The following is a 243,793-nucleotide window of genomic DNA, read 5'->3' on the forward strand; positions in this document are numbered from 1 at the left end:
TTTATTTATACCAATGGCACGCCATACAGCATACATTTCAGAATATAAATTCACAAATGTAGGAAATGTAGTGTTTTTGAACTACAGGGATGAATTTTACAGCCCCTGACTGAGCACGTTTTCAGTACCAGGGGCAAGGGTAAAATATGCCTGCTGACAGAGATTTTCATAGTTTCATAGAATTTACAGTGCAGAAGGAGGCCATTCGGCCCATCGAGTCTGCACCGGCTCTTGGAAAGAGCACCCTACCCAAGGTCAACACCTCCATCCTTTCCCTATAACCCAGTAACCCCACCTAACGCTAAGGGCAATTTTGGACACTAAGGGCAATTTATCATGGCCAATCCACCTAACCTGCACATCTTTGGATTGTGGGAGGAAACCGGAGCACCCGGAGGAAACCCACGCACACACGGGGAGGATGTGCAGACTCCGCACAGACAGTGACCCAAGCCGGAATCGAACCTGGGACCCTGGAGCTGTGAAGCAATTGTGCTATCCACAATGCTACCGTGCTGCCCATTACCCATTACATGCCCACTGCCTTCCCGCCCACCCCTGGCTCAGTCCCTGGGCGCGGCCCACTCTAAGGCTGTACAGCTTCCTTTCAGCCTCCCTGCCTGGTCTCCAAACCTCCCTCCTCCAAAGAGGATGCTCAATCGGCTGGCAGCTCTCGAGGGTGGGACTTCCTTCCACCGAGGGGGGAATTCCGACGCTCAGCTTGTTACGGCCGCCTGCAGCATATTATTGCTGTGGAGCTGCCAATTTTAGTGGAAATTGACTTTTCTTCCTGGAAGGCGAGCAGTCCGCATCCTCATAAAATTCAACGCATAACTAAATGGAAAGAAGGGTGGGATTTTGTGCCTCCCCCAGAGGCGTAATTTCCACTCTGGCCTGCAGCGGGATCTTCTGGTCCTGCCGATGTCTAAGGGTTTTGGGTGCCATGCACCCTCCACCGCTGGGAAATATGCCATGCAGGGTTGCCATTGGCGAGGCTGGAAGATCCTGCTGGCAGGAAGGGCCAGAAAACTTCAGCCAAAGACTTTACACTTATATAATGCATTTCATACCCGTTGAACACCCCAATGAAGTAGTCTCCCTCATCTCTCCTCTCCTCCTTCTTAGACAATCCCTTGGGATCAAGGGTGACTTGCTTCCATTCTGGTTCAATGGGGTCTGAGGTGGCTGATTAAGTCCAATGTGCGGCCTGCAGACTCTGTCGTGTGTGGGGCAGGTGGTGCTTTAAGAGCTGGGTAGATAGGTTATTTGGAAGTTTTTGAGTTCTCATCTATGCCTCGGTTTTCCCCCTGCACATTCCTGGAATCTCTCAAGGTGTTCAGTAACTTCCTGAAAGAGTCTTCTCCATTTTGGTTGGTCACGAGCCAGGGCCTCCCATGAATCACTCTTGTAACATAGGAAACACAGCAGCTAATTTTCACACTGGTTCCCATAAACAGCAATAAAATAAACAACAAAATGATCTGTTTTACTGAGGTTGGCTGAGAGATAAATGTTGGCCAGGACACAGGGGACTACTTCCCTTTTCTTCCACAACATAATGCCTGAGGATCTTTTATAACCATCAAAGAGGGCCAATCAAGGCTCGGTTTCACATCTCATTTGAAAACCAGCATTCCCACACAATTGATGTGCATTATATTCTCAAATTGGTTTGGAATTTGAACCCATGACCTTCTGACTCAGAGGTGAGAGTGCTACACTGAACCGCAGCTGACACTGACATGTGGCTTACCATATTGCAAAGTTGTGAATCCTTATTACATTGAGAGGATTCTTCCATTTCCAATGTTAAATAGCGGAAGCCAAATACTGTCTCAAACGGGATAAATATGTTGGGCTTTATGTAGGTTAGATTGTAGCCTTTAAAAAGCCAGTTCTAACTAAAGATTGCAGCAGCAGTCTGGGTGAGCAGCAGGGAAGTAAGAAACAGCGCTGGGCCCAGTCAGTTGATTTGTCGGTGAGCTCACTGGAAATCAATCTTTTCCTGCCACTTTTCAAGCGTGTCTACCACAGGGCAGCTCGCACACACAGCAGGCACAAAGGCACGATGCACAGACACAGAAGAAGGTTCCATAATTTCAAAAGCCTCAAAGTTACTGCTCCAAGAGGCAGAAACCAGGATGGGGGAGGGGAGGCAGCAGTTAAAATAAGATCAGTGATTTACCCCCACCCCCATGATTCTGCTGTTTTCCTGGCGGAAAACCTGCAGGGTCCTGCTTTGAATATGTAAATCTGTTCCCGAGAACGTTATCATGGTAATATGAATGCAAGTCCCTTCACATCTGTGGTGTTACCTATGTGGTCGATAACACGTGTTGCTCAATCCTTGGTTGATGGTGAGGTCCTCAGAATCTTGTTGAAGAAGACTCAAACACGTCCAGTAACAACAAAGATTTATTGAGTAACTATAACTATTAATGCATGAGCTCTTTACCTTAACATGGAAACTAGGAATTGGTTAACAAGATTTAACAATGATAACTAAACGTGACTCCACTAACTATCTATGTGATTCTGATGTTATCCTGTTCACAGCACACCCACGAGAGAGCGAGAGATCCCGTGTGGCTGCCTTTTATACCCCTGTTGGTCCAGCCCTCTAGTGATCATGTGGTGCTGCTATCTACCCATTAACCCCTTGTGTGCATGCACCTACAGAGATCACTACATCCCCCCTTTTTAATGTGTTCCAGATTTTCTGTATGGTGTAACGAAAACTGAACAAACATAATGAATTAAGTCAACTGGGAACAGATAAAACAAACAACGCTGTGTACAGAATGTGATGGTAATAATGACTGTACAAAGTCAATCAACGTTTAAAAAGTCCAATCCTAACGAAAAACTTTGTGAGTCCAGACTGTATGAGTTTGATCAGGCGGTTTGATCTCTTCGCCTGTTGTTGAGGTGGCAGTGTTGATGTCGTCATGTCGTTGTGACCACCGTCAGTGTTGATGTGTGTCCATGAGGACATCACGAGACATCGGAATGGTCGAAGTAATTTGATGTGAGTAGCGGACTTTCTTTTGTGCTTGCAGTGTTGACCCCGTATGCCATCTTTTTTGCAAGCTGGGTAGGGTGATTGCTGCGGCACAGACACAAAATCACGAGATCTGTTGTTGTTGCTGTTGTGGTTTTGTTCACTGCTTTTATCAACAGTGGGTAGACATTTAATGTCTGCTGCTGGCTGCTCATACATGGCAGATAGACCGTCATAGTCTTCCTCGTTCACGGCTGTCGCTCCGAAGTCGTTGCTTGCGACCATTCTGGAGCCTGTCAACAAGCTCGCAATGGAGGTCGGTTTCACTCCCTCAGTGGAGTCAATCTGTGCTCTCTGCGTGGCATCGCCTTCTGCTAGGATATGTGACATGTGGTTGTCATCCATTTTGTTGACGAGCTGCCACGTCATCATGGTACTGGATTCTCCCACCATGAGACTCGTATGGGATTTGGCACCCATGTTGCTGCTGCAATGACCATCAGATCCGGAGAACTGATCCATGGCTGAGTGGCATTCGTCAGCGAGCAAATCATCGCTTCTTGTCTAGGATGTGTCATGGTGCTCTATTTGTCCAATGAGGAACTCATCTCCTGAGTAATCATCGTCAATGAACAAATCTTTTGCTATGGATTTGTCATTGTGCTCTTCTCTTTGGGTGTTGCAAATGGTATGTTTCAGGGTGCTGCGGCAGTGATCTTTAACTGTAAGTGGAGGCTCGAGCTTCATTCTGTCGCTGGGGAAAATATTTTTTTGTTTTGAGACTTTAAACCCCATTTTGTTCACTCTCGGGCATTTTGGATGAGGCGTGGTGATGTAAGGTTCCTCAGTTACTGTAACCGTGTCCACACCGTAGAAGTCATCATAGGCAAGGTCATCATTTTCAGACAGGTAATCACCGAATATTGGTTGGCGGTCCATAGATGCCACGTTCCGAACGTTGCAGGGTCTTAGTTGTTGTCCCGTGGAAGTCATCTGTAGCACAGCTCGACATTTGGTGGCATAGTGGTTGTACTTTCCACACCTCAGGCACTGTTTGCTATAAGCTGGACATTGCTGTTTTAAGTGGGTGTGTCTGCAGTTATGACATGTCATGACGTCGTCCTGCCACGTTCGCGCATGCGCAACAGCGTTCTCAGCCAGTTCCAGTCTCCGTGCGAACTGCGCATGTGTGTGGGCCACTTGCAGATTCGCGTGTGCGGGATTGCCGGTGGAGGAGCGCCTTCGAGAAGCCTGGGCCACCATTTTGACAGCTCCAACCTCATGGCGGAGGCCTTGGTCCCGGTAAGTAAACTGTTGATATTGTGCTTCAGTGATTTTGTGAGCAGAACATAGTTGTGTAGCCATTTCAAGATTAATATTTTTGTGCTTAAGGAGAGATTTTCTGAGTCCCTCATCAGAGATGCCACTGACAATTTGGTCTCTGATGAGGAAGTCACGGAGGGTCTCATAATTACAGGATTGGGCCAGCAGCTTTAAGTCAGTGAGAAAGCTGCTGAACGATTCTCCTGGTTTGCAGTGGGTATCAAATTTTTTTATAATTGTGTCCCACTTATCCTTGTCCTCCCCTTCGGCGTAGGTAAATGAGTTATATATCTCCATGGCCGGTTTCCGTGCCGCAGCTAAGACGTATGCTATTTTTTTGGAATCTGGCGCAGCGGTCATGTCCTTAATTTCCAGAAATAAATTAAATTGTTGCAGGAAAATCTTCCAATTATACTGGAGATTACCAGAGGTTCTGAGGTGTTTTGGAACTAGAAGTGATTCCATCTTACCGGTTTGTGCCAGAGAGATCCGAGTGTCGCAATGCCTTCCTTGGCCGAATATCTTAACTGAGTTTCTTTCTTTTTTATTTGTCTGTCGTACTTAATCTAGCTAGTTTCTGTTTTTGTTGTTAAGGCCAACACTCCTTGGTACCATGTGGTGTTACCTGCGTGGTCGATAACACGTGTTACTCAATCCTTGGTTGATGGTGAGGTCCTCTGAATCTTGTTGAAGAAGACTGGAACTCGTCCAGTAACAACAAAGATTTATTGAGTAACTATAACTATTAATGCATGAGCTCTTTACCTTAACATGGAAACTAGGAATTGGTTAACAAGATTTAACAATTGTAACTAAACGTAACTCCACTAACTATCTATGTGATTCTGATCACAGCACACCCACGAGAGAGCGAGAGACCCATGTGGCTGCCTTTTATACCCCTGTTGGTCCAGCCCTCTAGTGATCATGTGGTGCTGCCATCTACCCATTAACCCCTAGTGTGCATGCACCTACAGATATCACTACAACATCCATTTCTGCACATTTATAAAATTTGCTTTTGTGACGAGTGTCAGCATATGTTCTACAATCAAACTTCAATCTCCCTGTTGCACACAAAAAATACTCTCCGATGGGCAGGCATCCCTATCTCTCTATATGATCCAAATTGGGACCTGTAGCACAAGTATCTGGGATAGCCTTAGGGATGCCAACTCTGCCTGGATGTAGTCCTGGAGGTTTCATCACATGACTTCCTTCCTTCACTTGCCCTGCCTCCCATGTTCTCTGTGTTGGTTGTCCAGCATCTCCATCCCATTGGAAAGTGAACAGACTTCATTACCCATATGGATGCTTCATGATGCAGTCAAACAGCTTTTTCTTGCCAATTGCAGCAGTTTTATAACTGATAGACAAAAGTATTCAATGAATTAAAAGAAGTACCCCTCTGATTGTTTGCTCCCAGTCATAGATGTTTACAACATGGAAACAGGCCCTTCGGCCCAACTTGTCCATTCTGCCCAGTTTCTATCACTAAGCTAGTCCCACTTGCCCGCATTTGGTCCATATCCCTCTATACCCACCCTGCCCATGTAACTGTCTAACTGCATTTTAAAGGACAAAATTGTACCCGCCTCTACCACTGCCTATTGGGCAGCACGGTAGCACACGTGGCTAGCACTATGGCCTCACAGCGCCAGGGTCCCAGGCCCGATTCCCTGCCGGGCCACTGTCCGGGCGGAGTCCGCACGTTCCCCCCGCATCCGTCAATTCCTGCAAACAGCAGGGCAACCCTGGAGGGTTGGCAACAATCAATATTGTCCTGTGGTCTCTGGATTTCCACTATGCAACCGTTCTACCTCTCCAGGTGTTAGAGATCAGAGACCTCTGTATTTGTCCGAATTACCGAACAGGTTTATTCGCAGATGAAGCATTTCGCAATAAAATACAGTTGATGTCAAAGTTGGTTCAATTCACCTGGTTATTTCAAATTAGACCATGGGTTAAAAGTCAAACCATTGATTGATTGGATTGATTGATTTATTGTCACATGTACCGAAGTACATCAAAAGTATTTTTCTGCGGCCAAGGAAACGGACACAGTACATACATAGTAGACAAAAAGATAACTGAGTGCCTTAGAATGGCCTCTCTTTATAGATTGTTCAATGCACATGGAAGTCTTTTGCCAGGCTTATTGCCGCAAATTATGGTCTTATTCAAAACAACAGGGGCCTTCCCACCTTCCCTCTTGTGACATGGTTCAAAGTTGTAACTAGCTGAAATGTATAACCAACATAACCAACCTGCACATTCCTTGCTCCCTTTCAAATGCAAAATTGCCTGCTGCAAATTAATCTGCGAGGAATTCAGCTGCAGGATTCTCCGTTGGCGGGATCCTCTGCTCCACTGGCAGCACACCCATGCCCGCGCATTTCCCAACGGCATGGGGTGGCCCACAATGGAAAACTCCATTGGCCGGCTGCGGGAACGGAGAATCCCACTGCTTGCAAAGACGCGCCGCGCAGGAAAAGGGGGCTGGCGGGATGTACAATCCCGCCCAGATTTCTTAACATATGGGGTGGAATTTAAAATAAACAAGTTATTCCTTGAAATAAACGGTTGCAATCTCTGGTAGAACCCTTCAATTGACCCCTCACGCTGTATTTGACCTTCTCGAGGTGCAAAAACCCCATTAAGTTACCTAGCCATGCCAAGGCACTATGTGGCATTGCCAACCTCCAACTCAACAGGACTCGCCCCAAACAACCAATGAGGTGAAGGCAAGGCCATCTGCTCTGCACCCGTCTGCAGCTTCGGCACATCCAACACACCAAATTTAGCTGCTAACTGACAGGGCTCAATATTCTGGATCGCCGACATGGTGCTAAAAAAGGAGACCCAAAAACCCACAGGCTTGGGGACAGGACCAAAACATATGTGTGTGATTAGCGGGCTCCCTCGAGCAGCGTTAGACCCTATCCTTATGAGAAATGAGCATTTTATGTTGTTTTCACATGAATAACTCTGGCTCACAAATAATAGTGCTTGATGGGAAATAGGGGGCGTCATTCTCCGACCCCCCGCCGGGTCGGAGAATGGCCGTTGGCCGCCGTGAATCCCGCCCCCGCCCCCGCCGAAGTCTCCGAAGGGAGAAAAGTCAGCGGGGCGTTAATAGCGCCGCTGCCGCGGAGAATGTCACGGGTCTGCGCAAGGCAGCCGATTTTCGGCCTGCCGATATTCTCCCTTCCGGATGGGCCGAAGTCCCGTCGACGTGATGACCGTTCACGTCGACGTCAATCAAACCTCCTTTTCATCGGCATGACCCGGTGCTCCAGGCTCACGCCGACCAGCGAGGAGGTGAGTGACGGCCTGGGGGGTTGGCTCTGGGCAGGAAATGGCGTGGCCGCAGACTGATTGCGTGAGGAGAGGTGTGTCTCGGCTTGTGTGTGTGTGTGTGCGGCGGAGGGGGGGGGGGGGTGGTTAGAGTAGGCTGGGCTCCGGGGGAGTGCCGGGAGGGGGTCCGTGCCGGGGTGGAGGTTGGGGATTGGGGTCCGTGCCGGGGTGGTTGGGGGTTGGGGGGGGGTCCGTGCCGGGGTGGAGGTTGGGGGGGGGTCCGTGCCGGGGTGGAGGTTGGGGGTTGGGGGGGGTCCGTGCCGGGGTGGAGGTTGGGGGGGGGGTCCGTGCCGGGGTGGAGGTTGGGGGTTGCGGGGGGGTCCGTGCTGGGGTGGAGGTTGGGGAGGGGGGTCCGTGCCGGGGTGGAGGTTGGGGAGGGGGTCCGTGCCGGGGTGGAGGTTGGGGAGGGGGTCCGTGCCGGGGTGGAGGTTGGGGGGGGGTCCGTGCCGGGGTGGAGGTTGTGGGGGGGGGTCCGTGCCGGGGTGGAGGTTGGGGGGGGGGGTCCGTGCCGGGGTGGAGGTTGGGGGGGGGGGTCCGTGCCGGGGTGGAGTTTGGGGGTTGGGGTCCGTGCCGGGGTGGAGGTTGGGGGGGGGGGGTCCGTGCCGGGGTGGAGGTTGGGGGTTGGGGTCCGTGCCGGGGTGGAGGTTGGGGGTTGGGGAGGGGGTCCGCGCCGGGGTGGAGGTTGGGGAGGGGGTCCGTGCCGGGGTGGAGGTTGGGGAGGGGGTCCGTGCCGGGGTGGAGGTTGGGGGGTTGGGGTCCGTGCCTGGGTGGAGGTTGGGGGGGGGGGGGTCCGTGCCGGGGTGGAGGTTGGGGGTTGGGGTCCGTGCCGGGGTGGAGGTTGGGGGTTGGGGAGGGGGTCCGTGCCGGGGTGGAGGTTGGGGAGGGGGTCCGTGCCGGGGTGGAGGTTGGGGAGGGGGTCCGTGCCGGGGTGGAGGTTGGGGGTTGGGGGGGGGTCCGTGCCGGGGTGGGTGATGGGAGGGCAAATGAGTTGGTCCACCTGGCCAGGTGCCAGCCTCCATCAGTTGGACCCATGCGGTCCATGCCACCTGGCTGGGGGGAGGAGGGGATATGGGCAATGATGACATGTCGTCGTTCCCCTCCCCCCCACCAGGCCGTCATGTTTTCAGACCATCCAGCGATGTTGGCCGCCGTGGTGGCAGCCGCTCATGTCTATGTTGCCCTGGATGAGGAGGAGGAGGAGCGTGCCAGAGAGGCGGCGCATGCTGCCGCAGAGGGGCAGGCGGCAGCCGCCCAGGCTGGAGGGACACCTGACCGACAGGACGAGGAGGGGGAGGAGGACGTCGCGGCCCCACGGCAACGGAGGCACCCGAGGGCGCCCCGTGTGTACCGGCCCCGGCAGTCATACCAGGACCTCACGGACCGGGAATGCAGGAGGAGACTCCGGATGAGCCGGGAAACCGTGGCACACATCTGCCACCTGCTGGCACACCTGTCACCGCGTGGCACTGGCGGGGGACACCCTCTCCCCGTGTCCGTCAAGGTTACGGTGGCCCTGAACTTTTATGCAACGGGGTCATTCCAGGCACCGAGTGGGGACCTGTCCGGCATATCGCAGACATCGGTGCATCGGTGCATCCGGGCAGTGACAGATGCCCTTTCTGCCATGGCGCACCGCTACATCTGCTTCCCCGTGGACCGGGCCAGCCAAGATGCCCGGGCCGTGGGTTTCTCTGCCGTTGCCGGGTTCCCCATGGTCCAGGGCGCAATCGATGGGATGCACGTCGCCGTGCGGCCACCTGCAGAGAACAGGGCCGTGTTCACTAATAGGAAGGGGACCTATTCAATGAACGTACAGGTGGTCTGCGACCACCGCATGATGATCCTGCACGTCTGCGCCCGTCACCCAGGCAGTGTACACGACTCATTCGTGTTGTCGCGGTCATCCATCCCCGGCATGTACGAGGGACGCCATCCCCGGCTGAGGGGCTGGTTGCTGGGCGACAGGGGCTACCCATTGCGATCGTGGCTGATGACGCCTATACGGAGGCCACGCAATGAGGCGGAGAACCGCTACAATGATGCCCATGTAGCGACAAGGGGAGTGATCGAGAGGTGCTTTGGCGTGCTGAAGATGCGTTTCAGGTGCCTGGACCTCTCTGGCGGCGCCCTCCAGTATCGGTCAGATAGGGTCGGCCGCATCATTGTGGTGTGCTGCGTCCTGCACAACATAGCCCAGCAGAGGGGCGATGTGCCGCAGGCAGAGGAGGGCGGAGTGGAGGAGCAGCAGGAAGAGGCCCAGTCCTCCCCAGATGAGGGGGATGGGGGCAATGGTCAGGGCAGACGGGGTAGACACAGGCGGGTGGCTGTCCACCGTTACCGGCTGGCCCAGCGGGCACGGGACAGACTGATAGACGCCCGCTTCACTGACTAGATGGGCGTGGGAATCGGGTAGTATGGCCACAGACCGCACACCATGACAACAGCCGACCACCCACACCCCCCACCCATCCACCCACCCAGCACCCTCACCCCCCTCCCCAACCCCACACATCCCACCCGCATGCACACCACCCCCCCACCCCAATTGCCGATCCACCGGCGGCACAACGGGCCGGGCTCACCCAGTTGCGGGTGGACGCGATGACAACCCGCCTCCGATGAGCTCCTGGCTCTACATCGTTGGACTATGTCTGACCCATGGCCACAGTACCACCATCCACCCGGACCATCCCTGCATGCGGCTGTGACACTGCAGTGCACGGTCCCGTCCTCTGCCCGGGGGATGTTGATGGCGGCCCAGGGGGAAGGGGGCAGACTCACCTGGGGCTGAGGTAAGACCACCCCTCACACACACACTTGCGCTCAACGTACATGACACCCCCGCACACTTTGGACAGAGCACAAAGGCAGCTTCGGTAGGTGTAACATTGACTTTAATAACCAAAGGAGTTCATGCACGTGCCCTAGCCCCTAAAACTCATCTGTGCCCTGCACCCGTGCCAACTTACTCAGTGTCTAATTGTTTGGCCTTACGGGCCCTTTGACTACGTCTACGTGGTTCCCCAGACGGTACAGCAGAACTGGAGGTGGACTCCTGTGATTCCTGCCCTCTGACACTGGATCCCTTTGGCGGCCGTTTCCTGGGGCGTCCTGGCCTAGATGGGCCAGGCTGCGGCCCGGGCGACTGGGATGGCGAGCTGCCAGCCTGTCCTGCCCGTTGCCCACCCGATGCACCTGGGACGGAAGGGGGGGAGTCCGAGGTGTCGCGGTGTACCGGGACCTCCCCTACAGAGGGAGCCGGGATGGACCACACCACCTCCTCCTCCCTCGGGGTGCCCGATGGCCCCCAGGCCTCTACATGGGTGGGGGATGCGAACGGACTGGCCATCCGACGCGCCCCCGACATCTGGCGCTGCCAGTCCTGGAGGCCCGTGCTGGTATCGACAGGGGTCTGCAGGTTTGCAGCCATGGAGCCCAGGGGGTTGTCGAACCCTGTCTGCGACAGTGCGACGCCAGCTCGCACATGGCCACTGGCGCCGATGCCCTCAGCGATGGCCTGCTGAGACTGGGCCATGGCCTGCAGAGACTGGGCCATGGCCTGCAGAGACTGGGCTATGGCCTGCTGAGACTGGGCCATGGCCTGCAGAGACTGGGCTATGGCCTGCTGAGACTGGGCCATGGCCTGCTGAGACTGGGCCATGGCCTGCTGAGACTGGGCTATGGCGTTGAGCGCCTCTGTCATCTGGCGCTGGCACTGGCTCATGGCCTCCTGTGAGAGGGCAGCCATTTCCTGGGCCACAGACGCCGCCTGCACGGAAGGCCCCAGGCCTCGCAAACCGTTCCCCATTTCTGACACCGTCACACCCATTGCCTCCACCGCGGACGCCACCCGTGCGGTGTCAGCCTGGGTGGCACGCATGACCGGGACCACTCCCAGCTCCTGGACGCGGGTGGACTCCTCCACCTGCGACCGCAGCCGCCGCAAGCCACCCGTCACCCTATTCGCTCGTCTCCGTGTCGGTGGTTGCATCGGATCTATGTGTGGGTGTCGTAACTGCAGGAACCCGGGATCCATCTGGGCGGCAGATGTTCGCTTGGCCTGGGCTGCCCTCCGACCGCCTGGTCCCTCTGCTGCTCCTACCTCCACCTGCTGTACTGGGACGGCTGTGTTGTGCGCACCAGTGAGTGTACCAGACGCCTCATCACTAAAGTGCCCAACCGTGGTGAGTGTTTCTGCGATGGTGGAGGGTGTTGGTGACAGCAGTGGCGTTGTGTCGTGCTCTTCGTCCCACTCTGAGTCCATGGCAATTTGGGGTGGGGGTTCGTCTCCACCCATCCACTCTGAGTCACTGTCCGGTATTTCGTCTTCCCGGGTAGGGGTGTCCTGGGTAGTGCTGTCCCGGGTAGTGCTGTCCCGGGTAGTGCTGTCCCGGGTAGTGGTGTCCCGGGTAGGGGTGTCCTGGGTAGTGGTGTCCCGGGTAGGGGTGTCCTGGATAGTGGTGTCCTGGGTAGTGGTGTCCTGGCTCGGATGTGACGGGGGCCTGTGGCTGCCCCCCTCATCGCTGGGTGATCGCTCTCGCACGTGACGGGGGTGTCGTCTCCCTGTTGCTCCAGGTCTCTCCGTCTCCCGTGGTGTGCGAGGGGCATCCTGCGGGCGTCGCATGCTGGAGGGTCCGGGTCTCTCCGTCTCCCATGGTCTCCGAGGGGCATCCTGCGGGCGTCGCATGCTGGAGGGTGCGGGTCTCTCCGTCTCCCGTGGTCTCCGAGGGGCATCCTGCGGGCGTCGCATGCTGGAGGGTGCGGGTCTCTCCGTCTCCCGTGGTCTCCGAGGGGCATCCTGCGGGCGTCGCATGCTGGAGGGTGCGGGTCTCTCCGTCTCCCATGGTCTCCGAGGGGCATCCTGCGGGCGTCGCATGCTGGAGGGTGCGGGTCTCTCCGTCTCCTGTGGTCTCCGAGGGGCATCCTGCGGGCGGTCTGCATCTGCGGGGATGGGTGCCTGGACGTTTGGTCCTGCGATACACAATGAAGCATGCATGGTTAGACATCAGGCAGTGATCAGGTGATACGGGGGAGGGGGATATAGGGGAGGGGGGATATGGGGACGGGCTGTTGGTGGCTCACTTGCTCGTGGGGCCCCGACCTCTGCATCAGCAACCTCCCGGTCCTCAGGTCCGCCAGCCAGTTCCAGGGCCCTTTCCTCGTGTACGGTCAGTGGCCTCTCATCAGCGGGCCCTCCTCCAGTCCTCACATGCTCCCTATTGTTGTGTGCGCGCTTCTCCTGGGGGGTGGGGGGGGGGTGGTGGCAGGGGTAAAAGGCAACAGTGTTAGGCAGGTATATGAATGCACGCCATCGGTTGCGCGTGCATTGCAGAGGTTAAGGTTAGGGCTGGATTCACTTGGGGATATGGGGGAGGGGGGGATATGGGGGATATGGGGGAGGGGGGATATGGGGGATATGGGGGAGGGGGGATATGGGGGAGGGGGGAATATGGGGGATATGGGGAGGGGGGATATGGGGGAGGGGGGAATATGGGGGATATGGGGGAGGGGGGATATGGGGGAGGGGGGATATGGGGGAGGGGGGATATGGGGGATATGGGGGAGGGGGGAATATGGGGGAGGGGGAATATGGGGGATATGGGGGAGGGGGGATATGGGGGAGGGGGGGATATGGGGTAGGGGGGATATGGGGGAGGGGGATATGGGGGAGGGGCGATATGGGGGATATGGGGGAGGGGGGAATATGGGGAGGGGGGATATGGGGGATATGGGGGAGGGGGGGATATGGGGGATATGGGGAGGGGGGATATGGGGGAGGGGGGATATGGGGGAGGGGCGATATGGGGGATATGGGGGAGGGGGGATATGTGGGAGGGGGGATATGGGGAATATGGGGGAGGGGGGATATGGGGAGGGGGATATGGGGGAGGGGGGATATGGGGGATATGGGGAGGGGGGATATGGGGGATATGGGGGAATATGGGGGATATGGGGAGGGGGGATATGTGGGAGGGGGGAATATGGGGGATATGGGGGAGGGGGGATATGGGGGATATGGGGGAGGGGGGATATGGGGGAGGGGGGTATGGGGGAGGGGGGAATATGGGGGATATGGGGGAGGGGGGATATGGGGAGGGGGGAATATGGGGGATATGGGGGAGGGGGGATATGGGGGAGGGGGGATATGGGGCATATGGGGGAGGGGGGATATGGGGGAGGGGGGATATGGGGGAGGGGGGGTTATGGGGGATATGGGGGAGGGGGGGATATGGGGGATATGGGGAGGGGGATATGGGGGATATGGGGGAGGGGGGATATGGGGGAGGGGGGATATGGGGGAGGGGGGATATGGGGGAGGGGGGATATGGGGGATATGGGGGATATGGGGGAGGGGGGGATATGGGGGAGGGGGGGATTTGGGGGAGGGGGGATATGGGGGATATGGGGGAGGCTCACCCTGCCTGCTCTGACGAGGTCGTTCACCTTCTTGTGGCACTGGGTGCCTGTCCGTGGTGTTAGGGCCACAGCGGTGACGGCCTCTGCCACCTCCCTCCACAGACGCCGGCTGTGGCGTGGGGCAACTCTGCGGCCGTGCCCGGGATACAGGGCGTCCCTCCTCTGCTCCACCGCGTCCAGGAGCGCCTCCACATCGCGTGACTCGAACCTCGGGGCTGAGCGACGGCCAGCCATCAAGTCGGGTGTTGCGGTCGGCTGTTCCGGTCGGGTGGGGGGGGAGCTGCGCGGCCTTATGAGCCGTCACGCCGTGCAGCGCGTATGACGCTGCACGGCGTGAACCACTGCGCAAGCGCGGATCCCGTTACGTCGCTGCTAGCCCATTTCGGGCCGCAGACTATCGGCCCATTTTTATGACGTGACGCAAGTGGGATTTGCGCCGTTTTTTGCGCCGATCGGCGGACTTTCCGCCGATAATGGAGAATTTCGCCCAGGATGTCAAGTGGAGTTTTGAGTAAACTGCAGTGCCAAAGTTTTGTAACTGTGTACGTGACTGACCTTCGGGATGAACAGAACTTGCAATAACAAGATGCAGGTGGGGATGGGGGCCTCATTCTAAATCATTTTAGCTGACGGTTTAAGGATGTCACAAGGAGCTCACAGGAATAACTGCTTGCTTGGGGAAGCAAGGTGGAAGCTAAAGTGAACATAACAAGTCTAAATAAGGAATAACTGCTAGGCGAGGCAGAGGGCGGGGTGTGTTTCTCAGAGATTGTATATAAGAAATAATGCTGTGCTTGCTCGGTGTGCCTGCTAATGTTGACAGGCGGCACCCGTTCTTGCAAGATCGACTGAATAAAATACTTCTTCAGAATTTGGCTAAGTGTAAATTATTATCAAGTGAGCGGTGTTTCTCACAATTGGGGACTCGACCGGGATAGTCTTCATTGATCGAGGGGGCAGCTCAAGAGGAATCGAGAAGACGCATCCCGTTATTTAAACGGTCTCGTACTTCGTCTTGAGTAGTCACCCACGGTCAACTGAACACGTTCCTGGGGTAGTCATTCTGAAGAAGTAAATAACAAAATATAGTGGCAGGCATGCCGTGAAAGTCAGGCAACTCTGCACGGAGCAAGGTAAGAAAAACGACTTTTAAGTATTACCTTGTTGACTTGAGTTCATATCTAGACATCCGTGTAAGTGTATGGGCGGATTGATGATATAAGTACTTTCAAAATTGTGATTGTTTGACGGACCAGTCATATCTAGACACTTTACTTAGAAATAAGTGAAAGTTGATTACATTACAATGGGAAGTAAAAACTCGGAACAAGGAGGCGGCCCCGATAAAAAAATCCCTAAGAATATCCCACCAGAAAGTCCATTGGGTCGGATGTTAGTTAATTGGGATTTTGAGAGTTGTACAAAAAAATAAGGACAAGAAAACAATGATAACATTTTGTTGTTTCATATGGATAAAAGAAGCAATCCGTAAACCCTCAGTCTTTTGGCCGAAGTACGGTTCAGACGAAGATTGGGTGTGCCAAATTTTGAATATATATGTCAATGATAAAAGACCCTGGGCGCGATTCTCCACACCCACGCCGGTTGGGAGAATCGCCTGGGCCGCCAAAATTTCCGGGGACGCCGGTCCAACGCCCTCCAGCGATTCTCCCAAGCGGTGGGAACGGCCCGGTCGAGTTTCACGGGCCGTAGGCCAGAGAATCGCCGGAGATACTGAAAATGGCGATTCTCCAGCACCCCCGCTATTCTGAGGCCCGGAGGATGGGCCGAGCGGCCAGGCCAAAACGGCGGGTTCCCCCCGGCGCCGTCTACACCTGGTCGCTGCAGTCGTGGGCGGTGCGTGAACGCTGGGGGGGGCGGCCTGTGGGGGGGACGAGGGGGGATCCTGCACCGGGCTTCACCTGGAATGTGGGGTGGCCCGCGATCGGTGCCCACCGATCGTCTGGCCATCCTCTCTGAAGGAGGACCTCCTTCCTTCCGCGGCCCCGCAAGATCCGTCCCCCATCTTCTTGCGGGGCTGACTTAGAGAGGACGGAAACCACGCATGCACAAGTTGCCGCCGGCCATCCCGCGCATGCGCGGATGACGTCCGTTATGCGGCGCCGGCCGCGTCATCTATGTGGCGCCGCTTTTACGCGGGCGACAAGGTCTGGCGCGTGTAGATGACGCGGCCCCGATACTGGCCCATTGTCAGGGCCTGAATCGAGCGGGACCGGGGCCGTTCCGCACCGTCGTGAACCTCGACGGTGTTCACGGCGGCGCGGCCACTTCGGCGTGGGAGTGGAGAATCCCGCCCCCTGTTCCGATAAAGAAGTAAGTTACGCGAGTTGTTGGCTTCCCAGCAGGAACGCCACCCGAATATATCCATTAATCCCACAGGGCGAAAACGTTCCAACCGCCCCTCTTAGACAATGGGACGTCCTAGATAATTTGCCACCCCCTTATAAGAAAAAGACAAACGACGATGACTCGTCAAATGACCAACAAATGAATAAAGGCAAATCAGAGAAAGTCCCTGAAAAAGAAGGAGAGAATAAAATGCAATTAAGATCCGCGAAAGGGCAGGGAGAGGAACCAGAAATAATAAAAATGATCCCCCTTCGGGAAGTCCCTATTGGAGAGGGAGAAATAGGATTTGTAAATTCTCCTTTAAATTCAGGAGAAGTCAGAGCATTCAAAAAAAAGAGATGAAGACGTTAATGGAAGACCCCTTAGGACTGGCAGAACAATTCGATCAGTTCTTAGGTCCTAGTATATACACATGGACCGAATTAATGTCCATTATGAGTATCCTATTCACGGGGGAAGAAAGGGGTATGATTAGAAGAGCAGGCATGCGACTGTGGGAGAATAAACACCCGCCGGGGGAAGCGAACCAACAGCAGAAGTACCCCAATCAGGATCCAGGCTGGGACCATCAGTCACGGGGCCATAGAGATCGAATGAGAGATCTGAGAAATATTATCGTTGATGGCATAAGGGAAGCAGTGCCCAAGGTACATAATCTAAATAAAGCCTTCGAAATTAGACAGGAAGGGACGGAAACCCCCTCCGCATTCTTAGAGCGACTTCGGGAATCAGTAAGGAAGTATTCTGGACTAGACCCTAACGACCCAGTAGGACAGGGACTACTGAAGGTCCACTTTGTGACCAAATCCTGGCCTGACATACATAAAAAGTTACAGAAAATAGAGGATTGGAATGAGAAATCTCTAGATGAATTACTAAGAGAAGCACAGAAGGTATTTGTAAGACGGGAGGATGTGAAGGAAAAACAGAAAACGAAAAGGATGGTTGCAACTGTAAATGAGGTAGTGAGCAAACAGGGGCAAGCGGGTATAGGAGAACCAAGAAGAGGGTATCAGGATGTAGGATACAGAGAGAGAGACAGAGAGAGAGAGAGATTAGAGAGGCAGAGAGAGACAGAGAGAGAGAGAGAGACAGTTTGTTACAGAGAAGGCTGCAACATGCCTGGAGTCACTACTTCAATACAGAGAGAGAGAGAGACAGAGAGAGAGAGAGAGACAGTTTGTTACAGAGAAGGCTGCAACATGCCTGGAGTCACTGTTTCAATACAGAGAGACAGAGAGAGACAGAGATGCAGAGAGAGAGAGACAGTTTGTTACAGAGAAGGCTGCAACATGCCTGGAGTCACTGTTTCAATACAGAGAGAGAGAGAGAGAGTTTGTTACAGAGAAGGCTGCAACATGCCTGGAGTCACTGTTTCAATACAGAGAGACAGAGATGCAGAGAGAGACAGAGAGAGAGAGACAGTTTGTTACAGAGAAGGCTGCAACATGCCTGGAGTCACTGTTTCAATACAGAGAGAGAGAGAGACAGTTTGTTACAGAGAAGGCTGCAACATGCCTGGAGTCACTACTTCAATACAGAGAGAGAGAGAGAGAGACAGAGAGAGAGAGAGAGAGTTTGTTACAGAGAAGGCTGCAACATGCCTGGAGTCACTGTTTCAATACAGAGAGACAGAGATGCAGAGAGAGACAGAGAGAGAGAGACAGTTTGTTACAGAGAAGGCTGCAACATGCCTGGAGTCACTGTTTCAATACAGAGAGAGAGAGAGACAGAGAGAGTTTGTTACAGAGAAGGCTGCAACATGCCTGGAGTCACTGTTTCAATACAGAGAGACAGAGATGCAGAGAGAGACAGAGAGAGAGAGAGAGTTTGTTACAGAGAAGGCTGCAACATGCCTGGAGTCACTGTTTCAATACAGAGAGAGAGAGAGAGAGACAGTTTGTTACAGAGAAGGCTGCAACATGCCTGGAGTCACTGTTTCAATACACAGAGAGAGAGAGACAGTTTGTTACAGAGAAGGCTGCAACATGCCTGGAGTCACTGTTTCAATACAGAGAGAGAGAGAGAGACAGACAGAGAGAGACAGAGAGGCAGAGAGAGACAGAGAGAGAGAGACAGTTTGTTCCAGAGAAGGCTGCAACATGCCTGGAGTCACTGTTTCAATAGAGAGAGAGAGAGAGACAGTTTGTTACAGAGAAGGCTGCAATATGCCTGGAGTCACTGTTTCAATACAGAGAGAGAGAGAGAGAGATAGACAGAGAGGCAGAGAGAGACAGAGAGAGAGAGACAGTTTGTTACAGAGAAGGCTGCAACATGCCTGGAGTCACTGTTTCAATACAGAGAGAGAGTGAGAGGCAGAGAGAGACAGAGAGAGAGAGACAGTTTGTTACATAGAAGGCTGCAACATGCCTGGAGTCACTGTTTCAATACAGAGAGACAGAGAGAGACAGAGAGAGAGAGACAGTTTGTTACAGAGAAGGCTGCAACATGCCTGGAGTCACTGTTTCAATACAGAGAGAGAGCGAGAGAGAGAGACAGTTTGTTACAGAGAAGGCTGCAACATGCCTGGAGTCACTGTTTCAATACAGAGAGACAGAGATGCAGAGAGAGACAGAGGCAGAGAGACAGAGAGAGAGACAGTTTGTTACAGAGAAGGCTGCAACATGCCTGGAGTCACTGTTTCAATACAGAGAGAGAGAGCCAGTTTGTTACAGAGAAGGCTGCAACATGCCTGGAGTCACTATTTCAATACACAGAGAGAGAGAGAGAGACAGAGAGAGGCAAAGAGACAGAGAGAGAGACAGTTTGTTACAGAGAAGGCTGCAACATGCCTGGAGTCACTGTTTCAATACAGAGAGAGAGAGAGACAGTTTGTTACAGAGAAGGCTGCACATACTGAACTACCACCCGTGGGAAGGCTGAAATACGTGTTAGTCCTGGTAGACCACCTTACGGGTTGGGTAGAAGCTTACCCTACAACCACCGCCACCGCAGGCGGAGTCTCTAAAATCATTCTGGAGCAAATAGTTCCCCGATACGGGTTGGTAGAAAATATAGACTCGGACAGGGGAAGTCTCTTTACCTCTAAGGTCTTACAAGAAACCATGAGAAGTTTGGAGATAAATTGGGACGTCCACACTCCTTGGCACCCCCCCTCATCAGGACGGGTGGAAAGGATGAATCAAACCCTTAAAAATCATTTGTCAAAAATAATACTAGAAACTAGGCTCCCCTGGACAAAATGCTTACCGATAGCCCTTCTAAGAATCCGAAGATTTGGGGTTGTCCCCATACGAAATGTTGTTCGGATTGCCATACCTTGGAACAATGGGGGAAATGCCCATTATAGAATGTAAAGATATCTATGTAAAGAAATACATACTGGCACTGTCTTCCTCATTATCATTCCTCAGGAGACAAGGACTGCTAGCGCAGACACCTCCCCTTGAATTCGCAGTCCACAAATTTAAACCAAGAGATTGGGTACTGGTGAAATCGTGGAAGGAAGCCAAGCTTCAACCCCCATGCGACGGACCGTTCCTGGTCTTGTTAACCACAGAGACTGCCATACGAACCGCGGAAAAAGGTTGGACTCATTACAGCAGAACGAAGGGACCCGTGAAATCACCACCTGAACAGGAACAATGGCATGTGGAGGCCACTGAGGAACCATTTAAGATAAGATTGAAAAGACACTGAATCCTGAACTATTCAATAATATGATGAAACTACAGCAAAAATGGACTATACAATGTATAATAATACTAATAATGTGGAAGGAAGGAAACGGTCGTCTGGTTACATTGACAATCCCAGAAAGTCGGTACCCTCAGGTAATACGGACTGATCTATGCACCCTCATAGACTGCGAGTCAGCGGGGAATGGAAAGGAATTTAGGGTGGAGTCTCTTGATTATTACCGAGGGGGGGTGATTACTGAAGGGGGGGTTGGCAGGAAAGGTTGTGCCATTCGCTCAATCGCAGAGGGGCACCACCGGTCATATCCATTCGCCAGATTAGTGGAAATTCCCCCTCAACGTGCAAGGCTGGAACTTGTAACCCTGTATACATCACCGTAAAACACACGGCCTGGACCGAGTCAGGCAATAAGCATTGTTCACTAAGAAATGAGTTATTTGGGGTAAAAATGAAAAATAGTGGAACTAAATACTGCTTCCGTATCTCAATAGACCAGTGGGCAACTCCCACTAATGGAACTAGGAACGACAAGAAGGAGGGAAGACTGAAGGGGAGGATGACCCCATAGAAAGAGAGTTTGAGAGGATATTGGACAATTTTGGGGAAGGCTAGAAGGGGCGACAGAGTGTGAAAAAGCAACAAGAGTAAAAAGAAAAAAAGGGGGAATTCTGAGAAATGAGCATTTTATGTTGTTTTCACATGAATAACTCTGGCTCACAAATAATAGTGCTTGATGGGAAATAGGATGTCAAGTGGAGTTTTGTGCAAACTGCAGTGCCAAAGTTTTGTAACTGTATACGTGACTGACCTTCGGGATGAACAGAACTTGCAATAACAAGATGCAGGTGGGGATGGGGGCCTCATTCTAAATCATTTTAGCTGACGGTTCAAGGATGTCACAAGGAGCTCACAGGAATAACTGCTTGCTAGGGGAAGCAAGGTGGAAGCTAAAGTGAACATAACAAGTCTAAATAAGGAATAACTGCTAGGCGAGGCAGAGGGCGGGGTGTGTTTCTCAGAGATTGTATATAAGAAATAATGCTGTGCTTGCTCGGTGTGCCTGCTAATGTTGACAGGCGGTACCCGTTCTTGCAAGATCGACTGAATAAAATACTTCTTCAGAATTTGGCTAAGTGTAAATTATTATCAAGTGAGCGGTGTTTCTCACATCCTCATCCCCTGCAAAGAAACAACTCATTCTGGCTTTAGTAAGGTGTGCCCTAAACACCACGTTGAGCTGGATCAGGCTCAACCTTGCACATGATGATGTGGCATTCACCCTACAAAGGGTCTCACTCCACACCTCTTCCTCCAATATAAGTCCCAGCACCTCCTCCCATTTGGCTGTCACCCCCGTCACCAAGATTGAATCCTCCCCCAAAATCTGTCCATATATGCTGGATGCACCTTCCTTCTTTACCAGATGTGGGCATTGCTGGTTAAGGCAGCATTTATTGTTTATCCCTAATTGCCCTTCAGAATTGCTGCAGTCCTTGTGATGTAGGCACATCAACAGTGCTCTGAGGGGGAGAATTTGGAAAGGAATTGCAATGTATTTAGAAGCCAGGATGGTTAGTGGCTTTAAGGGGAGCTTCCAGTGATGTTGTTCCCACATGTCTGCTGTCCTTGTCCTTCTAGATGGTACATGGGTTTGGAAAGTGCTATCTAAGGAGCCTTGGTGCGTTCTTGCAGTGCATCTTATAGATGATACATACAGCTGCTACTGTGCAAGGATAGAGGGAGTGAATGTTTTTGAATGGGGTGCCAATCAAGCAGATTGCTATGTTCTGGATGGTGTCATGTATCTTGGGTGTTCTTGGAGCGGCACTCATCCAGGCAAGTGGAATACATTCCATCACATTCCTGACTTGTGACTTGTAGATAATAGACATGCTAAGGAGCCTCAGGAGGGGAGTTACTTGCTGCAGAATTCCCGGCCTCTGACCAACTCTTGTAGCCAGAGTATTTATATGGCTAGTCCAGGTCAGTTCTGGTCAATGGTCAACATCTCCAGGATGTTGATAGTGGAGGATTCATTGACGGTAAAGCCATTGAATGTCAAGGGACAAAGGTTAGATCCTCTCTTGTTGAAGATGGTCATTGTCTGGCACTTGCGTTACGCGAATGTTACTTGCCACTTATTAACCCAAGCCTGAATGTTGTCCAGGTCTTGCTGCATATAGAAATGGACTGCTTCAGCAGCTGAGGAGTCATGAATGGTGCTGAACATTGTGCAGTCATCAGCAAACATACCCACTTCTGATCTCATGGTGGAAGGAAGGTCATTGATGAAGCAGCTGAAGATAATTGGGCTAAGGACACTACCCTGAGGAACTCCAGAGATGATGCCCTGGACCTGAGATGATTGACCTCAAACAACCACAACCTCCTTCCTTTGTGCCAGATATGACTTCAACCAGCGGAGAGTGTCCCCTTGATTCCCATTGACTCCAGTTTTGTTAGGGTTCCTTGATGCCACATCCAGTCAAATGCTGCCTTGACATCAAAGGCAGTCATTCCTGTCTCACTTCCGCTCAGTTAATACCCACTAAGGGCCTCATTCTGATGTTGCTGGTATTTACCCAGTGGTGGCTGGGAGGTTCACCCTGTGGGGAGCATGACGGAAACCCAGTGCTCGCGAGCTCTTGGGGGATTCCTCGTTCAAAGTATTCAGTGCCTGATCAAGGGATCAGGCTTCAGGAAGGTGGGTGGGGACCTACTGAGGGATAATCCTTGCTCTTGCTACTGACTCTTCTCTCCGTCATGACTTCCAACCTGTGACCCCTCCTCCCACCATCACTCACCTGGACCTGGATCCCTTAGTGATCCTCGGCTCTAGTGGGTTTAGTACCGGCAGCAGGCACTGCTTCCCTGGTAACGCTGAATAGGGCTCTGGGCTCTGATTGATCGGCAGTTCCTGGTGAGCAGGACTTCTGCCACAGGATCCTTATTCCCAGGGTATGTGAGTGGCACTTAAATCGACAGGCTTTCCAATATAGAAGCATAGGGGATCTTTTGCTGCTTTTCAGTGACCATTTGAGACCTACAAAGCCTCCTTTAAATATTGTCCATACAATCAGGTTTGGGGTTGTTTAGCACAGGGCTAAATCGCTGGCTTTGAAAACAGACCAGGCAGGCCAGCAACATGGTTCAATTCCCGTAACAGGCACTGGAATGTGGCGACTAGGGGCTTTTCACAGTAACTTCATTTGAAGCCTACTTGTGACAATAAGCGATTTTCATTTCATTTTCATCAACATGTCAAAAATCACCTTTGGTGCGTGGGTGGATAGAAAGTCAATGAAAGCTGGGGTGGATTCTCCATTCTGGAGACTAAGTGCTCCCACCTGAGTAAAATTGCTCGTGGTCTCTGCTGATACTAGGAGCCAAGTTTAACTTCCTCTTTTTCAGAGCAGAAAGCACTTTGCTGCTTTTGATGTGGTGAGAACCTGTCAATATTAACACGTGTTTATAAATATTATGGTTAGCTTCAAAGCAGGGGAATGGAGACGCATTCATGCACAAAGGGAAAGATAGGTAAACAATCCATCAAGCATCTGTCTCTGTAGTAATAAAACTGTTGATCACTGGCTAATGCAATGTATTGTGTGAAATTAAATGGAATATTTGCATTTCAATGGCTGTCAATGGTTTTAAGCCCTTTGAAGTGTACTGGGCTTTCAAGGAAGTCTCTGTAACAGCTGCTGCTTTAAACACTTTTGTCTGAGGCAGCTGATGGAAGGAAAGTAAAAATGTAATGATTTTTCACCCGACTGCCTAGACTTCTTTTCAGCTTTCAGTCAGGGGTCTCTGATGTGGAGGTTTGATGGGGCTCTAATTGGGGAGGGTTCTGATGGGGGTGCCATGACACCCTGGGATAGTGCGCAGTCAATTCTAGCCCCACTTGACTCGGAATCACAATACAACTGAATTAGCCAATCATTTTTAGAAAAATACCCTTTGGTCTTGACTGCCCAATAATTACGATTACCAGGTTTGTAAATTTTTTAAAAAAAATTTAGAGTACCCAATTAATTTTTTTCAATCACGGGGCAATTTAGCGTGGCCAATCCACCTATCCTGCACATCTTTGGGTTGTGGGGGCGAAACCCACGCAAACACGGGGAGAATGTGCAAACTCCACACAGACAGTGACCCAGAACCAGGTTTGTAAACTTAAACACAATTAAATTTTTATTTATAACAAGAACTATAATGAAATACAGTACGAAGTCTTACAACACCAGGTTAAAGTCCAACAGGTTTGTTTCGATGTCACTAGCTTTCGGAGCGCTGCTCCTTCCTCAGGTGAATCAAGCAGGAGCAGCGCTCCGAAAGCTAGTGACATCGAAACAAACCTGTTGGACTTTAACCTGGTGTTGTAAGACTTCGTACTGTGCTCACCCCAGTCCAACGCCGGCATCTCCACATTATAATGAAATATGCAGCAAATACAATTGGTTAACTATCTTTTAATTCCCAATCCCCCACTTTAACTTGCTCCTACCCTCTACTCACCCACACAAGACAGACAAACACAGAGGGAAAATAATAAGTAAAATAATAAGGGCAGCACGGTAGCACAGCGGTTAGCACAGTTGCTTCACAGCTCCAGGGTCCCAGGTTCGATTCCCGGCTTGGGTCACTGTCTGTGCGGAGTCTGAATGTTCTCCCTGTGTCTGCGTGGGTGCTCCGGTTTCCTCCCACAGTCCAAAGATGTGCAGGTTAGGTGGATGGCCATGATAAATTGCCCTTAGAGTCCAACAAGGTTAATTGGGGTTACTGGGTTAGAAGTGTGGGCTTTAATGGGGTGCCCTTTCCAAGAGCCGGTGCAGACACGGTAGGTCGAATGGCCTCCTTCTGCACTTTAAATTCTATGATTCTAAAAGGAAAAAGAGTCTTTGTTTCAGATGGTTGTCTTTAAGCAGACCTTCCTTTAATTGGATTGGATTTGTTTATTGTCACATGTACCGAGGTACAGTGCAAAGTATTTTCTGCGAGCAGCTCAAGCAGATAATTTAGTACATGAAAATAAAATAAAATACATAATAGGGCAACACAAGGTAGGCAATGTAAATACATAGACACCGGCATCAAAGTAAGCTTTCCAATTCAGGACTCTGTTTGCAGCCTGTAATGGTTTCAGTATAAATTCATCCAGGTCTCTGCAGTTTCAGAAATAAAGCAGCTCACAGCATTTCTGGAGAAAACATGAGGGAGAGAGGACAGGACCTTCCTGAATGTCCAGGATTCAAACTGAGCTCCTTGGGTCTCTTAAATTAAATGATTCCACTTGAGTCGGACCCAATCACCACCTGTTGCTGAGCAGAACATAGCCCTTTGGCCAATTTATTGGCCACGAGCCAACCAATCAAACTGTGTGCCACCCTATCTCTCGGGTGCCAAAAAGTCTGAGCTTTTCTGTCCAAAGCTAGCAGAGTGTTCTCTGTTGTAACTTTGGAATTCCTTTCTCCCCTAGCTTGACTTAAAGGTATATGTCCATTTAGCATCTATGGATCAAAATGATTACAGAAAAAATAAAGTGAAAGTATGCAAATCTTACAGGGGTGTATGTTGGGGGGGGTGTCTGATGGGGGTATTTGTCAGGCGTTCTGTTGGGGGGGGTGATGGGGGGCTTTAATGGGTGTCTGATTGGGAGGTCTGATGGGGGCTGGGGGCCTCTGATGGGGGGGTCCGATGGGGGTTTCCGTTAGTGGATCTGATGGGTGGCTGGGGGGGGGGTCTGATTGGGGGGGGGTGTTCTGATGAGGGACTGGGGCGGCCGGGCAGGGGACAAGATTTGCATTGTGTGAGGGAGGGGGCTATCCGATGGCTTCGGGTGCACCTATGTTACACACTTTCCCCCCTTGACCCACCACAGGGTCCATTACATCAGGGCCATGATTGAAAATACCTGCACCAATCGACACCCACATGAATCCAGGCTGAGAGGCCTGGTGCATCAAGGGGGCTTGGAGAATCATACTTCCACTCCGTTAATCAGATTCAAATGGGTGCAAGTGATCCATTTGTATCCTCCCGCCGGCAAAATCGGAACAGACGCCGATCCTACTTTTAGTCTGACACTTGGTTCTCCGCCGGAATGGGAACCCGGCTACCGGTGGCAGAGTATCCACCTCCTGATTTAGAACAAACTTTAACCAAAAGCAAGGTTATGGGTACCAATTGTGCCCATCTCTTTATGGGGCATGTGAAATATTCCCTGGTCCAGTCCTACTCCGATCCCACCCCACAACTCTTTTATCGGTATATGCACAACTGTTTTAGTGCCGCTTCGTGTTCCCGTCTGGACCTGGAAACATTTATGAATTTTGCTTTCAATTTTCATCCCTCTATCACCTTCACACGGTCCAGCTCCAACATTTCCTTCCCTTACTACTTGACCTCGCTATCTCCATTTCTGGGTATAGACTGTCCACTAGTATCCACAACTCCCACAGCTACCTCGACTACAGCTCTTCACACCCCACATCCTGTAAGGACTCCATCGCATGCTCCCAGTTCCTTTGCCTCCGTCGTATCTCCGGTGATGCCACTTTCCAAAATGTGCTGCTGACATATCTTCATTCTTCCTTTTCTTAAAATGAATTTAGCGGACCCAATTATATATATTTTTCCAATTAAGGGGCAATTTAGCATGGCAAATCCGCCTAGTCTGCACATCTTTGGGTTGTGGACACAGGGAGAATGTGCAAACTCCACATGGACAGTGACCTGTCTCCGGAATCGAACCTGGGACCTCGGCGCTGTGAGGCAGCAGTGCTAACCACTACGCCACCACGCTGCATGTTAGATGTTTCTAGCATTTGGATAATTGTTTCCTCTCAGATACTCTGAGGCAGCGGTGAGCAACCAGCGGCCCGGGGGCCACATCTGGGTTCTCAGTGTGACCCACGAGACATTTTGTTGGCAATTGCCCACACGCAGGGTTGCCAATTTCCACGATTTGTGTCCACACAGTTTTCTTCCTATCGATATGACTGAAGTGATACACACGTAAAGCAAGGGCAAGTTGAGTGAGGTACCTGCTCATTGCACACAACACTAACAGTGAGAGCCTTGCGCTCTCTATGTGTTTAAAGTGTAATTTGTTTTGTTTTTACAATTTGAAATTGATAGTTCTATTAATTATAAATGATTAAGCATTTTCTATAACTTGTCATGAAATATTCGGAGTGTATTAAATGTATCTTATTCATGGGGTGATGGTTAGTGAACAAACCTGATTTCAATCTTGCGGCTCACTGAGATGGAGGGTCACTCATGTGGTATACTCACTCGCCAAGGTTGCTCATCGCTGCTCTAGGGCAAATTTCACAAATATTTTCCATGCCAGAGAAGCTCACCCATTGGAACTGCACATCAGGAAATTGCATGCTCCGCCCAGGATATTCTACGGAACAACTGCTTCAGGCAAGATCAAGAGAGAGAATGCTGATATCCTTGCAAGCAGAGGCAGAGGTCAGTTTGAAGTTGAGGGTTATGTTAAGAGCCTGGCCACAAAAAAATGTTTTTTTCAGGTGCATATCAGTGCTACATGTACGCTTTTGGAACCAAAGCAGCATTTATGCTGCATCTGCACACTTCCAGCTTGGCACTGGAGGAGGATGAACTTCAGTCCTCGTCCGACGAGGAGGATGTGGAGGAGGGAGAGGATAGGAAGGGCATGGGGCTCGGGCCGGCACGGGAGGGCTAACGCGCACGGGATGCTCTAATCGCTTCCAGGCTCACCGACTGGTGGGGATTAGGTCGGGAGACTGGGGGGCGACTTACCAGGGGCATGGACATCGCATCCCACCCCCTGCCACACTCCCAGCCACTCCTCCCACGAATCCATGAACACCCTCCCTGCATCACCAACGCCGCTCCCCCTGCAACCCCCTTTGCGATTGCTACCCGTCTCACTACAGGGTAAGGACCCTGTGTTGGAAGTAACAGAGGTATGTTATTCTCTAAGTCTAAGTAATTAAAGCAATTACAGATTTCTCTAGCTTCATGCCCTCCTGTTGAGAGTAGTAGGGCTATTTTCATTGCGTCAGGGGCAGTGCTTAAATCATTAGCTGTAATAAATATTTGGAACAGCTGTTCAAACATTTTCCAGTTATAACTTAAATTACCAGCTGTTTCCAGCTGCCATGGAGTTCCAACAAGTTCCATCGAATCAGTTAGTCATCGAGGATCCATTTGCTGCAAAGTCTTCCACAGTCGAATATCCGGTTTAAGTTTTTCTTCTCTTGCTGGTGTCTAGCTAGCTTTCTGAAATCACTCCTGGTATCATATCAAATGGACTCGGTCAAGTCCAGTGTGGGAAATACTGGCGTTGTAGGTCAAATCTCTAGTAGATCCCAGCGGTTACGGCGAAAAAGTACTCCCGCAGACGATTTGACAATGTAGGACCGCGGTGCCTCCTGCCTGATCACCATGGCTGACTCAGACCATCCGCCTTCTGGGTCCCTGATTCTGATGGTGTCACCTATTGTCAGTGGCTTGAGTGGGATCGCATGCTGATCGTAGTATAGTTTTTGTTTGGAGCATAGTGCCCGCATGTCGCCGAGAACAGGTGCATTGCCAGGGTCTCGGAATTACTTTGCCGGTAGGGTTGTCCAGATGTCTCTGCCGAAGAGCATTTGCGCTGGCGACAGTCCTGAGTTCAATGGGGTTGCTCAGCACGATAACAGAGCTAGGTTGATGTCGGAACGTGACTCGGCTGCTTTGCTGATGAGTCGTTTAATGATGTGGACACCTTTATCCCCTGTTCCATTTGATTGTGGGTAGCGATTCTGTGTCGCACATTGTCTGACCTCGACTTCTTCCTGTGTTGTGGTATTGATTCTGTATGTCATCGTTCGTGAAAGCTGTTTTGCTGGTTGGTTCTGGAGCAGATGTGAATTTGTGAGATTCTTTATCATGCCATGGCATGTTTGTAGTCTTGTCATTGTTTCGCAGTGTGCTGTGGCATTGTCCTTCATGTGCAGAGTTGTACCATGTTGTACAGGTCGTTGTTTCTGTCTTTGTTGTTTTCGTTGGCGTTCTTGTTGTTGTCGTTCTTGGTGTTCTTTTTGTCGCGCTTGTTGATTCTATTTTCGTTGTTTTCGCTTTTATTCTCGTTCTTTTTCTTGTCGTGCTTGTTGTTTCTGGGATGCTTCTTGTTGCTTTTGTCTTTCTTGTTGCGCTGCATGTTGTTTTTGTTGTTGCTGTTGTTGTTCTTGTTTCTGCTGTGCTTCTTGCGGTTTTTGTTGTTCTTGTTGCGCTCAATGAGTGTGCCATGTGGATGATTTGCGTCATTGTCACAGTTATTGGTGTCCGTGCCCTTTGTGGTCTCTGCTACATTGAGCGTATCTTCTTGAGAATTGTGAGAATGATCTGATGTCGCATTGATGTTGGTGACATCAGCCATTTGTGGTGGATTCGATTCCTCTTCTTTGTTTACTTTGTACTCCTCTTCTGGAGTCATTTCTGGTTCACTTAAATCATCATTGATTTCTCAGTGCTCCTCTTTTGGAGTCATTTCAGATTCATTTGAATCATCTGTGATCTCTTTGTGCTCCTTTTCTGGAGTCAAAATCTTCAAGATTTCTATTGACATGGTCTCTCTGGACTCTTGGTGCTCCTCTTCGGGAGTCAAAATCTTCAGGATTTCTTTTGACGTGGTCTCTCTGGACTCATGGGTGGCCGTCCTCTGATTATTGAGTGCTTCTGTCCAGACGAGCTGAGATATGTCAGTCTTGCTGTGATCCTGCACATCCTGTGTGGGAATTGTGATTTCTTCGTCACTTGTCTCACATACAGTGGGCAGACATTCAGTGTCTTCTTCTGGTGGCTCAAATAAACTTGATAGATCCTCATGGTCTTGTACATGCATGGCGTTCGCTATGGGGTGTTTGCTTGCTTCCATTTTTGAGTCTGTCACCGAGCTGTCTGTGGAGGCTTGCGTCACTCTATTTGTGGAGGCCAGCGTCGCTCTCTTTGTGGAGGCCTGTGTCGCTTTCTTTGCGGAGTCCTTCATCGCTCTCTCTGTGGAGTATGTCAGGGGCTGGTTTAGCACAGGGCTAAATTGCTGGCTTTGAAAGCAGACCAAGGCAGGCCAGCAGCACGGTTCAATTCCCGTACCAGCCTCCCCGAACAGGCGCCAGAATGTGACGACTAGGGGCTTTTCACAGTAATTTCATTTGAAACCTACTTGTGACAATAAGCGATTTTCATTTCATTTTCATTTTCATTCATCGCTCTCTGTGTGGAGTCTGTCATCGCTCTCTTTGTGGAGTCGTGCAGTGTTCTCGCTGTAGAGTCGATCTGTGCTCTCTCAACTGAGTCGTTCTGTGCTCTCTGTGTGGCGTCGTCTTCGTCTTGGGTATTGCTGTCATCCAATGTATCGACGATCTGCCATGGCAACCATGGTATTGGATTCATCTACCATGAGAAGGGTCGTATTGAGATTTTCAACCGTGTTGCTGATGCTGTGATCAGGATCTCCGAATAACTCAGCCATGTCTGAGCAGTATTGTGTGTATTGTTCGATAGACAAATTATCACTTTTTGTTTCGGAGTTGTGATCGTTCTCTTCATGTTCAATGAACAAATCATCTTATGTGTGGAGGCTGGGACCCTTCGTGGTGCGTGGACCACTCTCTGTTTCTTGGCATCAGGCCGCAGCATAATCCTGCACTCATGAGTCGGGATGTCATATATGCTGGGCTGAAGGTTCCCCAATCCGAAGAACTCATCGTTGGGGTCTTCATGGTACAATACCTCTAGTTGCGGTTCGGATTTGGTACTGGGGTAGCCATCTCCCAAGATGAAATCTTCGTCTGAGTCGTAGTCTACCAGGACCATCTTCTAGGGCGGTGCTAACTGCTTGTTCCAGGGTGTTGTGAAAGTTATTTTCAACTGCTGATGTAAGTTCAGGCATTGTTCTGTCTTTTGAGGCAAGAAAATTTGGTTGTGCAGCTTTAAATTTATTTTTGTTCATTTTCGTGCATTTCCCTTTTAAGTGGGCGTGGTCCTGGTCCTCTGACATCATGACGCTTGTGACGTCATGCGTCGGGCTCGATTGCCCATGCGCACTCCGAGTTTCCTGTACTGTGCACTCTTCTCACAACTAAGAAGGCAAATGGAATTTTGTCCTTCATTGCTAGAGAGATGGAGTTTAAGACTAGGGAGGTTATGCTGCAATTGTATAAGGTGTTAGTGTGGCCACACCTGGCGTATTGTGTTCAGTTTTGGTCTCCTTACTTGAGAAAGGACGTACTGGCACTGGAGGGTGTGCAGAGGAGATTCACTAGGTTAATCCTAGAGCTGAAGGGGTTGCATTACGAGGAGAGGTTGAGTAAACTGGGACTGTACTCGTTGGAATTTAGAAGGATGAAGGGGGATCTTATAGAAACATATAAAATTATGAAGGGAATAGAATGGATAGATGCGGGCAGGTTGTTTCCACTGGCGGATGAAAGCAGAACTAGGGAGCATAGCCTCAAAATAAGGGGAAGTAGATTTAGGACTGAGTTTAGGAGGAACCTCTTCACCCAAAGGGTTGTGAATCTATGGAATTCCTTGCCCAGTGAAGCAGTAGAGGCTCCTTCATTAAATGTTTTTAAGATAAAGATAGATAGTTTTTTGAAGAATAAAGGGATTAAGGGTTATGGTGTTCGGGCCGGAAAGTGGAGCTGAGTCCACAAAAGATCAGCCATGATCTCATTGAATGGCGGAGCAGGCTCGAGGGGCCATATGGCCTACTCCTGCTTCTAGTTCTTATGTTCTTATGTAACTGCGCCTGTGTGGATCCTTTCTCAAGATGGCTGCCGCTCAGAACCACCGTCTTCCTCCGATTCAATCCTGCCGCCGCCTCGTGGTGAGTGTTCGCGCCATTTTTACCGATTTTGTTTTCTAAATGATGATTCTGTGTTGGTAGAGACTCAAAGTATTGGATTTTGTTTTTGTTCATAAGCAAGGCATTTTTGTATAGCGATTTCTAGAGTTAGATACTTATTTTGTGAAAGTTCTTCCCTCAAATTTTTATCAGATAGTCCAGAAATTAATTGATGCATTATCACAGTGTCTCTGAAATCAGCATAATCACAGCCTTGTGGAATTAGCTTGAGATTTGTAATAAAATCAGAGATGGGCCCTCCATTTCTCTGACAAGAGTTAAATCTTTCCAGCATCTCACCAGAGTGACTCTAACAGTGTTCATCAAATTTTTTGAGTATAGCTTCTAATTTGGTGTTGTCCTCACCTTCTGAGTAATTAAAGCCATTATAGATTTCTCTAGCTTCATGCCCTCCTGTTGAGAGTAGTAGGGCTATTTTTGTTGCATCAGAGGCAGTGTTTAAATCATTAGCTGTAATAAATATTTGGAACAGCTGTTCAAACATTTTCCAGTTATAACTTAAATTACCAGCTGTTTCCAGCTGCCATGGAGTTCCAACAAGTTCCATCGAATCAGTTAGTCGTCAAGGATCCATTTGCTGCGAAGTCTTCCACAGTCGAATATCCGGTTTAAGTTTTTCTTCTCTTGCTGGTGTCTAGCTAGCTTTTTGAAATCACTCCTGGTATCATATGTTATTCTCTAAGTCTGAATAAAGATTGTAGACTTCCAGTTAACACAGGTACTTTATTCAGTTGGTTCGTTCTGTTTCCAGAGCTTAACTAGATATAATACAGTCAAGAGGTATGACCAGTGAAGCTAAGGTAAGCTGCCTATGCTGAGCTGTCTCTGTCTGCTGCAGCTCACTAGCCCTGTGCTTCTGAAAGAGGAGGATCCTACTTTGGGCTGGACCCTTTATACCCGTCTCTGATGCCCTCTAGTGATGCTGTGGCTGTTACATCTGTCTGCAGTCCCTGGTGTATGTGCAGATGTATGTACAGATGTACAGATCACTACAAGAGGGTCTGGCCCATGAGGTGGAGGATGATGACAAACCACTCTGGGTTGAGCTCAGGGGCGAAATTCTCCCGAAACGGCATGATGTCCGCCGACTGGCACCCAAAACAGCGCCAATCAGATGGGCATCGCGCTGCCCGAAAGATGCGGAATGCTCCGCATCTTTGGGGGCTGAGCCCCAACATTGAGGGGCTAGGCCGACGGCAGAGGAATTTCCGCCCCGCCAGCTGGCGGAAACGGCCTTTGTTGCCCCGCCAGCTGGCACGGAAATGACATCCCCGGGCGGCACATGCGCAGGAGCGTCAGCGGCCGCTGACAGTTTCCCACGCATGCACAGTGGAGGGAGTCTCTTCCGCCTCCGCCATGGTGGAGACCGTAGCAGAGGCAGAAGGGAAAGAGTGCCCCCACAGCACAGGCCTGCCCACGGATTGGTGGGCCCCGATCGCGGGCCAGGCCACCGTGGGGGCACCCCCCGGGGCCAGATCGCCCCGCGCCCCCCCCCCCAGGACCCCGGAGCCCGCCCACGCCGCCTTGTCCCGCCGTTCAAAAGGTGGTTTCATCCACGCCGGCGGGACAGGCAATTTATCGGCGGGACTTCGGCCCATCCGGGCCGGAGAATCGAGCGGGGGGGCCCGCCAACCGGCGCGGCCCGATTCCCGCCCCCGCCGAATATCCAGTGCCGGAGACTTCGGCAACCGGCAGGGGCGGGATTCACGGCAGCCCCCGGCGATTCTCCGACCCGGCGGGGGGTCGGAGAATGACGCCCCTGGTGCTCCACATCGTTTGACAATGTCTGACTCATGCCCACAGTTTCCACTGTCCACCTGGGTGATCCCTGCATGCGAGCTAACCATTGCTTCACACAGTCCCATCGAATCCCTGGGGTGGCAGAGGTGCGAATGATGGTGGTGGGGGGGCACCCACAATGTCCGCCAATTCCCCCTACACCTATCCCCCTGCACCCCCTCTGCAGCCCAGATCAGCCCATCCCATCCCTCACACCTTCTGACAGAACATCGAGGCAGGTTGTAACATTGTGCACAGATGTTTAATGTGAACAAATACATGTGTGTCCTAACCCCTAACGTTATATTGTGCCGTGCACCCGTGCTAACTTAACTGGTATTTACCTTTCTGGCCTTACGGGCCCTAAGGCAACGCCTAGGCGAATCAGGGGTGGCAGCAGTCTGCTGCGGTTCCCGCTCTGTAACCTGGGTCAGCTTTGGCAGCCGTCTTCTGGATGAGTCCGGCTGCTGCTCTGGCAATGGCACATGACGTGGTGCTGTCCTGTTCTGCCTGCTGCCCGTATAATGCACCAGGGACAGGAAGGGGGGAGTCCGAGGTGCTGCGGTGTTCCAGCATCTCCCCTGCGGGAGTCACCGGCACGGGCCCCATCACCTCCTCCTCCCTCAGGGTGCCCGATGGCCGCCGGGCTACTCCATGGGACGGGGTGTGAGCGGAGCTATCCCCTGAGGCTTCCCCACCACCTGGCACTGCCAGTGTCTGTATGTTCGCAGACATGGAGCACTGCGGGTGGGGGGCAGTGGGGGTTGTTGTGATCAGGCGGTGGTGGGTCTGCGGGTGATGTGAGGGTGGTGGTGGAGGGGGTGACACACGTGCCATGGGGAACCGTCACTCAACGGGGTCTACTTCCTCGCCTGATGCTGACTTCCACCCTGGCGACTGCCCTTTCTTTGGGCCCTTCAACCACATCCAGGTCCCTCTGTTCAGTTGCGGTGAGGGTCTGCATATCTGGCAGCCCCCCTCCAGTTTTCTACCTCCCTCGGTGATTGTGTGCCGCCTTCTCCTGAGGTGGGGGGTCAAAAACCGTACTAGACAGTATTAGACAGTCCGCATGCAACCTAGGGGGTGGGTAGCTGGTGGCTCATTGGCCCGGGCAACCCGGCCATGGTGGCCGGTATGAGTGCCAGCATGTGGTGCAGGGTGGGTGTTCGTCCGCCCTCCGGGTGAGGGTGGGGTTACGGGTGTGTGGGATGGGGGTTGGTCCTAGGATCACAGCGTGCCTCCTCATCCTGGCCACCTTGAGGAGGCCATGCAGTTTCTTTCTGCACTGCAGGCTGGTCCTCGCAGTGTTTGCCACGGCGCTGATGACCTCTGCCACCTGCGTCCAGACCCAGTGAACAGCGGCAGGTGGAAACCTCCTTCCCACCCCGGGGTACAGGGTTGCCCGCCTCTCCTCCATGGCATCTGTAAACCTTGCTGCCACTTGCCTTGCTGCCATCATTTTGGCTGGGATGGTGTGTGTGGGGAGTGAAGTGTGTATATTCGGCTGCAGCTTGTCAGCCTCCTGATTGTCAATCCCAAACCCGGCAAATCCAACACTGTTTTTCATTGGAATCGATTGTGTTCCACTGGTGCCGGTGTTAGCCCCTTAACGGTTGGTGAATTGGTTCATGTGCGCCACCAGTTTTGCTTTCGTAGAACCCCATTAAAATTGCCCCGGTATCAACACGTAGTCTCGGGAACGGAGAATATGGCCCCTTATGTTCTGACTTTAAGGGTACTGATCAGGCCACTTGCTCCCAATCATGGGTGCTATAGTTACCAGCCCACGTTGGCAATAGTGTGAAAGGGAGATTGAGCAGAGGTAGTGCAGAAGCGGACAAACTGCTCACAGAAGGAGGAGCAGCAGGAGACCTCCCAGCTGGAGGCCTTATCCAAGCAGAGTCTTCATGGAACAGTTCTCTTATCTCAACTTAAACCAGGAACAATCTGTGTGCCGACTTTATTTTATGCAGGATTGATCAAGGAAAGCTGCTACCCCTTGCAGGCAGGTCTGCAGCCTCAAAGCAGGTTGAGGAAAGGGTTGCCAATGGCTGTGAAGGTGACATTGGCCATTAATTTCTTCAGGTTGGGATCCTTCCAGGCTGCAGCATCTCCCATTTTGCTGTACACTGCAGCATAAGGGAAGGAACTGATACTCTTGAAGCCAGGGAAGGGAATACATAATGTTCTCTTTGACCAGAGAGTAGCAGAGAACACCTGGCTGTATCAAGATAGTAGGTTTCCCCATGGTACAGAGTGTGGTGATGTGCATCACTGTAAATACATATAAGCTAGACAGACACTAGAGGGAGCACCAGAAACATCACACGCACACACTCAACCAATAGATAAGTTAGATGGGAGGCGACCAATGGACATTCACGATACACAAGGAGGTGACACGACCACAGGGGGGCATTACACAAACCCATAATTAAAGGACACCACACACATGATCAGCCCCTTTGGTCAGTGGAGACAGTCAGTGAGGAGAGGCACAGGGTTGATTCATTGTCACACCCACCACGTGGAAGACAGCAGCTGGTTAGTCAGTTTAGGTAGCTACAATAGGATTAGCAGTAGTGTCAAACTCAAGTTATAAAAGTGTACATAGTGTAAATAAATGAGTTGAAGTTATTTACACGTCTCGACCTTCCTTGACAAATGCAACACAAGAAAGCCGCTTATGTTACAAAGGAAACATAACAAAACACAGAGTGCCATCGACTGCACAGACCGGGTTTTGCAGTGATGTGCTGTAATCACAAAGGGTTTCTCTCCCTGAATATGCAGTTTGTGTGCAACCATGCTCAGCACACCATGCAGGTGAATTCCCAGTTTTCTGACTGAAGTGCTACCCCAGTGGCTGCAGCATGCTGGCTGAAAGCTGCTGACGTTCAGTGGAGGCAACTGCAGATGACCTTGCAGTAAGACCTTGAGCAATTTTAGCTCTCAAAAGTCTGGTTTTGAACTGCACCACCTTGGCATTGGAAGCAGCTGTCTGGGCTAGCTCGCTGACAAGTGCAAGGGCACTGTGACAGTGTGAGAGGAGAAATGCTATCATTTGACAGAGGACAGCAGGTTTGTGCTCTATAGATTCCTAAAGCAGCACCTTAGCAATTCTTGTAATTGGTTGAAGGACAGATTGCTGGACTGCTGTGAGACCGTTCAAGCTCCTTTGAGCACGGGTATCCACATCTGTTATGGAGATGTGTTGATGCCAAATATTCAATTTAAATTTTATCTGCTGGACTCACACACGTAATTTCTTTAAAAGGTAGTTTCAACTGTTAAAACAAAGCCACTGACTTAAGATGGCTGCCAGAGGTCACCTGACATGTCTGCAACTGGAAATTGGTCAAGCTTCTGGAAGCTTCCAACATGGATTACAGGTCACTTTAAGGATGGACTGAAACCTAAAATGGCTGCCACAATTTTCATCATGATATAGCTCCATTCCATTTCATCAGGATGGAGACAGAGAGACTACAGCAATGGTTCTGGACTGCTGTGCCGCGGCACAAGCTTGCAACTGTGCGGTGGCCTGCTGCAGTTTGTAAACAGTGCGAACCGCAGGAGCCCTGAGAAAAATGCTGAAAAAAAACGCGCCTGGGACCTGGGAATGTGGCGTTAAGGAGATCAGGGGGAGGGGGAAACGGAAGTGTGGCGTCCCAGAGTGAGAGTAGAGGGGAGTTGGACCTGGAAGTGTGGCGGACCCAGAGCGAGAATGTCACGGCCCAGAGTGAGAGCGTGACGTGCCCCGAGCAGGAGCGTGGTAGACCCAGGAGTGTGGCAGACCCAGGGAGGGGTTTTGCGGAGAGGAGAGCAGGGGGGAAAGAGGAAGTAGTGGGAATGTGGTGGACCTAGAGCAGGAGTGTCATGGTGAGGAGAGCAAGGGGTGAGCGGAGGTAACGGACTGCCACAGACCCAGAACTCTGACTGATAATGTGAGCCCAATGTAAATGCTTTTTTCAGCAATCGCTTGGTAATCACAATGGGCAGGATTTAACGACCCTGCTGCCTGATTCTCCAGCTGGCTTGTAAAGTAGACCAAGTCCAGCAGCGCGGGTTCAATTCCCGTTCCAGACTCGCACCTCAGTGTTTCGCCGCTAACAAACGGGCACGGCTTTTTAAAAATAAATTTAGAGTACCCAATTCATTTTTTCCAATTAAGGGGCAATTTAGCGTGGCCAATCCTCCTAGCCTGCACATCTTTTTGGGGGTTGTGGGGGCGAAACCCACGCAAACAAGGAGAGAATGTGCAAACTCCACACGGACAGTGACCCAGAGCCGGGATCGAACCTGGGACCTCGGCGCCGTGAGGCCGCAGTGTTAACCCACTGCGCCACCGTGCTGCTCTTCAGGGGGCACTGCTTTAAAATGCGCCCTCATCACTCACTCCAAATCAACACACAAGCATGGCAGTACGCAGACCTACTCCTCGCTTTGGTGATGCCGACCTGGCCAGGCTTCTCAAAGACATGGATGAGAGACCGGACATCCTGTTCCCCCGAGTGGGTTGAAGGGCCAGCAGCAGGGCCACCAATACCACCTGGGAGGCAGCGGCAGCAGCTGTCAGTGCGGGCAGCATGACAAGGAGGACCAACGTCCAATGTTGGAAGAAGACCAATGCCGTCCATCTCTCTTTTGGCATCAGTTCCGCCTGCCATCCCTCAAATTCCCAAACCCCGCTGACCTGGAATGCTTCAGCCCCCAACCAAGCCCGACCGCCTGAGGGGTCAGCAGCTCCAGTGCCCTTGAGCTACATGCCTGAAAACAAAGTGGCTACTCACCTCCTCAGTTCCCCTTGGCAGCCATTGCGCCAACTTCATATTTTTGAAAAGGAGTATTAAACAATTCCTGGAGGCAGTTACATTCGACTTCAACCTGTAATGATTGAAATTGGAGTTAATGATATATTCGCCATATTTGGGTGGGATGCAGAACTTGCCATCAGGAGCTAGCCGGTTAGATAGCAACCTGAATTGCGCCTGGCTTGAATCTCGATTTTGGCATTTCCCAAGGGGCCCAGATCAGTGGCAAGCACATCACGGTGGTTAAATCGCACTCAATATCTCCAAGGGGCAGGAAGACATGCTCAATGCTACTGAAGCACTCGCTTTCTAGAAATTTCTCCTTCATTTTATTGGCATAGTCCTTGGGGGCTGGCCTCGCAGGTGAGAAAGTTTGCCCTTGTTTTTCCAAAAGTGCATTCCCATTTTCCTCATCACCCGCTGTGGGAAATGTTCTTTCAAATTAGCACTCACCCATTTGCAAACATACCGCAGCTTAGTTTCAATTACATTTTTCATCTTTAAATAATGTGTCACAGGCATTGACATGTATTCTAGACAGAGTTACTAATGCGCCTGTCTGTTATGAATCTGGGATCAGCCTGTACAACCTGGGTTACTACCGGAAGACATGTCTGCACAGTAAATAACAGCAACAGGCACAGTCCCTTCAGCCCAGGCTCCTTACTTCAGCAGTAAAACACAAGGCTGACAATGTGATGGAGTAATTGCATGTTTATCCTCCGTCCCACTCCCCGCTGCAAAACACATACTAAAAAAAGCTCCATCACATCGTCCCTGTTTAATTCCTCATGACTAATGCGCAATCAATTGCACAAAGACGCAGATTGGGTACAACTGTGGCTTTATTACAGCCAGATGCGTGGCCTCCTGCTGCAGCTGGTGAAATGGCAGGGCACTGGAGGTCATGCATATTTATACAGTTCTTAGTGGGCGGAGCCAGCCGGCAGGGGCTACCGGCGAACCTGTAGTGCAGGTCCTACCTTACATCCCCTAATACAGTGGTTCACCACATTCACCCCCTGTTAAAAATGAGTCCGGCGGGGGTGATGTGAAACTATATACAAATAGTGCAATTATGTACAGTGTTAAGAAGAAAAAAAAGAAAAGTCCATGTTGACGGTCCGGAGTCCGTCAAAGATTCAGCCGATCCGGTGCTTTGGTGCTTCGTTGGGAGCGGCGTAACGGTGGTGGCGAAGTCGGTGCTGGCGGTGGTGGAGGTGGCACCGATGGCGGTGGTGGCGGTGCTGATGCTGGCCAGTTATCGGGAAACTCAGGGAGCGTGCCAAAGTCCTCTTCGTCCTCTTGTGCGGAAAGGGGGGGGTGGTCTGGTGGGGTCAGTGTTGGCGGCACGGTGGGAGGGGAGGGGTGGAACCTGACGGTGCCAGGTCCCTGAGTGAGACAGTATCTTGGCGGCCGTCGGGGAACTCAACATAGGCATATTGAGGGTTGGGCGTGGAGCAGGTGAACCCTGTCCACCAAGGAGTCCACCTTGTGGAGTCGGACGTGCCTACGGAGAAGGACCGGTCCTGGAGCTGCGAGCCAAGTCGGGAGCGACACCCCGGATGTGGACTTCCTGGGGAAGGTAAAAACACGTTCATGGGGTGTGTTATTAGTGGCGGTGCACAATAGTGACCGGATGGAATGCAGAGCGTCAGGGAGGACCTCCTGCCAGCGAGACGCTGGGAGGTTCCTGGATCGTAGGGCCAGCTGGACGGCCCTCCAAACCGTCCCATTCTACTTGGCCGTTTCCCCGGGGGTTGTAGCTGATCGTCCTGCTGGAGGCTATACCCCTGCTGAGCAGGAACGGATGCAGCTCATCGCTCATGAATGAGGATCCCCTGTCACTGTGGATGTAAGCGGGGAAACCGAACAGACGAAGGTGGTGTTGAGGGCCTTGATGACGGTGGCAGACGTCATATCGGGGCATGGGATGGCGAAGGGGAATCTGGAGTACTCACGACCACACTGAGAATGTACGTGTTATGGTCAGTGGAGGGGAGGGGCCCTTTGAAATCCACGCTGAGGCGTTCAAAGGGGCGGGAAGCCTTCACCAGGCGCGCACGGTCTGGCCGGTAGAAGTGCGGCTTGCACTCCGCACAGACCTGGCAGTCCCTGGTGACTGTCCTTACTTCCTCGACGGAGTAGGGCAGATTGCGAGCTTTGGCCAGGTGGTACAATCGAGTGACCCCTGGGCGACAAAGGCTGTCGTGTAGGGCCCGGAGTTGGTCCACTTGTGCGCTGGCACATGTACCTCGGTAGAGGGCGTCTGGGGGCTTGTTGAGTTTACCGGGGCGATACAAAATCTTGTAATTATAGATGGAGAGCTTGATTCTCCACCGCAAGATTTTATCATTTTTGATCTTGCCCCGCTGTGTGTTATTGAACATGAAGGCTACCGACCGTTGGTCAGTGAGGAGAGTGAATCTCTTACCGGCCAGGTAATGCCTTCAATGCCGCACCGCTTCAACGATAGCTTGGGCCTCCTTTTCGACGGATGAGTGTCGAATTTCAGAGGCATGAAAGGTGCGGGAAAAGAATGCCACGGGTCTGCCTGTCTGGTTTAGAGTGGTGGCAAGGGCGACATCTGAAGCGTCGCTTTCTACTTGGAAAGGCAATGACTCGTCCACTGCGCGCATCCCGGCATTGGCGATGTCTGCTCTGATGCGGGCGAAAGCGTGTTGTGCCTCGGCCGCGAGAGGGAATTGGGTGGACTGAATGAGTGGGCGGGCCTTGTCCACATAGTTTGGGACCCACTGAGCGTAGTAGGAAAAGAACCCCAGGCAGCGTTTGAGAGCCTTGGGGCAGTGGGGGAGGGGAAGCTCCATGAGGGGGCGCATGCGGTCGGGGTCAAGCCCGAGAAGTCCGTTTTGGACTATATAGCGGAGAATGGCTAACCGGGTCGTGCTGAACACACACTTCTCTTTGTTGTAGGTCAGGTTGAGAAGAGTGGCAGTGCGGAGGAATTTATCGAAGTTGGCATCGTGGTCCTGCTGGTCGTGGCCGCAGATGGTGACATTATCTAAGTACGGCAAGGTGGCCCGCAAACTGTACTGGTCGACCATTCGGTCCATCTCCCGTTGGAAGACCAAGACCCCATTTGTGACGCCGAACGGGACCCTAAGGAAGTGGTAGAGGCGACCGTCCGCCTCGAAGGCCGTGTATGGACGGTCCGACTTCCGGATGGGGAGGTGGTGGTAGGCGGATTTCGGGTCAATTGTTGAGAAGACCCGGGGCGAGATTCTCCGACCCCCCGCCGGGTCGGAGAATCGCCGGGGGCTGGCGTGAATCCCGTCCCCGCCGGTTGCCGAATTCTCCACCACCGGAGATTCGGCGGGGGCGGGAATCGCGACGCGCCGGTTGGCGGGCCCCCTCCCGCAATTCTCCGGCCCAGATGGGCCGAAGTCCTGCCGCTAAAATGCCTGTCCCGCCAGCGTAGATTAAACCACCTACCTTACCGGCGGGACAAGGCGGCGCGGGCGGGCTCCGGGGTCCTGGGGGGGGCACGGGGCAATCTGGCCCCGGGGGGTGCCCCCACGGTGGCCTAGCCCGCGATCAGGGCCCACCAATCCACGGGCGGGCCTGTGCCATGGGGGCACTCTTTCCCTTCCGCCTTGGCCACGGTCTCCACCATGGCGGAGGCGGAAGAGACTCCCTCCACTGCGCATGCGCGGGAATGCCGTCAGCGGCCGCTGATGCTCCCGCGCATGCGCCGGCCGGAGATGTCATTTCCGCGGCAGCTGCCGGGGCACCAAAGGCCTTTTCCGCCAGTTGGCAGGGTGGAAATTTGTCCGGCGCGGGCCTAGCTCCTTAAGGCTGGGGCTCGGCCCCCAAAGATGCGGAGCATTCCGCACCTTTGGGGTGGCGCGATGCCCGACAGATTTGGGCCATTTTGGGCGCCAGTCGGCGGACATCGCGCAGTTTCCGGAGAATTTCGCCCCCGGTACTGCGCAATCTGATTGACCATATCAGATATGTGTGGGAGGGGGTACGCGTCGGTCTGCGTGTACCGATTGACGGTCTGGCTGTAGTTCACGACCATCCTGTGTGTCTCCCCAGTTTTAACCACTACCACTTGTGCTCTCCAGGGGCTGTTGCTGGCCTCGGTAATACCCTCCTTAAGCAGCGCTGGACTTCGGACCTGATAAAGGTCTTGTCCTGGGTGCTGTACCGTCTGCTGCTGGTGGCAACGGGCTTGCTATCCGCAGTTAGATTGGCAAAATGGGAGGGGGGATCGACCTTGAGGGTCGCGAGGCCACAAACGGTAAGGGGGGGTAAGGGACTGCCGAATTTGAGGGTGTGGCTCTGGAGGTTGCACTGGAAGTCCAGGCCCAACAGGAGTGCGGCGCAGAGATTAGAAAGGACATAGAGGCGGAAGTTACTAAATTCTACGCCCTGGACAGTGAGGGTGACTGTACAGAAGCCTCGGATCGGGACGGAGTGGGATACGGAGGCTAGGGATATCCTTTGATTGGCAGGATGGACCGCAAGGGAGCAGCGCCTTACCGCATCTGGGTGTAACGAAGCTTTCGGTGCTCCCGGAGTCCAGCAGGCACGAGGTCGCGTGGCCATTGATTTTAACCATCGTCGACGCGGTGGCCAGGTTGTGCGGGCGAGCTTGGTCCAGCGTCATCGAACCGAGCTGCAGGTAGTCGTCGGATGCTTCGGGTGGCGAGCGTGTGCGGTTCCGATCTCGGGATGTCCGGAGACCCTGTGGGGGACAAGATGGCGGCGCCCATGGTGCGCATATTGCGGGTTCAGGACAAGATGGCGGCACCCATGGTCTGCACATTGCGGGGTCGGGACAAGTTGGCGGCGCCCATGGCCGAAGGGGGACAAGATGGCGGCGCCATTGGGGGCACATGGCCCCGGGAGGAGAAGATAGCGGCTCCCATTGTGCGTTTGGCGTGGGGGAGGGGGCGATAGCAGGCACAATCGCAGTGACTGCGCGAGCCTGGCACACAGCTGCAAAGTGGCCCTTCTTACTGCAGGATTTACAAACGGCAATGCGGGCCGGGCAGTGTTGGCGGGGGTGCTTCTGCTGACCGAAGTTGCAGCAGGGACCCCCGGGGTGCATGGATCGGCGTGCGGCGCAGGCATATTGGGAAGGCAGGGCCCCAGCTGAGGAGGTCATTGGCGGGGTCCAGGAGGGGTAGGAAGGGGTAGAATTGTACATTACGGGATGCGACCGTCATGGAGAGCGCCAAGGTTTTCGTCTCCGCCCGTTCGAGCGTGGCCCCTTACAGTAATCGTTCTCGGATGCGGTCTGACGCAATCCCCGTCACGAAAGCATCGCGCATGAGGAGGTTCGCGCGGTCAGCGGCCGTAACGGCCTGACAGTCACAGTCCCGGACGAGTGGAATTAGGGCCCGCCAGAAGTCTTTGATGAACTCACCAGGTAGTTGTGAGCGGGTGGCGAGTACATGCCTGGCGAAGAGCGTGTTTGCCTTCTGAGCATAGCGTTCTTTAAGGAGTTTCATTGCTTTTGCGTAATTCGTGGCGTCTTGGAAACGGGAACACGCTGGAGCTCAGTCTGGAGTACAGGATGTTTATCTTCTGAGCCTCTGTTGGTGCAGGGTCCGCAGCATTGATGTAGGCCTCAAAACACGCTGGCCAGTGAGTAAAGTCTTTTCTGGCGTCGGGTGAGTGCGGATCCAGCTGCAGGCGATCGGGTTTGATTCTGATATCCATTCTGTGGAAAATCTGACTGTAATAAATTGATGCGCAATCAATTGCACAAAGATGCAGATTGGGTACAACTGTGGCTTTATTACAGTCAGATGCGTGGCCTCCTGCTGCAGCTGGAGAAATGGCAGGGCACTGGAGGTCATGCATATTTATACAGTTCTCCGTGGGCGGAGCCAGCCGGCAGGAGCTACCGGCGAACCTGTAGTGCAGGTCCGACCTTACATCCCCTAATTCATTTTTTCCAATTAAGGGGCAATTTAGCGTGGTCAATTCACCTACCCTGCACATCTTTTGGATTGTGGTGGCAAAATCCACGCAATCACAGGGAGAATGTGCAAACTCCACACGGACAGTGAACCAAAGCCGGGATCGAACCAGGAACCTCAGCTAGAAGTTCATCATGACAGAGTCAATAAAACATCTGGAATTAAAAGTCTAATGAAATCATTGTCGATTGTCATAAAAACTCATCAGGCTCACTAATGTCCTTTCCTTCCTTTAGGGAAGGAGACCTGCTGTCCTTCCCTGCTCTGGGCTACACATGATTCCAGACTCAATTCCACTCAGTTGTATTCAACCGCAACCAAGAAAACAAAAATAAATGAAACCAGACGGATCACCTGGCATCGGCACTGGAAACCCAGCCCTGACGACCCGGCAAAGTCCACCATGCCAACATCTGGGGGTTGGAGAGCTGTCTCACAGACTAGTCAAGCAACATAATCATACTCACAAAGTCATACCTTTCGGACAATGTGCCAGACACCATCACCGCCATCCTTGGGTATGTCCTCTCCCACTGGCAGAGGTGACGGCACAGTGGTATACAGTCGGGAGGGAGTTGCCCGTACAGTCCTGAACATCAACTCTGGACCCCATGAAGTTTTACGGCATCAGGTCAAACATGGGCAAGGAAATCTCCTGCTGATTCCACATATCATCCCCCCCTCAGCTGATGAAGCAGTACTCCCTCATGCTGAACACCACTTGGAAGATGGCAAGAGGAACCCCCAAGGGTGGCTAGGGCGCAGTTTGTACTCTTATTAGGGGATTTCAATGTCTATCGCCAAGAGTCAGTAGTACCAGCACAAACCGAGCTGGCCAGATCTTAAAGGATAAAGGGGCAGCATAGTAGCTCGCACAGTTGCTTCACAGCTCCAGGGTCCCAGGTTCGATTCCCGACTTGGGTCACTGTCTGTGTGGAGTCTGCACGTTCTCCCCGTGGGTTTCCTCCGGGTGCTCCGGTTTCCTTCCACAATCCAAAGATGTGCAGGTTCGGTAGATTGGCCATGATAAATTGCCCTTAGTCTCCAAAAAAAAAGGATAGCTGGGGATACTGGGTTACGGGGATAGGGTGGAAGTCTGGGTTTAAGTGGGGTGCAGACTCGATGGGCCGAATGGCCTCCTTCTGTACTGTAAATTCTATAATAGCTGCTAGACTGGGACTGCAGCAGGTAGTGAGGGAACAAGCAAAAGGGAAAAACATACTTGATCTCATCGTCACCGCAGATGCATCATGACAGTATCGGTAGAAGTGATCACCACACAGTCCTTGTGAAGACAAAGTCCGTCTTCACATTGAGGATACCCTTCATCGTGTTGTGTGGCACTATCACTGTGCTAAATGGGGTAGACTTCGAACAGATCTAGCAACTCAGGCTGGGCATCCATGAGGTACCATGAGCCATTGGCAGCAGAACTGTACTCAACCACACACTGTAACCTCATGACTCAGAATATCCCCCACTCTACCATTGCTATCAAGCTGGGGGATCATCCTGGTTCATTAAAGAACGCAGGAGAGCATGCCAGGAGCAACACCAGACATATTTAAAAATGAGGGGCGGGATTCTCCCGCACTTGATGCGATGGCCCGACGCCGGCTCCAAGAGGGGCACGGACCACTCCGGCGTCGGGCCACCCGGACGTTGCAGAATCCTCTGCACGTCCGGAGGCTAGGCCGGTGGGGTTGGCACTGTGCCAACCGGCGGCAAAAGGCCGGCACGAGTTGGTTCGTGCGCAGAACTGGCGGCGTGTTCTGGCGCATGCGCAGGGGGTTTCTTCTCCGCGCCGGCCATGGCAGAGACTTACAGAGGCCGGCGCGGAGGGAAAGAGTGCCCCCACAGCACAGGCCTGCCCGCAGATCGGTGGGCCCCGATCATGGGCCAGGCCACTGTGGGTACCCCCCCGTGGCCGGATCCCCCCCGTGCCCCCCCCCCAAGGACTCCGCTAGCCGCCCTCCAAGCCAGGTCCCGCCGGACTTGACCACCATGTCTATTTCACGCCGGTGGGACTGGCCGAATACACGTGGCCGCTCAGCCCATCGGGGCCCGGAGAATTGCCGGGGGGTCTGCTCCTAACTGCCCCGACTGGTGCGGCGTGATCCCCGCCCTGCCCGAAAACCGGCGCCGGAGAATTCAGCAGCCGGCGGCGGGGCGGGATTCACGCCGCCGACCCGGCGAGGGGTCGGAGAATCCCGCCCGAGGTGTCAACCTGGTGAAGCTCTGCCTGCCATACAGCTTAAGCATCAAATAATAGACATGTCTAAGCAATTACACAACCATGTGATCAGATCTAAGCTCTGCAGTCCCGTCACATTCAGTCGTGAATGGTGGTGGGCGATTAAACAACTTTGCACTGGAGGAGGAGGCTGCATAAATAAACCCATCCTCAATTATGGAGGAGATTTGCACAACAGTGCAAATGATAAGGCTGAAGAATTCACAAAAATTTTCAGCCAGAAGTGCCAGGTGGATGTTCCATCTCATCCTCCTCCAGAGGTCCCCAGCTTCAGTCAATTCTATTCACTTCACGTGATATCAAGAATGATTGAAGGCACTGGGTACTGCAAAGGATATGGACCATGACAATATTCCGGCAATAGTACTGAAGACCTGTTCTCCAGAACTTGCCGTTCCAGTACAGCTACAACACTGACATCTACCTGGCAATGTGGAAAATTTCCCACGTATGTCCTGTACACAAGAAACTGGACAATCCAATCTGGCTAACTACCACCCCTTCAGTCTACTCTCAACCATCATTAAAGTGATGGAAGGAGTCATCAACAGCACCATCAAGCGACACTTACTCAGCAATAACCCATTCACGGATGCTCAGTTTGGTTCTGCTAGGCTCATTCAGCTCCTGACCTCATTATAGCCTTGGTTCTAAACATGGGCAAAAGAACTTAACTCCTGAGGTGAGGTGAGAGTGTCTGCCCTTGACATCACAGCAGCATTTGACTGACTATGGCATCATCTACCACCTACTACAAATCAGTCACTAATGAATTAAAACACTCTATGTGCCTCCCTCTCTGTGTGTCTCTGTGTGTCTATTTCTGTGCATGTGTATCTCTCTCTGAGCCCACCAAAGTTTAACTGTGGGTCAGGGATTAAACAGGAGTTGCACATTCTCCATTGGCTCCCAGAACAACCTGGCAAAGTGTGTGTGTGGGGTGGGGGGGTCTGTGTTGACAGTGCCCAATCAAGGTACCTGCATCAGGAAGGTGGGGAAGGGGCCTTTAAATCCATCCCCTCCCCTTGCCTCTGACCCCTCCTGCCCCACCCCACCAAAAAAAACCTCCCTGTAGCCTCCATCCACCTGTGTCCTGGGACCCAGTGTCGATCCAGGGTTAGGGCAGTTTTTTTCAAAGTTGGGGGGGGGTTTGTGACCTGTGGATGGGTTGTGGGATGTTGAAAAATGGGTCGTCATCGATGATCTCCAAATATAGCCTGACCTGTTTTTCTGTTTTCTCTCTGGGTACATTCTTTCTGCCCTAGACTGATCCTGTTAAAACAAATACACGCACATCCGTAAGGTTAAATTTAATACCTAGCCAATACACAAATGCAATGTTTCAGGATGAAATTTAAGATTTGAAATGGCTGTGGGTTACATGTGGGTCTGGTTCTTCTCTGTTTTTGCCACACATTTTGTCAAAGGCAGTATGACGAAGAGGATCTCTCAGACGATGATGCCAGCATGAGGTCTATCGATGTTGAGGAAAACCTTAACATTGCCTCATACAATTCAAATTACGTGTACTTTGTGAAAGGAATAGGTAAGAATTGGGAGAGATGTGTATTTTTAAATGTGCAGTCAATCCCATTTAGATTGCGTCTGTAGTTGCATGCCTGATCAGTGGACTCATTTTTTAAAATAAATTTAAAGTACACAATAATTTTTTTTCCAATTAAGGGACAATTTAGTGTGGCCAATCTTTGGGTTGAAGGGGTGAGACCCATGCAGACAAGGGGAGAATATGCAAACTCCACACGGACAGTGACCAGGGGGCCGGATCCAACCTGGGTCCTCGGTGCCGTGAAGCAGCAGTGCTGACCACTGCGCCACCATGCTGTCCAAGGTCAGTGGACTCTTGAATTTCCTGCCAGAAAGACTGGCCATGTCTTCAGAGTTTGATGAGTATCGTCATTATCTCATAATCCAAGTCATTATTTTCCCCCGTGTGCATTTAAATATTATGCTGTTGAATCGATTTCAAAGGAAATGCATTCTTCTGCAGCCAAGGGGACGTACACATGGATGGCCGATGCACAGTAAATTAGTATATGGTCTGATTTTGGATGTTTATTTTGGATTTATATGTTGACGAGAGGAGTTTGCAAAATACTGACACTAATATATTTTGTGTCGGAATATGGCTGGAATAAATTGGAAAATGGATCTGAAACCAGATCAGCGAATAGGTTTAGGTAGGTGGGTTGGTACACGGCTGTCAAATCTTCAGACTGATTAAGCAGCCTTTTAGTACTTTGGAGCTCAGAGTTAAATCTCGGGTTCGAGTTGGAAACATCCAAACAAACAAAACCAGCGATTTCGGTGTCGGGGGATGTAACACCGTTTGTTGGTAAGTGAAATTTGCAATATACACGGTGGAATTATTTTGTTGCCATGCAACATCTTGGTTTTGAGTATGCAGAACTGAAAGCAATTTACCGTCATAAGTGAGGAAGAGCGATTATATTAATTTTAAAAGTGAGAACTAAGCAGGCTCATCTGCCACATTAAGTAGTAAGTGAACATGGCGTAGGCCACAAGGGAAGGCCATTTGGTAAAAGTGGTGAGTGAACCTGTGGAATTCTCCACCACAGAAAACTGTGGAGGCTAAGTCACTGAATGTATTCAAGAAAGAGATAATTTTTTTTTTAGATATTAATGTCATTAGAGGTATGGGGAGAAAGTGGGAATATGGTATTGAGATAGAGGATAAGTCACGGTCATACTGAATGGTGGAGCAGGCTCGAACCAAAAAATGAATGGCTCCACCCCAGGACCCTCCATTCCCCCATTGATCCCCAGTGACTGGGCCATGCTCACCAGCGCCTCGGCAATGCCCACCTGCGACTGGGCCAAGCTCAGCAGCGCCTCAGCCATTCCCATCTGAGAGCAAGATATGCCCCGCAGAAACTCGTCAAAGTCAGCCTGGTACTGGGTGACATCCCCCAGTGAGTTGGACATTCTGCCTTGACCCTCAGCCATGGCTGTCACTGACTGTGCGGCGCCTTGGACGCTTTCACTAATGGTGCTGATGTTATGCGCCAGGCTCTCTACTATGGTCGCCACCCGAGAAGTGTTGGCCTTGGTGCCACGCAATACCGGCAAAATCTCCAGTGCCCGTAGCCTCTGGGACTCCTCCGAACAACTATGGAATCTGCTGGAGTGAGGCTGATATCTCTCTCTGAATGTCCCGGCCACTCCCTAAGGCCTCCATCAGCTCTGGGTAACTCTGTTCCACAGGCTCAGCAAAAGACTGGGACCCAGTAGGGCCCTGTGACCAGCAGTTCTCAGACTGCTGTCTCGCCTGGGGGTTCCTGACTCCACCTGATCTGTATCAGCAGCAGTGTGGTGCTCACCAGATTGTGCCCCCGAAGCCTGATGACTAACATATCCCACTGATGCATGTGTATCTGCGCTGGTGGAGCATGGGGATGACAGCTGTGCCGCGACTATAATGGTGGCATCCTCGGAGTTCTCCTCCAAGGTAGTCTCCTGGGAGGCAAAAGAGGGTGCTGCCCGGGATGGACCGGCGCGTCGGCTGGAGGACCGGCGGGGGAATGGACATGTGATCAGTGGGAGGGATGGGTCAGTCAGTAAGGCAATAACAACTCATGTTTGACAGGTCCACCGGGTGGAGCCTGGTGGTTCCTCACCTCTGTGCCATCCGCAGCCTCTGCATTGGTGACCAATTTGTCCTCAGCCACCCCAGTCACCTCCAGGGCACACTCCTCGAAAGAGGTGAGGATTCTTTATTTTAATGATTGTATTGAGTTTTTTGTGGTATATAAAGCAGGGATAAGTGGGAACAAACAGTAGGAGACAGAGGATTAAAAAAAATATTTACGCGTCGGTTGGTTTCAATTATGTACATACAGAAATCGTCGTTCTTTCTCTTGCCTTATTGACAGTGGTGGCTGCGATTTCCTGTTTTTCGTTCATCATTGGTTTTTTGGTTCTGGCTGTTTCCCCTGCACCCCCTTCTCCCCCCCCCCACACCCCATTTCCAGGTCATGGCTACCCATTCCTGTTCTTTGGCTTCTCAGCTGTTGGCTACAAACAGGTCTTGGAACAACCGAGTGAATGGCTCTCACGTTTTAAGGAAATCTTTCTCCGACCCTCGGATGGCAAATTTAAGAGAAATTCCAATATGTTGGACAACCAGTTTACTGCTTTGGTTGGTGCTGCTGACCGCCAGCCGAGCAGGATTCTCCGGCAGGTGGTTAGGGAGGCAAAGGGGTCGGCCCTCCTCCCTTGAATGGGTCTGGCAGTACTGATACCCCGAAGACTGCCACTCTTGGGCAAGGTTCCACCCTCATCCCCACCACCTTGGACATTGCCTCGAACAAGGCTGTCCAAAACCCAACAAGATTGAGCTGGGGTGGATGGATAGCATGTACAGGAGGTGGAGGGAAGTGAGGCTGGTCAAAGTGAGAGATTTCTAATTGGAGGAAGGGTTTGCCAGTCTGGAGGAGGTGAGGGAGAGGGTAGAGCCCCCGAGAGGGAGTGAGTTCAGGTACCTACAGGTAAGGGACCTTGCGCAAAAGGTTTGTAGGGGGTTCCCTAGGTTGCTTGGATACACCCTGTTGGAGCGACTGCTGCTTCCAGGTGTGGAAGGATAGGGTAGAATTGGAGATATATACAAGTGGCTGGGAGAGCAGGGAAGTGAGTGGATGGTGAAGATCAAGAAGAAATGGGAAGGGGAGTTGGGAGGGGAGATCAATTGGGGAGCATAGAGTGAGGCACTGTGTAGGGTAAATACGAGCTTAGACTCAAAAATTGTACAAACTGTAGAGTATACTGTTGGGAAGCATGTTTCCCGGAGTGTTTATGTGCTGTAACTTTTTTTGATACGTTTGTAATAAAATACATTGAAGAAAAAAGAGGAATAGCGAGAATAGACTTGCTTACAATTGATATCTGTGTTCACACCTATTTCATGGCAAAAAAGGGGCATCGACATTATTTTGTTTTTAAATGTATTTTATTACAAACATGTATCAAAACAGGTTACAGTAAATAAGCACTCCAGGAAACATACTTTCCAGCAATCAAGTATACAGTCTATAGGGCAGCACGGTGGTGCAGTGGGTAAGACGTGATGCCTCACGGCGCCGAGGTCCCAGGTTTGATCCCGGCTCTAGGTCACTGACCGTGTGGAGTTTGCACATTCTCCCTGTGTTTGTGTGGGTTTCGGCCCCACAACCAAAAATGTGCAGGGTAGGTGGATTGGCCACGCTAAATTGACCCTTAATTGGAAAAAATGAATTGGGTACTCAAATTTTAAAAAAGAACTATACAGTCTGTACAGATTTTTTCCCTTTTTCACTCTCCCCTCCACTGAGACGAACAGCTCCTCAAACACGGTCACAAACATCCCCCACCTTTTCTCAAACCCCCCTGAAGAGCCCCTTAACTCACATTTTATCTTCTCCAACCGCAGGAATTCGTACAGGTCACCCAACCAAGTCACTACCCCTGGTGGCGATGCCGTCTGCTACTCCAGCAAAATTCACCACCGTGTAATCAAAGAGGCTGTGGTGGTATGTATTAGGGGTAGTACGGTACCTGTGAAGCCGAGAGGCTATTTGGCTGACAGGTCCCGGGTCCTGGTTGGATCTGCCGCCTGCAGGCTCCACCCTGAAGGCAGAGTATAAGAGCTCGAGTTCTCCCAGCAGCCGCATTCTGTACCTGAGCTGTTGGGGAACAAGTCTTGCTTCATAAAGCCTCGATTGATTTCATCTCTTCTCGACTTGAGTGAGTAATTGTTGCGCTACAATTTATTAAGCAAGCTTAAAAGACTATGGAGCTCCGGATCGCCCCGGAGTGTCTGCGAATCAGCCCCCATGCAGCAAACTCGGCGGCCGTGTTTAAACACTGGCCAGCATGCTTCGAAGGTTACCTTCGAATGGCCCCCGGCCGGACCACGGAAGATCAGAAAATGCAGGTCCTGCATTCCAGGGTGAGCCCGGAGATCTACACGCTCATCGAAGATGCGGAGGATTTCCCGACGGCGCTCGCCATGCTGAAAGGAGTCTACATTCGGCCCATAAACCAGATCTACGCACGCCACCAACTCGCGATGAGACGGCAAATCCCCGGAGAATCGCTCGATGAGTTCTACAGCGGCTCGTGATTTTGGGGAGGAACTGCAACTGCCCGTCGGTGAGCGCAAACGAGCACACGGAGCTCCTAATCAGGGATGCTTTTGTGGCAGGTATGACTTCTTCTCAAATTCGCCAAAGACTGTTAGAGAGAGAATCATTAGGACTCACAGAGGCACGGGCCCTTGCGGCCTCCCTCGACATGGCCTCACAAAATGCCCGCGCCTACGGCCCCGACCGCGCGGCAGCCCCTTGGGCTCCGTGGACCCCCGTTGCGACTGATTCCCCGGCACCCCCCATCCCCCGCAAGCCTGCGCGGCTAGAGCACCAGACCATCCCGGTGGGACCCGCTGCTATTTTTGCGGGCAGGTGAAACACCCCCGGCAGTGCTGCCCGGCCCACTCAGCTACTTGTAAAAGCTGCGGCAAAAAGGGGCATTACGCAGCGGTGTGCCAGTCCCGGGGGGTCCACTGACCCATCTCATTCACTGTAATACTTGCGCTTTGCGCAAGTCAAGGAGACACAGACGGAGTGAGACACATCCAGAGTGGGAATTTGGAACTTGGTAATTTGGTGCAGTGAGGTAATCAGGAAAGGGCCAGAGATCGGAGAGTACTGTATTTATCTTTCACATTTATAGTAGAAATCTAGTGCTAGGGAACATGTAGTTAACAGTAACTTATTTTTTAACTTTTAAATTTAGTTTACTAATTAATTGACGCAATGTCAATTAGAGGGGCGCAGTGCTCTGACTGTGAGATGTGGCAGGTCCGGGGGGCTTCCAGCGTCCCGGATGGCTTCATCTGCAGAAGGTGCACCCAACTGGAGCTCCTCACAGACCGCATGGTTCGGTTGGAGCAGCAATTGGATGCACTTAGGAGCATGCAGGTGGCGGAAAGCGTCATAGATAGCAGTTATATAAATGTGGTCACACCCAAGGTGCAGGTAGAGAAATGGGTGACCACCAGAAAGGGCAGGCAGTCAGTGCAGGAATCCCCTGTGGTTTTCCCCCTCTCGAACAGGTATACCCCTTTGGATACTGTTGGGGGGGATAGCCTATCAGGGGAAAACAGCAGCAGCCAGAGCAGTGGCACCACGGCTGGCTCTGATGTTCAGAAGGGAGGGTCAAAGCGCAGAAGAGCAATAGTAATAGGGGACTCTATAGTCAGGGGCACAGATAGGCCCTTCTGTGGACATGAAGGAAACTCCAGGATGGTATGTTGCCACCCTGGTGCCAGGGTCCAGGTTGTTTCCGAACGGGTAGCGGGCATCCGGAAGGGGGAGGGCAAACAGGCAGAGGTCGTTGTACATATTGGTACTAACGACATAGACAGGAAGGGGCATGAGGTCCTGCAGCAGGAGTTCAGGGAGCTAGGCAGAAAGTTAAAAGACAGGACCTCTAGGGTTGTAATCTCGTGATTACTCCCTGTGCCACGTGCCAGTGAGGCTAGAAATAGGAAGATGGAGCAGCTAAACACGTGGCTAAACAGCTGGTGTAGGAGGGAGGGTTTCCATTATCTGGACCACTGGGAGCTCTTCCGGGGCAGGTGTGAACTGAATGGCTAATTAGCGCACTGGGCTAAATCGCTGGCTTTTAAAGCAGACCAAGGCAGGCCAGCAGCGCGGGTTCAATTCCTCTACCAGCCTCCCCAAACAGGCGTGGCGACTAGGGGCTTTTCACAGTAACTTCATTTGAAGCCTACTTGTGACAATAAGCGATTTTCATTTCATATAAGAAGGACGGGTTGCATCTAAACTGGAGAGGCATAAATATCCTGGTCGCGAGGTTTGCTAGTGTCACACGGGAGGGTTTAAACTAGTATGGCAGGGGGGTGGGCACTGGAGCAATAGGTCAGAAGGTGAAAGCATTGAGGGAGAACTAGGGAATAGGGCCAGTATGGTGCTGAGGCAGAGCAGACAGGGAGAAGTTGCTGAACACAGCGGGTCTCGTGGCCTGAAGTGCATATGTTTTAATGCAAGAAGTATTACAGGTAAGGCAGATGAACTTATAGTTTGGTTTAGTACTTGGAACTATGATGTTGTTGCCATTACAGAGACCTGGTTGAGGGAAGGACAGGATTGGCAGCTAAACGTTCCAGGATTTAGATGTTTCAGGCGGGATAGAGGGGGATTAAAAAGGGGTGGTGGAGTTGCGCTACTGGTTAGGGAGAATATCACAGCTGTACGATGGGAGGACACCTCAGAGGGCAGTGAGGCTATATGGGTAGAGATCAGGAATAAGAAGGGTGCAGTCACAATGTTGGGGTTAAAGTACAGGCCTCCCAACAGCCAGTGGGAGATAGAGGAGCAGATAGGTAGACAGATTTTGGAAAAGAGTAAAAACAACAGGGTTGTTATGATGGGAGACTTCAACATCCCCATTATTGACTGGGACTCACTGAGTGCCAGGGGCTTAGACGGGGCAGAGTTTGTAAGGAGCATCCAGGAGTGCTTCTTAAAACAATATGTAGACAGTCCAACGAGGGAAGGGGCTGTACTGGACCTGGTATTGGGGAATGAGCCTGGCCAGGTGGTAGAAGTTTCAGTCGGGGAGCATTTCGGGAACAGTGACCACAATTCAGTAAGTTTTAAAGTGCTGGTGGACAAGGATAAGAGTGGTCTTAGGGTGAATGTGTTAAATTGGGGGAAGGCTAATTATAGCAATATTAGGCGGGAACTGAAGAACCTAGATTGGGGGCGGATGTTTGAGGGTAAATCAACATCTGACATGTGGGAGTCCTTCAAGTGTCAGTTGAAAGGAATTCAGGACCGGCATGTTCTTGTGAGGAAGAAGGATAAATACGGCAAATTTCGTGAACCTTGGATAACGAGAGATATTGTAGGTCTCGTCAAAAAGGAAAAGGAGGCATTTGTCAGGGCTAGAAGTCTGGGAACAGATGAAGCCTGTGTGGAATATAAGGAAAGTAGGAAGGAACTTAAGCAAGGAGCCAGGAGGGCTAGAAGGTGTCACGAAAAGTCATTGGCAAATACGGTTAAGGAAAATCCCAAGGCTTTTTACACGTACATAAAAAGCAAGAGGGTAGCCAGGGAACGGGTTGGCCCACTGAAGGATAGGCAAGGGAATCTATGTGTGGAGCCAGAGGAAATGGGCGAGGTACGAAATGAATACTTTGCATCATTATTCACCATAGAGAAGGAATTGGTGGATGTTGAGTCTGGAGAAGGGTGTGACGATAGCCTGGGTCACATTGAGATCCAAAATGACGAGGTGTTGGGCGGCTGAAAAATATTAAGGTAGATAAGTCCCCAGGGCCTGATGGGATCTACCCCAGAATACTGAAGGAGGCTAGAGAGGAAATTGCTGAGGCCTTGACAGAAATCTTTGGATCCTCACTGTCTTCAGGTGATGTCCTGGAGGACTGAAGAATAGCTAATGTTGTTCCTTTGTTTAAGAAGGGTAGCAAGGATAATCCAGGGAACTACAGGCCAGTGAGCTTACATCAATGGTAGGGAAATTACTGGAGAGAATTCTTCGAGACAGAATCTACTCCCATTTGGAAGCAAATGGACGTATTAGTGAGAGGCAGCATGGTTTTGTGAACGGGAGGTCGTGTCTCACTAACTTGATAGAGTTTTTTGAAGAGGTCACATAGATGATTGATGCAGGTAGGGCAGTGGATGTTGTCTATATGGACTTCAGTAAGGCCTTTGACAAGGTCCGTCATGGTAGACTGGTACAAAAGATGAAGTCACACGGGATTAGGGGTGAGCTGGCAAGGTGGATACAGAACTAGCTAGGTCACAGAAGGCAGAGAGTAGCAATGGAAGGGTGCCTTTCTAATTGGAGGGCTGTGACTAGTGGTGTTCCGCAGGGATCAGTGCTGGGACCTTTGCTGTCCGTAGTATATATAAATGATTTGGAGGAAAATGTAATTGGTCTGATTAGTAAGTTTACAGACGACACAGAGGTTGGTGGAATTGCGTTAAGCGATGAGGACTGTCAGAGGATACAGCAGGATTTAGATCGTTTGGACACTTGGGCGGAGAGATGGCAGATGGAGTTTAATCCAGACAAATGTGAGGTAATGCATTTTGGAAGGTCTAATGCAGGTAGGGAATATACAGTGAATGATAGAACCCTCAAGATTATTGAAAGTCAGAGAGATCTAGGTATACAGGTCCAGGACACTGAAAGGGGCAACACAGGTGGAGAAGGTAGTCAAGAAGGCATACGGCATGCTTGCCTTCATTGGCCGGGGCATTGAGTATAAGAATTGGCAAGTCATGTTGCAGCTGTATAGAACCTTAGTTAGGCCACACTTGGAGTATAGTGTTCAATTCTGGTCGCCACACTACCAGAAGGATGTGGAGGCTTTAGGGAGGGTGCAGAAGAGATTTACCAGGATGTTGCCTGGTGTGGAGGGCAGTAGTTATGAGGAGCGGTTGAATAAACTCGGTTTGTTCTCGCTGGAATGACGGAGGTTGAGGGGCGACCTGATAGAGGTCTACAAAATTATGAGGGGCATAGACAGAGTGGATAGTCAGAGGCTTTTCCCCAGGGTAGCGGGGTCAATTACTCGGGGCATAGGTTTAAGGTGAGAGGGGCAAGGTTTAGAGTAGATGTACGAGGCAAGCTTTATTACACAGAGGGTAGTGGGTGCCTGGAACTCGCTACCGGAGGAGGTGGTGGAAGCAGGGACGATAGTGACATTTAAGGGGCATTTTGACAAATACATGAATAGGATGGGAATAGAGGGATACGGACCCAGGACGTGCAGAAGATTGTAGTTTAGTCGGACAGCATGGTCGGCACGGGCTTGGAGGGCCGAAGGGCCTGTTCCTGTGCTGTACTTTTCTTTGTTCTTTGTTCTTTGTTCTTTAATACCTCACTTTTCCCTACATTCGGTTTATACCCCTAGAACCCTCCAAAACTCCCCAGCAGGCCCACAATCCTTCCCACACTCTGCAGCGGATCTGAAACATACAGCAGGAGGTCATCGGCATAGAGCAACACCCGATGCTCCCTCTGTCCCCTCATAATCCCCTGCCACTCCGCCGACCCCCTGACAGCCATTGCCAACGGCTCTATGGCCAGCGCAAACAGTAACGATGACATTGGGCACCCCTGCCTCGTACCCCTGTGTAAGTCAAAGCTCCGCGTACTCATTTTATTCGTCCTCACACTCGCCTTTCGTGCCACATACAGCAACCGCATGGGCATCGACATCATGACAATAATAATTTTCGCCGCCAACGTCAACTGCAGTGTATCCCACCTCTTAAATCCTCCCTGGCTTTCTCCACCAGCTTCGCTAAGTTCCACTTATGGAGCCCCGTCCATTCCCCAATGTTCTTAGGAGGTCACTAGCGGTTCCACAGCTCAAAATGTTTGAGAAACCCTGATTAAATCTGTTCTTACTTCTGTCGGTTTATGCTTCAATATATTTCCTGCAAAGCTGTCTATCTTTTTGTCATTGACAAACTTGGTTATGCGGCTTTTTACCTCATCATCTAAGTCACTGATGGGCAACCTAGGCTGGAGAGTGGACCACATGGGTGTGGCCATGCATTGTGGGCGCGATTCTCCGACCCCCCACCGGGCCGGAGAATCGGCGGGGGGCCACGCCACACCACCCCGATGCCAGGACGCCATTCTCCCGCCCGTGAAAAAATGGGTGGGCACGCATGGCACCGGGCCGCACGGAGAATCACCGCAAACGGTCGTAGCGGCGATCCTCCAGCGGCGCTGCGATTCTCCGGATGGGCCGAGCGGCCGCCCAAAACAATCCGAGTTCCGCCAGCGCCGTTCTAACATGCTCTGGGCCGCGGGACCTCGGGGTTGAAGGGTCCGGGGGCGGCCTGTGGGGGCGGAGGGGGGGTCCAACCCTGGGGAGGACCTCCGTAGTGATCTGGCCCGCGATCGGACCCACCGATCGGTGGGCCGGCCTCTCTGGCTGCGGACCACTTTTCTTCTGCGCCGGCTCCTGGGTCCCCGCACCATTTGGCGCGGGGCAGGCGCGGGGATGACGACCCAACTGCGCAAGTGCCGGGTCGACGCTGGGACCGGCAGCTGGAGTGGCGTGGGCTGCTCCAGCGCCCTGCTGGCCCCCCCAGGACCCGGGAATCGGGTCTCGGAACCGGCGCTGGCGCCAGAGTAAAGTACTCCCGTTTTGGCACCGGCGCCGGCACTCTGGCGCCAGACCAGAGAATCGCAGCCCTCATCTCAGTGGGGGGCAAGATTGAAATCAAGCTTGTTCACTAACCATGACCCCATAAATAAAATGTAATACATTCAATGCACACCGAATATTTCACAACGAATTATAGAATCATAGAATCCCTCCAATGCAGAAGGAGGCCATTCAGCCCATCATTTCTGCAGCGACCCTCTGAAAGAGCATCAACCTAGGCCCGATTCCCCGACCTATCCCCGTAACTCCAACTAATCTATGGACACTAAGGGGCAAGTTATCATGGCCAATCCACCTAACTTGCACATCTTTGGACTGTGGGAGGAAACCGGAGCTTCCGAAGGAAACCCACGCAGACACGGGGAGAACGTGCAAACTCCACACAATCAGCCGAGGCCAGAATCGATCCTGAGTCTCTGGCGTGTGAAGTAGCAGTGCTAACCACTGCACCACTCATAGAAAATTCTTTTTTTTTTTTAAATTTAGAGTACCCAGTTATTTTTTTCCAATTAAGGGGCAATTTAGTGTGGCCACTCCACCAACCCTGCACATCTTTGAGTTGTGGGGGTGAAACCCACGCAGACACAGGGAGAATGTGCAAACTCCACACAGACAGTGACTTGGGGCTGGGATCGAACCCGGGCCCTCAGCGCCGTAGCCCATAGAAAATTCTTAATCATTTATATATTAATAGAACTATCATTAATTTAAATGGTAAAACAAAACAAATATTTACAATTTAGATACAGAGGGAGTGCACGGCTCTCACAGTCAATGTTGCGTGTAATCCCATTCACTTCACTTCACTTGCCCTTGCATTTCACGCCCTGCACTTCAGTCATACTGGTAGGGAAAAACTACGCAGATGGAAATCAGCACCCTGCACGTGGGCAATTGTCAACAAAATGTCTCACGTCTTCAAAAAATTCAATGATGTTCATTAAAAACGACCAATGTTTTACGAAAACAAAGTTTAATAAGCTTGTTTGGCTGCGTGATGTTTTTCATGACCTTCAGTTAGGCTTCAGACCAAAATCTGAGCTTTGAACAACTAAATTGGACTCTAAATTTGCTTTGTGACTCACCTACTGTTTCACAACAATAATTCTGAAAGAGAATCAACATCTCACAATGTACCCACAAAGATACCTCAGATCCCAAAAAGAAAACCAATTAAAGGAAATTATTCTGAGTGAGGTCAGCAAAACTATCTCAGAAAGCAATAGCTGGCGTTCCACATGGTAGGCTGCTTGTCTGAGTCTTGACTGGCCTGTTCCTGGCCTGGCAGTTGAGTTGTACAAAGTACAACCTTCAGTAACAATCTACCAGATTTCTTGATCTGTTTTCTAAAATATGCCCCATTTATAAACATAATGAAATATTGCCTTCAGATCCTGCCACTGAATTCCTTGCGTTTGAGGATGATCCTTGGACAGATCCCTTCCAGTAGATCTCCAGTTCATAAAATTTTAGCTAGATTGTTTTTGTACTAGGCACTTCAGAGTGTTTTTGAAGAGTTTTCTTTGTCCTCCCCTAGAATGCGACCAGGGCCTGGAGGGAGCCAATTTTCTGCCACGTAACCAGAGTGGCCACTACATTGAATTTGATTTGGCAAGTGTTTTGTCTGAATTGTCTGAACCGAGCCTCAAGGACACTAGCATTCATTTGATGGTCCTCCTATTTAAACTGGAAGATGCGATGGAGGCATTTCTGATGGAGTTTCTCTAGCGTTCATTGATACAAAGTCCAGTATGGCGACAACAACTGCTCTGTACACTATGTGAAGAGAATGATATTTTAAAATATTTTGGGAGTTTATTGTATTATTCTGTGAAATAGGCTTGTTTGTCTGTATATGTGTGTGACTAATTTAATTAAACTGGAGACAGTTGGGCTGTGTGAAAGGCAGGCACTTGAGGTTTTTTAAAATTTGTTAATGAGATGTGGGCATTGCAGGCTTTGCCAGCATTTATTGCCCATCCCTAATTGCCCTTGAAGGGCACTTAAGAGTCAATCACATTGCTGTGGATCTGGAGTCACATATAGGCCAGACCAGGTAAGGATGGCAGATTTTCTTCACTAAATGACATTAGTGAACCAGTTGGGTTTTTACGACAATTGACAATTGGTTTCATGGTCATCATTAGACTTTTCATTCCAGATTTTTATTGAATTCAAATTTCACAAGAAATTTGGCGAGATTTGAACCTGATATCCCAGCGTACTCTGGGTCTCTGGATTACTAGTCCAGTGACAATACCACTACCCCACCGCCTCCCCTAGGTAAACACGGCCAAGCTGAATTTTCTACAAGTAAATAAGCCATGGATAGCAATTTTCATTAGGCGATAAAGAAGTTTTATTGTGATCAGTTGTTAAATTTCAAACGGAAGTAAAAAGGGGTTTACAACATGGAAGAGGTCATAAATAAATAAGGCAAGGTTATTAAAATGATGTTATCTGGAAGTGGGGGCAAAGGCAGAACATAAAAGATTTTTGTTTTCTGGGAAAGGTGAGTTTCAAAGAAGGATAAGGCAATGGGATTAATATGAAAGAGAAAAATAAATACTTATGGAGAGATGTGAGATCTGTGTTTGAGGTGGCTATGTAACACTCCCTGGAATGCTGCTCCATGCTGGGAAAAGTGTTGTGAAGAGACAAAGTGAAGCAGTTCAATTAACTTAGAAAGGTGGATGATTTTTCAGAAAGCAGGGTTTTGTTTTAAAGTTACTTGAATTTCCACAGCAGAGTGAGAGTGAAAGAACAGAAACCCTGTGACATATCTTCCCTACAGCAACAGTGGATTTGCCTTGTGGTAATATTACTGGAATATTTATAGATTAAATATTGATATGGGATTGTTGCCTAAAGAGGTGTTTATTTATTTATTTTAAAAATAAATTTAGAGTGCCCAATTAACTTTTTCCAATTAAGGGGCAATTTAGCATGGCTACTTCACCTAGCCTGCTCATTTTTGGGTTGTGGGGGGCGAAACCCACGCAAACACGTGGAGAATTTGCAAACACCACACGGACAGTGACCCAGAGCTGGGATCGAACTTGGGACCTTGGCGCCGTGAGGCAGCAGCACTAGCCACTGCGTCACCGTGTTGCCCAAGAGGTGTTTATTTGTAAGTCTAACCAAATAGGAAACCTTCAGGAGAATGTTATGTAAGATTAATTTTTAAACAAATATTTTTATTCTCCTCCTTTTTCACATTTTCATCCAAATTTAAACACACCAACAAATAATCAACAATAACAAATACAATGTCAAACCCCTGGTCAACAATCCCCTCCTCCCACCAACCCCCAACATTTTAAATACAAACAAAAGGAATCAGAATCCACCATCCACCCATAGTCATCAACAACATACACTGTCCAACGCGCCCCCCCCCCCCCCCCCCCCAATGTTCGATGTTATCCAGTTCTTGAAAGTGCATAATGAAGAAAGCCCATGAATTATAGAACCCCTCCATCCTTCCCCTCAACTCAAACTTCACCTTCTCGTGTGTTACAAACTTCAACAGATCCCCCCACTATGCCAGGGCACAGGGTGGAGAGACTGACCTCCACCCCAACAGGATCCGCCTTCGGGCGATCAGCGAGGCGAAGGCTAAAACATCTGCCTCCGCATCCGCTTCCAATTCCGGCCGATCCGATACCCCAAATATGGCCTTAAGAGGAACCGGCCCAAGCCTCACATGTGCCACCTTCGAAATTACCCCGAAAACCTCCCTCCAATATCCTTCCAGCTTTGGACAGGACCAAAACATATGAACGTCGTTTGCGCACCCCCCCTCCCCTGCAACGCTCACAAACATCCTCTACCCCCTCAAAGTCGGCTCATCCTCGCCTTTGTGAAGTGCGCCCTATGCACCATTTTCGGTTGTATCAGCCCCAACCTCGCACATGAAGTTGAGGCATTCACCCTCCGGAGCACTCACACCACAACTCCTCCTCCCACTTTGTCTGAATCTCCTCCAGCGGTGCCTTCTCTTCTCCCAGAATCGCCCCGGAGATCGGCGACACCCTTCTCCATTCCCCCTGCCGTCAGCACCTCCTCCAACAGTGTGGAGGCCGGCATCACCGGAAAGCTCTGTATCTCCTTCTTGGTGAAATCTAGAACCTGCATATACCGAAACATTTCCTTCTGCCCCAATCCATATTTCGCCCCAGCTCGTTCAGTCCCGCAAACCAGCACCCCAGAAACAAATCCTTTCGTGCCCTAACTCCCTTTTCCTCCCACCTCTGGAAACTATCATCCCACTTCCCTGACTCAAATCTGTGAATCCCCCAAATCGGCATTTCCCTTGATCCTGCCCCCAGCTTAAAGTGCTGGTGCAACTGCCTGCAGATTGTCAATGTCGCTACTACTACCAGACTCCCTGAGTATCGGGAGTGGCGCTGTTGCCAACGCCCTCAGCCCCGACCACCTGCCCAGACTCTCCTCCATCCTGACCCACTGGGAGTACCCCCCTCTAACCCAGCTCCTCACCTTCTCCGATGTAAGATTAATTTTAACTGTGTAAATGTAATCGTGTGTGTTTGAGTTTTCATTGATTTTGTTAATAAATGTTTTAATTTAATATTTAAAACCCCAAAAGTGTTGTTGGAATTTGTAGCTTCTGATTTCAGTACACGTATCTTCTTGTGATCAAAATACAAAAAGAGTTGTGATAAGCTTGCCGAGTTTCACTTCGGGGTTTAGCTTGCACAGCAATTACCACCTGCGGATTATAACACTAGGACTTTTGTTGACTTACGGAGGTCTTTGTCAATGCTCTCACTAAAATTGCATCTGCCATGTTAGCATTTGAACAGTGTGCCATTTTGCAACACAAAATAGCAACAGAAGTGCTGAAAAGCTGGTCATAATGGAGATGGATTTTAAAGCCAGGGATCAAACAACTTTTGTCCATTTGTTTTAAATTCAAACGTAAAAATACTCTTTGATTTATTACACCGAGTAAATTTATTAGCATATATGTGCATTGCAGATGGAGAGCTTCTTTCACCGGCAGCTCTTTTCAGAAATTCAGGCCCCAAGGTCATTAGGATTTTCTATTCAGCTCATTTCCAGCTGTAAAATATTTACAGAAAATATTCACTAGTATGATACCAGAACTGGTTATAACTATGAGAAAAGACTGAACAGAGGACAATATGGTTGGGGTGACCTGTTAGAGATTATTAAAATTATGAAGAGGTTTGATAGAGAAGATGTTTGTGGAGGAGCACAGGCTAGAGGTCATAAATAAGGTAATCAATGATAAATCCAATTGGGAATTCAGGAGAACTTTATTCATCCAGAGAGTGTTTAGAATATGGAACTTGTTACCACAGGGAATAGTTAAGGTGAATAAGATAGATACATTTAAGGTGAAGCTAGATAAGGACAAAAGGGAGAAAAAAATAGAAAGATGTGGATAGGATGGAATAAAGTACAATTTGAAGATATTCATATGGAGCATAAACATTGGTGTAGACCTGTTGGGCAGGAAGACTGGTTTCTGTGCTGTAAATCTTATGTAATACATAAAAAAAATAATCTGGCTGAAAAAAGGGAACAAGTGTCTTCTGGTGTAAGTAGACAAACTCCATAAATGAGGAATGTTTTTGACACTCTCCCCAGGCAATGACCTCATCTTTATTACATGGAATGTAGCTCAGTGAAACAGACCGACATTCTTGCTAAACTGGAAATATTGTGGTCCGCCAGGAACTCATTTTGACAAAAAATCCCTATCCAAACCCTAACTTTTTTTTGGATGCTCACCGTCTTGCTGTACATTTCCATCAATTTTCCTTTCTAATTAAAGTTCATAATTTTCAGTTTTTTGAAGACTCTTCATATAAATGTTGTTCCTAAAATTAAACACAACTACATCAATACGTAAACCAGATTATTATGATTCATATGATAAGGTTTAAATGGTCATAATCCTCCTCATATGAAATATGGTGCTGTTAGAAAACAGAAATAGCACAATGATCTGTATTTCTCTCATTTAATCTTCATTTGTACCAGATCGTGCCAACTTAGCAGCTGGCAAATTTGGTTTTCAAAATATTACTGCTAACTCTGGGTACTTCAGCCCAGAATTGGGTGATGACTGAGAACTTCCACAGTGTGGTTCTGGCAGGGGATGGAAGTAGAGGTTTTGTGCAAAGCCAAGAATGTGAGCACCACAATTGTGGACCACAGAAGGAGAAAATGTAAACCATAGGAATTAAAAAAAAAAAATCACATATACATTCTGGAATGGTTCCAGGTTCAGTTCCCAGACTTTACTGAAATAGCTAATCATAATCGGATAACAATTTAGGGCATGATGAAAAATGTTGGGCAGTAGGGGTCGTTTATCCTTGATTAGGGAGGGAAATATTTGCCATAGGTTTTGCTTCTGGTTACCACCCAGCGAACACTAGTGAAGCTCCAAAGGATTTCAGTTGGGGAACATGATCAAGATTGGCTGTGATATCCCCTGAGACTGAATATTCAGTCTTAAGTTTCATAAATGTATAGTCACTTTGGGAAAATACTAGAAGGCACAAGGGGAAAAATACCCCAGTGAGGAGTCAACCTTTTGGTTAAGATTGGAAAGTTAGCAACAACATTTTTTTAAAAAATGCAATATTTGGGTTACACCTAAATTGCATTCCCAATAGATCTCCATCATGAACATTTACTCCTTATTTACCCATCATCATTTTGATCACATCTTTTAAATCTCCTCTTAATCTTTTCTGCTTTGAAATCTTTTGTAAGGGCCCCGAAGAATCCAGCACGAGTTTTAAGGATACAAAATAATAAAGTTTATTTACTATAACAATATATACATAGCAGTAGCAGTAACTTCCCTTGCTACCTTCTCCTTCCTCCTGGTTCCTGGACTGGCCAGCTTATTTATAGTAGGAGTTTCTCCGCCCCCCTCATTGGGGAAGTTCATACTCCCATAGGATTGTGGGATAGTCATTAGTCCCCAGCCAATCGTCAGTAGGCAGGTTATAACATCCCCCCCCCCCAAAGTCCAAGGAATCCACCGAGGCCCTGGCGAAGGAAGGCGTCGAACTCGTTTGGCCGCAGGCCGGACGCCATTTGCACGTGGCGCTGGATCAGGCGGCGTATAACGAGACGGAGACCGGCGCTTCCGCGATGAACGGCGCGGTTGTACATCCACGGCCTGTGGACCCTAGGATTCCCCCTCTGATTCATCCTGTGTCTCCATCTCGGAGTCAGAGTCTGCTGCCTCCGTCATGTCAGCGTCTCTGTCCCCATTCGGTCCCGTCATGACCTGCGCAGGCTTTGAGTGAGGCACCAGTGGAAGATTTGGAGGACTACCTTCCCTTGTTTCTGGTCTTTGCCGCTGTTGAACTGAGCTCCGGGGGCGGGGAATCTTTTGCGGGGATGATCTTCTGGACCGGACGTGGTCTACATGTTTTCGCTGGAGACGACCCTGGGCTTGCACTTGGTACGATATAGGGCCCGTTTGGCGAAAGATTACCCCAGGAACCCATTGGGCACCACCAGCAAAATTCCGCACGAATACTGGGTCACCGGGCGCAAACTGCCGAATCGGACGATGCTGAGACAATCCCGGTCCCTGCCGTTCTTGTGTGCGGCGTACTTTTGCGCCAATGTCCGGGAAGACCATACTAAGGCGGGTGCGAAGTCTCCGGCCCATTAGGAGTTCTGCGGGAGCTACCCCAGTCACTGTATGGGGTGTGGTCCTGTACGTAAACAAAAACCGAGCCAGTCTCGTGTCCATTGATCCGGAAGACTGCTTCTTTAGGCCTCTTTTGAATGTTTGCACTGCACGCTCTGCCAACCCATTTGAAGCCGGGTGGTAAGGGGCAGTGCGGATATGGCGGATGCCGTTCATCTTTGTAAACCTAGCAAACTCCTCACTCGTGAATGGAGTGCCATTATCCGTGACCAGCACCTCGGGGAGGCCATGCGTGCTAAATGATAAACGCATTTTTTCCAATTGTTGCGCAGGACGTTGTCCCCTGCATCTTATGCACCTCCAGCCATTTGGACTGGGCGTCAATTAGTAGAAGGAACATGGATCCCTGAAAAGGGCTTGCGAAATCTGCATGTAAGCGTGCCCAAGGCCGCCCTGGCCATTCCCAGTGATGTAGGGGCGCGGCCGGCGGAAGCTTCTGATGCTCCTGGCAAATGGAGCAGTTTTGGGCCACCTTCTCAATGTCGGTGTCGAGGCCTGGCCACCAGACATAACTCCGGGCCAACATTTTCATCTTGGTCACGCCCGGATGCCCATTGTGCAAGTCTGATAATATCAGCTCCTGGCCTTTTTCCGGGACAACCACACGCGTCCCCCACAAGAGGATGCCGTCTTCCACGCTGAACTCTGACAGCTTGGAGGAAAATGCCCGTAACTCGCCTGGGAGCTGTCTATGCTGTCCACCATACAGGACTATGTGCCGAACCTTTGACAGGACTGGCTCTGTCTGGGTCCACTCACGATCTGTGATGCCGTGACAGGCAAGGTGTCCATAAAATTTAGGGTTGCGACCACCTCACCGGTCGTGGGGGTCGACATGGGGCCGGTCGATAAAGGCAATCGGCTCAGTGCGTCGGCATTTGCTATCTGCGTACCTGGTTTGTGCTCCAGAGAATACTCATATGCAGCAAGCAACAAAGCCCAGCGCTGGATCCGTGCAGAAGCAATGGGCGGTATCGGCTTATCCTCTCTGAAGAGTCCCAGCAGGGGCTTATGATCAGTCACGATAGTGAAATGGCGGCCGTACACATACTGGTGGAAGCGTTTCACCGCGAAAACCACTGCCAGGCCCTCCTTCTCGATCTGCGCGTACTTCTTCTCCGCTGCAGTCAATGTGCGGGAGGCGAAAGCTATCGGTCGCTCGGCCCCGTTCTCCATCTTGTGGGACAGGACAGCCCCAATACCATACGGGGATGCATCACATGTGACGAGCAAAGGCTTTCCCGGATCATAGTGGGTTAGTAACCCAGACGACGACAATTGTTGCTTTACCCGCCGAAAAGCGGTTTCTTGCGGCTGACCCCAAACCCAGGTGTGATTTTTCTTTAGCAGCAGGTGTAAGGGGGCCAGCGTAGTTGCCAGATTGGGGAGGAACTTCCCGCAATAGTTTACGAGACCGAGAAAAGAACGAAGATGCGAAGTGTCAGTCGGGGTGGGGGCATGTTGAATTGCACGCACCTTCTCTGCGACGGGGTGCAGACCCTCGCGGTCCACCCGATAACCTAGGTAGACTACTTCTTTTGCCTGAAATACACACTTTGTGTGACGTAAACGGACTCCAGCCTCCGAAAGGCGTTTAAGGACAGCCTCCAGATTTTCCAAATGCTCTTGCTCCGACGTCCCTGTAATCAACACGTCATCTAGGTAGACAGCCACACGTGGTAAACCTCTCAAAATGCCCTCCATAACACGTTGAAAAATTGTGCAGGCAGAGGATACTCCAAAGGGCAACCGTGTATATTCATACAGGCCCCGGTGTGTGTTAATTGTTACATATGGTCGGGAGGCAGGGTCCAGCTCCAACTGCAGGTAGGCGTGACTCATATCTAATTTTGTGAATGAGAGTCCGCCTGCAAGTTTCGCGTAGAGATCCTCTATGCGAGGCATTGGGTATCGGTCGAGTCGGGAAACTGTGTTCACTGTAAGTTTATAGTCGCCACACAAGCGAACTGTGGCATCTGGCTTCATTACTGGCACAATTGGTGCTGCCCAGTCAGCAAAACGGACGGGCCTGATAATACCCAAACTCTCCAAACGAGTGAGCTCCCCTTCTACCTTCTCGAGCAAAGCGTAAGGCACTGGGCGCGCCCGAAAATAGCGCGGTGTGGCTCCTGGTTCAACTTGGATACGGGCTACGGTCCCTTTTATTTTCCCCAGACCAGGCTGGAATACCTCTGGGTATCGTCCTAGCACCTCAGTCAACCCTCCAGAAACTGTTTGGAGGATGTGCTGCCATTGCAACCGCAAATGGCGCAACCAGTCCCGACCCAACAGGCTGGGCCCATGGCCACGCACTACGATAAGTGGGAAACGCCCCTCCTGGCGTCCATAGACAACAGGGGTCATTGTAGTTCCTGCAATGTCCAGTGGTTCCCCCTAGTAGGTGGCCAACCTGGCCTGTGAGTCAGTTAGTGTAAGGGTCTGTATACCCTGCTTGATGCGGTCGAATGTCCTCTGGGCGATCACGGAGACCGCTGCGCCAGTATCCAACTCCATCTCCAGCGGGTGGCCATTGACCCGTACTGTCACCTTCATGGGGGCCACACGGGGAGCTGCCACACAATGCAGCTGCAGGCAGTCGTCCTCCGTCTCCACGTCCTCAGGAGTGGTCGCCGCAGGTTCATCCACATGGAAGGTACAGCCTCTGGGCTGGTCCCAGTTACGGCCCCTGGGCTGGTCCCAGTTTCGGTCGGAACGACGGCGCCTCTGGCGTCCCCAGGACCGCCGTCCGCGACGGGGTCGGCGCCTACAAGTCTGACACGGACATGGCTCCTCATCCATTGGCTCTGGAGAAGGCTCCCTTCGGGGAGGAATGTCCGATGGCCACTGGCGTCAGTCTGGTCGTTGCCTCGCCCAAGGTACCGCAGGAGTGCGGGGGGACGTTTTTGGGCGGAAAGGGTTTCGCCCCAAGGCATGCACTTCCATTCCCTGTAGCTCCTGTACTCCTCGCTCTGCGCTCTCTCGGGACAAGACTATTTGTATTGCCTGTTGAAAAGTCAATGTTGGCTCCGCTAACAACTTTCTCTGGGTGGCCGCATTGTTAATACCGCAAACCAAACGGTCGCGTAACATTTCTGACAAGGTCTCACCATAGTCACAGTATTCCGCAATCCCGTGTAGCCTGGATAAAAAAATCGGCAAGGGATTCTCCAGGGGTCCTCTCAGCGGTATTAAACCGGTAACGCTGGACTATCGTGGACGGGGTTGGGTTAAAGTGTTGCCCCACTATATTCACAAGTTCGTCAAACGTTTTGGTGTCCGGCGCAGCTGGGTACGTAAGGCTCCTAATCACCCCAAACGTATGCGGCCCGCAGGCGGTGAGCAATATGACCACCTGGCGCTCGTTTTCAGTGATATTGTTTGCCCGGAAATAGTAACGCATCCGTTGCGTGTACTGGTTCCAGCTTTCCAGCGCAGCATCAAAAACATCCAAACGTCCGTACAGAGGCATGGTATAATAGAAAACAACTTCCAACCTGTATCCAATAAAAATCCAGGGAGGTGGCTTCAGCAGTGTAGACAGCTATTCACTTTTACCTTCGTCGCCAGTTTTGTAAGGGCCCCGAAGAATCCAGCACGAGTTTTAAGGATACAAAATAATAAAGTTTATTTACTATAACAATATATACATAGCAGTAGCAGTAACTTCCCTTGCTACCTTCTCCTTCCTCCTGGTTCCTGGACTGGCCAGCTTATTTATAGTAGGAGTTTCTCCGCCCCCCCTCATTGGGGAAGTTCATACTCCCATAGGATTGTGGGATAGTCATTAGTCCCCAGCCAATCGTCAGTAGGCAGGTTATAACAAAATCCCTTATGAAATCTCTTACCCCAGTATCATTCTGGTGAATTTCCTTTGCACCCTCGCCAAGGCTTTAACATCCTTTCCATAGCCCGGAATTGAACACAATACTCTCGCATTTCATTACCCAAATGACAAATACTTACAATACTATTTTTTGGTAAAGACTCTGGATAATTTCAATATTGATACAAACGTCTACATTTTGACAGAAGACAAGAATAAACTCCCATAACTGACCATTCAGAAGCTGATATGTGTGAATGATAAAGTCAAAGGGCAGCACGGTGACGCAGTGGTTAACACAACTGCCTCACGGCGCTGAGATGCCAGGTTCGATCCCGGCTCTGGGTCCCTGTCCGTGTGGAGTTTGCACATTCACCCTGTGTTAGCGTGGGTTTCGCCCCCACAATCCAAAGATGTGCAGGGTAGGTGGATTGGCCACGCTAAATTGCCCCTTAATTGGAAAAAATGAATTGGGTACTCTAAATTTAAAAAAAGAAAAAAAAAAAAGAATTATAAAGTCAAAAAGGAATGTTTAAAATGGTATAGATGTGAAAAAAGGTAGATGTACAAAGACCTTGATTTTTGTGCTTAAATAAGCATGTATAAAGAGGTGTACAGGCCTCTATAGGCACACAGTTCAAGGTCAGAGTACAGTGTATACAATGGGATGTTTTTTGTGTAGTTTACTGTGAAGATAGGTACAAAATACTTGTTTAAAGCCTGTTACTTCCTTGTTTCCCGTCATTAATTCCCCAGTTTTACCCTCTTAGGGATCAATGCTCACTTTAGCTATTTTTTCTTTTCCTTTTCACATGCTTGTAAATTCTATTACTGTCAGTTTTTATATTTGCTAGTTTTCCCTCATATTCCAATTTTCTCTCTTTTTGCTAGTTTTATTCATCCTTTGTTTGTTTCTAAAAGTTCCCATTTTAAAAAATTCTTTCACAGGATGCGGGCATCACTGGCATTCATTGCCCATCTATAATTGCCTTTGAGATGGGCTACCTTCTGGGCTACCCCTCATCTTTACAGCATTGTACATCTTTTCCAATAATTTAATATTATCCTTACGGAATATCAATCTTGTAGGGTCTTTCCTTCCAAATGGATTATGGGCACCGATTTAACTAAAACGGAAACAGTGTGTGTTCTGGGCGGATGGTTCCCATTGTTTGTGGCGCCATGAACGACCTTGCTATCTAATGGTACTTGCTTTCTCTTCGATCCCCGATGGGGAGCTCCCCACCAAGGCTGCACTCAGTCGTATTTCCTGCGCTGAGTAGCTCCAGTGAGCGTAGCTGATCGGTTGGCGCGCCACATCCCGACCCCCTGATACGGCCCTGGACTCCCAAACACCACAACTCACTTATAAAGGGGGTCCTCGGGCTTCCCCGCACCCCAGCTCATACTGGCAGGGTAGCTCCGGGCCCGATTCCCGGCGTGGGCAAAATGCCAGTTTGGCACTCCTGCAGTGCCCTTGCCAGCCTGGCAGTGACACCTGGACATTTTGGAGCAGCCAGGACAACAGAAGGAGATGCCAGTCACACACCAGCAGGTCCACAGTCAATTGGAGGAGTCCCAGAGGCTACGGGCGCAGGAGATGTCACCGGCATTGCGTGGCACTGAGGCCAACACTGCTAGTGTGGCGACCGGAGTGGAGAGCCTGGTGTTGAAGGCGTGGCGCAGTCAGTGATGGCCATGACTGAGGGCCTCTTCAGAATGTCCCTCTCACTGGGGGACGTGACCCAGTGCCAGGCAGACCTTGATGAGTTGCTCCGGGAACAATTGTAATGTGTCAAAGTTCGCAGATGACACTAAGATGAGTGGTAGAGCAAAATGTACAGAGGACACTGAAAGTCTGCAGAGGGCAATAGATAGTTTAAGTGAGTGGGTAAGGGCCTGGCAGATTGAGTTCAACATTGGTAAATGTGAGGTCATCCATTTTGATAGGAAAAACAGCAAAATGGACTATTATTTAAATGGTAAAAAATTGCAGCATGTTGCTGTGCAGAGGGACCTGGGTGGCGTTGTGCATGAATCACAAAAAGTTGGTTTGCAGATGCAGCAGGTAATTAAGAAGGCAATTGGAATTTTGTCCTTCATTGCTGAGGGATGGAGCTTAAAAACAGGGGTGTTATGTTGCAGCTGTATAGGGTGCTGGTGAGGCCACACCGAGATTACTGTCTACAGTTTTGGTCTCCTTACTTAAGAAAGGATGTACTGGCACGGGAGGGGGTACAGAGGAGATTCACTCGGTTTATTATGGAGTTGAGAGGATTGGCTTATGAGGAGAGACTAAGTAGACTGGGACTATACTCATTGGAATTTAGAAGAATGAGAGGGGATCTTATAGAAACATAAAATGATAAAGGGAATAGATAAGATAGGAGCAGGGAGGTTGTTTCCACTTGCTAGGGGGCATAGCCTCAAAATAAGGAGGAGCAGATTTAGGACTGAGTTGAGGAGGAACTTCTTCACCAAAATGGTTGTGAATCTGTGGAATTCCCTGTCTAGTGAAGCAGTTGTGGCTACCTCGTTAAATGTTAAATGCTTAAGCGAAACAAGGCCAGAGAGTCGCGATCTATTCCATCACACTCTTGACTTGTGCCTTGTAGTTGGTGGACTGGCGTTGATGAGTCAGGAGGTGAATTACGCACCACAGGATTCCTAGCCTCTGACCTGCTCTTGCAGCAGCATTTATATGGCTAATTCAGTTTAGTTTCTGGTCAATAGTTACCCCTAGGATGTTGCTAGCGGGGAAATCAGCCATGATAGTGCCACTGAAAGTCAAAGTTTGAATACCCACCTCCTGTTCAGTGGAACATCGGTCTAGTCGTAAGAATGCATGTCAGGCCCTCAAACCCACGTCCACTCCAAATGCCCTTTCATATCTCACATGCTCCCCTCATATTCCTCATGCAATCTCTGTCCCCACATTTCCAGTATCTATTATGTACAGAACCATTAAGCCACTTTGAAATAATCCTGAAACTGAACAAGCTTGAAAAAAGGCTCAGCTTACAACCTTTTAAAAGTGTCAATCAACCACAACTATTCATAGTATCTGCACAGTAATATAAAACAATGAATATGCTACACTTACAGCAGTGAGTCGACTTGCTTGGTTTAAACAAAGTAACTTCTATCATCCTGCATCCTAACCATCGGAGTCTGGCAAACGATTGTTCTTGCAGCTGAAGAAACATAGACATACCTGTTTAAAAAAAAAATATTTTCTTATTATCCAAGAGAGTACCATCTGATGAAAACTTAAGACCAGAGAATTTTCAACACAACGGCCTGGGGAGCTTTGCTGCTCATGTTTGCAATGGTCAGTCTGATTTTAGAGTTGACTGAAAAGGCTTAGTCAAAGTCATGAACATGTTTGCGTGTGTTGTGAGGTCCCTGTTGGGATCAGGGCAACACTGCAAAACGAATGTACACAGTTGCTTCAGTTCTACCTGTCTATTTACACCATGCTCTTGCCTGCTTCTGACACATCTACTCTCATCTGAGCCGAAAGGGAAAGACTTGGATAAATTGCACATGGAAACAACCTTATGTAACTTTATTAGTGCATACTCTAGACAAAGACAAACTTCTGGGCATTCCTCATATAGGAGCAGATCTCGGGGCAACAATGAGGGCAGTTAAGCAATTGTTCTTTCCATTCGTTGCTGGTATAGTAAAGTCAAAGAAAGGAGTCTCCAGGAGACTCATTGGCTTCAGGCGAGGCCCCAGAGGACTGGAGAACAGCCAATATTTTTCCTTTGTTTTAGAGGGTAGCCAGGATAATCCAAGAAATTACAGGCCGGTGAGTCTTACCTCAGTGGTAGAGAAATTATTGGAGAGGATTCTTCAGGACAGGATTTACTCCCACTTGGAAGCAAGTGGACTTGGGGCAGCACAGTGGCGCTGTGGTTAGCCCTGCTACCTCATGGCACCGAGGACCTGGGTTTCATCCCGGCCCAGATCATTGTCCATCTGGAGTTTGCAGATTCTCCCCGTGGCTGTGTGGGTCTCTCCCCCACAACCCAAAAAGATGTGCAGGGTAGGTGGATTGGCCACACTAAATTGCCCTTAATTGAAAGAAAAGAATTGGGTACTCTAAATTTAAAAAAAGAATGGACTTATTAGCGAGAGGCAGCATGGTTTTGTGAGGGGAGGTGGTGACTCACTATCTTGATCGAGTTTTTTGAGGAAGAGACAAAGATAATTGATGAAGGAAGGGCAGTGGATGCTGTCTACATTGGCTTCAGTAAAGCCTTTGATAAGGTCTCTCATGGCAGACTGGTTCAAAAGGTGAAGTCACATGGGATCAGAGGTGAGCTGGCAAGCTGGATACAGAATTGGCTTGGTCATAGGAGACAGGGTAGCAGTGGAAGGGTGCTTTTCTGAATGGAGGGTCGTGACTAGTGGTGTTCCGCAGGGATCAGTGCTGGGACCTTTGCTGTTTGTAGTGTATATAAATGATTTGGAGGAAAATATAACTGTTCTGATTAGTAAGTTTGTGGACGACACAAAGTTTGGTGGAGTTGCGGAGAGTGTTGAGGATTGTCAGAGGATACAGCAGGATATAGATTGTGTGGAGACTTGCGCGAAGAAATTGGGTCAAATATGAGATAGTGCAATTTAGAAGGTCGATAACATTTGATTTGATTTATTATTGTCACATGTATTAGTATACAGTGAAAAGTATTGTTTCTTGCATGCTGTACAAACAATGCATACCGTACATAGGGAAGGAAGGAGAGACTGCAGAATATAATGTTACAGTTATAGCAAGGTGTAGAGAAAAGATCAACTTAATACGAGGTAGGTCCATTCAAAAGTCTGAGGCAGTAGGGAAGAAGCTGTTCTTGAGTCGGTTGATACGTGACCTCAAACTTTGGTATCTTTTTCCTGACGGAAGAAGGTGGAAGAGAGTATGCCCGGGGTGCGTGGTGTCCTTAATTATGTTGGCTGCCTTTCTGAGGCAGCGGACTTATAGATAGAGTCAATGGATGGGAGGCTGGTTTGCGTGATGGACAGGTAGGAAGTATACAGTAATAGGCAGAACCCTTAAGAGTATTGCTAGGCAGAGAGATCTGGGCGTACAGGTCCACAGATCACTGAAAGTAGCAATGCAGTTGGATAAGGCAGTCAAGAAGACATACAGCATGCTTGCCATCTTCGGTCGGGACATTGAGTATAAAAATTGGCAAGTCATGCTGCAACTGTACATAACCTTAGTTAGGCCACACTTGGAATATTGCACACAATTCTGGTCGCAATAGTACCAGAACGATATGAAGGGTTTGGAGATAGTACAGAAGAGGTTTACCAGGACGTTGCCTGGTCAGGGGGCATTAGCTAGGAGGAGAGGTGGGATAAACTCGGATTGTTTTCACTGGAATGACAGAGGTCGAAGGGTGACCTGATAGAATTCTACAAAATTAAGTGGCATGGACAGAGTGGATACTCAAAAGCTTTTTCCCTGGGTGGAAAATGTAATTACTAGGGGACATAGGTTTAAGGTGTGAGGGGCAAAGTTTAGAGGAAATATGCGAGGCAACATTTTTTACACAGAGTGTGGTGAGTGCCTGGAACCCGCTGCCCCTACAATAGGGACATTTAAAAGGCATCTTGACAAATACATGAATAGGATGGGAATGAGGGATACCAACCCCGATGTGAATAAGGTTTTAGTTTAGAAAGACATCATGATCAGCGCAGTCTTGGAGGGCCAAAAGGCCTGTTCCTGTGCTGTACTGTTTTTTGGGGTTGGAGACCATGATTTTAATACCAGCCGTCGGAACATTCATTTGTGATAGAAGTCTTGACTTCTGTCAGTGGAAACATAGCTGCAAAAGACATTGGAGTTGTCATTCACTCTGTGATAGATATGGGGCAGTGGTTCTCCCGATTATCAACTCCAAGTTTGGCAAAATCCCCAGCTGGACCATTTAAATGGATCTCCACCAAAGTTCCAATGGACAACAGACAGAATCCCGGAGGAAACTCCAGAAATTGAGCTCTTTGTTTTGATATTGATTTTTTTGTTTATTTTGGGAGTTTACAGAAATTGGAGGAAGCAAGCAAGTGGTCCCGAGGGCAGGCAGCTTGAGTTGCTGATTTTAGCAGTTACGGGCTCTTCACACACTACATACAGCATGACTGTCTTTGTATTGTTGTCTGAACAGGCTTGTGAATACTTGCTCTTACTACCTAGTCTTTGGACACGTGATGATTCTTTAAACCAGATATCCTGCATTATTTGCATTGATGCCCAGGTCACTGGATTGCACCATATCAGAACAGGGGGTTGCTCTTTTATTTTTAAAAATATGTTTTTATTAAGAATTTTTCAATAACAATATTTTCCACCTTACAAACAAACCCCCCCACCCCCGTAACAAAGAAAAGAAAAAAAACTCACGTGGCAAGCCATGAACATGGCAAGTCAATAAGATACAAAACTTTGTACATTGGATTCTTCCCGTACATGTCAGTTTCCGGATCATTCGTGTGCTTTCTTGCTCAAATGCCCCCCAGATAAACCCCCCCCTTCCCCCCCCTCCCCCCCCCCCACACGAACGATGTCCCCCCTCCCCCCCTGGGCTGCTGCTGCTGCTGTCCGACCTTCACCTAACGCTCCGCGAGATGGTCTAGGAACGGTTGCCACCGCCTGTAGAACCCCTGCGCAGACCCTCTCAAGGCAAACTTTATCCTTTCCAACTTGATAAACCCTGCCATATCATTTATCCAGGCCTCCACGCTGGGGGGCTTCGCCTCCTTCCACATTAGCAAGATCCTTCGCCGGGCTACTAGGGACGCAAAGGCCAGAATGCCGGCCTCTTTCGCCTCCTGCACTCTCGGCTCGTCCACTACTCTAAATAGTGCTAGCCCCCAGCTTGGCTTGACCCGGACTTTCACCACCTTAGATACTGTTCCCGCAACTCCCCTCCAGAACCCCTCCAGCGCCGGGCATGACCAAAACATATGGACATGGTTCGCCGGACTTCCTGAGCACCTCCCGCATCTGTCCTCCACCCCAAAGAACCTACTCAGCCTCGCCCCCGTCATATGCGCTCTATGAACCACCTTAAATTGTATCAGGCTAAGCCTGGCACACAAGGAAGAGGAATTAACCCTACTCAGGGCATCAACCCATAGCCCCTCCTCAATCTCCTCCCCCAACTCCTCTTCCCATTTACCCTTCAGCTCCTCTACCAAAGCCTCCCCCTCTTCTTTCATCTCCTGTTATATCGCCGACACCTTGCCCTCTCCGACCCATACGCCCAAAATCACCCTATCTTGAAGCCCCTGTGCCGGGAGTAGCGGAAATTCCCTCACCTGCCGCCTCACAAATGCCCTCACTTGCATGTACCTGAAAGCGTTTCCCGGAGGTAGCCCAAACTTCTCCTCCAGTGCCCCTAAGCTCGCAAACGTCCCGTCAATGAACAGGTCCCCCATTCTTCCAATCCCTGCCCGATGCCAGCTCCAAAACTCCCCGTCCATCCTTCCAGGGACAAACCGATGGTTGTCTCTGATTGGGGACCACACCGAGGCTCCCGTCGCACCCCTGTGCCGTCTCCACTGCCCCCAGATCTTTAGCATTGCCGCCACCACCGGGCTCGTGGTGTACCTTGTCAGGCTCGTTCCTTTGCAGGACGCAATCTCCAACCTCTTCCACGCCACCCCGTCTCCCTCCATCACCCACTTACGGATCATTGCCACATTGGCTGCCCAATAATAACCACCCAAATTTGGCAACGCCAACCCTCCTCTATCTCTGCTACACTCCAAGAACCCCCTCCTTACCCGCGGGGTCTTGCTCGCCCACACAAATCCCGTAATGCTCCTGCTTACCCTCTTAAAAAAGGCCTTAGTGATCACAATTGGGAGGCATTGGAATACAAAAAGAAATCTCGAGAGGACCACCATTTTAGCCGATTGTACCCTACCCACCAGCGAGAGTGGCAGCATGTCCCACCTTTTAAAATCCTCCTCCATCTGTTCCACCAACCGCGACAAATTAAGTTTGTGCAGTGCCCCCCAGCTCCTAGCTACCTGAATCCCCAAGTATCGAAAGCTCCTTTCCGCCCTCCTCAACGGTAGGTCGTCTAACCCTCTTCCCTGGTCCCCCGGAAGGATCACAAAGAGCTCACTCTTTCCCACATTGAGCTTATAGCCCGAAAAGTCTCCAAACTCCCGTAGGATCTGCATTACCTCAACCACCCCTCCACTGGATCCGGCACATACAGCAACAAGTCGTCTGCGTACAGCAACACTCAATGTTCCTCTCCCCCTTGAACCACCCCCTTCCATTTCCCCGACTCCCTTAACACCATGGCCAAAGGTTCAATTGCTAATGCGAACAGCAGAGGGGACAGGGGGCACCCCTGCCTCGTCCCTCGATACGGCCGGAAATACTCCGACCTCCGCCGGTTCGTCACCACACTCGCCACCGGGGCTTTATACAGGAGCTTAACCCAACTGATAAACCCTCCCCCGAACCCAAACCTCCTCAACACTTCCCAGAGATACTCCCACTCTACCCGATCGAAGGCCTTCTCCGCGTCCATGGCTGTCACTATCTCCGCTTCTCCCTTCACCGATGGCATCATTATCACATTTAGGAGCCTTCGCACATTAGTATTTAACTGCCTACCCTTTACGAATCCCGTCTGGTCCTCGTGAATCACCCCCGGGACACAGTCCTCCATCCTCATGGCCAACATTTTTGCCAGCAACTTAGCGTCTACATTAAGGAGCGAGATCGGTCTATACGACCCACATTGCAGTGGGTCCTTATCCCGCTTCAAGATCAAAGAGATCGTCGCCTCCAACATTGTCGGGGGCAGGGTTTCCCCCTCCCTTGATTCATTGAAGGTCCTTACCAGCAACGGGGCTAACAGGTCTACATACTTCCTGTAGAACTCCACCGGGAACCCATCCGGCCCCGGGGCCTTCCCTGCCTGCATGCTCCCCAGTCCTTTAACCAGCTCCTCCACCCCAATTGGCACCCCCAAACCAGCCACCTCCTTCACCTCCACCCTTGGGAACCTCAACTGATCCAAGAATCGCCGCATCCCCTCTTTTCCCCCTGGGGGCTGGGACCTATACAGTTCCTCGTAAAAGGCCTTAAAAGCCTTATTTACTTTCCCTGCACTCCGCACCGTAGTTCCCCTGCCATCTTTGACTCCACCTATTTCCCTCGCTGCCATCCTCTTACGGAGCTGGTGTGCCAGCATCCGGCTCGCCTTCTCCCCATATTCATATATCGCCCCCGTGCCTTCCTCCACTGTGCCTCTGCCTTCCCTGTGGTCAACAGGTCAAACTCCGTCTGGAGACTTCGTCTCTCCCTGAGTAGTCCCTCATCAGGAGTCTCTGCATAGCTCCTGTCCACCCTTAAAATCTCCCCCACTAACCTCTCCCTTTCCCTGCCCTCTCTCTTTACCCTGTGAGCCCTGATGGAGATGAACTCTCCCTTGACCACCGCCTTCAGCGCCTCCCATACTACTCCCACCTGCACCACCCCGTTGTCGTTAGCCTCCAGATACCTTTCAATACACCCCCGCACCCTCCCGCACCCTTCCTCGTCTGCCAGCAGTCCCACATCCAACCTCCACAACAAGCGTTGGTCCCTCTCCTCCCCCAGCTCCAGCTCCACCCGGTGCGGGGCATGGTCTGAAATGGCTATGGCCGAATACTCTGTTCCCTCCACTTTCGGGATCAATGCCCTGCCCAGAACAAAAAAATCGATCCGGGAGTAGGCCTTATGCACGTAGGAGAAAAAAGAAAATTCTCTGGCCAAAGGCCTGGCAAATCTCCACGGATCTACTCCCCCCATCTGATCCATAAACCCCCTAAGCACCTTGGCCGCAGCCGGCCTCTTCTCTGTCCTAGATCTGGAACGATCTAATGCTGGGTCCAGCACCGTGTTAAAATCCCCACTCATTATCAAACTCCCTACCTCCAGGTCCGGAATCCGCCCCAACATCCGTTTCATGAATCCAGCATCGTCCCAGTTCGGGGCGTATACATTCACCAGTACCACCTCCGTCCCCTGCAACCTACCACTCACCATCACGTATCGGCCTCCCTTGTCCGCTACTATGTTCTTGGCCTCAAACGACACCCCCTTTCCCACCAGTATTGCCACCCCTCTATTCTTCGCATCCAGCCCCGAATGGAACACCTGTCCCCCCCATCCCTTCCTTAACCTGACCTGATCTGCCACCTTCAAATGTGTCTCCTGAAGCATGACCACGTCTGCCTTCAGTCCCTTTCGGTGTGCGAACACTCGGGCCCTCTTAACCGGCCCATTTAGGCCTCTTACATTCCACGTGATCAGCCGGATTGGGGGGTTACCTACCCCCCCCCCTCCCCTCCCCTCCCCCCTCCCAACCCCCCACCCCCGCCGACACGCCATCTCCTATCTTAGGCCAGTCCCGTGCTCGCGCCTCTCGCACCCTCCAGTCCCCCAGGTCGGGAACCCCCGCCCCGACCACCTCTTCCATTTTCAGTTCCCCCTCGGACTGTGCAGCAGCAACCCTAGAATCCCCCCCTCTCTCCGCCCCCCCTCCTGCTAGATCCACATCTAGCTCTTTTGCTCCCCCCATCTTACTTCCGTGAGTCAGCTGACTTCTGCTGACCCCGGCTTCCCCCGCCTTCCCATTGAGCTCCCCGTGTGGGAGTCTCTCCTCCTCCTTACCTTCCTCCATCCTCCCCCCTCTTTTGGCGCGGGAAAAAGCCCGCGCTTTCCTGAACCAGCCCCACCCCCTATGGCACAGCTCCTGTTGTGGCCATCATCCCAGTTCCCTCATCCCCGAGTCTCACCTCCCTCCAGCACCAACGCCCACATTCCCCATCATCATCTTATCTACAGAAAAGAAAAAAGGAAATTTTAGGAATTTTAACCAGAACTCTACCCACATCCCCATCCATCATCCCACCCATGAAATATTCTTTACCCATATTTACAACCCCATATACAACCACATCCGCTCAGTTCGAGTCCAGTTTTTCCATCTGAATAAAGGTCCAAGCCTCTTCTGGCGTTTCAAAATAATGGTGTCGGTCCTGATAAGTGACCCACAGTCGCACAGGCTGCAGCATGCCGAACCTGACTCTTTTTTTATGCAGCACCGCCTTGACCAGGTTGAAGCCAGCTCTCCTCTTTGCCACCTCCGCGCTCCAATCCTGGTATATTTGGATCACCGCGTTCTCCCATCTACTGCTCCGCACCTTCTTGGCCCATCTCAGAACACTTTCTTTGTCCGCGAAGCGATGGAACCTTGCCACTATCGCCCTTGACGGCTCATCAGCCTTGGGTCTCCTCGCCAGGACCCGGTGAGCCCCTTCCAGCTCCAGGGGGCTCGGAGAGGCCTCCGCACCCATCAGCGAATGGAGCATCGTACTCACGTACGCCCTGGCATCAGCTCCCCCCACTCCTTCGGGAAGACCCAGAATCCTGAGGTTCTTCCTCCTTGACCTGTTCTCCAGGACCTCAATTCTCTCGGCCCACCTCCTGTGCACCGCCTCGTGCGCCTCCATTTTTACCGCCAGGCCCAGGATCTCGTCCTCGTTGGTATTCACTTTATCATTCACCTCACGAAGCTCCACCGCCTGGGTCTTCTGGGTCTCCTTCAGCCCCTCGATCGGCAACAGCATTGGCGCCAGCACCTCCTTTTTCAGCTTCTCCACAAATCGCTTGAGGAATTCCTGCTGGTCTGGCCCCCACGCTGCTCGCTCTCCGCCCTCCGCCATCTTGCCTTTTCCCCCTCGTTTTGGTTTCTGCTCCAGGGCCTCTTTCCTCGTCGTTCCACCGCTGATCTCTGCCATATATTGTGAGGGGGGAACCTCACTGCACCTTCCCACACGGGATAAATCGAAAAACGTTCCGTTGGGGCTCCTCTAGAGAGCCCGAAAGCCCGTTGTCGCGGGAGCTGCCGAAACGTGCGGCTTAGCTCCACATCGCCGCAACTGGAAGTCCCAACAGGGGGTTGCTCTTAATGTCTTATTCGCTTCTCTCTGCATTTACCCTGCTAGGTCATTTAGATTTTAAAAGCATCAATGGACTCAGGCTGGAGTTAACAGGGAAGAGCACAATTGTACAATTCTTCAGTACTCATACAAAATTGCCACCCTTCTATTGTGTGTCTATCCAATGTTATTTGTAACCCGTGGATCAGTTTTCAAATGTATGTCAATGAGATCCAGATTTATCGCTCACTGCCAACTTTGATTCCGTAATTGTTGCATGTTATCAGATATCAAATCATCCACATCAGAACTACCTTGGGGAGGTGGTGGTGTAGTGGTATTGTTGCTGGACTAGTAATATAGAGCCCCAGGGTAATGTGCTGGGGACCTGGTTTTGAATCCCACCAGGGCAGATGGTGGAAATTGAATTCAATTAAAAAAAAATCTGGAATTAAAAGTTTAGTGACAACCATGAAGTCAATGTCAATTGTAAAAATCCATCTGGTTCACTAATATCAGGCACCCTTACTTGGTCAGGCCTACATGTGACTCCAGAACCACACCAATGTGGTTGACTCTTAAATGCCTTCAGGAATGGGCAATAAATGCCGGCCCAGCTAGCGATGCCTCCCATGAATGAAAAAAAACCATAATTGACAAGATATTGTCAGAATTTTCCCTTTTTTGGCGGCTGAGCAAGAAAACTGGCATGCAGCTCGCTGGCTGCACAGCCGACTTTCCTCGCCACATTTTGCAGCACGCTGTGCAAAATAAATCTGCAGATGTAGCCTATGCCTACACACTGGTGGGATGGGGCCAGAAAAAGCCGGCAATGCTGGGGATCCAGAGTTGGGGCGTTACTTTTTAAATAGTGCTCCGATTTCTGATAGGAAACAAAGAGCTCTCCCTCATGTCCACAGAGAACCCTGCCCACATGCACAAAGGGAGCCCCTCCCCCTTACCTTACCTCACCTACAGTGGTAAGCACTGTTGCTTCAAAGCACCAGGGACCCGGGTTCGATTCCCGGCTTGGGTCACTGTCTGTGCGGAGTCTGTGCGTACTCCCTGTGTCTGTGTGGGTTTCCTCCCACAAGTCCCGAAAGACTTGTTTGTTAGGCGAATTAGACATTCTGAATTCTCCCTCAGTGTACCCGAACAGGTGCTTTAGTGTGGCAACTAGGGGATTTTCACAGTAACTTCACTGCAGTGTTAATGTAAGCCTACTGGTGACACTAATAAAGATTATGATTATTATTATTACCTGCGGGGAGAATCTGAAAATGAGATCTCACTGGCAAGATTCTAGCTTTCTAACTCTCGTGGGAGTTTGCGCCCGGGTCGCTATTTGTGCCTGCAGTAAATGTGGGCACAAAATTCCAGCCACTGCCCATTATATCATATGTTCAACTGAATTATAAGCCTCATGGTCGTACCCCTGGTCCCATCTCCTTATCTGTCCCCGTGCTCAAGCTCAATATGATTGCGTGGAAATTCAGGGTCCAGAATGATCCTGAATCAAGCTTCAAGTCTCAACCATCTTTGTCTCTACCCTACTTGAACGCCACAAAAATCCTCATCCATGTATCTGTGGTGTTCAGATTTTCTAATGCCTTACTTTCTGATCTCAGGAACTCCATCCTATGGCAAAAACAATTATCTAGAACTCTTCTATTGTCCTTTTTATCTCTACTAGCTCTCTGCTCTTTGTGTATTCATGATCCACTCTCTCTTACCCTACCTACTTCTGCAACATCCTCCAGCCCTATATTGCTGATATTATCCTCCTTTTATTTTAACACTCTCTGCACCGGTTCCCCTATCTCCATTCTTTCAGTGGGAGGACCTGGAGTTGTCCATGCCCAACACTTTGGAACTCCCTCAAACTCCCTATTGTTACCTCCCCACCCAACTTTAAAACCTTCTTAAAATCCATCTCTTCAACACCTTCATCTACCTCCCTTTCGCTCTCTCCTGCTCTCTGAACCCCTAATTGTCAGTAATTTTGAACACTACAATGTAAATCTAAGTTGTGCTGGCCATAAATCAAACTCACAGATGAATTTATTTGCTGAATAAACTTGCATTTAGATAGTGCCTTTCCTGACCTCAGGATATTCCAAACTGCGTTAAAGCCAGTGAAGCATTTTAGAAGTGTAGTCACCATTTAGTTCACCAAAGTAGTTCAAGGTGTCTGAAAGGCTAAGTAATTCCAAATCGCTCACCTACAGAAAAGAAAACGTACAATTGCTATGTGTGAAGTGGTATGCATTAGTCAAAGCTTACAATGTATAGTATTTTATTTCTAGTTGAAACTGAAGATTGGAAAAGATGGCGTGGTGGCACAGTGGTTAGCACTGCTGCTTCACTGCTCTGAGGACCTGGGTTGGATCCCAGCCCCAGGCCACTGTCCATGTGGAGTTTGCACATTCTCCATGTGTCTGCATGTGTCTCACCCTCACAACCTAAAAAGATGTGCAGGATAGGTAGATTGGTCATGCTAAATTGCCCCTTAACTGGAAACAATAAGAATTAGGTACTCCAAATGTATTTAAAAAAGAGAAATCAAAGATTGGAAATATATGGGATTGGATTCTCCGTCTCCGTTGGGCAACGCCGAAATTGGGAAACGCGATTGCGCGGAGAATCAGTTTTGATGCCGAAAACGTGGCAGATTTCACACAAAATTGCAGTACTCCGGTGCCTCGACAGCAGTGTCAATGCGCTCCACTCTGCACGTATAGTAAACACCCTTGGCATATCATTAGCGGGCCTGATCGGTATTCTCTGGGGCATCTGCGATTCTCCGCCTCCACTGGGGGGAGTTCCCAGAGGAGAGATTCACTTGTGCTTTTGAAAATCGTGAAAAAGGCGCCAATGCTGCTGAGGGAGCACATGTGTCCAACATTGCCATAGTTTGCTGACAGTTGCGCTGCTGGCGGAGGGCCTCTGCCAGGGCCGGGGGGAGTAGTGGTGGGTGGCCAGGAGGTGGGTTGTGGGGTCGGAGCGGACGGGCAGAGAACGCCATTGCCGCAGCCTGCAAGGCAGCTATATGGGCTGGGAGAGGTGAGTGCACAAAAGGTGTGGCAGGAGTGCCTTTAGTCATGGAGTGCTGATTGGAACAGAGTGCATCTGAGTTTAGGTGAGTGACTGAGTGCTGATTGGAACAGAGTTTAGGTGAGTGACTGAGTTCGGGTGAGTGGCTGTGTTTTTGTTGGTGTTCGGGTTTATCCTTGAGGTTCTATAAAGAAAAGAAAAGAAAAATTTTAAAAATTAATTAACTAGTTGAATATGGCTGGACAGGTGATGTGCTGTTGCTGTATGATGATGGAGCTGGTGGATCCCATTGAGACCGTCAGTGACCACATCTGCAGCAAGTGTTGGCTGCTCGAGGAACTTCGGCTCAGAATTGATGAGCTGGAGACCGAGCTGCACACACTGCGGCACATCAGGGAGGGGGAAAATTACCTGGACACTTTGTTTCAGGAGGCAGTCACACCCGGTAGAATAAGTTCTGTTAATTCGGACAGTGGTCAGGGACAGAGTGGTGTGACTGCAAGGGAGGCAGGTAGGGGGATCCTGAGTTTAGGAGCCTCAGCCCTTGACCTTGTCCAACAGGTATGAGGTACTTGCTCCCTGTGTGGATGAGGAAGAGGGCTGTAGGGAGGATATGTTGACTGACCACTGCACCGTGGTACAGGAAGCCATTCAAGAGGGGGGAGCAAAAAGGCAAGTGGTAGTTGTAGGGGATTCTATAATTAGGGGGATTGATGGCATCCTTTGTAAGTCAGATCGAGAGTCCCGCATGGTATGTTGCCTGCCCGGTGCCAGGGTGAGGGACAGCTCTGATCGGCTTGAAAGGATTTTGGAGAGGGAGAGGGAGGATCCAGTTGTTGTGGTCCACGTTGGGACTAACAACATAGGTAAGACTAGGAAAGAGGACCTGTTTGGGGATTATCAAACACTAGGGACTAAATTAAAGAACAGGTCCTCCAGGGTTATAATCTCTGGATTACTACCCAAGCCACGTGCCAATTGGCATAGGGTTGAGAAAATTAGAGAAGTTAACACGTGGCTAAAGGAGTGGTGCGGGAAAGAGGGATTCCATTTCAAGGGGCATTGGCATCAGTACTGGGGCAGGAGGGACCTGTACCGTTGGGATGGTCTTCACCTGAACCATTCTGGGACCAGTGTTCTAGCGAATAGGATAAATAGGTTGGTCACAAGGACTTTAAACTAGCAAGTTGGGGGGAAGGGAAGTGAAAAGCTATGGACAGTATAATGGTTAATAGAGATCAAGGCAGCAGGTTACGTGACAGGTTATTATGTAGAGATATGGGTTCAAAGACAAGGAAACTTAGGAGAAAGGGTAAGAGGAAAAATAAATTGCGAAAAGTTATTGATCAAGGTGTTAGGATTCATAACAAAGACATAAAAAACAGCATAAGTGTACTTTACCTGAATGCTCGTAGTATACGAAATAAGGTAAATGAGTTGATGGCGCAAATCATCGTGAATGACTATGATTTAGTGGCCATTACTGAAACATGGTTAAAAGATGGTCACGACTGGGAGTTAAATATCCAAGGGTATCAGACGATACGAAAGGATAGAATGGGCGGTAAGGGCGGTGGTGTAGCTTTGTTGTTTAAGGATGGCATCCGGGCAATAGTAAGGGATGATATTGGTGCTATGGAGGACAAGGTTGAATCAATTTGGGTGGAAATCAGGAATAGTAAGGCGAAAAGGTCACTGATAGGAGTAGTCTATAGGCCACCAAATAGTAACAGGATGGTAGGGCAGGCAATAAGCAAAGAAATAACGAATGCATGTAGAAATGGTACAGCGGTTATCATGGGAGATTTTAATCTGCATATCGATTGGTTTAACCAGGTTGGTAAAGGCAGCCTTGAGGAGGAGTTTATAGAATGTGCCCGGGATAATTTCCTGGAACAGTATGTAATGGAACCTACAAGGGAACAAGTGGTCCTAGATCTGGTCCTGTGTAATGAGGCAGGATTGATTAATGATCTCATAGTTCGGGATCCTCTTGGAAGGAGCGACCACAATATGGTGGAATTTAAAATACAGTTGGAGAATGACAAGGTAAAATCAAACACTAGTGTTTTGTGCTTAAACAAAGGCGATTACAATGGGATGAGAGAAGAACTAGCTAAGGTAGACTGGGAGCAAAGACTTCATGGTGAAGCAGTTGAGGAACAGTGGAGAACCTTCCGAGCGATCTTTCAGTGTTCAGAAAAGGTTCATACCGACAAAAAAGAAAGACGGTAGAAAGGGGAAAAAAATCGACCGTGGATATCTAAGGAGGTGAGGGAGAGTAACAAATTGAAGGAAAAAACATACAAAGTGGCAAAAATTAGTGGGAGACTAGAGGACTGGGAAGTCTTTAGGGGACAACAGAAAGCTACTAAAAAAGCCATAAAGAAGAGTAAGGTAGACTATGAAAGTAAACTGGCTCAGAACATAAAAGCAGATAGTAAAAGTTTCTACAAATATATAAGACAAAAAAGAGTGGCTAAGGTAAATATTGGTCCTTTGGAAGATGAGAAGGGAGATTTAATAATAGGAGACGGGGAAATGGCTGAGGAGCTGAACAGGTTTTTTGGGTCAGTCTTCACAGTGGAGGACACAAATAACATGCCAGTGACTGATGGAAATAAGGATATGATAGGTGAGGACCTTGAGATGATTGTAATCACTAAGGAGGCAGTATTGGGCAAGTTAATGGGGCTAAAGGTAGACAAGTCTCCTGGCCCCGATGGGATGCATCCCAGAGTGTTGAAAGAGATGGCTAGGGAAATTGTAAACGCACTAGTGATAATTTATCAAAATTCACTAGACTCTGGGGTGGTCCCAGAGGATTGGAAAGTAGCAAACGTGACACCACTGTTTAAAAAAAGTTGGCAGAAAGTGGGTAATTATAGGCCGGTAAGCTTAACTTCGGTTGTAGGGTAAATGCTGGAATCTATCATTGAGGAAATAGCGGGGCACCTGGAGGGAAATTGTCCCATTGGGCAGAAGCAGCATGGGTTCACAAAGGGTAGGTTGTGTCTGACTAATTTGGTAGAATTTTTTGAGGCCGTTACCAGTGCAGTAGATAACGGGGAGCCAATGGATGTGGTATATCTGGATTTCCAGAAAGCTTTTGACAAGGTGCCACACAAAAGGTTGCTGCATAAACTAAAGGTGCATGGCATTGAGGGTAAAGTGGTAGCATGGGTAGAGGATTGGTTAACTAACAGAAAGCAGAGAGTGGGGATAAATGGGTGTTTCTCTGGTTGGCAACCTGTAACTAGTGGGGTCCCTCAAGGATCAGTGTTGGGCCCGCAGTTGTTCACAATTTACATAGACGATTTGGAGTTGGGGACCAAGTGCAATGTGTCAAAGTTTGCAGACGACACTAAGATGAGCGGTAAAGCAAAAAGTGCAGAGGATACCGGAAGTCTGCAGGATTTGGATAGGTTAGGTGAATGGGCTAGGGTCTGGCAGATGGAATTCAATGTTGCCCAGTGTGAGGCTATCCATTTTGGGAGGAATAACAGCAGAATGGATTATTATTTAAACGGTAAGACGTTAAAACATGCTGCTGTGCAGAGGGACCTGGGTGTGCTGGTGCACGAGTCGCAAAAAGTTGGTGTGCAGGTGCAACAGGTGATTAAGGCGGCTAATCGAGTTTTGTCTTTCATTGCTAGAGGGATGGAGTTCAAGACTAGTGAGGTTATGTTGCAATTGTATAAGGTGTTGGTGAGGCCGCATCTGGAGTATTGTGTTCAGTTTTGGTCTCCTTACCTGAGAAAGGACATATTGGTACTGGAGGGAGTGCAGAGGAGATTCACTAGGTTGATCCCAGAGTTGAGGGGATTAGATTATGACGAGAGGTTGAGTAGACTGGGACTGTACTCATTGGAGTTTAGAAGGATGCGGGGGGATCTTATTGAAACATATAAAATTATGAAGGGAATAGATAGGATAGATGCGGGCAGGTTGTTTCCACTGGTCGGGGAAAGCAGAACTAGGGGGCATAGCCTCAAAATAAGGGGAGGTAGATTTAGGACTGAGTGTAGGAGGAACTTCTTCACCCAAAGGGTTGTGAATCTCTGGAATTCCTTGCCCAGTGAAGCAGTTGAGGCTCCTTCTTTAAGCGTTTTTAAGAAAAAGATAGATGCCTTTCTAAAGAATAAAGGGATTCGGGGATATGGTGTACGGGCCAGAGAGTGGAGCTGAGTCCACAAAGATCAGCCATGATCTCATTAAATGGCGGAGCAGGCTCGAGGGGCCAGATGGCCTACTCCTGTTCCTAATTCTTATGTTCTTATATGGCTGTGCATGTCGCTGTGAACTTAAGTGCCACTGGTCATATGGGTGTCCCCCCACCCAGGTGCCCTCTGGCCCTCTCTGACCCCATCAGTGGGATGGGCGCACTCCAGCCCAATCAGTGCCATCTTGTTGGCTGGGATGTGTGTGTGTAGGGAGTGGAGTTCTAATATGCTGCTGCAGCTTGTCAGCTTCTCGATTGTCAATCCCGACCTCGGCGAAACCGACACCATTTTCCATTGGAATCGACAGTGTTCCACATTGCGCCTGTGCTAGCCCTTCAGCAGTCACTGAATCGGTCCAGGTGTAGCACCAGTTTTCCTGTAGAAGTTCACGAATCCTGCCCTGGCGCCAACACTTCTCAGGAACGGAGAATCCCGGCGATGACATTTTAATGGGCAGCAAGGTAGCACAGTTGCTCCACAGCACCAGGGACCTGGGTTTGATTACCTGCTTGCGTCACTGTCTGCGGAGTCTGCACGTTCTCCCCTGGTCTGCGTGGGTTTCCTCTGGGTGCTCAGGTTTCCTCCCACAAGTCGCGAAAGACATGACTGTTAGGTGAATTAGACATCCTGAATTCTTCCTCAGTGTATCCAAATAGGTGCCTTAGTGTGGCGACTAGGGGATTTTCACAGAAACTTCAGTGCAGTGTTAATGTAAGCCTACTTATGACACTAATAAAAAAAGACTAAAGGGCAAGATAATGTGCAATATTTGATTAATTACAGCATAGTACTAAATTTCATGACTGATTTCCTAAGACAATTTTCTAAATATTCAAAGTAATAAACTGCAACTAGTTAGTCATCAATTTTAACGTAATTTTGAAAGTTCCCACAAGTCAGCACATTCAGTTTCTTCAATACAGTGGTCCATCAGCAACAACTGGCAGAGTAGCGCTTTGATTAATTTCAACCCAGCTACGGGCTTCAGCATTACATAACAAAGTGATAGCACAGTATCCAACATTCAAGTTGTACGTAAATTAACTGACCTGTATTTTTCTCATTTTCATACAAGGCCATAAGACATAGGAGCAGAATTAGACTATTCAGCCCATAAGATCTGCTCTGCCATTCAATCATGGCAGGTACGTTTCTCATCCATTCTCCTGCCTTCTCCCCATAACCCCCTATTAATCAAGACCCTATCTATCTCTGTCTTAAAGACACTCAGTGATTTTGGCCTCCACAGCCTTCTGCGGCAGAGTTCCACAGATTCACCACCCTCTGGCTGAAGAAATTCCTCCTCATCTCTGTTTTACAGGATCATCCATTTAGTCTGAGGCTGTGCCCTCTGGTTCTAGTTTTTCCTATTGGTGGAAATATCCTCTCCACGTCCACTCTGTCTAGGCATCTCAGTAATCTGCAAGCTTCAAAAAGATCCTCCCTCATCTTTCTAAACTCCAATAATGCAGGATGAGTTAGCCTCAATGGTAAGGAATATTGGCTGGTTGGAGTTAGAGTGCAACACCTGAAGTTTTGTCCTTTCTTACATCAAAATTACAATTTTGTTCATTAGATTTGGGTAGAAAGAAACAAATCTGACAGGTGATGTGGACCAGAAAAGTACAAAAGCCAGAATTTAGCTTCTGGAGTCCAGAAGAAGAAGTTTCTGCTTAACATTTAGGCTAGATGCTAACTTCAACTGAATTCATAAATTGAGGATGTAAGGTATATTTATGTTCATTTGATCCATGAATAATGCTGACAAGTGAGCACTTGCTGGTCACAAGCATCTACTCGCCTTTCTCTATGTTGGTACCTTAGGCAAGACAGCATATCCAGGGCATGATGGAGTTACTTTGTCTAACACAGCTATTCATTAAAAACTGAGGAGATACAAGCTGGCAAAAAACAGAATTTAACAGCATGGTATTTCATTCTGGTGAGTTCAACATTAACTTTCAATTTTTGGGAGCTGCAATTGCAATGTGGTGGTGAGGATAGATAGCGGGGTCTGCAGACAATTAATTGGATAATCTTTGTTTTGAAATTTTATCGTAGCAAGATTGCAATCTTTGACTAAAGAGTAAACTATTGATCTAAGGGATCATATACTTGTTTCACACAGGAGAGAGATATCTGCACTCGTTTCCTCTCATCAACTGTCAAGGTGTTTAGAATTATTTAAAAGTGCTGCGGTGTGTTTTCCCAAACCCTTGGATTGAGACACCAATTTACAAATAATTCACAATATGATTAACTCAGAAGATGAGTTTATTTCACATTCAAAACCTAGGGAGAAGTGTTCGCTGCTTCCCACTCCACTACACATACACACACAGGAAGGAGGAATAGAAACAAGACTTTTTGTAACTTCAGTATTGCGAGTTTCAATCTCTTTCTTTTGCGATGGTTCAGATTTGGCAGCCAGTTCGTCTGCACTTCCTCTTCATTTGTCGATCGCAAAGATTCTGTATAATCAGATGCGAGATTCCACAGGTCAAGGGGAGAATTCCTTTGTTTTGTAGTTTCCCAGAACAAGGGCCAATCCTATGGTTATGTGACTTGTGAGCAGCCATATTCCTTTGGTTCAGCAGAAAGTCAAATTTTAAAAACGTGGCAAAAGAATAAAGCTTTGGATTTCTTTTCATGTCATAGGGATCCAATAAACTGATGATCATGAAAACTAAGATGGCAGGCAGTCTAACCGTGGCTAAACATTCAAGATCATCCATTTTGATACTGACTGGTAAAAAGTAAATTATTTTCAACCTGATGTTCAGAAAGATTGTTGAGAATGACAATAGCAGATTTCATTTTTTTAAAATGATTTAAAGTACCCAATTCCTTCTTTTCCCAAACAAGGGGCAATTTAGCGTGGCCAATCCACCTACCCTGCACATCTTTGGGTTGTGGGAGGGAAACCCATGCAGACACGGGGAGAATGTGCAAACTTTACACGGACATTGACTCAGGGCCAGTTCGAACACGGGTCCTCGGTGTAGTGAGGCAGCAGTGCTAACCACTGCGCCACCATGCCGCCCCACAATTGCAGATTTCAAAGTGCTTGTAGAACCAATTATTATTATTTTTTTAAAAATAGTTTACCTAATCTAGATAATTTTGCAAACAAAAAGACTTCACAAGTAAGTTAAATTATGCCAGTTCCAGAATAACTACATTAACACATTACACTACATATTAATGGTCAACAGAGCAGAGATCCGGTGTGGGATTTTTCAGCTGCCCCCGCCGGTGGGATCTTATGGTCCTGCCGATGGTGACCCCCCATTCCTGGTTCCCCGGCGACAGGGTTGCAAATAACGAGAAACCCTATTAACAGCGGCGTGGCACATGAAAAATCCTGCTCATGCTCGGTGATATCTTCATCTTGATCCAACAGCCATCATGATTCCTTTTCCTTTGATAGCAGCATTTATGCTCATTGGTTCACAACTGCCGACATGGAATAAACGGCTTGCACATAATTGTTCTAGTCAACGTGGACAAATATTCCATCTGGAATGGACTGTGAACTGCCACAGTCAAACCAAACGAACCATTGAATTCTCAATGCAAGAAAGTGTAGCTGATCAGCGATTGCTTACACCTTATAGAGCTTTATGCACATTATTGGCAATGATGATGTACTTTAAGAAATAAATAGAAGAATGTAAAGAGTGGAAAGTGATGTTCAAATATTAATTACCAACCTGATAACACGAGGAACACAGTGCTATCCATTTCATTTAAAAAAAATTTATTTAAAAAAAAAAATATTCAGAGTACCCAGATCTTTTTTTTCTAATTAAGGGGCAATTTAGTGTGATCAATCCACCTACCCTGCACATCTTTTTGGGTTGTGGGGTGAGACCCATGCAGACACAGGGAGAATGTGCAAACTCCACATGGGCAGTGACCCGGGGCCAGGATTGAACCTGGGTCCTCGGCACTGTCAGGCAGCAGTGCTAACCACTGTACCATCGTGCTGCCCTATAGCTTTGATTCATTGCCCAAATAATTGGGCAAAATACACTAACAACCCCAACACAGAATACTTTCTTGCTCTTCCAAAAAGTAGAGCAAAATCAATGACACTGCTGCCTCAGTAGCTAGTGAACTGAGTGTTTTTTTGATGGCTTTTCGATAAACTCCTCTTCAGCATCACTGAAGAAGCTACTGACAGTTTGTCTTGTGGCCATGATCATGACCACCAAGCACTGATGCTCATACAAGATTAAAATACAACTCTCCAGATGCAATATGGCTGTGTTATGTATTTATTACCATGAGTTATCTGCAATGAAGTGTGTTTCAGGATAGCTGTGTAATAAATCATACATTTCTGTAATTCCAAGTCATTTGCTTTGCTTGACAAAAACTGAATAATTTGGTAGTTCAAATTAAGAGTAGACAGTAGATTCCAGTTCCCCCCATAATACATAGCACTGGTATCTGATATAAGAAAATATTGAGCCTCTTATGAAGGATGTTTCAGCCCCTCAGGCAGTATTGTGGCTTGTGATTTGCAAGTATTGAGCAGAAACTATACTCATTGGTCATGAGGTATCAAAGTTAACAAGAAGTCTGTAGAGTCTTCAGCATGGGGAGAAATCTATTCGAGCAAATAACCTTGACGATTAAACGTGTGATATTAGTTTTGATAGCAAAACTGATGTGGGAAGCACTATATATAAAAAAAGTGATCAGATTTCCTATGTGTATAGTTTGTTACATTTCTCATTTGCCGAAGAGGAAGTAGGTGTGAACTTCTTTGTGTTTTAAATTTTTTGAAGTCATGTTATAAAAAAGTATTTTTTTCTGTTGATCAATTAAAGTTGATTCAGAATTTGCTCCCTCATGATTTTCGTAAGTAATGGTCTGAACAGCATTCAAATACTTGTCAAATGATACAAATGACACCTAGGGTGTAGTGGTGACTAGTATACAATTCCCAAGCTCTAAAGTAACAACCCATGTGATGTACCCAGCTATCCCAGGGAATGCACTAGAAAATATTAGTTATCCTGCTTCCACAGGCACCACACACCTGAAAACTGTCCTTGTTCCACTGCATACTAGTCTCAAACATCATCTGTAAGAAATTGCTACAAATTCAAATTTATTCAGTCTTGGCTCCCATATGTTTAAAAGAAACTGATAACTAAAGTAGCTTTGCTCATTTTCCATACATATTCTGCGAAAAAGCAAATACACGAGTAATTGAGAGGTAAAACCAATTATGGATGCAATGCACTTCTGTGAATAAACAGAATATTTTGGATAGGAATTAAACTGTGCAAAACTTGAGACATTTCACAATGATCTGGAGGTCAGGTGTTACTTAAGCCTTTTGGAGGATATTCTTCATGCCCCACCTGAAGATACAATTGTTGGCCAGTGTCTTCCAACTACCACCAATCTGATTTAAAAAATAACACGTGCAAGTTCAAATAAAACCTGTATATAAGAAAGAAAAAAGTAGATTAATTAGTTGCCTTGACTATTGCAAAATATTACATCCTGTAAATCACGTTGCTTGTGCAATTTTTCTCAAAGGTAGATAATGGATAAGAAAAGTCATTTGACCTATCTTAACTCCTTATTCAGAAAGTCCCTACTGTCCTCCCCATCAAAGATTCCAGCTGTTTTCTTTAAAATATTTCCAAAGTTTCTGCCCCCATTACCCTATTCAGAAAATCAGACTATGTACCTTGTACCCTTTGTGTGAAGAATTTTGCAATATCATTGTTACATTTGTTCTTCACTAGCTTTTGCCTTGTGCTCTCGTCAGTTTGGAATTAGGTTTTCAATTCACCTCTACTTTTTAATATCTTGAACCACACGTTTCCTCTCTATTGCCTTAATGCAAGGTCAATAAGAACTTCACACCCTCAGGATGTTTCAAAATGCTTTACAACCAATGACGCACATTAGAAATGAAGCCACGGCTGTAAAGGTTTTCCGGCCCTTCCACACAACACTAGGGGCTGCCTGTTGCCTCTTCTTGACACAGTCCAAGGCTGGACTTCTCCGGCCATTGGGATTCTGTTCCCACCGGCAGCACACCCCCGCCTACGGGTTTCCCGATGGCATGGGGTGGCTTCAATGGGAATTTCCATTGACAAGCGGCGGGAGTAAAGAATCCTCCACCAACGAATGGTATGCCGCCGAGAAACAGAGGGCAGGGGTAATGGAGAATCCAGCCCCGAGTTTCTTCTTACCTGTTTCTTGAGATCAGAAAGGAGTGTGGCTCTGAGTCAGGTCATAGAAGAAAATCAGTTTGGATGTTTAAAGACAGTGATAAATTTTTACATAGAAAGATGCATACGGATAGCTACTCTCCCAATGGGGAACCAAGCGTAGAGGGACAGCGAGTCAGAGAATAAGAGCTACAATTTTTAAAATCTCCTTTATCTCCAAGCCATATCCTTGTGGGAATACTTGATACCCCAGTGGAGAAAGATGGTGAATTGAGATACAAAAGATACATTTCCACATCTGACAAAATTGTGGTTAAGTTTGATGGGCCAAATGATTTACTCCTGTTCCTGGATAAAAACATTAGTGTCAATTGAAAATTGGAAGTTAAAAGGAACCGTAAAGCCACAATTTGTTAGAATTATTTTTCCTCCGTCCTTGCATTTAATTTCAATGACTACATCACTTTAATAGAAGCATCTAGATATAATCTATTGAGAGACGCTTGAAACTGCAAAATTAATTCTAAAGGAAAATAAATTAGTAAGTTAACTGCCCATGAGGGTAAATAATATTTCCACTGACTAATTCTTAACTGAAAATACTCACGCCTTTCATTTACTCGTTGCTGTTAATCATAAGTTTGAATGCTGGAATAATTGGTTTGAAAATTATATTGTTGTGAATGAATCTGTCTTTAGTGTAGCAGTTAGCATATACTCCTGCCCCAATTAAATTGTATTGACTACCTTTAAGCATTACTGAGATTATGCAAATTAATGAACTACCATTAAAAAAATACTAGTATACCTTGCTGTATATTTATAACAATATGAACAGATTGTCAATGACATGGGGGAAGTCTCGGCAGCGGTGGTCTGGGAGGCGCTGAAAGCAGTGGTGAGAGGGGAGCTGATTTCGATCTGGGCACATAGACAGGATGGATAGGGCAGAGATGGACCGACTGGTTGAGGAGATCCTACAGATAGATAGGAGGGATGCGGCGACCCCGGGGGTGGAGCTGTTAAGGGAACGTCGGAGGCTGCAGGCTGGGCGGCTTGAAGGCAATGAATGCAGTCGTGTAAGGCCCCGGGGCCGGACGAGTATCCGGTGGAATTCTACAAGAAATTCTCGGGGATATTAGGGCCGTTGTTGGTCAAGGTTTTCAATGAGGACTTCCGGTTGCGGTTATGCGCAGCTAAGTCGCACGTTGGGCAGCTCCCGACAGAAACAGACTTTTGGGCTCTTTTTAGGGCCCCCAGCGGCATTTGTTCGACGGTTCCCAGTGTGGGAAGGTGACAGTAACATTTCCCCGGCACTGTATGGACTGGACCAGGAGTGGAGCGGTGATAAAAGTAGTTTTGGAGCAGCGAAAAGTGCGAGGGAGGAAAATCAAGATGGCGGCAGGTGGAGACCAGGCAGCGTGGGCGCAATGGTCGCAGGAACAGCAGGAGTTTCTCCAGCGCTGCTTCACGGAATTGAAGGCAGAGCTGTTGGAGCCGATGAAGGCTTCGATAAGACAAGCTGCTCGAGACCCAGAAGGCCCAAGGGGTGGCGATCCGGGAGGTGCGGCAAAAGGCCTTGGAGAACGAGAACGAGATCTTGGGCCTGGTGGTGAAGGTAGAGGCGCATGAGGCGATGCATAAGAAATGGCAGGAGAAGTTCGAGGACATGGGAGAACCAGACGAGGAGGAAGAACCTGCGGATTCTGGGTCTCCCGGAGGGAGTTAAGGGGTCGGATGTTGGAGCATACGTGGTCATGATGTTGAACATGTTGATAGGTGCGGGGGCCTTCCCGGGGCCCCTGGAGCTGGAGGGGGCCCACCGAGTCCTGGCGAGGAGGCCCAAGCCCAATGAGCTGCCGCGGACGGTGCTGGTGCGGTTCCACCGCTTCATGGATAGGGAGTGTGTTCTAAGGTGGGCAAAGAAGGAGTGGAGCAGCAGGTGGGAGAATGCAGAGGTCCGGATATACCAGGACTGGAGCGCAGAGGTGGCCAAGAAGAGGGCCGGGTACAATCGGGCTAAGGTGGCTCTGCATCGGAAGAGGCTGAAATTTGGAATGTTGCAGCCGGCGCGACTGTGGGTCACTTTCAAGGACCGCCACCAGTACTTCGAGACACCGGAGGAGGCGTGGACCTTTATCCAGGTCGAAAAGTTGGACTCGGATTGAGGGTCGGTTGTGAGGGGATGTCGAGAGGGGATTGATGTGATTGTTGTGTTTTTTTTTGGGGGGGGGGGGGGGGCGGAGAAATGTTCTGTTCGGTGCTGGGTGGGGTAGGGTGAAATGGTTCACAGTGGGGGTTTGGTGAGAGTGTGGGCGTCGGTGGTTGGAGGAGAGGGCCGAGGTGGGGGAGCTGGGATCAGGCCGTGAAAGGGAGCTGCGCCTGAGGGGGCGGGGCCTGCTTGGTGGAAAGCGCGGGTTTTTCTCCCGCGCCAGGGAAGGAAGGGGGTGGGGGGGAGGGAGGAAGAGGGTGGTGCTGGAGAGGAGCGCCCGCTGATGGATAGGAGGGGGAGTGGGGGGGGGAGAGAAGAGATTCTCACACGGGGGGGGGGGGTCGATGGAGCGGTGGGAGCGGCCGGGGTCAGGAGTCAGCTGACTTACGGGAGTGCTATGGGGGGGGGGGGGGGGGGGGGGGGGGGAAACAATGCAGCTTGGGGGGACGGGGGACTGGGTTGCTGCTGCATTGGCCAAAGGGGAGCTGGAGCCTGAAGAGAGCGTCGGGGTGGGGGTCTGCCGCTGGGGGGAAAACGGAGCGTGCGGAAGGCATGGGCACGCGGCTGGCCTAGAAAGGGAGGTGGCTAATCGGCGGGCAGCCCCCTGATCCGGCTGATAACTTGGAATGTGAGAGGCCTGAACGGGCCGGTCAAGAGGGCCCATGTGTTCGCGCACCTGAAGGGACTGAAGGCAGATGTGGTCATGCTCCAGGAGATGCATTTGAGGGTAGCAGACCAGGTTAGGCTGAGAAAGGGGTGGGTAGGGCAGGTTTTCCACTCGGGGTTGGACGCAAAGAATCGAGGGGTGGCGATTTTGGTGGGGAAGCGGGTGTCGTTTGAGGCGCTGAGCATCGTGGCAGACAATGGAGGTGGGTACGTGGTGAGCGGTAAGCTGCAGGGGGTGCGGCTCCCGGATTGCATTCTTCGTTTTGAGCAGGGCGCTGATCCCGAGGGTGGAGGACACGGAGTATTCGGCCATAGCCATCTCAGACCATGCTCCGCACTGGGTGGAGCTCGAGTTAGGGGAGGAGAGGGACCACTGTGGCGCCTGGAGGTGGGTTTGCTGGCGGATGAGGTGGTGAGCGGGTGGATCCGGGGGTGCATTGAAAGATACCTAGAGGTGAACGATAATGGGGAGGTGCAGGTAGGGATCGTCTGGGAGGTGCTGAAGGTGGTGATTAGGAGAGAGCTAAACTCCACTAGGACCCACAAGGAGGGGAAGGAGGGGCGAGAGAGGGAGAGGTTGGAGGGGAGATTTTAAGGGTACAGAGGAGGTATGCAGAGGTCCCCGAGGAGGGACTACTCAAGGAGCGACGAAGCCTCCAGGCCGAGTCTGACCTGTTGACTACCAAGAAGGCGGAGGTGCAGTGGAGAAAGGCGCAAGGGGCGGTGTATGAATACGGGGAGAAGGCTAGCCGGATGCTGGCACACCAGCTTCGGAGGCGGCGAGGGAGATTGGGGGAGTTAGAGATAAAGTGGGGAACACGGTGTGGAGTGCGGTGGGGATAAATGGGGTATTTAGAGACTTCTATGAGGGGCTGCATAGGTCTGAGCTCCCGACAGAGGGGGGATGCGTCGTTTTTTGGACCTGCTGAGGTTTCCGAGGGTAGAGGAGGGGCAGGTGGCGGGGCTTGGGACACCGGTAGGGCTAACTAAGGGGCTGGGGAGTATGCAGGTGGGGAAGGCACCGGGGCCAGATGGGTTCACGGTGGAACTTTACAGGATGTATATGGACCTGTTGGGCCCACTACTAGCGAGGACTTTCAATGAGGCGAGGGGGGGGGGGGGGGAGCCCTACCCCGACGATGTCCAGGGCGCTGATCTTGAAGCGGGACAAGGACCCTTTACAGTGTGGGTCATATAGGCCAACCTCTCTCCTCAACGTGGACGCGAAGCTGTTAGCGAAGGTGTTGGCCACCAGAATTGAGGACTGTGTGCCGGGGGTGATCCACGAGGACCAGACGGGTTTCGTGAAGGGAAGACAGCTAAACACCAATGTGCGGAGGCTCCCAAATGTAATCATGATGCCTGCAGTGGAGAGGGAAGCGGAGATAGTGGCGGCTATGGATGCGGAGAAGGACTTCGATAGGGTGGAGTGGGGGTACCTGTGGGAAGTGTTGAGGAGGTTCGGGTTCGGGGAGGGGTTCGTTAGTTGGGTTAGGTTACTTTACGAAGCCCGGTGGAGAGTGTGGCCACAAATCGGAGGAGGTCGGAATATTTTCGGCTGTACCGGGGGACGAGGCAGGGGTGCACCCTATCCCCCCTGCTATTTGCGTTGGCAATTGAACCTTTGCCGATGGCTTTGAGGGAGTCCAGAAACTGATAGGGGCTGGTGCGGGGGAAGAGAGAGAGGGGGGGGGGGGGAGGGGGCGACAACACACCTGGTATCGCTGTATGCAGACGACTTGTTACTGTATGTGGCGGACCCGGTTGGGGGGGGGGGGGGGTGCCGCCGGAGGTGATGCGGATCCTCAGGGAGTTTGGACTTTTCGGGTAAAGCCGAGTTGGGGGCTCACACTATTTGGGGTATCAGACGAGCCGGGAGTGCAGGAGGCGAAACTTTGTGTTTACTACTGTTTATATTATCGTTTAATGGAGGGCTTGTATATTGGGGGAATACGTGACATAGCTATAAGATGTTTATTTATGTGTTCTTTGTTTTTTCTTATTTCTGTAAGGGAAAATATTTGTTGAAAATATGTAAAAAAATTTGAATAAAAATATTTTTTTAAAAAAGGTTTTCAATGAGGCGAGGGATAGAGGGGTGCTACCCCCGATGATGTCACAGGTCACTATTTTGTTAATATTGAAGCGGGACAAGAACCCGGATCTATGCGGGTCATATATGCCGATCGCCCTGCTTAATGTGGACGCCAAGTTGCTGGCCGAAGTTTTGGCCTCCAGGATTGAAGATTGTGTGCCGGATGTGATTATGGAGGATCAAACGGGGTTTGTCAAGGGCAGGCAGTTGGTGGCCAATATAAGAAGGCTGCTCAACGTGATTATGATGCCCCCGGAGAGTAGGGAGGTTGAGGTAGTTGTGGCCATGGATGCGGAGAAGTGTTCGACCGGGTGGAGTGGGACTATCTATGGGAGGTGTTGGGACGATTTGGGTTCGGTAAGGGCTTTATCGACTGGGTTAGGCTGTTGTACCAGGCCCTGGGGGCTAGTGTAAGGACGAATAGGAAGACCTCGGACTATTTTGGACTGCATCGGAGGACAAGACTGGGATACCCCCTCTCCCCACTGCTGTTTGCGTAAGCTATAGAGCTGCTGGCAATTGCTCTGAGAGCTTCAAGGGTTCAAGGGGCTGGCTGGGGGGTGGTGGAACATAGGGCCTCGCTATATGCGGACGACCTGCTCTTATATGTAGCAGATCCAGGGGCAGGGATGGGTGAAATCATGGCAACTTTGGGGGAATTTGGCCGGTTTTCGGGATATAAACTGAACATGACAAAGAGCGAGATGTTTGTAGTCCAGGCAAAGAGGTCAGGAGGGTCGGCTGGGGGAGCTACCATTTAGGTTAGCGGGGGACAGTTTTAGGTACCTAGGGATACAAGTGGCACGCGACTGGGGCCGGTTACACAAGCTGAACTTGTCCCGGTTGATCAAGCAGATGAAGGGCGAGTTTCGGAGATTGGATGCGCTACCGCTGTCGCTGGCTGGGAGGGTGCAGACGGTTAAGATGACGGTCCTACCGAGATGTTTATTTGTATTCCAATGCCTCCCAATTTTCATCCCACGGTCCTTTTTTTAAAGAGGGTTATTAAAATCATTTTGGGCTTTGTCTGGGCGGGTAAGTCCCCGTGGGTGAAGAAGGCGATGCAAAGAAGAATCGGGGGGAGGGGGGCTTGCCCTGCCAAACTTCAGTAATTACTACTGGGTGGCCAATATTGCTATGATAAGGAAGTGGGTGGTGGGGGCGGGGTCGGTTTGGGAGAAGATGGAGGCAGCTTCATGTAGAGGGGCACCAGCTTGGGGGCGTTGATAACGGCACCTCTGCCGTTCCTGCCGGCGAGATATTCCACCAGTCCCGTGGTGGTGGCCGCCTTGAGGATCTGGGATCAGTGGAGGAGGTACGTTGGAGCAGTGGGAGCATCGGTTTGGTCCCCAATATGTAACGACCGCCGGTTTGCCCCAGGGAGCCTGGATGGGGGGTTTAGAGTATGGCAAAGGGCGGGAATTGAGAGGATGGGGGACCTGCTCCTGGAAGGGAGCTTCCCTAGCTTGAGGGCGCTGGAGGAGAAGTTTCGGTTGGCAAGAGGGAACAACTTCAGATATTTACAGGTGCGGGACTTTCTGCGCAGGCAGGTAGCATTCTTCCCACTCCTGGCACTAAGAGGGATTCAAGATAGAGTAGTGTCTAGGGGATGGGTGGGGGAGGGGAGCAGAGTCAACGTGACCGCTACATGCGCAAGGCTCAGTTTGATCCAATTCAAGGTGGTACACCAGGCCCATATGACAGTGGCCCGGATGACAGGTGTGTAAAATGTGCGGGAGGACCAGCAAACCATGTCCACATGTTCTGGGCGTGCCCAAAGCTTCGGGGATATTGGCAGGGGTTTGCGGACGTTATGTCCAGAGTATTGAAAACAAGGATGGCAATGAGTCCAGAGGTGGCAATTACTGGGGTGTCAGAAGATCCGGGAGTCCAGGGGGAGAAAGAACCAGATGTTCTGGCCTTTGCCTCCCTGGTAGCCCGGTGACGGATATTATTAGATTGGAGGGACTCAAAGCCCCCAAAGTCAGAGGCCTGGTTAACTGACATGGCAAGCTTTCTCAGCCTGGAGAAGATTAAGTTCGCTTGAGAGGGTCAGTGTTAGGGTTCACCAAGAGGTGGCAACCATTCATCTTTGATTCATAATTCTTTGCGGAGAATTAATCGTCAGCAGGTGGAGGGTGGGGGGCTAGGGTAGTGTAGAATAGGGAGTTAAATAGGCGGGTCTTGGAGAGACGGGTGTCGGTGTTTGCACTATGTTTATTGTTCTTTGTACACTGTTTTTATACTGTTGCTGTTTGTAATGCCAAAAAATACCTCATTAAAATTGTTTGTTAAAAATCCCCAATATGAACAGATTGTATTAAAATGAGCATGTTGACCCTCAACACAATCAAGATGTTGTCAAATTCATAAATAGAAACATAGGCACAGGACTAGAAAAGAGCATTTCAATCCAAAGTGGTCTGCCCCATAAAACTCTGCAAAGTACAGTGGAAAAACACAAATTTCCTCTTATCCTTGATTCAATAAATTTCAGACATTAAAATATCCCTACTAGATTAGAGGAGTGATCTCCCATTCTTCGACAAAGTCACGCTCGCAGGGATCAAAAGAATATTGTAGACTCCAATTCTTTTCCCTGTGAACACGGCTTCCCCTGCTGGGATCGTGAATTACTCCTTTTGTTTTAAAAAAATATACATAAACTGTTATGCTACATGATCCTTGGCAATCGTGGAATGTAATATAACTGGAATAAGGTTTAAAGTGTGTAATCGTAGGTTAGATTTAAAATGCTTCTTTCAAGAAAAAGATAAGGCCATCAATTTTAATGGGTGGGAAATTGAGAGCTCACAGACTTCCCTTGACCAATTCTGTAATTTGCAATCCAGATGAGCGAGACTTTGTGCATTTGGCAGAATCATGCCATTTTCCCGGGATTAAAAAAATGATTTCTGATTTTGTTGTAGATTTACCGTGACTGCTTGAAGCCCACTTTTCTCCCCCACAGAATTTTAGTTAAGAAATGTGCCATGAGAGGGGCGGCATGGTGGCGCAGTGGTTAGCACTGCTGTCTCACGGCACCAAGGACCCGGGTTCGATCCCAGCCCCGGGTCACTATCCGTGTGGAGTTTGCACATTCTCCCCATCATTGGCAAAAAAAGGTATCAAAAAAATGAAGTACTTAAAACGAAGAAATACACACACCCCTAGCACATTTCCTTTTTTGTTCTTTTTTTAAATTTAAAGCACCCAATTCATTGTTTTCCCAATTAAGGGGCAATTTAGTGTGGCCAATCTCACCCCTACAACCCAAAGATGTGCAGGGTAGGTAGATTGGCCACACTAAATTGCCCCTTAATTGGGAAAAAAATGAATTGGGTGCTCTAAATTTAAAAAAAGAACAAAAAAGGAAATGTGCTATGAGTGTGTGCATTTCGTAGTTTTAAGTACTTCATTTTTTTGATACCTTTTTTGCTAATGATGGTTTTGAAACTATGCAACATTACAAAGGACATTCAATGCTGCAAAAAAGAAAATAGATTACACAAGAGCCTCAAGTGTCTCGACATTTAAAATAAAAAACATCAAATCTCAATATTTGTCTACTGCGCAAAGGGCAGATTATACCTTTTAGCATAAGTTATCTTTATTGTTAAGTTTGTAACATGAAGGTACACAATGGTACAGTTTTCCAGCAAAAACTGTGGCAAGATGTGAATCAGTTATTTTTTAAAAAACTTTTCTAATTAAGCATTGCCAACATCCTCCTACCCGCCATATCTTTGGGTTGTGGGAATGAGACCCATACAGGCACGTGGAGAATGTGCAAACTCCACAAGGACAGTGACCTGGGGCCAGGAATCGAACCCGGGTCCTCTGCGCTGAGACAGCAGTGCTAACCACTGCGTCACTGTGAATCAGTTATTTTAGCACTCTTCCATCAGGTTTAAAATTCATCCCAAACTGATTGAATGAAAACCCCTCTCACTTGCTGGTTTTTCTAATGCTGAATGTTAATTGTAGTGAAGTCAAATTTGACTGTTAAAAAATGTGAAATGGGTTTGGCCCAGCTCAATCTATTTTGGTAGGTCTGCTTTGAATTTGGCATGACTGAAACTCATACTTGGCGGAGCTTGGAGAACAGCTGGTGTGGGCAACAGAAAAATCCAACTGGTGCATTACAGAGTACTCTTCATTTTGGTGCAAAGACCCATTGTAGGGCCAGAGTGAAAGAAACTCGATAGCACAAGCCAAACAGTCAACAAGGGAATGCTTGGTGCAATCAGGGACCCAAGGGTAAAAGTTGTTCACTCTTCAAAGTCACGCTCACCTAAAAAGTGTAAAATAAAGCAGAAATTATAAAGGTAAGAGTTATCGATAGCAGTGCAGGATCTCTAATGAATAGTTAATTTTAGGCCATTTACATATTTTGCTGCTGTGTAGAAATCTGGAAGAGACTATATTCTGTACCCTGAACAACATGATAACAAGACCAGTTCAAGCAGTTGTGACCTACTTCAATAGATATCAGGATCACAATCATCCACTCGAGGCGTAGTCCATGTTTCTCACTTAGATGGTTTCTCATCATGTCTGTTAGTTCTGTACAATGCTGCAACTTTTCATTAATCACCTACAGGATTCAAAAAAATTGCATTCTGAATGGCATATTCATCTGCATTCATCACAGTATGAATACCACCAGGCATGCACAATTTCATGTATCTTGCTTCTGCAACTCATTTTGTATACAGTTACATATAGACTCTCATGCAGATAAAACCATCAACATTTTGTAAAGGGAGCTTCCCAGCTCAACAAGAGTATAGATTGCATAATTGCTCATAGGAATCAGGATAACTAATTTTTAACGTTGCTGATATACCGCTGTCATTAAAATTAATCATTGGAAAAACAGAAGCATCTTGAATTGCCTATTCTGTGTCTGCCATTGACTGCTTTCCAATTTGTCTTCTGTGTTAATGTAGAGCCGTGTAATATTTACCATTCTAAACTATGTATTATACAGAACACTGGAAGTCACAGGCCAGCATCTCACCGTGAAAAAAGCTACCCTGTTCCCTTTATTATGCACAAATACAAAGAAAGTAGTGAAGAAACCAAAATCACATCCAGCAAATTTTAATGATTATATATCAACCTGTCCCTGAAGAATCAAAACGATGAACATAAGATTCTTGAATTTGTTCCTCCATTCAATGAGATCATGGCTAATCTGTGATCTAACTCCATTTACATATCTTTCTTCCATATTCCTTAATATCATTGGTTAATTTAACAGAACAATAGCATAGAGGCTATGTTCCTAGAATAGTAATGCAGAAGCTCAAATCCCACCGTGACAGCTGACGAACTTAAGTTGTTACTGAACAAATCTTGTATAAAAAGGTCAGTATTAGTAATAGTAACCTTGAAACTAACAGATTGTTGTAAAAGCCCATCTTGTTCACCAATATCCTTTAAGAAACCTGCTGTCCTTATCCTGTCTGTGACTCCAGGTCCATAATAATGTGATTAAATCTTAACCGCACTATGAAATGGTTAGGCTACCTATTCAGTTAAGGGCAATTAGGGATGTGCAGTAAATGCCGGTCTTGTCAGTGATGCCCACATCTCATTAATAAAAAAAATGAACAATCTCAGATTTGAAATTAACTATTGCTCTAGCATCAATTTCCATTTGGAGAAGTTCAAATCTTCTACTACCCTGTATGAAGAATTGCTTCTAGACTTCACTCCTGAAAGGTCGAACTCTAACTTTTAGACTATACCCCCTCATGGCACCACAGTGGTTAGCACAGTTGCTTCACAGCGCCAGGGTCCCAGGTTCGATTTCCATCTTGAGTCACTGTCTGTGCAAAATTTGCATGTTCTCCCCATGTCTGCGTGGGTTTTCTCCGGGTGCTCTGGTTTCCTTCCACAAGTCCCAAAAGAAGTGCTTTTAGGTAATTTGGACATTCTGAATTCTCCCTCCGTGTACCCGAACATGCTCCGGAATTGACGAATGTGATATAAAATAGTTACTTTAGAGATATTAGTTAATGTAATGTAGAGGTAGGCCAGTCTAATTCTGGTGAGTTCACAGACAAAGGATTTCAGACCGCATAGAAAAGCAGGAAGAGGTGTGTCCACCAAAGCAGGAGAAAAGGATGCTGGGTAATAGGGGCCAGAGGAAGGGATTGGAAGTGAGCCAATCAGAATAGATCAACAGGTCAGGAGGGATATAGGATGACCTATGGGCATCGTGTATGTGAAACTTGATGCCATTTGAATGTATCAGTACAGATTCCTTTGTTCCATATCCTCACTTGATTCCAGAAGTCCATGGAGCAGAATGTGCTTCGTGCTCCTGAGAATTGAGGAACGCTTGCAAGCTAAATAAAATAACTAATGCTGTACCTGCAAATCCATCTCGACTTTTATTGAGGCCAGACTGACGGGTAAAGAAACTTGGGATTCTACAGAATGTGGAGACTAGGTTTTTTTTTTATACAGTAACTTCATTGTAGTGTTGATGTAAGCCTACTTGTGACAATAAAGATTATGTTTTTTTTGAAAATATTTTATTGAGGCATTTATAATTTTAACATGTTAACATTTCAAACAACAGAGATCCAACACACGCAAAAACTTCACAATAACATACCCAACTCCCCCCAGCCCTAAACCCGAACTACCCATACATTAGATTCACTGCCCTTATTCGTCACTTCCATACCTCCGCCTTTTACCCCTGCCCTCCTGCTGATGGTCAATTCTCCTTGAAGAAGTCGATGAACGGCTGCCACCTCCGAGCAAACCCCTGCAATAAACCCCTTAGGCGAACTTAATATTCTCTAAGAAACCCTGCCATGTCACTGACCCAAACCCCCGACTTTGGAGGCTCAGAGACCCTCCATCTCAGCAAAATCCGTCTCCGGTCACCAGGGAGGCAAAGACCAGAACTCTCTCCCCCCCCTGGGCTCCCGGATCTTCTGACGCTCCAAATATTGCCATCTCTGGACTTGGTGTCACCCTCCCTTCCAGGACCTCTGACATGACATCTGAAAATCCCTGCCAAAATCACCTCAGCCTCGGACACGCCCAAAACATATGTACATGATTCGCATTCATTCCCCACACCTGTCCTCCACCTCCTCAAAACCTACTCATCAGGGCCACAGTCATACGAGCCCTTTTGACCACCTTGAACTGGATCAGGCTAAGCCTGGCTCACGACGAGGATGCATTGACTCTCCTCAGGGTCTTCTCCCCTAACCCGACTTCCAACTCCCCTCGCTCTTCCTCCCACTTCCTCTTCACCTCCCCAATTGGAACCCCTTCCCACTCCATCAGTTCCTTATATATTTCCGAGACCCTCCCCTTCCCAACCCCTGCTTTTGACATCGCCTTATCCTGTAGCCCCCTTAGTGGAGACGAGGGAAGCCCGGGACCCGCCTCTGGACAAAATCAAGTACCTGCAGGTACCGGAACCCGTTCCCACCGGACAACTCAAACTCCTCCTCCAGCTCCTCCAAGCTCGGGAAACTCTCCTCAATGAAGAGATCCCCAAATCTCTCAATTCCTGCCCTCTGCCACCTCCTGAAATCCTCATCCAGACCCCTGGAGCAAACCGGTGATTATCAAAGATTGGTGACCACACCAAAGCCCCCTCCAGTCTCATGTGTTGCCTCCATTGCCCCCACACTCTCAGGGCTGCCATTACCACTGGACTTGTGGAGTACTGAGCCGGCGAGAACGGCAGAGGTGCCATTAACAAAGCCTTCAGACTTGTGTCCTTGCAAGATGCCGCCTCCTCTCGATCCCACAACGACCCTCCTCCACTATCCATTTCCTTTTCTAAAAAAAACCATTTTATTATGGTATTTATAGTTTCTAATAATAACATAAACATAGGATATAAAACATTTCCATCCCTGGCACGTTCCTCACACCCCCAACAAAGAAAAAATAGCCTAACCCCATCCTTCTGTATTCCCCGCGGTGGCAGAAGCAGAAAGGTCGGAGCCTGCCTTCTCTAAAAAATCCCGTACCTGCAGATACCTAAACCCATTCCCTGCTGGTAGTTCAAATTTCTCCTCCGAATCCTTCAAACAGGGGAAGCTCCCATCTTTAAATAAATCTCCCATCCTCTTGATCCCTGCTCTCTTCCATCTCCAAAACCCTCCATGCAGCCTTCCCGGTATGAACCAATGGTTATTGTAAATCGGGGCCCAGACCGATGCTCCCTCCGCTCTCCTATATTTCCTCCACTGCCCCCAGACTCAGGGGTGCCACCACCACCGGGCTTGTGGAGTACTGGGCCGGTGAGAACGGCAGAGGTGCCATTATCAGTGCAACCAGACTTGTGTCCTTGCATGATGCCACCTCTACATGCTCCCACACCGTCCCCCCTACCTAATCACGGCTATATTTGCCGCCCAGTAGTAGTTACAAAAGTTTGGCGGTGCCAACCCAACCACCCTCCCCCGCTATGCTCCAGCAACACTTCCTTCACTCGCGGGGTTTTACCCACCCACACAAAGCCCCAAATCACCCTATTTACCCGGTTAAAAAAGGTCCTCGGGATAAAGATGGGGATGTACTGAAAAACAAACAGAAATCTGGGGAGGGCCATCATTTTCACGGACTGTACCCTCCCCGCCAGTGACAGCGGGAGCATGTCCTATCTCCTAAAGTCCTCCTTCATTTGCTCTACTAGTCGGGTCAGATTTAGCTTGTGCAATGTCTCCCATTCCCGTGCCACCTGGATTCCCAGATAGCGACAGCTCCTTCCCACTACTCTAAACGGCAGCTCTCCCAGTCTTCTCTCCTGTCCCCTCGACTGGATCGTGAACATCTCACTTTTCCCCAAATTCAATTTATACCCCGAAAACCGATCGAATTCCCCTAAGATCCGTCTAATCTCCTCCATCCCCCCTAATGGGTCAGAAATATACAGGAGCAGGTCGTCCGCATAAAGCGAGACCCGGTGTTCCACCCCCCCACCCTGGACCAGCCTTTTCCAGGTCCTAGAAGCTCTTAACGCTATCGCCAATGGCTCTATGGCTAGAGCAAACAGTAGGGAGTGGGCCACCCTTGCCTTGTCCCTCGGTGCAGCTTAAAATAGCCCAACATCAACCGATTCGTGCGCACACTTGCTACTGGTGCCTGATACAGCAACCGCACCCAATCAATGAAGCCCTGTGGCCATCTAAAATGGCCAACTGCAAAGGATAATGGGAATTGTGGTCAAGCTGGGACACAGACAGTACACAGCCCCTGTGTATTGTGCAAAGGAAAACCAGACTGAACTGAAACTTGCACCTGATGAAGGTCAATCACCCATTTCCCCAGAACAAGACTCAAATCAAGGAGTAGCAACAGTAGCAGACTCACCGGTGCCGCTTCCCCTTATTTGGAAAGGCATACGTACTTGGAACAATGATGACTAGGACCCGCCCAGCCATTGAGGTACCCGCTCCTAATTGGCCAGAATCGATTAGGGCGATCGAGACCCTGTCGATCCATGGATCCTGAGTTAGCACCGGCCAAAAGGGCACGAAAAAGGAGAAGGATAAGAGGCACTGCGCGACTAGGGATGGGTCTCTTTTGGGACTGGCCTGTGCCCACACCAACTGCAGCATAATGACCAGCCAAGTTCAAGACCCTCGATCGCTACCTGAGAGAGACAAGCTGCAGCAGAGACGAACCGGACGATTTCCAGCTGACACATATGGGGATTCAGATAAAGGCCTTATCTACCTGCATGGAGCCGTCATCCAGAAGTTAAGTAAAGGTCATCTTAGTTGATAGGTGTAGTTTAATGCGTAGCCGCGTGTATCATTGCACATAGAGATAAGTATTGTGTTTAATAATAAACTGTCTTTTGAACTAACATACTGGTTGTGTGGTCATTTGATCAATACAAGAAACATACTCGCAGCTTGTGGTTATTAATAAAAATACCAACACTCTGTCCAAACTCAAACCTTCCTAATGCCTCCCACAAATAATTCCACTCCACCCAGTCAAAGGCCTTCTCCACGTCCATCGCAACCCCCGCCCCCCTCACCCCTCCCGAGAGCATCATGATAACGTTTAGGAGCCTTCTAACATTGGCCGTAAGTTGCCTGCCCTTCACAAACCCAGTCTGGTCTTCCCCTATCACCTCCGGAACACAGTCCTCTATCCTTGTGACCAATATTTTAGCCAGCAGTTTGGCGTCCACATTCAATAGAGAGGTTGGCCTGTATGACCCGCATAGCTCAGGGTCCTCCTCCCGCTTCAGAATCAATGAGATCGAGGCCTGCGACATTGTTGGGGGAAGGACACCCCTTTCCCCATTTAATGCCCTCACCAGCAGCGGGCCCAACATCGCCGAGAGCTTCTTGTAAAATTCCACTGGGTAGCCGTCCGGTCCCGGGGCCTTACCCGACTGCATGGCCCCCAGCCCCTCCATTATTTCCTCAATTTCAATTGGGCCCCCAACCCTACCACCAGTCCTTCCTCCACCTTCGGGAACTTCAACTGACCCAGGTACTACCTCATCCCCTCCAACCCAGCCAGGGGTTCCGACTCATATAGCTTGCTATAAAACTCCTTAAACACCCCATTCACCCCTACTGGGTCCAAGACCGCGTTCCCACTTCTGTCCTTTACTCTCTCCATCTCCCTGGCCGCCTCCCTTTTCCTCAGTTGATGTACTAGCATCCTACTGGCCTTCTCCCCATACTCATACACCGCCCCCCTCGCCTTCCTCAATTGCTCCACCACCCTTCCTGTAGATAAGAGCCCAAACTCCATCTGTAGTCTCCACCGCTCCTTCAGTAACCCTGCCTCCGGGGCCTCCGAATATCTCCTAGCCACCTGGAGCATCTCCCCAACCATCCTATCCATCTCTGCTCATTCCATCTTTTCTCCATGGGCCCATATCGAGATTAACTCCCCCCTAGCTACTACCTTCAGAGCTTCCCACACCGTTGCTGCCGAGATTTCCCCCATGTCATTCATTTCCAAATAGTTCTGAATGGACTTGCTCACCCGCCCGCACACCCCCTCATCCGCTAATAGTCCCACATCTAACCTCCATAGCGGGCGCTGCCCTTTCCTTATTCAACCATAAATCCACCCAATGTAGGGCATGGTCCGACACAGCGATCGCCGAATACTCGGTATCAACCACTCCCGCCAGCAACGTCCTGCTCAGGATAAAAAAGTCGATCCGAGAATATACTTTATGAACATGGGAGAAAAAAGAAAACTCATTCACTCTTGGCCGTCCAAACCTCCATGGATCTACCCCCCCCCACCTGCTCCATGAACCCCTTTAGTTCCTTCCCTACGGCTGGCACCCTCCCTGTCCTAGGTTTTGACCGGTCCAACCCTGGGTCAATGACCATATTAAAATCTCCCCCCATGATCAGCTTATGTGACTCTAGGTCTGGGATCTTACCTAACACCCGCCTCATAAATTCCACATCGTCCCAATTTGGTGCATATATTTTCACGAGTACCACTCGCAACCCCTCAAGCTTCCCACTCACCATTATGTACCTGCCCCCATTTCCGACACAAATCTCCCTGCCTCAAATGCCACCTGTTTGTTGATCAGGATCACGATCCCCCTGGTCTTAGAGTCCAGCCCTGAATGAAATACTTGGCTGACCCACCCCTTCCTCAGTCTGGTCTGGTCTATAACATCAGGTGTGTCTTTTGTAACATTGCCACGTCCACCTTCAATCCCCTCAGATGCGCGAACACGCGAGCCCTCTTAACCGCCCATTTACCCCTCTGACGTTCCAAGTGATCAGCCTAGTCGGGGGGCTCTCTTTCCCCCCCCCCCCCCCCCCCCGCACCGATCAGCCAACATCCTTCTTAGGCCAGCCTCCAGCTTGCGTCCCTCGCCTCCTCGGGCATCCGCCATCCTCGACCTCCCTTTTGTCCCCTAGCACCAGTTCCTTTCCAGTCAGCAGAGCAGCTCCCCCCCACCCCCAATTAGCAGCACCCAACCCCTTATAACAAGCTGATCACTTGCTCACCCCCCCTCTACGCTTCCGTGAACTAGCTCACCTAGCTAGCCTGGTAGCTCCCGCCCATGGCACCAGACATTCTATCTCCCCATTGTCCCCCCCCCCCCCCCCCCCCCCCCCCCCCCCCCCCCCCGGCTCGGACATACATATTCAGAGCATCACAGTCCCCAGTAAACAAACAGTAGAAAAAAAAACCTCCATCCATCACCCACTAGAACAGAGTTAAGTTACGTTTCAGAGCACCTGCTCAAACATCTTAACACAACGAAAAACAAAGAAAAAGGAAGGGGCAAAAAACAAGAATAATCCCTTGTTGCAGAGAGCACTGCACATCCAGAACATTACATAAATAACTTTAAACCAGATCGACCCCGCAATACCCTCCCCCAAGGTTCAGTGTCCTTAGACACCGGCCAGCCTTTTGTTCTTGATAAAGCTCATCGCTTCATCCGGCAATTCAAAGTAAAGTTCACCTCAAAGGTGACCCAGAAACGCACTGGATATAACATCCCGAACTTCACCCGCTTCTGGAAGATGGTCGATTTTGCCCTATTAAATCCGGCACGCCTTTTGGCCAGTTCCGTTCCCAGGTCCTGGTAGATGCATAACTCACAGTTCTTCCACTTGCAGCTCCGTATCTGCTTGGCCCACCGCAAAATCTGTTCCTTGTCCAGGAACTGGTGCATCCGCACCACCATCGCCCTCGGCGGTTCGTTCGCTCGCGGCTTCTTTGCAAGCGCTCTATGTGCTCTAGCCACCTCCAAGGGTTGAGTAAACGTCCCCTCTCCCATCAACCTTTCACTACTCATTTCCTAACCATCGATATATTAGCCACCCAGTAGTAATTAATAACGTTCGGAAGGGCCCCTCCTCTTCGCACCCCCGCTCAAGGACCTTCTTCACCCTCTGGGCTTTCCCGACCCACATAAAATCAGAGATCGCCACATTCATCTTCCGAACAAATGCCTTGGGGATGAAGATTGGAAGACACTGAAACACGAACAGCAATCTCGAGAGGACCGTCATTTTAACAGTCTGTGCCCTCCCCGCCAATGACAGCGGGAACACGTCCCACCTACGGAAGTCTCCTGCCCAAATTTAGTTTATGAAGCTGACCCCAGTCCCTTGCCAATTGAATCTCCAGGTACCTAAAACTCCCTCTCACCACTTTGAACGGCATCTCCCTCAGTCTCCTCGCCTGGATCGCAAAAACCTCACTCTTGCCCATTTTCAGATTGTAACCTGAAAACCGACCAAATTCCTCCACATCCCCATAATTCCTGCAATTCCCCCCAACGGGTCTGTTATATAAAGGAGCAAATCGTCCGCTTAGAGTGAGACCCTATGCTCCACCCCCCTCTCACTCTGCCCCGCTAAATGTTCAATGCTCTCAGCGCCATTGCCAAAGGCTCTGTGGCCAGGGCAAACAGTAGTGGGGAGAGTGGACACCCCTGTCTCGTCCCCCGACACAGACTAAAATATTCAGATCGAATACATGTTGTATAGCCCAGAGGGTGAAGAAGGTCCTTGAGCGGGGGTGCGAAGAGGAGGGGCCCTTCCGAACGTTATTAATTACTACTGGTTGTCCGTACATTCGTCACCAGTGCCTGATTACAGCAACCGGACCCAATCCACAAATCCCTGCCCAAACCCAAACCTTCCCAGGACATACCACAGATACTTCCACTCCACCCGATTAAAGGCCTTTTCTGCATCCATGGCCACCACCACCTCGACCTCGCGCCCCTCCGCAGGCATTATTATTACATTTAGGAGCCGCCTAATGTTGGATGTCAGGTGTCGTCCCTTAACAAATCCCATCTGGTCCTCCCCTATTACCCCAGAACAGAATCCACTATACGTGTGGCCAAGATCTTTGCTAGCAATTTAGCATCTACATTTAGCAGGGAGATTGGCCGATACGACCCACAGCTCTCCGGATCCTTATCCCGCTTCAAAATAAGGGAAATCGATGCCTGCGATAACGTTGGGGGGAGCGCTCCCCGCTCCTTGGACTCATTAAAAGCCTTTACCAGAAGTGGCCCCAAAAGCCCGGAAAACTTTTTATAAAACTCAACCGGGTACCCGTCAGGTCCTGGGGCCTTACCCGATTGCATCGCCCCAATCCGTCTATAACCTCCCCAAGCCCAATTGGGGCTCCCAAACCCCCCACCAACTCCTCATCTATCCTCGGAAACTCCAGCCCCCCAGAAATCGCTTCATACCCTCTTCCCCGGCTGAGGGTTCTAATTTATACAATCCACTATAAAACTCCCGAAAAACATCATTCACCCCCGCCGGATCCTAAACCACCTTCCCCCCTGTATCTCTCACTTTCCCAATCTCTCTCGCCGCCTCCTGTTTCCTCAGCTGATGCGCCAGCATACTGCTGGCTTTTTACCCATATTCATACACCGTCCCCTTTACCCTCCTCAGCTGTCCCTCCGCCTTACCTGTGGACAGGAGCCCAAATTCCAGCTGCAGTCTCTGACGCTCATTCAAAGGTCCGTCATCTGGAGACTCCATGTACCTCCTGTCCACCTGAAAAATTTCGCCTACCAATCTGTCCAACTCAGTCTGTGAGCTCAGCCTTCTCCTTATGGGCCGAATTAAGATGAATTCCCCCCCATATAACCGCCATCAGTGCCTCCCAAACCACCCCTGCTGAAACCTCACCCATGTCATTGATCCTTATATATCCCCGAATGGCCTCCCTCAGCCGCTCACACTCCTCCTCTGCCACTAACAGCCCCACATCCAACCTCCTTTGCGGGCGCTGGGCCTTTCCTTTGCTGACTTGCAAATCTACCCAGTGAGGAGCGTGGTCAGACATCGCTATTGCTGAATATTCAACATCTACCTCCTCAGCCAGCAGTGTCTTATCCGTAGGGCCGAATGGCCTCCTTCTGCACTGTAAATTCTATGAAATCTATAAGAAAAAAGGTCTATCCGGAAATACACCTTATGCACATGGGAGTAGAACGAAAAATCTTCGGTCTCTCAAATCTCCACGGATCGACACCCTCACACCCGCCCCCCCACGAACTCCCGGAGCTCCTTTGCCATAGCGGATACCTTCCCAGACCTAGAACTCGTCTGGTCCAGCCTTCAATCCAGGACTGTATTGAAATCTCCCTCCGTAATGTCGATGTGGATCTAGGTCCGGGATTTTCCCCAGTGTCCGTCTAACAAACTCAACGTCATCCCAGTTTGGGGCATATATATTTACCAATACCACGGCCATTCCCTCCAGCTTCCCACTAACCGTAACATACCTACCCCCCGGGTCCGCTTCTATGTTCCCCACCTCGAATGTCACCTGCTTATTGACCAGGATTGCCACCCCCCTCGTTTTAAAGTCTAACCCCGAATGGAACACCTGTCCAACCCATCTCTGCCTTAACCCAATCTGATCCCCCACCTTGAGATGCGTCTCCGGCAAAATAGCCACGTCCGCCTTCAGTTGCCTCAAGTGCGCGAACACACGGGACCTTTTGACTGGCCCATTCAGTCCCCTGCCGATCAACCATAACCTCTCCTAGGCTAGTCTGCGGCTCATGCCCCACCCCGCCCTCGGGCAACTACCGTCAACAACCCTCCTCCTCCCCCACTTTGAAAGTCCCCCCCCCCTCAGCAGTATAATCCCCCCCCCCACCCCCTCCCATACACCCCCCACATCGATCTTCACCTCATCCCCCACTTTGCTTCCATGAACTAGCCCACCCAGCTAGCCTGGCAGCCCCCGCCCATGCTGCCTAACATTCTACCTCCCACAGATTCCCCTCCCCCTACGCGCTGGTTTAGCACACTGGGCTAAATAGCTGGCTTGTAATGCATAACAAGGCAGCAGCGCGGGTTCGATTCCCGTACCGGCTTCCCCGAACAGGCGCCGGAATGTGGCGACTAGGGGCTTTTCACAGTAACTTCATTGAAGCCTACTCGTGACAATAAGCGATTATTATTATTAGTGCAAACAGTCAAAACAAAGGCAAAAAGTTGAAACAAACAAACAATCCCCTCCCAAGGTCTGAACACGGAGACCCATCCCTCATCCCTTAACAAAGCACTGTAAACCGGCCTAACCCCAAACAGGACCGAAAAAATGGAAAAAAACAAAAGAAACCCAAACAACAAAAAACAAAGTTTTTAAAAGCATAGTTCAGTTCTCCTCAATCAAAGTTCAAGGTCCTCCTTCCCCTGCCAGTCCAATCTCCTTCATGAAGTCAGTTTGTGGGAGGAAAACGGAAAATGTGCATGTTCTCCCCGTGTCTGTGTGGGTTTCCTCCACATGCTCCGGTTTCCACCCAAAAGACGTGCTGTTAGGAGAGTTAGACATTCTGAATTCTCCCTCAGAGTATCCGAACAGGCGTCGGAGTGTGGCGACTAGGGGATTTTCACCGTAACTTCATTGCAGTGTTAATGTAAGCCTACTTGTGAGACTAATAAAGACTATTATTATAAAAATCTCCGCACAGACAGTGACCCAAGCCAGAAATCGAACCCGGGTCCCTGCTGCTGTGAAGCAACAGTGTGAACCACTGTGGTACCGTCTTTGGATCTTCACTGTTCCTAGCCTTTTTTCATTTAGAAAAATAATCTGTTTTATCCTTTCTATGATTATTCATTTTTCTACTCGCAGCAGTATGATTGCTTTCCCACGTTACCAGCATCATCATTTTATAAATAGAACTCTAAGCAGCTGAATGATTCCATCAACTATTTGGCACAAAATGAGGTAATCTATATTTAGTTCTAAAAATTATTTTTAGGTTTAAAAAATTCATGATTTGCAAAATTAATAAAGAATGTCCATTGGTTAATTCTGTGGTCAAGCTGTCCAACACCTCCTTCAGTTCAAATTACTTTAGTTAATATCATAAAATATAAACAGCAATATTCAACAAGTCAGGTAACATCTGTGGGGAAAGAAGCAGAGTTAACGTTTGAGGTCAATGGCCTTTCATTAGAAATGCAAGTTAGGAATTTAATAGTTTTGAAGCAAGTGCACAGCCAAGAAAAATATATGTGGAAGGCAGGAAAGTACAAGGAAAACTCTATGGCCGGTGTTTCCTCTAGAATACCCTGGCCCACTCTCCAATCACTCCCAACACCTGCTTTTCTATCAACTTCCCATATCCAGGAGATGCAACATCTGCCCTTTTATTCCCTTCGTCCTGGTGTACAGGGCCCTAAACACTCCTTCCAGGTGAAATAGCAATTGACTTCTATTTCTCCAAACTTAGGATACTATACCTGGTGCTCACAGTGCTGTCCCCTTTATATTGAGGAGACCAAATGCAGATCGGGTGATTGTTTTCCTGAACGCCTCCATTCAGTCCACAAGTGTGATTCTGAACATCTGGCCCATTGCCACTTTAATTGTCCATCTCCCTCTGACCTCTATGCTGTCCCAATAGGGCTCACACAGGCTTGTCCTTCATCTGCAATTCATAATATTCCAGCCTCAGCTTTTGAGCTCAGCACCCTTAGATTACAACCACTGCTCCATTTTTTAAAGACAGCAGCTGTTTCTATTTACACCTCCTCTGGACCCATTGTTTGCTTCTCTGCTTGTCCCAGTACTCTGCACCACCATCCCTCTTTGCATTCAATTACTCCTGCCCCTCCACCAATTCACAGATCTTTCTCCCCTTCGCTCACTCACTTTCCCCCGACTCTATACTTGCTTAAGAGCTGTTAAATCTCCAACCTTTTCCAGTTCTGATGAAAAATCACTGAAATATTAACTATTATTTCCAACATTTTGTTCTTATTTCAGATTCCCATCATCCAGAGTATTTTACTTTCATTTCAATTATCATCTTTTCAGCTCCTGAATCCCCACTTTACTATTTTAAATCTTGAATGTAAGTTTATTCTCCACTAACATAGTAAATTATGTAATAATTACCACACACCAATAACAGAGCAAATTAATATTGTAATTGCCATTCAATATGATTGGCATTGTTTGTAAAACAATGGGCTTCCATGAAATACCTCTTACAATTAAAACTGCATACGATGTAAAATATTAACCATGGTGTGATTTGGGATTCAACTGATTTCAAATGTTATCACCCTTATAGTTTATGACATGATCCAAGCACTTCAACCAATGTTCCAATGTAATTACTCCTAGGAATTCAGCACTGTGCCCTGCCATTAGAGCGCGGAATATAAATAGAAATGTCAGTTTTGTTGGATGAGCGGCACAATAGTTCAGTTGTCGGTCCTTTCACCTCTGGCTCCAATGTTTAAATCCAGCACAAATATACAGAATGAAAGCCTCCTCTATCTGCTGCCTGAAAGGATCTGACCTGGAATCACCTTTTTAAGATAATGCGATTCTGTCACACAGAACTGTGCTTAACTTGGCATTAATCGGCAATTCAGAGGTGACAAGGATAACTGGTGTGAGAAATAAAAATAATGCACAGTTGCAGTAAAGGTGTTCTTCTGAGGTCAGGGCTAAAGCAACCAGTTGACGCATAGTAAGGGAAGTTTTGATCTGCTTCTAACCCATCCATATGATAGACAAGTCTGCGTTTAGTTCCTGGTTTGAAGGGGCAGGGTTCCAAACATAGAATGGAAATTCTCAAGAATGGAAATTCTCAGTCAAGACAAATAGTGCCTGAAACATTACTGCTAGCTTTAGAAAATGAATAGTGATAATTTCGCTTTCATTCCTGGTAAAAGCACATTGTGGTGCACTGATTAAAGTAATCTCATTTTTTGATGTCATAGATGGTGCAGAGTGAGCCATTCTCAATAAGTGTTTGTTCTACATTGTGAAGTAAAGACTTAACCATGCCAAGGCTGTAAAAGAGCAGAGGGAGGGTAGATGGTAATGAGTCCAACAAATTTTGTTCTACTTGGATCCTACCTTGCGCTATAGTCACCCAGCTGGAATTGGTGAAAGGGTAACTCCATACGCATAGGAGCACTTAAAAGGATGGTGGCTTTTTGGTAATTTTTTCTTTTTTCTAAAATAAATTTAGAGTACCCAATTACTTTTTTCCAATTAAGGGGGAATTTTAGCGTGGCCAATCCACCTAGCCTGCACATCTTTATTGTGGGGACAAGACCCACGCAGACCCGGGGAGAACGTGCAAACTCCACACGGACACTGACCCAGGGCAGGGATCTAACCCAGGTCCTCAGTGCCATAGGCAGCAGTGCTAACCACTGCGTCACTGTGCTGCCCTAATTTTCTTTTAAAAAAAATTTTTGGGCATTAGAACATGTGCGAATAGCACAGAAATAAAAACAGGGAAATATTTTGTCCATAAAATTACTATAATGTAAATGATCAGTTGAAGAATACAGCAATATAGAAGGAGCATAAATGCAGAAATATGAAGAGATTCTTAGTATACAAATTGTCACTGCTGCTTAGGGGGAACAAAACTGTAAGCTAGGTGCCCATGCTGATGGACAAGGCAAGGTAAAATTAATAATGAAGATTGCTTTTAAAGTGCCTCAACTACAATGTTTCACGTTGAAGTGGTGTAAGATTAAAGTATAACCATGGAGTTCAGCAGGTATCAGAGCTAAACTTCAGTATGCCACAAACTATGGGGAGGGTTTTCTGGCTGTTCTCACCAGCGGATCTTCCAGTCCCGTCGATTGTGAACCCCTACTGCGGGTTTTCCGACTGCAGGAGATGTTTTCCGACTGTAGGGGATGAATTCAATAGGAAATCCCATCGACAGCAGCGGGACCAGAAAATCCCGCTGCTGGCCAACGGTGGGTCGCCTCCTGCCGCAAAGAAATCCTCCCCTATATCTGAGCATCCTGGACAATCTACTTGGCAATGAGCGAGTACAAGTGCTTCCACAGGTTTCAGTTGGTGCAAATTTGTGCCATCTGTAGCAACGTCAACCGATAGCATTGACGGTCAACACTGCCACTGGCACACTAAAAAGCAACTAATGCTTGTCACCACTGCCCATTCCACATTATTACACAGCCAGGATGTTCTTGCTTCTTCTCCAGTGTCGCCACTTTCTCTTGCCCAACTATGCATCTTGAATCACTGAGCCTACCATCTCAAACTTCTAAGTGCATCTTCCGGATTGTGTGTAGCTGTGCTGGTGCTTGAATACGCTGAGATGGTTCCAGGGTTTTGTGAGGCACTTTCTTTTCCTGGGTCACTTCGAACAGTTGACAGGTTGCTTTTCCAGGCCTGAAATGCCAATGGTCTTTGAGATTACCCGAGTTACCAGAGATATTTTGTGGGCTTTTTAAAACTATATTTTCAGATGCGAGTGATCAATCCCCAGTTGTCCTCGAGAAGGTGGTGAGAGATATTCATAAAGTGAATGGCAAGATGCTTATGGTCATTCAAGATAGCAAAGGACTCTGAGTTAGTATTATCCAAGAGCACCGTAATACCTTTACAATTATGCAAGGTATTGACAGACCTAGAAATTCTTCCAAAACAGGTTCTTCAGAAGAAAAATACAAAAACCAGCATCAACTTTGGTTTATTCTGAATTTATATACTGTCAATTCTATGTAAAAAAATTTTAAATCAAGAGGTGGTTAACAATTCAATGCAACAGTTTGATTTAAAAAAATATATATATTTTATTGAAATTTTTTTCCCTGAGCAACATTTTTCCCACTTACAAAACAAGCGAAACGATAACAGTAACAAAACAGAAATTTTTAAACTTTTTAACAATAGTAATAACAGTAGTAATAATATACAAGTAACAAAACCTCGTACTCTATTGCCCTATACTCAACTGCCTCCACCCCCCCCCCCCCCCTCCCCGCTGGGTTGCTGCTGCTGGTCATCCGTCTTCCCTCTAACGTTCCCCTAGGTAGTCGAGAAATGGCTGCCACCGCCTGGTGAACCCTTGAGCCGATCCTCTCAGGGCAAACTTTATCTGCTCCAGTTTAATAAACCCCGCCATATCGTTTACACAGGCCTCCAGTCCGGGGGGTTTCGCCTCCTTCCACATGAGTAGGATCCTGCGCCGGGCTACGAGGGACGCAAAGGCCATGACATCGGCCTCTTTCGCCTCCTGCACTCCCGGCTCTTCCGCAACTCCAAATAGAGCTAACCCCCAGCCTGGTTTGACCCGGGCCTTCACCACCTGCAAAATCACTCCCGTCACTCCCTTCCAATACCCTTCCAGTGCCGGGCACGCCCAAAACATATGTGCATGGTTTGCCGGGCTCCCGCCACACCTCCCACATTTGTCCTCCACTCCAAAGAACCTGCTCAATCTTGCCCCCGTTATGTGTGCTCTATGTAGCACCTTAAATTGAATCAGGCTAAGCCTGGCGCATGAGGAAGAGGAATTTACCCTGCTTAGGGCATCAGCCCACATACCCTCCTCTATCTCCTCCCCTAATTCTTCTTCCCACTTTCTTTTTAGTTCGCCCACCGACTCCTCCCCCTCTTCCCTCATCTCTCTATAAATCTCTGACACCTTGCCCTCTCCGACCCACACCCCTGAAAGCACCCTGTCCTGTATCCAGTGTCGGGAGCCGCGGAAATTCCCTCACCTGTTGTCTAGTAAACGCCCTCACCTGCATATATCTCAAGAAATTCCCCTGGGGTAACTTATACTTTTCCTCCAGTGCTCCCAAGCTCGCAAAAGTCCCATCTATGAATAAATCTCCCACCTTCCTAATTCCCAACTGGTACCAGCTCTGAAATCCTCCATCCATTCTTCCTGGGGCGAACCTATGGTTGTTCCTGATAGGGGACCCCACCAGGGCTCCCCGCACCCCTCTCTGTCGCCTCCACTGTCCCCATATGTTCAGTGTTGCCGCCACCACCGGGTTCGTGGTGTACTTTTTCGGTGAGAACGGTAGCGGCGCCGTCACCAGCGCCTCTAGACTCGTCCCTTTACAGGACCTTCTCTCCAGCCTTTTCCACGCCGCTCCCTCACCCTCCATCATCCATCTACGTATCATTGCCACATTGGCGGCCCAATAATAATCTCCCAAGTTCGGTAGTGCTAGTCCTCCTCTGTCCCTACTGCGCTGCAGGAACTCCCTCCTTACTCTCGGAACTTTCCCTGCCCACACAAAGCTCGTAATGCTCCTATCTATTTTATCAAAAAAGGTCCTGGTGATTAAAATAGGGAGACATTAAAATACAAATAAGAACCTCGGGAGGACCATCATTTTAATTGCCTGCACCCTGCCCGCCAGCGATAAAGGCTGCATGTCCCACCTCCTAAAGTCCTCCTCCATTTGTTCTACCAGCCGTGTCAGATTAAGTCTGTGCAAGGTTCCCCAGCTCCTAGCGATCTGAATCCCCAAGTATCGGAAGTTTCTTTCCACTTTCCTTAGCGGTAAGCCTTCTATCTCTCTACTCTGGTCCCCTGGATGTATCACATATAATTCACTCTTCCCCATGTTTAACCTATACCCCGAAAATTCCCCGAACCTCCTCAAGATTCGCATAACCTCTATCATCCCCCCCGCTGGGTCCGACACGTATAGCAATAGGTCATCCACGTATAACGAGACTCGGTGTTCTTCTCCCCCTCTAGTCACCCCTCTCCATTTCCTGGAGTCTCTCAGCGCCATGGCCAGAGGTTCAATTGCCAGCGCAAACAACAATGGAGACAGCGGGCATCCCTGTCTTGTTCCCCTATATAATCGGAAATACTCCGATCTATGTCGACCTGTAACTACGCTTGCCGTTGGTGCCCCATAAAGTAGTCTAACCCAGCGAATAAATCCGTTCCCAAACCCAAACCTCCTTAACACTTCCCACAAATACTCCCACTCCACCCTATCAAATGCCTTCTCAGTGTCCATTGCCGCCACTATCTCTGCCTCCCCCTCCAACAGTTTGATTTTTAAAAGTGCTATATTTTTTACGTTAAAATATTAACCGTTTGAATATTTACGAAAATGAAAGCAATAAAATGGGCTGAAATTCTAAGTAAAATTCTAAACTAATGTTTTGTACCTACTTTCTGTTGCAGCTCATTCTCTTGCAATAAATGGAAAGCAAATCTGACAGCAAATAGGCGTACTCTGGTGTGTACCAAATCTCTTATTTTTCCCATATACAATGTGAAATTTTGCTTAATACTGATATTTATTGCAATCCTTTAATGAGACTGCAGTGAGAATTCCTCATTTTTAGTAAAACCTTGAGCTGAAGCCAAAGGTATGGTAATACATTAGTCTGGGTTGATTTCTTCCACAATTATGCTCATTGAGATGCAAGCGTTAAATAATACACATATGATGGCCTAGCCCTTCTCTAATCACAAAAGCCTCAATACAAATTTAAATGGCAAACTCAACCGCCCTGGACCATGGCCAGACTTTCCTCAGACTACACTTTCTTTGCTGTACATTTGTGATTTCCCTGGGTCCACCTAGCACAAACATCATACGCTGAGAACTATTATTTCATTTCTAAAATGGAATGGAACACAGTAATTTTTGGGTATATGTACCTTTGAATGACTGCTACTGAGAATAGGATATGCAATTTTGTAAAAATTGTAGCTATAACCATAACTTGTGGAGCAATTTCCACATCTCCTTTCATCAAAACCTACTTGTGCAGCGTCCCACTGACAGCACAGAGTTGGATCTATTCTTTCTACACAAGGTAGATTTAGCTAGTTACAATTTCTCAGAACACATACCTTTACTCGTCGGTTAATGTTCAGAAATTGGCAGGTTTTATCATACAGCTGTTCTAGGTTCTCTCTATCCCAGTAAAAGTCAGGAGTCATCAGGAGATCGGAACTCAAATTTATACGGTGTCTGAAAGAGAAAAAAAGTTAGGGTAACACCAGGCAATTAGAGCTATGAGAACTGCTGATTTCTTATATTAACATTTATGAAACAATTCAGAACTGTTACATTTGCAAAGAGAATATGTAGAAAATATATGTAAAGAAAAACATGAGATATAAGAATGCTTCTTCAGTATGAAAAAGTTAATTATTCGAAAGTTAACCCAATATTATACTTTTTTACCTAAAAATACAAAATCAATTCTGCCACTTGTATATATGTTTTGGCATATGGATTTCAGGTAGTTGCCATACAGAGAACTCTATTTTGGATTCCCATCATCTTTAAAACTTTAATCTTGCCAAGCTTCTGAAAATATTCTTCATGATAATAGAATGTCTTATTGTGGAGCTTCCGGGTGCGGCGATGACCAGCTGAGTCGCACGCTTCGGCAGCTCCCTGTGAAACGGACTTTTGGGCTCTTGATAGGAGCCCCAACGGCAATTTTGACGGCTAAAAACACTGTGCGGTAAACCAGAAGGGAATCCCCCCTGGATACGGATGGAAAAAGGAGGAGAGAGTGGCCAGATTGCAGTGGATCCTTTAGAACAGCGGCAAGGAAGGCAAGCAAAAACCAAGATGGCGTCGGAAGGTGGCAGTTTAACATGGGGCCCTGAACAACAAGAGTTCTTGAAATGCTGTGTGGAAGAGATCAAAAAGGAAATGAAGAAAGAGCTGTTGGCCCCGATACTACAGGCGATCGAAGGGCTAAAGGAGGAACAAAAGACCCAGGAGCGGGAGCTTCGGGTCGTGAAGGCAAAGGCAGCCGAGAATGAGGACGATATACAGGGCCTGGTGGTGAAGACGGAGACGCAGGAGGCACATCAGAAACGATGTGTGGAAAGGTTGGAGGCACTGGAAAACAACGCAAGGAGGAACAAACTGAGGATTCTTGGTCTTCCTGAAGGTGTGGAGGGAGCGGACGTCGGGGCATATGTGAGCACGATGCTGCACTCGTTAATGGGAGCGGAGGCCCCGGCGGGTCCGTTGGAGGTGGAGGGAGCATACCGAGTGATGGCGCGAGGACCGAGAGCAGGAGAAATTCCCAGAGCCATAGTGGTGAGATTCCTCCGTTTTAAGGATAGAGAAATGGTCCTTAGATGGGCGAAGAAAACTCGGAGCAGTAAATGGGAGAACTCGGTGATCCACGTTTATCAAGACTGGAGTGCGGAGGTGGCGAGAAGGAGGGCGAGCTTTAATCGGGCCAAGGCGGTGCTTCATAAAAAGATGATAAAATTTGGAATGCTGCAACCGGCAAGACTGTGGGTCACATATCGAGGGAGGCACCACTACTTTGAGACGGCGGATGAAGCGTGGACTTTTATTGTGGAAGAAAAACTGGAATGAGCGGGTTATTAAAAAGAACGTTCGAACAAAGTGGTGGGGCGAATGTGGGGGGCAAAGAGGGGTTTTATGTACTAATCCTGCGATGTGGTAACTTTTCTCTCTCCCACAGGTGGTGATGGGGGGAGATGGGGAGGTGGAGGAGATGGGGCGTTGGCCATTGGGGGCGGGGCCAAGGGAGAAGCGCGGGCTTGGTTCCCGCGCTATGATAATCATGGCGGGAATAGAGAAGCAGGAAGGAGGGGGCGTCGCACGGTGCGAGCCGAGGTCACGGGGGGAAGCCGAGGTCAGCCAGAGTTTGCTGACTTCTGGGAGCAACATGGGGGGAGTAATTACGCTAGCGGGATCTAGCGGGGGGGGTGGGAGGGGGGAATTACTGGGTTGCTGCTGCTGGGGAGAGGGGGGAGCTGGTATGGGAGAGGATGGGCGGGGGGGCACCGCCTGGGGGAGATACAGCTGCGTGGGAACCGGGTGAGGAGCTGGAAAAAGGTGATGGCTAATCGACAAGGGGGGGGGGGGGGGGGGGGAGGAAGCCCCCCCAACTCGGCTGATCACGTGGAACGTGAGAGGGCTGAACGGGCCGATAAAGAGGGCACGGGTACTCGCACACCTTAAGAAACTTAAGGCAGATGTGGTTATGTTACAGGAAACGCACCTGAAACTGATAGACCAGGTTAGGCTACGCAAAGGATGGGTGGGGCAGGTGTTCCATTCGGGGCTAGATGCGAAAAACAGGGGGGTGGCTATATTAGTGGGGAAGCGGGTAATGTTCGAGGCAAAGACTATAGTGGCGGATAACGGGGGCAGATACGTGATGGTGAGTGGCAAACTACAGGGGGAGACGGTGGTTTTGGTAAACGTATATGCCCCGAACTGGGATGATGCCAATTTTATGAGGCGGATGCTAGGACGCATTCCGGACCTAGAGATGGGAAAGCTGATAATGGGGGGAGATTTTAATACGGTGTTGGAACCAGGGCTGGATAGGTCGAAGTCCAGGACTGGAAGGAGGCCGGCAGCAGCCAAGGTACTTAAAGATTTTATGGAGCAGATGGGAGGTGTAGACCCGTGGAGATTTAGCAGACCTAGGAGTAAGGAGTTCTCGTTTTTCTCCTATGTCCATAAAGTCTACTCGTGAATAGACTTTTTTGTGCTGGGTAGGGCATTGATCCCGAAGGTGAGGGGAACGGAGTATACGGCTATAGCCATTTCGGATCACGCTCCACACTGGGTGGACTTGGAGATAGGGGAGGAAACAGGAGGGCGCCCACCCTGGAGAATGGACATGGGACTAATGGCAGATGAGGGGGTGTGTCTAAGGGTGAGGGGGTGCATTGAAAAGTACTTGGAACTCAATGATAATGGGGAGGTCCAGGTGGGAGTGGTCTGGGAGGCGTTGAAGGCGGTGGTTAGAGGGGAGCTGATATCAATAAGGGCACATAAAGGGAAGCAGGAGAGTAAGGAACGGGAGCGGTTGCTGCAAGAACTTTTGAGGGTGGACAGACAATATGCGGAAGCACCGGAGGAGGGACTGTACAGGGAAAGGCAAAGGCTACATGTAGAATTTGACTTGCTGACTACAGGCACTGCAGAGGCACAATGGAGGAAGGCACAGGGTGTACAGTACGAATATGGGGAGAAGGCGAGCAGGTTGCTGGCACACCAATTGAGGAAAAGGGGAGCAGCGAGGGAAATAGGGGGAGTGAGGGATGAGGAAGGAGAGATGGAGCGGGGAGCGGAGAGAGTGAATGGAGTGTTCAAGACATTTTATAAAAAATTATATGAAGCTCAACCCCCGGATGGGAGGGAGAGAATGATGGGCTTCTTGGATCGGCTGGAATTTCCCAAGGTGGAAGAGCAGGAAAGGGTGGGACTGGGAGCACAGATCGAGGTAGAAGAAGTGGTGAAAGGAATTAGGAGCATGCAGGCGGGAAAGGCCCCGGGACCGGATGGATTCCCAGTCGAATTCTATAGAAAATATGTGGACTTGCTCGCCCCGGTACTGACGAGGACCTTTAATGAGGCAAAGGAAAGGGGACAACTGCCCCCGACTATGTCTGAAGCAACGATATCGCTTCTCTTAAAGAAGGAAAAGGACCCGCTACAATGCGGGTCCTATAGACCTATTTCCCTCCTAAATGTAGATGCCAAGGTCCTGGCCAAGGTAATGGCAATGAGAATAGAGGAATGTGTCCCGGGGGTGGTCCACGAGGACCAAACTGGGTTTGTGAAGGGGAGACAGCTGAACACGAATATACGGAGGTTGTTAGGGGTAATGATGATGGCCCCACCAGAGGGAGAAACGGAGATAGTAGTGGCGATGGATGCCGAGAAAGCATTTGATAGAGTGGAGTGGGATTATTTGTGGGAGGTGTTGAGGAGATTTGGTTTTGGAGAGGGGTATGTTAGATGGGTGCAGCTGTTGTATAGGGCCCCAGTGGCGAGCGTGGTCACGAATGGACGGGGATCTGCATATTTTCGGCTCCATAGAGGGACAAGGCAGGGATGCCCTCTGTCCCCATTATTGTTTGCACTGGCGATTGAGCCCCTGGCGATAGCGTTGAGGGGTTCCAAGAAGTGGAGGGGAGTACTTAGGGGAGGAGAAGAGCACCGGGTATCTTTGTATGCGGACGATTTGCTACTATACGTGGCGGACCCGGCGGAGGGGATGCCAGAAATAATGCGGATACTTGGGGAGTTTGGGGATTTTTCAGGGTATAAATTGAACATGGGGAAAAGTGAGTTGTTTGTGGTGCATCCAGGGGAGCAGAGTAGAGAAATAGAGGACCTACCGTTGAGGAAGGTAACAAGGGACTTTCGTTACCTGGGGATCCAGATAGCTAAGAATTGGGGCACATTGCATAGGTTAAATTTAACGCGGTTGGTGGAACAGATGGAGGAGGATTTCAAGAGATGGGATATGGTATCCCTGTCAATGGCAGGGAGGGTGCAGGCGGTTAAGATGGTGGTCCTCCCGAGATTCCTCTTTGTGTTTCAGTGCCTCCCGGTGGTGATCACGAAGGCTTTTTTTTTTAATAAAAGGATTGAAAAGAGCATCATGGGTTTTGTATGGGCCGGGAAGACCCCGAGAGTGAGGAAGGGATTCTTACAGCGTAGCAGGGATGGGGGGGGCTGGCACTACCGAGCCTAAGTGAGTATTATTGGGCCGCTAATATTTCAATGGTGAGTAAGTGGATGGGAGAGGAGGAGGGAGCGGCGTGGAAGAGATTAGAGAGGGCGTCCTGTAGGGGGACTAGCCTACAGGCTATGGTGACAGCCCCATTGCCGTTCTCACCGAGGAACTACACCACAAGCCCGGTGGTGGTGGCTACACTGAAGATTTGGGGACAGTGGAGACGGCATAGGGGAAAGACTGGAGCCTTGGGGGGGTCCCCGATAAGAAACAACCATAGGTTTGCCCCGGGGGGAATGGATGGGGGATATGGAATGTGGCAAAGAGCAGGAATAACGCAACTGAAAGATCTGTTTGTGGATGGGAAGTTCGCGAGTCTGGGAGCGCTGACCGAGAAATATGGGTTGCCCCAAGGGAATGCATTCAGGTATATGCAACTGAGGGCTTTTGCGAGGCAACAGGTGAGGGAATTCCCGCAGCTCCCGACACAAGAGGTGCAGGACAGAGTGATCTCAAAGACATGGGTGGGGAATGGTAAGGTGTCAGATATATATATAGGGAAATGAGGGACGAAGGGGAGACTATGGTAGATGAACTAAAAGGGAAATGGGAAGAAGAGCTGGGGGAGGAGATCGAGGAGGGGCTGTGGGCAGATGCCCTAAGCAGGGTAAACTCGTCGTCCTCGTGTGCCAGGCTAAGCCTGATTCAGTTTAAGGTATTACACAGGACACATATGACTGGAGCACGGCTCAGTAAATTTTTTGGGGTGGAGGATAGGTGTGCGAGGTGCTCGAGAAGCCCAGCGAATCATACCCATATGTTTTGGTCATGCCCGGCACTACAGGGGTTTTGGATGGGGGTGACAAAGGTGCTTTCAAAAGTAGTAGGAGTCCGGGTCGAACCAAGCTGGGGGTTAGCTATATTTGGGGTTGCACAAGAGCCGGGAGTGCAGGAGGCGAGAGAGGCCGATGTTTTGGCCTTTGCGTCCCTAGTAGCCCGGCGCAGGATATTGCTAATGTGGAAAGAAGCCAAGCCCCCGGGGGTGGAGACCTGGATAAATGACATGGCGGGGTTTATAAAGCTAGAGCGGATTAAGTTCGTCCTAAGGGGGTCGGCTCAAGGGTTCACCAGGCGGTGGCAACCGTTCGTCGAATACCTCGCAGAAAGATAGACGGAATGGGAAAAAGAAGGCAGCAGCAGCAGCCCAGGATCGGGGGGGGGGGGGGGGGGGGGGGGGGGAGGAAGCAGAAGGACTCTCAGGGTTGTTAATATATACTGTATAGTATGTATAGGTCGTTGCTACAGATAATTATATATTGGACTGTTAAATTATATTTTTGGAGAGTGTTACTTGTGACAAGGCAGTTGCCAAAACTAGTGGATTTCTCTCATAAATTTACTTCCCTGTAATTATACTCTGGAAACATGGATTCCTAATAGTAAATACAAAGATACAACAGAGGTAAGCTCACCACCCAAGAAGCATTGCCAAAGAAGTAGGTTTTAAGGAGCATCTTTAGGGAGGAAAGAGAAGGCTGTGGTAGCTTAAAGCCATAGCGGGGCGATTACATTTGGGGATGCCACATGAATGTGGCCACTAAATGTTTCTGTGGATAAGCCTGGTTCTAATAGAATCCTTACAGTACAGAAGGAGACCATTTGGCCCATCGAGTCTACACCGACCCCCTATTCCTACAACCATACCCTAAAGGGCAATTTAGCATGGCCAATCCACCCAACCTGCACATCTTTGGAGGAAACAGGAACATCCAGAGGAAACCCACGCAGACGCAGGGAGAATGTACAATCACCACACAGACAGTCCCGGAGATCGGGATCAAACCCGTGGCGCAGTGAGGCAGCAGTGCTAACCATTGTGCCACCTTGCTGCCCTACAATTAGCTACAGAACATTTCCTCCTCCTCTTCAAGTAGAGGTTTTCAAACTGTGGGTCGCAAGCAGCGGATGGATTGTGGGCAGGTGCCAGGAGAGTCACGGAAAGATCAGTCGTGGTGTTCCCGATCACAGGAGAAGCGGGCAATGTCTGCGACTGGCCTTTAAGTTGAGAATGCCGGCCGCAGATTGGCTTTTAAATGCAAATGATGCAGTCTTCGCGCCAGAGGTGACGGCAGAGAGGCCACCCACCTGGCATGTTCACTGATGTCACGCGCCCTGTGCAACCGTGCTTTTGGTGCAAAATTATGGAGGAGAGATTCCTCCATTTTCTAGCTGCGAGCAAGCAAGGCAGCAGAACTGTGAAGAAATTAAGATGGATAGTTTTGCTTTAAGGAAGAGAGGCCCAGAGACACAAACAAGCCAGGATCTCACAACAGAAACTGCTGGAAAAAATGCTCAGCAGAGTCCACGGCAGGACACAGCAGTGCTAGTGAGAGCTGTGTACAGAGCTCCAAGGCTTCAGGTGAACAGCCTACTAAGAAAATGCAAATCGAGAACACTGCAGTATAAGGATGATTTCTTGGGGTATGGCTTTGTTAATTGGGGCCAATGCAAATTAGGATCCAGGCCCATGTGTGTTACATGCAGGGAAGTACTGGCAAATAAGAATTTAAAATCCTCAAAACTTCCAAGACATTTGAACATGGCAAGTTCAAGGACAAACCTCTTGATTTTTTCAAAGGATGCAGCGGGGTTTGAAAAACACTACTCCAAGATGTTAGCAATCATGGACTGTTGGATTGGTCCATAATTGTGTGGAGAAGTGCTGCAGTTGTTTGCTGCTGCCTTCTGTGGCATAGCTGCCCAGGAAACTCTCCCGCTCTTGCTGCTGCCGTCGAGGTTATTGGAAGGATTCACAGGCTGATAATCAACCTGTTTGGCCACGCACCTTCCATGGCCATCAAGTCTTGAAGTGGGACTGGAGCCCAGAGCTTCTGGCCCCGAGTTGGGGCATTGCCACTGCACCACAAGACCTCTCTATAGAACATTTAGTATATTCATAATGCTCTTTTTGAGTTGTTACAAAATTAATTAGATATAAAGAATGAGAGATGGAACCCATATGCATTTATTGACAGCACCTTGGAAATAAACTAGAAATTTCTGCTTTACATGGTTTACCTCAAAGCAAACAATTCACCAATTTTCTGCATGACTTCAGATCGTGAAAGTTTCACTTGTTTTCCTGCTTTCAGCATCTGGAGAGTGGAGTAAAAGGCAAAATGCCGTGAAGCTATGTGAACATTATATGGCATAAATCTGCCTATCAGAAAGAATCAAGCTTATACAAATATATATGATATATATATATACATATATCATATATATTTTTTAGATTTCGGTAAAAAATCTTGAATCCATGCTGATTTGGCATGTTGGATGAAGTTGGGTTGTATTTAACTGTTAACAACTTATTGGATGGCACTCAGGAGTTATTTAGACCTAGAGTTTAGAGGTTGGTCATCCAACCATGCAAGAAGTTTGGAGCTGAGGCATGGTGTACCTTCAGCCAGTCCCTTTCTTATAATAACTGCAATGATTTGACCTGTCTTTCAGACGCTACTGGAAATGAGCCAGAGATGAACCAAACAGAATTGGGGAGTGCCAGGAGAATGGGGATGAGAAACATATTAGCCATGACTGAATGGCGTTGCAGGCTCGATGGGTTAAATGGCTTAATTTTGCTCCTATATCTTATGGCCTTATGGTCTAATTCAACAAGGGAAATGAGCTGTTTCTAATTTTCAGGAAAACAACCCGTCTCAGGTTAAGGTCTTGGGCCGACATGCTTATCTAAATTTACGCAGAGGGAGGTGAATAGGATGTTAATTCTGTTGAACATTCATTTTTATGTAATTTCTGATTTCCTGTGTAATACTGTAATGCATGCATAAATGATTTCTAAAGATGGCACGTGGTAGAATTTAGATGCTGAGTGGAATTTTGCCCCATCCTCATGTTGTATGATGCAAGGGTGCTTTGCTCATTCAGCATGTTAAAATACCCCCACCCTCCCGACACACCTAAATAGGTGAAATCTTCTCTGACCCATCCCCTCACCTTCCATACTTCATTCCTCATTACACTGCTGAACTGACTCATGGTATCCCCTTCTGCTAACAGTGTTTCTTAATCTCATTCAATGTACAAACCAAATCTATATTTTTTCTACTCTTTCATGGGATGTGAGTGTTGCTGGTATTTGTTGCTCATCCCTAATTGCCAATGAGAAGGTGGTGGTGAGCTGCCTTCTTGAACTGCTGCAGGCCATCTGTTGTAGGTACGCCTACAATGCTTTAATTCTAACCTTATCAGCCATCCACACACCAAGGCCAAATGTAACACTCCCACCATCTCTTCACTTGAGACCAGCTAACTCAGCATTGACCCAAGAATTAAAGCTGGGAACCTCCTGCTCCCTGTGTGACATGGCAATGCACTCTCCCACTGAATTACTGAGGCGGCTGTGAATTACCATGATAAAGTCATTAAAAAAATATATGGAATCAATTTTCATAAGTTCTAGTTAATGTCAGCAAATCAAGGTGGAAACCTTGGTAGCTAACCAATGCTTGCAAGCATTTCAGTTGTTGATATTTCAATTCTACCCAAATTCTCTCAAAACCTAATATTCAACCTTTCAAGCAACGGTAGTGACTAATATAATTATTTTAATGGAGAAGGGTGGGGAGTTAGATAATATCTCTGTATTAATTACGGTCTATATGTTTATTTGAAGTTCAGGTCCCAGGTTCGACATGCAGTCTGTTTATCAATCTATAGTAGAAAAATGATACATTACTCACCTCAGGAATGGACTGAATGGATTCAACAAAGTTATCCAATGACACCTCCCAGATGGCAAGTTTTACTGCAACCAAGATAAGATGAAGCGGTTACAAACTTTCAAAACCCACCAAAGATTTCAGCAATTTGCAAATAAAGCTATTGTCAGTAGGCGTCCTGTGGATTGCTAATGCTATACTGGATTTTGCAATTCTGTATCAGCGTCAGCATCAAACCATATCATGCGCAATGCGTTCTTCTACTGTTAAAGCAGGCAGGTGTACTTTTAAGACTACAAAATGGCAGTAAGTTAAAACAAATTTGGCAAATATGGAAATTTGTGAATTGGCCCCAGAAAGTGACAGCAAAGTTGCCAGATTGTAAATAGAATTTGAGTGATTCACGAATATCTTTTGGGGAAGGGAACCAACCACACACCCCCAATCCCCATTTTCAGCCTACTAAAAGCGACATTGTTACCAATCCAGTTAGCTGCATAAACACCCCTTTGCTATTGAGACAAAAGGGCGTATTTCCCGGTACCACCCATGGGTTTGTCCGTCATATTTACTGTCCCGCCTATGATGATTCACGCGGCGGGCAAGACCGTTAGATTTAGACCAAAGTGCAAAGGGTCCAGCTGCTCTGGGTTGAAACATTTCTCTATAGTATGTAATCTTTTTTTAAATCAAAGTACACATACAAAATAACTTTCATTTTTAAAAGCAGCAGAACCTTGGGAGAGATTATACAAAAAAACACCTGAAGATGATCATTGATACAGATGGCTCAATGGCATATTAACTTGAAAATGGATTGGATTATGTATATTCAGGAACATCACTGAATGCATTGAAACATTAAAAAAAAATTATTATTTTTGTACCCAATTCATTTTTTCCAATTAAGGGACAATTTAGCATGACCAATCCACCTAGCTTGCACATTTTTGGGTTGTGGGGACTAAACCCACGCAAACACGGGGAGAATGTGCAAACTCCACACGGACAGTGACCCAGAGCCGGGATCGAACCTGGGACCTCGGCGCCGTGAGGCCGCAATGCTAACCCACTGCACCACTGTGCTGCCCCTATTGCATTGAAACATGATTACTTTATTCACAATAATCTCCAGGATATAATGACAAAAATGACTAGGACCAGTTGAAACATTCTATGATTACTTTATTCATAATAATCTCCAGAGTGTAATGAGAAAAATGTATAAGATCAGAAATTATCCACATCTTTGTGTTGTTCACCTGACAGGGAAAGTGCATTTGAAAATGCAAACTTCTCCAAAATAGATTCATCTGGTTCCAGGTCAGAGTTCAATGAAATCTCTCCTCTTTGCAGCTTTGAATGCCCTCTGTGGGAAAGAAATGAATTATGTGGTAGAGATGACACCATACCCCTGCTTATTTTGCAAACTCTTGCCAATATCCCAGCATTTACCTAAATTGATCTGACATGCACCATTAAGGGACCACAAGTACAAACAATGAAATGAACCATTCCTGCGTTATCTTCCAATTAAAACATATATTAGAAAGGGTGGCACAATGGTTAGCAATGCTGCCTGACACTGCTGAGGATCCGGGTTTGATCCCGGTCCCAGGTCACTGTCTGTGTGGAGTTTGCACATTCTCCACGTGTCTGCGTGTGTCTCACCCCACAACCCAAAGATGTGCAGAGTAGGCGGATTGGTCGTGCTATATTGCCCCTTAATTGGAATAATTGGGTACTCTAAATTTAAAATTTTAAAAAATAATAATAAAATACATATTGGGTGAACAATAGTTTCTGGAACTGCTAAATGATCACATAAATGCCCCTTTGATATGGAGACTTCTCTGTGGCGGAAACAATCCAATTGTGTAACAATATGAAACCCTCTGTAAAGGGGTTTCCCAATTCTGTTAGTATGCAGTCAGCGGAGGCAAATGGCATTGGAAATTATACCTTACATTAATTTTTTTTAAAAATCAGTTCTCAATTCCATTCGCAAATGCCCAAAACAAAACCTTACTTGCACACAATACAACATTCATTTCTGCTTGGGAAACAATCGAAATATGTGTTTGAATGAATGCAATCACGAGAGTTGCAGTCAGTGTTGCTGCAGTGACCATAGCTACTGGACACAGACGTGTCTAAAAAGGGTCAATTCTATTTCTGCATTATCTGGAGTAAGGAAACTAATCCCAAAATTGTGTGCAAACATGTAGTGAAGGCTTTAGTTGTTCTCTTTGTTAATGGTTTTTTGATCAATATAGATTTTTACACTACATAAAATTCAAAAGTGACATATCTCAAAGCAGCAAAGTATGCTTTCTGCATTACAATGCAATGTATCATTTTCTGGCAGAATCTCGGTGGAGTTTCTTCGATTGGAGAGATTGCACTCTCCTGTGTTTTGCTCAATTTCACAGATGCTTTTGCTTTGCCTGGTTTATGTACTTTTGCTCTGTAGCAGATGTGACAGTAATCCCAGAATCCGATTCGCCCAGAAGAACTTTTTAGTTCTCCCAAAATTCCAGCTCTGATGATCATTTCAGTGGAAGTCATTAGGAGGAATGACTGTGAACTAAACAGCAAAAATATTGTTCGGTCAATTCCTGCACTTTCAGAAAATCATCTATATTAATCTTCCTAAATAATCAAAATGGATAAGATACAAAATGTAGGAAAGAGTCATTGGAATTGTAACGGTTTGCATCTTTAATCCAAGCATCTATAATGTTCCTTCATTAGTAACATATCTCACAGTGGCACTCTCTAAACCTCCACTGATGGAAAGTTGGAGGGAGTTGGGAGGATAAAGGTGGGTTGAACCACGATGAAGCTTTGGTCTTAAATCCATGTTCTTGATGAAATGAAAATCACTTATTGTCACAAGTAGGCTTCAAATGAAGTTACTGTGAAAAGCCCCTAGTCGCTACATTCCGGCGCCTGTTCGGGACGGCTGGTACGGGAATTGAACCGTACTGCTGGCCTGCCTTCAAAGCCAGCGATTTAGCCGTGTGCTAAACAGCCCCTGGGGATGTGATGGGGAGGGGTGGAACGGTAGGGGAAAAGAGAGAAAGGAAGTGGCTGCTGTGCAAAATGACTGCTTTGACTAATAAAAGGCTCATCTCAACCTCTAGTCAAGAAGGTTGCCTGCTCACTTGGGATTAGGCTAGTGTGTCCGAATGCAAAAAATTAAAGCTTCACTTGCTCCCCCACAGGGGTCCTTTCACATGAAGGATATCTCAAGTAACTTGATCTGCAAATCTACTAGCAGACCAGAAATGTAAACCCAAAAATGATGACAAAGTACAAAAAGCAGAAAATCGTGTTCCTCTGTCTGAAGTGGAAACTGCGTCATGCTGCTCCAGTAAAACAGTCGGTAATTTTGACCCAAGGGAATGAAAGACTGCTCATGGGTGGCTTTACCATCTGTATCACTGACTTAATTTGTGTCACCCTGCGGTGCGAAAGCCTTGCCCAGTGAATTCAGTAAAAGTGCTACATGTTTTCACAAAGGTTTAACTGTTTACATTACTGTCTGAGGCTCATTAATAATATCATGCAACAACATTTTCCTAAATTTAAGCTGAAATCACTAAGAGTAAGGTGTGGCCATAACAGTCAAGATATCCAAGCTGCATTCATAAATGCTGTTTGTTTATAACAGGATTTGAAAAAAAAAATCAGATATGGCCTATTCATAGATCTTGTGCTGTCGTCTTCAGAGTAGCTGCTGCAGGAAATCATAAAAATTCACACAATGATCAAATCAGGAAACGTTAGGCACCCAATCACCCTCTTGCAGCTTTCCATACTCTTCGGTGAAAAGGAAGTTAATTTTAGTACACACACTAACATTTCTGATAAATTAAAACAATGGGCTGGATTTTCCTGCAGACCTCAGGACCCTAATAAGACCGGCATTAGTCTTCTCGGAGGCAGCCTCCTAATTAGCCACAAATGCCCTTGCTCCCTTGTTAAAAATGGTGGGCCACTCCAGAGCTTCAACAGCTCTACTAGGAGAGGTAGGCCCTGCGGAGGCAAGTTGGAGGTTGACATACAAGTACAAATTCAAAGGGCCCTCAAAGTGGAGTGGCCCCTGCAAATGGATCATTTGGGCAGAGAATGTTCTGTTCTGCTTGCAGTCCCATCTTTGAAGCCCTTTAATATCATTATAATTTATTTAAATTGGTTCCTGATCTTTCTGGGCAGGAACCTCATTACGCCAATTAGAAAATGAGATTGTCGGCGAACTTAGGCTCAAAATCTTAGCCAGTGTTGGCTACCAAGTTGTTTTTTAAAATTCTGTCATGGGATAGGAGTGTCGTTGGCTATGCCAGTTGTTGCCCATCTCTATTCCACGAAATGATGACTCAGAAGCCTGTGAAACCTGGTTGGGGTCACCTCACCTTGCCAAAGCCAACGCTCTGTGGCAGTATATGAACAAGACAATTTCCCTTTCTAAAATAAATGGTAGGATCATTTTTTTGTCAGAGCAGATTTTGATTGGGTGGCTGGAAAGCCCTCCCAATGTCATGTGTCTGATGGACGAATTTCATTGCAGGGTTACCTGCAGGTTCCCAGTGATGGGCACTCTGCCTATTTGAAGAGTGGGATTTCCCACGTGTTCAGCAGCCATTTAGAGTGAGAGTTAAAGCAAAGCATCGTTTATCTTTGTGCAAATCTAGGGTGTGATTCAACGGGGAACAAAAAGAGTCCACTTTTGGGCACGTTTAGCGGGGTGTTTCTCGGTGGCTGCAGTGCCAAAAAACACCCAATATCAATTTGCCTTTTTTCGGCCTTGGCAAGGAACACCCCTTCGAGGCCACACTTTAGTCATTTCCTGCACGGACGAACTCAGCTTACCAGTGCAGGAGGACTACTCGTGGATTGGGGTGCCATTTTTAAATGGCAGCCCAAATCGTTCAACCCCCCTCAGCAACCCCACCATGCCCCTCCTCCCCTACCAATCTCTTCTGGGTCCTTGAGCCTCCCCTCACCCACCTCTAAAGGGAAAGGCACTCTGGGCCCGACCCCATGCAGGGGCAACCTAGCACACGGGCACCTAGGCTCTGCCAGCGCCTCTGCCAACCTTGCAGTGTCCAGGTGGCACTGCTGGGATGGCAGTGCTAATGTGCCCAAGTGCCAAAATGTCTGAGTGCTAGCAGGAGTGCCAGGATACCACCCTGTCCAAGGCCCAATCACCCGTGGGTCTCCAATGGCCTGGGAGACCCCCCCCCAGGTGGTGTTATGACTGGTCCATGTTTGTGTGGACAAGTACTAAACAGCACCCGATCGCAGCCTTGCTGGGGAGGCCATTAGTCCGAGTGATGGGGAGAATCTGGCGCAAGCTTATTTAAATTAGCCTCATCTTGTCACCAATAATAATCTTTATTATTGTTACAAGTAGGCTTACATTAACACTGCATTGAAGTTACTGTGCAAAACCCCTAGTTGCCATACTCCGGCGCCTGTTTGGGTACACAGAGGGAGAATTCAGAATGTCCAATTCACCTAACAGCACATCTTTCCGGTACTTAATAGAGTTTACAGTGCAGAAGGAGTCCATTCAGCCCATCGAGTCTGCACCGGCCCTTATAAAGAGCACCCTAGTCAAGCCCACGTATCTACCCTATCCCTGTGACCCAGTAACCTCCACTTCACCTTTTTTTGGACACGAAGGGAAATTTAGCATGGCCAACCCACCTAACCCACACATGTTTGGACTTGTAGGAGGAAACTGGGGCATCCAGAGGAAACCTACGCAGACGCAGAGAGAATGTGCAAACTCCGCACAGACAGTGACCCAAGCTGGGAAATCGAACCTGGGACCGTGGTGCTGTGAAGCAACAGTGCTAATCACTGTACTACCATGCTGTCACCTAACCAGAGACCCTGGAGCTCTGTACAGAACTAGCACTGCTCTGTCCTGGACTCTCCTGACAGCTTTCTCCAGCAAATTCAGATGTGAGATCTTTTACTTTGCCTATTTGTGTCTCTGGCTGTCTCTTTTTTGTAAGAAAACAATTCATCTAGAAACTGGATGAAGCTCATCTCCTGTGATTTGGCGTCAAGTGTACGTGACCTGCTCACTGCTACCACTTCTGGCCGGAAGACTGCAGACAGCCTCATTTCTTTCACTTTAAAAAAAATTTAAAGTACCCAATTCATTTTTTTTCAATTAAGGGACAATTTAGCATGGTCAATCCGTGTACCCGAACAGGCACCGGAATATGGCGACTAGGGGCTTTTCACAGTAACTTCATTGCAGTGTTAATTTAAGCCTACTTGTGACAATAAAGATTATTTTTGGAACCAGCCTACAAAGAACCTTAACTCCGGAACCAAGCCGTATAAAGATGATTTCTTGAGGTATGGTTTTGTCAATTGTGCCAATACAAATAATTATGCAAAGCCCATGTGTGTTATATGCAGGGAAGTATTGGCAAATGAGAGAAGTTTCAGATTTTGAAATAGGTGTTGGTGAAAAATTCATTTTGGAGGTTGAGACTCCAGAGCCAACTATTAACTTGCAGCTGACTCAAAATAAAAGACAATTGCACCTGACCTGCGACAGCACATTAAAAACACAGCAAAAACCCATGAAGCTGTCAGTATTCTGGAGTAACATCTCTCAGGAGTATCTAGTGCCGAGTAAAACAAGCATTTTGTTGCTATTGCCCTTCACGGCGACCTACATGTGCGAGGCTGGATTTTCTTCTCATAAGGATGAAGATGGCACAAAAGAGCTGGCAGAAGTCTGCACCTGATATCTGCATTGCCCTCTCCTCTTGTGAACCTGATTGGAGTGAGATTGTGAGGAACAAGTAGGCTTCCCTCTTGCATTAAAGGTTGGCTGATGTGGGATGCGACGGTAGGCTGGCATGGGTCCCGAAGGTCAGACGGTTGGCAAAAGTGGGTCCCAGGAAAAAAAGATTTGAAAAACACTGATCTAATGTATATGTAGATTATTTACATGTTGACTAAATGATATGAATTAACTCATTAAAATGGTTTTATACAAGTATTTCCTTTCTAGGCTTTTGGGTTTTCACCAAACATTGAAAACATTCTAATCCAGTAAAACAACAGAGTACCCTTACTCTGCAATCCGATAGTTAACTTCCTCATTTTCCCAATGAACCAAAGCAACTTCATATGGCTGGATCTCATGTGGCTCCAAGATTTGCATAACACGTTTCACCTAAAGGCAGAGGATTAATTTTCATAAAAGTGCACCAGTTTATAAAAAAACCACAATGAAATACAAATTCTAATGACTTCAATCTGAATACCACACGGGAATTGAGATTTTTACATTAATTTGAATGTTAACACTTACCCAATGACATACTGTCCACATTAAAGTTATGCAATCAGAGGTTTTAGGTCTGTTTAGAGCTATTGCATCAGAAAAGCATTGGATCAAATCTTTGTCACTCAATTCATTGAAAAAAAATTTTAGTACCCAATTCTTTTTTTTCCCAATGAAAGGTCAATTTAATGTGGCCATTCCACCTACTCTGCACATCTTTGGGTTGTGGGGGTGAGATCCACCCAGACAAGGGGAGAATGTGCAAACTCCACATGGACAATGACTCGGGGCCGGGATGGAACCCGGGTCCTTGGCACAGTGAGGCAGCAGCGCCAACCACTGCACCATGTGCCACCTAAATGAATGAATATTTACCTCTATACACATACCTGGTGTACAGGACAGGAGTTTTGACATTTCAATCTGTGTTGAAATTGTTTAATTAAACTTCTATTAGCTTTATTTACTTCAGTGAAATTTAGATATGCATTAATTAAAAACCTAGTAAATAAATTAACTTCCATTGCACTATAAATGCAATACCATACCCATGAATAAAATAGGGAATACTGAATAATGCTGATAGAATGTGACAAGAATCTATTGTTGATTACTGGTGTGTATTAAAAGGATTCATTGCATATTATTGAGCAGCATCCTACACGTTTTGCAGAATGATGTGATAAAAATGGGCAGTTATTCCCACTGACTGGCACAATCAGAACTGTAAGGTACTCCAGTAGACAGAATACCTCTAAGAATGAGGCCACATATGTTGCCAGAATGAGGAGTGTGTGCCACCAGTGGGAAGCAGGTGCCATTGGTTTTCATGGTGGAGAATGTTTCATACCACCATAGTCACATACGAGGGTTGAGGTAACCACACAGTTAAAACGGGCGTAGGAAAATTAAACTATACCCTAGATACATGCAGTGTGATTCAACTTACCGCTTTATCTTCCACATTCCAAAAGACAACAGAGCCCTCCCTGTGTGTGCAAGAAATAAAGATTGTTAGTGTTGCAGAAGGTCATGGAGAGGACCATCTGTTATCTTTTAACAGCCAGATAATAGACTGGGTAGAATATAATTTCACAGCCTGAAGAACTCTATGGTTGAATCACAGATGGAAAATGCAAAAGATAATTAATTTTTATCAAACTATTAACAATTATTGATACATTTAATACCGCGAATGATAAGTTCGCCACCGAATGTAGCGTTTGATGAAATAAGTTCTGTTAGTGAATTACAATATTCATCATTAAATCATGGGTGGGATTTTCTGGTTCAACCCACTGCAGGGATCATCTGGTCCCACTGAAAGCTAATGAACTCCACCTCCCCCCACCCCTTTCTGAAAATTTCAATTGACCCCTAATTGTCATCTATGGAAAAGAATTCCAGGTTCCTAACACTGTCCCCAAAAATATTTCTTGATTTCTCTACTGAAAGGCCTTTTTCTAATTTTATCACATTGTCTTGTTCTAGATTTCTTCTCCAGAGGAAATAGTTTCCTTCTATCTATTCTATCAAATCTCTTAAACATTTTAAATACCATAATTAAATTACCCGTTATCCCTTAATTCTTTAAACTCAAGGAAATATAACCAGGATTTATGCTACCTATCCGTATAATTTAATCCTTTAACCCAGTCTGCATTGCAGCCCTTGGAAAGTCTATATATCACTGCAGAGGTTCGGGTGCACAAACTGAATGCAGTATACCAGATGAGGTCTGATCAAGGCTTGTGCAACTGAAGAGGTACTACCACACTTTTGAATTCTAATTGCTCGGAGACAAGGTTAACATCCCATTATCCTTTTCATACCTGTGTATTAGCTTTAAGTGATGTGTACATAGACCCTAAATCACTTATAAATATTCTAATTCATCTGCACGGTGGCACAGTAGTTAGCACTCCTGCCTCACAGCCCAGGGTTAATTCTGAACTTGAGTGACAGTCTGTGTGGAGTTTGCACATTTCCCCCCCCCCCCCCCGAGTCTACATGGGTTTCCTCCGGGTGCTCCAGTTTTCCTCCCACAGTCCAAAGATGTGCAGGTCAGGTGGATTGGCCATGCTAAATTTCCTCTTAAGTGTCCAAAGGTTAGGTGCGGTTACGGGGATTGGGCGAGGGTGTGGGCCTAGGTAAGGTACTCTTTCAGTGGGTCGGTGCAGAGTTTATGGGCCGACATTATACACCAATCTATCATAGTTTTCTTCACTCACTTGGTCTACGTCCTTTTTATAACTTCCATCTTCCACCCACACAACTTAACTGTGCCTCCTGACTTATGGTCATCTGCAATGGCTTACCCACCAAACTAAGACTATAGCTGGAAGCAAGCAGGTTTCATAAAAAGGCTCTTTATTATTCAAAATGATATATCCTCCACACAATTCTGCAGCTAGACTGTACTTCGCAACATTCTCGGGATATGTCCTACAGAGATGCTGTAAGATTGGAATGCAGTGATGTTATACCAAGGACTTGTGTGCAGCAGAATGGCAGTTCAATCCGAATTGCAGCTGAAGGGAGACTAATAATATATTAATAAAAGTGTCCTTGCAAAGCCCAAGTGGACAAACAGTAGGTGATGGATATATCAGTTTAAAGAATAAACAAACTCTATACCGCTCTGAAGACAAACCCAGAGAACCCATAATTAGGTGGTCGGCAGAGACCTGAGCTGTCAGGACAGAGACAGGACAGGGAGACTAGGACCCGGGGGCACAGCCTTAGAATAAAAGGGAGTCACTTTAGAACAGAGATGAGGAGAAATTTCTTCAGCCAGAGAGTGGTGGGTCTGTGGAATTCATTGCCACAGATGGCGGTGGAGGCCGGGACGTTGAGTGTCTTTAAGACAGAAGTTGATAAATTCTTGATTTCTCGAGGAATTAAGGGCTATGGAGAGAGAGCGGGTAAATGGAGTTGAAATCAGCCATGATTGAATGGTGGAGTGGACCCGATGGGCCGAATGGCCTTACTTCCACTCCTATGTCTTATGGTCTTATCTACCACTAATGATTGAGCTTAAACAGTGATTGGTAAATATATGGAGGATACTCGATTTAAAAATTCCTTTCTCAGAGTTACAGGGCCAATACATAGAGTGGACGGGGCAAGTTCCGAGTCCATTTCCTTACTTGCTCCAAAATCAATTCAAATTAAATCAAATTCATGGTTCCCACAAAAGAGACAGACTAGATCCAAACTGACAAGAACAGGCATTACACCAGATATCTGGCTTGATCTTAACCAAAAGGCTGATATTCCATATAGCATATTTCCATGTATACGATTAATGAACACCTCTCTTTAAGATTGCCTAAGCAACAGATATATTCTGAGATTTCTCCCAGATGGAAGCTACAGATACCAGGCAGTTACTCAACTGGCAATATCGCTTAATAACGTGTGGAGACATTTCTTCAAATTATTCTTCCCAGAGAACATTTAAGGCATCCATACGATCCCAGTGCACTGAAGTATTCGAATGCAAGCAAGATGGACTCACAATAGGAAAACATTAATTGCTCACCAATTTGCATTTCACAAAATTGTTTATGTTGAGGAGCATCTCAATTTACCAAAAGGCAGAGCAATTGACCGGTGAGATAAGAAAGATTAAAGGCAGGGAACCAAATGCATGGTCAAGAGGTAGATTGTTAAAGTGAGATGGAGCAATAACAAACTGGAGTGGTTTTGTGAAGTAGCAATGAAATGGTGGAGCAGAGGGAAATGAGTAAGCCTGGCTCAGAGCAAGAATGTGCAAGTTGAGACATTGGGCTAGAGAAGGTTTTTCAGGCAAGGTGGAATGAGACGGCACAGTAAATGGAAAGAGGTAGAGAGGATGAGGGTCTTGGAGCATTGGGGAAACAGAATGTCAGGGGAGTTGGAGAGCACAGGAGGAATGAGATTGCTGACCTCCGTCCAAGGGAAAGCTTAGTCCACAAAGTATTGTATTAACCAGAATTTGTAAGGTGTGAAAGAGAAGTGGATGAGGAGGGAATTTGATAAATTAATTCTAGAGGTGTAGACTAGACTTTTTAAATTGGAGAATGATCTCCAATGGTTTTGTTCAGCCATTGAAATTTAAATTGTTCTGCATCAAATCTGCAGTTGCATACAAGCAGAGACAGCTATGAATATGCTATTCTTTCAATGTTAAAAAAGCCAGAAATACAGATAAAAGCTTCTTTAAGGATTAGCTTTATTTTTTGGGGGAGGTCCTAAAGTTTGGAGATTCACAAAGCCAAAATATCTGTTTTCACTTGCTGTTGTATGATCCTCCCAAGACAGTAATGAAAACTGACAGCTCTGCACTGGCAGGAATCAGACAAAGACTTCCTCATCAGCTTGCCAGGGAAAGCAGATGCATTCCTCTCTCCCCCAAGCAGCATTATTGCCAGGAATCCTATGTGTGATATTCGGTAATGAACAAAATAATTAATTGGAAATAAATAAAATACCCATTTTTGTTGGTTCTCAAAGACAGGAGTTGCTTACCCAGGACACAATGGCAAGATATGAAGACTTAGAAATGCGGGTGTGCCTATTTTTGTGTGCCTTATTCCACAGTTGTTGTTTTTTTAAAACACATTTTTTATTCTCCTCCTTTTTCACATTTTCTCCCACATTTACATCCATCAACAATAAACAATAATCAGCAAGATATGTCAGTCCCCATAATAACAACAACGATCCCATCTACCCACCAACCCCCAAACCTCAACCCGCATTTTTACATAAACAAATGACAAAAAGGAATCAGGGATTACCCGTAGTCACCCTTAATCTTACACAGCTATTTTTCTCCCCCCCCCCCCCCCCCCAGCCCTCAACCCCCCACCCCAACCCCCCGGTCTCCAGCTCCTCCCGTCCACTGCCTCTTGTAAAACTCCTCCTCCCAACCTCTGTTCCTTCCCCCCAACTTTCCACCCCGGCTAGACCACTCGGACCCTGTTCTGCCAGGCTCCGATGGCCGCAGCCCCTCCCCCCCACCTCACTCCCGTTCACTGGCCGACTTAAACCGGCCAGCGTGGAGGCCCCCGCCCGAGTCCCTTTCCCACTTGCCCGGCCCTAGGAAAGCCTAAAGATCCCCTTTCAGCACACAAACCCCACATATCCACCTACACCCCAAAGAACCCTCATTTCGAGTGAAAGTCCCGTCCCTCGTCCAAATATATACCACATTGGCTCCTTTAGCCCCTACACCCGCGCGCAGTGATACAAAAAAGAAGAAAATACAGACGAGACTACATCGGCACATGGCCATTCCTCAATTTGTCAGTTCTGCCACAGTCCTTCTGCTTTCGCAAACTCCTCCGCTGCTTCCGCCGTTCCAAAATAAAAGTCCCTGAGCTTGTAAGTCACCCTCACCTTCGCTGGATATACAATGCCGCACCGCACCTTGCTAATGTAGTGCCCTCTTCACCCGGTTGAAGGCAGCCCACCTCCTTGCCAGCTCCACCGTAAAGTCCTGGTCTTCACGTATACCAGCTCCAGCCCACTGCACCACCCGCTTCTGCTTGGCCCAGCTCAGGACTTTCTCCTTCACACTGTACCTGCGGAAGCACAGAATCACTGCCCTTGGCGGCTCACTCGCCTTTGGTACAGGCCTCCACGACCGATGAGCCCGATCCAGTTCATATCGGGAGGGATCCTCCCCCTCCCCCAATAGTTTTGCCAGCATCGCGGCAAAATACTCAGTCAGCTTCGGTCTTTCAACTCCTTCGGGCAGCCCCACAATCCTCAAATTCTGTCGCCTGGATCGGTTTTCCAGGTGTTCCATTTTTCCTCGCAGATCCTTGTTAGTATCCATCACCTTCCGCATCTCTTGCCCCATCAAGGCAAGTTGATCACCGTGCTGCAATAACGTCTCCTCCACTTCCTTCAGCGCCTCCCCTTGCTCTCGCACCTCCGCCACTGCGCTCGCCACCTCCGTCCTCACCGGGGAAACCGCCTCCTCCACCAGCACACTCAAAACCTCCCTCATCTCCTTCCTCACCGTCTCCATGCATTTCGCAATCTGCGCCAACTGCTTTTCAAATTCTGCAGCCATCACCTTAGTTATTTCTTCAGCCGTAAGCAGTGCGGCCTTCCCTGGTGCTCCAGCCTCCATTTTCCTTGGTGACCCCGCGGTGACCTTTCCACTCCCTGACGGACCTTCAGCTGTTTTTTCCCCAGCCGTTTTCTTGCTCACCCTCGACATTTTTCTTTGTTCTTTTTTTCCTCCTGTGTCTTCACAGTGCCTCCTCCGTGCTTCTGCCGCCTCCGTGGACCCTGGGACCGGGCTTAAAGCCCCGAAAATGCCGTTGCCGAACGGGAGCCCTCCATTGTGCGGCCGCCTCCCGTCAATGGAAGTCCCTTATTCCACAATGTTAACACCCTGCACTCAAATAGAGAAGTCTGAAATGCACTGGACTTTGAGCATCAGATCGCAGTAGGATTTTGCATAGCTAAATGATCTAATTTCCAGGTACGTGATTGGGTTAGATTGTCTGTGTCTGGAGAGCATTGGATCAGCCTCAGGTTCGATGATCAGGGATTGCTGGGATATTAATTTATTACTTCAGTAAAGTTGGAACTTAATAAAACAGCTTTGACTATTAGAATAATGGAAAATTATTTCAAAAATCTTTTGCATAAGCTGCATCTGTTTTGTTTTTTTTGAAGCTGCACCTGTTTAAATGGGGTAAATTTAACAAAAATATGATCAGTTGCATTTATTTATAATTCGTATCCTTGAATCGGGAGAACACAAAATACACCAAAATGCCCAAACATAACACATTTTGCAGGTGAGTAGTAGGTGCAAAGATGCTATGCAAACCAACCTGAATAAGAAAATTAATCCATAATCATTTGGCTTGGCCAACATGTCAGTTCCAATTACCAAGACGTTTGAGGCATCTGGGGAAAATCATTGAGGAACGAGTAAAAAGATTTGTAATGTATTTAATCCTATGCTAATTCAAAACAAAACAAAAAGTAATATAGTTCAATTTGTAGCATTCTTTATGCTGAGGTAAAACAACAGAAAATGAAAGCACTTTAATTTTGGTTATTAGTCTAAGAATGGAGGGTGAACAAGAAATGGACATTACAGAAGATTTGTATGATGTCTGATTTCCAGGATCAATAAACATTCAAACTCATCCTAATTGTATGAGCATTACTTGCTTTATCAACCGCCACTTGGACTACTTGAGTAAATAGGGCAATATGCAGTCATCCAGTATTGAGATTTTTGTTAAAAGATTTTAAAGTATATTTATTAAGGTTTTACATTTGAAAGAATAATGCAATAAAAAAAATACATCACCATAAGCAAGGATCAAGAGAAATAAAACGACTCAGCACACGAGTACAGAGAGAGAGAGCAGATCATCATATTTGGCTTGTTACAATTATTAGACATAACTAGGTACCCATACAGCCCAACAGAAACCAAAGGAGAAACAGAATGAGGGCATGAAAACCATGGTAAAAATGGTGCATGCCTTCCCAGACTGCATCAGCCCGCAATTACAATGAGAAATCAGGATGAATTTCTGCGCCATGTCCGACGCACATCGATGTACATCTCCCCATCTCCAGAAGCACCAAGGGTACCAACTGTGGTGATGTGCATCACTGTAAATACACAAGGGGTTAATGTAAATACATGTAGGCTAGCTAGACACTAGAGGGAGCACCAGAGACATCACACACACACTCAACCAATAGATCAGTTAGATAGGGCATGACCAATGGACATTCACGATACATACAGAGGTGACACGACAACAGGAGGGCATTACACCAACCCATATATAAAGGACATCACACACATGATCTGCCTCTTTCCAGTGGAGACAGTCAGTGAGTAGAGACACAGGGTTGATTCAATATCACTCCCACCACGTGGATTGTGGCAGACTGGTTAGTCAGTCTGGGTAGCTATAGTAGGATTAGCAGTAGTGTTGAACCCGAGTAATAGAAGTGTAAATAGTTTAATAAATGTGTTGAAGTTATCTCCATGTCCGAACCTTCCTTTGTCAAGTGCACCACAAGGAAGCCGCTTATGCTACACCTGGAGCATAACAAGAGACCAACGATCCATCAAAGTCTCTTCTCCTCGGATACCAGACCCATCAGCACCCATGTATGGAGCAAGCACGGATTCTTCATATCCACCGTTAAAGAAAATACGTGAAAACCCCAGTTCCAAGGGAGTTACATATATACCACACAATACAACTTAATCCCAAACTAAGGCCCAGTATGGAACCAACATCATTCCATACTAACATGCAGAGAGGACAGGCAGGTTCAAATCAAACCTTCAGAGCCTCCCAAGAAAGGCAGAAGAAAAAGGATGGAAAGGCTAGAGCTTCCAGAACTAACCCACAGGATAACACGGGATCAGGACCCAACTCAGAGAGCTCCATATTACCCCGACGGATGCCAAGCAACCACCAATGAAGAGGAGAAGACAATAGTTCAATCAAAATCAACCTAAAAACCAAAAGGCATCTCAACCCCCAGGGAAGCAACAGGATATCTATCAAGCATAGCATTTCTCTCATCCTCAGGCTCCCATGCACCGAGGAAACAAGTATCTGCAAAATATTAATATGAAGGTGGTTTATGTGCATTGGGTAAGGAGGTGAATTGAAAGGGTGAAATGCAGAAGTCAAATAACCAGGTCAGAATTAGAAATACCACCTTAATTGCAACATGTAATTTAGAATTCCAAATTTTGTCTTCAAGCTGTGTAGCGGTTTTTATTATGAAGTGTCAAGAATGTAGAAAATTAACAAGATTAACAGTGAATAAGAGATGAAAATAAATCAGAAAAGTAACAACACTAGCAGGCACTTAGAGGAATAAGGAGATGTAATTTGCCCAGTAACAAGAATAGCAGGTGTCTAGAGACATTGAGGTGCGAATGGTCAGATCAGAAAATTGTTTATCAGAGATCAGTGAGGCTCGACAAATGGTAACATCTAAAGGCAAGGAATTTGAGTGAGGTAGACCGCATAATCCACAGGGGTGAATATCAAAGGTATTGAACACGATAACTGTTAGCACCCTCATTGGGAAGGAGGCTGGTTCTGTATCTAACAGACAGGTTCCACCTGTGATCCAAGCCACGGACACCTGTTCTAGTTAACATTTAGAGCCATGGCAGATTACAGATACTGTCCTCAAAATTGACACTATTTCATACCTTAACTGAACCAGGAAGAGTCATTTCCCAGGCTTGGACACCCAAGTGGTAGTGTGTGTTAACTATTGTAGCCACCTGAGTTGGCCACTTTCCGACTTAAAATGGAGAACCGCAAAGGCTGAAGGGAAATTCTGCCAACACAGGCAAAACACAGGTACGGAGTCCGCCCCGAAGGGCGGGAATCCCCTGGGGACTATCAAGTAAAGCCCCCAAGTTCAAATCGTCCTTCTTGACAGGGTCACTCAGCAACACAAAGCAACCCCTGAGAGTGAACAATCCAGCGGCCTCCAAACAAGTAAGTCTCAAGTCAACACTCGCTACGAGATAGGTGCTCCTAGCTACCAGTCCATACCAGCTTTTGAATCCTGCAGACTCAGGACCTGAACGAAAGGCCATTTGTTCCCCTGACCTGGTGGGCTAGTCCGCAGCTAAGTAAAGGCCTGTTAGTGATAGAAATAGCCTAGAAAGTAGAGTTTATGCATGAGTAGTGATTTACTGTGTATAATAAATGTGTATTGATTTGAATCTTACTAATTGGTGTGTTGAGTTATTGATCATTACTTGAACCTCGTGGCGGTATCATAAAGATACCTGGCGACTCTAGAGTAAAGGTTATAAAACAGAGCCATTTGAACCAACCAACAGTTAACAACACTATTAACTGTATTGGATATTGCTTGGGAAAAGGGAGTTTCTCAATGAGTTCAGGGAATGTGGGGATATTTTGGGAACAAGAGGTAACATCGATGAAGGCTCCGGGACCAGATGGATTCCCAGTGGGATGCTACAAAATATTTGTGACAGCACTGGCCCCGCACTTGCAGATGTTCATAGACTCGCTGGCGAGGGGCACCCTGCCCCCTACACTAGCACAAGCCTCAATCTTTCGAATACCCATGAAAGACAAAGCCCGAACAGTATGGGATTCCCACAGACCCATTTTGCTGCTAAATGTAGACATCAAAATACTGACCAAGATCCTAGCCAGGAGACTGGAGGACTGCATACCAGAGGTGGCAACAGAGGACCAAACGGGCTGCTTTCGGCACAGGCTTGGAGGGCCGAAGGGCCTGTTCCTGCGCTGTTCTTTGTCAAAGGTAGAGAGCTAATATCAAACATCAGATGACTGCGATAATGACCCTATCCAGGGAGAAAACACCAGAGGTATTCATTTCCCTGGACGCAGAAAAGGCCTTTGACAAAGTAGAATGGAAGTACTCAGAGGTACTGGAGCAGTTTGGGCTTGGAACAGGCTTCACTGCCTGGGTGAAACCCCTGTACAGCGCTCCCACGTCAAGTGTACGGACAAATACCACCAGCTCTAAGTACTTCCAGCTGCACAGAGGCACAAGGCAAGGATGTCCACTGTCCCCGCTGTTATTCGCCCGAGCGATCGTGCTCAGGGCGGCAAAGAATTAGAAGGGGATCTGGAGAGGTGACCGAGAGCACAGAATCTCACTCATGTGGATGACCTACTCCTCTACATCTTGGACCCGCAAAACAGCATGGAAGGAATCACGGCGCTCTTAGAAGAGTTTAGAGCCTTCTCGGGCTACAAACTCAACCTGGGCAAAGGTAAAATCTTCCCAGTGAACCCACAAGGGGGTGGGGCAGAGCTCGTGGGACTGCCATTCAAACAGGCCGGCCACAAATTCCGCTACCTGGGGATCCAAATCGCCCATGACTGGACACGGAGCCACAAGTGGAACCTGACCAGCTTGGTGGAGGAAGTTAAAAAGGACCTGCAGAGATGGGACACACTCTCACTCTCCCTGGCAGGGAGAGTGCAGACGATCAAGATGAATGTACTGCTCAGGTTCCTCTTCCTGTTCAGATCTAGACCGATCTACATCGCCAAAGACTTCAACTTAATAGAAAAACTGACTGTGGTGTTTGTGTGAGGGGGAGGAATCCTAGGATCCCCCCAAAAGGACCTGCAGAGAATGCAATCCATGGTGGGCCTAGCCCTCCCAAGCCGGCAACATTATCATTGGGCAGCAACTGAGGAAAAGGTAAAGGGGTGGAGAAAGCAGCCGGAAGCCGAATGGGTGAGAGTGGAGGGGTGCTCTTGCACGGGGCCCTTAGTCTGGCACTCAGGAGAAGAGATGTTCAGAGTTAGGACTTCTACTCAGACAACAGACTGACATCACTAGACGAACAGAGAGGCTCCAGCTGACAGGGGCAAACGAACGAAGATATATGCAGGTCAAAAACGTCTTGCGAAGGGAAACAAGGACATACCCACGATCATCACAGCAATCACGGTTAGAGGACCTACTGGACACGGACATCTTGGGGAGGAGGAACTGCGGCAACTTGTATGGGCAACTGCTGGGAAGGGCACACACATCACTGGACGAGACAAGGGAAAAGTGGGTGAAGACCTATGGTTTGAAATTGGTTGGGGACTCTGGAGCGAAGCACTGCAGAGTCAATTCCACCTTCACATGCGCAAGACTAAGCCTAATGCAGCTGAAAGTGGTACACAGAGCTCACTTAACCAGAACCCGAATGATCAGGTTCTTCCTGGAGGTGGAGGACAAATGCGAACAGTGCCAAGGAGACCTGGCCAACCACACTCCCATGTTCTGGTCTTGCACCAGACTTGTCGGGTACTGGACAGCCTTCTTCAAAGCAATGTCCAAGGTGGTGGGGATGAGGGCAGAGCCATGCGCGAGAGTGGCAGTCTTCGGGGTATCAGAACAGCCAGATCTCTTTATGGGGTGATGGGGCGACGCCCTTGCCTTTGCCTCCCTAATCGCCTGCCGGAGAATCCTGCTTGGCTGACGATCAGCAGCACCACACAAAGCTGCAGACTAGCTGTCCGATCTATCAAATTTCTCCAGATGGAGAAAATTAAATTTGCCACCTGGGTCGGAAGACGGCTTCCACAAAACGTAGAAGCCATTCTCCCAGTTGTTCCAAGACCTGTTTGTAGCCAACAGCCAATAAGCCAGAGGAAAGGAGGGGGGAAGCCACAGTAAAACAATAGGCACAAATAAAAAGAGAGGGGGGTGGGGAATTAAGAGGCATGGAGCCCAACCATGTCCAACACATAACAAGATACACGGCATCACGCCAACCAACAGAATAGGATAACAGAAACGATGAGAGATGAAGAGGGCCAGGCGGCTAGAAGGGGAGGGGGCTCAGGAAAAAAAGGGTAGAGGGAAGCAGGGGATCCAACTAGAACTAAACGGCGACTGGAAAACGAAAAACAAGATACTGTAACAGTTGTAAATAACGAAAGACAACCAATGTACATACTGGAAGACGACCGATGTATATACACCTTTTTGGTGTATTTACGTTTATCTTTGCTCCGTATAATATGAAAAACCGTTAATTAAAAACATTTAAAGAAAAAGAACAAGAGGTAACATCATATAAAATGGTGTGTTTAGTTACAAGTGTCATAGCGTATATTTGTCTATTGTCATGCTTTTTTTGTTTTACTTTAATAAATATTCTTTATGGGGCGGCACAGTGGCACAATGTTTAGCACTGCTGTCTCATGCGCCGAGAACCCGGGTTCGATCACGGCCCCCTGTCCGTGTGGAATTTGCACATTCTCCCTGTGTCTGCGTGGGTGTCACTCCCACAACCCAACGATGTGCAGGTTAGGTGGATTGGTCACATTAAATTGCGCCTTAATTGGAAAAAAATAATTGGCTACTCTAAATTTATTTATTTTTAAAAAAATAAAACAATAATCTTTATCAATTGTTTCACAGTGACTGGTCTGGTTTCTCACTGTGTTGTACATGGTCCCTCACATTATTCCAAACAAAAATACACCACTAAGAACCAATGTTTGAAGTTATCCTTCGGGGTTGATTGACACTCTCACAGGTAACATTAGCAGCGTTCTTATTAGCATTCACTTGACACAATCCAGCTATATTTAAGGGGACAGTGCGCAAATAGACATTGTAAATGTTTTGGAAGGATGGTGGAACTTGACCAAGGGCAGCACCCAGATTCTTTAAAAAAAAAACTTAGAATACCCAATTCATTTTTTCCAATGAAGGGGCAATTTAGCGTGGCCAATCCACCTATCCTGCACATCTTTGGGTTGTGTGGGCGAAACCCACGCAAACACGGGGAGAATGTGCAAACTCCACATGGACAGTGACCCAGAGCAGGGATCGAACCTGGGACCTCGGCACCCTGAGACAACAGGGCTAACCCACTGTGCCACCATGCTGCCCTTGCAGCACCCAGATTCAGCGACAAATTGATAGAATGACAGCTGGGTGTAGTCAGAAACATGAACATGTTCTTCCTCAGCAAGGAAGGAAAAGCCTTGCTATTCTCACCAAAAATGCCTGGTTGGAAGTAGCTAAGAAGCTGTGTAGCAATGTTAACATTTGCACGATGCAGCACATCATCATGGCACCTCACTGACACGACTGATCAGGATTTCTAATGTACTACCCGAGAGTGTGATGGAGGCAGATACAATCAGGGCTTTCAAAAGGGAGCCAGAGAGCCAATTAGAATTGATGGCCCTGGCAAACAATCTTTAAAAAATGTTTTTTTTTTTTTTTTTTTTTATAAAGAGTACCCAATTCTCTTTTTTTCCCCAATTAAGGGGCAATTTAGCGTGGCCAATCTACCTACCCTGCACATTTGTGTTGTGGGGGTGAGAGCCATGCAGACAAGGGGAAAATGTGCAAACCATACACGGACAGTGACCCGGGGCCGGGATCAAACCAGGTCCTCGGTGCCGTGAGGCAGCAGTGCTAGCCACTGTGCCACCCTGCCCTCGCACACAATCTGTTGGTGTCCTGACTTATGCATTTTTATGCAGCCAACTGGGATATCATGGATATATCATTGGTAGCACCATGGAGGATCAGCAAGTGAAAAAATGAAGGTGGTGAGGGTGCTGCTGCTAGTAATGCTAGGTCCAGGATGCCCACCTGAACTTCTGCTCAAACCCATCTCTGTTCTCCTGCCCTGGGAAATCTATGCTGAACAAGCTAAATTAGGGCCAAAAGTTAAAAACAATTTGAAAATACCTCATTAATATCTCCTAAGGATGTTAATGGTGCGTGCTGGCACCCACTCACCTGCAAGAATGAAATCGAAAACTTCATGTTTACGTTTCACACCAGCACCAAAATGCGTTTTCGTTAAGCTAGAAAGTGAGCATTCTGGAGCCAGGTTGTGCTCAGCTCTTATGAATTAAAAAAATTAAGTCCCGCCCATTCTTGGGGGTTAAAATTCACACAATGGATCAGATTTTCTTTCCCATTATCCCTTTGTTTCATTCTTGATCCTTAAATCGTCTTCCTCTCTCCTTGCTTGGATGAGTGCAGCTCCAACAACACTCAAAGCTTGACACCATCCAGGCCAATGCATCCCATTTGAATAGCATCGCATCCACAAACATTCACTGCTCTCCACCACTGACACCCAGTAGCAGCTGTGAGTACCATCTACAAGATGCACTGCAGCAACTCACCAAGGTTCCATAGACAGCACCTTTCCAAACCCACACCCTCAACCACCTAGAAGGGCAAAGGCAGCAGATACCGAGGAACATCATCTGCAAACTCCCCTCCAAGCCATTCACTATCCTGTAGCCATCTGGGATGGCCACTTCCAACTAGGTACAGGGAAACCCGCAAAGCCTGGCAGGTAAAATGGACAAGCCAAGACTCAGGCAGGCTCAGAGCCTGAAATGCATATTCGTAAGCAAGAAGTCCAGACTCCGTCCAATTAGCATTTTAATGGGGCCGATTAGCATTTGATGGCCCATCTTCACCAAAACAAAGGACTGGTATCCAAGCAGTCCCAGACATTTTGGCACCAATCCCTGTTCAAGGGAAACGCAAACAACGGGGTCAGTGACCGCTTGGGACATACCCAGCCATCCAGATTCCCGCCTACTTATTGGCTAAGGAATCGAACAGTGATCAGGGATCACCCAATTAGTAAAGCCAAATCGAAGGACAGCCCAAAAGAGCGCGAAAACCCCCCGAGTTTAAGAAGAGTTCGCCACATGTTCACACTTTCTTGGTCCTGCTACCCCGGTCACGGCCATTGCCAAGTGTAGCAACAACAGAAGCAAGTACAAGTTCAACACTCGCCACCAGACAGATGAGCCCAGCTGAGCAGCAGTTACTCCTTCAAACCCGATAGATCCAGAATCAAACAGCGGCCACTGTTTTCTGACCTAAGCCGGGTGCCCGAAGTTAAGTACAGGTTGTCTTAGTTGATAGGTGTAATTAACTAGTAGTGTTTATGTTGCATGACTAATTGTGTGTGAATAAGGTACCCTTGACCTTGAACTAACTAACTGGTGTTTGGCTCTTTGATCGATAGCAGGTTGAAACTTGTAGTAGTATCATTTGAACCTGGCGACTCTAAGCATTCGGACATAGATAACCCAGAAAGAAGGGCAAATTCACTGATTGCCATAATTGGAACAGGGCCACAGAAAAGACAAAGTAAAAGAAACTCACAACAGTTATTGGCGACATCTGACGGGACTCGACCCAGAAGTGACAGTGTCACGCTGAGAGAACCCACAAAAGCATTTGAATTAGAATCCAAATTAGCAAAGTAAAAGAAACCACAAACGAAACCAGTACTGATCAAACCTCCAGAATTCGGAAGTGTGTAATTTGCATGCGTACTAACACTAACAAAGGCATAAGGTAAACTCGATAGATTTTGGGGCGTGAAACGTTCGGGAGTTGCGTAAACCGGAAAATAGCATGAGCCGTATCCATGTTCGCACCACCGCTTTATTCCCCTTGTTCCAAATTTCCAGTAAGAGACAGAAGTAATTGTAGGGATGGCCATGAAGGCAATGAAACGCCTTATGCATCCACAAGAGCCCGAGGTCACAGCGACCAATAGATCAGAACAATGTCCCGTATGGGAAGAAGAGCTTAGGAGATACCTAAAGGTGAAAGGATGGCCCCTATGGTCCGAATTCTGCACGAATGAAGAGACAGGTCCTGGCAGCATAGGACAGACTTAGTGGGACAGCCTAACCGAGATCCATAAAAAGAGTTTGACTAAGGTTCGTAAGCCGATGGCAATCGTGTCCTGTCTGGCACAATTGCGAGGCACAGAGGAGGTCGCGAGGACGCTCCGCAAGCAGCTTGAGGAGAAGGAGAAAAGTAGAGAGGGAGATTTAAGTGAAGGCGAGAGATTAAATGTACAGCTCCGGGAGCGGTTAGCGGCGAAGGACAAGGAAATGGATGATGTCAAGAGGGCACATCAATCCTGTCTCGCCCACCTTAGCAGCTTCCAAATCCAGTACGATAAGGCCTACCAGGACACACAACGTGCTGTAATGATACGAGAAGATATAGAGAATCAGGTACAACAGTGCGATGATCTAAAGGCAGCCCTCCGAGCACTCCACAGTTCCACCATGGAACAGAGGCAGAGTTCGGTGGATCATGCCAAATGCAGGCAGCAAATTGCAAAGTTGCAATCCCTGCTATCAGTTCAAAATGGGTTTAGAGACACCTTTGGCCCACAGCTAGACTAGGAAGACAGCCCCAATTGGCAGGAATTCAGTGAAATGGCGCAATGGCACAGATGCACAATGCAGGCGAGACAGAGAATCAAAATAAAGCCCTCCAGGCCCCGAAAAGAAAAGCACCCACACCACCGACTGCACAGGCAGCACCCAACCCAAAGAACCCCATTACCACACAGCGCAGGGTTACCAGAGAAAGCCAACCCGATTTAGTGTACACCACGCTATTAACGATCACCCAGTTACGAGATGCCCGCGAGAAGATAGATACTTTCCACCCCACATCGGACCCACATCACTTTTTCGAGTCAGTGAAACAACAAACCCTCATGTATGGTTTAGACAAGCCGGAACAGGTAAAGCTCATAGTTATGTGCTTAGACCCCTCAGTTAGTTCAGCCCTCCCCGACCCACAAATGTAGGAGGAGATAGCCTCCAAGAAATGAAAACGGCCATTTTAGACTTCATAGGATATAACAGAGGAGATCTGGTAGATGGACTTAACCGGTGCAGGCAGAAAATGGGAGAGCATCCAACAGCGCTTGCTGGACGCCTTTGGATCCATTTTACTACTGTATTTGGTGAGTTTGCCCGCGCCCATTTATCAGCAGACAATACAGCCAAATGGACCCATACATTAGTATCCCATGCCACAGAGGCAGGACAGAAGGCATGTGCCAGTTACGACCCCTCAGACCCAGCACACAATGAAGTGTGGGTTCTGAAACGATTGTCCAGAGCTTGGGAGCAGTCTGTACAGAAAAAGACAGAGCATGAGAGAGTAGACGCCACAAGACCCCGCATGGGTAAATGAAGGCAGAGGTACAGCGCCGCACCCAAAGACACAAGAATGTTACAATTGTGGACAGAGAGGACATTACGCCCGAGAATGTCAAGCCCCCCCCCCCCCCCCCCCTCAGAGCAGCAAAGAAGTCAGCACCCAAACGCCTCCCCCCCTCAGAAACAATGCCAGACCCATCCACAGTGTTAGCGCTCGACCAGATAATTCGGCCATGAATGGCACCGACTAACGGTGTTCGGGCTCCTCAACTTGGGTCTGCGATACCCTTTGGATAAGTCCGGAAGACCGGTCATTTGCAGGCACAGTCCGGGGACACCCAGTAGAGTTCCTTTGGGACACAGGAGGGTCCTGAACCACGTTAAACTCCTCCATCATGTACCAGAAAGAGATATGGCCCACTACGGACACCATTACCCTTAGTGGCTTTATAGGTCACCTCCAGCAGGGACACATCACAGACCCTGTGGACGTTCAGCTCGGTAATATCAGGACAAAACATTTGGTTGTTTTAGTAGACTTGTCACAGGCAGCAGAACACATCATAGGCATCTATTTCATGAGCGCGCACAACCTTTCAATCGACCCAGTCAACCGATGCACATGGAAAATGACTAGAGCAGCGCGAGCCCCCGCCACGCTCACAGTAGGTGATTATGCCCATAGAATCAGCTCAGTAGGAGAGTACTGGTTTGATCCACAAACCATTACCACTGACAAAGCGGTTAGAGAGGTCTTGAAAAGACATAAGGCAGCATTTGCCCAGCACAAGCAAGACTGCGGCAAAATCCCAAGATTGGTAAACATTACAGGTCCCGATCCCAAGCCCCAGAAACAGTTCGGCTTCCCCCAGCAAGCCGAGGGAGAGATAGCCAAGGTAATTCAAAGTTTATTGAATCAAGGCGTGATTCGACCCGTCGCATTGGCCAGTAAGAAAACCCGATGGATCATGGCGACTGACGATCAACTACAGCGAATTGAACAAAGTGACTCCCCTAGCAGCCCCCACCGTTGCCATGAGTCCCGAGACCATGTTGAGATAGGGACTCCAGTTGAAATTTTTTACGGTGTTAGATATCAGTAATGGCTTTTGGTTCATACCACTGGACGAAGCCTGTCAGTATAAATTTGCGTTCACTTTCCAGGCACAGCAGGACACGTGGACGTGCCTTCCACAAGGCTTCCACAACTCCCCCTCCATTTTTCACAGACAATTGGCAAACGGATTATCTAAATTTTCCCGCCCTGAATGCCTTGTTCAGTATGTGGACGACTTGCTCCTCCAGCCGGACACCAAGGAAGAGCACATTTCGCTTCTTTCTGAATTATTAGAACTACTCACAACGATTGGATGCAAAATTAACCCCAAGAAAGCCCAAATCCTTCAGGAAAAAGTCACATATTTAGGTACGGTCATCACGCATGGGAAGGGTGAAATAGAACTCAAATGCATTGATTCCATTGTAAATTTGTCCTTGCCCCAAAACGTTACAGCACTCCGGTCATTTTTAGGGCTGGTTGGATATTGTAGGAACCATAGACGGATTCGCCACAAAAGCAGCCCCACTTTCCGAGCTACTAAAGAAACAGGCCCCATGGAAATGGCTTCCACAGCACACGGACGCAGTGGATGCATTGAAACGCGCCCTGAGCACAGCCCCCGCTTTGCAAGCCCCAGATCCACTCCCCATACGCGATAGAGGTAGCGACCACAGACTGAACCTTTTCGGCCGTACTCCTGCAGGAAAGGCATGATCGTCTAGGACCCGTAGCCTATGCCTCACGAGTCTTAGATCCGGTGGAACAAGTATTTTCAACCTGCGAGAGGCACCTGTTAGCAGTTTTCTGGGCGGTACAATACCTCTCGTACATAACCGGACTCAACCCAGTAACCCTTTTGACCGAGCACACCACGACCCAGCTTTTATTGGACGGCAGACTAAAAGACGGCACAGTAAGCAAAATTCGAGCAGCGCGATGGACCCTACACCTACAGGGACGCGACATCACTGTAAAACGGACAAAAACGCACACGTTTCTGACCGATAATTTGCACTATGTAGGAACCCCACATGAATGCGAGATCATAGCTCCCAAGCACAGCACAGGCCCCTTTGTTCCCAAGTCGGTACCAAGAAAGACAGGTATCGGACCTCAGCCCACATACAACGCACTGAGAATTTACGTAGATGGCTCCTCCACAGTCCTAGAGGGAAAAAGGATAACAGGCTATGGTATTTATGTAGAGGACGCACAGGGACGCGCTTTAGAAGAGATAGGTTTAAAGTTGCCTGGACACTTAGGTTCGCAGGCAGCCGAGTTAGCAGCCATCGCTTACATTGTCCAGCACCCAGATTCATTCCCGACCCCTGCAGACATGTATTCGGACAGTTTGTACGTCTGCAACAGCCTAACAGAATTCCTACCCCTGTGGGAATCGTGAGGATTTATTTCCGCCGACAGAAAACCTCTACCCTCAGCCCCATTGCTCAAACATATCCTTCAGATAGCTAAAGGCAGGAAATATGGCATTGTTAAAGTAAGAAGTCACCATTGTTCCTCCCCACCCGTGAAAGCTGACGCTCTAGCAAAGGCAGGCTCACGACATGGCCACTTTTGGCAAACCCCCCGCCCCCCCCTCCCCCGAGAGTGCCCCAGTACACGCAGTTCAGGTCTCACAGACCAACATCCAAGACCTAGCCCAGGCACAAAAAGAAGACAAAGCATTAAAGGAGATTTTGAAAGGAAACTTCCCAGCTCCCTACGAAAAGTTTAGAAATTCGTTGACGGTCCAGGAGGGAATCGTTTTAAAAGATGGTTAAAAGATGGAATTTATGTAGTCCCCACCCAGGACAGGAATGAGATAATTTGTAAATTCCATGACGGACATGGACAACAAGGGATTGAATCCACCCGTGGCCACCTCAGACCTCTCTGCTGGTGGCCTGATTTGAAATCCGACGCATCCCATTACGTCGAAAACTGTTTTAATTTGTGCTCAAAACAACCCCGATAGATACGCGAAAAAAGCAGCTACGGCACACCTGCCCTGTAAATGGCCCGTGGTCATACGTTCAATTGGATTATATTGGTCTCCCTCCACACTGATGAAATGGTTACAAGTATGTGTTAGTGGTGATAGACAGATTTATGAAATGGGTCATTCCTATCGAGAACAAATACAGCCAAGTCCACGGCGAAGATCTTAACAGAGCAAATTTTTACGAGATGGGGACTCCCCCGTAGTATTGAGTCGGACCAAGGTTCCCACTTTACGGAAAGGGTCATGAAAAATGTGATGACGATATTTGGAATTAAACAAAAGTTGAACATTTCCTATCACCCGCAGTCCAGCGGCATTGTGGAGCGCATGAATCGGACACTAAAGGCCACACTTAGAAAAATGGTGCAGCAGCACAACACAACATGGGACACAGTGCTCCCATTCGCACTGATGTTTATTAGGAACAGTGTCGAGCTCAACAGGATATACCCCCCATACCCTCAGGACCGGACGATCCATGAAGGGTACCGAATACCTATTCGGACTAGATTTGGCCAGCCCCGCAGTCACCGCCCTGACCCATGAGAAAACAGTCCAGCACATGGTAGAGAATATTAAAGCAGCACATCTCGCTGCAGCTGTTCGACTAGGCGCTAAACGAAAGCAGAGTAAGGCCTGCTTTGATAAAACAGTACACCCGACAGAGTATACAGTCGGACAGCAAGTAATGATCACCTTATACGACCGCAGCTCATTCCTCTCCCCAAAATTTGCAGGACCCTGTTCAATCTCGGACAAAGTAAGCCCCATAGTTCATAAAATCACGTATCCAAACGGAAAATCTGGATGGTTCCATGTAAATCAGCTTAAGGTTTATGGAATGCAGTGCAGCCACTCGAACCACCTCTCATTGGAGATGGCAGACAATGAGGACCCGCCCACTGACAACCCGATCCCACCCTCCCCCAGCAGCAGCAGCACGTCCACAGACACAACCTTGACCACGCCCCCAGAATCAAATTTCACCCTGACGCTTGATTCGGCTGCTAGCGACAACACAACTGAAGCCCGAGAGACCCGAACAAAGCTCCCACGAACCAGGCCCCAGTCACTACAGGCTCAAAGACCCCGATCACGATACGTTCAGACCCTTTGAGACAATTTATTTGCCCACACCGGAACCTGACCCGCCACCTGACGATAGCGACAGCCCCCTTGCAACCTCCCTATGGAACACGAAACACTGGCACCGTGATAATTCCTGTCGCCTGACAAGGAATGATGAAATGGACGCCACATCGTTAGCACGCAAACTCCATGTGCGAGTTTGGCACCCGGGAGATGGTGACAACTCCGAGTCTGACTCCCACCATGGTAACCCCTTTGAAAATCTTTTTTGAAATGGAACCTTGAGGTGTCCAGATGATGAGAGTCAGGAACCGATTGAGATTTGCAGTGTCCTGTACTCTGATGGAACCTGCCCGCTTTGATGTTTAGTTTGTTTTTCAATGTTGTTCGTTCTCTCTTGTACGATTTTGTGTGTCGTCCTCACGGACGCTTTTTTGATGCAGTCATAATTACTCTTCTGATGCCACATGGCAGTTAGAGAAACAAGTTTGTTGGAGCCACATATTTACAAATTCTTACCGCTCTTGGAAGGTCACTCAGGCTGTGGAGTAACGGCACTTATCCCCGCCCTGCCTGGGGACCCCCTATACATTTGGTCAGCCAAACTCGGGTAGTGGAGCAACGGCACTGATCACCGCCCTACCCGGCGATCCTCCCATTCTTGATCACACGCACCACCCCATTCGGATATTTGTTTTCAAAACTCTTTCGCTGTTCTTTTCTAGTCCTGTGGTTTAAAGAATGATTTTCGCCACAATGTTTGCCCTTCCCGGCAACCCTTCGGTTGCTGTCCCCCACATACTATTTACATGTCAGAAACACTTGGTTAGAAAAGCAAGTTTGCAGAGGATGGAGAAATTGTCCGCCCACTCAGCCAAACAAACACAGGCTGCGAGAGTGCTCGCACAGTGACAGAATTTTTTTTAGATGTCTTGTCTCCGCAAATGTTTGGTTTAAAAAAAAAATGAGTGTCACAAATGGTGACGATTCTAATGGGACATTGACGTTAAGGAGAAACAGACAGACATACAAGATGTTAAACAACATGAATATACCAGATACTATGCTTGTTCCCTTAGAAAGATACGAAGATCTCGAAGGCGAAGGAAAACCTGAACAAAATGAAGACGACCCTGATGATCAGCATCATGATCGCCGCTGGAACAGTACAGTTGCGCGCGTTACCCACCTCCACCTTCCCCACCACACAGGCCCCGAACACGACTACCCAACACAACAGAGGGGAGGCAATATTGGATTTGGTACTTGGTAATGAACCAGGGCAAGTGATAGATTTGTTAGTGAGGGAGCATTTTGGAGATAGTGACCACAATTGTGTGACTTTCACTTTAGTAATGGAGAGGGATAGGTGCGTGCAACAGGGCAAGGTTTACAATTGGGGGAAGGGTAAATACGATGTTGTCAGACAAGAATTGAAGTGCATAAGTTGGGAACATAGGCTGTAGTGAAATGTGGAACTTGTTCAAGGAACAGGTACTACGTGTCCTTGATATGTATGTCCCTGTCAGGCAGGGCAGAGATGGTCGAGTGAGGGAACCATGGTTGACAAGAGAGGTTGAATGCCTTGTTAAAGAGGAAAAAGGAGACTTATGTAAGGCTGAGGAAACAAGGTTCTGACAGGGCGCTGGAGGGATACAAGATAGCCAGGAGGGAACTGAAGAAAGGGATTAGGAGAGCTAAGAGAGGGCATGAACAATCTTTGGCGGGTAGGATCAAGGAAAACCCCAAGGCCTTTTACACATATGTGAGAAATATGAGAATGACTAGAGCGAAGGTAGGTCCGATCAAGGACAGTAGCGGGAGATTGTGTATTGAGTCTGAAGAGATAGGAGAGGTCTTGAACGAGTACTTTTCTTCTGTATTTACAAATGAGAGGGGCCATATTGTTGGAGAGGACAGTGTGAAACAGACGGTAAGCTTGAGGAAATACTTGTTAGGAAGGAAGATGTGTTGGGCATTTTTTAAAAACTTGGGGATAGACAAGTCCCCTGGGCCTGACGGGATATATCCAAGGATTCTATGGGAAGCAAGAGATGAAATTGCAGAGCCGTCAGCAATGATCTTTTCGTCCTCACTGTCAACAGGGGTGGTACCAGGGAATTGGAGAGTGGCGAATGTCGTGCCCCTGTTCAAAAAAGGGACTAGGGATAACCCTGGGAATTACAGGCCAGTTAGTCTTAGTTCGGTGGTAGGCAAAGTAATGGAAAGGATACTGAAGGATAGGATTTCTGAGCATCTGGAAAGACACTGCTTGATTAGGGATAGTCAGCACGGATTTGTGAGGGATAGGTCTTGCCTTACAAGTCTTACTGAATTCTTTGAGGAGGTTGACCAAGCATGTGGATGAAGGTAAAGCAGTGGATGTAGTGTACATGGATTTTAGTAAGGCATTTGATAAGGTTCCCCATGGTAGGCTTATGCAGAAAGTAAGGAGACATGGGATAGCGGGAAATTTGGCCAGTTGGATAACGAACTGGCTAACTGATAGAAGTCAGAGGGTGGTGGTGGATGGCAAATATTCAGCCTGGATCCCAGTTACCAGTGGCGTACCGCAGGGATCAGTTCTGGGTCCTCTGCTGTTTCTGATTTTCATTAATGACTTGGATGAGGGAGTTGAAGGGTGGGTCAGTAAATTTGCAGACGATACGAAGATTGGTGGAGTTGTGGATAGTGAGGAGGGCTGTTGTCGGCTGCAAAGAGACATAGATAGGATGCAGAGCTGGGCTGAGAAGTGGCAGATGGAGTTTAACCCTGAAAAGTGCGAGGTTGTCCATTTTGGAAGGACAAATATGAATGCGGAATACAGGGTTAACGGTAGAGTTCTTGGCAATGTGGAGGAGCAGAGAGATCTTGGGGTCTATGTTCGTACATCTTTGAAAGTTGCCACTCAAGTGGATAGAGCTGTGAAGAAGGCCTATGGTGTGCTCGCGTTCATTAACAGAGGGATTCAATTTAAGAGCCGTGAGGTGATGATGCAGCTGTACAAAACTTTGGTAAAGCCACATTTGCAGTACTGTGCACAGTTCTGGTCGCCTCATTTTAGGAAGGATGTGGAAGCTTTGGAAAAGGTGCAAAGGAGATTTACCAGCATGTTGCCTGGAATGGAGAGGAGGTCTTACGAGGAAAGGTTGAGGGTGCTAGGCCTTTTCTCATTAGAACGGAGAAGGATGAGGGGCGACTTGATAGAGGTTTATAAGATGATCAGGGGAATAGATAGAGTAGACAGTCAGAGACATTTTCCCCGGGTGGAACAAACCATTACAAGGGGACATAAATTTAAGGTGAATGGTGGAAGATATAGGGGGGGGGGGGGGATGTCAGAGGTAGGTTCTTTACCCAGAGAGTAGTGGGGGCATGGACTGCACTGCCTGTGGAAGTAGTTGAGTCGGAAACATTAGGGTTTCAAGCAGCTATTGGATAGGTAAATGGATTACAGTAGAATGATATAGTGTAGATTAATTTGTTCTTAAGGGCAGCACGGTAGCATTGTGGATAGCACAATTGCTTCACAGCTCCAGGGTCCCAGGTTCGATTCCGGCTTGGGTCACTGTCTGTGCGGAGTCTGCACATCCTCCCAGTGTGTGCGTGTGTTTCCTCCGGGTGCTCCGGTTTCCTCCCACAGTCCAAAGATGTGCAGGTTAGGTGGATTGGCCATGATAAATTGACCTTAGTGTCCATAATTGCCCTTAAGTGTTGGGTGGAGGTGTTGACCTTGGGTAGGGTGCTCTTTCCAAGAGACGGTGCAGACTCGATGGGCCGAATGGCCTCCTTCTGCACTGTAAATTCAATGATAATCTATGATTAATCTAGGACAAAGGTTCAGCACAACATCGTGGGCCGAAGGGCCTGTTCTGTGCTGTATTTTTCTATGTTGGACCGCCCAAAAGAGCGCAAACCCCCCCCCCCCCCGGAGTATAAGAAGAAGAGTTTTCCATATGTTCGCACTCTCTTGGTCCTGGTGCCCCGGTCACGGCCATCACCAAGTGTAGCAACACCAGAAGCAAGTACAAGTTCAACACTCGCCACCAGACGGATGAGCCCAGCTGAGCAGTAGTTACTCCTTCAAACCGGATAGATCCAGAATCAAACATCGGCCACTGTTTTCTGACTTAAGTCGGGTGCCCGAAGTTAAGTACAGGTTGTCTTAGTCGATAGGTGTAGTTAACTAGTAGTGTTTATGTTGCATGACTAATTGTGTGTAAATAAAGTACCCTTGACCTTGAACTAACTAACTGGTGTTTGGCTCTTTCATCGATAGCCGGTTGAAACTTGTGGTGGTATCATTTGATACCTGGCGACTCTAAGCATTAGGACATAGATAACCCAGGAAGAAGGGCAAATTCACTGATTGCCATAATTGTAACAGAGCCACAGAAAAGACAAAGTAAAAGAAACTCTCAACAATCCTGACTTGGAAATATATCACCGTTCCTTTTCGCTGGGTCAAATTCCTGGAACTCTCTCCCTCACTGCACTGTGGGTGTATTGATACCTCATGGACTGCAGGGGTTCAAGAAGGCAGCTCACCATCAACTTCTCAAGAACAATTACCAATGGGCAATAAATACTGGCCTAACCTGGCCCCTGACTCCTTCATGTGCGGGAGGTGTGTCCAGCTGCAGCTCCGGTTAGACCGCATGACGGCTCTGGAGCTGCGGATGGACTCACTTTAGAGCATCCGCGATGCTGAGGTGGTTGTGGATAGCATGTTCTGTGAGTTGGTCACACCACAGATTAGGATTGGTGAGGGAGACAGGGAATGGGTGACCAAAAGGCACAGAAAGAGCAGGAAGGCAGTGCAGGTGTCCCCTGCAGTCATCTCCCTCCAAAACAGGTATACCGTTTTGGATACCGTTGAGGGAGATGACTCACCAGGAGAAGGCAATAGTAGCCAGGGTCATGGCACCGTGGCTGGCTCTGCTGCACGGAAGGGCGGGAAAAAGACTCGCAGGGCTATAGTCATAGGGGATTCAATCGTAAGGGGAGTAGACAGGCATTTCTGTGGTCGAAAAGGAGACTCCCGAATGGTATGTTGCCTCCCGGGTGCACGGGTCAGGGATGTCTCAGATCAGCTGCAGGACATACTGAAGGGGGAGGGTGAACAGCCAGTTGTTGTGGTGCATATAGGCACCAACGATATAGGTAAGAAACGGGTCCTACAATCAGAATTTAGGGAGTTAGCAGATAAGTTAAAAACTAGGACTTCAAAGGTAGTAACCTCAGGATTGCTACCAGTGCCACGAGACAGTCATGCGAGTAGAAATTCAAGAATAGTCAGAATGAATACGTGGCTTGAGAGATGGTGCAGGAGGGAGGGGTTCAGATTTTTGGGACATTGGAATCAGTTCTGGGGGCGGTAGGATAATTCCAAATCGGATGGTCTACATCTGGGCAGGACTGGAACCAATGCCCTAGGGAGTGCTTTTGCTAACACTGTTGGGGAGGTTTTAAACTAATGTGGCAGGGGGATGGGAAGCAGATTAGGAAGTTAGAAGTCAGTAAAGAGGCAGCAACTAAAGCCAGTAAGGTACTAGATAATAAACTCAATGTGACTAAGGGGAAGAGTAGACAGGGAAGAGATGATGAACGCAAAGGGACAGGTGGTCTGAGGTGCATTTGTTTCAATGCGAGAAGTGTAACAGTTAAGGCAGATGAACTTAGGGCTTGGATTAGTACCTGGGAATATGATGTTATTGGTATTACTGAGACTTGATTGAGGGAAGGGCAAGACTGGCAACTAAATATCCCAGGGTATAGTTGCTTCAGGAGGGATAGAGAGGGAGGTAAAAGGGGTGGAGGAGTTGCATTTCTGGTCAGAGATGATATCACAGCTGTGATTAAGGAGGGCACGATGGAGGATTCGAGCACTGAGGCAATATGGGTAGAGCTAAGAAATAGGAAGAGTGCAGTAACACTGTTGGGACTTTACTACAGGCCTCCCAAAAGCAAGCGTGAAGTAGAGGTACAAACATGTAGACAGATTATAGAAAAATGTAGGAGCAATAGGGTGGGCGTGATGGGAGATTTTAACTTCCCCAACATTGAATGGGACTCGTGTAGTGTTGGAGGCGGAGATGGAGCAGAATTTGTAAGGAGCATCCAGGAGAGTTTTTTTAGAGCAGTATGTAAATAGTCCAACTCGGAAGGGGCCATACTGGACCTGGTATTGGGAAATGATCCCGGCCAAGTGGTTGAAGTTTCAGTCGGTGATTACTTCGGGAATAGCGATCACAATTCCGTAAGTTTTATAATACTCATGGGACAAAGAGGAGAGTGGTCCTAAAGGAAGAGTGCTAAATTGGGGAAAGGCCAAGTATAACAAAATTCAGCACGAGCTAGGGAATGTGGATTGGGAGCAGCTGTTTAAGGGTAAATCCACATTTGAAATATGGGAGTTTTTTAAGGAAAGGTTGATTAGAGTGCAGGACAGACATGTCCCTGTGAAAATGAGGGATAGAAATGGCAAGATTAGGGAACCATGGATGACGGGTGGAATTGAGAGACTAGCTAAGATGAAAAAGGAAGCATACATAAGATCTAGGCGACTTAAAACTGATGAAGCTTTGGAGGAATATCGGGAAAATAGGACAAATCTCAAACGCGCAATAAAGAAGGCTAAAAGGGATCATGAAATATCTTTGGCTAACAGGGTTAAGGAAAATCCCAAAGCCTTTTATTCATATACAAGGAGCAAGCGGGTAACTAGAGAAAGGATTGGCCCACTCAAAGACAAAAGAGGGAATTTATGCGTGGAGTCAGAGGAAATGGGTGAGATTCTTAATGAATACTTTGCATCGGTATTCACCAAGGAGAGGGATATGACGGATGTTGAGGCTAGGGATGATGTTTAAATACTCTAGGCCAAGTTGGCATAAGGAAGGGGGAAGTTTTGGGTATTCTAAAAGGCATTAAGGTGGACAAGTCCCCAGGTCTGGATGGGATCTATCCTAGGTTCCTGAGAGAAGCGAGGGACGAAATAGCTGGGGCCTTAACAGATATCTTTGCAGCATCCTTGAGCACGGGTGAGGTTTCGGAGGACTGGAGAATTGTTAATGTTGTCCCTTTGTTTAAGAAGGGTAACAGGGATAATCCAGGGAATTATAGACCTGTGAGCTTGACGTCAGTGCTCGGCAAACTGTTGGAGAAGATACTGAGGGATAGGATCTATTCACATTTGGAAGAAAATAGACTTATCAGTGATAGGCAGCATGGTTTTGTGCAGGAAAGGTCATGTCTTACAAACCTAATTGAATTCTTTGAGGAAGTGACAAAGTCAATTGATGAGGGAAGGGCTGTAGATGTCATATACATGGGCTTCAGTAAGGCGTTTGATAAAGTTTCCCATGGCAGGTTGATGGAAAAAGTGAAGTCGTATGGGGTTCAGGGTGTACTAGCTAGATGGATAAAGAACTGGCTGGGCAACAGGAGACAGAGAGTAGTGGTGGAAGGGAGTGTCTCAAAATGGAGAAAGGTGACTAGTGGTGTTCCACAGGGATCTGTGCTCGGACCACTGTTGTTTGTGATATACATAAATGATCTGGACGAAGGTATAGGTGGTCTGATTAGCAGGTTTGCAGATGATACTAAGATTGGTGGAGTTGCAGATAGCGAGGACTGTCAGAGAATACAGCAAAATATAGATAGATTGGAGAGTTGGGCAGAGAAATGGCAGATGGAGTTCAATCCAGGCAAATGCGAGGTGATGCATTTTGGAAGATCTAATTCAAGAGCGGACTATACGGTCAATGGAAGAGTCCTGGGAAAAATTGATGTAGAGAGATCTGAGAGTTCAGGTCCATTGTACCCCGAAGGTGACAACGCAGGTCGATAGAGTGGTCAAGAAGGCATACAGCATGCTTGCCTTCATCGGACGGGGTATTGAGTACAATAGTCGGCAGGTCATGTTACAGATGTCTAGGACTTTATTTGGAATACTGCGTGCAGTTCTGGTCGCCACATTACCAGAAGGATGTGGATGCTTTAGAGAGGGTGCAGAGGAGGTTCACCAGGATGTTGCCTGGTATGGAGAGTGCTAGCTATGAAGGAAGGTTGAGTAGATTAGGATTGTTTTCGTTGGAAAGACGGTGGTTGAGGGGGGACCTGATTGAGGTCTACAAAATTGAGAGGTATGGACAGGGTGGATAGCAACAAGCTTTTTCCAAGAGTGGGGGTGTCAATTACAAGGGGTCACGATTTCAAGGTGAGAGGGGGAAAGTTTAAGGGTGATGTGCGTGGAAAGGTTTTTACGCAGAGGGTGGTGGGTGCCTGGAATGCTTTGCCAGCGGAGGTGGTAGAGGCGGGCACGATAGCATCATTTAAGATGCATCTGGACAGATATATGAACGGGCAGGAAACAGAGGGAAGTAGATCCTTGGAAAATAGAAGACAGTTTTAGATAAAGGATCTGGATCGGCACAGGCTGGGAGGGTGGAAGGGCCTGTTCCTGTGCTGTAATTTTCTTTAGGCTTTGTTCTAACCAGCGACGCCCACATCTTTTGAATGAATAAACAAAATTAAGGAAATTGACTACTGGTCCCTTCATTCCCCAAGGACCCAGAGGCCCTACTGGTGCACCATTATCAGATCACACTTTTAGAAATTTGCAGTGCAAAATTATTTGCCGCACAAGGGCGAGGAAAAAATACAACTCGTCGCAATTTGACTCAGAAAATTCTGGGCCATTAAGCTGCTTGACATACCCTTCAATCTTATAGGGCCACATCTATACAATGTAATGAAATCTCTCGCGTGGGGTTTTATTGTGTATGGTTCGTGTATGGCAATATTAAAAATCTCAATGGCTACACATACCTCTGGGCAGGTCTGTAATTTCATGATAACCACTTGACATCAGATCATGGCAAAGATTCTCGAGATGATACTCATCTGCTGTTGCAAAGGCTGTACACTTCATCAGATCCTATCAAAACAGATACACAAGAGACAAACAGTTTGATAATATGCATAGTCCAAAAAAGCACTGATAACATACTAATGTAGTCTGACTCCAAGTTACATGAAAAATTGGATTGGTTTCAAAAGCTGCTGGTCCCCCCCCCACCATACCACTTCTAGAAGAAAATTAGGGCCTGGCCTTGTATATGCTCGAAAAAATGAGAGTTGGACGGTGAATATTTTCTGCAAACACCCATCATGATAATTTGCTACATAATTTTAACAATTATTTTATTCCTGATTTTCCTCAGATTTGCATCCTATTCTCTCTTCAAGGAATCAACTGTGAGGAGATAGAGTTCCACAGGACTAACTACATCTTGGAGCTATTTTAAGGAACATGAGCAGTCAATATTTTTACTGCTCTTGCCGAATGAATCAAAGCTGAAAACGAAGGTACAAAAGGCTGATCCCCTGTTGGGCTGGACAATCTCCCATGTCTGACTTATCTCAATGTTTTCTCCTCTTCACTGTGAAATAGATTAAATTCTCCACTCACCAACAGCCTGATTGGAGAATTCCCTGGAGTTCTCACACTGCCTTTAAGCAACATATGGATGGGAAAGAAGCTACCATTTCAAAAATAGATAAGTAAAAACATTTTAAAATATACTAAATTGCATAATTAAAAATTCACTTGGGATAATTTTTTTTTTTTTGCATTGCTGGGGCAACTGATGTCTGTACAGGACTGATGGGAATTCATCCAGCATTTGGATACCGACCTCGGGCATTGCAGATAGAATTAGCCAGCGCCGAAAATGGCAGCGATATATGCAGGCTAAAAAGATCCCGGGCAAATGACAGCTGTGCATGAGTTGCAAATCCATTGTGAGAAGCAAGGGGAAGCAAAACAAAAAAGTTTTATGTAATTAATTGAGAAAGACGAGCAAGATTTTGGGAGGAAAGAATAAGCAAAACATAGGTGCATCTTAATCAAATACTGCAAATTGACTATAAACAAAGGAAAACAATATCTTGTAACATAATTCATGACACAAAGTTATTTTTGTGTCAAAGAAGGTTTTGTAAATGTGTCTGGTAAACAGAATTACAAATATATCAGCAAGGCTTGTATTTGTGTATCAATTAAGTATCTAATATTCTTACTCAGGCGATTGCGAAATCTTGCAGTTCGGGAGATAAGTAGCAGAAAGAAAAGCATAGAGAATGAGAGAGAAAATTAGAATAAGAAAAACAGAAAGGAGGGGGGGAACTTAACAGAGGAAGTAACAAGGAGAAATTTCTATTGACTCCATCAAACAAACGATGGGCTTCAGCAAGATGGACCAATGAAATGAAATGTAAGAGTAGTTGCAGTAAAGCACCATCACTGTACCAGAACCGGACTACTTATTTATGAGATACATTACTTTAATTTAATAAAAATAACATTTTCTATTTAAAATAATTTCCCCATTGAAGTAGATAATTTATTCCAATATTATCATATGTTCAGTCACTGCACACAGTCAATGACAAGCTCATCAGCATCATGAGCAAGAGGTTACTTACAGAGGACATACGAGACAAAGCATGCTTTATTTCCATGGTCACAGTTCATTTTGTGAATTCAGGTTTTTCACTGAATATACAAATTTATTAAAAAATATATGAACTGGAATTCCACACATCAATAGCGATAAAGATATTACTTTTCAATTATGCCACAAAAATCAGAATTTGACCAATGGTCATGGTTACTTGATGTGGAGATGCCGGTGTTGAACTGGGGTGAGCACAGTAAGTCTTACAACACCAGGTTAAAGTCCAACAGGTTTGTTTCGATATCACTAGCTTTCGGAGCGCTGCTCGTTCCTCAGATGGTTACTTGAAACACCGACTGTCACAATTCCAATCTGATCACAGTCCATTGTTAAGCAACAAAAATCTCAGGTTATGACACTTTTGTAACCACAACATCCCACTAATGTGGCAACAATTGTTAAGTGCTGGAGAGAGCAACATGGTAAAGCAAATGGTTGACAAAGGAGTTCATTTTGGCACCAAAGTGATGAAAATAGGAAATATTGTTACAAGAGAAGAAACTGCAGTTTTGGTACCAGTAGAGTTCTTCATTTTCAGAATACAAGTTATCCATGATATTCCTAAGATTTAGCCAAGTCATTTTCAGACGTGTCAGGAGAAAAGAAAAACATAACTTCTTTAAGACTTTTAATGTAGTAAAAAGAGGTTAAAAAAGATAAAGTCGCCATAGTTTCAGATGACAAGAGGCTGCTTTCCCCTTTAAAGGGGAAGAGCTGACTGATGGTGACTTTAAAAAAAAAATTAGAGTACCCATTTATTATTTTCCAATTAAGGGGCAATTTAGCGTGGCCAATCCACCTAACCTGCAAATCTTTGGGTTGTTGGGGTGAGATCCACGCAAACACGGGGAGAATGTGCAAACTCCACATGGACAGTGACCCGGGGCCAGGATCAAACCTGGGACCTTGGCATCATGAGGCAGCAGTGCTAACCACCGTGCCGCCCTGGTGGTCTGAGGATCACCACAGCCCAGGAGAGGGGCAAGGTTGAGAAGGCGGGGCCTTCATGAATAATCTCAGCCGGTGAGAGAATTGAGGGGGAGAGCTGACTGGTGGGGATTTAACCCGAGGAATACAACTCCTCAGGTAAAGGCAAGGTTGAGAAGGCGGGGCGGGGCCTTTATGATAACCTCGGCCGGTATGGATATTGAACCCGTGCTGCTGGCTTCGCTCTGCATCACAAACCAGCTGTCCTGCCAACTGAGTTAAGCCAGCCCTTAGTAAATATAACGCATTCTATGATTCTTCCTATTTTCCCTTCCAGTACAAGGCTGTTCTCAGGGATGACAAATCTTCGAACTCACAAAAGTAATAGAAATATTATATGAATAGAGTCTGTCATAGGATTTTCTGGTCCATTCAGAAAAGAAAAAAAATGGCTGTGGATAATGCAAGCTTGGCATGTGAAGGATGATTTATATTTGGAGAATCAGAATCACCCGACTTCAGTATGTATGCTATGCAAGGCATTGCTCTCCCACATTCAGTTATTGTCCACATATCAAATGATATTAACTCAATTCTACACACTAGGAGGTACATTCATAAAGTCTTCCTTCATAATCGATCCCCCAAAAGTCAAACCATTTTTAGAAAAAAGGCCGAAATGGTAATAATGTTGAGTGAACTGCCTCACAGATACTAGCCCAGAACATTCGAAAATTTATCCTGTGATGTAATCAAATGCCTAATCAACTGAGCTTTAATTCTACTCGCGAATAGTCTGCTACCTATTACAAAATCTGTTGTTTCATTCCCAAAATAACAGGCCCAAAATTTTGATTCTAAGGTCGCAGGACTTGGTTGAAAATTACAGAAAAATTTCTTGACATCAAATAAATTGTGATTTTGTTTTGGAGTAACTTCTGTTGAGTTTCTACAAGGAAGGCAAGTAGTATCTACTTGTAATTCTCTGGCATTCCTGGAATCCATCCAAAAATTAATCAGCATAGCTAAGTATGAGGAAATGAAAACCAACACTTTGGCCAGAGCGGTTTCAGATGTACAAATGGCTTTTGGGGAAACAAAAATTACTCCCTTAAATATTTATCCAATTTTATTTTGAAAGCTATTATTGAATCTGCTTTCTCCATCCTTTCAAGTGGTGCCAGATTGTAGAAAATCCCCGAATAAAAAAACCTCTTTTCAGTTCGCCTCGGACTCTTTTGCCAAATACCTGAAATCTGTTCTCTGGTTACCAACCTTCAGCCACCAGATTCAGTTTCTCCTTTTTTACTGTATTAAAAACTTTTATGATTTTTAAAATACTCATTAAATCTTCTTTAACCGAAGAGCCAATACAACTCAAATCCCATATCCCTGGGATCATTCTAGTAAATCTCAATATACCCTCTCTTGGCTGACATGTTTCCTAAAATGTGGTGCCTAGAAATGAACACGGAACTCCATCGATAGGGTCTAATCAGTAACTTAAAAAAGATTTAGCAAAACATGCTTTCTTTTGTGCTCTATGCTGCCTCGGTTTATAAAGTCATAGATCCCATATATATGTTAACAGCCTTCGAAACTTGTCACGTTAATGTGATTTATGCACATCTTTGTACATGCAATCTCTTTAAAATTGTGGTTTATACTGCCTCTCCTCATTCTTCCAACCTAAATGCATCACTTCATACTTCTCTGCATTAAAATTTCATCTCCCATGTGCCTGTCCATTTCATCAGTCATCAACATCCTTCTGTTACTATACTCCTAATTGTTTATTACATTTCTGAGTTTGCGTTGTGAGAAAACTTTCAAATTGTGCCCTTATATACCAAGGTCCAACTCATTCATATACATTAGAAACAGCAGTGGCCCTATTACTGACACTAGGGAGGCACCACCGTATGCTCTCCAATCTGAAAAACAATCGTTCACCATGACTCTGCTTATTGTCCCTTAGCCAATTTTGTATCCAATGTTCCTTTAATCTCCTGGGCCTCAATTTTGCCACCAGAGTTATGTGATACTTTATCAAATGCCTTTTGAAAGTCCATATATACAACACCGACTACATTACCTTCATCAATCCTCATCACTTCATCAAAGAACTATCCGAGACAGGTTGGTTGGACCAGTTGCTATTTCATGCCAGCGTTATTCATCCATCTTTCAATCATATATCGTATTGCTTTTTTACCCACATCTCTTTCTCTATTCTCCCTCCTCTCGCTTTTCCCCTCTCTCGCTGTTCAATATTTTCCTTGTTCCTTTCTTGCTTTTGGATCTTCTACCAGTAACTATCTGGAATCTGGGGCTAGTGGGGATAGGACGTCTTCGGACTCATCCTTCATCATTATCCTTCCTCAAAGATCTGATAAAGGGATGAGATTAATATGATTGTCATGGATTCCAGTTACATTGGAGAAATCACTGCAGCACCTTTATTTACAAGAAAACTTTTAAAAACACAGCACTTGTATGAGCTTTGCATCAAAGGGACTCATGATACCACTTTGTTGAATTATGTTCCTATTATTTCTCCTGCTAAATGATTTAGTTCATCCTTCCAGCTAGCGGAAAGTGAATGATGGAATAGTACCATCAAGTGTCACTTACTCGTTGGTGTTCAGTTTGAGTTCCAGAGAAACTATTCAACTCCTAATCTTGTCATAGTTTGAGCCTTTTTTTATTCGTACATGGGATGTGGGCATCACTGGATAGCCTAACATAGTTTGTCCATCCTTAATTGCAGTCGAGAAAGTTGTGGTGAACCACCTTCTTAAACCACCGCAGTCCATCTGTGTAAGTACACCCACAGCGCTGTTAGGAAGGGAGCTCCAGGACTTTGACCTAATGACAGTGATGGAATGGCAATATAGCTCCACGTCAATTTGCTGTGTGGCTTGGAGGGGAATTTGCAGTAGTGAGTGTTCCCATGCAACTGCTGCTCTTGTCCTTTTAGGAGGTGGGGATTACTGGTTTAAAAGGTGTTGTTGAAGGGACCTTGGTGAGTTGCTGCAGTGCTGCCACTATGCGTCAATGGCGGAGGGAGTGAATATTTAAGGTGGTAGACAGGACACCAATGAAGTGAGCTGTTTTTGTCCTGGATCGTGTTGATTTCTTGAAAGTTGTTGGAGTTGCTCACATCCAAGCAAATGGAAGGTATTCCATCATACTCCTGACTTGTGTCATGAAGATGTTGGATGGGCTTTGGGATTAAGATGGAGAGACGGTCATGGATGAAGCAACTGAAGATGGTTGGGCTGAGGGTACTACCCTGAGCAATTCCTGTAATGATGTCCTGGAGCCGAGACGAACAACTTCAAACAACCACAATCATTATCTTCAGCTATTTCGCCAATGAACCTCTTCATACAAGGTCAAGGAACAGCACTGTGGCACAGAGGGTAGCACTGCTGCCTCACAACATCAGGCACCCGGGTTCGATTACAGCTTTGGGTGACTATCTGCGTGGGTTTCTTCCGGGTGCTCCAGTTTCCTCCCAGTCAAAGATGTGCAGATTAGGCAGGGTTACGGGGATAGGGTGGAGAAGTGGCCCTAGGTAGGGTGCTCTTTCGGAGGGTTGGTGCACACTCAATGGGCCGAAAGACCTCCGTCTGCACTGTAGGGATTCTATGGATTCTTCTATGGCTGATATCAATATTCACAATTTTTACAATAATGCAGCAATCTGTACAATTCTACTGGAGGGCATGGACAAAATTCAAACTTGAATTGGCAGATACTTATATCACACAAGTGCCGGGAAATGACCATTTGAAACCAACTATCTTCCCCAGTCTGCATCGGCACCATCATCATCTGATTCCCACCACTAAAACCCAGCCACCAACGGGCATATCAACTCCATGCTACGATAACAATAATAATCTTTTATTGTCACAAGTAATAAGTTACTGTGAAAAGCCCCTTGTCACCACATTCCGGCGCCTGTTCGGGTAAGCTGGTACGGGAATTGAACCTGCGCTGCTGGCCTTGTTTTGCATTACAAACCAGCTGTCTAGCCCACTGAGCTAAACCAGCCCATAACCAAGTAGAGACTAATTACTCTGCAATAAATGACTTTTCTTCTACCTCCCAGTCCCTCAATTTCCTTCATTATTATTTGTATTAATATCCTGGGGTTCCCTTTTTAACACAGTAAGAAGTCTTACAACACCAGTTTAGAGTCCAATAGGTTTATTTAGAACCACTATCTTTCGGAGCGCAGCACATTCATCAGGTGAGTTCCACAAACACATGTATAGATTAATTAAACGATGCAAGATGATACTTTGAATGAGAGTCTTTGCAGGTAATTAAGTCTTTACAGGTCCAGACGGTGCAACTGGAGAGAGTGATAATCACAGGTTACTTTTTAACACTATTGTGGGGAACATCACTTGATTGCTTGATGAGAATAATTAAGGAAAAAGGAAATTAGACCGGAATTGTATAAAGTTCAGCATATTTACAAAGTTAAAGGCTAAACCTTTTGATCTGAAGAAAACAGTTCAGTGTGTGCGAGAGGAAATGCTGAGTAATAGTTGTGTGTATATAAAATTCCCATGGCAACTGTGAAACAGTTGGGCAAAAATTCTATTAAAAAATCCAAGTTGAGAAAAATCCAAGTAGCAAGGGTTTAATTCAACCATGCAAGTATTTAAGAAGTGATGCACACAAATGTATTTATGGCTCTAAACATTTAAATATGTTTATCATAGAACAAGTGTGTAATCTTTTGTGTTGTTTAATTTGCTCAGTTGTAAAGTTTTTATAGTTCAGCTTCAATTATAATAACAAATGTGAGGACTTCAAATGCTATTTCAAGAGTTACATCTGCTAACATTCAAGCATCATAAATCTAGTAGTTTTCTATTAGTGTGGGGATTCCCCATGTTTTATCTAAAAGAGCCTGTAACGAGCTTATAAAATAACTGTTAGTTCAGTGGATAATACCCAGATGTTCATGGACTTGTGGAATCAGTGGCATGTAAATAAATAGTGTTTTTTTTCAATATTTCAAACTGATACTTACATCTGTCACTGTAAAGGTTTCGCACATAAACGCTTACAATTTCCCTCGTTTATTAAATCATTTCACTAAACAGGGTAGTTTTTCCTTTACTCACTGAATTCTATATTGAAGAAAACAAAAGCTGCAACAAATTAAACTAGTGCTTTATTTTTGTATGTTTGGATTATCTGCAATGAACGCAGAACATCATTTCATCAGGCATTCCCTCCCACAATCACTTCAGTGGTTTCTGATTTTGGCTGAGTGTCATTTTTTGAATTCATTCATGGGAGGTGGGCTCTGCTGGCTGGGCCAGCATTTGTTGCCCATTCCTAATTGCCCTTGAACTGAGTGGTTAGCGAGGCCATTTAAGAGTCAATCACATAGCTGTGGATCTGGAGTTACATGTGGGCCAGACTAGGCAAGGATGGCTGATTTCCTTCCCTAATGTACATTAGCAATCCGGATGGATTGTTAAAGACAATCATCAATGGTTTCATGGCTTTCATTAAACTTTTAATTCCAGATATGTCTGGAGCACAGACTCCCCTGAGGAAGTAAAACGTTAAGCATAATTAGGGAGTTTCAACTAATGCCATCCTCTGCACATGATCTCCAATGGACACTTGGCAGATGCCTTGCCAGAGATCAGGAATACTGGGTCTGCCTGTCCCTTTGGTGAAGAAAGTGTGTAGTACAGGGTTTCAGACTAGCATAAAATGCTGCAGCATATGGGAGATGGCAAATCGACTTTTACGTTTAAATATTGATTTAATTCAGTCTAAACTAATTGGGATTTTGTATTTCGCTGTATGAGTTTTGGGTTTCTCCACCCATTTAAGTGGTCTCAAGTCGAAAACAGATGAATTGAATGACCATAATCCAATGCTCATTTTTAACTGCAACACAAAAATAATGGTGGAGATACGGCATTTTCTTTTCAAAGTTATAAAGTGTAGCAATATGGTGAAGAAAACACCTGCAACAAGCCTACAACACCACACTTGGAAGTTTTAATAGAGAGCCACAGGGCACTCTCACGATCTGTCACATACAGCAACAGGTTTAGCCACGAATGCCAAATAAGGGAAGCAGCTTGCTATAGCTAGAGCTGAGCAAACCCATAATCAGCAATCCACCTCTCGTCATGAATGGTGGTGGACAATCAAACAACTAATGGGAGGTGGCTCTATGAACATCCTTATCCTCAATGAGGGCAGAGCCCAGCATGCCATTGCAAAAAAACAAGGTACAAACATCTGGAACCACATTTAGCCAGAAATGTCAAGAGAATGATCCATTCATATTGAATTCCTCCTGAGGTCTGCATCATTGCATACGTCAGTCTTCAGCCAATTAGAATCACTCCACATGATATGAAGAAACGGCTGAGCACTCCAGACCCTTTCGAGGCCGTGGCACTGAACAACCTGGCTGAAAAACTGAACACGAGTCCTCTAGTGCTAGCCATGTCTCGAGCCAAGCTGTTCCAGTACAGCTACAACACTGAAAACTATCCAACATTGTGGAAAACTGACCAGTGTCATATCCACAAATAAAGGATTAACCCTCCAATCTTACAAATTACTGCCCCATAGTCAATCATCAGCAAGGTGATGGCAGGTGTCATCAACAACACTAATCAAGCAACATTCATTCAACAGTAGTCTGTTCACGATGACCAGTTTGTTTTCTGCCAGCACCACTCTTTGTTCCAGACTTCACTTGTTATAGTCTTGTCCAAACTTGGACAAGAATTGAACGCAAGAATTGAGAGACGGGTGAAAGCCCCTGATATGAAGGCAGCATTCAACAGTATGGTACTAAGGAGCCTGAGCTAACTGAAGTTAATGGTAATCGGGGCGAAACTCTCTACTGGCCTGAGTATTACCTTACAAAGAAATATGGTTGTGAATGTTGGAGGCCAATCATCACATCCCTAAGATATCACTGCAGGAGTTCCAAAGGGCAGTGCCCTAGGCCCAACCATATTTAGCTGCCTCATCAATGATGTTTCTTTCATTAGAAGGTCAGAAGCAGGATGCTTACTGATGATTGCGGTGTTCAGTTCCATTTGCAACTGCTCTTATTCGATGCCCCCTTGCAGTAAGACCTGAACAACATTCAAACTTGGACTGATTAAGTGGCAAATAAGATTGATGTCACACAAATACCAGGCAATGACCATTTCCAACAACAGAGAATTAAACCATCTCCATTTCTAATTCAGATAGCCAGCCAGTAAGGAATAGGACTGGAGCCTATTCAAACTGCTCTAAAACGCAGCAGGAAAATGAATCCTCAGTTCATCCCCAACAGTTTAATAAACAATTAAAGCTCTTGACAAATCCACCACAATGGCTTCTTGGGTGTCACCATTGACCAGATACTTAACTGGACCAGCCACATAAATATTGTGGCTTCAGGAACATGTCAGAGGTTATTCTGCGGTGAGTAACTTACCTCCCGACTCCCTAAAGTCTGTTCATCATCTACAAGGAACCAGTCAGAAGTGTGACGGCATGCACTTACCTAGATTGAGAAGCAGCTCCATAACACTCAAAGAACTTGACACCATCTAGCATAAAGCAGCTATTTGATTGGCATGCCATTCACCATCGTAAACATTCACTCCCTCCACCACGGACCCAACATGGTCACAGTGTGTTATCTACAAAACACACTGCAGCAATTCACCAACAGCATCCTCCAAATCTGCAACCTCTGCCACCTAGAATGACAAGGGCATAGGAACCCAATAACCTGCATGTTCCCCATAGTCCCAAAACAACCTGACTTAGAAATATACCACTGTTCTTTCATGGTCATTGGATCAAAATCCTGAAACTTTCTCTCTATTAACAGTGTGTGTGCACCTATACCGCAAGGACTGCAGTGGTTCAAGAAGGCAGCCCACACCATCTTCTCAATGGTAATTTAGTAATGAGGCAATAAATACTGACTTTCCAGTGATGCCCAATCCTGTGAACAATAATTCTGCCTTTGAGAGTTGAAGTTAATAACATAATTCTAGAGAGATTTCTACAACTAGGTGTGTCAAGCTGTGCTAATAACACTCTCTGTCCTGTGATCCTTTCAATAATTCTATATCTGAAGCTATAATTGAATAATAGCATTTTCTGTATTCACATTAATGGGAATAAATATTTTTAACCTCCAAAGTTATCTGGCACAAATTTTCTTCCTCAACCTCCTTTCCCCCCCACACCCCAATAATACCCAAATCCACCCCAGATGCAGTAACTCTAACAACATGGCTTAGCTTCAACAGCACCACTCTCAATCATTTTCTAAATTTAAAGTACCCAATTTTTCCAATTAAGGGGCTATTCAGTGTGGCCAATCCACCTACCCTGCACATCTTTGGGTTGTGGGGGTGAGACCCATGTGCAAACTCCACACGGACAGTGACCCTGGGCCGGGTCGAACCTGGGTCCTCAGTGCTGAGGTAGCAGTGCTAACCACTGTGCCACCTTGCCGCCCACTCTCAATCTTTCTGACGTCAACTGTACTTTGATTGTGAGGGGTATTACTAATTTAGTGCCTCAGTAAAGCCATTGAGACTTCCTAAATTTCAATTTTATTTTGGGACCCTCTTGGGTCCTAGATGGAAGAGAATCCAGACTAAAATAGACAAACTAATTTACTATTTGACTTATTTTCCTCAAGTTCTAGTTGAATATATGTTGGCTAATGTAATAGAACAAACATTTTCATAGATTTGATTTTCAGTCTGTTACCATACAGTAGACATTTTGCTAAAATGATTGCCATTATCACTCACCTCAAAATAAATTCCTTGTTTAAAGCTCTAAATTCTTTAGCTTTTGATTCAGCAATAATGATAAAATGTTGATCCTCACCGAAATAACCATTTACAAAGAACTTTTAGGGAAAGGGGTGTCTTTTGATATGTTGGGGAAATGCAAATTTCTTAATTTGAACTGAGGTCAAAAATTAAGTTGTAATGAACGACTTTATGAGCGGGATTCTCCCAGCCCCACGCCGGGCCTCCGCATAGCGGAGAATCGGCGCCACTGGCGCCGGTCGCGGGCCGCTCTACGCGGGCGATTCTCCGGCCCGGATGAGCCGAGCGGCCACTCTAAAAAGGCAGAGTCCCGCAAGGGCCGTCCACACCTGGTCGCAGCCGGCGGGAACTCTGCGCGCATGGTCGGGGGGCGGCCTGTGGGGAGGCCTCTGATGGGGCCTCGCCCGCGATCGGGGCCCACCGATCGGCGGGCCAGCCTCTCGCTCCCCGGGCCTATTTTTTTTTTTTTTTTTTTTAAAACTCGCCGGCCCCTGAACTCCCATGCCATGTTGCGTCAGGGCAGGCACGTTGAGGGAGGCCACCGGCATGCACGGATTGGCTTGGCGCACAGTTCGCGCAAGGCTGGGAGGCTGGAACAGCGTGAACTGCTCCAGCGCCGCGCTGGCCCCCTGTAAGGGCCAGAATCGGTACTCCCAGCGGCCCGTTCATGCCGTCGTGAATCGCGACGTGTTTCCGATGGCGTGGACACTCTGCTGCCGAATGGGAGAATCCCACCCAATATGTTTTTGCAATTTGGGATGGGGCACTTCAGATAAGCAGAAAGACTAGAAAAGTAGGGAGAGTTCTCCTTAGAGCATGGGAAGTTAGAGGCAATTTAACAGAGACATTTGAAATCATAAAAGTAAATTACTGCGGTTACTGGAATCTGAAACCAAAGAGAAAATGTTGGAAAATCTAAGCAGGTCTGGTAGAATCTGTCGGGAGAGAAAAGAGCTTACATTTCGGGTCCAGTTCTGAACTCAAAACATTAGCTCTTTTCTCTCCCTACATTTGAAATCATGATGTCTTCAGATAGAATAGGGAGAACCTGTTCCACTTGCTGAATGGTGGGTAACCAGAAAACACAAATTTAAAGTAACTGCCAAAGATGACATGAACTTTTTAAAATGCAGTGAATTATAATGATCTGGAACGCACTGCCTGAAAGAGTGGTGGAAGCTGATTCAATAGTAACTTTCCAAAGGGAATTAGAGGGAGAAATTTGCAGGTTTATGAGGAAAGAGAAGGGGAGTGGAACTAACTGGATACTTCTTTCAATGATCCAACACAGGCATGAGGTGCCAAATGTTGTCCATCTGTGCTGTGTTATAATCCCAGTTGATGTTATAACTGGACGGGAAGATTCCAGGATGGAACCCTGGCTCAAAAGACCTTAATTTTACTTTTTTTTTAAAAAAAAGTGGAGGAACAGAGTCACAGAACTGCAAATTAGTTTTAACAGGAAAAAAAACATTAAACATGAAAAAACATTTTTAAAAAGGCGATACGATTTTCCCATACTCCTCCTCCTTTCCCCTCTCCCCCTTTAGCTTAACAATTACACACAGATTTTATGATTAACACGGAATACAAAGTACATCTTGATCTATAATGATCTCATTAAAACAAAGTCCCTTTTAAGCACACAAGATGACTGTGTCAAATACACTCTCCACATGAACCCATGAACCACAAGGGAATATTTGTGGATGTCTCCTCAGAATCCCCCCAGATGATTCACACACGAGTTTCCACTCCCAAAAATACATTTTAAAATCTTCTTTCACAATTACACTTTCCCTGAGCGATTTCCATTCCAAAATCTAGATCAGGTTTTCAAAATGGCACTTTTAAATAAGCTTCCGTTCTACTTTTAACAGCGAATTCAGTCTACAATTTTACCTCAACCCCTTTCGGATTTTTTTGTCTTAACTACTTTTACACAAATTCAGAGATCTAGCCATTGATTTCCATAGTTATTTTAACTCATGTTCCAAGTGCTGTAGTCAAATCTCACACACCGGAAAATCATGCCAGATATCTTCCTGGTTCTCAGCCTTCTTCTCAGCTCTGTCTGTCTTTACTGAACAGTGCTCTGTTCTAGTTCCTTTTAACCTCTGATTTATTGGAAACTTCTTCTAATTTCTCCAGTTTCCTTAACTACCTCTTCAGATCCCTGTATTTTTCTTCACCATCACTCGTGGTATGGCTTCTCTTCCAGCCAAGCGGGGAGAGATGTTCCCCTCTAGCCTTTTAAACCAACTGCTTCTAGCAGAGCTGAGAGAGTTGCTTTCTCTCTCACTACCCTTCTTCAACTGCCCACAAATTAGATAAACAAAGCTTAAAAGCTTCTCTCTTTTACATGGCTCCAGTTGCTAAGCAACACCCATATGCCTATGCCTTTTATTTATTCTTCATGCTGTAGCCCTCTCTAAGCACAATAGAAACACAGTTGGAACTTAACCAACCCCGACATATACAAATATGTCCAGCATGAATCTAACAAAAAGGTTTAACCCTTTCAGGTACACAAACATTAAATTAAACCCACTTAAAACTAGATCTTATTTCTAATGCTTACCAATCCAAATATAAATCCATTAAAACTACTTTTGTTTTCCTAATTGCAGTAAGATTTTATGAATTCAGTAGGACATCAACCTTTGGGGTGTTAAGCAGTCTTTAAATTCCTCAAATACATACTTATTATCCGTAGTAGTTTACAAAAGTATTAATTCAACCAAAGCTCTTTCATTTATTCCATTAATACTGTGTATATATTGGTTAACTTTGAATTTTAAAAGTAACTGACTAAACAATCAGAATCAAAATTGCTCAATATATTCTTGTTTAGCAATACAGATATGAAATACTCAAAATAAAGTTTCTACTAGAGCAAATATAAGCTAATTGTGTGTACTGGAAGGTTAACTACAATATTTTCTTGCATACCTTCATTAATATTTAACATAGCCTCAGACTCTCAAAATTCAGAGCTTGCAATGGATACTTTTGCCAAAAATGTGAACTGAACGAAATAGATATCAATGAAGGGAATACCAATTACATTTGTGCCTACACTTCTCAGTATGCCAGTTTGAGGATATGCAAGTGTGTAGAAATCTCCCAACATGTACTAGTGCAATAGGCAGTCCAACTGGAAGTGTCTCTTTCCTCGGGCTATAACAATGTGTGGCTTTGATTTGCCAAAATGTTTAGAAACAAGCTTAGAACAAATTTTATGTAGCTATTTTCAAGGGTTTTTTTTTACTGCAGAGGGAAAGATAGTAAAAATGTGAATGGAAATGTGTGTGGGAGAGACAAACAGACAAATAGCAATACAAAAAAAAGCAGAAAGATAGTTATAGGAAGTTTTTTCTCTGTCCAATACATAGGAGATCAACTTTTGTATAATATACTGTGCTACATCTGCAATGCTCCATTCATTATAATAGTGTAATGCTGGATCTCACTGAGTTAAATCACAGGAGATCTGCTGGTGTAATTGATAAAATACAAAAGATCTCAAAAAAGGACTAAGCACACTACTGCCATTCAATCGGCAATTTGGTCAAGTGTACACTTATCCTCTAGCAGTACACAAATGTATCAATTCAAATAAAGTTCATCCACAGATACCATGCATTTTAAAAATTGGCCTAGTCACTGAGGGTTGGCAATTTCACTGCGACTCAGAAGAATACCATTCTACACATATAGCACGACTATCCCTGCCCACTAAATATTATGAATAACTCATTGCTCCTGATAATGATCCAAAGATGGGTTTATTGGAATTCCCACTGGAAGTTAAAAGTCCACAACATTATTGCAATATTTCCAACAAATGACCCAAATCAATATCACAAGTGGAAAAGTATTGAAGTACAACTCTCATTTAGTTAACACAGACCTCGAGAGGGAAAAAAAGATGAGATTCCACAATGAATTGTAATGTATAATGAGACGCAGAGTTTGCAGATGCATGCAAGAGGGGAATGAGTTGTGATTTTAAAAATGCTTCTGGGTAAATCTGTCCAATGAAGTTTTTAAAAATGTAATCTGGACTTGATATGCAAGCCCTTTTCACCTGAACAGGGCCTAAATTTTCATTGCAGATCAGCCTTTAGGCTTTTTCCCTCCTCAAAAAAAAACATTTTCTGCACCTGGGCCACAATTCAGGACACCAGCTGCACTGATTGATCCATCATCGATCAACCCACCCAATACAGCACAAACTCTCTGTTCAGAAAATTAGACACTTTCCTTTTTAGGCTTTCTATTTAAAGAATCAAAATATATTCATTCAAAAGTGCCTGCAATTTGATTTTTGTTTTATCAAACTGCTCTGAAATAAAGTAAACAAATCAAAATCAGAAAGTAGGAATTGTGATTGAACATTTCTGAGAACACTGATCTTTCCCATTTTGATTGTAACCATGGCCACAATATTAACATTAAAGCGGCCTCCACACAGGTGGGCGGAATTGCATGGGAAAATCCAGATGTCAACAAAGCAAGCTGGAGTCTACAAATTTGACTCAACTGTACCAATTAATTTATTCTTCTGGGTTGTGCAAATTCCAAGTTGTGCAATGAATATATGTTCTTGCATAGTGTCATTTTAGCTGCATCTAATGGGTCAGTGCAAAAATTAAAATTGGAGATGTTCCAAATGGATGTAACATATAGAGCAAGAGCATCACCCAGATTTAAAGATACCTCACTGGAATTTTGACTGGCTGCATTTAGAAAGAGGATAGTCTTGCTTATCCCCAGCAATGAGTTAAGAAACTTGCTGCTGTTATGAAGAAGTTCCGTATGTCGAGAAATTGAGCAGACTCGGTATACAGTCCTAGGCCTATAATTTAGGAGAATGAGAGGTCATCTAAATAAACTAAAATTCTTAAGAGGCTTTACAGGGTAGATGCTGGGAGGATGTTTCCTCTGACTGAGGATTTTAGAACAAGGGGCCACAGGCTCAGAATCAAAGATTGGTCAATTAGGTCTGAGATAAGGAGAAATTTCTTCACTCAAAAGGTTATGGATCTTTGGAATTAGGTATCCCAGAGAACTTTGGTTACTCAATGATTCAATATTCAAGACAGAGATTGATAGATTGTTGGGAACTAAGGGAATTAAAGGATACAGGCAAGTCGAGTTGAAGTAGATGGTCAGTGGAATAAGTTCAAAGGGCTTAATGACCTACTCTTAATTCTGATGTTTTGAAGGTGTGGTTGGACGTAGCGGAGATGGATTTCACATCCCCTCTAATGCATGGCCACCAGGGAGCTGGTCTATCTGTAGCAGGATGAAGTCTTGCTACTCCCCTGATGTAACGCCCTCAGCTTGCAGAAGTTTCAAGAGATCAAGGAAGCTGAGCCTCTGTAAACCCTGTGACATAGGAGCACCTCCTGCAACCTGGCTCCCTCCCTCATGCATGGACTGATCCCACCAAAGCACACCATCGCTGCCATATGTAGTAATGGTCTTATACTTCTGATGTATTGTCAAACATATCCACGACCAATTTCAAATCTTCACAAGCACTCTCCGACAAACTTTTGCCACAAACCTTTGCCAGGAGAATTGAGACAGTAGCTTCAATAATTGAGATTTGATACAAATGGGTTTAAATACCCACCTGAACTTCTGCTCAAACCTGCCTCAGTTTCCTTGGTCAATTTTCCAAGCTCTGGGAAACAAATGCTGCAAAGTAAAATTTGCAGTATTACAATCCCAGATGAGACCCCGGCAAATGGCTAGGATACTGGACAGAAACCCCAATATTTAATTTTAATTTTATAAGATTGTGAGGAAAGAACACCTCACCCCAGGAGTGATTGCACAAATAAATAAGGATATGGTATTTTAAAAGAAACTTTATTAATAACAGTTAACATCACACCATAAAAGCTTACAATTACCCCTAAACAATGCTACTCAATAAAGTGAATACAATACCCTTAACTGCTATCTTTATTCTCACTCAAACAAGAAATACCATCTCAGCTCTCAATCCACTTTAACTACCATTAGCACATAGGAATACCTATTGTACAGAGATGTTTTTTAAGAGAGATCTTGTGCCACTGAAAAGCTCGCCTCCTGTCAGAACCCCATGCAGAAACTCTGGCTGTATTTCTTCAGAAGCTGTTTCTGTTCACCTTCTAATCAGACAAGTCTGAACTGCTTTGAAAGATGCTAATATGTCTACCTAACTGCAGAGAGCAAACTGCTTGACTTCTGCTCACAGCTTCAACTAACTCAAAACTGACCTATGTTTCCTGCAATATGCCTAATACCTTGGCTCCACCCAGTAACAATGTCATCTTACCAAGCTGAAATCTAATTAACTCCACAGTGACGCCCCTCGATGTAAACAAAATTGCATTAGCCCAATCGTTTTAAGATGGTTTCATTGACTCCTGGCTCCCAAAACCTTTAAAATTAGCCATGATGTGGAGATGCCGGCCTTGGACTGGGGTGAGCACAGTACCAAGTCTTACAACACCAGGTTAAAGTCCAACAGGTTTGTTTCGATGTCACTAGCTTTCGGAGCGCTGCTCCTTCCTCAGGTGAGGAAGGTTCACCTTCCTAAAATTAGGATTATTTTAAAACATGACTGCAACTGTGAAATACTAATTCAGGTGTTTAACTCCAAATAACTATAATACAAAATACCTGAAAATCCAACATTCATCACAGCAGCCAAGTTGAAAACAATTTTAAAATGTCTCGTTAAGGACTAAGGAAGTTAACTGCACCATGAACTACAGGCCCATCCAATTAGAAAATCCTCGAGCAGCTTTCTGCTGGCATCCAAATCTGTTGAACAGGTTGTTGTTCTGGTTCAAAAATCAATTATTTTTATCCTGGCCTCAGCTCTTGTGAACTGAAATTCACCAGCTTCTCACTGGTTATTTTTAGCATATTTTTCCCCACCTTTAGGTCCCCAAATCGTGTTGCTGGTCATCAAATCCTCCTTCAAATACAAGACCAAAACAGTATGGACTATGGACGTCTCTGCACTAAGAGTCAACCAAATTGCATGATCGCTCACCATCTGAATAGCAACTGCTGCTTGCAAAGCAGTGCTGGCTCATAGTTCTTTATCTATTCCCCAAATTGAAATCTATCCATTTTCGAGAAATGCTCCATCTTGTGGCTCAGCCAAGTACTGGTGAACTCACTAAACTGTGCACATTTCAGTTAGTAGCCACCATCAGAAATCAAGCTCATTGCTTTTACGCATGAATGATACTACCTATTGGGTTATAGGATTTTATCTTTATGGATATATGATAGATAAAAGTCTGTTAACAAGAAAACCTAAAACATTTTGTTTACCTGTAGATCGGCAAGTGCTGGCTGTTTGGTCCTTGTTGGCTGTTTGGTCCGAGGCCCTTTAAGAGGTCTTTTGGCTGACAGTACTTTCTGTTGAGGAATCATTTTATTGCTGCCTGTTGCAGTGGAATAAAACAGTTTCTTTAAATTTGCAGACTGTATAGAGTGCAGAGACTGGTTATGCACCATTTGCACACAAACTGTCCATTTCCATTGTAGATAGCATGGTGCCAGCTGATGGTCAGATAGTTTTCCATCTAGGCGCTTCCATGGGCTGCACAGGGCATTTCTCTGATAAAAGCTGTGGGGCCGAATCCTGGGCTGCTGAATACTTCCCAGAGGGGATCTCAAACAGAAAGTTCTTTCCATCAAGAATGGAGATTGCACCAAGGCTCGGAGCAATCTAACAGCCATGGCTAACGGACAGTCAATCTAAAGAGAGAAAAATACAGATTATTTTGGAGAACTTGTATTCATCACAATGGAACCAGTGTTGCTGTTTCTGATCACTTCCATCCCATGAGCTCTCATCATTTATCTGTCAATAAAAAATAAAAGCCCCAGCAGAAAGAAATAGAGCACAATACAGGGCGCCCAGGGCAGACAGCAACACTAAGAGGAGAACTAAACTACCAGTGTGGGAAGGGGGAGGGGAGGGAGGCGGGACATCATGTAAAAACCATTGTAAATAAGACACAAACTTGTTTGTAAATACCGGATACACATGACCGGTTACTCTGTAAAAATTGGAAAACACCAATCAAAATTAAAAAAATTTTTTTTTTTTTTTTTTTTTTAAGTAAAATCCTCTTTAAAGTAGGAGACAAGTCACAAATTAAATAGACATTTGTTACTGATACAAATCAATAAATTCCTCTGAACTGCTGAGTAATCACCAAATGTATTACATTTAAATGAGGCCTCATAGGATGATTAACTGTCTGCCTTTCTCTGTATCATTATATCAAAGTGTACCTAGCCATATCATCCAAATATGTTTGATTTGGATAGTTACCTTCTTGCAGATTGGGCAAAATAAAATCCTGATATATTAAAAATACAATCCTTATTCTCAGTGCACTGGTTTATGCCAACAAAATAAATTAAATCCAAATGTTATCATGAATTTGCAGCATTCTCACCATTTTCCCGTGAAAACTGAAAGCCAACAGACTTTCTCAAGTGTAAAATATTTCTGTAGTGTACACCAGGTCACTTCTTATTTTAAAACTTAAAGTACCCAATTATTTTTTTTCCCCCAATTAAGGGGCAATTTAGCATGGCCAATCCACCTAACCTGCACATCTTTTTGATTTGTGGGGGTGAAACCCATGCAGACACGGGGAGAATGTGCAAACTCCACACGGACAGTGACCCAGGGCCAGGATTCGAACCCGGGCCCTCATCGCTGTAGTCCCAGTGCTAACCACTGCGCTACCGTGCTGCCCTATCCAGGTCACTCCTTAACGGAGCGTCATAACAGTGCTCAAGCTACTGGGTCTACATCTGGATGGCTGAACAAGATATTTCTACACAATAGTGCAACTGAAATTGGGAACATGGGTACAAACATACAGATTCAGAGCAGGGGTAGGCCATTCAGCCCCTCAAGCTTGGCCTGCCATTCAATAAGATCATGGCTGATCTGATTGTGGTCTCAACTTCACATTCCTTCATATCCATTGATAACCTTTCACTCCCTTGCTAGTCAAGAATCTATCTACCTGTCTGAAATATTTAATGACCCTCCTCAACCACTCTATGGGAAGAGAGTTTCAAAGACTCATGACGCTCAGAGAAAAAATTCTCCTCAGCTAAGTCTTAAATGGGAGACCCGTATTTTTACATTATGTTCCCTAACTCTAGTTTCTCCCACAAGGGAAAACCTACTTTCAGCATCTATCCTGTCAAGTCCTCTTAGGATTCTGTATGTTTCAATAGGAACACCTCGGATTCTTCTAAACACCAATGGAAACAGACCCAACATGTCCAAACCTGTTCTTCAAAAGAAAACCCCTCCATCCCAGATATCAGTCGAGTGAACCTTCTTTGAACTGCCTCTAACCCACTTATGCTTTCTTAAGGAGACCGAAACTGTATAGTTCTCCAGACGTGGTCTCACCAACATCCTATACAACTGTAGCAAAACATCCCTATTTTGATATTCCATTCCCTCTGTAACAAATGCCAACATTTATTTTTGCCTTCCTAATCATTTGCTATACTAACTTTTTGTGATTCATGTAAAAGGATATACAGATCCCTCTGTACCAGTGCTCTGCTATCTCTCTTCAGTTAAATAATATATTGCTTTTCTATTCCTGCCAAAGTGGACAATTTCACATTGTCCCACATCATACTCCATCTGCCAATTTTCTACCCACCCACTCAACCTATTTTTATCCGTTTGCAGATTCTTTAAGTCCTCTTCACAACTTACGTTCCTACCAATTTTTGTCATCAGCAAACTTAGCTACTATACATTCGATTCCATTATCTAAGTCATTGATATAAATTTTAAATTGTTGAGGCCTCAGCATTGATCTCAGTCGCATTGCACTCATCACCCATCTTGCCAACTGCAAAATGACTTATTCATGCCTACTATTTCCAATCCTTTATCCATGCTAAAATGTTACCCCTTACATCCTGAGCTCTTTTTTGTGTAGTAATCTTTGATGTGGCACCTTGTCAAATTACTTCTGGAAACCTCAATTCAGCACACTCACAGGTTCCACTTTATCGATGTTGCTTATTACTTCTTCAAAGAACTCCAATAAATTAGTCAAACATGAGAACTTAAGTGCCCTGCTATAACTACCTTAATAATAGATTCCAGCATTTTCCCTATAACAGATGTTAAGTTAAGTTTTTTGTCTCCCTCCTTTCTTGAATAGAGTCGTCGCATTTTCTATTTTCCAATCCGATGGGACATTTTCAGAATATAGGGAATTCTAGAAAATTTACTTTCCCAGCATCCACTTCTTTCAAGACCCTTGGATGAAGTCCATCAGGACCTGGGATCTTGTCACCCTTTAGTTCGAATAATTTCCTCAGTACTCGTCCCCAGATGATTGTAATTGTTTTTAGTTTCCCCCGTCCCTTTCATCTCCTCATTCACGATTATTTCTGGGATGTTATTTCCTTTGCATTACAGTGAAGACAGTTGCAAAACAGCTGTTCAATTCATTTGCGATTTCCTTATTTTTCATTTAAATTCCCCGGACTCACCTTAGCTAGCCATGGATGGTACATCCTTCCCTTAAGAGTATTCTTTCTTACTATCATGTAACTTTTCTGAGTATTCCGAAATATCTCCTGAAATGTCTGCCACGATATCTCTACTGATCCATCTCTTACCTTAATTTTCCAGTTCCCTTCAGCTAGCTTTGTTTTCATGCTCCCTCAAACTATATGTGAAATTTCAATCATGTTGTGATCACTAGAGGCGCCTTCACTATGAGGTCACTAATTAATCCAGTCTCATTGCACATTATCAGATCTTGCATAGCCTGCTCTCAGGTTGTTTCTACAACGCCCTGCTCGGAGAAACTGCCCTGGAGATACTCTATAAAATTACCACACTACCTTTGCCAATCTGATCTGTCCAATCTACATGCAGATTTAAATCACCCATGATTATCATTATACCTTTTTCCACAAACACCCATTATTTTTTCCTGTAAACCCAGTCCTACAGTGTGGCCGCAATAAACCACGTCCATAAATGTTTTATTACCTTTACTATGTCTCATCACTACCCACACTGATTCTATATCATGATCTCCAGAACTACATGATCTCTCTCCATTGTACCAATGTCATTCTTTATTAACAGAGTTACCCCACCACCTTTTCCTAGCTTCCTGGCCTTCCTAAATGTCATATATATTCAGGTCCTAGTCCGTGTCATCTTGCAACCATGCACCTCCAAAGGCTATCAGACCATATATTTATTTCTATTTGGGTGCCAATTCATCCATTTTGTTATGAATGCAACATGCATTCAGATCAAGCATTTAGTTCTGCCTTTTTAATTTTTTTCAGCCATACTTGCTCACTCTTAGTTTTGTGCATTCTGTCCCTTCCTGCCATGCTATGATCACTATTTCTTACTGATACCGTTTACTCTTCAATTTATCATGTCTTCCAAAACTTGATCACTTGCCCTCATTATTTAGTTTAAGGGAAGCCCTCCCCATCATGCCATTTACATGACTCACAAGAACTCTGGTCCCAGCACAGTTCAGGTGAAGACTGTCCCAACGGTACAGCTTTCCCCAGTACTGATGCCATGAATTGAAACCCGTTTCTTCCACATCAATCTTTGAGCCATGCACTTAACTCAAATCTGATTTCCCTATGCCAATTTGCTCGTGGCTCACGTAATAATATTGAGATTATTACCTTTGAGGTTCTGCTTTTTAATTTAGCCCCTAGCTACTCATACTCCCTCAGCAGAACTTCTTTCCTAGTTCTAACTATGTTGTTGGTACCCACTCGCAGCCACACTCTTCTGTCCCTGACCAACAAATCAGAAGTCCCTAACCTAAAGGGTGTGTCTGCCTCCTGGAATAAAGTGTCCAAGTAATTTTCCCTCCCTGATGCATCGCAGTATCTGCAGGTCAGTCTCGAGCTTAATGAATCGGAGCCAAAGTTCCTCCAGCTGCAGACACTTGCTACAGATGTTTGCCCTGGAAACACAGAGGTATCCAGGAGCTCCCACATCTTGTAGCCGCAACGCAATAAACGTTCATTTATTTATTTCGAATTAACTAATAATTTATACACCCTACTACTTTCAATAAGCTTTACTGCTCCCAGTCCAATTTACTAATAAAGCCTTACAATTCCTAATTATGTTATTACCTGCGTTTTGAAAGACAAAGAAGTAAAATAGCAAAATACTCACCAACCATAGAATAGAATTGAATAATAATAATCTTTATTGTCACAAGTAAGCTTGACATTGCAATAAAGTTACTATGAAAAGCCCCTAGTCGCCACATTCCGGCGATTGTTCGTGGTACACAGAGGGAGAATTCAGAATGTCCAAATTACCTAACAGCACGACTTTAGGGACTTGTGGGAGGAAACTGGAGCACCAGGAGGAAACCCACGCAGACACGGAGAGAACTTGCAGACTCCGCACAGTCAGTGACCAAAGCCGGAATCGAACCTAGGACCCTGGCGCTGTGAAGCAATAGCGCTAACCATTGTGCTACCGTACCTCTTCTCCCTACAGTGCGGAAGGAGGCCATTCAGCCCAGCGAGTCTGTTACCCTGTGGTATCACATTTCATTATTTCTTACACAGTGCCGTTGGCTAAAAGACTCAGCTGCTTTTGATGTCTTGTACCTCCCCCTCTCCTGCTGCTTTCAAGCTCTCGGACCGCTCTTGTTTCCTGCTGCTTTCAAACTTGTACCTCCCCCTCTCCTGCTGCTTTCAAACGGTCAGACTTCCGTCCTTTCCTGCTGTTTACAAACTCTCGGCCCTCTTCCCTCTCCTGCTGCTTTCAAACTCTCGGACGTCTCCCCTCTCCTGCTGCTTTCAAACTCTCGGCCTTCTTCCCTCTCCTGCTGCTTTCAAACTCTCGGCCTTCTTCCCTCTCCTGCTGCTTTCAAACTCTCGGCCCTCTTCCCTCTCCTGCTGCTTTCAAACTCTCGGACGTCTCCCCTCTCCTGCTGCTTTCAAACTCTCGGCCTTCTTCCCTCTCCTGCTGCTTTCAAACTCTCGGCCTTCTTCCCTCTCCTGCTGCTTTCAAACTCGGATGTCTCCCCTCTCCTGCTGCTTTCAAACTCTCGGCCTTCTTCCCTCTCCTGCTATTTTCAAACTCTTGGGCCCTCTTCCCTCTCCTGCTGTTTTCAAACTCTCGGATGTCTCCCCTCTCCTGCTGCTTTCAAACTCTCGGATGTCTCCCCTCTCCTGCTGCTTTCAAACTCTCGGATGTCTCCCCTCTCCTGCTGCTTTCAAACTCTCGGATGTCTCCCCTCTCCTGCTGCTTTCAAACTCTCGGATGTCTCCCCTCTCCTGCTGCTTTCAAACTCTTGGATGTCTCCCCTCTCCTGCTGCTTTCAAACTCTCGGATGTCTCCCCTCTCCTGCTGCTTTCAAACTCTCGGATGTCTCCCCTCTCCTGCTGCTTTCAAACTCTCGGATGTCTCCCCTCTCCTGCTGCTTTCAAACTCTCGGATGTCTCCCCTCTCCTGCTGCTTTCAAACTCTCGGATGTCTCCCCTCTCCTGCTGCTTTCAAACTCTCGGATGTCTCCCCTCTCCTGCTGCTTTCAAACTCTCGGATGTCTCCCCTCTCCTGCTGCTTTCTAACTCTCGGATGTCTCCCCTCTCCTGCTGCTTTCAAACTCTCGGATGTCTCCCCTCTCCTGCTGCTTTCAAACTCTCGGATGTCTCCTCTCCCCTCTCCTGCTGCTTTCAAACTCTCTGCCTCTCCCGCTGCTTTCAAACTCTCGGACCGCTTCCCTCGCCTCCTGTTTTCAAATTCTTAGTCTTCACCCCTCTTGCATTGCTTCTGAACTCGTACATGTTGAATAAAATTGATATGTTGGAACTATAGTCATATTAAGTTATGGGGAAATATTAGTGGATACGGACAAGGAAGATAGGACAGAGATGTTTCTATCACCAGATACTGGTACTAGTATTTTATGTTAAGTCATAGAGGCTAAATATTATCCTATTCTACCTTTTTATTGAAATAGAACCCTCCAACTTTCTTTCCTTAAAGCTAATTAAATCATAAGTTTTTTATAGTATTACAGAACATGGGGTGTCTATACCTACCAAATAACCATAGTCTTAATTCCAAGGATTGGAGCTACTGGCAGTGAGTTTCCTCAGTTCTTGGCAAGGCCATTGGAAGGAGTTTTAAAACAAATTTACAGTCACTGTCAAAAGGACAGAAAAGCATAAACAGTTAAGCGCAAAAGCCATAACAGCAGCAAGGTGAATCTGGCCCCCACTTTAAGTTCACTTCTTATCAATTTACGCTGCATAAGGGCTGAACAGTTTCCACCTTCACTATCTCAGACATATCATCGACATCTCTTGGCAGGATAAAGTCATCAATTCCGAGGTCCTGACTATGCTAATTCCATCAGCATACACTCAATGGCATTTGCTCTAGCTTGGTCTCCAAGGGACCCACATTTCCCTAATCTTTTGAGCACACTAGCAAAAGCTCTTTTAATCAGTTTTTATATTTCTTGCTAGTTTACTCTCTAACTCTATTTAGTGCCTCTACAATGTCTTGAGTCATCCTTTGCTGATTTTAAAAATCTTCCCAATCTTCAGGGTGTAGCCACCTGAGTTGGCCACTTCCCGTCTTAAAATGGAGAACCGCAAAGGCTGAAGGGAAATTAAGCCAACACAGGCAAAAACTAGCAGGTGCAAAGTTTACTGTGTATTAGACTCTGCAAAAACCCAGACAGCATCAATACAAGCAGCCATCTGCATAGTAATGTAGCAGCCATCTACATAGTAATGAGCGATCCCCAGGAACAATCGAAACATATTGGAGGTAAACAAGGCCAAGCCAGACTCCTCGGCGCCAGCAGGAGCCAACACAAAAGAGGTTAACGGACACTTAAAGACCGCCCAACGATCAGGGAATAGCTCCAGTATTGGAGAAATCGAACCAAGCGATTGGAACAAAGTCCAATCACTTGAAACCAGGTTTGGGGTACGCCCCGAAGGGCGGGAAGCCCCTGGGGACTATCAAGTAAAGCCCCCAAGTTCAAATCGTCCTTCTCGACAGGGTCACTCAGCAACATAGAACATAGAACGATACAGCGCAGTACAGGCCCTTCGGCCCACGATGTTGCACCGAAACAAAAGCCATCTAACCTACACTATGCCATTATCATCCATATGCTTATCCAATAAACTTTTAAATGCCCTCAATGTTGGCGAGTTCACTACTGTTGCAGGTAGGGCATTCCACGGCCTCACCACTCTTTGCGTAAAGAAGCTACCTCTGACCTATATCTATTACCCCTCAGTTTAAAGCTATGTCCCCTCGTGCCAGCCATTTCCATCCGCGGGAGAAGGCTCTCACTGTCCACCCTATCTAACCCCCTGATCATTTTGTATGCCTCTAATAAGTCTCCTCTTTACCTTCTTCTCTCCAACAAAAACAACCTCAAGTCCATCAGCCTTTCCTCATAAGATTTTCCCTCCATAACCAGGCAACATCCTGGTAAATCTCCTCTGCACCCTCTCCAAAGCCTCCACGTCCTTCCGATAATGCGGTGACCAGAACTGTACGCAATACTCCAAATTAGGCCGTACCAGAGTTTTGTACAGCTGCAACATGACCTCCTGACTCCGGAACTCAATCCCTCTACCAATAAAGGCCAACACTCCATAGGCCTTCTTCACAACCTTATCAACCTGGGTGGCAACTTTCAGGGATCTATGTACATGGACACCTAGATCCCTCTGCTCATCCACACTTCCAAGAACTTTACCATTAGCCAAATATTCCGCATTCCTGTTATTCCTTCCAAAGTGAATCACCTCACACTTCTCTACATTAAACTCCATTTGCCACCTCTCAGCCCAGCTCTGCAGCTTATCTATGTCCCTCTGTAACCTGCTACTTCCTTCCACACTATCGACAACACCACCGACTTTAGTATCGTCTGCAAATTTACTCACCCACCCTTCTGCGCCTTCCTCTAGGTCATTGATAAAAATGACAAACAGCAACGGCCCCAGAACAGATCCTTGTGGTACTCCACTTGTGACTGTACTCCATTCTGAACATTTCCCATCAACCACCACCCTCTGTCTTCTTTCAGCTAGCCAATTTCTGATCCACATCTCTAAATCACCCTCAATCCCCAGCCTCCGTATTTTCTGCAATAGCCTACCATGGGGAACCTTATCAAACGCTTTACTGAAATCCATATACACCACATCAACTGCTCTACCCTCGTCTACCTGTTCAGTCACCTTCTCAAAGAACTCGATAAGGTTTGTGAGGCATGACCTACCCTTCACAAAGCCATGCTGACTATCCCTGATCATATTATTCCTATCTAGATGATTATAAATCTTGTCTCTTATAATCCCCTCCAAGACTTTATCCACTACAGACGTGAGGCTCACCAGTCTATAGTTGCCGGGGTTGTCTCTACTCCCCTTTTTGAACAAAGGGACCACATTTGCTATCCTCCAGTCCTCTGGCACTATTCCTGTAGCCAATGATGACATAAAAGTCAAAGCCAAAGGCCCAGCAATCTCTTCCCTGGCCTCCCAGAGAATCCTAGGATAAATCCCATCAGGCCCCGGGGACTTATCTATTTTCAGCCTGTCCAGAATTGCCAACACCTCTTCCCTACGTACCTCAATGCCATCTATTCTAATAGCCTGGGTCTCAGCATTCTCCTCTACAACATTATCTTTTTCCTGAGTGAATACTGACGAAAAATATTCATTTAGTATCTCACCTATCTCTTCAGACTCCACACACAACTTCCCATCCCTGTCCTTGACTGGCCCTACTCTTACCCTAGTCATTCGCTTATTCCTGACATACCTATAGAAAGCTTTTGGGTTTTCCTTGATCCTACCTGCCAAATACTTCTCATGTCCCCTCCTTGCTCGTCTTAGCTCTCTCTTTAGATCCTTCCTCGCTACCTTGTAACTATCCATCGCCCCAACTGAAACTTCACACCTCATCTTCACATAGGCCTCCTTCTTCCTCTTAACAAGAGATTCCACTTCTTTGGTAAACCACGGTTCCCTCACTCTACACCTTCCTCCCTGCCTGACCGGTACGTACTTATCAAGAACACGCAGTAGCTGATCCTTGAACAAGCTCCACTTATCCAGTGTGCCCAACACTTGCAGCCTACTTCTCCAACCTATTCCCCCCAAGTCACGTCTAATGGCATCATAATTGCCCTTCCCCCAGCTATAACTCTTGCCCTGCGGTGTATACTTATCCCTTTCCATCATTAACGTAAACGTCACCGAATTGTGGTCACTGTCCCCAAAGTGTTCTCCTACCTCCAAATCCAACACCTGGCCTGGTTCATTACCCAAAACCAAATCCAACGTGGCCTCGCCTCTTGTTGGCCTGTCAACATATTGTGTCAGGAAACTCTCCTGCACACATTGCACAAAAAACGACCCATCTAATGTACTCGAACTATATCTTTTCCAGTCAATATTTGGAAAGTTAAAGTCTCCCATAATAACTACCCTGTTACTTTCGCTCATATCCAGAATCATCCTCGCCATCCTTGCCTCTACATCCCTAGAACTATTAGGAGGCCTATAGAAAGCTCCCAACAGGGTGACCTCTCCTTTCCTGTTTCTAACCTCAGCCCATACTACCTCGGAAGATGAGTCCCCATCTAGCATCCTCTCCGCCACCGTAATACTGCTCTTGACTAGCAGCGCCACACCTCCCCCTCTTTTGCCTCCTTCTCTGAGCTTACTAAAACACCTAAACCCCGGAACCTGCAACATCCATTCCTGTCCCTGCTCTGTCCATGTCTCCGAAATGGCCACAACATCAAAGTCCCAGGTACCAACCCATGCTGCCAGTTCCCCTACTTTATTTTGTATACTCCTGGCATTGAAGTAGACACACTTCAAACCACCTATCTGAACACTGGCCCCCTCCTGCGACGTCAAATCTGTGCTCCTGACCTCTATACTCTCTTTCTCCCGTACCCTAAAACTACAATCCAGGTTCCCATGCCCCTGCTGCATTAGTTTAAACCCCCCCCAAAGAGCACTAACACATCTCCCCCCCAGGATATTTGTGCCCCTCAGATTCAGATGTAGACCATCCTGTCTGTAGAGGTCCCACCTTCCCCAGAAAGAGCCCCAGTTATCCAGAAATCTGAATCCCTCCCGCCTGCACCATCCCTGTAGCCACGTGTTTAAATGCTCTCTCTCCCTATTCCTCATCTCACTATCACGTGGCACGGGCAACAACCCAGAGATAACAACTCTGTTTGTTCTAGTTCTGAGCTTCCATCCTAGCTCCCTGAAAGCCTGCCCGACATCCTTGTCCCCTTTCCTACCTATGTCGTTAGTGCCAATGTGGACCACGACTTGGGGCTGCTCCCCCTCCCCCTTAAGGACCCGGAAAACACGATCCGAGACATCACGTACCCTTGCACCTGGGAGGCAACATACCAAACGTGAGTCTCTCTTGCTCCCACAAAATCTCCTATCTGTGCCCCTGACTATCGAGTCCCCAATTACTAATGCTCTGCTCCTCTCCCCCCTTCCCTTCTGAGCAACAGGGACAGACTCCGTGCCAGAGGCCCGTACCCCATGGCTTACCCCTGGTAAGTTCCCCCCCCCCACCAACAAGTATCCAAAGCGGTATACTTGTTTCTCAGGGGAACGACCGCAGGGGATCCCTGCACTGACTGCTTCTTCCCAGTCCCTCTTACAGTTACCCATCTATCTCCAATCTTTGGTGTAACTAATTCCCTGAAGCTGCTATCTATGACCCCCTCTGCCTCCCGAATGATCCGAAGTTCTTCCAACTCCAGCTCCAGTTCCCTAACTCGGTCTTGGAGGAGCTGGAGATGGCAGCACTTCCTGCAGGGAAAATCAGCAGGGACACTAACGGCATCCCTCACCTCAAACATCCTGCAGGAGGAACATTGCACTCCCTTCCCTGCCATCCCTCTAACTTTCAACCAAGATCTGGCTAACAAATAAATTTTTTAAAAAAATAATAATATAACATGGTACTTACCTCACACCAATGGGTTTTATTAATAGGTTAGAGGAGGAGGGCGGGTGGGAGACACTACACGTGTAGTGTCTCGGGTTTCCTCTCCACCAGAATTTATTGGTGAGGGGAGGGGGGGAAACCTTCCCAGAAGTCCGCGAAGCATCTCCTGAGAGTGAACTGTCCGGCGGCCTCCAAGAAAGTAAGTCTCAAGTCAACGCTCGCTACGAGATAGGCACTCCTAGCTACCAGTCCATACCAGCTTTTGAATCCTGCAGACTCGGGACCTGAAAGAAAGGCCATTTGTTCCCTTGACCTGGTGGGCCAGTCCGAAGCTAAGTATAGGCCTGTTAGTGATAGAATTAGCCTAGAAAGTAGAGTTTATGCATGAGTAGCGATTTACTGCATGTAATAAATGTGTATTGATTTGAATCTTACTAATTGGTGTGTTGAGTTATTGATCATTACTTGAATGTGAACCCAGTGGTGGTATCATAAAGATACCTGGCGACTCTAGAGCAAAGGTTATAAAACAGCCAATTGAACCAACCAAAAGTTAGCAACAAGGGTTACTACTCTTTTTGCCAATACTGTAAGTCTTTTCTTTTAATCTAATCCTACCTGCAACTTCTCTATTGTTTGGATCACTTTTCAATGCACTTTTTAATATCTCAAGTGAATGGATATTCATTGAGAATTATAAATTATATTTTTAAATATTTGCTTATCTACTGTCATATTTTAACATCTCATTTATTAATCTATTTTAGGCAATTCATCTCACATCTCTGTAATTGGCCTTGTTTACATTTAAAACACTGGCTTTATCTTAACCACATCACTTGAACATGAAATTGTGTCATATTCTAATAGCTCGTCACAGGATCCTTTGTTACTAAATTAACCTTGTTTCATTACACAGCAAGTCTAAAAAAGACCATTCTCTTGTTGGTATTTCAGAGGAATTTAGGTGTCCTTGAGCAAGTACAGTAACCAATTCAGAGGGCAAATGGTATTTTAACCTTTATTGCAAGGGGTTAGAGTATGAGTAAGAAAGTTTTGTTGCAATTATACAGGGCTTTGGTAGGACGACACCTGAAGTGGCATGTACAGTTTTCATAGAATCAACAGTGCAGAAGGAGGCCATTTGGCCCATCGAGCACCCCACTTAAGCCTACACCTCCACCCTACCCCAGTAACCCCACCTAACCTGCTAATGGTCGCATTCCATGCATTGTTTGGCCTCTTTGAATTTGTCTATATATATGTCTTTCTGGAACACACCCGAGGAAGGAGCAGCGCTCCGAAAGCTAGTGACATCGAAACAAACCTGTTGGACTTTAACCTGGTGTTGTAAGACTTCGTACTAACCTTTTTGGACATTAAGGGGCAATTTAGCATGTCCAATCCACCTAACCTGCCCATCTTTGGACTGTGGGAGGAAACCGGAGCACCCGGAGCAAACCCACACAGACACGGGGAGAACGTTCAAACTCCGCACAGACAGTGACCCAAGCTGGACCCTGGAGCTGTGAAGCAATTGTGCTACCGTGCTGCCCCTTTTGATCTCCTTACCAAGCTGACTTAGAGGTGCAACAAAGGTTCACCAAATTAATATTCATTGGATTTGGGATCCATTTTGTGATCAGGTCGGGTCCAAAATTAATAGTTGATTTTAGATTAAAGTTTTGCAAAACAATTCCAACATACTTTTGTGAACCCCTACAACAAACTACTCAGCTTTCACAGGATTGATCGATGTACACTTTTGACAACTATTGGTAATAAAAAAAATGCATTGACATAGCGTCTTTCATAAACTCACACATCCCAAAGCACTTTGCTGCCAATATGCGAAACTTTTTGAAGTGTAGATGCTTACATGTAGCAGTCAATTGTCCACAGCAAGGACAGCGAACAGCTGTTAGGTAGAGGCCCAAATAATCTGTTATTGGTGATGACTGAAGAGGCATGAAGGGTGGTCAGCGAAGCAGAATTATTTCATTGAATACTCATTTCCAGAGACGGTGGACAGAACCCGAGTGGTACCACCCATCTAAAAGAGTTACAATGCAGCACTTTCCCAATAATGCACGGGTGTGCCAGCCTGGGTGTAACAGACTCCACTACCCGCCGCCGCCTCAGGCGAGAGGCGCTGCCACCTGCGCCCGGGGTGGACAGGTGAGCAGCCGCGCATGTGCAGTGGTTGCAAGTTGACAGGATCCGGCGGCTCCAATTGCCACGGATTGCTGGGTAAGCGCGTTCGCTCGTAGAGGCCCCAATTGATCGACCGGCGCTCGTCCTCCTTCACGCACCTCTGTAGCTGGACTCTTCCTCACAGCCCCGAGCAATACGCTCCGTCCGGCAGCTCCCCTCCTCTCTCACGTACATCCCTACTGCACGCTCACCGACCGTTGGTCCCGAACACGTGCGCAATAACATCGGCGTCACTTCCTGTTGCTTCCTCCTCCCCCTCTTGGATGCTACGGGACAAGATGGCGGAGATGCCGACAACGACGGCACTGGGGGTGGAGGTACCGGATTCGCTTTCGGCAAAGTACACCGGGTGTGTAGTTAAAAGGGACTGACTATACGCGCAACAGATTGTTTCACTCAGTGCGCTGATGGCGAATCGGAAAGCAGGACTGTTAAACTTCCATTTAAAAAGATAACAATCAAAAAAATGTTAAGATAAAAAAAACACGCGGAAGTTTACAGAGTTCACCCCCATCCCGGGGGATTGTTCTTGGCTTCATCCGATGTTGGTGTAGTCGCATTCCCCTCACTTTGTGCAAGGAAGAGGCTTTGCTCGGATTTTCATTCAAATCTCCTGGAGAGTCTGGCGAATAAGGAATCCTCCAGCGTACTCGCCCAGTTTGCATAAACCTTTGGGCGCGATTCTCCGGCCGCGTTCTGTTCTTAGGCCGATAAATAGCGGGAGAGGCCAGAAATGAGAAACACGCCAGGCGGCAAACAGTTTGCGATGCAACCGGCCTGCTCACGTAGGCGAAACTGGGATCTCGCTGTAGTGCGGCGAGAAATCAATTATCACTACTTAAGCCCAATTTCCAAACAATTAACGAGAGCCACCCCATATCCAACGGCCTCCTGTTATTCATCGGCCTCCCCAGCAGTGGTCACACTGGCGCCGACTCACTTTACAGCGACACATTCACAGCCGTGCTGCCCTGTCCCGAGACCCAGCCACCACATCTGAGGTGGAGGCAGCCAGCTGCTTACCTCGTGGCTTTCGATGCTCCTGCCGAGCGTCCTCTCGGGCCAGAGGGCCCCGGCTCACTTGTTGGTGTCACATTCACAGCCGTGCCGCCCTGTCCCGAGACCTGGCCACATCAGAGGGGTGGAACCCGGGAGCTGATGGTGACCACCTACATTCCATGAGACAGGTCTGGGTTGGCACTCAGCGCCCTGCGCTCCCGGTCGGTGCCCACAGGGCACTGGGGTTCACCTTGGGACGGAGGGACAGCTGGTTCGAGCCCCATCTGGCTCTGCCAGCCCTGGCGGTTCCCCATGGTCCACACCATCATGTCGACGACCTCAGTGATGCTCCTCAGTGACTAGGCCATGCTCTACAGCATCTCGGCAATGCCCACCTGTGACGCAGCACTTTGGCCATTCCCATCTGAGAGCAGGACATGTCCTGCAGAACATCATCAAGATCAGCCTGGTACTGGGTCACATCCCCCAGCGAAGCAGAGATTCTGTCAAGACCCGCAGCCAAGGCTGTCACCGACTGGGCAACCACGTGGACACCTTCACTAATGATGCTGACATCGTGCGCCGGGCTGTCCACTATGGTCGCCACCCTAGCCGCGTTGGCCACGACATATCCTGGGCCCATAGCCTCTGGGACTCCTCCAATTGGCTATGGACCTGCTGTAGTGTCGCTGACATCTCCCTCCGAATGTCCTGGGCATTCCCTAACGTCTTCATCAGCTCCAGGTAACCTTGTTCCAGAGGCTTAGCATCAGGCTGGGACCCAGCTGGGTCCTGAGATCCAGCAGCCCTCCAACTGCTGTCTCGCCTGGGGGTTCCGTAATCAGGGCTGACCTGATTAATGCTACACTCCTGTATGCTTCACCCGATGCCGGTGTCTATGTATTTACATTGTGTACCTTGTGTTGCCCTATTATGTATTTTCTTTTCTTTTCATGTACTTAATGATCTGTTTGAGCTGGTCGCAGAAAAATAATTTTCACTGTACCTTGGTACACATGACAATAAACAAATCCAATCCAATCCTGCCTCCACCTGATGTACATCAGCAGCAGTGTGGTGCCCACCAGATTGTATCCCAGAAGCCTGACTACTAACATTTCCCACCGAGGTGTGTGTATCTGCGCTAGTGGAGGGTGTGGAAGATAGTTGTGCCGCGACTATTATGGTGGCATCCTCAGACCTCTCCGAGGTGTTCTGGGAGGCTGGAGTGGATGTCGCCCGGGATGGGCTGGCACCGTTGGCTAGAGGATCTGCGGGAGAATGGACATGTGGTCAGTAGAAGGGATGGCTCAGTCAATAACGCAATAACAATTCACGTTTGACAGGTCATTCGGGTGCAACCCGGTGGTTCCTCACCTCTGTGGCGTCCACCAGCCTCCGCGTTGGTGACCACTCTGTCCTCGGCCACACCAGTCATCTCCAGGGCACACTCAAAGGTGATGAGGATTCATAAGTCCGGCACGCCACCACCAGTCTGGGCCCCCTCCTGGCGATTGTGGGAGAGCTTTTCCTGAGAACACACAGAGAGGGCATCATCAGCCACACGTGTGGAGGGGAGGGGGGGGGGGGTTTGAAGGGAGAAGGTATGGAGTAAGGGTTGAAGGGGAGGGGGGTAGACACTCCTATGGGGCAGAAACGTCTCGTGAGTGGGGGGGGGGGGGGGGGGGGAATGTTGGTGTCTACTCACTCGTGCTGCCTGGTTTAGGTCATTGACCTTCCTGCGTGGAGGCCAGTCCTCCTGGTCACACTCCCGACGCTCACAGCTGCCGCCACCTCGTCCCAGGCAGCAATGGCTGCCCTATGGCTGATTCTCCTCAACCCTCAAGGGAACAGGACATCCCTCCTGGCCTCCACCACTTCTAGCAGCCTCCCCAGGTCAGAATCCCCGACGCCATTGTTGCGAGCTGACTGTGGTGGGCTGAGCGAGTGCAGCTTAAGTGCTGCTCGACCTTGTTAGTGGGGGGCTGGAGAGCGCGGTGCTGGTGAATCAGTGGGTGAGCCTTCATTTGCGGTGAGAAGCCCGTGAGGCCTCATTAAGTGGACCAATTAACGTTGCATAGTGTTGCCAGCCTCGGGCCGAGCACCAGGAAGCTCGGGGCAATTCCTGCTCGCTACAACCCTTAGAAATCTTTCTGGAGAATTGAGCCCTCTGTGTTGGGTGCGGGTCTGTGAAGTCCCCCCTCCAGCACCCAGAGCAATCATGTGCAAGAACCCTCAAACCAAGCTACTTCGATACTATAATGAAAACTGAAAATGCTGGAAAATCTCAGCAGGTCTGGCAGTATCTGTGGGGAGAGAAACAGGAACTCTCCAGTCACACAGGGATTCAAAACGTTAACTCTGTTGCTCTCTCAACGGATACTGCCAGACGTGCTGAGTTTTTCCAACATTGGAGAGAGAAACAGAGTTTAAAATTTTTTTTAGAGTACCCAATTATTTTTTTCCAATTAAGGGGTAATTGTGGGGGTGAGATCCACACAAACACAAGGGTGAATGTGCAAACTCCACGCAGACAGTGACCCGGGGCCGGGATTGAACCCGGGTCCTCAGCGCCATGAGGTAGCAGTGCTAACCACTGCGCCAATGTGCCGCCAGAGAGAAACAAAGTTTACGTTTTGAATCAGTGTGTGACTGGCTTGTTTCTCTCCCCACATATGCTGCCAGACCTCAGCTTTAACAGCATTTTCTGTTTTTTTCAGATTTCCAGCAGCCACAGTATTTTGCTTTTACTGAGATACTGTACTCCCCGGTAGAATTTGTGTTTCCCCTGCTTGCTCAGACTGGACCACTCTATGAAGAAAAGGACTTCCACTAACGTAATGCTTTTCATGACCCCAGGATGCTCGAGTGTTTTATAGACTATTAATTTATTCCACGTAGCAAGATTGTGGTACCACAGTGAGGACATCTTCCATTGTGTCATATGGCATTATCACTATGCTGAATGGATATAATAAGACAAGATTCAGCAGTTCAAAACAGGAAATCCATGAGGTGCTCTTGGCCATAAGCAGCAGCAGAATTTTTTATTTTTAAATTTAGAGTATCCAATTAATTTTTTCCGATTAAGAGGCAATTTAGCTTGGCCAATCCACCTACCCTGCACGTCTTTGGGTTATGGGGGCGAAACAGACACGAATACGGGGAGAATGTGCAAACTCCACACAGACAGCGACCCAGAGCCAGGATCGAACCTGGGACCTCGGCGCTGTGAGGCAGCTGTGCTAATCACTGCGCCACTGTGCTGCCCTAGCAGCAGCAGAATTATGTACAATTTCTGTCTTCATAGGCTGGTATATCCCTAATTCCTCTATCGCAATCAAGCCAGGTGAACAGCCCTGGTTCAATAAGATGTATAGAAGAACATGTACATGCACAGTGGCACAGTAGTTTTTAATTAATTAGAATCTTTATTGTCACAAGTAGGCTTACATTAACACTGCAATGAAGTTACTGTGAAAAGCCCCTAGTCACCACATTCCGGCGCCTGTTCGGGTACACAAAGGAGAATTCAGAATGTCCAAATTACCCAACAACACATCTTTCGGGACTTGTTGGAGGAAACCGGAGCACCCGGAGGAACCCCACGCAGACGCAGGGAGAACGTGCAGACTCCACACACAGTTAGAACTGCTGCCTCACAGCACCAGGGACCTGGGTTCAATTCTGGCCTTGTGACTGTCTGGAGTTTGCATGTTCTCCCCATCTCTGAGAGGGTTTCCTCTGGTTTCCTCCCACAGTCCAAAGATATGAAGGTTAGGTGGGTTGGCCTTGATCAATGGGTTACAGGGATAAGGCAAGGGAGTGGGCCTAGTAGAGTGCTCTTTAGGGGGGGTCAATGCAGCCTCGATAGACCGGATGGCCTCCTGTACTGTAGGGATTCTATGTTCTGTGTGTAGAGAGTAACATAGATGTACCTGAAAATATCCCAAACTAGCACAGCATCACATGCATGCTAAACAGTGACAGCAATATGCCACAGGCAACCAAATTATCACATAACCAATGGACCAGATCAAACTGTAGTCCTGCCACAATGTAGTTTTAAAAAATTGACATGACAAGGAGAGTCATTAACATAACTATCCTCCAAGATGATAAATCACAACACTTATGTGCAAAATTGAGGCTGAAGCATTTGCAACCATCTTCAGTCATTATTGGTCTGAGGAAGAACCATTTCTGCCTCTCCTGAGGTCCCAACTATCACAGATGCCTGACTTTAGTTCAATCCATGTGATATAAATAAACAACTGTATGCACTAGATACAGGAAAGACTATGGGCTTATAACAGCATTTGAGCTGCAGTGCTGAAGATCTGTGTTCCATAACTAGCTATACCCCTAGCTAAACTGTTAAAGTACAACTATAACACTGTCATCTAACCAACAGTGTGGAAAATTGTCCATGTATTCATATTGCAAGAAGCAGGACAAATCCAACCAGGCCACATACCACTTAGGGGCAGCATGGTAGCACAGTGGCATCACAGCTCCAGGGTCCCAGGTTCGATTCCCCGCTGGGTCACTGCAGAGTCTGCCTGTTCTCCCTGTGTCTGTGTGTTTCCTCCCACAGTCCAAAGACATGCAGGTTAGGTGGATTGGCCAGGCTAAACTGCCCTTAGTGTCCAAAAAGGTTAGGAGGGATTATTGGTTTATGGGGATAGGGTGGAAGTGAGGGCTTAAGTGGAACGGTACAGACTCGATGGGCTGAATGGCCTCCTGCACTGTGTGTTCTATGTTCACCTCATAAACAATGTGATGAAAGGATTCATCAGCAATGATATCAAGTGGCACTTTTTCACTATTAACTGCCTGCTGATGCTCAGTTTGTGTTCCACCTGGACCACTCCACTCCTGGCCTTATAACCTTTAGCCAAACATGGTTTGTGTCTGGGTCACACCCTATTACTTCACCTGACATCAAGGCAGCATTTGAGAAGCATGGTACCAAGAAACTCCAATAAAACTGATGTTAATGGGAAGCTCTCCAATAGTTGGGTTCATACATAGCAGAAAAGAACATGAGTGTGTGGTCATTGGAAGCCAATCATCTAAACCTCAGTACACCACTGCATGAGTTGCTCAAGGCTGCACCTGAGGCCCAACTATCTTAAACTGCTTCAACAGTGACATTCTCTCCATTGTAAGGTCGGAGGTCAGGCTGTTTCCTCATGATTGCATGACACTCAGCTAAACTCACAATTCCTCAGTGAATGAAACCGTAATCAGCAAGACCTGGGCAACATTTGGTGTTTGGCTGCTACAGTGACATGTAACATTCATGTCACACTAGCGCTAGGCAATAGCTATCTTCAATACACAGCTGATCTACTTTCCCATGACAATCCGAGACATTGGTATTGTTGAATGCATGAGAACACTATCATCTCAAAGCTTCATCCTATCTTGGCTTGAACAATTCGATTTCCTTTCAACTTCAAAGCAATATACTTGGGTTAAATCATTTTAAGTGTTGAAGGTGTACAGATGTTAAAGTAGAAAATTAATTCTACGTACCACAATATCCTTTTTGAAAACTAAATGTAGCATGAAATTCCCTACATGTTATTCAGATATGGTTAGACTAACAACGTTATTACTGAAAGTCAAAACACTTTGATGAAGGATTTTCTCTAAAGGGGGCTGGGGGTAACAATTACTGGGGAGGGAGAAAAGTCAATACTTAGGTGCTATATTTTCATAATACTGGAAGGTGTTTCATTGCAGATTATGTTATGTGTTTGTGAAATGAATAACTGAAAGATTTCTTGAACGTAATTCCTGGAGTATTGCAATAATGGATAAAGTGGAGCTTTAACAATCTTTAAATGAGTGCTCTAGGGGAGACATTGTATGGATGAGATGGGGGTCTCAGTCACCAGCTGGAGAGCTGGCAAGGGACCTGTGTTGCCTTTGGGAAAGGTCTACCGAATTATGATCCAATCAGTTAATTAAGAGACCACCGACAGTCCTTCCCTGGGATCAGGACCCAGGTGCCCAGAGCTGCCAGCAGGTGTTTTTGGGTGGTAGCATGATGGCACAGTGGTTAGCACTGCTGCCTCACAGTTCCAAGGTCCCAGGTTAAATTGTGGCCTTGGGTGACTGTCTGTGCAAAGTCTGCACATTCTCCCCTTGTCTGCGTGGGTTTCCTCCACATGCTCTGGTTTCTTCCCACAGTCCAAAGATGTACAGGTTAGGTGGATTGGCCATGCTAAATTGCCCCTTAGATTCCAAAAGGTTTGGTGGGATACTGGGTTACGGGAATGGGGTGGAGGTATGGGCTTAAGTAGGGTGCTCTTTCCAAGGGCCAGTGCAGACTCGATGGGCTGAATGACATCCTTCTGCACTGTAGATTCTATGAAATCTATGAGTCATAATCATAGACGTCTGCAGCATAGAAAAGGTCCATCGTGTTTGTGCCAGTCAAAAACAGCCACCTAGCTGTTCTAATCCCATTTTCCAGCAATTGGGCCATAGCTATGTGTAAATACCTCTTAAATGTTAGGAGGGTCTCTGCCTCTACCACCCTTTCAGGCAGAGTTCCAGACTCCCACCACCCTCAGGATGAAAATGTTTTTCCTCACAACCCTTCTCAACACCCCCCCCCCCCCCCCCCCTCCGCCCCTCACCTTAAATCAATGCCCCTCCACCAAGGGGAAAAGTTTCTTCCTGTCTTTATGCCCCTCATTATTGTGTAAATCTCAATTATGTCTCCCATGTCAGTCTCCACTGCACCAAGGAAAACAACCCCACTCTATCCACTCTCTCTTCATAACTAAAACTTTCTAGCCCAGGCAACATATGGGTAAATCTCTGCATCCTATCCAGTGCTATCACATTCCTCCTATAATGTGGATTCCAGAACTGCACACTATACTCTAGTTGTGGCCTAACCAACATTTTGTATAGTTCCAGCATAAACTCCCTGTTCTTAAACTCCATGCCTCGGCTAATAAGGGCAAGTATACTATATGCCTTTTTAACCACTTTTACCCACCTGTCCTGCTACCTTAAGGGACCGGTGTACATGCAAACTAAGGTCCTTCTGGTCCTCAGTGCTTCCCAGGGTCCTGCCATTCATCATGTATTTCCTTGCCTTGTTTGTCCTGCCCAAGTGCATCATTTTGCACTTATCCGGATTGAATTCCATTTGCCACTGGTCAGCGCATCTATATCCTCCTGTAATCAAAGGCAATCCTCCTCAATATCTACCACCCCACCAATTTTCGTATCATCTGCAAACTTTAAAAAAATATATTTTAATTCAAATTTTCAACATTTTTACAATACCCAATCCATCCCCACCAAACGGCAACCCCCCACCCCTTGACGGCAACAAGATCCCCAAAATGTAACAAACCCCATCTCTGTTGGAACCCCTCATCTGTCCACCTCGGCAAATTTCACCTCCAAATACAGGAACTCCATTAGATCCCCAGCCAAACCAAGGCACGGGGTGGAGAAGCTGACCTCCACCCCTACAGAACATGACTGCGAGCAATCAACGAAGCAAAGGCTAAAATGTATGCCCCCGCTCCCGTCTGCAACTCCGGCAGGTCTGACACCCCGAATATGGCCTCGGGGAACCCAGCTCCAAATCCACATACAGAACCTCGGACATGGTGCTGAAAAATGACCCCCAATATTTCTCCAACATTGGGTAGGACCAGAACCCCCTCCCACCACCGCTCGCAACTATCGTCCGCTCCCTCCAAACAGACGGCTCATCCTTGCCTTCGTTAAGTGCACCCTCGACACCACTTTTGACTGAATCAACGCCAACCCCGCGTACAAGGTCGAGGCATTGACCCTTCACAGCACTTTAAACCGTTGCCTTCCAGCCCCATCCTCAACTCTTTCTCACATTTGGCCTTAATCCCTACTATGGACTCCTTGTCCTCTATAATCCTGTTGTAGATCGCTGAAACAACCCCACTCTCCAGACCCCCCACTGAGAGCACCTCCTCCAACAACGAGGAGGAAGGTACCACCGGAAAGCTCGGGAAGACCTTCCTTGCAATATTCCACACCTGCATATACCTGAAGTCCTCATGCTGGAACCCATACTTCACTCCCAGCTCCTCCAAACTTGTGAATCGCCCCTCCAGAAACAAATCCTCCATTTCTGTTACCCCTTTCTCCTCCCATCCACGGAACCTTGCATCTATCCTCCCTGGCTCAAACTCATGATTCTCTCTTATCGGCATCACCCTTGAACCTGCCCTCAATTTGAAGTGCGATCAAAATTGCCCCCAAATCTTCAGTGTGATCATCTGCAAACTTACTGATCAACCCTCCTACATTCCAGTTGAAATCATTTTTATAAATCATAAACAGCAAGGGCTCCCACACTGATCCCTGTGGGAGCCCACTGGATGCAGGTTTGCAGTCAGAAAAGCACCCGTCGACCATCACCCTCTGCTTCCTGCTACTCTGCCAATTCTGGATCCAAGTTGCCAAATTTTATTGGATCCCATGGGCTCTTACCTTCACTATTAGTCTTCCATGTGGAACCATTTTTAAAAGCCTTGCGGAAGTCCAAGTAGACTACATTAAATGCATTTCCCTCTTCTACACACCTGGTCACCTCTTCGAAAAATTCAATCAAGTTGGTCAGACATGACCTCCCCTTAACAAATCCATGCTGACTGTTCTTGATTAATCTCTGCCTCTCCAAATGCAGATTAATCCTGTCTCGGAATTGCTTCCAATAGTTTCCCTGCCAATGAGATTAGACTGACTGGCCTGTAGTTCCCTGTTCCCTTCCTCCCTTCTTTAATAATGGTACCACATTTGCTGTCCTCCAGTCCTCCGGCACCTCTCCTGTGGCCAGAGAAATTGAAAATCTTACCAGCACCCCTGCGATTTCCTCCCTTGCTTCACTCCACAGCCTGAGACACATTTCATCCATACCTGGAGATTTATACATGTTTAAGCCCGCCAAACCACTCAAAGTCCCCTCTCCATCTACGTTAATTTCTTGAATGTTATCACAGTCCTCCCTGATTTCTATACCATTATCGTCCTTCCCACTACTGAACACCGACACAAAGTATTAATTTAGAAACCTACCGTGAGCCTTAATGTATTCTACACTTTCCCTAGTTATCCTTTCACCCTTAATGTACTTGTGAAACAACTTAGGATTTTCCTTCATTTTACCTGCCAGTACCCTTTTATGTTTCCCTTTTGTTCTCCTAATTTCCTTTTTAAGTTCCTGCTTGCACATTCTAAACGCTTCCAGAGCTTCTGCTGTTTTGAGCCCTCAAAATCTGCCATAAGCCTCCCTTTTTCTCTTTATCCAATGCTGTTTATCCCTCGCTATCCAGAGTTCACTGGATTTGTTGGTCCCACCCTTTTTCTTTATAGGAACATGTGGGCCCTGCACTCTCCCTATTTCCTTCTTGAGTGCGTCTCACTGTTCTGTCACAGATTTACCTACAAATGTCGGCTCCCAGTCCAATCTGGCCAAATCATATCTGATCTTATTAAAATAGGCCTCCCCCCCCCCCCCCCCCCCCCTCATTTAGAACTTTGATTTCAGGCCCTTGTCCTTTACCATAACATTCTTGAATAAACCAAGTTATGATCGCTGTCTGCAAAATACTCCCCCACTGTTACTTCAACCACTTGCCCAGCAGCGCCATAGGGGGAACTGGTGGTGGCTACTGCTGGAATGATAATCATCGGAGACCCAAGATCACAGAGCGACCCAGGCCAGAGTTAAGTGATGGCGAAAGGGGTTTGGCAGGATGGGGGTGTCACAAGCAGGGGATGTAGAAGGGTTAGCAGCAAAAGTAGGGGGTTTGCTCTCAGCAGCTCCCTTCCCCCACTTCTCAATGCTGGATCCCTCGATCATGCACTGAATGCTTTAAAACGAGGAACCTTCCTGCGAGACAGCACGCAACCCACACAGATTTGTATGTCATGCTGTCTCGTGGCAACAGACCTTCCCACTGTTGAATTAATAGCAAGGCGGCTGGAAGAGGCCTTTACTTGGTCATTATTTCCTCCTTCAGCACCTCGGTTAGTAGCGGGGTGGAAAGGACCATGGATGAATCAGAGTGGAGGCGGGAATATGGCAGAGTTCCCACCTGCCACCAGCTCACCTGATTGTGTGCCCCCCCCGCCCCCCAACCAAATTCTTCCATTGTTTTATCTTTTTATAAACTGCTCTGCTGGAGCTTGCATTGGCCTATTATTCCTGAAATTGACATTTTCAGGTGAAATCATGAGATTCTAAAAGAACAGCTTCTTCCCTGCTGCCATCAGACTTTTGGACGGACCTACCTCATATTAAGTTGGTCTTTTCTCTAACCATAGCTATAACTGTATCATTACATTCTGCAGTCTCTCCTTCCTTCCCTATGTACAGTATGCGTTGTCTGTATAGCATGCAAGAAACACTATACTAATACATGTGACAAATCAAATCAAAGTATAAACATTTGACTGTACAGAATCCTAGCAGTGAAACTTGACACATATTTCTCTGACCTTGAAACACTCCCAGCCAGTGTCTCCTGAGATTTGTCCCTTTTTATACAGTCGCTGCTAACTGCTAGTACTCACTCAGGGTTGCTGGAGCTTGCATTGGCCTATAGCAGATCTGTAACTTACCCAATGATTCCAGTGTCAAATCAGTAGATACTGTACTATAGTTATGTCTGATCATACTGCCTTAATTCACCTAACATGCTTTAATTTGTAAAAGCCTTAGGTTCATGATTAGCATTGTTTTTTTTAAATGATTTTATTAAGGGTTTTTCTTATTATACAGAGCAAAGATGATTGTGAACGTACACAAAATCTATACATCGGTTATCTCATTATATACATCGGTTGTCTTTCATTATATACATCAGTTACAATTTCTTGTTTTTCAGCAGGCGCTTAGTTTTAGCTGGATCCCCTGCTCTCCTCTCCCTCCCTTCCTCCTGATTCCCCTTCCCTTCTTATCGTCTGGCCTTCTTCATTCGTCGGGTCGTCCAACCTATTCCTGTTGGGGCGGCATGGCGCTGCATATATTGTTCTGTGTTAGGGGTGGTTGGACTCAATGCCTCTTTATTCCCCTCCCCATCTTCCACCCTGCTCAATCCGCTCCCACTCCCCCCACCCCCCTTTCTTTTTGTTTGTGTCCGTGGTAGTACTGTGGCTTCCCTTGGATGGCAAATTTAATTTTCTCCATTTGGAGAAATTCTGACAGGTCGGACAGCCACTCCAGCTTTGGGTGGTGCTGCTGAGCACCTGCCAAGCAGGATTGTTTGGTGGCGATTAGGGAGGCAAAGGCAAGTGCATCGGCCCTCCTCCCCATGAAGAGATCTGGCTGTTCTGATACCCCGCAGACTGCCACTCTCGGGCAAGTACCCTCATCCCCACCACCTTGGACATTGCCTTGAAGAAGGCTGTCCAGAAGCCTACATGTCTGGGGCAAGACTAGAACAGGTGGGAGTGGTTGGCCAGGTCTCCTTGGCACCATTCACATTTGTCCTCCACTTACAGGAAAAGCCTACTCATTCGGGTTCTGGCTAAGTGAACGCTGTGTACCACTTTCAACTGTATTAGGCTTAGCCTTACACATGTGGAGTTGGTGTTGTCCCTGTGCAGTGCTTCGCTACAGAGTCCCCACCCTATTTCAAACCCTAGGTCTTCCTCCCACTTTCCCTTGTCTCATCCAGTGGTGTGTGTGCCTTTCCCAGTCCATACAGGCTACCGCAGTTTCCCCACCCTAGGATGTCAGCGTCCTGTGGGTCCTCTAATAGCGATTGTTGCAGTAGTTTCCCTACATAAGAAGATTTTGACCTGCATATATCTTAACCAGATTCCCCCTGTCAGCTGAAACTTCTCAGTTAGTTCCTCTAGTGTTGTCAGTCTGTTGTCTGTGTAGGAGTCCCTAACAGTCAATGTTCCCCTCATCCTATCTCTGTCTTTTGAAGGTGGCGTCCATTTTGGCTGGTGCGAAACTGTGGTTGTTGCAGCCTTAATGGGCATTTCAGTTAAACCGAAGTGCTGTCGTAGTTTGTTCCACGACCGGAGTGTGGCTATCACCACTGTGCTCGTTGAGTGCTTGGTCGGTGGGGCTGGGAGGGCTGCTGTGGCCAAGGCCCGGAGGGAGGTCCCCGTGCAGGAGCCCTCCTCCATTCTCACCCAGCTGGCTTCCGGCTCCTTTATTCACCCCTTTACCCTTTCCGCTGTTGCTGCCCAGTGATAATGTTGCAGGTTTGGGAGGGCTAGGCCCCCCATGCTTCTCGTTCTGTAGGACATTTTTGATGATCCCAGGATCCCCTTCAGCTCTACCCCTCCCCCTAGCCTGAAAAGACTCCAAATTCTTCCCTTTTTTTTAACAACCAATTTTATTGAGGTATTTTTTGGCATTGTAAACAGTTACAGATAACAGACGTTCACTCTCCCGCGAAGAAGTCGATGAATGGTTGCCACCTTCGGGCGAACCCCAGTACAGATCCCCTCAAGGCGAACTTAATTTTTTCCATACCCAGAAAACTTGACTTGACATGTCCGAAAGCCATAGTTCGGTCTTCAGGGGTTTTGAATCCCTCCATGCCAGCAGTATTCGCCGCTGGGCTATTAGGGAAGCAAAGGCCAGAACATCTGCGTCTTTCTCCCTCTAGTCTCCCGGGGCTTCCGAAACCCTGAAAATTGCCACCCCTGGACTCATCACCACCCTTGTTTTCAGCACCCGGGACATGACCCCCGCAAATCCCTCCCAGTACCCCTTAAGCTTAGGACATGCCCAAAACATGTGAACATGGTTCGCTGGTCCTCCCGCGCATCTAGCGCACTTGTCCTCTACCCCAAAGAATGAGCTCATCCGAGCCGGAGCAGTTTGTGTGCGACCGCTCACTGCATGGCCGCCACCGAAATGCCCAGCTCCAAACTCTTTCAAGAGTGCCATGATTCCCTCCATTCGGCTTTGCAGGTTCGAGATTAGAGGATCAGGCCACCCACATAGAGTGAGACTCTGTTATCTCTGTCTCCTCTCCAGATCCCCTTCAAATTCTTTGCTGCCCTGAGTGCGATCACTAGTGGTTCAATCGCTCAGGCAAACAGAGGCGGGGACAGATGGCATCCCTGCCTTGTGCCCCTGTACAGCTGGAAGTGCTTAGAGCTAGTGGTGTTCGCCATGGGAACGCTGTAAAGGGGTTTCACTAAGGCGGTGAAACCTGCTCTAAGCCCAAACCGCTCCAGTACCTCTATGAGGTTCTTCCATTCGACTCTGTCGATGACCTTTTATGGTGTTCGCTCCCTGGGTAAGGTCAGTATCACGTTCAACAGGCGCCTGATGTTCAATGTTAGCTGTCTACACTTGACAAAGCCTGTCTGGTCCTCTGCTACCACCTCTGGTATGCAGTCCTCTAGTTGCTTGGCTAAAATCTTGGCCAGTATTTTCGCATCTATGTTTAGCAACGAAATGCGTCTGTAGGACCTGCATTCTGTTGGGTCTTTGTCTTGGGTATCAGTGAGATTGAAGCTTGTGCTAGTGTAGGCGGCAGGGTGCCCCTCGCCAGCGATGCTGTGAACATTTCCCGCAAGTGCGGGGCCAGTGCTGTTGCAAATGTTTTGTAGAAGTCCGCAGGGAATCCGCCTGGTCCCGGCACCTTTCCTGCCTGCATGGAGTTTTTGCTCTCCATGACTTCTCCCGGTTCTAATGGTGCTTTCGCCCCATTTCCTTTTTTCCCCCTTTTTAAAAAACTTTTTAAAAATAAATTTAGATTACCCAATTCATTTTTTCCAATTAAGTAAGCAACTTTGCATGGCCAATTCACCTACCCTGCACATCTTTGGGTTGTGGGGCGAAACCCACGCAAACACGGGGAGAATGTGCAAACTCCACACGGACAGTGACCCAGAGCCGGGATCGAACCTGGGACCTCGGCGCCGTGAGGCAGCAGTGCTAACCACTGCGCCACCGTGTTGCCCCCTCGCCCCCATTTCCTAAACTCCTCTACAACTGCTATGTCCATTCCATCAAGGAACCGTTACATCCTCAAGTCCCCTGCAGAGGGCTCGGAGGTGTACAGCCCCCAGTAGAAGGCCTCGAATTTTTTGTGAACTTTTTCGGCTCCGCTACTGGTTTGTCTCTGTTGTCCCTGACCTCTGCTATTTCCCTCATGGCTGCCGGCTTTCTCAGCTGGTGAGGCAGCAGCTGGCCTCGTCTCTGTGCTCGTACAGGATCCACCGTGCCTGGCGGTGTTGGTGCATTGCTTTCCTCGTGGAGAGCAAGTCAAAGCCCACTTATAGTCCAACCTCCATGGGTGGCATTGGGCACAGACCATCTCCAACCTCACATCCACACAATGTGCAGTATAGTCGGAGATCACAATCACGGAGTATTCTGCTCTTACTATCTCTGGAAGCACCGATTTCCCCACTACAAAGAAGTCAATCCGTGTGTTACATTATGTACCTGGAAGAAGAAGGAGAACTCCTTCTACCTCGGGTGGGTGAAACGCCATGGGTCCACTGCCCCCATCTGCTCCATGAATATGCCACGTTCTTTCACCATATTAGAGGTCTTCCCTGTTTGGGTTTGACCTGTCTGTCCGTGGGTCCTGTACAAGTCCCCCCCCCCCATGAAAAGTTGGTGCGTGTTGACATTGTGGATTTCCGCCATGGTCTTTTTTATAAACTCTGTGTCGTCCCAGTTGGGAGCATACATGTTCACCAGGGCCACCGGCCCTGTCCAGGACACTGCTGACCATGATGTACCGTCCCCCTGGGTCCATAACCACCCTCTTTGTGGTAAACATTGTCCTCTTATTCAACAGTATGGCTACTCCCCTGGCCCTTGTCCTGTAGCAGGAATGGCAGGTCTGTCCCACTCAGCCCTTCCTTACCCGCAGTCGGTCCTTCTGTTTCAGGTGTGTCTCTTGGGGGAAGACTATGTCAGCTTTCATACTTTTCAGGTGGCCGAAGACTCGAGATCTTTTCACTGGGCCGTTAAGTCCCCTGATGTTCCAGGTGACTATCCTGATGGGGGATTTCTGTTCCCCCCCCTCCTTGCGGGATCAACCATACTTAGCTGGTGGATGCTCCCCTGCACTCCGGAGTTTCCCTTTGTCCAGGGGCCACCCAACATGGCCACCAACTGTGTGTACGCCATATGGATGAGCCCGTGCACTCCAGGGTTTCCCTTTGTTTAGGGGCCCTCCAAAGATGATGTTTGTGGTGTCTTTGTGTTCCAAGTTGCCACGTGTGGCCTGTTATAGCCAGCCTAATGCCCTTACTACCCTTGACCTATGTTTTGCCTATGATTCTTCCCCCCTTTACCCTCTCCCGCTTCCTGTTTGTGTCCCCCCCCATGTTCCCTTTCCCTCGTTACCTCCCCTAGCAAACCCATCCCGTTGCCAGGTGCTCTCTGCCCTGCAGGAGATGCGCCGCAGCCCCCCTCTCGCTCATGCCTCCTGATGCTAGCTTTCCTGCTACTGTGGTGGCCCGACTCCCCTACCCTTTGGCCACTAACTGTTCTCCCTTCCTGCCGTTCTCACCTTTACCTGCGTTCTGCTGCCCTCAACCCTTCCTTCCTATGCTTTAGCCCACGTCCTCAAAGCGAGGGAATGCAGTCCCGCGCAAAGTGTCTTTCAGGTTGGTTAAATAAAGTCTCTTTGGGTGATCTTTTCAGCGCTGATCTGCTGCTGTTGTTCCAGCTTGTTCTCCAGCTTGTCCACGTCTGCAGGGGCAGAGAAGACGTGCTCCCTGCCCTGGACTGTGACCCAGAGTTTGACCGGGTAGAGTATCCCAAATTTTGCCTTGTTTTTGTACAGAGCTGCCTTTGCCCTGTTGAACTCTGCCCGGCATTTGGCCAGCGCAGCCCCAATGTCCTGGTAGATCCTGATCCGGTGACTTCCCAGTTGCAGTTTCTTGTCTGCCTTGCCCGGTGCAAGATTCTTTCTCGATCTTGGTATTGATGCATTTTGGCGAATATCGCCCACGGCTGCTCTCCAGCCTGGGGCTTGGATGGAGTGACTGGTGGGCTCTGTCTCTTTCTGGCAAGTTGGGGAAGCTGTCTCGTCTTACCAGATGCTCCAGCAAAAGGGCCACAATGTCCGTGGGACCCCTGCCTTCAATCCCTTCTTGCAGGCCCAGTATTCTTAAATTCTGGTGCTGAGACCGGTTCTCCTGGTCTTCCATGTACCCCTTCAGACTTCCCTGCGTCATGACTAACCTTTTTATTTCCGTCTCCAGGGCAGCGATCCGGTCGCTCTGGTCTGTTGAGGCTTTTTCTAATTCTTTGATGGTGTTCCCCTGGGACTCCAGTCACCTCTCAACCTTGTCCAGGGACACCTGCATGGTCGCCAGAGACTCCGTGACCACCACCCTGACCGCAGCCTGGATATCAGTCTTTGTCTCCTCTCTATGTTCTCTTAGTTCCCTGGAGAGGAACATCCTCCATCCGCCCTCTGGTAGGGGGGCCTTTGTGTGCCGGTCCTTTTCACTCTGGCGTGTCCGGTGCTTCGTCGCTTTGCAAGTCTGCCGGCTCGGTCACTTGCTTCTACCGGCTTTTCCCATTTCTCGTCTCTTTGCGGCCTCTGGAGTTGTTGGTCAGAATCCTATTTTGTATTGTTAGAGTGTGGGGATGCTTTGTTTCCTGTTTTAGCAGGCTATTTTGAGTAAAAGAGACTATTTTCGGGTTCGTAGGAGGAGAGCCACCTTATGTGCGACTACTCAGCACATCCCCGTCACCAGAAGCCCTGATTAGCATTGATGAATATGCAACAGCCCATTGCTCATTTCTTTCACTCTAGATCAGTTATAGTGGGGAACTCTAAAGTGATTGTTTTGTATCACATGATTTTTGAGCTATGAGATGAGGTTGTAGGTCGATGGGAATGTACTCTTGAGGTTCCTTTCACTCAGATAACCTGGAAATAGTAGCTACTGTATGATACTAAATGCTGATATTCATTCTTAAATTATTAAAAAATAAATTGTAATTTTTATGGCACCTTATTAAAATTGCAAACATTGTTTTGCTGCCAACATGTGAAGACGCCTTTAAAATAATTGGAGAAAGAAAAAGAAGAAAGGGAGAGAAATAATTATTTTTGAAGGAAAACATATTTGCAGGTGGAATTTGCAGGAATGTGTTCACCGTAGTAGGGTGGTAATGCTGACCTGGTTTGCTGCATTTATTTACTGAGAAAATGGATAACCTTTCAACTGTTTTACTCTCTGGGGTCATGCTCTCACACTGTAGATCCAACCATCTGTCTGCAGTAAAATGGAGTTTAGTCAGCACATTGCATCCTGTCATTTTTTAGACTGGCCATCTTACAAATGCAACTGCTTTTTGGCAACCCTTTCCCAAGACTGTACTTTGAATAATTACTCATTTAGAATTGATGCAATGACAAAAAAAACTGGCATGTTCTTAGCAGTCTCTTGATATCTTGAAACCTCAGCCATTTTAGAAATTCATTGCCATCATTTTCCAAACAAAAACAACGAGGCATTAAGGATATATTTTCTACCCTTTGACTATGTGCAAACGCAGCCCTAATCTTTAGCACTTAAACTTTCACCCTTGGCATTTTTACATGTCTTATTGTTGTTATATTAATCATGAAAATTCAAAAATTGTAGGATTTGGAAACCCATGATTTCATAAGTGTTCTTGTGTTTGAAAGATGCAACATGGTTATGAGAAATTTGTGTTATTGCTTCGGAATTAAAATATTTCTCTTGTGGGTAACGTGTATACTATATCAATTTAGCAATACTTATTGGAAAGTGTATCCAAATGAAGAGAGTAGCTGCAACAACAATATTAACAACTTGTAATTATAAATCGTGCCCAATGTAGGTAAATGTCCCAAGTGCTTCACAAGGAGTGCTATGGAACAAAGTTTGACATCGAACCGCAGGAAGAGATATTAGGGCCAATGACATGGTCGATGTTTACCAGAGTACTGTGAGAACTCTGTGTTATTCCTGTGGTACGATGGGATCATTTATATCGAACTGAAATAGGGTCTTAGTTTAGCATTTCCTATCAAAGACAACACCACCAACAATGCAGCACTCCTCAGTTCTACATAAATGAGAGTCAACTTAGCCTGTGCATGACTTCCGGTGGCGGCTATGAAGGAGTAAGTCGCACATTTGGTAGCTCCCGCTCAGGTCGGACTTTTGGACCTTTCCCCCCGATTTTCTACCGGACTTGAATTGAAAAATTGATGACAGAGGCAATTGTGTACTGAATTCCCACATCGGTGCAAGGAGAGGAGGACTAGATGTGCTCGTAAAGGCAGAAATAGAAAGTCCGAGATTGCTTGGGCTGAAGCTGCAGCGGGAGATAGCATGGCGGAGGACCAGACCTCTGGCTTGTCGACCCAGCGGTCAACGGAGCAGCTGATGCAAGTTATTCAGGAAGGCTTTGCTAAGCAGAAACGAGACTGCTTGGACCCGATAAAATAGTCAATTGAGCGGCTGGAGCTTAGATTGGATGCCCAAGATCGGGCGCTCCAGAAGGTAGAGAAGGCGCTGGCTGAGCAGGAGGAACATCAAACTGCAGTGGATTTGGAGGTGGGGATGATGAGAGACCAGCAGAAGAAGCTCCTGGAGAAGGTGGAGGACCTAGAGAATAGGTCCCGCCAGCAGAACTTGAGAATCGTTGGACTCCCGGAGGGGTCCAAAGGAGTGGACACTGGGGCATACATCGCAGACATGTTTGAGAAGCTGCTGGGGTATGGGGCATTCTCCTGACCCTTGGAGGTGGACAGAGCTCACAGAGCACTCGCGAGGAAGCCGTGAATGGGAGACCCCCCCGAGGGCAATGGTGGTGAGATTCCACAGGTACTTGGATAAGGAGCGCATTCTACAGTGGGCCAAGCAGACACAGAGCTGTAAATGGGCCAACAGTATCCTGCAGATCTATCAAGACCTGAGTGCGGAGGTGGCCAAGAGAAGAGCGAGCTTTAACCAAATCAGGTCGACCCTTTTTAAGAAAAAGGTGAAGTTCGGACTGTTTTATCCGTCCCGCCTCTGGGTCACGTACGAGGAACAGCACTTTTATTTTGAGTCGCCTGAGGACGCGCTGGACTTTACGAAAAGGAAAGGACTGGTGGTGGACTGAGAACTTTTGAACTTTGCTGCAAAGTTCATGGTTTTTTTTAAAGTTTCTCATTTTTCGTTTTGTGGAAGCTGTCTGTAAGGCCTTCTGTATTGATTTTAGACCAGTGGCAGGGCTGGGTGAGTTAAGGTTTACATTTGCACTGTTGGGGGATGGAGGTGTGCTTGCTTAGATTTTGGATCTCTTGATCTTTGTTACCGTTTTTTTTTCTTCCTGCTTTTTCTATCGGGCAATTGTGTTGGGATTGTTTGTCATTGGAATATGTATGTATGAGCAGGGGGTGGGAGGGAACAATAGGTGGGAGACTTTTCGGCGCCAGGGGTGGGGGCCACCAAGCTAGCTGGGCGGGCTAGCCCACGGAAGCTTATGGGGGTTGTACATATGTTAGGTTTATCAAAGGGGTTGAGTTATATTGTGTTGTTACTAGGGGGGGGGAAATGTTCTGCTGACGAGGGAGGGACTTGTGCTAAGGGACAGAGAGGAGGTTGGGGGCGGAGGCTGCCTGGGGGCAGGCCGGTGGAGGAATGAAGCAGGGGCTGGAGGCTGGCCCAAAAAAGGGGATGGCTGACAAGCGTGGGGGTGGGGGGAGTAATGAGCCCCCCAACAAGGCTGATCACATGGAATGTACGAGGGCTAAATGGGCCGGTCAAGAGGGCACGCGTGTTCGTGCATCTGAGGGCACTTAAGGCGGACGTGGTAATGTTGCAGGAGACGCACCTTAGAGTAGCTGACCAGATTAGATTGAGGAAATGCTGGGTCAGTCAGGTCTTTCGCTCGGGACTAGATTCAAAGACTAGAGGTGTCGGGATCCTGATCAATAAGCAGGTGGTGTTTGAGGTAGGTAGAATAGTCTCGGATGTGGGAGGTTGGTACATTATGGTCAGTAGGAAACTGGAGGTGCTTCAGGTGGTATTAGTAAATGTGTATGTGCCAAATTGGGATGATGTGGAGTTCATAAAGAGGATGCTGGGGAAGATACTGGACCTGGACTCGCACAAATTGGTCATGGGAGGGGACTTTTAACACAGTTATTGACCCTGGCTTAGACCGGTCAAGCTCAAAAACAGGCAGGGTGCCAGCAATGGCAAGGGAACTAAGAGGGTTCATGGAGCAGATGGGGGGGGTGGAACCATGGAGATTTGGGCAGCCAAGGGTGAAGGAGTTCTCCTTCTACTCACACGTGCATTAAGTGTACTCCCGGATCGATTTCTTTATTCTGAGCAGGGCTTTACTGACGGGGGTGGTGGACACTGGGTACTCGGCGATCACAATCTCAGACCATGCTCCGCACTGGGTTGACCTGTAGGTTAGTAAAGACAGTCACCAGCACCCGCACTGGAGGCTAGATGTGAGACTTTTAGCTGACGAAGGGGTGTGCAAGCGACTGAGGAAATGCATTCAGAACTACCTACAGGTCAACGACATGGGGGAAATTTCAGCAGCTGTGGTCGGGGAAACACTGAAGGCGGTGGTTAGAGGGGAGCTGATCTCGATACGGGCCCACAGGGGGAGGGTAGACGGGGCAGAGACGGACCAACGGGTAAAAGAGATACGACATATCGACAGGAGGTACCCCAGAGGCAGGGCTTTTAAGGGAACGGCGGAGGCTACAGGCGGAGTTCGGCTTGTTAACCACAGGGAGGGCGGTGGAGCAGCGGAGAAAGGCGAGGGAGGCGATCTATGAGCATGGAGGGAAGGCCAGCAGAATGCTTGCACAGCAGCTTAGAAAGAGGGAGGCAGCCAGGGAGATAGGGAAAGTAAATGATGGAGATGGGAACCTGGTTGGAGATTCAACAGGGGTGAATAAGGCATTTAGGGATATTGACAGTAGGCTGTATGGGTCGGAACCCCCACCTGGGCCGGAGGGGATGAGGCACTTCTTGGGGGGATTGAATTTCCCAAAGGTGGACGGGGAGATGGGGGCCCTTATTGTGTTGGAAGAGATAGTGGAGGGTCTGAAGGCCATGCAGTCGGATAAAGCCCTGGGGCCAGACGGGTACCCAGTGGAGTTTTATAAAATGTTCTCTGGGATATTGGGACCATTGTTGATGAGGATGTTCAATAAGGCAAGGGAAAGAGGGGTGCTGCCCCCGACGATGTCACAGGCCACGATTTCGCTGATCCTGTAGCGGGCCAAGAACCCAGAGCTGTGTGGATCCTACAGCCCGATATCCTTGTTGAATGTGGACGCCAAACTGCTGGCCAAAAGTTTGTCCTCCAGGATTGAGGATTGTGTTCTGGACGTTATTGGGGAGGACCAGATGGTTTTTTTTAAGGGTAGGCAGTTGGTGGCCAATATAAGGCTATTAAACGTGATCATGATGCCCCCGGAAGGTGGGGAGGTGGAGGTAGCAGTCGCAATGGACGCAGAGAAGGCTTTTGATTGGGTAGAATGGGAATATCTGTGGGAGATACTGGGATGGTTTGAATTTGGGCGGGGCTTTATTGACTGGGTCAGGTTGCTTTATCAGGCTCCTGTGGCAAGTGTACGGACAAATTGGACAACATAGGACTACTTTAGACTGTACCGGGTGACGAGACAGGGATGCTCCCTCTCCCCACTGTTGTTTACGCTGGCTATAGAGCCACTGGCAATTGCTCTGAGAGCCTCAAGCGGCTGGAAAGGGCTGGTCTGGGGGGAGTGGAACACAGAGTCTCGCTTTACGCAGACGACCTGCTTCTGTATGTATTGGACCCGATAGAGGGGATGGAAGAAAGCATGAGGATTCTAGGAGAATATGGCTGGTTTTCGGGGTATAAACTAAATATGGGGAAAAGTGAGATGTTTGCAGTCCAATCGAGGGGACAGGAGAGGCAATTGGGGGAGCTGCCGTTTAGATTAGTAGGGGGAAGCTTTAGGTATCTAGGCATCCAAGTGGCGTGGGAGTGGGACCGCTGCATAAATTAAATCTGGCCCGATGTCGAAGAAATTATAAGTCGGCACTTCGAGTTTACGCCAAAAATCCTTTAATTAAACACGAAGTTCGTGGGGGGGGGGGGGGGGGGATGGTTACAGAGAACACAGCCATTCCAATTGTCCCCGCTTTACAGAGGTAAATTTATATGATCCAGTAAGCAATATCTAGGACAGAAAGCATTCTTTAGATTAGCAAGAGACAGAAAACCGAGCAGGCCGGTGTTAGATTTTAGTAACAAGCCTTGGGTTCCTTGACAAAGAAAAATAATAATTGTATGCTGTCAGCAAAACAATGTGCAGCTGTATGCTTGTTTACATTGCATGACTTTCTGACTATTTCATACAGAACTCTAGACTGAAATAAGGCTAAATATCCATCATGCTTTGCCAAGTGCCTATTTCCATGAAATATAGGCAAGCAGCTGGTTAAAATGAATACAGGGGGCGGAATTCTCCGGAAACGGCGCGATGTCCACCGACTGGCGCCCAAAATGGCGCAAATCAGACGGGCATCGCGCCGCTCCAAAGGTGCGGAATGCTCCGCATCTTTGGGGGCCGAGCCCCAACATTGAGGGGCTAGGTCGGCGCCGGACGAATTTCCGCACTGCCAGCTGGTGGAAAAGGCCTTTGGTGCCCCGCCAGCTGGCGCGGAAATGACATCTCCGGGCAGCGCATGCGCAGGAGCGTCAGCAGCCACTGACGGCATTCCCGTGCATGCGCAGTGGAGGGAGTCTCTTCCGCCTCCGCCATGGTGGAGACCGTGGCGGAGGCGGAAGGGAAAGAGTGCCCCCACGGCACAGGCCCGCCCGCGGATCGGTGGGCCCCAATCGCGGGCCAGGCCACCGTGGGGGCACCCCCCCCGGGGCCAGATCGCCCCGCGCCCCCCCCAGGACCCCGGAGCCCACCCGCGCCGCCTTGTCCCGCCGGTAAGGTAGGTGGTTTAATTTACGCCGGCGGGACAGGCATTTTAGCGGCGGGACTTCGGCCCATCCGGGCCGGAGAATCGAGCGGGGGGGGGCCCGCCAACCGGCGTGGCGCGATACCCGCCCCCGCCGAATCTCCAGAGCCGGAGACTTCGGCAACCGGCGGGGGCGGGATTCACGCCAGCCCCTGGCGATTCTCTGACCCGGCGGGGGGTCGGAGAATCTCGCCCAGGGTATTAAGGCAACTAATCCGCCAACTAAAGTCCCTTCTACAATTCCCTTCTTCATTGTTAGTACATTAGTGTCCTCAGCAGCAAAAGGTGGGCTATAATGTAAGGGGAATGGACGTATGACAGGCACCTGATTGTTAAGTTGCTGGGACCATGGAGGCAATGCTGACACACTCGCCCCCATGCCCTGACAACATCCCGAGCAACATTTAAACAGTAACCATACGACAATCAGGATTACAACAATGATTATAATCCAAATCACAATCCTCTGTCCTAATGTTCCCAACCACCCAAAGCCAAAGTCCCATCCCCCATCCACATGCAATCGTATTACCTCTCTACGAATGTGATCCACCAGGTTATCAATTTTCTCTGAGTTATCAGGGATGTATGTGCAGCAGTCACTGCCAATCAGGGCACAAGTACCTCCCTTTTCAGCTAACAAGAAATCAAGGACCATTCTATTCTGTAGGGCAACCGCTCTTATAGCAACCATCTCAGTTTCTATCTGGTTAACAGCTTCCGCAGTGTCATTAGCTACCTGCTCAAGGATGTCTCGTAGTTTGCGTAGTTCGTATGCATTAGTGGCTATTCCTAATGGTGGTATCATTATTCCCAGCATTTGTGCCCATGTCATAATACTTTGTGTCGTCCTGTGATGCGGATGGTCCTGCAATTGCTGAATGTGATGCACATAAGGGACTACATATCCCAAATAGCAGGAGCCTTCCCAATTTTCTGGTGGTTGCCAATTCAAGGTCTGGTCGCACTGACTCATGTCTACTGGATAGGTCCTATATGTTTTATGATTCTTAAAGCATATACTTCCTTTTGGGACTCCAGTATAATTGGGCGGTTGACGTGTTACATTAAACCTAGGCCCCCAGCATTCCTCAAACTTATTCATATCTTATCCAGCTAATCTCCAATCTAATATATTCTGTGTATCTTCACCATGTCCTGTACTATTTCTTCTTAGAGCCCATTCTGCTATCTCTTTACTGGTGAATGGGATAGGTCGCACAGGGATGCCCTCCCCCGAGCATCTTGGAATTTGTGTACAAATCTAACAACTGAATTTATTTACCCTCTCTGCGTATGAGTGAGACATGTATATCAAGGTGTTAGTGTTCAGTTTACCCTCTACATGATGTGGATTAATATGATAATATATTAAAAATATCAACGCCGTCATTCTCTTCAGGTCAGCGTTTCACTAGTACTCTCAAAGTTCCGTATGATGTAGTTTACACCGAGTTGCATGGATTCAGTCTGGCTTTTCTTTTACTTTAATGGGTGTTTGGGTTGTTAGCAGCACTTGGTCGGGTCCAGAAAATCTCACGGCTACAGAAAATCTGAATTCCTTTTCGACAAGAACCCATCTGTTATGCTTTTACCTTAATCTATTTACTTTTACTCCCCTGTTTTTTTTTTCCGAGAGGGAGTCAGCTTCATTAGATTCCTATGGGGGACATATAGGTTTTCCTACCTCATTCCGTTGCTTTACGATTGTTTCTTTTCATTTTCTTACTCATTTTGACTCCCTTATCTGTCTTCTTTCTCACTCCGGATGTCTTTACCGAGGCTTCGGGACGACCTGTGAGGGGGCGTCGAGTTTATTGCTCATCGTTCCTTCTGCAAAATACTTAAGAACATATATATATAACAATAACAGCGGAAATCATTTACAAATACTACAGGGAGCGCGCACCGGTGTTTGTCCTTTTGCGAATCTCGAAGCCTGTTGATTGTTCAGGTTTTTCTTTGGTCTCTAAGGCACCTTTGTTCTTCTCATGCAGCTATCATTCATTTATTAATTAAGATAACTCTCCAAGCATGTGTCACTGGCCAGTAATTAAGGCTGCCGAGTGGCAGACCCCCCTTTCATCTGGGGTCGCGCTATGGCTCTCTCCCTTTCAGCTGAGAGAGTCCTGTTTAGAGATTCGTTTCGGGGTTCACTTCCCGTTAAATTAGGGAAACTGCATGACTACGCCAATTTGTCGAAGAAATTATAAGTCAGCACTTCGAGTTTTCGCCAAAGGTCCGACTAGTAGATCAAATGAAGGACGATTTTCGGAGATGGGACGCGCTTCCGTTGTCATTAGCTGGGAAGGTGCAGGATGTGAAGATGACGGTCGTCCCGAGATTCCTGTTTGTATTTCAGTGTCTCCCCATTTTTATTCCGCGGTCCTTTTTTAAACGGGTCAACAAAGTGATCACTGGCTTTGTTTGGGCGGGCAAGACCCCGCGTGTAAGGAAGGTAATGCTTGAGCGGAGTCGGGGAGAGGGCGGGCTGGCGCTGCCAAATTTTAATAACTATTAGTGGGCGGCGAATATAGCCATGATCAGGAAGTGGGGGAGGGTCAGCATGGGAGCGTATGGAGGTGGCTTCATGCAATGGCACCAGTTGGGGGGCGTTGGTAACTGCGCCTCTGCCATTCCCGCCGGCAGAGTACTCCACCAGCTCTGTGGTGGTGGCGGCCCTGAGAGTCTGGGGGCAATGGAGGAGTCATGAGGGAGCAGATGGAGCATCGGTCTGGTCCCAATCTGTAATAATCACCGGTTTGCCCCGGGAAGTATGGATGGGGGGTTCTGGATATGGCGGAGAGCAGGGATTGAGAGGATGGGGGCTATGTTTACAGAGGGGAGCTTTTCGAGTATGAGGGCGCTGGAGAAGTTTGGGTTGGCGAAGGGAAACAAATTCAGGTATCTGCAGGTGCGGGACTTCCTATGTAAACAGGTGTCAACCTTCCCCCTCCTACCACCAAGGGGGATTCAGGACAGGGTAGTTTCCAGAGGGTGGGTAGGAGAGGGAGCGTTTCTGATACTTACAAAGAACTTATGGGGTCAGAGGAGACGCAGACCGAGGAGCTGAAGCGCAAGTGGGAGGAGGAGCTGGGAGGAGAGATAGAGGATGGTCTATGGGCAGACGCGTTGAGTAGAGTCAACTCGTCCGCAACATGTGCCAGGCTCAGCCTGATACAATTCAAGGTCGTTCACCGGGCTCACATGACAGCGGCCCGGATGAGCAGATTCTTTGGGATGGAAGACAGGTGTGCAAAGTGTGCGGGAGGACTAGCGAACCATGTCCACATGTTCTGGACATGTCCGAAGCTTAGGAGATTTTGGCAGGGGTTTACAGATGTCATGTCCACGGTGTTAAAAACAAGGCTGGCACCGAGTCCAGAGGTGGCGATTTTCGGGGTGTCGGAAGATCCGGGAATTCAGGAGGAGAAAGAGGCAGACGTTCTGGTCTTTGCTTCCCTGGTAGCCCGGAGACGGATATTATTAGCTTGGAGGGACTCAAAGCCCCCGAAGCCGGAGACCTGGCTATCGGACATGGCTAGCTTTCTCTGTTTGGAGAAAATCAAGTTCGCAATGAGAGTTTCATTGTTAGGGTTCGCCCGAAGGTGGCAACCGTTCGTCGACTTCTTTGCGGAAAATAAATCTTCAGCAAAAGGGGGGGGTTAGTTTAGCTTAGAGTAGGGGGTTATTAAAGGTGGGACCTGTAAGAGAGGGAGACGGCTTTTACATTATGTTTATAGATTCATGTACATTGTTTATTTTGTTGTTGTTGTAATACCAAAAATACCTCAATAAAATGTTTATTTTTTAAAAACTTAGCCTATGCATAAATTCTGCATTGGGGCAAGCTTCTAAATCTGAGGAAAGAATAACACCATCTGAGAAGCTGGCATTCCAATATGAGCAGGTTTCATCGACCATTTCACTCAGCTCTTTCACTGGTCTGAAACATTTCTGCAATGTACTCAGGCTGTTGCCCTGGAATTCAAATGAATGTCCGATCACGAGGAACAATAATACATCTACAATTGCTGAAAGGAATACTTGAATATATGTAAAATACTTAAATTTATATAACTCCTCAAGCGCTTTCTAGCCAATGTTGGACTTTTTGAAATGTAGTTACTTTGTAGGAAAAGCAGCTAATATGTTCTCAGCAAGGTTCCACAAACAACTTTGTGATAATGACCAGATAATCTGTTTTAGTCATGTTGATCAGGTCTCTACTGCTCTTTGAGGATTGTTGAGGGATCTTTTGCTTCCAACTGAGGGGGCCTGAGTTGAATGTTCCATCTAGGCAGCTCTGCATCACATGCCTACTTCATTATTTTTCACACCAGTTATCCTGTGGCATCTCGGAATGGGTTCCCTGTTGCTGAATCAGGTAATCAGGCATAACCAGCAGGCAGAGAAAAGCTCCACCACTTCATTCAGGGTTGAATTTTAACACAGATCCACATATATAGCAGAAATTTGCAAAATCAAAATTTGTTCAATGCTTTTGTTTTTGCAATCACAAGCCACCCTTAGCTTGCACATCATGTTGAACAGCAGCATAGTTCAGTTGGGACAATGGAGTGGAATATAGTATTGACTTTATTCCGTGTCTACACTTGATTCTGTTCCTTGTCTGCACTTTACCATTATTGGCCTTTCCAATGTCCGCTGCATTTGCCAGTAAAACAACATATAAGTTATTTGAGAGATCTGCCAGTTATGTTAAAATCGCAGGGAAAAGGGCAGCATGGTGGCGTAATGGTTAGCACTGCTGCCTCACAGCACCGAGGTCCCAGGTTCGATCCCGGCTCTAGGTCACTGACCGTGTGGAGTTTGCACATTCTCCCTGTGTTTGTGTGGGTTTCGCCCCCACAACTGAAAAGATGTACAAGCTAGGTGGATTGGCCACGCAAAATTGCCTCTTGTAAAAAATGAATTGGGTACTCTTAAATTTTTTTTTTTTACATTGCAGGAAATATCTCTCTGTAATCCCAACATTGTACAATATGAAAAACCTGTACTAGCCTCTTGCATTCTGGAGCTGTGTATCTTGTCTGATGTCCGTTTTTCTTTGTAGGTCTTTTGCTTACTTTACTGTTAAAGACAGACTGCCACAGATACTGACTAAGGCCGTGGATACAGTGCATCGGAATATGGAGACATTTTTTGAGAAATATGGACAGGTGAATTGAAATATAATTTTACTAAAAGGTTGGACATATAATGGCTTTGGAAGGGGTATAGTGCAAATTTTCCAGAATGAGTAATCAATAATTAAGAGCTGTAGTTGGCCATTTGGCTCATCCTGCTTGCTCCTCCATTTAATAAGATCATGGCTGATCTGATTCTGGCCTCAACCCCATTTTTTTGTGTTCCCCCACCCCATAACTCTTGACTCCATTATTGATCAAAAATCTGTCTAACTCAGCCTTGAACATATTCAATGAACCAGACTCCACTGCTCTCTGGGGAAGAGAATCCCACAGACTACGTACCCTCTTGAGGGAGAAATATTCTCCTCATCTCAGTCTTCAATGGGAGACCCCTCATTTTTAAGCTGTGTCCCCTAATTCTAGACTTCCCCTGAAGGGGAAACATCCTCTCAGCAGCCATTCTGTCAAGTACCCCTGGGCGGGATCTTATAAGTTTCAATAAGATCACTTCTCATTCTTTTACATTCCAGTAATTATAGGCCTAACTTACTCAACATTTCCTCATAAAATTACCCCTTTATCCCAGGAATCAGATGAGCTAAACTTCTCTGAACTGCTTCTAATGCAATTTTATTCTTCCTTCAGTAAGGAGACCAGTGCTATGAATCTAAACTGTACACAGTACTCCAGATGTGATCTCACTAAGGCTCTGTATGGTTGTAGCAATATTTCCCTACTTTTATACTCTATTCCCCTTGCAATAAATTCCTAAGCACTCGCTTTACCTGCATACTAACATTTTGTGATTCATGTACCAGGACACCCAGATCCCTCTGTGCCATAGAGTTCTGCAGTCTCACTCTATTTAAACAATGCACTGCTTTTCTAAATTCTTCCTGCCGAATGGACAAGTTCACATTTTCTCACATTATACTCCATCTGCCAAATTTTTGCCCACTCGCTTAACCTTTCTGAACCCTTTTGTAGACATCATCTTGACAACTTAGTTCCCAATTATCTCTGTATCATTAGCAAATTAGGCTACCATAAAATTAAGTGGACAAATTGCATAAACTTGGTTTATATTCCTTGGAGTTTAGAAGGTTTCGTGTTGAACTTAGCAAGTGGTTTGAAATTATTAAAGGACTCGATAGAGCCGATGCACAGAAAGTTTTTCCCGTGTTGAAGGAATCCCAACCAAGTGGGCAAAATTACAGCTTGGCCATTAAGGAGTGAAATCAGGGAGTATTCTTTCACACAAATGGTAGTGGAGACCTGGAACTTGATTCTCCTAAAGGTTGTGTGTGCTTGGTCTATTGACATTTTTAAGAGTGGAATTGTTAGATATTTGTCAAGTAATGAATTGAGGGATAGCAGCGGCACGCGGCGCAGTGGTTAGCACTGCTGCCTCATGGCACAGAGGACCCGGGTTCGATACCGGCCCCGGGTCACTGTTCGTGTGGAGTTTGCACATCCTCCCTGTGTCTGGATGGGTCTCACCCCCACAACCCAAAGATGCGCAGGGTAGGTGGGTTGGCCATGCTAAATTGCCCCTTAATTGGGGAAAAAAGAATTGGGTACTTGAAATTTATTTTTTAAAAAGGAATTGAGGGATAAGGAGAGAATGTAGTTAAATGGAGTCATGGTGCAGAAAATGAATGGTGGAATAGAGGGCCAGATGTTATCTTCTTATGAATGTTGGCCAGGATGGTCTACAGTTCTTCAAAAAGGCCCATAGGATCATTAGCATCCACCTGAACAAGCAGACAGACCCTTGCCTCTGTAGCTTATATGTAAGATTGCCTGTTACAGTGCCGCACTATAGGGTCAGCCTGCATATTTGTACTTGATTGCTGGAGTGGGGCTTGAACTTTCTATCCCGTTAAGAGTGCTAGCATTGAACCAAGCTGATATTCTAAGTAGAATAATGGGATTAGGTACAGAGGTCTGATCCTTCTCCTCCTCTAACATCAGGAAATCTCTGATTATAAGATCATGAGAAATAGAAGGAGCAGGCCATTCAGCTCCCTGAGGCGGCTCCACCATTCCTTAAGATCATCACTGATCTGATTGTGGTCTTAACTCCACTTTACTGCCTGCCTTCCATAACCGTTGACTCCCTCTGCAGCTCATAAAGCATTGCAACCATCCTAATAGGAATAATAATAGGGGGGGGGGGGAGGCAGTGGTGTAGTAGTATTGTCACTGGACTAGTAGTATTGTCACTGGACTAGTAATCCAGAGACCAAGAGTACTCTGGGGCCCCAGGTTCAAATCCTGCCACTGCAGATGGTGAAATTTGAATTCCATAAAAATCTGGAATTAAACTGTCTAGTGATGACCATGAAACCATTGTCAATTGTTATAAAAACCCATCTGGTTCATTAATGTACTTTAGGGAATGAAATCTGCTGACCTTACGCGTGACTCCAAACCCACAGCAATGTGGTTGACTCTTAACTGCCCCTCAAGGGCAATTAGGGATGGGCAATAAATGCTGACCCAGCCTGTGACGCCCACACCCCATGATTGAATTTTTAAAATTTTAGCACTTAAAGTTAAAAAAAATTACTTGGTTTAAAAACTAATATTAAATGAAGATTGTCGGAAGCCAATAGGACAGTAAGATGTTCATTGAGCAAAAATAACCATTACAGATCTGATGGATCAAATTCCGCTTTCGTATTGTACTGTGTGATTAATTTGTAATATATTATCTAAAGCAGTGGGATCCATACAGAGTGATCAGGTTTTGCAAGAAATAATTAAAAATATTATAAATTGTTCCAAAGTTTTAAAATTACCACATAAAAATGTTAGATTTTTATTTTGTAATGTATTTCACAAAGAATAACATGTTAATTTGTGATGATTTTGCATGTTTTTCTAGGAAGGTGTTGAGGCAGAAAAAAGAGCCATTTCCCTCATGTCTAAGTTACGAAATGAGCTGCAAACTGACAAGCCGGTACTGCCTCTTACAGATGGATTACCGGATGCTGACCAGTGGAATGAATACCTGGAACACCTACAGGCTGGACCTGATACTGAAGAACCCAGCTGGTTTAAATCCCCCTGGCTCTACATGGAGTGTTATATGTACCGTCGGATTCAGGAATCACTGCAGCTCAAGTGAGTGAAGCAATTAGTTTAAAAAAATGTAACACTTTAAAAAATGTGTATAACTTTTAATTCAAAGAAATTTTATCTAGAATATAAATATTAAAAGATGAAATTGCATTTATATGGTATCTTTGCAATATTTAACAAAAAATATTTTTATCAGTTCTCCCATTTTTAAAGATTTGTGTATCTGAAACCCTAAGTTGCTCTGCTCCTCTACTTCTATAGTTTTACCATTGAGTTTTTAACATGCTCCTCTTCTTCCGTAAACGTATCAATTTTCTATTCATTAAAACTTGTCCATCAATCTACCCAAGCTACCGATATGCCTATATCCTTCTGAAGCTATGTCTCATGCTCTTAAACAATGCAACAGTTTTGTGGCATTTGCAAGTTCTGGTATTGTATCCCTGTGTTTCCTTAGTTGTGAAAATCTTTGGGTTATCCTGAGGATATATAAGGTGCCAAACTTTTGTCCAATTGTGAAGCACCTTGGGAGGGTTTGCTTTATCAATGGTGTATGTAAATAAATGTAAGCTTTTATTTTTGTCTGAACAATCTTGCAAGAGATCAGCTAGAATCGATGATGTTAAATAACACTGAAATTTAGGATTTTAATTTTGTAACAATTTAGTTTTCTGTTCACTGTGTTGCAGTCCTCCCATGTGTGATTTTGATGTATTCAATGAAGCAAAGACCCAAAGTTTCTTCACGTCACAGCAGGCTATCATTGCTATCTGCACCTATTTTCTAGAAATGAAAAATAAAATAAAATGTTTTAAGGATACTCAACTCAAAGCTGAGTTTCTGCTGCTCACACAGGTAGGCCTTAAATGAATAAGTGGCATACTCGCTTATATTTGTGTAGTTATTATTAAGGTTGCATGTAGCTGTGATAAAGTGCTAATATCAGATTTCACAGTACAATAATTAACCCATCATTAACTTGGAGCTACTGCCCCATACATTGTTGGTTGGTGCCACACAAAAACTGTTAAGGAGAAGTTTAAAACATTTTTTTTAAAGGGAAAGTTTTTTAAGCAATACAAAAGGTACTAGGGTGACACGGTGGCGCAGTGGTTAGCACTGCTGCCTCAAGCCGCTGAGGACCCGGGTTCAATCCCGGCCCCAAGTCACTGTCCGTGTGTTTGCACATTCTCCCCATGTCTGCGTGGGTCTCACCCCACAACCTCAGAAAATGTGCAAGGTAGGTGGATTGGCCACGCTAAATTACCCCTTAGTTGAAAGAAATAATTGGGTACTCTAAAAGAAAGGTAAGTGAGTATTTTCTTATTTTCATTCACTTAGCTTGCTGGTATCTATCAACTTCTGGGTTTCATTTTAATACACAGTTCACATAAACAAAGCCTCACTAACACCAAGGATAAAGTCACAAAATAAGTCCTAGAACACAGTTTTGCCCTCCGAAATAGCTGTTTGGGGAATCCATGATATGAGTGTAAAATTCTTTTTTTTTCTTTCTTTCTTTAAATTTTAAGAGTCTCAATTATTGTTTTCAAATTAAGGGCCAATTTAGCATGGTCAATCCACCTAACCTGTACATCTTTGAGTTGTGGGTGGTGAAACCTAACAGACACGGGAGAATGTGCAAACTCCACACGGACAGTGATCCAGGGCCAGGATTCAAACCCGGGTCCTCAGTGCCGTAGGCAGCAGTGCTAATCACTGTGCCATGTGCTGCCCCATGAGTGTAGAATTATGATTAATGTTGTTGCAGATACATGACAGTAACCACAGAATCTCTCATCTTTGTACACTTGGAATCATTCCTATAGTTTTCTTGAGGTGAAGGGAACCATTGTAGATGCATCTTTATATTACTGCTTAAAACGATTGTGTGTATCTGTGCACATCCATTTGCAGTCATTTACAAAATAAATTCAGAGTACCCAATTATTGGGTACTAACCGCTGCACCACTGTGCCGCCCTCAAGCATTTACAGTCATTTTCATGGTGTGTGATAATCTTATTAATAATCTATCATTGATCACTTAGTTAAGAGGGATCAGTCAGACTTCTCCTACCTCCATGCTCAAGTTATCTGCCAGGTGTGCTACACGCAGATCCAAAAAAAAATCAATAGAATGAAAATAGATAGGATACACTAGGTTTCAACACGAAAAATGCTTTACACCAAAGGATCTGGTGCCTTTTTAGTTTGAATTTGAGATTAAAACAATCTACATTGTATTGCATGAGACAGTTGCAATATTATGATCCCTAACCAGACCCTAACAGTGGCTAGGATACTGGACAGAAACCCCAACATTTAATTTTAATTTTGTAAGACTGTGAGGAAAGGATACCTCGTTGGGGGAGTGATTTCACGAAAATTAGAGATATGGTATATTTAAACAAACTTTATTACTAACACAAAATATCTTTAACATCACAGAAGAAAATAACTTACAATTACCCCTCAAACAATGCTAATCAATGCAGTGGTACGGTAACCCTTAACTTCTGTCTTTATTCCCACTCAAGCAACAAAAAAAATCTCACCTCTCAATCCACTGTTAAATAATAATAACGATCTTAAGTGTCACAAGTAGGCTTACATTAACACTGGAATGAAGTTATTGTGAAAATCCCCTATTCGCCACATTCCAGCCCCTATTCGGGTACACTGAGGGAGAATTCAGAATGACCAAATGTTCTAACCAGCACATCTTTCAGGTCTTGTGGGAGGAAACCGGAACACCCGGAGGAAACCTATGCAGACACTAAGAGAACGTGCAGACTCCGCATAGACAGTGACCCACGCCAGGAATTGAACCTGGGTACTTGGCGCTGTGAAGTCACAGTGCTAACCACTGTGCTACCGTGCCGCCCACACTACAGTTAGCACTCAGGAATACCTGCTTTACAAAGATGTTCTTTGTGGAAGAGAGATCTTTTAACACTGCTTAAAAGAAAATCCCTGAATCCTGTCAGAACCATGCAGAAACTCTGGCTGCATTCTTTCATACATTGTTCCAGCTTGTTTCCGGTCACACCTCTTCTGAACTGCTTGGAAAGAATCTGTTAATCCAGCTACTGACATATCTTTAACTGAACTGCAGTGAGAAAACTGTTTGATTTCTGCTCACAGCTCCATTTAAACCTCAAATGAAACTCTGCTTTCCTGTAAAATGCCTGATATCAGCTCTACCCAGTAACCTACATCATCATACCAAGCTTAAATCTAATTAACTCCACCGGGAACCTACCCCCCCGCCCCATCCAAACAAAACTGCATCAGCCCAAGTTTTTTACAAAGCCTCAATTACACCCCTGGCTCCCAACCTTTCAAACCAGGATTCTTTTAAAAACATGACTGGAGCAGTCATACACATACTAACCCATACCTATACTGCACTAAATACGTATAATACAATTTACCTGAAATTCTTACATTCATCACTGCAGTCACTCATAAAATGAGTGCAGATTGACCCACAACCAATTCTTTCCATTACTGAATTTCAAATTGTTAGATAACTCAAAATTACCACAAAATTGCTAAATGCCAATTGTTTAAAACAGTTAACAGTGGATAAATAATTTATCCTCACCACTTAAATGTATCACCTTTCGTAATTTCGGAAACCACTTGGAAAATCAGCGCAGATGCTTTACTCTTTAACTTCCATGTGTTACAATACCAACTGATGTTAACACTGGACAAGCCAGATCCTAGAGTGAAACCTGGCTTGATAGATCCTAACTTTATTTTTTTTCAGAAACTGTGGTGGAATGTCACTGAACTAATTCACAGGAATATGCTGATAAACCTCTAACACAAAGAATTTTTAAAAATTAAACAAGAAAAATTAAGTATATTACACCAAAACAAAATGCTTGGAAAGATCTCACAACCAACACAAGAAAATGATTCAAATCACACTGTTCCGTTACAGACACATAAACCAGTGAAGATTTACCACAATCCTCATCAACAGGCTTCTCGCTTGAGACTGGCATAGTTGTCAATGGTTTTCTTCTGGTGAATTCTTGTGTGTTAACTTGATGCTTTTCACCCAACTTGTATCTGTCCCTGAGACACCCAAAACCACATTATAATCTCACTGTGGCTTCATCTGCAGAGCAAACACATGAGTTCCCTAAACTCAGTCTCTCAATGGCCTTATGATATTTCTTAACAGAGAGCTTTAACACCTGTCTTCCCTCCCTCACACTAAATTCATCCCTGCCTTTTTCTGTGTCACTTGACCAATGTCAGTAGCAAACAGCCTAGTTTTTTCTACTCATGTTTTTCCTAAAATCACAAAACTACTAACCTTTTTTTATCCACCTCTTTAACTTTTGGGATTGTAATGGAAAGACTGACCTTTCAGCCACGGGTCCACCTAGACTTCTAGGCAACAAAGCTCATAAACCACCTCCATGAAACTGAAGCCACTATATATATAAAAATACAGCTTAAAAAATATACATTGTTCGTCACACATTTGCAATAAAGATGTATTTTCTTAAAAGAGGCTGCATGAATAAGACATTATTACAAACATAATTCAGCATTGTACAGGTAGTTATCAAAATAATGTAATACTTTGGCACAGTTTACCTTCATGGCCTGCATCAATGCATTGAATGGAGCCTTGATATTTAACTCGATGTCCCATTTATTTATGTGTATCACAAGTTGCTTTTGCAAACAGATTTTTGGTGTTCTGAATTGGGATTTATTGAACAGTATTGAATGCTTCACTTTGCAAATTCCCAGGACAGAATATTCAAATAGACATACGAGTGAATAAAAAAACTACAGGCACAAATGACTCAAATAATTTACTTGAATTTCAAGGAGCTTTTAACCATATGTAACCCATCAAATACGGTTTGAACATCTTTCTATGGTTTTTGTGTCACTTAGGAATGTTAGGGGAGAGGGCAAAGTTTCAACTTGCAACCTTTTATGGTCTCCAAAGTTCAATTATAATATCAATTTGTTTTTCAAAAGGTTTGGGCTGAGTGGAATGTCCATTTGTGATGCAGTGATTTACGGGTCACTGTTTTCATATTTCTGAGGTATCATGGTGTGCATTGTCAAAAATGGATTTTTCTGAACATTTTCTCACTGCAGTATTCAAGTTTTTTAAAAAATGGATGCAAATTTTATGTCATACGCTGTCAACTGCTTTTGTTAAGTTACCCAATATGATCATTTCAAAGCTAATGTATTTCACTTTCATTTCTGTTTGTTCTCATAATCTTGTGCAGGAAGAAGTAAGGTTCCCGGAGTTATTTTGGACACTTTTGTCAACATTTTAATTTCCTGTGCTGTGAGAAGATAATGTTGATAACTTATGATTTTTTTTTTTAAACCTAGGTTGCATTGTGGGGAAACAGATGTGACCTTTCCATTTCAGGTGGCCGGGAAAACTCTCAGAAGCTCAATCCATTAACTTCTCTGGAATCTTTGAAGCCTTCCATTCTGGTGGATGATTCTGAATTTGTTTGGGAGGTCCTCATTAATAGAAAGAAAAACAAAACTTCAGAAACAACATGCACCCGAATAGATATTGTCCTTGACAATTCTGGATTTGAGCTGGTGACAGACCTGATACTAGCAGATTTTCTCCTTGCCTCTGGACTAGCTGATGTGATTCACTTTCATGGCAAAAGCATACCTTGGTTTGTTTCTGATACAACCAAGAAAGATTTTGATTGGACACTAAAGCAGATGCAGGCAGCCAATCACATGCAGATGTCCAGATGTGGTGTAATGTGGGAAAAGAATATGAACCAAGGTGTTTGGATTTATCATGATCATCTTTTCTGGACCCTCCCTCACGAGTTTTGTGACATGCCTCTGGTAGCACATGATCTGTATGCCGAATTGCAGAAGTCAAATTTGATCTTTTTTAAGGGAGACCTGAACTATAGGAAACTAACAGGAGACAGAAAATGGAGCTATACAGTTTCCTTTGACACTGCTCTACGCGGGTTTCAACCCGCGCCACTTTGTAGCTTGAGAACACTGAAAGCTGATATTCAGGTTGGCTTAAAGCCTGGACAAGGCGAGCAACTGGCAGCCTCTGATGCTGAATGGATGATCAGTGGACGTTTTGCTATTATTCAGTTCAGTAACTCCTACCAAACATAATGTTTACAAATCTACCTGCATGGTATATCAGCAAATCTGTCTGGCTGATCATGGGGCTGCTCGGTAACAGTTAGCATGTTTCTTTATTGTTTACAGAATACATACTGATCTTAAGAAAATTAGAGCCTAAGATTGTTATATTTACCTTTTTTGAGGTGGGGGTTGCAGGAATGTTTGTTGAAAATAGCAGGATCTACCAGGACATAATCTGCAGAAAACAAAATGTCTTTATGTAAAACTGAAATGCTACTCTAACGTTGTCAATGTAAGATTAACAACAGATCACATTGATGTCAATTACCAGTTTCTTGTGACATATGTGTTCATTTTCAAAATTAAAATGGTTGCTGGAGTTGACATGACATATAGAACAAAAAACAGTACAGCACAGGAACAGGGCCTTCGCTAGTTACATGTAAATTTAATACAGTAAACAAACTAAAAGCAATGATTTCCATTGTTACATGTCTTATTTTTTTAAAACTACAAATTCCGATGATTAAGTTAATTTGCATCAGGATGATGTCCTCCATGCCTGTGCCAATCATGATGCCTGTCTAAACTAAAAACGTCTGCACTTCCAGGGTCCTTATCCCTCTATTCCCATCCTATTCATGTATTCATTGAGATGCCTTTTAAGCACCGCTATCGTATCTGCTTCCGCCACGGGCAGCATAATGCTTTCAATTTTAAAAAAATTGCGAACATTTTCATGGCAAAAGCATACCTTGGTTTGTTTC

At 47.2% G+C, this 243,793-nt stretch overlaps 2 protein-coding genes across 13 annotated transcripts; one reads left to right on the top strand and one right to left on the bottom strand.

The window, feature by feature from the left end:
- Positions 1 to 94,159: 94,159 nt before the first annotated feature.
- rmnd1 (required for meiotic nuclear division 1 homolog) lies at positions 94,160 to 204,894 on the bottom strand. Of its 8 annotated transcripts, XM_072505111.1 has the most exons (13): positions 204,327 to 204,684; positions 197,521 to 197,624; positions 190,726 to 191,154; positions 171,894 to 172,002; positions 148,246 to 148,321; positions 142,353 to 142,392; positions 141,192 to 141,292; positions 135,342 to 135,448; positions 134,101 to 134,165; positions 132,416 to 132,492; positions 124,707 to 124,827; positions 105,552 to 105,668; positions 94,160 to 95,355 (listed from the first exon to the last, which is right to left on the bottom strand). In XM_072505111.1, the coding sequence occupies exons 3-13, from the start codon at positions 191,134 to 191,136 to the stop codon at positions 95,323 to 95,325; spliced, it is 1,257 nt and encodes a 418-aa protein (XP_072361212.1). In that variant the 5' UTR covers positions 191,137 to 191,154; positions 197,521 to 197,624; positions 204,327 to 204,684; the 3' UTR covers positions 94,160 to 95,322. The 8 variants fall into 8 exon arrangements, with proteins under 8 accessions (XP_072361212.1, XP_072361230.1, XP_072361201.1 ...); XM_072505129.1 differs by lacking the exons at positions 197,521 to 197,624; positions 204,327 to 204,684 and adding an exon at positions 204,760 to 204,894; XM_072505100.1 differs by lacking the exon at positions 197,521 to 197,624.
- Positions 204,895 to 243,501, top strand: armt1 (acidic residue methyltransferase 1). 5 transcript variants are annotated; one of them, XM_072505070.1, is made up of 6 exons: positions 204,924 to 205,010; positions 208,381 to 208,497; positions 233,727 to 233,832; positions 236,693 to 236,931; positions 237,579 to 237,744; positions 242,277 to 243,501. In XM_072505070.1, exons 3-6 carry the CDS (start codon positions 233,803 to 233,805, stop codon positions 243,051 to 243,053), a joined length of 1,212 nt encoding a protein of 403 aa, XP_072361171.1. In that variant the 5' UTR covers positions 204,924 to 205,010; positions 208,381 to 208,497; positions 233,727 to 233,802; the 3' UTR covers positions 243,054 to 243,501. The 5 variants fall into 5 exon arrangements, with proteins under 5 accessions (XP_072361181.1, XP_072361155.1, XP_072361171.1 ...); XM_072505089.1 differs by having other exon boundaries at positions 236,784 to 236,931; XM_072505080.1 differs by lacking the exon at positions 208,381 to 208,497 and having other exon boundaries at positions 204,895 to 205,010; positions 236,784 to 236,931.
- Positions 243,502 to 243,793: the final 292 nt, after the last annotated feature.

This window comes from Scyliorhinus torazame, chromosome 1, assembly GCF_047496885.1.
Source record: "Scyliorhinus torazame isolate Kashiwa2021f chromosome 1, sScyTor2.1, whole genome shotgun sequence".
NCBI lineage: Eukaryota > Metazoa > Chordata > Chondrichthyes > Carcharhiniformes > Scyliorhinidae > Scyliorhinus > Scyliorhinus torazame.

Bases quoted from the DNA above. Each gene is read 5' to 3' on its own strand.
- armt1 (XM_072505054.1), top strand. From the start codon at position 204,925: ATGCTACGGGACAAGATGGCGGAGATGCCGACAACGACGGCACTGGGG. The intron at 205,011-233,726 runs GTGTGTAGTTAA...TTTTCTTTGTAG, and splicing joins CTTTCGGCAAAGTACACCGG to GTCTTTTGCTTACTTTACTG. The intron at 233,833-236,692 runs GTGAATTGAAAT...ATGTTTTTCTAG, and splicing joins TTTTTGAGAAATATGGACAG to GAAGGTGTTGAGGCAGAAAA.
- rmnd1 (XM_072505129.1), bottom strand. From the start codon at position 191,136: ATGGCTGTTAGATTGCTCCGAGCCTTGGTGCAATCTCCATTCTTGATG. The intron at 124,828-132,415 runs GTAAACCATGTA...TTTCTCTTTCAG, and splicing joins GGTGAATTGTTTGCTTTGAG to ACACCGTATAAATTTGAGTT. The intron at 105,669-124,706 runs GTATGTGTTCTG...TGAATCCTGTAG, and splicing joins ACATTAACCGACGAGTAAAG to GTGATTAATGAAAAGTTGCA.